Source organism: Malaya genurostris, chromosome 1 (genome assembly GCF_030247185.1).
Source record: "Malaya genurostris strain Urasoe2022 chromosome 1, Malgen_1.1, whole genome shotgun sequence".
NCBI classification, from domain to species: Eukaryota; Metazoa; Arthropoda; class Insecta; order Diptera; family Culicidae; genus Malaya; species Malaya genurostris.
In genome coordinates, this window is record NC_080570.1 from 137,874,588 (window position 1) to 138,109,310 (window position 234,723).

General features: G+C 37.4%; 2 protein-coding genes across 7 annotated transcripts; one reads left to right on the forward strand and one right to left on the reverse strand.

Moving 5' to 3' along the window:
• The first annotated feature begins 14,607 nt into the window (after positions 1-14,607).
• Positions 14,608-230,105, forward strand: LOC131425902 (uncharacterized). 6 transcript variants are annotated; one of them, XR_009229043.1, is made up of 10 exons: positions 14,609-15,277; positions 45,548-46,281; positions 46,363-46,721; positions 189,088-189,245; positions 208,405-208,507; positions 208,571-208,720; positions 214,528-214,723; positions 215,821-216,253; positions 216,557-216,589; positions 227,800-230,105. XR_009229043.1 is itself a non-coding variant. In XM_058588179.1 (8 exons), the coding sequence occupies exons 2-8, from the start codon at positions 45,912-45,914 to the stop codon at positions 227,862-227,864; spliced, it is 1,515 nt and encodes a 504-aa protein (XP_058444162.1). In that variant the 5' UTR covers positions 14,613-15,277; positions 45,548-45,911; the 3' UTR covers positions 227,865-230,105. The 6 variants fall into 6 exon arrangements, 2 of the variants coding, with proteins under 2 accessions (XP_058444163.1, XP_058444162.1); XR_009229044.1 differs by having other exon boundaries at positions 14,617-15,277; positions 45,548-46,170; XR_009229041.1 differs by having other exon boundaries at positions 14,608-15,277; positions 45,548-46,721.
• Positions 143,220-145,626, reverse strand: LOC131425903 (transmembrane protein 205). The gene is made up of 2 exons (XM_058588182.1): positions 145,194-145,626; positions 143,220-144,772 (listed from the first exon to the last, which is right to left on the reverse strand). The coding sequence occupies exons 1-2, from the start codon at positions 145,445-145,447 to the stop codon at positions 144,064-144,066; spliced, it is 963 nt and encodes a 320-aa protein (XP_058444165.1). The 5' UTR covers positions 145,448-145,626; the 3' UTR covers positions 143,220-144,063.
• Positions 230,106-234,723: the final 4,618 nt, after the last annotated feature.

The following is a 234,723-nucleotide window of genomic DNA, read 5'->3' on the forward strand; positions in this document are numbered from 1 at the left end:
AAGCGAAGCTGTTGGAAGCACGTGAAGCTATAAATATAAGCAAAATTATAGCTAACGTTTCAGTCCTACACGTAGCTTGCTAGAGGTAGGTTGTTGCTAGACAGCAAGACAAAAAGTGCCATAAAACGATTTGAAACTTTAATTGCTATGCTCTGATCTTGTGTCAGGAAAGATTGGATGCAATTCCATGTTATGTTGTTTCGCCTGAGAAATTGACAACTACCCCGGGGTAAATTTTGAGTGCATAAGATTAATTTCTTATTTATATAAGATGAACTCGATTGATAATGAGAAAAAGTTTATCGCTTCAACCGAAATCACAGAGTGGTAGTAATGGTAGAGAAACGCTATAAAAATAACTACTTGCATCCAATACTTGAACACAAGCTTGGCGAAAAGAAGCTTAAATATCGATATCTGTATCGCAAGCTTGTATAAACATATAATTGCATACATTTGGGCTATTGACGTAATTTCGTCGGCTACAAAACAAATACAAATCACAATAAATAGAGTCTATATTCTGGGTTCGCGTGTTCGGTGTTGGTTCATAATAAAGACTAAGCAGACTCTCGTGCATTTGCGGATTCAAAAGTGTGACGATTAATTGAAAATGTCGATCATTAGATATTTTGGTTGCCTTGTTCCACATTAATGGCTCGAACAACCCCATGGGGCCGATCCTTGTAGTTTTATTACGAAATATATAGGCCATTAATCGTTCATTTTTCACCGGCCATAGAAACCTCAATGGGGAAGAAAAATATAAACATCGAGCGTTTCAACCGAGAAATGGTCCTATTGACAAATTACCGCTTATTTCCTGTCTTTTTCTATTGCTACAAAGTAATAACTTAGTCGTTATTTTCATTCGAACACGTCGGAAGGTAATTGTTTCGGTCATCATATTTTATAAAGAACTGGATGGAAAGGTTGCTGATGGTACCTTAATAATCGAAACAGCGAATAGACCGAGAGAAATTGTCGACACAGTTTTGCTAACGTCTTGACCAGAAAGTACACTGAACATAATTTGTACGCTAGTATTATGTGCAAAGCATTTGAACTATCACTGCTTGTAGAATACACGAAATTTATGAAAATATTCACTTAACTCATAAAATGAATGTGAAAACTGTTGATATTTAGTGAAAGTCATGTTACATTTATCAAAACGATAAGATATATTAACGAGTCGTGGCTCGTGGGTTTCAAAAAAATATATTTTTATTCACATTAACTCTTAACTAATTACAAACGTCTTACTTCTACCCGTACACGAACTGTACTCCTCAACTGAAATCAATTAACTGACTCTCCTAAGCCCGATCATGGCTTTACCTGCGCCAACCTATTCTGCTGATGCACGCGTCTCATCGATATCCTGCTGATGTGGCGGTGGACTTCCGTTCTTCTTCCAGGGATCGTCGCTCGTCGTTGCTATGGTCGATCTGTCTAGTCAGCGTTTCTTGCTGTAGGCACCCGTGTGTTTCTGGTGTTGTTACTAATGAAGTTCTGTTGGGTCAGCAGTTATTATGGACGGGATCATTGTAACTCCTCCGGGGGGTGAAAAAGCATGTCCTCATGCGTCCTGATTTTGTTGATTTGCCTGTGATGAGCTTTTGGTTCGTCTTTTCTTCACGAATTTAATAATAATTTTGTATAATAGTTTTCGGTGATAGAGGAAAGCATAAACAGAAATCGTAATGGTGAATATCATTGAGATGGAGATTCCACCGAGCAGACTCCAATTCCATAATTGACTTTTGAATTGCATCAGGTAGACGTGTTCCAATTTCTTCCTGTTGGTTATTGTCATGTTGTTTATCAATTCCAGGACGTTTTCCTCCGATTGTTGATCTATCAAAAGGTTGTGCATTGCTCCTTGTAGAATTTCCGACGTTATTGCTTTTGAATACGATGAGAAAGTTTGATTTTTATATTTAATGGAGCAATTTATAAAAGATATCAAAATATTTCCGGTTATGTTCCGATCATCTGGACCGCAGTTTGACTGCAACAGATCATTTTTAGCATTGCTTATGAGTAGCAGATCGTCTGTTAAAAATTGTGTCTTAGTTTGAGGTGATTCTTTCGTTATGCATTTACCGCGTCGTCCTTCTATTAGGGGTTGTATACAACTGTCGGAGAACTGGTTAATGAATGTTTTTTGTTGGATGTATTCATCTGGTTTTGTCGTCAAGTATAAGGTTTTTCTCGTTTTTATCAGATAATTTGGGTACTGAGTAATTATCTGTTGTTTCGTGGGTAATGGAATTATACGTACTATTGATGCTTCTTCTTGACTAACTTGTGGGATTCGTACGATGTACAATAGTGTTTCATCGTTGACGGCTATTATTGGTTTTACCAAACTGAGCGCCTCATCTGGAAGCTCTGTTCTTATGCCTTGATCATCAAGGATAGATTTAACAATTGATATTTCATTCCATGAAAGAATTTTGTTGCTGGTTAACGAGATTTTGGATAGTATGACGGCGTCTGAAATGTCTTCTAAAAGTTTATTGATGATGTCTATTTTCATTATCGTGACGATGGTGTCTATCTCATTTAATACGAGTTTGTTTGCTGCTTTGTTCTCCGTCACCTCTTTAATGGCTTTTGTAACTGCTTTGAGGCGGTTTCCGAGTTGCTCATTCACTTTATACTGTTGGTTGTTACTGCTTATCAGCTCGTTCATGGTTTGGTTGATAATTCTTAGGTCCGTTGCGTTTGGACTTCCACCTATCCACTTCCATATTGTTCCGATCGATTCGAGACTTCTAACTCTGCGATTCCTAGGCATAATTTCTAAGAAATTTGAATGAAGTTCTCTAATTTTGTGTTTTGCTATTTGGCTTAAGTAATTATCAGACTTTGAATAAATTAGATTAGACAAGAGATTTATGGTACTTTCCAAATCTGTTATATTGATTGGATGTATTATATTTATAGTATCTGTTTGTATTATGCACTTTCCTGTAATAAGTGTCAAGATTGGTTGGTCGTTTAAATTTGAAATTTCTAGGTTCTGACAATATACAATCGTGCTGATTAAGAAACAAAAGGTAATTTTCTGTCTATCATTTTTCTTATTCTGTCTTGGTCGTCAAATGGTGAGATAACTAAGTCCTCACAAGTCCCTATCTCATGCCTCCCCGAGCGTCTATGATGACATTTGGTCAATAGAACGGCGTCGACTGGGTGCTATCGCCTTCTGCGTTAGTAGCAGAATGAGAGGGTGCGAAATGGCATGTAGGTTGAAGCCCATCCTAAAGTGCAGTGTTTATCATAGTATATTACAACATATAATTCTGTTGTTTATTACATCATGTATTATTATTATTATTATTATTATTATTATTATTATTATTATTATTATTATTACTATTATTATTATTATTATTATTATTATTATTATTATTATTATTATTAGAAGAGCGTAACTTACACTGCGACATTAACTGTTATATTGTATCATAGCATATTATTTCACATATTATCGTCTTACACTATTTTATGTTATTATATACTATGTTGTATGGTATTATACTGCATTGCATTATATCATATTATATGGTATTATATTATATATATTATATTATATTGTATTCTATTATATTATGTTATATTGTTTTGCATTATGTTGTATTATATTATATTATATTATATTATATTATATTATAGGGTTTATTATGAGTAGTACTACGTTCCTCTGCGCAAAATATAAATTTGTTTTCCTTATAAGTTATCATTTTTAAAGTAAATTTTAACTAAATATCAAGGTCGTCACAAGGTGAGCTTGGTCCTCACTGGTTCCTGTTTTATGCCTACACGTATATCTGTGGTGACAATTGGTCGATGGAATGCGTTGATGGCAGAATGAGAGGATGAGAAATGACATATAAATTGAAGTAATATAATATCATAGCATATCGCACCATATCATTTTATTCATTCTATTATTTATTATATTATTTATTATATAATTGTACTATATTATGTTGTTTTTAATTATTATTTTCATTATTATATTTATTGTTAGTATTATTAATTTGTCATCAATAATAATAACATATATTATTTTTATAGCTGTGGATATTATTATTGTTATTAGAAGAGAAATATTTTACTTCCTGCAGTATTGCGAAGATAGAAGAGCATAACTGAAACTCTACATTAACTGTTATTTTATATATTGATTTATAATATATTATATTGTATGACATTGTATTATATTATATTAAATTAAAATATATTATACTATATTATGTTATATTATATTATTTTGTAGTATTTAAGTATTATTATTATTATTACTATTATTATTATTATTATTATTATTATTATTATTATTATTATTTTTATGATTATTATTATTATTATTACTATTGTTACCATTATTATAATCTTTATCATTATCAGCTAAATTTACATTTCCATACTAAACATTTCACTTTACACATATATTATTAAATTGTATCATATTATATTACGTCATATTTTGTGGTATTATATTATATTACATTGTACTATATTATACTACATTATGGGACAATGTTTGGTATTGTTTTATATAGTATTGTAAGGTATTTTTTTAATACACAATTAAAAGTGTATTATATTGCATTGTGATGTATTACATTTTTATATTTTATGCATAATAATATTTTATTATATTCAGTGTCGTATAGTGAACAAACTATATTATAATATATTATGGTATATTTTACTATATTATGTCACATAACATTATGATACTATTATATTCATCATTAAATATTATAGTAGACTATAATACACTGTACCATACGATTTTGCACCGTTTTATACTATATTGTATTTTATTGTATTATACTGCCGGAAATTATATTAAAGTGTATTATGTTACATTATATATAATACTATGCTCAAGTACATTGTAAGGGAAGAGGGATGGGAGTGCATCAGGGTATCTTACAAGTGAATGACTGGATGAAGGAGTGAAATGTCAACCCGATTCACAGGGGAAAGCTGTGTGTTTTCCCCAGAAGGTCTGAAATGAGTAAGACGCACCCTTCTAACAAACAAACCATCAGGCAGGTTTAAGCTGGTACAGCGAATTCTTTTATTATATGGCCGGATGTTATTGCTGGAAGGCGCCCATTTTGGCCTTCTTAACAGCAGTAATATGAAAGTTATCTGATAATCAAATTCGGATCTACTGTAAGTCTACCTGCATCCACTGGTAATGCCTTGAACTGATGGTGGCTTCACACATACATACATACATACATCATTTTTCTTATTCTGTCTCAGTTCGTGTTTTTGATTTTCGTTTGTTATTAATCATTGATACTAGCTGGTTATTTTTCGCTTCCTGGTCTTGTCTTGTGGCTAGAATTAGAAGAGCAAATGAAATGATTATAAGTTGGGTTTATTTGACTTAGAGGGTATCCTTTCTTGTTTTTTTTTTTTTTTTTTTTTTTTTTGTTAACATCCATAATATTGGATTCCTGAAAAGATAAAAAGATAATCAATTAATTTGGGTTCCTTAGTCTTTTCAGTTTATTTTTGTTTCTCTTCACGTTTCTTGTTATCATTATGGTTCTGTCGTTGTTTTTAAGGCATTTTGTTGTTGAAAATCTTGGGTCTAGTTTTTTTCTGGTGATCTTTTTCAAGTGAACGCTGCTTTCTTCGTTTACTACTGGTGGTTCTTCTTTAAGCTGGTTATGTTTTTTCATTTTATTGGCTGCTTTATTAAGATGTTTTGAAACATTTTCGAAAATTTGGTTAGCCCTTTCTGTTATTTCGCTACGATCTGTTGAGTTTCGTTGATTAAAGATTATTTCGTTGGGTGTGTAGGTCGTAGCGGAGTGGATTGTGTCGTTATACAATGATGTAACTATTTGAACTATTGCTGGTGAACCAGTTTCTTTAAATTTATGTTTGTTTGTGTTGTAGAGTTCGATTATTGTGCTGTGTGTTTTCTCTATTTGACCGTTCGATTCTGACGATGAAGCAAATTCAATGCGGGTTCCGAAGTTTGCCAAAAAAATTTGAAACTGAACGCTTGTAAATGAAGCTTCGTGGTCGCAAATTATTTTTTGAGGAGGTTGAAACGTTCTAAAGTATTGGGATAATGCATTTTTAATGTCGGTGAGGTTGCGTGAGTTGATCTGGATTAATTGTAAATGTTTTGAAAAAGCGCAAATTAAGGAAAGATAGTAAAACTTATCCATGCTGAAAATGTCCATGTGGACTCGGTTAAACGGTCTGTTTTCTATTGGACGAGGTGAAATTTTAATATTATACGGTTTACGCTCGTATTTATGTTGAGCGCAAATTGGACAGGAGTTGATGAACTGGCGAATCTTCTTCGTCATTCGAGGGAAAAAGTATGAACGTTTGATTTGATTTTCTACCTCCGTTACTCCACGGTGAGCACGTTCGTGTTCTTTTATTACGATAAGGTCCTGTCTGGTTTCGAGAGCTACATCTTCGACGATGTTTTGCGTGATTACGAAATGAATGTTAGAGTTAGAAAAGTTTGTTCTATAAACATTTTGTATTAGTTTTAGCATGTTCTCCGGAGCGAGGACTGCTGTTTGTCTTCCGTTAGTATATGTTTTAAAGTTTTGTGTTATGGATTCTAGGTTATGATTGAGCAAATTGTTATCCTTCTGAAATTCGGAAATGGGTGCTCTGTTAGTATGCTGTGGAAATTGGTTTGTTTGAATATGATTTGGTTCCTGTAGTTGTTAATTGGTCTCTCTGTGGAGTGAATGAAATAGTCTTCTGATGACTCCGCGGAGTGAACTGTTTCGTCATCGGATTGGTTGGAGCTGTTGTTACTGGATGTGTTAACGTGTACTTCTAAGTTGCTATTGTCGTTTTCGATTTTTCGGCTTAAAGCGTCCGCTACGACGTTCGCTTTTCCGGGTTTGTAAGAGATGTCGAAATCGTAAGTGGCGAGTTCGAGGCGCCAGCGGAGTACTTTTGAATTTTTGGTAGCTGTCTGGATGAATGTTAGCGGTTTATGATCTGTTACCAGTTTGAATTTATTTCCGTGTAGGTAAGGTTTAAATTTATCGACTGCCCACATTATTGCAAGTGCTTCCTTTTCGGTTGTTGAATAATTAATTTCAGTTTTATTCAATGTCCTGCTAGCGAAAGCAATTGGTTTTTCTACTTTGTCTTGTATTTGTGATAATACAGCACCAAGCGCATAGTTACTTGCGTCCGTGGTCAGGATAAATGGTAATTTGAAATCGGGATATGTTAAAATTTGGTCTGAAGTGATAATTTCTTTTAAGTTTTTGAATGCTTCTTGATATTCCGTGTTTTCGATGTCAACTATGCTTTCTGTTTTTAGACACTTAGAAAGTGGTTTCGTTATTTTAGAGTAGTCTTTGATAAATCTCCTATAGTATCCAGTCAGTCCAAGGAATTGTTTTATTTCCTTTTGATTCCTTGGGATTTGCCATTCTTGAATTTTTTTTACTTTTTCTGGGTTAGGTTTGATTCCTTCGGGTGTGATGATATGCCCAAGAAATTCTGTTTCTCTTTTAAGAAATTCGCACTTATCTAACTGAATCTTCAGGTTAAATTCAGAAAGGCGAGTTAATACTTTAGATACATTTTCAAGGTGATTCTGAAGGTTGTATCCTATGACAATAATATCGTCAAGGTATACGTAACAAATAACTCCAATATACCCAGATAGTACATTGTTCATCACCCGTTGAAAGGTAGCGGGGGCATTCTTAAGTCCAAACGGCATTCGGGTAAATTCAAAGTGACCCTGTGCTGTTGAGAATGCCGTTTTTTCCATATGATCAGGATCCATTTCGATTTGGTGGAAGCCTGATTTCAAATCGAGCGTTGTGAAGTATGTCGATTTGCCGAGATTGTCCAATATTTCTTCGATTTGCGGGATCGGAAATTTGTCGTCTATCGTTTTCTCATTGAGTTTGCGATAGTCGATTACAACTCTAATTTTTCGCTTTCCTGATGCGTCCATTTTCTGGTGTACACTGGTTGATTATTATGAGTTAGAATTCTGTGTTTGATTGCGGTTGTGGATGTTAGTTTTTCATTAAATTTCAACAAGGTTCGTTGGTGTCTTAGGATCAGTTGAGTGAGTTGTTCTCTCTCGAATTTGGATAGATGATTTGTTCTGATGAGACCATCGATTGTGTCGATGGTGAGCTCTTCGTGTTCGGTTGTAGGAATTGAGCTTAATGTTTCGAAATTATTCACAAGGAGTTTCAACTTTTCGGCTCCGAAATCAGGGGTTGTTTTGCTGTTCGTTGTTATTAGAACAGTTGTTTTGTGGTTTCTAGCTTTATAAAGGCCTGGGCATATAGTTATGCTGTCAGATAATTTGGAAAAATTTGGTACGAACCAATCTCCGTTGTTGTCGGTAAGTAGGGTAATGATGTGGTTGTGGTTTTGAATTTTGTTTGGGAAGAATTTCTTGAATAATGTTTCAACGCCTGAAATCGTTATAGTACCTTTATGGTAATTAATTTGCGATTTCGTTTTGGCAAGGAACTCGGATCCTAGTAATCCGTCAAAGAAATCGTGGAATTTTAATTCGTAGTACGTTTGGGCGGGGAAACCTAATCCAAGAAAATTGTATTTACCTTTCTTATTGACGCGATGGTGACCTGTAATGTTTTTAATTTTTGTTTCAGAAGTTTCTCTACAGTTTTTGAGAAGGCCTGGTTTGATGAGGTTTTTATTTGCTCCCGTATCAATGAGCAACCTAATTTTTTCTTTGTTTTCTTTATCGAAGCATTCTAAATAAGGGAGAAAATTCAAGTCGTTTGTGGTTCTAGCGTAACTAGTTGAAAATTTGTGTCGATTTCAGGATCTGAGTCGGATTCTGATTCTAATGAGGTGTCTTCTGCATCTGGGTCTGTACAAATTTCGTTATTGTGGATAGTGCGCTTGTTCAAAGTCAGCCTCGAGTTCGTTGATTTTGTGTCCATTGGTTCGACCGCGTTTTCTAATTTAGGCTGTTGGCTTTGGTTGGGTTGCTTTGAATAATAAGGTTTTGGTTGTGTTTGTTCGTTTTCTTGCCTGGGTTTTCGTGAGAAATGAGATTCTGATTTGTATGTAGACTGTGAAGACGGATTCTGGGTCAAATTTCTGTTGGACTCATTAGATGAAAATTTGCACAGGAAAGCGTATGCGTTTTCGATGTTTTTTGGTTCTGCTGCCTGAACGTATCCGAAATAGGGTTTCTGAAGTCCGCTAACGTATGCTGCTAGACTATATTCGTCTATGAATTCATTAATGGCATCCCAATGATCATTGTATTTAACTTTCTGCTTAGCTAGTGATTTTATATTTTGAACTAGTTGTTTTGTTCGATGGTAGTGTTTGGTTATACTACTATCCATTTTGTTGTGCCAAAGTTGGCAATTATAGGTAGACAAGTCTTGTTTGTCTCCTAGCGCTGAAATAAGTAATTCTTTTATGCCTTGAAATGTGTTCGGGTTGCCATTGGTACATAGTACGTCTTTGGCGTGTCCTTCAATTTTGTTATTAACCGCAGTTAGATAAATTTGGAAAATTTCTGGAGAAACCAGAAGTTCGTAATTGTTAAGTGTTTTTTCAGCAGTTTCCAACCACCAATTCAACTGCTTTTTGTTGCCGTTGAATGTTGGCAGCATTTTGATAGGGTCAGGTATTCTAAACGGATCACCTGACGCTGTTCTCGTATTACTGGCGACGGTGCCTTGGCTGGTCGATGCGCTGTTATTTAAGTGTATATCGTACATGTTTTGTTTCGCGGTGAGGTCGTTTATTGCCTGCATTATGCTTTGTATTTGCTGGGCAAAAACTTCTAAATGGTTTATTTGGGTTTGATTTTGCTCGTTCATGCTGAGACTTTCGACTGTCAGTGATAAATTATCAACTGGTACGTGGGAGTATTCGTTGGATTTTTCACTGTTGTCCGAATCGGAGCTGGATGCGTCTTCCAACAGTCCGAGTAGTTTTCGTGTCTTACTTAAAGCTTTGACTTTTGGCATGAAGTTTACCAAATTTGCCTTGTCACGTTAGTTTGTGTAATAAATGGAAAAACGAACTCTATCTTGTAGTGGTTCGAATTAATTTTACCGAGAACCGTCTATCTTGTAGTGCGGTATTCGGTTGCTGTATGACACCTCTTGAGTTATCACAAAGCGTTTGTTCGCGAATAAACGGGAGGAAGTTTTCTCGTGAACACTTCTTGAGAGATCTATCTTGTAGTGTCTCTTAAGGGCGTGGGTAAAAAATGTTACTATAATACGATTTTAGTACTCACGATTTGGTTCCTTTGCTCAGTTGCTCCAGTGGTTTGGCGGCGGTACTCACAAGTCGACCAGACGTTGACTTCTTGTCTGATGATGATGTTATTTTATTTCTTCTGTTGAAAAATAAATATCGGGGTACACTTTAAGAAGATTTTCTCTTTTCTTCTTTAGCACTGTTGTCCACTTTCGCTTTTCACTAAACTCCGGACGGCTGCGCCATTAACGAGTCGTGGCTCGTGGGTTTCAAAAAAATATATTTTTATTCACATTAACTCTTAACTAATTACAAACGTCTTACTTCTACCCGTACTCGAACTGTACTCCTCAACTGAAATCAATTAACTGACTCTCCTAAGCCCGATCATGGCTTTACCTGCGCTAACCTATTCTGCTGATGCACGCGTCTCATCGATATCCTGCTGATGTGGCGGTGGACTTCCGTTCTTCTTCCAGGGATCGTCGCTCGTCGTTGCTATGGTCGATCTGTCTAGTCAGCGTTTCTTGCTGTAGGCACCCGTGTGTTTCTGGTGTTGTTACTAATGAAGTTCTGTTGGGTCAGCAGTTATTATGGACGGGATCATTGTAACTATATATCGTTACATATAGAATCTATATGAATTTCATACGAATGTCACCTTGTTTTTCACATAGATTTCAATTGAAACACAGTTGACCGAATCAAGTGTTTTGCTAGAAAACTGAAGGCTTTAACATATGTAGTTCGATTCAATAGCACAAAGGAAAAGCACATTAAATCTAAGCGGCAAATAATCTAATCTTTGCACATGAAATCTTGAAACAAATCGCTTCGGTTATGTATTGAAATGAAAAAGCATATTAAATCGAAGTGCTTTTTACATATGAATCGATCGTGCAAATTTCTACCAGTGTATATCCTCGCAGTGCAAAAATATTCTAGCTCAATTTTTGAAAAAGGCTTAAGCAAAACTTCCGTGGAAATTTTTGTAAACATATGCCTAGGTCCGATTGATTTGGTGTCGTCTCTGAGTTTATTGTTGAACTAACGCTTAAGTAAAATATTTGTTATTTTTTATCAAAATGTTGCTTGGAATAAACTAACCCGTTGAGAAATATCTATTGTCATGTTTTGTAGTTTCAAGCAGCATGTATAATGATACGCGCATAAAAAACATACCTTGAAAAGAGCATTAAAATCGATTGTCTCGAAAACCTTTTTTGAATTTCTTTGATCTCTGACATATTGTAGCTAAATTAAAAAGTTCTATTTCAAAAATCGATTATCTCAGGAAGGTAATTTTTACTTTTCTTTTTGCCTTTCTCATATAAAAAGGTTATGTAATTACTGAGAAACTCGATTTTTGAACCGAGGCCCGGAGCTGTATGTTTGCGTGTATGTATGTATGTATGTAACATTTTTGTACACTCAATTTTCTCAGAGATGACTGAAACGATTTTTACAAACTTAAATTCAAATGAAAGATGTCGTCGTCCTTATTGGAGTTTCAATTAAAATTTTATTTTATGTTAGACTGTTTACTCTTCCATAAGTTCAACCAATAGCCAGCTATATTTTATTGAATAAAAGTGATGAACTGATACAAACAAACATGAAATAGATATAAGATCATGTACAAAATAAATGTAGTTTATTTAATGTAATTTATAGTAGCAAATCGCTTGTTAAAGACAGTGTTTAGATTAACTAATGAATACCAACATACTAATATAATATTCGAAGTGTATTAGATTTAAAGTACTATGTATTGTGGATGCCACGGCGAAGAAAAACTTATGTATATTGCCTATGAAATAAACGTATTTATGGAAAAAAATGTCGTGGTCCTGAATTATATTTAAATCCGACTTCCAGTTCCGAAATCGTAAAAATTTTGTCTAGTGAAGAGTTTGTTCATAAAGAGTTGCAATTCCCTTGAAAATTGTTTATAAATATATCTAGTTTGTAGATCTTGTTGGCAAATGACCGTATAATATCCCTACAGTTAAATCGGACTCTAGTTTCCGGTTCCCGGAGTATCGAAATTATTGGTTCAATATTTCCAAATGTAGCTCACTCCGATTTTTCAGTGATGTGATGAGCCAATTTTCATAAACTGAGATTCAAATGAAAGGTATTACAGTAATTTACCAAACTCACGATTATTATCCGGATCCGATTCTGTAGTTGATGAGGATTTAAACTTTCAAATCGTAGTTCAAAATCTTCCATATTTGACTTGACACTGTTTGCACACTGAGAAGGTTGTACTATTTTATGCGTTTGATCTTTCTTGATTTTATTCAAGACTCAATGAAAAATTTGTTGTTTAGAATCCCTTAGTAATATTGATGAAAACATAAGTAATACGAGGAAGGCATCGTCACACCACTAAGAGAATTAAAACAGGTTTTTTTTTATGTCAAGATGAAGGAATGACGGCCAAAAAAGGCGGGAGACGGGGATGTCACAGGCATAACTGGACATGAGTACGAATAAACCTGACATGATTCTTTCACACTTCCAAAAATCGTTAAGGAACGCAATTAAGCTCCAGATCCCAAGCAGAATTACCATATTAACAGATTTTTCTGTAAAACCACAGATATTTTTTGCCTATTTTGCCACTCAGATTCTGAACACTGAACATAGATTTTATCAAATTTAACAGATTTCTACAGATTTTTAAAAATATTTCATAAAAATGGCAGAATTTCAAAATGTTTTTTTTACAGATTATGAACGAAAAAATGCAACACAGATGGTACACAGGTTTTCAAGTTCAAACACAGATTTTAAAATGGCAACCCTGATTCCAAGTTCCATCATGCATCTAGAACTGAGTTTATTGATTAAATTCTGAAACTGAATTCTGGAATTAACTGTTTGTTTCTGAAGGCAGTTCCAAAATTCTGGCTCTGAGTTCAAATCTAAAATTTTGTTTCAGGATTCAGATCTAGAATTCGTATCTTGTATTTTATTTCAGAATTCACAAGTTGAATTCGTGAATCAGAACTCTGGATTCGAATTCCGAACTTTAATTAAGGAATTTAATTCAGCAGTTCCAAAATCTAGTCAAGAAACCAGTTCTAAAAATTTTAAATCTAGAATAAGCATTCAGTTCTAGAGTCTTAGATCTAACTTTTGAACCTGTTTTCTGCCATTAAATTCTGAAACTAAATTCTAATCCTTGAATTGATTTAATAATACAGGTGGATCAGAATCCAGGTTCTGAGCTTAGTCAAAGACATCATATTAACAAGATATCCAGCTCTCACATTTCCCGAACAAATCATTGGCAACATCCTTTTTTGCGAGTATGTCGCCCCCAGACGAGCCCACATCGAATCTTATACATAGAAGTAGTGGTGAAAAATGTCAAATTCGTGCGCGCCAAAATAGCAGGGTTGCGCACCCATACAATTGACATGATATGTTGAATGTGATGCCGTGCGATGGCGTTGCTGAACTGAAGATTGACTTCGCTCCAAGCTGACAGGGTCTGGCTCAGTGAACCAAAATCCAGGTTCTGAACCGTCGTCCGAGTGCGAAAAAGACAAAGTTCTGAGCCGTCGTCCGAGTGCGAAAAAGACAAACAAGCGTCGTTGGAGTTATTGATGACAATTTATTCATACATTGCTGAAACGACATGGAGAAAGATTTATGTTGTTGCGTTGCGTTTAGTACAACTCGAGATATTCACGATTAAGTTCTATCCATTCTTCCTCTAGTTAGGTGAATTTTGAAAGGCGCCCCATAGTAAAGTAAGACGTATTCACGTTAAAAAAATTATGTATGATGGGACTTCAGTACCTAAAATCGTGGCGACATCTGCAATCTGCGGTATAGTAAAGAAAGACGTCGCCCGACGTCAGAAATGACTACGGTTTATTAGGAGTTTTCAGATAGTGGTAGGTTTTTCGGATATCCGTAATTTTTTTCAATCCAAAATTTTATAGAATTCCGTATATCCGGCACCGTAGCAGGCATCACTGTTCAACGTGGAAATACTTCGAGAGCCATCCTCTACTCGCGCCAACACACTCTTGCGTGAGAGAACTCACCGCAAATGAGAACCATTCTCGAACAAGCTTGGTTCGCTCACGCACTTTCAGCCGTTTCTCGCACTAGCAAATTTGACAGCGCCAGCCATGCACCGTATTTTGGCTACGGTACTTGTAGCAAAAGCCCAGCTGTTATTACTCACAGCTTCGTCAAACATTGTTAGCGGCATCGCGAATCGAAAAGCCACTTGCAGCTTTTCATCATTCAGGAGCGGGCGCGAGCGTGGCTACGTGAGTAACAGAGAGAGAGAGAATGAAAGAGAGTGACTGAAAAAATTTGTCGGATCAGTGAAAAGATACACACCAAAGCAACCACCACCTATGTTTGGCCTTTTCATTCTGTATGGAGACCTGCTCGCGTACTGAACGGTGCTCCGCGGTAGTTTCGAGTTTACGCGAGTGTTTTTTTTTTGAACACCTCTTTCAGGGCCGGACCCCGCCGCCGAATGCAGTGCGTTGTTCGATTTTATTTTCGCGTGATGTAAGAAGCTTCCAAAAACCCGTGCGATAATTGCAATAGTGTGCTGCCGCCGCCGCCGTCGTGTTATCCCTGCGGTGCGAAGGAAGGTGTCATTCGGTTGGGTGCTGCGGCGTTTGTTACTCATCGCGGGTAATAATTGTGGTGCGAATTACAGCAAAAAAAAAAAAGAAGTGTGCGTGTGTGCTTCCTTGGTCGTGTTTCGTTTACTTGCCTTAAATAGTGAGAGCAAACAAAAGAAAGGTTTTATAGAAAAGTACGTTCAGTGCAACCAAACCCCCGGCCCCCTCCTAGTGTATGAAGATTACTTATCGGCTGTTTTGCTTCAGTGTAAGTGGTGACCCTGCTTGAATGTGTTATTTTCGATAAGAAGCAAGGAAAAATGTTAGAAAGTTGAATGGTGCACTTCTTCCTAGTCAGACGACTGAATACTGAACCCGGGAACCGAGGCCTCATTCGCTCGTTAAAAATCGTGAGTTTCAATTAATCCATCAAGTTTTCATTTTTTTTCTTCAAATTTTCATCCTCTCGCCTACTGCATTAGGTCCCCCAACATGGGACCAGCAGACACACTCGCCGTTGCCTTCTGGGCCCAGCAGAACTGGTCGGAGGTGAAAATTGCCTTCGGTCTCAAAGGAAATCATCCGTGTTTTCGCTCACGCAGCTAGAAAATCGATAATTTCAACCTTCAGTTCTTTCATCTACTGCCATAATCAAGAAACAACCACGTTTTACATTGCTTGCCGTCCGGCTGGAAATCTCGATTGAATAATCGAATCCAATATCCATCACTCAACAATGATTTATCTTAGCCCGTATATTTTTCCGTCGGTCGGCTGTGCGTTTCTCGGGGCTGTTTGACTTGTACGGAAGTAAGCGCCGTTGTTATTGCTGCTGATGTTTGTTATTAGAATGCAAAAGGGGCTGTGCCCTTTCTGTTTACGATCGGACAATTTCAACAATAGAGTACATGTATGTTTTTTTTCAAATCAAACACGTACACACACAGACACTCACTTCACAGTGAAAGGGGTGCCCCCGGTTACTGTGGTGTGGTGTGTTGTTACCGGGACAGAAACGCGTGTCAGGGCGAAACAGCACAGACAACTTTGTTCCAGCCTTACCATGCGGTTGGTATGTTTTGTTATTCCACGACAACGACAAGAAGTAAACAAAAACGTGAAATGAGCGCAGCAGCTGTGCGTGCATTGGGTCGCTGCGGAATTGATACTTGCGATTCGAGGCGATCGGAATATTGTAGATACGTTCGGACCGAACCGGGAATAAAATAAAACAACGCAAATTCGGTCGATCTGTCGACGCCCGGCGTTTGGATTTTGTTTTGGTTTCGTTTGGTTGTTTTACGTGTTCTTCCACTGGTTCGTGGTGCAAAAAAAAACAGGTTACTCAAATATCGCATATATTTATTTTTTACGCATATTATGTTCAGCTGCAGAAGACATTTACTACAACAACTGTGATACATTGTTGGATTTTTTTTACGAGATTCTAGGATTTTACTTCGGTATGGGAATTCATAAAGGCGGATGGGTAATGTCAAAGACATAATCGGATTTACATGGCTACGAATAAAACTGAAAAACTTCTATTCTTATAAAAGGGCTTAGGCTTGCATTTTTTCAAACATTGGTTTGCTGATTTCAAACGTGGTCGTAAAGACAGCGGTGATGCAGAACGCAGTGGACGTCCAAATAAGGCGGTCCATGTTTAAACGTAACAAACCGCAATTTTTGCGTCGATATGTGACAATGGATGAAACATGGATTCATCACTTCACTCCGGAATCAAAACGATCGTCTTCTGAGTGGACAGCAACTGGTGAATCTCGTTCAAAGAGCCCGAAAGCACAACAATCGGCTAGAAAGGTTATGGCTTCGGTATTTTGGGATGTGCGTGGGGTAATATTGATCGATTATCTTGAGAAAGGAAATATCATTAACAGTGAATATTATTATAGGCTGAAATTGCAGAGAAACGACCGCATACGGCAAAGAATAAAATTTCGTTTCATCAAGACAACGCACCGTGTCGCAAGTCAATCAAAACAATGGAAAACTATATGAGTTGAACTTCGAATTGCTCACACATCCACCGTATTCGCTAGATTTGGCTCCCAGCAACTACTCGCTGTTCGCAGTACTGAAAAAAATTGAGGCAAAAGATAAATCGTTCTATAAAAGTAGTATTGAAATATTAGAGCGGCGATGGAATGATTGCGTCGCTTTTGATGGAGATAACGTTGATGAATAAAATTAATTTTGAACCAAAAAACTACAAGGATCTGCTCCATAGGGTTGTTCGAGCCATTGATGTGGAACAAGGCAACCAAAATCTGTGATGATCGACATTTTTAATCAATCGTCACACTTTTGAATCCGCAATTTCACAAGAGTCTGCTAAGATTGATCTTTATTAGGAATCAATACCGAACACGTGAACTCAGAATATATACTCTATTTGTTTAGATTTGTATTTGTTCTGTAGCCGACGAAATTACATCAATATCTCAAATGTATGCAATTATATCTTTGTACATACTTTGCGATACGATTTTGATTTTAAGCTTCTCATCGACAAGCTTGTGTAAGTTTTATATGCAAGCAGTTATTTTTATAGCATTAAGTTTCTTTACCATTCTGCGATTTCGGTTGAAGCGATAAACTTTTTCTCATTATCAATCGAGTCAATCTTATATAAATTTATCAAAATTTATCCAATTTGTCAATTTTTCAGTTGTCAATTTTTCAGGCGAAACGACATTACATGGAATTTCATCCGAGTTTGCATGACACAAGATCAGAGCATACCAATTAAAGTTTCAAATCGTTTTATGGCACTTTTTGTCTTGCTATCCAGCAACAACCTACTTCTAGCATGCTACGCGTAGGACTGAAACGTTAGCTATAATTTCGCTTATATTTATAGATTCGCGTGTTTCCAACAGCTCGCTTTTGCATCGCTTGACCAATCAGAACGGTGCTTTCCCTTTGATATATCGCTCACCCCTTCAAAATCGTCGCCTATGGTAGGGAAATCCGATATGCCGGAGATTTTTAGCCGACAAAATAGGATACTGCTCGCCACTAATCAAAATTTCAATCATTTATAATTGAAAATACGTGGCTTGATACATTTAAATCGAAACACAGAAATATTTCCAATCAGATGATGAAATAATATTAATAATTGATGCAAAATAGACTGAGCTGTAAGTGTTTGAAACCTGACCACATTTCTACGTGTGTTTTTCTTTGAGTTTCTGATTTGCACTCCTATATAGAAAATAAAGATGTGTTCCACATCAAAAATTCTCTTAGTTAGGCCCGGAACTTTTCAGCACATGTTACCTAACAAAAATCAACCTAACAAAAAACAGTTCTGTGGAACATGCCAAATTTACTCAGTTATAATCACTACTCGGACTTAATTCAATGCAAAAAAAAAATAGAAAACAGCATTTTTGGATCAATTGGTTAGCCCAAAAAAAAACTAATAATTGAATCTTTTCGATGTTGAACAATGTTAAATGTCATTTCGTCGAATGCGAAAGTCCTACAATTGAATATCAATGGACAACCTGTTTTAATAAACCTAGTGGTGTGATGAAGCCTTTGTCATGCGACTGCAAGTTTGTTCGGCGTGTATAACCTAGAAATTGAATTGATTTCAAACCAAAATTAGAAAATTTTTATTGTATTAAAAGTGCCTTACTCTTCGCTGTACGGGCCGACCGTCAATTAAAAAAGACGGGTGGGTAATGTCAGAGACATAACTGGGTGACGTGAATAAAACGTACACTTTCTTCACACTTCCAAATTACAGTTAGTTAATCGATTGTGTTAACTGTGCAAGCTTTCCCCTTCTCCATTACTAGAATTTGAAACGATGCACCTACACTAAATTACGGGTTAGTTACATCAAACATTCTGATATGCAATTAAATATTACGAAAGAATTTGTAAAGTTCTTAATAATAAAAATGGAAGACATTTAAAACGTTTAAAAAACTTCATACAAAAAATTTCACTAATTTAAAGTATATGTAATGGACAATAAAATATCTGACACTTGCACTCTCTGGAGTCAAAAAACGGATTCAAACCAATACACACAAAACCCAACTAAAGATCCGAAAAAATGCGAAAATATTCTAATTGGAACATATCTGACTGTAAACCTTCACTAAACTGATTATATTCACTTCCGATTTGCATATTTCAACAGATCAATAATCCAATGGTTCTTTAGATATCATTTGGAACTCCTAGAAGGGCTGATTTTACATATTGTTCCCTATCCTTGTTCACTTTTCGTTGAATTATGCTCCTACGACCACCACCAGCAAGATGACGCAATCGCTTTTGTTTGAAGCTGGCTCAGCAGCAGAACTATTTCCTGTGCGAATTTATTTATTTATTTATTTAAATTGAATTGATTCAATACTGAAGCTATTTCGGAAAAGGGTTTTCTTTTCACGTGATTTCGTTTATAGATTATTCACAAATGAGCGGTCCCAACGGTCACAAAAATTTAGAATTTGGATGTCGATTATTTAATTTCGGATTTGCATATTTCAGAGAAAAAAAAACTCAAAATTCTGTACGGGATTCATTTCAATCATTCAGAATGGCCAAATTGTGGAATTTTCTACGATATTAAAAACTATTCGGAGCATTTTGCTCCAACGCGAAGAAATGAAATGCTGGCTTTATTCGCACTCGTTTCGTATCAATTTTGCACTACGGAAATTGCACAAAGCTAATCAAATTATTCTAGATTTGCACTAACCTGATGATTTTTATCTCCGATTTGCAAAGAAGCAATCTTTATAGTTCATTAGATAACATTTGGAGCCATTAGAAAGGTTGATTTTGGGTAATGTTCTTTATCGTTGTATTTTGCTTCAATGCAAACGACCAGGAACAGGATGACGCAATCGATCTTCTTCGAAGGATACTGGAACTGGAACTGAGCTCCGAACCTAAACCAGCCGGAATGATGCACCTGCCCTTTTTACTAACCCAGGTACGAGAAAGGCGTCATGAGTTTTCTTCTTCGAAACTCGTTGATGTGAAACTTTTCAGAAATCTTTAATTTTTAATTATTTTTGATTTATTCATACAACTGAAAATGTAATAATAAATTGACCGTATTTGCAATATCATGTAGCAAAAATTATTTTGTATACAACAAGAGAAGTTCACGATCAAAAACTTATCATTCTCTGTAAGCATAAATTTTGAAAAGACGCTCCATTGTAAAGTGAGTCGTATTAACGACACAGGCTCAAATAAAACGTTTTCAAAATTCTGTGTAAATTCCAAATTTGCTATACATTGGAAACAAGGAGCTTCCTATTGTTGCGATTTTACTAAACGTTGTACTACGTTCCGGATCGATAACAATGTACTCCTCGTGTCCGTTTTAGAAATTTTCCAAATACAACAATTTGGACACTTCTCACATATTTCATTTCCATATTGTTTTGATAACACGTTAATGCAATCGGAATATAACAAAACAGTGAACTCTTCAGTATTTCAAACTGAAAAGTCATTTGAATCGATCTATGTTTCCACGAACCAATCACAGCATGCCAGAATGTTGTTATCCTTTTGATCTCTCTCGCACGACAGACGGTTTCGATCGTTGCTTCGCAATTATTTAATTTAAGTAATTCAAGCAAATTTAAGAAAATGAGTATGTACTCTTCAATGTATAAACATTGAATAGAATATTGAATAGTATCAGCAATCTTTTTCTTTTTTCTTTCATTTTAATGTTGAATGAGAATGTGTGATTGTATCATTATAAAACTTTTAATTTGAGTATGACCATATGTTCTGAATAGGATAGAAAGAATTGGTTCCTTTCGATAGTTCTAAATCACATATCACTGGGAAATGAAACCCAACACCATCTTCCTTCACTAAAAAGGCGGGTGGGTAATGTCAGAGACTTAACTGGATGTCGTGAATACGAAAACAACTGACATGTTCCTTAACACTTCCGAATATCAATTAGTTGATCAATGAATTATGTAAGCATTCCCCTTTTTCACATTTTTCGCAAAAACAAAGAAGGCTTCACTTGATCTAGATTACTGTGAATTTCACACAGCGCAAAGTGCACAAATCTAACCAAACTGTTCTTGATTTGCACTAAACTGAGGATAACTACCTTCGATTTTCGAACAACAAATCCTAATAGTTTTTTAGAAAACTTTTAGAGCCATTAGAACGGCTGATTTTGTGTAATGCTCTCCACCGTTGTTTTTTCACCAATGCTAATGACTGGCAGCTGTGACGTAATCTCTCTTGTCGAAAGCGAAACTAGCTGTGCAGACGACACAAAACACATCTGCTCGCAGTGGCGATAGAATCCAAACTGATTCAATTTTTGCTAGGAGCTTTCTTTTTACGTGATTTCGTTTGTAGCTTTTTCACTAATGGGCGGCTATAAAAATAACCGCATACAGAATTTTAATGTCGATTACTTCATTTCGAATTTGCATAATTTATTGAAAGAAACTTTCAATATGCTGTAGGGATCCGTTTCTAGCATTCAGAAGGACCAAATTGTGGAACTCACTACGATATTCAACACTTTTCGGAACATTTTTCTCGAACGATTTGTTGTACAGCAGCAGATATTTTGTTCTCTTCCTCAGAACGCGTTCTGATTGGCTGATGTTGATATGGGTCAAATGAGACAGGTTTTTCAATAGTGTACTATTGAAATACTTCAATGCTTTTGCTATACACGTTTAAGTTGAAAAATTTCGATTCTATGGGTAGTTAGATTATATAAATCATTTCACAGATCACTGAGCTATGAGCTCTAAAAATACGAGAAAGGCAAAAAAAAAAAAAATAAAAATACGAGAAAGGCAAAGGGGGTGTTCGGATCAGCGCCGTGGGCAAGAGGTTAGCCGATTACTTCATCACAATGTCCAACTTGGGCTAGAGTTCCAGAGAGACAGAGAGCTGCCGACAGTCCCCATCCGTAGCCGGATGTCAATGCGATTTATGTGCTGTTGTTGCTGTTTTTTTTTCGGTGGTTTCAAATTTACGGCGCTGCTGTGGTCAAAGTTTCGTTTTATAGGAGTAGGCGTGAGAAAATTATTTTTTTCGATTTTGAATGGTTTCTATTAATTGTTATTCATTTTAGGATTTAGGAATAAAGCTTAGGAAGTTTTCAACAGAAAATTTTAGAAATAGACCTTAAAAAGAAAAAAAGTTATCTATGGGACCAACGGAATAATTGGAAGCACTTGAAAATGTTCCTGAAATTATATTATTCGGTAAGTTACTAAACATTAGAAATATTTCGTCATCTGTGGTTCTTGTTTTTTTTCAGCGGCGTCGATATCTGAAGATTGTGGTCAAAACTAATCCCAGAATACCAATCAAAACACGAAAACCCTAAAGGAATAACAGCACATCTGCTTGGTAAAAAGCAAGCCACTTTTTCAACGGTAAAAGATGCTTTCGTTAATCTACGATCATTACTGTTGTCCTTCGTACGCAAACTTCAGTCTACGAGGGAACATGACTAATAACGACTTACGCGATGGAGAGTTTTACTCGAATGGATTGTAATTTCGTCCACAACACTCACACACGTACAACATTGTCCAGCTTCTGCTCTGCTCCACAAACAAAAAGTGGTACGAATCACAAACACACATTCGACGGAACACATTGCAATGAGACTCGAACATATTGAGCGAGAACAATGAAATAAATGATAGTTTACGCAACTGGGTTTCTGGTCGCAACCGGCGAAAGGCGCACACGTGCCATGTAAGACGGCGACAGACAGACCCTCCGGAGCTTTTTTCAGCTCGGTAAGCTGGGCCAGTGAAGCTATCTTCGATCTGTGGTTGCAAAATTTCACATATTTTTCGTGTGACAAATGGATTTAAAAATTACCACCACCAAATCCAGCCCACAGGGCAATTAACTCAACAAATGAACTAGAAGATCGGTTTTATGAACCGTATCCGTAGCGAGAATTCCCACATGTTGGTACAAATTTTATTTTCTTATGAGCAACGCGTCGCTGCATCCTTCCACGAAATTGGAGAAGCGATTATCTTAAAAAGATACAAAAAAGTCTGCATTGAAGACTTCAAACGGTGGGGTGGTGATACGAAAAAACATTCACTTTCCCGTGGGTTACATGCCATAGTCAATCGTAAATTAAACTGTTCAACCAGATCGCGAAAACTTTGGTGAAAGTGCTCGGAAGCGAAAGACAAGTATTCGAGTTAAACGAAAAAAAACTACCAATTAACAGAAAATCAAAAAACAAACATGAAACGTCACATCTATGCGAAATGATTGCGCTGAGGCAGCACTCAACTCATCGAACCACCCCACCGTGTAAGCTCCTATCAACTCGAGTCGTATCTGACTGTTTGCAGTTGCACCGGGATGAGTCAGCCAGTGAATGAATTCGGTTAGCAGACGGCTACCGGCTGATAAATATTTTATATAAATAAAACTCGTTCAGCAAGCGGAAAACAGTTCGACTGTCAGTCAGCGGTGCCCTTTACGAGTTCCCCGATGTTGTTTCTGCATGCTCAAGATTGGAAACGAATCCGAACCCCGGGACCAGCAGAACCGGTTAATGACGGACGGACGGACGGATATAACTCGGTTATTGCATACATCTGGGGCGATTGATTAACTTTGAGAGCACAGTTGAAGTGGATTTGTTTATGTTTTTGTTTGCTTCTCTCAACTGGAAACCGGATCGGATCGCTCCCGCCGGACCCACGCGCATGATACCAGAACATTTCAGGTCCAACGCACTTCACTGGTTGCTAACGAAGAAAAAAACCAAACCGCAGAAAAGTTATTCCTCCGAGCGATACCCGGCTCCGGTGGGATACACACGGACATTAAATTTAATTAGATTTTCAATTTCTCCGCCCGGTTTCGAACGGAACTGACGGTGCGGCCTTAGACAAAACGTGCCGGGGAGCCGGGCCTAGATGTGACGGATTGGTTTTTCACTTTCGTTGAATCGCACATTCAACGAACGACAGAGTGAAAAAGTGAAAACTCGTGCGGCTCGGACCGAAATTGACAGTTTTGCTACGGGAAATTAAAAACCGTAAAAGCGATTGTACGACGGCTGTAGTGCTGCGAATTTAAGCGACTGTTATCAGTTCGGCAGTGGAAATTGGCATTCGATTGCTTGGGAAGCTGTGAAACACACGGTTGCTTTCTGTTTATTTGGGATGATTAATTATGATAAATATTGCGGCGGCAGAGAGTGGTTATCTGACTGCTCGTTGACAGTTGGCAAGGTGTTACGATTTTTCTTGGAAAATACTCATCTGTCATGTGATGGTGACGTGATAACAACAAGAGGATTTGTGAAATTGTTAGTGAAAATTTGTCGTTTTCGTGAATTATGTACAATGAAATTGACAAGTCAGTCCCCTTTTGAGTTCATTATTGAATTTCAAGCCACATACAGGTACTACTTATTACCGTAAATGGGGACTTTAATCAAACTCAAAGCCATTTTGCTAGAATCAAAACCAGGAATTGGTGTTTTTGACGCGGATTGGAACAGCCATCGTCCACCGTTAGGCATATAAAGCTTGCTTCATTTAGAATTGGAACAAACTTTTGCTCATATTGTGGCGCTCCTGGTAGACGGATTTGGAAGCTCTTGGCGCCCAATTGTCGGGAATTTTGTCAGCTTCACGTATGATTTTTGACATTCCGAAAATCGACTGTACTTTGTAAACAATCAACATGGAAGCCGAAAGAAGGAAAAAAAATTGTGCACAGTTATTTGGAAAATCCATTGTGGTCTGCATCTAGGCTAGCTAAACAGCTGAAATTGCCCAGAAATACCGTATGGCGCGTTATCAAACGGCATAAGAAAACTGACGACGATTCGGAAGCCTCAAGCCGATCGTCGGAGTCGAACTGACGACCGGAAATTGCGTGGTAAGATTTTGAAGACGATTAAGAGGAATCCTAATCTGTCGGACCGTGATTTGGCCAGAAAATTCGGTGCTGCCCATAGTACCGTGAGGAGAACTCGACTCCAGGAAGGAATCAAGTCGTATCGAGCTAGCAAACAGCCAAATCGGACCATGAAACAGAATAGTGTGGTCAAAATTCGTGCTCGGAAACTATATGACCAGGTGCTGACCAAGTTCAACGGGTGTCTTCTGATGGACGATGAAACCTGTGTCAAGGCTGACTTCGGTCAAATCCCAGGTCAAAAATTTTACTTGGCAACGGCTCGGGGGGATGTTCCAGCCAAATTTAAATTTGTTTTTGCCGACAAATTTGCAAGAAAATTTATGATTTGGCTGGGCATTTGCAGCTGCGGCAAAAAAACGAAAGTTTTCGTTACAAATAAGACAATGACATCGGAACTATACCAAAAAGAGTGTCTCCAAAAACGAATTTTGCCGTTCATTCGATCCCACGACCATCATGTAATGTTTTGGCCAGATTTGGCAAGCTGTCATTACAGCAAAGCCGTTTGAGAATGGTATGCAGAGAAAGTGGTCCAATTTGTTCCGAAAAACCTTAACCCACTCAACTGCCCCCAGTTCCGCCCTATTGAGAAATACTGGGCAATCATGAAGAGGAGACTCAAGGCAAAGGGAAAGGTTGTCAAAGACATCAATCAGATGACGACCTGGTGGAATAAGATAGCTAAAACAATGGACGAAGAAGGTGTGCGCCGCCTACTGAGCCGTGTTACAGGAAAAATTCGAGAATTCCTTCAAAACCGTGACGAATAATTTTATCCGTATTTTTTCTTAAAAGTATGAAGAAAATGCTACATTTGTATAAAAAAAGATCTTGAATACAATAATAAATAACTGAAATACAGGCAATTGTCTTTGTTCCAATTCTATTTGAAGCAAGCTTTATATCCCTGCAAATACCGGTAATGCACAATTTTCGGCAAATAGTAACAGACAGTACGGTTCACCCAGTCAATTCGTTCGATAAGGCTACTGTGGCGAGAAAAATGAAAATGTCTCCAACTTTCATGCATACTTCCAAGGACTGACAAGGTATGTGAAGTCGTTCAAGATGAGGGCTGTACCGAACCGTAATGAGAAATAGAATGTGACGGCTAAAACCCGGGCTCGCAAGTTGTATCGCGAATATTTGATGACATTTTCCTGCGTGATAATGAATGATATCGTATGTATTGGAAGATTTTTAGCAACTTTCAGGAATGTCTTTTTATTCTGCCATGCAACAGAACGGTGTAGAGAAACAATTCAGGACGAATAATAAGGCCAAGTTTCTAAACAAATATATTTGGTTTGGCAGGCAATATGTAGCTGTGGTTGAGAAAATCAAAGCTTCATCACTACCGGGACGGTAAACATGGAAATATACCGTGAATATCGTGCCTTAAAAAGTGACTGATATACCTATCGAACCGGCATCATTCAGTTCTTCAATCGATTCTCTTCGAGTCAAAGTTCAGTTTAACCACCGTCAGTTGATCTCTTGAAGGAACAAAATATCTCTTTCAATAGTGTGAGAGCGGCCTTCAAATGAGGTTCATGTAAACATTCGAATTGGTTCCAGATAATAGATGAAAGACAAACCAGGTAGCTGAAATATCAATTACAGAATACACATAAATTAATAGTTTGCTCCTTCAGTTTCCATTTATAGTTCTATTCATACGAACTTACTCACTACCAACAGCGAAGACAATGAAGCAGCTAGACTACTTGGCCCTTGAAACTGAGCAAGCAAAACTTCAAATGACTAGGTACGATTATTCAACTGACAATGAATTCTGGGAGCTTCACTTGAAAATGACAGCCAAAGACATATGAATTTGTATCGATATGCTGACGGTCAGTGACCATAAATTTCATTGTCCTCTGATATCATTCGATTGAAAGTGAAATTTTACCGCACTGGTTATCGTTGATAATCGTTCTTATCACGTTCACCCAATTTGGAGTAGTTTAGAATATCTATTTCATCAGCTTTTTCCTGTACATCAGATCAGAAAACATATCACCAAAAATATCCTGAAGCGAGAGTTCCCAGGTAGAAGTGATTTGCAAACCAATAACAAATTTTATTAGTAAAACCAAACATCTCAATGGTAGAAATTTACATTATTTAGTTTGAAATAAGAGTTAAAGTATCAAAAATCATAACAAAATCTGCATGAGAAAATAGCAGCAAAATATTAAATTCTGTCATTGAAATATCAAAGCAAGAACAAATAATTTATAGAATATTATGATTTACATCTACCCGGGTTATGTTCAATAAGTTATCAGGTGTACAACTTTGCTTCCTCCGTTTTCCGATTGGTGACTGTACCGGCTAAGGCTGGTCAAAATATATAGATGATAATGCCTTTAAAGTGAGTGTGTACAGTGCTTAACAAATTGTCATCGTCGTTTCAGTGACAGTTGTTCTTGTTTTCGTTTTAATCACGCTCGAGAATGTCTGTTTATGTGCCCAATTCTCGCCATTTGCGGGAAGTTTTACTTTTCTGTTACAATTCGAAAAAATGCAGCTGCAGCGCATTGAATGCTCTCAGAAACTTACGACGATGCTGCTCTGAGTAAAAGAACGTGTCGGGAGTGGTTTCAACGTTTTAAAAATGGTGATTTCGATGTCGAAGACAAACATGGTGGTGGAAGAGAAAAAACCTTCAAAGATGAACAACTAGAAGTATTGCTTGATGAAGATTCGTGCCAAACCCAAGAAGAACTTGCCGAATCGTTGGAAGTGAGTCAGCAAGATATTTCAACACGTCTCAAGGCCCTTGACATGATTCAGAAAGAAGGAAACTGGGTGCCGTACGAGTTGAAACCGAGCGACATCGAGCGCCGTCTATTTGTAAGTGAGCAACCGCTTCAAAGACAAAATCGTAAGGGGTTTTTACATCGAATCGTAACCGGTGATGAAAAGTGGGTTCGATACGATAATCCTAAACGTCGAGATTTAGTGTCATCAAAACAATTTTTTTTGTATACTGGCCGCACGAAACGTTTTGGTGGCTATTTAACCCCAAATCCTCCAATCTGTGAAATTTTCATCTAAAGCATCCTTAAGTCTTAAGCGAACCACGTTGAAAGCATACGAAAACTATCTCATATTTCGTAAAAAAGTCTGGAGAATCGAATGGAAGAACCTACAATGGCCGCACGAAACGTTCTGGTGACTATTTTACCCCATTTCTCCATTTCATGATATCTTATTGTAAATCGTCCTTAAATCTCGGTAAAACAGTCATCAAAACGTTTCGTGCGGCCAGTGTAGGTTCTTCCATTCGGTTCTGCAGACTTTTTTACATAAGATAAGTAAGATTTAGTAAACTTCCAATAAGTTTTACCGAGATTTAAGGACGATTTACAATAAGATATCATGAAATGGATGAATTGGGGTAAAATAGTCACCAGAACGTTTTGTGCGGCCAGTGTAGGTACTTTCATTCGATTCTCCAGACTTTTTTACATTAAAGTAGGCTATTCCAGAATACCGCACTCGACTTATTTTCAAGTTACAGAGCGAATGTTATAGGAAACCCCAAAACTACTGTACATTTGGGGTAAAACGAGCAGGATTGCGATTTGTGCGGTCATTGTAAACCATTCCATTGAATTCCTTGGACATTTTTACATAAGAAACGCTTTAGTTTGTTGACCTATCTCAATTAGTTCATGAGTTACAGAATTCTTTGCGGGTTTTCATAGATTTTTTCCCACTGTGCAATGGTAGAAATTTCCATTATTTAGTTTGAAATGAAAATTAAAATATCAAAAACTATAACAAAGTCTGTATGAGAAAATAGCAACAAAATATAAAATTCTGCATTGTAATATCAAAGCAAGAAAAAAATATTTATAGAAAGCGAATTTTTTCAGTTATTTGATATTCTAGCATTGAAAATAGAAAAATGCCATAATCATTTATCTTATCTGATTCTGATGCGGTGTATTCGAAGTATTTTATTTGAAGACAATTACTAGATCAATTGAACATAAGGAAATTGGAATAACAAAAGATCGTAAATATCTCTTGTTTTATTCGGGAATCAGAGCTAATTGGCTCAAATTTAGCTATTTGAAGATTTGTGTCTCGCCGTGGCTTCTCATAATTCTCCCGATGAGAAGGGAAGGATGAAAGGAACATAGAAGGGAAATGTGAAGTTGGTGACGAGGGAAAACAGCACAAAACAAAATGAAATAAATCATTCTGCAACCACGAAAGAATGCTGAACGATCTGCAGGTGCCAAAATGCACATTCAATAAAACCTCCAACCCCCGAGGAGATGCAGAGCGATTCGCAATATGTATCTATAAACAAAAGTAAATTTGGTACCCCATAAGGGATGCCAAACAATCTGCTGAAACCTTTTAGGGTGGGAACGGAAGGAATTCATTCACTCCAGGAAGAACGATGAGCTCCCCTGGCTATTGCTCTGTTACCATATTCGATAGAATATCCTTCAATTTTAACTCACCATACACAGATTCAACCATGTATGGAGAACCAAAAACCCGGATGCGTAGTTGCGTCAATCTGTCCAACATTATATCAGATGCTAGGAAGTACGCAATCGCACAAATAAGCACGCTGAATAGTAACCATGTGATGGTTGAGTTTGCAATGTTCAGCCAGCGAGCTCCCATTTTAGTGGCCTTTTACGACATGGAACAGGAAACCAGTGGGCCACTTCTTGGTTGAAATAATACCACCGCTACACGGCTTGCCTGTATGGTGGACTTACACCATCGGGACAGGTGGACCGTAGTGTTATTCTTGGCCAGTTGAGAAGCGCTACCGACACTACACTAGGCTATCTATGCTGCTCAGAAAGTGAAGTAGATATTGAAGATCAATTTCCATTGGTGAGCGAGGTTTTATTCAACGTATCAACATAATTTCTTCTTCACGTTATCGAAAATATGATCATGATATGATAAATTCGGTAGTATAAGATAGTCACAAGTATATCGACATTGAAGTTTTCAAAAATGTTTGATACGTAAAGAAGGTGAAACTTTAAGACTTCATTAATTGTAGCCTGAGTAGTTGTCTCGTTCATTTCAGACCAGAACCCATGTCCAGGATTCAATTCTAGTGTTCAGTTCTGAAATTCGGTTTCAGAATTTAAGACAATTTAAGACCATTTCCTGAATCCAGATCAAAAATTGCAGTTCCTGGTCTAGAGTCCAGGGCAGAATCGCAGTCCAGAATTTTGGAACTTAAACCAAATTTAAGAACTTGGTTCAACGCCTGTATTTTGGAACCGAAGTCTGAAACTGTTATCTATATCTTCGGAACTTGGATCTTTGAAAAAAAATTCTGAACTGAAATTGAGGTTCAGACCAGAATTATGTTCCAAAATTTCTGACTTAGAATTCAGGTTCAGAATTCGGAAACCTGAAGTTCTGGAACTTTACAGGGTCCGGCACTCGAAGTGTAACCAATTAAAAAGGCCATAAATTCAGTTTGGAAAATTAATGTAAATGTGTAAAAATAATACAAAATTCAGAATCAATTCACTTTTGCTCGATATGACCACCTTTTGCCTTGACTATGGCCTTGAGACGGTCAAAAAACGAATCGCAAGCTGCTAGAATGTGACTTGCAGGTGTATTTTGGCCCACTCGCGGACAATAACTTTTTTCAGCGCCTCGAGACTGGTGTATCTTTTAGTTCGGACTTTGCTCTCCAAAATGGCCCAAAGAGAATAATCCATTGGATTCGCATCTGGTGAATTCGAGAGCCGTTGTGTGGACGTGATGAAGTTCGGAACGTTGTTTTTCAGCCATTCTTGGTTCACTCGAGCTTTGTGAGACGGTGCCGAGTCCTGCTGAAACGTCCATGGTCTGCCACCGAAATGTTTGTCTGCCCACGGCTTCAAAGCAACCTCCAGAATACTTTCCCGATAATATGTCGCATTTACCTTGACGCCAGGCTCGAAGGTCTGAAGTTGGTTACACTTCGACTGCCGGACCCTGTAGACCGAGATCCAGGACCAGAGCTCAGATTCCAAAACTCTGTTGTATTTTCGGAATTCTGTTCAAAATGCATTTCAGAAACCAGTTTCATAATTCAGTTCTAGAATGCAGGTCTAGAGTTTGATTCAAAAATTCACTTTCACAGTTCTAGAAGTGTAACTGATTTCAGGAATTAGATTCTGAAGCTTTTCGAACTAATTTCCGGGTCTGGATTCGTAACGTAGTCACTTGATAAACAGTGTAGTCACCATCGTAATTGAGAATGCCTAGGCACTTCCAAACCAACTGTTTTCGACCACGTTTTGAGCGTAACTTGTTGGGGTGGCTTCAAATTGTAAGCAAGCATACCAGTGAGCTTGATCTTCATGATGGCCCTAACATTCTCGATTAGATAAAAACAAGTCACTTTCCTTGAATCACAATAGACGAAAATGTTGAAAAATAAATGCCACTTTCAATTCCGCTTCCAAATTAAAGAGAATGATTCCACTCCATGTCCGGATAACGAGAAAAGTTTTAAAATTGTGTTCTTTCTTTTGTTTACTCTTTCAATCATTTTCGGTTTTCAGTGAAAATCGTATACTCTGCAGTATCGATATTCAACCGAAGCTTCCAGAACCGATAATGGCTGAAATCGATGGACAATGATCATCACTTGCTGTTTCTCGTACCTATAGTAGTAATAATTCCGGGTGTGATAACTTGAATTTATCATACTTTAGACTCTCTCTACAGTCAAACTGCACAGATTTTCAATACAGTGAATGAGAAGAATGCTTTACCTGAATTTACCTACCGACGATAGTTTGGTTTCGTCTTGTCGTAGGGAAACGAGTGAAGTTGGCATTGATACTCTCTTTTGTTGAAGTGATCAGACGAAAATTCATCCTCGTTTGTTTTGAATGCGGTCATTTTTGGAATGAGACAGTAAAAAGTAATGAATATGGGTTGTATTCTTTCATTGAAACTCTGAATCTAGATAAAGTTTGCTTCGGCAGTTTGGAAGGGGCCAGTCCTGGAACAAGAGCAATCCATGCCCCCTACATCAGTCCAAAGTCACTGGCTAATTACGTTTCATCTGCGTTCCGAGCAACACCTTTACGATTCACCTCCGCAGGGTGACGACGCGCGCGCGTGCCACAGTCCGTGACACTACACAAATCGTTAAACTGCTCCACAAAATTGGATGCGACCAAACGGCTTTCGCTTTATGTCTATCGCCTTCGCCAACGCCCGACGAACCGAGTCGAACCGAAATTCGTTCCGCAGAGTGGCTCACGGCACACCCGAACACCCGGCGTAACATCCTAATTGCGGATGACACTTGCGCTCGGAGGTTTTTCTTGCACAGACTTGCCGTTTGCTTGCCCACAGACTGGAAAATAAAGCTAGGGTTGGTTGTTGGTTTTGTGTTCCGTCGGTTGGCATTGAGCCAAACAAGCGATTCCATATCATAGTCCTGATTGGGAGCCGGGTCAGGAAATGGAGAGAGAGAGAGAGAAAAAAAACTGTCACCGTATGTCACAGCTCAGTCGTTGAGGCTTGTGGGAGACGACGGCTCCGAAGGGATTGCCTTCCTTTCATTAGTAATTTCCATTACGTGCCGAAATGTTGTGACAGTTTTATCTTTCGCTTCTGGACATTCACAAAACAAGAAATAATGCTGACTTTCCAGAGGGAACAAATGTTTGGGTTGCGAGCTTCTATTTTCCGGCAAGTTCTATCAAAAGTAGTCCTAGTTTGACGATTCGGAAATGTCCATCTCCTAAGGCCAAACCAATCAACGAGGCATCAGAAATGTTCTATTAATCAGACACAAAAAATGGCCTCAGAAGATTTGTTTGTTAGAATTCCCCAAGCGATAATTGAATTCACAACAAACCATGCTGTCAATAATATTCATCACTCTATTTAACAAAAAACGACGCCACTAAAGTTAACGGGGTCGATGCTAGATGCTTCGATGGCTAAATCGTTCCACTTGTAGAATTTCCACCGCACCAAAATAAAACCGTTCTGGAGGAGACAATTCAATTTCATCGTACTTCGATTAACGTTTTTCCATATTTACCACCTCAATCCTCACAACCGGTCGCCGTTGTCCTTTGTCGAACACCAATACCTGATTTATGTATATGGTAATGGGTTCTGAACGCTACAGGCAAAACGAAATCAATGATAATAACAATATCGTATCGTGTGTGCGCCATCGAGAACCCCGGAATGAGGGCGGTAAGTGTGGGGTGAGAATTTTGTTCCTCCAATCATACCATGTTGCATGTTTAGTTTGAGTGTTGTCAACTAGCACGTCATTCAATAATTTTTAAACTCTTCCCATCGATGATTTGAAATTGATTGAATTTGAATGTTGAGGACCTAGTGGGAGGGAAGAGTTTGAATGTTGGGTGATTTTTTTTTGGATACACACTAAGACTTAGTTAAAAATTTTCTAATCCTAAACCAAAACGAAAAGAGAGCTGCTGAGTGATCAAATTATCCATAAACGCAGTTATTCTACTACTGAAAACTATTGCAAAAAATAAATTTTCTTTTCCTCTAGTCTTCGACTTGTCAGTTCATAACAGTTTTTTTTAACTGTTGTGCCACTTAGCAGTTCAACAAAAATCCACCGCTAATCAATAAACAAGGCTAGCCACTGAATGATAAATAAACTTAATTATTAATATGGATTCTTTTTTCTTTAATAGGTCAAAAAGTTGTTTGAAATACAACCCGGGACTTCACCTCTTAGGCAGAGCTTTCTGTCAGCAACCGATTGGGACGCAAATGAACTTAGAGATGATCGGCGTATTCAACTCTTGTGGGATCTTTGGTTTTTGCTGACAGGGAAAGGGAAACGAATGTCATTTATCCATATTGAAGGTGGTTCGAAACAGTGTCCCTCCTGTAGTGGGCGGCCAACAGAAGAATGTTGTGCTGTGTCAATTATGCTCTGGATTTTAACGACGCTACAGCAAGACAATATCCCGAGTTCTTTGGTCGATAAACGATAACCAACACCGACAGAATGCTTACCAACAGCTGATAGAAAATACGGAACTTGAAACGTCCGAACTCTTTTAGCTCTCTTAATTGACCTGCAGGTTAGAATAAAAAATAGCACCACTGCACACAAACGACTCTACTGACCAAGTTATGACCGATTGACCGATGACCGATTTTGGACTTACTTTACTATGGGATGCCTTTTCAAAATTTACCCTCTGAGAGAGTGATAAGTTTTTGATCGTGAATATCTCTTGTTGTATCTAACGAATCAACATAATTTTTGCTACACGCCATCGGTAATATGATCACAATTTTATAATAAAATTATCAGTTGTGTGACATAATCTCAAATAATTCAAAATTAAACTTTTCTGAAATGTTTGGTATAAACGAGTATCAAAGAGGATAATCCATAAGGCGCGTTTGCCTGGCTCGTATTTTTAAAGCTCATAGATCAGTGATGTGTGAAAGGATTTATATAATCTAACTACCAATAGAATCGTCTTAAGCGTGTAAAGAAAAAGCATTGAAGTATTTCAATAGTACACTATTGAAAAACCTGTCTCATTTGACCCATGTCAACACCAGCCAATCAGAACGCGTTCTGAGGAAGAGAACAAAATATCCGCTGCTGTACAACAAATCGTTCGAGAAAAATGTTCCGAAAAGTGTTGAATATCGCAGTGAGTTCCACAATTTGGTCCTTCTGAAAGGCAGGAATGTCCCGTACAGTATCCTGATAGTTTCTTTCAATGAAATGCAAATCCGAAATGAAATAATCGACATTAAAATTTTGTATGCGGCCATTTTTATAGCCGTTAGGACCGCCCATTAGTGAAAAAGCTACAAACGAAATCACATAAAAAGAAAGCTGCTAACAAAAATTGGATAATTTTGGATTCTATCGTCACTGCGAGCAGATGTATTTTGTGTCGTTTGCAAAGCTAGTTTCACTTCCGACAAGAGTGATTACGTCACAGCTGCCAGTCATTTGCATGGATGAAAAAACAACGGTGGAGAGCATTACATCAAATCAGCCGTTCTAATGGCTCAAAAGTTTTCTAAAGAACTATTAGGATTTGTTGTTCGCAAATCGAAAGGAAATATCCTCAGTTTAGGGCAAATCTAGAACAGTTTGGTTAGATTTTTGCACTTCGCTGTGTGAAATTCACAGTAATCGAGATCAAGTGAAGCCTTCTTTGTTTTGGCGAAAAATGTGGAAAAGGGGAATGCTTGCATAATTCATAAAATTCATCAACTAATTGATATTCGGAAGTGTTAAGGAACATGTCAGTTGTTTTCGTATTCACGACATCCAGTTATGTCTCTAGCATTACTCACCCGCCTTTTTACCTTTCTCATATAGAAAGGTTATGCAATCACTTGAAAAACCGACTAGTGAAAATTGGCCCGGAGGGCCAAGTGTCATATACCATTCGACTCAGTTCGTCGAGCTGAGCAATGTCTGTGTGTGTGTGTGTGTGTGTGTGTGTGTGTGTGTGTGTGTGTGTGTGTGTGTGTGTGTGTGTGTGTGTGTGTGTGTGTGTGTGTGTGTGTGTGTGTGTGTGTGTGTGTATGTGTCAAATAATCTCACTAGGTTTTCTCGGAGATGGCTGAACCGATTTTGACAAACTTGGATTAAAATGAAAGGTCTCGTAGTCCCATACGGAATTCCTGAATTTCATTCGGATCCGACTTCCGGTTCCGGAATTATAGGGTAAAGTGTGTTCAATATTGTACACCGTCACTTGAACCGGCGAAACAAAAAACGTTAAAAATTTTCTAAACTGGTCTCAAAACCACACAAATCGAAAGTCATTATCAGTAGGCAACTAAACAAACCGATTCCGGCTATCCTCGTTCCCGGTATCCGGTTCCGGAAGTACCGGAAATAGTGGTCATAAATACCAAAATAGATCTTACTCACTTTTCTCAGCGATGGCTTGACCGATTTCCACAAACTTAGATTCAAATGAAAGGTCTCGTGGTCCCATACGGAATTCCTGAATTTCATCCGGATCCGACTTCCGGTTCCGGAATTATAGGCTAAAGTGTGTTCAATATTGTACACCTTCACTTAAAATATTTTCGGATACAACAAACATTTGAATCGTAATTTAGAGTGCGTACTAGTAGAGTTTGTGTGTCATGTTAGTTGGTGGTCGGTTCTTTGGTTTGTGGAAATGTGGATGACTCACGCAATCAAAGCATTGTTTTATTCTGTATGTTATACTAGTTAATGCACAAACAATCCTTTGGTTTGTTTCAAAAATGGAAGAGATAAATTTTGAATGGAAGACCACAATATTATATGTACATGAGAAAGGCATCATTACACCACTAGGTGGATTAAAACAGGTTTTATTGGATGCTCGCTCATGGAGCTCAGAACATATTTTCAGGCTTAGAATTTTGTTTCAGACTTCAGTTTATGAATTTATTTCCAGATTACAGATTCATAATTTAGAATAATGACTCTGAAACTTAATTCTAATCCTGGGTTGTGCAATTGGTTTCTTGACTGAATTTAGTTTCGAATCCAGAACTCTGATTTAGGATTTCAACCTCAGAACTCATGAACAAAATTCTGGATTTGAATTTCATGTCTAGAACATATGTTAGATTTGATAGAGCTTCGAACCCTAATTTTAGAACTGACTCCTGAACCAGAATCTAAATCCGAAATTTAGTTTCAGAATTCTTTTCCAGAATGCAGAATCTGCATGCTCGAGCTGAATTCCGGATTCTGGAACTAGATTTTGGAACTAAATTCAGTTTCTCTATTGAGGTTCGGAATTAAAGTTCAGAATTCAGTTCTAGAACTATTCGGAACCTGGATTTAGAATCCTGTCATGATCCAAAGTTTTGGATCTGGTATTGATTAATAAATGATGGAAAAAAGTACTCAACATTTGGAAACATCGGATAAACTCCGCAAATCGATTCTTTTTAGAACCATTGAAATATTCCCAAAGGATTACGCAAAGCTTACCTCATCGGAGTATCTAAATTTACTAAAAAAAACTGTATTTGTTCCGTGTTATTTATTTTGCATGGTAGAATATGTTGGTAGTCAATAAGACATACTTAAGTTAAGATTCATACCGTTACAATTCTGGAAGCAGAATAGTAAAACTTGCAAAATTCACTTAATATACTTATACGAACGATAATCCATGTTCGGCAGTGTGAAAAGAGCACGCGATTTACTCGAAGATTGCTGGACCGATTTTCACAAACTTAGATTCAAATTAAAGGTCTTATGGTCTCATAGGTTGCAATTGATTTCAACTGGATCCGACTTACGGTTCGGGAGTTACGAGATAAAATGTGCAAAATGAACTTCCATCGATTTATCCAGAGACCGCTAATCCAATTTTCACAAGCCTAAGTTCAAATGAAAGGTCTTATAACCTTATATAATCCTACCAAATTTCATCCGGATACGACTTCCTGTTCTGGAATTACAAACTGATACGTCGTTCCGGTTCCGGAAATATGGGGTAAAATTTGTAAAACATTGTTAAAATAAGTGCATCCCATTTTCTCAGAGATGGCTGAACCGATTTTAACAAGCTTAGATTCAAATGAAAAATCTTGTGATCCCATACAAAATTTCTGAATTTTGTGCAAAAAATGTAAGCGAAACTAATTTCTCTCAAAGATGGCGTGACCGATTTTCACAAAGTAAAATTTAAATTCTTTATAAAGCTTCTAAATTTCATCTGGATCTGACTTCCGGTTTCGGAATTATAGGGTAAAGTTCACAATTCTGAAAGATCATGAACTTAGCGAGGCACCTCTCGCCGATGATAACGCAAATAGGTGGATAATTTGTTGCTAATTAGTTGCAAATAATTACTGTAACTTTGAATTTACTGCTCATGTTTTTTATTTGTTTAAAATAAGCTTGAAAACAAATCGAAACCAGGTGGAGAGGTTGTTGCTAATTAGTTACGGTAATTTTGAGTGTGTAGCTCTTTTTTTTCGAGTACTTCGCAAAGTTCATATGGAGCTAACGAAGTACATCTTTTAAATAAGCTTGAATACAAATCAGAACCTAGTTGTTGCTTATTAGTTGCTAATTAGTTACGGTAGTTTTGATTTTTTCTCATTTTTTTTTTAATTTTTGTAGTACTTCGCTATGTTCATATGAAGTTAACGAAGAGCTCCTTTGAAATAAGCTTGAAAACAAATCGAAACTAAGTGGATAGTTTGTTCCTAATTAGTTACAGTAATTTTGAATGTGTTGCTCAATTTTTTTGCGAGTACTTCGCTAAGGTCATATGAAATTAACGGAGTGCCCCTCCTAAATAAACTTGAAAACATATCAAAACCCAGTGGATAATTTGTTGCATATTAGTTGCTAATTAGTCACGGTGGTTTTGAATTTGCAGCTCAGTTTTTTTAAAATTTTTCGTGCTCTTCGCTAAGTTCATAAGAAGTTAACGAAGCAGCTCGCTTAAATAATATTCAGAACAACTCAAAACCCAGTGACTAATTTGTTGCTAATTTTTCAATTAGTAACGGTAATCTTGAATTTGTCGCTAATTTGTTTTATTTTTTTTCGAGTACTTTGCTATGTTCATATGAAGTTATGAGCTAAGCTTGGATGGATAATTTTGCTAATTTTGCTTTTGATGCTCATATTTTTGAATACTCCAAGCTAACGAAGCACCCCTCCTAAATAAGCTTAAAAACAAATAAAAACTATGTTTATATATGCTTGAAAACTAATTGGGACCCTGCGGATAATTTGTTGTTTATTTGTTGCTAATTAGTTGCAGTGGTTTTGAATATGTTGTTAAATTTTTTTTAGTACTTCGTTAACTTCATATAAGTTCATAGCCGAAGTACATAAAAAAATGAGCAACAAATTGAAAATTTCGTAACTAATTAGCAACAAACTATCCATTGGGTTTCGATTTGCTTTCAAGCTTATTTGGGAGGGGTGCTTCGATAACTTCATATGAATTTAGTGCAGTAGTTAAAATAACTTTAAAAAATAAGCAACGGTTCCAAAACTACCGTAACTAATAAGCAAATAATAAACAACAATTTATCTACAAGGTTCCGATTTGTTTTCGAGTTTATTCAGAAGGAGTGCTTCATATGAACTTATCGAAGAACTCACAGAAAAAATTGAACAACAAATTCAAAATTACCGTAACTAATTAGCAACCAATTAGCAACATATTATTCACCTATTTGCGTTATCATCGACGAGAAGTGCTTCGCTAAGTTCATTTTTTTTTTTTTTCAATGGTATAATATATATTTTCAGGCACACTGCTTAAGCTCTAAGATGCCAAGGGTATTTCCTAATCTTAATTAACGACTAACTTAAAACTAGAATAGTATCATTAGATTATGTCGTCTAGAATTTTTGAAAAAAGCTTTTAGCTGGTATTCGGCAGGTGTCGGTGAATTGAATATTGCATGAATTCCAAATGGTGCTATATATGGCCGCTTCCTTTCGGTTCGTGTGGGTCCGCGGGAAACACCCCCAGGCTACGAAGGCCCGGCGGGTGGCCCGCATGCTGGTCATCGTCTGGAGCGTAGGACCGTAGGCGGTGATGGTGATGTTACGAAGAGATGAGAAAATAAAAAAAGTAAATATTGTGAAAACCGAGGTAAATAGGGGGTATGGAAACAAAATGTCTGAAAACTACAGAGATCTAATTAGTTGCCATCGAGATGGTGAAGAGACATGGAAGGGGGGAACGAAAAGTTAGTGACAAAAAAAGATCTTGTTAGTTCCAATGAAGATGGTGGACAGGGACGGTGATCGAGAGAATCGAGCGGATGTTAGTGTCGAACCTGTAGGTGGAGATTATACTTTCTGAGCGAGGTATAACAGATTACACTTGGATATTAATGTGTTTGAGGTACTGATATATAAGAAGCATATAAGAGATATCCCGACTAGCCAACACATCTCGGACCGGAACTTCAGGTGGTCTACCTCGGGCCCTTAGGGAGTCCTTTAATAAAGACCTGGCGTCACGATACTCCGTACACGTCCATACGACATGCTCGATGTCCTGATAACCGTCACCACAAGCGCAGAGACCGCTCTCCACGATTCCAATACGCCGGAGGTGCGCGTTGAAGGTGTAATGGTTTGACATGAGCCGAGACATCACACGAATGAAGTCACGACTCACGTTCATCCCCCTGAACCAAGGTTTCGTCGATACCCTAGGGATAATGGAATGCAGCCATCGTCCCAGTTCGCCATTGCTCCATGAAGTTTGCCAACTTTCGAGAGTTTTCTGACGAGAGATACTGAAAAATTCATTGAAGCAGATTGGTCTTTCATAAATATCACCTTCTAATGCGCCCACCTTAGCCAATGAGTCTGCCTTTTCATTGCCCGGAATGGAACAATGCGAAGGGACCCAGACTAACGATATTAAATAAGACCGTTCAGATAAAGTTCTCAAATGTTCCCGTATTTTCCCCAGGAAATATGGGGGATACTTTCCTGACTTCATTGCCCGGAGAGCTTCTATTGAGCTTAGACTGTCCGTGACAATGAAGTAATGGTCTTTGGGCAAGGTTTCAATGATCTCGAGGGTGTACTGAATAGCAGCTAATTCTGCGACGTAGACTGAAGCCGGATCACTGAGTTTGTACGAAGCGGTGATGTTCTGATTGAAGATTCCGAAGCCTGTGGACCTGTTGATGTTTGATCCGTCAGTGTAAAACATCTTTTCACAGTTGACTGTTCTAAATTTATTATAAAAAATATTTGGGGCCACTTGAGGGCGCACGTGGTCCGGAATTCCACGAATTTCTTCTCTCATGGATGTGTCGAAAAACACAGTAGAATTAGTAGTATCCAAGAAATGAGCACGGTTGGAAACAAACGAAGAAGGATTAATATTCTGAGCCATGTAATCAAAATACAAGGACATAAAACGGGTCTGAGAATTGAGCTCGACAAGCCTTTCGAAGTTTTCAATCACCATCGGATTTAAGATATCGCATCGGATTAGCAATCGATATGAGAGATCCCAGAATCGGTTTTTCAACGGTAAGACGCCCGCGAGCACTTCGAGACTCATCGTATGAGTCGACTGCATGCAACCTAAGGCAATACGCAAACAACGATACTGAATTCTTTCCAGTTTAATGAAATGGGTGTTCGCGGCAGATCGGAAGCAGAAGCATCCATATTCCATTACGGACAATATCGTTGTTTGGTACAGCCTGATCAGGTCTCCTGGGTTTGCACCCCACCAAGTTCCGGTTATTGTGCGAAGAAAATTGATTCTCTGCTGGCATTTTTGTTTCAGATATCTAATGTGACATTCCCAGGTGCCTTTGGAGTCGAACCAGACCCCGAGATATTTAAATGTGAAGACCTGAGCTATGGTTCCACCCCCTAGTTGAAGCTGTAGTTGTGCTGGTTCTCGCTTTCTTGAAAATACGACCAGCTCAGTTTTCTCCGTAGAGAACTCGATACCCATTTGAAGAGCCCATGTCGACAAGTTGTCGAGGGTATCTTGTAATGGTCCTTGGAGATCGGCAGCTTTGGGTCCTATAATGGACACAACGCTGTCGTCGGCAAGTTGTCTTAGCGTGCAAGATGTGTTGATACATTCATCGATATTGTTTACGTAAAAGTTGTATAAAAGGGGGCTTAAGCATGAGCCCTGAGGAAGACCCATGTAACTGAATCGTATTGTCGACAAATCACCATGTGCAAAATACATGTGTTTCTCGGACAATAGATTATGTAAAAAGGTATTCAAAACCGGCGAAAGACCATGCTGGTGCAGCTTCTTAGATAGGATATTTATAGAAACTGAATCAAAAGCCCCCTTGATATCTAGAAATACTGATGCCATTTGTTCTTTACGAGCAAATGCCATTTGAATTTCGTTTGAGAGCAACGCAAGACAATCGTTCGTTCCTTTACCCCTGCGGAAGCCGAATTGTGTATCTGAAAGTAAACCATTAGTCTCGACCCAATTGTCTAGACGGAAGAGAATCATTTTTTCGAACAACTTCCGGATACAGGAAAGCATAGCAATCGGCCGATACGAATTGTGATCGGAGGCTGGTTTCCCAGGTTTTTGAATGGCGATAACTCTCACTTGTCTCCAGTCGTGTGGAACAATATTACCCTCGAGGAACTTGTTAAACAAATTCAGCAAGCGCCTTTTGGCAGAGTCAGGAAGCTTTTTCAACAAGTTGAATTTAATTCTGTCTAACCCCGGGGCCTTATTGTTACACGACAAGAGCGCAAGTGAGAACTCTACCATCGAAAACGGTGTTTCGTTTGTATTCGAAGTCGCGGCGCGGGATATCTTCTGTTCCGGAACAGAATCAGGACATACTTTTTTAGCGAAATCGAATATCCAGCGGTTAGAATATTCCTCGCTTTCGTTCGTTGTGTTTTGGTTGCGCATTCGTCGGGCTGTGTTCCAAAGAGTGCTCATCGATGTTTCTTTTGTTAATCCGTCAACAAACCGTCGCCAGTAACCTAGTTTCTTTGCTTTAACTAAGTTCTTCATTTGCTTATCTAGCGCTGCGTAATTTCTATAATTATCAGGTGTTCCATATTTTCTGAACTTTTTGAATGCTAAAGATCTTTCCGCGTTCAGTGATGAGCACTCTTTGTCCCACCACGGGTTGGGAGGACGAATGTTAGTATTCGCGCCGGGTATACGTTTCGTCTGAGCTTGAATCGCAGTGTCGAGAATCAAGCCAGCCATAAACGTATACTCTTCCTCCGGAGGAAGTTCTTGTGTTGTTTCTAGTTTCTCAGATATCGATATTGCGTAGCATTTCCAATCAATATTTCGTGTGAGGTCATACAAAACATTGATTGTTTCCGATGGTCTTAATCCGCTGGCGATTGAAATTACGATAGGCAGATGATCGCTACCGTGGGGATCAGGGATTACCTTCCACGTGCAATCCAACCGTAGCGATGTCGAGCAGAGGGATAAGTCCAGCGCACTTGGTCTTGCTGGTGGTGCGGGAATTCGTGTCATTTCTCCCGTATTCAAGATTGTCATATTGAAGTTGTCGCAAATATCATGGATCATAGCTGATCTGTTATCATCATGAAGACAACCCCATCCCGTACCGTGAGAGTTAAAGTCTCCTAAAACTAACGTCGGTGCGGGAAGAAGTTGCATGATACTGCTGAGCCAGTGGTACCCAACTGAGGCTCTAGGGGGAATATAGATGGAAGAAATACAAAGGTCCTTGCCTTTAATTGTGACATGACATGCGACAACTTCAATACCTGATATCGAGGGGAGGTTAATTCGAAAGAAGGAATAGCACTTTTTGATCCCCAAAAGTACTCCTCCGTAGGGATTATCTCGATCCAGGCGATTAATGTTAAAATCGTGGAAGTTTAGTGATACATCAGAAGTTAACCAAGTTTCGCACAATGCAAATGCGTCACATTTCAGATTATTTACTAAGTATTTAAAAGGATCTATTTTCGGGATGATACTTCTACAGTTCCACTGTAAAACAGTGATCGAATCCTTGACCTCGTTCGAAAAATTAGCCATCGAAGGAAACGATTGCTGAGAGGAGGGGCCATTTTGCAGTCAGCTGCATCAAAAACATTTTAACTTTTGGCAGGAAAGTCATCAAAATACCTTTTAGGGGGTCAGAAATGTTGAAGACGGAAAATATAAAGTCCACAATGTCACTGAATTTTACAAGTCCAGCACTTGATGTGTTTTCTGGTTCCTTGGGGACTTTCGGGGTTTTGGGTGTCCCCGGAAGTGTTGGATATTCTTTCTCCGATTTCAAGTCTCCGGAACTAGGAGCTTTTGGCTTCTTCTTTTCGTTTTTTTTACCAACACTTCCTTCTGCTGTTACTTTTGGAGGGCCTTCAAGAGATATCTTCGAACCCTTTCTAGGGAGTTTAGGAGATGATATATTTTTCCTCTTCCTAAAACTACGAGGGACAGTTGAAGATGTACCTTCTTGAGGATCGTCAGAGTCGCAATCGTCCGCAGACAAACAGGTGTAGGGGTTCTGTTCAGGTGGTGTGGCGATTTTCAGCATTTCTGCGAACGAGCGGTTTGATCGTTGCTTGAGAGATCGTTTCATATGATCTCCACGCAATTTATACGCAGAACATGCTGTGAGGTCATGCGGGGCCGCCCCACAGTAAAGACACTTTTCAATGTCTCTGTCGCAAACGCCATCCGCATGACTCTCTCCACACTTCGAGCAGCGGGGCCGATTTCCACAATGGGAAGCTGTGTGTCCTAGTTGTTGACAACTAGTGCAATTCATTACCCGTGGTACGAAAAGTCGTACAGGTAGACGAACCCTGGCCAGGAGAACGAATTTCGGCAAAGCCGAGCCGGAGAAGGTCACCCGATACGAGTCCGAGTGGGGATAAGACTTTGTCCCATCCGCGGCGATCGATACTGAATGCAAACGTTTGCAGTCCAGTATCTTGACATTCTTAAGCAAGGGATCTTTAAAACATCCGACCCCATGTTTGAGAATGTCCTCGCATGTCAGACTTGGATCCGTGATCACTCCGTCTATCTCGACTTCGCGAGCTGGTATATAAACGCGGTAGTCCCGCGTAAAGTGATCGTTTCGAGCGATCTCATTAGCATGTTTCAGACTGGTCAACGAGACCCTGAGCTTATCGGGACGAATTTTTGAAATAAATTTCAATGTTGTATATTTCGACTCCAAGTCTTTAGATATTTTCAAAATATTAAGCGGTTTATTCTTCTCTTTGGTCCGAAAATAAACCACATAAAGGCCGGCCGAGGGTGAAGGCTCTTCGGGATACTGTTTAACCCGGTGAGTCTTACTATTTGGGGCAGATTTAAAATCTGTTTCCATTTTATCTTCGGGGGGCAGGGGAGAATTTAATGGACTTGCCATAGCGCGGTTGAGGTTCCGCGCAAATTATAGGGGGAGTCAAAATATAAGACGATAAAGGGACACGAAGGGAAAAAATATTATACTTAGCTAATGATCCGTAGCAACTCGGCCGCTGAGGCCAAGCGTTAGTTACAACGACCTCCAAGAATAAATATGCACACATCACCGGTTCACGGCACCACACTAAACGTCGGTTCACTGTTCTTATTGTTTTAACACAATAGCACCCGGCACTGTCTAACGGTATTTATTGTTTATACTGTATTGATCTACTGCACAAGCTCACGAACAAAAGATCTGATATTAAATGACCTTGAAACGGATTAGAATGGATTAACGCACAGCTGCTCTAATGCAAACTACCATCCGATCGATACGACGGTCACGAAAGGAAAAATGGAGCTAAGTTCATGTTCATCAATTCTAAACAAGATTCTCCACAATGCTTCGCTTTGAAAGATTCATAGTTCGACTCACGGTGTTTCTATAAAGTGCCAACCGAAAAATTGAAATAGGAATCGAATTGCACTAGCCGAGGTTCTAATGAAATCCACGTTTTTACAGACTGTTGTCAAGTTTCATCCTGTCCATTTTCGTTCATCCATTAATGCCGAGGACGGAAGCTTTCCGATTACATATTTTCCGTACTAGTACTCTGACAAACCAGAACCGACGCCACAATCGAAATTTCGTCAGCCTGAATGCGTTAGATTGTTCCCCGTATTTAAATTTCAACAACTTTTTCTTCAATATGTTCTAGCTGTTTTAGAAATCCACTGATTATTAACTTTCTTTTCTTTGAATTCCAGATTTTTTGGTGCAATCCAATCGAAGTGTTATTCGAAAGATCATCAACGGATTCCGTGAAGTCAGTGAGTGAGACAGGATCGGTGTTCCTGAAGCCAGTTCCAGTGAATCTGTACTGAAACAAGGATCAGAACCGATCGACAATTCTTCGGTAGCGCGCCCCAAATCGGCAGAGTAATGTTAATGCCCGCATGCGGCCACGGATCGGTGTGACTTCCGCGCTTGAATGCCCTCCAAACGGAAGCGCAAACGCAAGAAGCGACCGAAACCGACCGATTGCTGCACCGGTAAATCCGAGTAAGATTCGGACCACATTCGGACAACGCTGGTGGGGCATCCAGTAAACTGAACCGACAACAGCGCCTAATGTTCCTCCTGCTGGGGTGGATCCTGACGGTGGGCTTGGTTGGCACCACCAGTCCGCTAAGTGTGATTCCAGCTAAGTCACAGCATCAGCAGCAGCATCCGCAGCAACAACCATTGCAACATCCTCCTCTGGAAGGGGCTCCGGTTGCGGCGCAGTCCACCGGGATCGGCAGTCCCAATGGGTTGATCATCGAGGACTCACCGATCGCCCCTTCCTCGCAGTACATCGTACAGAAGGACGTGTGGAGCAGTGGCACAGGTGGCGTTGGGGGTGCTGCTGGCAGCAACTATCATAATAATCATCATCACCACAACCCCAATCAGGCTCCATCACAGTCATCATCCTCTAGTGATTCTTCCAGTAGTAGTGGTAGTAGTAACCCTAGCGATGACCCCCATCGATCCCCACTGGTTCCCGATAGTAACGATACTTTCCGTTATCTTGTCCCAGGGACAGGAGGCGGTGGTGGTGCGAGCGGTTCCAGCTTCAGCTGGGCCACGTTCTTCAGCGGGAACGAGTGGACACTGATGGAGTGCTTTTCGCTGCGCAGGACTCACCATCTGTACTATCAGATCGGGAATGGGTTGTTTCTGCTAGCCTTTCTGGCCCCGAACGCCCCGTTCGGGATGCTTTGGTTGCGCTGTCTGGTGATCGCCGCCAGTGTGCTGCTGATCATCTGGGGTTGGCAGGTAGAGTGCACCCTGGATGCCGTCATCTGGGCCAGCCTGTTTCTCATTATCAACGCGATCTACGTGGGAGCTTTGCTGTGCAAGCTGCGACCGGTCAAGTTCGAGAAGGAGATCGAAGCGGTAAGTCAAAAGAATGTTTTTGGTTTTTTTTTGTTGGTTTCAGATCTGATCCGCTTCTTAGTGGTCATAAATTTGATCGCAACGTCCAGATATCGTGGCACCGCGATGACCACGAAGCTGACGACTGTCGGTTCGGTTCTAAGCGAATTTCTTTTCTTTTTTTGGCGAGTTCCTTCGTCGGTACCTTGAACTTGGCTATAAATAACCCCATTTCAGGTTAACGCAATCAATCAGTTGCCGGCTGGTTTTTCTTTCCCACTTTCCGCGCAGCCGGTTAACCGCTATTTTGCCCCGCATTCCGCTGCCATTGCCGGTGAATGGTGGAAAAGAAATAAACCACCACCATCACGGTTCCAGCCGGTTGCTGATCAAGGTTAGCAGACGGCGGCGCGCAAGTCAGTTGATTATATTTGCTATCTCTGCCAATGATGACGAAGACGACGACGACGACGACGAGGATGACGATGATGAAGATGATGGAGATGACGTTAACGATGATGGCAATATGCTCAATTTGAAATGGTGACTTGTTTCCTGCGTTCGATGCATGAGCAGCACTGTCACCGTTTTGTCAGTGTAATCGAATGTCCGCTAATAAGTGCTTCCGCTGTTTGGATACGGTACTGACCTATCATAAACTGACTTCACTTGGTGCTTGAAACGAAACAAAAAAAAAAACAGAAAACCGCTTGAATGAAGCCATCGAAATATATTAAGGTGTTTGAAAACATTATCGGCAGTGTTGCCATTTTTTCTATTTGTGCTGAGGATTGGCGCTATTCCTACTTTGGGGAATTCCATTTGCTCCAAAATAAACCCATTCATAGTTTTAATTAGTTAGTTATAGATAGTTAAGTTTCAGGACAACTGAACAGTTCGATGAATGTACACACTGAACTTCGTTCGGTAATGATTTCATCTTTTGACGAGTTTGGAACTGCCAAATTTTTGTGCAACAGCAGTAAAAATAGACCTTCTGGGAAATGGAATGCCTGATTTGGATTGGATTCAGGAGCTGAATTTTAAAACTGAATTCAATACTTAATTTTAGATTTAGAATTTAATTTCTGAATGCAGGTTCAAAAGTTAAAACTGAGACTCTGGAACTGAATCCTAGTTGTAGATTTAGAAACTAGATTTTTGGAACTGATTTTGGTGCCTTACTTTAAGTTCGCAATTCGTATCCAGAATTCAGAATCTGGAGTTTGACTCTAGAATTCTGGAACTATATTCAAAAAATTGATTCTAGATCTGGAATCTGAAAAAAAATTCTAGATCTGAGCTCCGAAACAGAATTTCTGAACCGTTATTTAATTCCTGAATTCAGTTTCAAAATTCATTTCCAGAATTCAGGTTCGGAATTCAAAATCAGTATGCTGCTCTGGAACTAGATTTTGGAATTGAATCTAGGTGTCCATTAAATCCATTAAATTCGGAAACTAGATTCCGAAAATGAGTTCAAATGTCAGAATTATAGAACTGAATTCATGAACTGAGTTCTTGAGAGCTGAGCTCCGAACCTGATTTTTGCAACTGAATTTGGAGTCAGTGCCAGATTCCGAATTTAGTACTTCCTCTCCAGTTCCAGTTCCTGAATGCCCGGAATCCAGGTTTTGGTGTGAATCAATAGAATTGGTGGCTATATATTTCTCAAATCGGTTCTATCCAAAGTTTTCCTTATCTGAGTACGTAAATCTACAAAAAAAAACTACACCATTGTTTGTTGTAATTATTCTCATTTGTTCAGCGTTATTTGTATGGTAAAATATATCAGGTGTACAACTTTGCATCCGCCGTTTTCCGATAGGTGGCTGTACCGGCTGAGGCTGGTTAAAATACATAGATGATAATGCCTTTAAAGTGAGTGTACAGTGCCTAACGATTTGTCATCGCCGTTTCAGTGACAGTTGTTCTTGTTTGCGTATTATTCACGCTCTAAAATGTCTGTTTATGTGCCCAATTCTCGTCATTTGCGGGAAGTTTTACTTTTCTGTTACAATTCGAAAAAAAATACAGCTGAAGCGCATCGAATGCTCTCAGAAACTTACGGTGATGCTGCTCTGAGTAAAAAAACGTGTCGGAAGTGGTTTCAACGTTTTAAAAATGGTGATTTCGATGTCGAAGACAAACATGGTGGTGGCAGAGGAAAAACCTTCAGATTAACAACTAGAAGCATAGCTTGATGAAGATTCGTGCCAAACCCAAGAAGGATGAGGTGGGAAGTCTTGCCCCGCCCGCCGTATTCCCCAGATGTCGCCCCTTCTGACTTCCTGACCTATTCCGTTCGATGGCACACGGCCTGGCAGATCAACATTTTCAATCCTTCGAAGAGTTGGAAAATTGCTGTATGGATAGCGTCAAAAGAGGACTCCTTTTTTCGAGCCGGGATCCGAAAATTGCCGGAAAGATTGGAGAAAGTTGTCGCTAGCGACGGACAATACTTTGAATAATACATCTGTACGCACTTTTTCGCAATAAAGCTTTTAATTTTGGAAAAAAAACGGCGGAAGCAAAGTTGTACACCAGAAATTTGTCGTCAATAAGTCAAACTTGAAGTGCAAATAAATACTCAGCAAAAAAGAATAAGTTTAAAAAAAATTCCACCAACTTCACATTACACAACCTTATATCAAACACCCTTAAGATCATATTTGAGTTTTGCATATATGGTCTTCAAAAAGTATCGATTATCGTCAAATTAGATCAATTTTAGTATGACCACTAGTAAAGTCAATAAGTTTTCTTGGAAATTCCGTTCTGCGGACCATGAACCAATCTAACAAACATATTCAAGATTTTTTGGATTAAACACTGGAAAATGAATCTATCCGTTATTTTAAATATGATATATTTTAGAAGTGCGATTTATGGTCAGCAAAACGGGCGTCATTTGTCATTATTTTGAATCAATTCCAATTACGATATAAAGATAAGTGGAGAAATCAGTGAAATTACCCTTTCGACGAAATGGCTTTCGGCTAAAAACTTACGTCCCTCTTTGTATAAATATATATAGATTGTATAGTGCCAACTTTTCTTTTCTTCCTTCTAAATCTCATATATTTCTCAAACAATTGTTTTGAAAAAACTTCGCAGTCCACAACATCCACTTGTTGACCATTAGGAATTTGTTGCCCACTAAAATGAGCTATCAAGCTACTGGTCAGTTCGCTTCCACATCTCATCCAAGTCAGTCGATAAAACAAAACCGCTTACGTTCGGGACGGCAGAAACCAAGTACAGTATTGTGTAGTGAATAATAGAACGACCTCGAAATGAGTGAACCAAACGAACAAAAGCTACCGCCGGTACGAAAGAATACAATTATTGTTGACTTCAGACAGTGCAAAATTCGACCTTCGATACGAGAACTTGAAGGTTTGCTTAAGGAGCAAATGCATCTTGACATTAAACGTGTGAATTTACTTCAATGCACTAAAACAAATAATGTTGTGTACATCCAGTTTTATAAAGTGTTGGATGCAATTCAATTCGCAAAAGACAATAATAATGTGCACTATGTGGAGCATGAAAATATCAAGTATAACATTCCAGTATATATGGAAGATAGTGCTATAGAAGTGCGTGTGCATGATCTTCCCTCAAGCGTCATCGATCCTTATATTCGCCATACCATGTCCCAATACGGAGAGATTCTCTCTATCGAAAAAGAAAAGTGGAAGAATTTTTTCCCCGGTATTCTAAATGGTGTACGTTTGTTACGCATGCGCTTGAGGAGGCCTATACCTTCTTATGTGACATTCGGTCAGGATACAAGAATCCCGTGCAAATCACTTGTTACCGATGACAATCAGATAGCCACATGTCAATATTTCCAAAAAGCTGTTCACTACGGTAAGCCATGTGATAAACTGGACAAGGAGACAACTACACCAAAGGACAACGGTGCTCCCTTCACACAAACCCCAAGCAACTCCAGTACACCTGTGACAGCCGCCAACAACAATGAAGCACCCCTTCAACGAAACCATTCAACGTATTCCCTATAGAACAAAGTACACCGGCTGCAGTTAACAACTTACCCTCCAACCAACCAGCAATTGCAAACAATGTACAACAAGGCGCATCTACAGCAACTAGCAACGAAATCAACAACAATACCACGGCAATGGATGACGAGACGAACCACGAACAAACTGCCCCTCAATCCTCGCAGGAGGGAAATGGAAGCTCCTCTCCCTCTAGAAAAAGGGTGACAACGAGATCCAATACAAAAAAATTTTTAGCTAAAAATTCAGCTCAATCGGCCACGTAAAGCTTGTACGCAAGCTTTTATGAATAAAAAGCTACTGATGGGCAAGAGGGACCAGTTTGAGAATCACTGGTCTAGTACATCTCCGAATCAATTTTCTTGTTTTGCCTTTCTCATAGAGAAAGGCTATGCAATCGCTGTGAAAACCGATTTTACAACCGCAGCCCGTAGGGGCCGAGTGTCATATACCATTCGACTCAGTTCGTCGAGATCACAAAACGTCTGTATGTGAGTATGTGACAAATAATGTCACCTAATTTTCTCAGAGATTACTGAAACCGATTTGCACAAACTCAGATTTAAATGAAAGGACTTATGGTCCCATAGACTGCTATTCAATTTCATCCCGATCCGACTTCCGGTTCCGGAATTACTGGATGATATGCACCGAAAAAAGGAAAAAAAATAGTCACACATGTTTCTCAGAGTTGGCTGAACCGATTTCCACAAACTTAGATTCAAATGAAAGGTCTTATGGCCTAATACAATGTTCTTGAATTTCATTTAGATCCGACTTTCGGTTCCGGACTTACAAGGAAATATGTGCATATTTATTAATAAATGCACATTCAATTTTCTCCGAAATTTCTTAATCGATTTTCATAACTTAAGAAGCAAATAAAAGGTCCCAAAATTCTTGTAAAAGTCCCTAAAAAGTTGATGCAGATCCGACTTCCGGTTCCGGTATTACTAGTGAAAATGAGCCCAGAGGGCTAAAGACTGTCCCAGAAAGTATGGACGCACCTTGATTTCGCTGTAAATAATTCACAAGTGTTAGATATTCAAATTTTATTCGATGTACTGATAATATTAGACTACAACAACAGAATATTATCCTCAACATTTGCTACTTAGTCATTGTAGACTAGCTGGCGAACCTTCTTGCGAACGTTCCTCATTAAATTCCGTACAGACTTCTTGGCGACAAGTTTTGACACTTTTTTCCAATCTTTTTCGAACTGTTGAATGGTTTCGGCTGCCGAGACATGTTTCCTGAGATGTGCCTTCGTTGATGCCCAAAATTTCTTGATTGGTCGAAGTTGTGGGCAATTTGGTGGGTTCATGTCTTTTGGGACGAAAGTGACATTTTTGGTAGTATATCATTCTACCGTTGATTTCGAGTAGTGGCAAGAAGTAAGATCTGGCCAGAAGACAACAGGATCCTTGTGGCTTCGAATCATGGGTAGAAGTCGTTTTTGTAAACATTCCTTGATGTATATTTCGCTGTTCATTGAAGCAGTGGTGATGAAGGGTTTCGAAATCTTACCGCAGCAACAAATTACTTGCCAGACCATAACTTTTTACCAAATTTTTCGACTTCAATCGATGTCTCGGACTGGTTTAACCCTTGCCCTTCTCGCACCGTATAATATTGTGGTCCCGGCAAGGATTTGTAATCGAGTTTCACGTAGGTTTCGTCGTCCATGATTATGCAGTTCAAGTTTCCAGCAAGAATCGTATTGTACAGCTTTCGAACCCTCGGCCTGATCGATGCTTCTTGTTTTGGACTACGTTTTGGTTGTTTCTGCTTCTTATAGTTTCGAAGATTCAAACGTTCTTTAGCACGAAGAACATTTGACTTCGAAGTGCCCACTTTTTTGGCCACATCCCGAACTGAAACCTCCTTCTTTTGCTCGAACGCCTTCAGTATACGTTTATCCAACTGAGGGTTAGCAGGACTTTTTTTTCGACCAGTTTTCGGTTTATCCTCAAAGGTCCGGTTTATCCACGCATTTCGAAACAAACTAATGAAATCACCGAACTTCCTGATTGCATTTCGCACGGCTTTTTCACTTACTCCTTCCATTTTTGCTATCTTTCTCAGTGACAGTCCGCATTCTGTGCACCATTTGTACACAATTTTTCGACGTTGTTCTGCTGAAAGTCCACGCATTTCGAAACAAACTAATGAAAACGAATAAACAACTGCACAAGTGGTTAGAGAAGAGTGTAAACAACAGGACTCAGCCATAAAAATTGACAGATTCTGAACCATTGCGAAATGGCAGCGGTTTTTGGTTGCGTCCATACTTTCTGGAACAGTCTTTAAGTGTTTTATATCATTCGACACAGTTCATCGATCTGAGCAATGTATGTGTCTGTGTTTATGTGTATGTGTGTGAGTATGTGTCAAATAATGTCTCTCATAAAATAATAAACCTCATAATCCCATAGGTTGCTATGGGAATTTTCATTATGCTTTCATAGGGTAAAATTCTCGCTAATACTGTGATTCATGAAAAAGGAAAAAGGGAGTATTATTTTGTGCCGAATTTCTTCTTTCAAGAGTTTTTGAAAAAACCGTTGGACTTTTTACTTATTTTTTTCTGACAAGTTGATTGAAGAACTCTTGAGAAATTAATCCAATTAAAGTGAGCTACCCAATGTCATTCAAATCCAAATTTAAGCGTAATCTTCGGAATACCGTTCTTTCCAACGAGTCCAAGTCGAAGAATGTCCCACCGAATGTAAGTGAAGACCGAGAACCAACCTCTCGGTCGCCGAGTCGGGAGACGACTCAATTAGAATCGCAAATCGGCCTCGCCTCGCGTCTCATAGCTCTTTTTCCTCCGCGGACCACTCAAGTAACAAATTCACGTTGCAAAACAATGCCTACATAGGGCTAAAGCCTGTGTATGGCAGAGAGAGAGAAAGAAAAAAAACTCCCACGGTCGGTCGTAAACTCCGGTGCCCCGGTCGGTATTCATTATCATTATTATTGGTGGCTCTACTGAATAAATAAGACATTTGGATCACATCCACCTACACAACTCCAGGGCGGGTGTGGCCCAGCCAAGGAACCTGACAAACGCAGCAACAGCAGCAGCAGCAGGGAAAGACACATCCGGCAAGGGTTCGCTGAACCTGCCGCCCCTTACGGGTCCGGGTCGTTTCATTGCTATTCATGTATAAGAAGCCGTTGGACTTGAAAACTGAATTGACTATTGAAGTTGAATTTGCGCGGAAAATTTCTGCCGGATGACCAATGGTTGACTCCCACGTAGAATCGGCTTTTCATAAGTTTAGACGTTTTTCCTCGTAGTGAATAAATATAATAAAATCTTCTCCATAGAAAAATAAATCCACGAACGGAAAAAAAATTCTCATTTTCCTTCAACAAACAAGCTCAGACCGGCGGCGCTTCCCGGAATGAGCTTTTAATAACGGTCCACTGGCCGTGGAAAATGTTCAACGTTCGCCGTGTGCTTATTTTTCATCGAACCTTAAAGCCCATCAGTGTTCATTTATAACGATCTTTCCGTCTTTTCGTGCAGAAAAACATTTATTTAATCGTTTTCGAATTGCTCCTCGTGTTTTGCAGCACCGGCCGGGACGATCTCTCTTTCTCTCTCTCTCTCTCTCTCTCTCTCTCTCGTTAGAGAAGGTCATCAGAAAACACTAAACGTGGTTTAAGTCCTGACCCCCGTGTTGGCACCTTCCACGTGGGGGTCACGGGGTGGGGTGATGAGGGCTAACGAAAGAGCGACGAAAAACTGTCTGTACCGTCGATGTCGATTGTGACTGCATTGCGACTCGAGCCAAACAATTTGCATCTGAAATAAAAATATGCTTCCGAACCGGGAACGACTGAATAGACTGCTGGGTCAAATCCAATTTCGGTGTGTGTGTGGAGTTGGCTGCCGGAATTTCGAAATAACTAGTGTTTAGGCAATTCTAGTTCGTATGAATATAAATTCAGTTTTAAATTGGCACTCCCACAAACATTGCGAAACCTGCTAACGAGGGCCACATTCAGTAGAAGATGATATAACAAATTTGTTGAGAAAATCATTCTCTAGTTTCACAACACTATTTTATTTCAGCTGGCCAAATTATTGACAGCACTCAATTATCAATGGGTTCGAAAAAGAAATAACGAGATATATAAAAACAAAGACACCAAACGAAACCTAAAAGTTTAAGAATTTAACAATTGAAGAACCCAAGAGTGCAAGAGTCCAAGTGTTCGCACGTCCAAAACCCTTTGAATCAAAGAATTTCAGAATCAAAGAATTCGAGAATCCAGGAGTTCATCTGTATAAAGGTCAAAACAAACAGATACAGTGGCTAGAATAGATAAGAGGCCACAAATTTAAACGTCGAATTAACCCCAATAATCCCGAAACCGCGAATCCAAAAACGAAGAAGTTTGAGAGACCATTAGTCCAGAAGTTCACGGGTCCAAGAAATAGTAAGTTCTATAGTCCAACAGCCCAAGAATCGAATAATTCAAAAGTCCACTAGTCCTTCAGCCTCAATAGTCCTAGTGTCCAAGAGTCTCAGTGTCTCAGAGTCCAGTTATCCAATGCTAAAAAAAAAGTTTAAGAGTCTAAGCGCCTAAAAAGCCAATCGTTTAGGAGTTCAGCATTCATGATGTTGAATGAACTCAAGATTCGAAGAGTCCAGAAATCCAACACTCCAAGGGTTCGAATGTCCAACAGTACACGTGTCTAAAAATCCGCGAGTTCTAGAGATCGAAAGTACAAAGACCAAGAGTCCAGAGCTGCAATTGTTCGAGAGGCCAAAAGTCAAGAGTCCAAGAAAACCGAAGTACAACAATCGAAGAGTTCAGGAGTCTAAGAGTCCAGAAGTCTTACAGCTCAATACTCCTAAAGTCCAATAGTGAAAGAGTTTAAATGTTCAAGAGTTCAAAGCTCAAATAGACCAAAGCCCAAGGGTCTAAGTCTTCTAGAGACCAAGACTCCAAATCGCCAAGAGTCAAAATCCAACATTCTGAAAGTCCAAGAATCTCATAATCCCAGAGTCCAAGCATCTCTGAATCCGAGAGTTCAAGAGTCTCAGAATCTATTTGTTCAAGAGTCCAAAAGTCCAAAAATCCAGAAGTCCAAGAGATCAAGAGCCCAAGAATTCAAGAGTCCAAAGTACATAAGTGCAAAAGTTCAAAGCTAGTTCCTAGAGTCTGAGAGACCAAGAGTCAAAAGTCAAAAGAAGCCTGAAGTACAACAATCGAAGAATTCCAAAGTCTAAGAGTTCAAAAGTCTGAGAGTCAAATACTCCTAAAATACAATAGTGAAAGAGTTCAAATGTCCAAGAGTCCAAGAGTTCAAAGCTTTAACAGCCCAAAGCCCAAGAGTCTAAGACTCCTAGAGACCAAGATTCCAAATCTCCAAAAGCCAAAATCCACCATTCTGAAAGTACAAGAATCTCATAATCCCAGAGTCCAAGCATCTTTGAATCCGAGAGTCCAAGAGTCCAAAAGTACAGAAGTCCAAAAATCCAGAAGTCCAAGAGTTCAAGAGCCTAAGAATTCAAGAGTCCAAAGTATAGAAGTTCAAAAGTTCAAAGCTCCTACAGTCTCAGAGTCAAAAGTCAAAAGAAGCCTGAAGTACAACAATCGAAGAGTTCAAAAGTCTAAGAGTGCAAAAGTCTGAGAGTCAAATAGTCCTAAAATATAATAGTGAAAGAGCTCAAGTGTCCAAGAGTCCAAGAGTTCAAAGCTTCAATAGCCCAAAGCCCAAGAGTTTAAGACTCCTAGAGACCAGGACTTCAAATCTCCAAAAGTCAATATTCAGAAGATCCAAGATTTCAAGTGTTCAAGAATCTCATAATGTAAAAGTTGAAGTATTTCTAAATCCGAGAGTCCAAGAATCCAGAAGTGCAAAAATCCAAGACTCCCAAAGTGCAGTAGTTTAAAAGCCCAAGAGTCTATAGCTCCAATAGTCCAAAAGACCAAGAGTCTAAGACTTCTAGAGACCAAAACTCCAAAAGTCAAAATCCAAGATTTCGTAATCTAAAAGTTGAAGCATCTTTAAATCCGAGAGTTCAAGAATCTCAGAATCTAAGCGTTCAAGAGTCCAAAAGTGCAAAGGTCCAAGACTCCAAAAGCGCAATAATTCAAGAGAGAAAGAGTTTATTGCTCAAATAGTCCAAAAACCCAAGAGTCTAAGACGTCTAGAAACCAAGACTCCAACACTCCAAGAATTAAAAGTACAAGAGTCTAGAGCTCTAAAAGAAACCCATGAGTCCTCAGAGTCTAGTAGTTCAATAAAAAAAACAAGTCTTAAAACCCCAAGAAGCCAATCGTTCAGGAGTTCAGTGGCCCAAGCTCAATATCATGGACTTGGATGCTGAGCTAAAGAGTTCAGGAATCTAACAGTCCAGAAATCCAACACTCTAAAAGTTCAAAGATCAAAGAGTACGCGAATCCAATAATCCAAGAGTACAAGAGATCGATAGTCAAAAGACCAACATTTCAATAAACCAAGAGTCAATTTTCCAAGTTTAGGCTTCTTGGTCCCACAATCAAAGAGTTCAAAATTCTTAGAGTCCACAAGTCCAAGAGTTCAATACTCCTAAAGTCCTGTAGTGAAAGGGTTCAAATGTCCAAGAGTCCAACAATACAATAGTCCAAGAGTTCAAAGCTCCAATAGCCCAAAGCAGAGTCTAAGACTCCTAGAGACCAAGATTCCAAATCTCCAAGAGTCAAAATTCAAAAATCCAAAGATCCAAGATTTGAATGTATCCAAGAATCTGATAATTCAAGTCTCCAAGCGTCTCTGAATCCTAGAGTTCCAAGCGTTCAACAGACCAAAAGTTCAGAAGTCCAAGAGTTCCAGAGTCCAAAGGTCCAAGAGAACATAAGTCGAAAAATTTATAGCTCCTATAGTCTGAGAGACCAAGAGTTCAAAGCCTCTGTAGTGTAATAAAGAGTCCAACACTTCTAGAGAACAATACTTCAAATCTCCAAGAATCAAAAGTTCAAGTGTTCAAAGCTCTAATAGTCCGAAAGGTCTAGAGTCAAAAGTCCAAGAGTACGAAAGTCGAACAATTCAAGAGCTCAGCAGTCCAATAGTCGAAGATTTCACGTGTTCAAGAATCCCTAAATTCGAAAGTCATAGAATATAAGAATCTAAGCGTTCAAGAGTGCAAAGTCCAAGAGCTCAAAATTCCGAGATTCCAGAAGTCCAACAGTTCAAGAATCCTAAAGTTCAAAGGTCCGGGTTCAAGACTCTTGAATTTAAAAAGTTCAAAACACCAATAGTCCGCAAGATCAAGAGTCTGAAGCCCGAAAGGCCGAAAGTCCAACAATCCAAACGTTCAAGAATCCAGCAGTTCAAAACTTCCAAAGTTTAATAGTCAAAGAGTCTAAAATTTCAAGAATCCAGCAGTGTTAGAATCCAAATGTTCAAATCTCCAACAGTCCAAACGCCCAAGAGTCTAAGACTCCTAGAGACTCCAAAACTCCAAGAGTCAAAAGTCCAAGAGTTCAAGAAACCAATAGTCCAATAGTCCAAAGGTCAAAAAGTACAAGAGTTCAAAAGTACGAGATTTCAAGTGTCCATGTATCCCAGAATCCGAGGGCCTAATAATCTAAGAGTCTAAGCGTTCAACTCAAAAGTACAGAAGTCCAAGAGTTTAAAAATGCTAGAACTCAAAGTTCCTATAGCTCGAGAGACCAATAGTCAAATGTCCAAAAGTCTAACAATCCAAGAGTTGGGTCCAAAAGTCCAATAGTTTAAGGGTCCGACAGTCGAACAGTTCAAAGCTCCAACAGTCCGAGAGACCAAGAGTTCAAGAGTCCAAGAGTCCATAAATCAAAAATACCAGGAGTTCAATGCTCCAATAATTCGGGAGACCAACAATTGAGAGGTCTAAACTCCAACAATCCAAGAGTTTAAAAGTTCAGAAGTCTAAGACTCTTAAAGTCTAAGCGTCCGAAAGAATCCAACAGTACCGTAGTCCATAAGCCCAAGAGTTCAAGTCTTCAAATGTTCAAAGCACCAATAGTCCGAGAGACCAAGAGTCGAAAGTCCGACAATCCAAAAGTACAAAAGAGTCCCGAAAAAAAGACTCCCAAAGTCCAAGAGTATAGTTTTCTTTATTGGAGAGACTTTCAGCTGGAAGCTGGTTCGGTCCAAGAACCCGAAAGTTCAAGAATCCAAGAGTACGAAAGACCAGAAGCCTAAAAGTCCAAGACTCCAAAAGTTCAAAGCGCCAATAGTCGAAGAAATCAAGAGTCAAAAGTCCGAAAGTCCAACAATTCAAGAGTTCAAGAGTCCAAGGGTCCAGAAGTCCACAAGAACAAGAGCGCAAAGCTCTAATAATTCAAGAGACCAACAGTCAAGAATCGAACAATCCAAGAGTCCAAGATACCAGAAGTCCATAACTCCTTAAGTCCAAGAGTCCAAAGTCTAAGAATCCAACAGTACAAAAGTCCAGAAGCTTAAGAGTCCAAGACTCCAAAAGTTCAAAAGCCAAAAGTCCAAGAAACCAAGAGTCCAAAGTTCGAAAGTCCATCAATCCAAGAGTTAAAGAGGCCAAGAGTGCAGAAGTCCGAAAGACCAAGAGCGCAAAGCTCCAATAATTAGAGAGACCAACAGCCAAGAGGCCTAATGTACAACAATCCAAAAGTTCAAGAGTCCAGAAGTCCAAGACTCCCAAAGTCCAAGAGTCTGAAAGTCCAAGAGTCCGAAAGTCTAAGAATCCAACAGTACAAAAATCCAGAAGTCCAAGAGTCCAAGGCGCCAAAAGTTCATAGCACCAATAGCCAGAGAAACAAAGAGTCAAAACAACAACAGTCCAACCCACAATCCAAGAGTTCAAGAGTCCAGAAGTCCAAAAAAGCAAGAGTGCAAAGCTTCAATAATTCGAGAGACCAACAGTTAAGAGGTCTAAAGTTCAACAATCCTACAGTCCTAAAGTCAGAAAGTCCAAGAATCTAACAATACAATAGGATAAAGGTCCAAGAGTCCAAGACTCCAAAAGTCCAAGAATCCGAAAGTCCAAGGGCCCGAGAGGTCAAAAGACCAAGGGTTCAAAACTACAAAATATCAAAGCACCAATAGTTCGAGAGGACCAGAGTCAATAGTCCGACAATCCGAGAGTCCAAGAGTTTAGAAGTCCAAGAGTTTGGAAGTCCAAGAGTTTCGAAGGCCAAGAGTTCAAAACTCCAAGTATTCAATAGTCCAAGAGTCTGTGTGTTCAAAGCTCCAATAGTCCCAGAGATCAAGAGTCAAAAGTCGGATTCAAGAGTCCAAAACCTCAATAGTATTAAATCCCAAAAGTCTAAGACTCCTAGAGACCAAGATTCTTAAATCCTTCCATGAGTCTAGAGCTCCAAGAACCCATGAATTCAAGACTCCAATAGTTTAAGAATCAAGAAGTCCAAGAGTTTAGATGTCGAAGAGTTCAAGTGACCAAGAATCTCAGAATATGACAGTCCACCATCCAAGAGTTCGAGAGCCCAAGAAGCTTAGAGTTTAATCGTTCAACAGTCCAAAGTACAAGAGTTCAGAAGTCCAAGAGTTCAAGAGCCCTAGAATTCAAGAAACCGAGAGTCCAGGACTCCAGACCTTCAAGAGGTTCAAAAGTTCAAAGCTTCAATAGTCCGAGAGACCAAGAGTCAAAAGTCCATTTCAATAATTTAAAGCCCCAAGTGTCTAAGAATCCTAGAGACCAAGATTCTTAAACCCTTCCAAGAATCTGAATCTCCAGGAACCCATGAACGCAAAACTCCAATAATTAAAATAAAGAACCAAAAAATCCAAGAGTCCACGAGTCTAAGAATTCTAAGACGCCTTGAGTCCAACACTTATTAGGATTTCAAGAATTTATGGCTTTAATAGTCCGAGAGAACAAGAATCAAAAGTCCACTAGACCGAAAGACCAACAATTGATAAGTTCAAGAGTCCAAGAATGCCGAAGATCAGGTTTGACTCCTGATCAAGAATCCAAGAGTTTATGAGTTCAAAGTTCCAAGAATCCCAGAATCCAAGAGTAAAAGCATCCAAGAGCTCGAAAGCCCAAAATTCTAATAGTCTAAGCGTTCAAGAGTCCAAGACTCACTGTACTATGCGTAGTGAATACGCATGATGGTGTCTGAGTGGGAAATCAATTGTTTAATTTTTTAGCGAATCGAAATTTTCCAATATTTTATCACTTTTTTGGGTAATTTGACAGTGAGGGAATCCAGTTTATCGAATAGTTGATCTGAAACTTTTTTATCAATCCGACATTTCAACTCCATCTCTGTCGAACAAAACTCATAAAATTCATAAACCAACGAAAACCCAACCAGCTGAGCACTTTCCCACCCGCGAAACTCGCCGCCATAATTAAACCCACCTCAATCCGGCAATTCCTCCGTCGCATTCTCGGTGTTACGTGATCCATATTTCATGAATTGTGCAAACTAGAAGTAAACCCAGTATTTACTCCTGTCAGTTAGCTGCACCGTGAAATTTAATTACTTTTGCACGGTCTTACGCTGTTCCTCGGTACATTTGGGGTGCAACTTTCGTGAATTCCATTAGGGCTACCGGTACCGAATCGTTTTTTTTTTTCGGAATAGGACAGCGAACCGCTCGAACGGCGAATCCTTTCTACCGAATAATAGGGTCCTGCTTAGCGTGTCTAAAATATGCATAGAGTTTTTTACACAGTCGGTCGGACGGGGTACGGACATTTCGAACAGGTAATTATAACCGTTCTGTTTAGGTTTTTATGGTTATACTCGGGAAAAGCTAGCGCTTACTTTTCTGTTATGATGATGGACATTCGAAATTTTACGGCACATTAGCATAAGCGGAGATGTGGTGTGAAAAAATTAGTTAGATTTACTTGGTTTACGAGGTCTCGTGCTTTTTTAGTAGAATTAGGGACATTAGCCGGGAAAATGATGTAAGGAAAATGATGTAAGGATAATGAGAAAGGATCTGAAAATATTTCATTTTTTTAATTACACTAATACTGCTAGTGGGGTTACCACCTCGGAAGTAACCGCTCGCCTGGCTGCATTTTTATTCGAATAAAAAAAGCCCTAGAATTGAAGAAACTTTCTTATTTAACTTTCTGGCTTACCAAACCAGAATCAAAACAGAGATTCTGACTTAGTACCGAATGTTGAAGACGTAGAGTAGTACTGATTATACCATATTGTTTGCACTTCGTTTGGCCTGTATTTGCTTACAAGTGATTCGGAAAGGAAAAGATTCGTGGGAGATGCGCATTGTTTTGTCAGAGTAAGCTGATTTTGCTTATAATAATTTTGTGAATAATGAAGAACTGTGGCTTTCGAATTATGAGATCTGATTTCCCTTGGGAATGGAAGCTCTAGAAAAATTTATTTCGATTTTATTTTAAAGGAATTCGAAACGTCAAATTCTTGATAAAAAAGGATAACCGGAATAACATTGGTTCACTGGAATTCAAACTGCAATCATAAAGCACGATATCAACTTCAGCTAATGGTTGAGATAGGACTAAGTAAACGACATGATAATAATACAGGGTCCGGCACTCGAAGTGTAACCAATTAAAAAGGCCATAAATTCAGTTTGGAAAATTACTTTTACTTAATTCAAAGTACAAAATGTGTAAACATAATACAAAATTCAGAATCAATTCACTTTTGCTCGATATGACCACCTTTTGCCTTGACTTGATGACTTGAGAGAGCGAAGGAGTTGCTTCGTTTTGCCGAAAACGGTCAATTTCCGAACATTGTATTTTCTGACGAGGATATTTTTCCAATTGAGCAATTCGTAAACTCTCAAAACGATAGGGTTTACTTGACCGACCGTTCATACAAGAATTTGAGTCATCGATTGGCCACCAGGAGGCAGCACCCGCAACAGATAATGGTTTGGGCCGCTGTAACCGCAGATGGGCGCTCTCCAATCGTTTTCATCGAGCCTGGTGTCAAGGTAAATGCGACGTATTATCGGGAAAGTATTCTGGAGGTTGCTTTGAAGCCGTGGGCAGACAAACATTTCGGTGGCAGACCATGGACGTTTCAGCAGGACTCGGCACCGTCTCACAAAGCTCGAGTGAACCAAGAATGGCTGAAAAACAACGTTCCGAACTTCATCACGTCCACACAATGGCTCTCGAATTCACCAGATGCGAATCCAATGGATTATTCTCTTTGCGCCATTTTGGAGAGCAAAGTCCGAACTAAAAGATACACCAGTCTCGAGGCGCTGAAAAAAGTTATTGTCCGCGAGTGGGCCAAAATACCTGCAAGTCACATTCGGCCAAACAAAGCAACTCCTTCGCTCTCTCAAGTCATCAAGTCAAGGCAAAAGGTGGTCATATCGAGCAAAAGTGAATTGATTCTGAATTTTGTATTATTTTTACACATTTCGTACTTTGAATTAAGTAAAAGTAATTTTCCAAACTGAATTTATGGCCTTTTTAATTGGTTACACTTCGAGTGCCGGACCCTGTAAGTCCAATATAAAATATGATAACAACTAACTAAAGAATAGGAAATAATAGGAACAGTTATTTTTAATAACGCATGCGCTATACTGCCCATACTTGCATATCAGTCCCATATTTCCATATCGGCATGTCGAGAAAAAGACGATCAAAATTTTATTTCCGAATTGTTTGATTTATTGTGCTCCCTAATGCTAAATTATGGTATTATTTCATGAAATATCGGTAGTAAATTTTGCTATTCTAATATTGCAACAAATGAAATAATTGAAATTTGCACTAAATGGGACTAATATGCGGGTACTTTGCATATGGGACAGACATGAGTTGATATTTTTTTCACATTTTACTGAACAAATCCTCAACTTTTGTTGCAATCTCTGAGAGTATATTAAGGAAAGATATCATTCCTCAAGCTAACTAAAAATTGCCGAAAATCGATATGGGACTGATATGCGAGTATGGGCAGTATACAAAATAATAAAAATTCAAACTAGATTGGTTCTACAAATGAGTGGAAATATTTTGTGAAGTTATCTTTTCATAATTAATAGGTGTTACATACGTTACATGTTCGTAAATCCTATTCGTTTTGAACCGTTGTATGCAGCACTTATTGTATAGGCATAGGCGTTACATGTGTTACTTTTTCGTAAGTCATGGGTGGTACGAAGCTTTACATGCGTTACTTTTTTGTAAGTTACTGGTTTACATTTTGAAGGCAAAGGTTTTATCCGACGTTACATGTGTTACTTTTGGTGAATTATAAGCGTCACATACATTGCTTTTTCGAAAGTTTTAAGCGTTACATTCGTTACTTTTTCGCAAGCTATATGTGTTACGACGCGTTACATGCGTTACTTTTTCGTAAGTTATTGGCATTACGAAGCGTTACATGCGTTACTTTTTCGAAAGTTATAGGCGTTACAAAGCGTTACTTTTTGTGAGCTATAGGCGTTACGAAACCGTTACATGCATCACTTTTCCGTAAGTTATAGGCGCTACGAAGCGATACATGCGTTACTTTTTTGTAAGTTTCAGGCGTTAAGAAGCGTAACATGTGTGACCCCCTTGTAAGTTGTTGGCGTTATATTGTTAATGTTGTGGTGTTATGAGGCATTACAAGCGTTGCGGTTTTGTAAACTATAAGCGTTACACGCGTTAATTTTTGTGAGTTGATGGAGTTACAAACCGTTACACGTGTAACTTTTTTGTAAGTTATAGGTATTATGGAACGTTTTTTTTAAGTTATTGGCGATACGACCATTTTTCGTAAGATAGAAGTGTTACGAAGCGATACATGCGTTACTTTTTTGAAAGTTATAGGTGTATCGTACCGTTACATGCGTGATTTTATTTGTGAACTAAGCGTTACACGTACTACTTGTTGTAAATTAAAGAAGAAATCGTTACATGCGTTACTTAATGTTAGTTATAGATTTCACGAAGCATAAAATGCGTTACTTTTTCGTAAGTTATAGGCATTACGAAGCGTTACATGCGTTACTTTTTTCGTAATCTATAGGCGTTACATGCGTTACTTTTTTAAAATGTTATTGACGTTACGATCCGTTACTTATTGCAAGTTACATGCGTTACCAAGCTTCACATACGTTACTTTTTTTGTAAGTTTTGGCGTTACGAAGCGTTACATGCGTTATTTTTTTATTTTTATCAGGCATTACACGTGTTACTTTTTGTCGTGAATACGACTTACTTTACTATGGAGTGCCTTTTCAAAATTAGCCGTATGGAAGAATGGGCAGATCTTAATCGTAAATATCTCGACTTGTATTAATGGCAGTAACATAATTCTTTAACTATTTCATCATAAATATGATCAGGAATTTAGGCTAATATTTTGGCCAGTGTGAGATAACCACAAACAAATCAAAAATTTAATTTTCTGAAAATTTGAAAACAACGCGGAAAACTCTTTACTTTTGCTTGGCTTTTTCGCGCAAGGACGACGATTTTGAGGTAGTCAGGCACATATCTTCAACTGACTGCTTATAAAAGGGGAACCGTGGTCGAAAATCGATCATTTTTTCTTGTGCGTTGAAGGGAAGCAGACGTCGTGTGAATGATTTAATCAACCAGCAGCTTCAGAGTGCACCTTCTGCGTGGTTAAAAATCTAAAACGCTCAGGTCGCAACTCTCATTTGGACTCCAGTCGTCCGGTGGAGCAGTTGGCAATGAAAGCAGGCCTTATGTGTGATATAAGGCCTCAAACGCTTAGGTCGTGCTTTCATTTGGACTTCAATAGTCGGGAGCAGCAGTCGTCAATGCTCTCATTTGGACTTCGGTCGTCAGGTGGAGCAGTCGCTAGTAATAAGAACAGACCTTTAGCGTTGTACAAAACCTCAAACGCTCAGGTCGCAGAGCCACCTGTTGGTGGTCGTTTGCATTGGAGCAAAATACAACGGAATATGGACAACAATGTGGAATATTCTGCCAAATCAGCCCTTCTAATGGCTCTAAATGTCACCTAAAGAACTATAAAGATTGCTTCTTTGTAAATCGAAAATTAAAATTATCAATGTAGTGCAAATCTAAGATAATTTGATCAGTTTTTGCAATTTTCACAGTTCTAAAACAGTGTTTAAAATCGTTTATATCGAATCAGTCTTTATTATCTTAGAAAATTATACAATTTGGCTCTTCTGGGATGCCAAAAATGAATCCCGTACAGAATTTTGATAGTGTCTTTTACTAAAATATTGAAATCCGAAATGAAATAATCGACATCAAAATTCTCTAAGGTGACATTTAGAACCATAATTTTATACCCAAAGAATTATGTGAAATTTTACTGCACTATATTGTATACGGCCCATTTTTCAACCAGTTGTAGTTTGTAGTAAACTTGCTGAAGATTTGCTATATAAAATGCATAGCACCGACTCAGAAGCCATTCATTTCGAATTTGGCTGTCGTTGTCATCGTGTTAATTATGGTGCGACCGAAGAATCTCCAAGCAACATACAAAGCTTGTTACCGCAAGCGGAAGAAGCATTCGTAATATTTGTGTGTCAGAATGTTTAATGTAACTAATCTGTACTGTAGTTTAGGTGTATCGTTTCAAATTCAGTGTCAGTTTTATTCGTATTCACGACATCCAGTTATGTCTCTGACATTACACACCTGCACTTTTATGAATTATAAGCGTTACATGCGTTACTGTTTTGCAAATTATCATCATTACATGCGTAACTTTTAAGCTAGTAACTTTTATGTTATAGGCGTTACTTTTTTGTAAATTATAGGGGTTACGAAGCGTTACATGCGTTAGTTTTGTGTAAATTGTTAGCGTTACATGCGCTCATTTTTGTGAGTTATAGGCGCCAGGAATCTTTACCTGTGATACATTTTTATACGTTATAGGCGTTACGAATCGTTACATGTGAGTTACGTTAGCGTCACTTATTTCGCAAGTTATTGGCATTACGAATAATAAGTTTCAAGAAGCGTCACAATTGTTATTTGATTGGTAATTATAAACGTTACATGCGTTACTTTTTGTGAATGATGGGCATTACGAAGCGTGAAATGCGTATTTTTTTTCGTATGTTATAGGCGTAACGAAGCCTTACATACGTTACTTTTTTGTACGTTATAGATATTTATGCGTTACTTTTTTAAGAATGAAGCATTACGAAGCGTTACATGCGCTTCTTGTTCATGAATAATAGGCGTTACATACTTTATTTTTTTGAAAATTACAGGTGTTACAAAGCGTTACATGCATTACTTTTTCGAACGTTCTAAGCAATACATGCGCTACTTTTTTGTGAGTTATTGATATTACATTTTGAAGGTAGTGTTATAATACGTTACCTATTTTGTAAATTATAAGCGCTACATGCATTACTTTCTTGTCAGCTGTGGGTGCTACGAACCGTTACATGCGTTACGTGTTTTTAAGTTATAGGTGTTACATGCGTTACTTTTTTGTAAATTATAAACGTTACATGCGTTATTTTTTGTTAGTTGTAAGTTTTGTAAGTTTTTGGCATTACATTTTGAGGATAAAATTGTTTGGCGTTACTTCTTTGTAAATTGTAAGCGCTACATGTGTCACATTTATGTAAGTTATAGGTGTTACGAACCGTTACGTTTTTGTAAGTTATAGGCGTTAGATGTGTTGCTTTTTGTAAATTATAGGAGTTACATGCGTTACGTTTTTTTGGAAATAACTACATTTTTGGAAGTTGTAGGCGTTACGTGTGTTACTTTTAAAGTCCAGGCATTACATTCCTTTCGTGGAATTTGGCCTTTCTGTTTCAACAGACTTCGCAGCCGATTCATGGCGTACAGAATCATTGCATGGCTAGTGCTATGATCCTACTGACATGTTAAGAATCCTTCCAGATCGAGGCTCGAACATACGACAACTGGCTTGTGAGACCAGTGTCCTATGCATTAAACCGCCAAACCGGGTTAAGGTGGTGTTACATGCGATACTTTTTTTAGTAAGTTATAGGTGTTACGAAGCGTTATTTTTATGTAATTTGTAGGTGTTGCCGAAGTCACGTTTTGAGGGCTGAGGCCAGTTCGCTTTAGGGTAATTTAGAGGGCTATTTTCACCCTTAAAATCTGATTTTCTCAGAAACGGTGACGAATATTTAAAAAAAAACAACTGACAATCTATTAGAACATTAGTTTTAATTATTCTGTGAATTTTTCAGAATGATTCACTGACTTTAGCGGTCGGGAAAGTCTTTTTTCTGAAGGGAGAATTGCATAGCTGAAAACGCCATCTTTCAACTTGTTCATTGAATATCTCGCCTTCAAAAGCATGGATCAATTTAGATGCGATTAGAGCATAAAAACATAGGGGTTGTCGCGATAAAAATGAAGTGAATGTTATTTTTGTGAAGGTAAGTTGATTTATATGCCCGCGCCATTTTTTCTGAGAGAGAAATAAAATCGGCTCAGAAAGGCCACATTTGCGAGAGAGCATGGAGAGAAATGTAATACGCACAGCGAGCCACGTGGGTTTACGCGACCTACTGGCCTCAGCCCTTAAGGGTGTTCCACATCAATACTTTTATTTTATCTTTTTTTGTGTTTTTTGCTCCAATGCAAACAACCAGCAGCAGCTGAATGCAATGTATTGGTCTTGTTTGAAGCGAAACTTAAAAGATATGAACATAATATTGATAACACATTTGAGTTTGTTCTTTCAGAGCCGCAGTTTTTTTGTAGGTGAACATTTGCTAGTCCCTCGGGATTACATTTGAACCGCAGAAGTTGACCGAACTTGATGATTTGGGGGAAGTAAATGTCGTAACAAGGTTTCCATAGGTGAACCATGTACCCCACAAAATATTCGAAAATGCTTGAACCAAATCGTAAATATTTTTCTGACGATAATTTAGTGCTATCCCGCGTCCATATTTACTCAGAAGCATTTTTTTATTTAACGATATATTTAAGAAGGCACATTGCTTTAGTTTCACGGTATCGAGGGTATTTCTTAACATTACTCAAAACTAGGATAATTTCTTGAATTATAAAATTTAGATTAGCATTGAAAAGTACATTGAGGTGTATACACATACGTAGTGGTTTGACATTCCTCACAAATGTTATGGAAACAATTTCTTTTCAATGTAAATGGTATTTACCCATAACAATTTGGAAGGTTTTTGCGCAAAAGTGTTGGGAAACCAATGTAGTTTTTCAAACACATAAAACACTTTTGCAAAGAAAGGATCAGCTGCCAACTTCGAATACGATTTGATGCGATTAACTTTTTTTAAGTACGAGGTCTGTTCAAAAAGTTCCCGGAATTTTTTAATTGCGCGCGTCTGGAGAGTCCGGTGGTCAAAATTTTTTTTATTGTGTTGGTACATATGTCCCTAATGTATGGTGAAATTTTTAGCTGTATTCATTGTTTACATTCTGTCTTGTAGCGGCTGGTGTAGATGTGTTTTTTTAGCTCGGCGATTTTTGTTAGTTTAAACAATGGAAGAATTGAAGAATTTGTATTAAATTTTGCGTGAAAAATGAAATAAAGTGTAACCAAGTGTGCGAAATGTTATAGAGAGCCTACGGTGAGTCTGCTATGAAAAAAACAAGTGTTTACGAGTGGTATAAGCGTTTCCAAGATGGCCGCGAAGACGTTGAAGACGACGAACGCTCCGGTCGACCCAGCACGTCAATAATCGATGAAAATGTGGGAAAAGTGGAAAAAATGATTATGGATGATCGCCGAATCACTATTAGAGAAGTTGCTGATGAAGTTGGCATATCAGTTGGCTCATACCATCATATTTTTTCAAATGTTTTGGGCATGAAACGAGTGGCAGCAAAATTCGTTCCAAACTGCTGAATTTTGATCAAAAAAACAAACGCATTACCATCGCTCAGGAGCTGTTAAACGACGTCAACGACGATCCAAATTTACTTGAAAGGGTCATAACTGGTGATGAAACATGGGTGTACGGTTATGATGTCGAAACAAAAGCACAATCGTCCACGTGGAAGCACCCAACGTCACCAAGACAAAAATCGCCGAGCTCAAAAAAACACGTCAACAACAGCCGCTACAAGACAGAATGTAAACAATGAATACAGCTGAAAATTTCACCATACATTAAGGACATATGTACCAACACAATAAAAAAAAATTTTGACCACCGGACTCTCCAGACGCGCGCAATTAAAAAAATCCGGGAACTTTTTGAACAGACCTCGTATGTAGCCTCGATATTAAGGTCTTTTTGTGTTAAATTCAGTCATTACGTTCTTCCGAACGTCACATATAGAGTTCCGTACGCTTCGTCTTTGATTCGTAAGTGCAGAGCAGTTCAACTTGAACCGCAAGGCTGACGCAAAGTTCCGACCTATATTCATTGGCAATATTGGCAACACTGACCGTGTGTGATCCAACGAACCCGTACTGCTGGCATCGACTGATCAGAAAGGTGTCAGATGCCCCATTCTTTCACCAAACCATAAAACTGACACAACTTTATGACGACTGTTGCGGTGAACCGTTTGTTGAAGATGTTCTCCGCTGCGAGTTGCGGAGAATCCACTCGGTTCATTATTATGACCGTCACATGGCTCGTCAGACTAGTTGTTATTAGTTATTAATTCATAATCATGCTCCCGTCATCATCACCGTCATCAGCGTGGTGGCAAATTTATGCGGATTACGTGACTGCATGCAACCACCAGTGATCAAACAACAACAACATGGCGGGAAGTGTTGTCGTTCCGGTTGTAAATTTTCCCGAGCCGAGATTTGAAGTAAATTTTTTGAACAAACTCAAACAGTGCAAGTTGGTTAGCGATGAGCTGCGAATTCGGGGTGCTAACGACCAACCAATTTAGTTGAAAAGTGATTCACTTTCTGCTCTTCCACTTTTAATTGAATTTTGCCATTGAAATGGTTCCAAGATGCCAAGACCTTCCTCGGATGCAATTAGCAAAAGGTCATTCGGTGTTTAAATATAACACCGACCCACAGCAATTAGGGTCTCGATCGATCAAGCATTGTCCTACTCCCACGATTCAACTGACTCTACTAGCCTGCCTAGTAAGACGTACGGCGCGTATCGATTCCATCGTAATTAATTAATTTAAGGCGCCCACATCGGCGGAAATTGAACTGAAAAGCTGCACATCGTTGATCATCCTACAACAGCTACAACTACTTCCAAAAGCCTGCCGACTAACTGGTTGCAGCAGTGGAAGTTGGTATCGCACCTGACGGTGGCCACGTGCTCCGCTAGTTGATTACTAGTTTGCGGTTTTATAGGTCGAGGTTTTTCTCATATCAAATCCTACGTCGGCGTCGTCGTCTGCGTTGCTCGGACAACCAAGGAATCAAGAAATCGGAAGCTGGCGGCTTGTGGTGGTGAAATCATTTAGGCGACGATGATGGATACGATGTTGAGTCAATTAAAAAGTTCGTGGCTTTCTATAAACTGTTGGAAATGATAATAATTCCATTTTGGCAGAAATTGTCTTCTGGTATGAGAGTCCTAAATAGAAACTTTTTTTATCGCTTAATGGTAAAAAGTAGAGGCTTTCGGATTAAAAACATTCCATACCAAATGAGCTAGACAACGCAGCTCATTTGAACACAGGTCACACAGTCCAGTCACCACCACAATATTGTTTGTTAGAAGTGTACTTGGCTCGGTAACCAGTCCCAAAAAAAATCGCATAACTTTGAAAATTCGAAAAACTAAAAATTTGCACTAAAAGCCTCATTACGAAGGAAAAACATTTTTGTATCCAGATATCTTTCAAATGAACGAAAGATGGAGATTTGATGTTAACTCTAAAAAAATGCTTTGAAAAATAAGTCGAAAATTGTCCCAGAAAGTCGAATTTAAAAACAAACAATCACGAGATAGTATTCGCATTAAAAAACATCGCATAACTTTAAAAGTTTGCAGAAAAACCCGCATAATTTTGAAAATTTTCATAACAAACGCAAAACTTCAAAAATCACTTAAAAATAACTGCATAACTTGAAAAATTTGCTTGACCCCTACATATCAGGAGTACTACTTTGCTTCCGCCGTTTTTTTTTCAAAATTAAAAGCTTTATTGCGAAAAAGTGCTTACAGATGTATTATTCAAAATATTGTCCGTCGCTAGCGACAACTTTCTCCCATCTTTTCGGCAATTTTCGGACGCTATCTATGAAGCAATCCATTTTTCCAACTCTTCGAAAGATTGAAAATGTTGATCTGCCAGGCCGTGTGCCATCGAACGGAATAGGTGGAAGTCAGAAGGGGCGACATCTGGGGAATACGGCGGGTGGGGCAAGACTTCCCATTCCAGCGTTTCCAGGTACTTTTTGACCACTTTTAGCGCGCGACTAAGGCGCATCAGTTGCGTTCGGTAGCGATCTCCTGTGATGGTTTCACCCGGTTTTAAGAGCTCGTAGTAAATCACACCGAGCTGATCCCACCAAATTCAAATCACAACTTTGGCGCCGTGAATATTCGGTTTTGGCTTCGACGAAGTAGCATGCCCGGGCTTTCCCCATGATTTTCTGCGTTTAGGATTATCGTATCGAACCCACTTTCCATCACCGGTTACGATTCGACGTAAAAACCCCTTACGATTTTGTCTTTGAAGCAGTTGCTCACATACCAATAGACGGCGCTCGATGTCCCTCGGTTTCAACTCGTACGGCACCCAGTTTCCGTCTTTCTGAATCATGCCCAGGGCCTTGAGACGTTTTGAAATGGCTTGCTGACTCACTCCCAACGATTCGGCAAGCTCTCCTTGGGTTTGGCACGAATCTTCATCAAGCAATACTTCTAGTTGTTCATCTTTGAAGATTTTTTCTCTTCCACCACTATGTTTGTCTTCGACATCGAAATCACCATTTTTAAAACGTTGAAACCACACCCGACACGTTCTTTTACTCAGACCAACATCGCCGTAAGTTTCTGAGAGCATTCGATGCGCTTCAGCTGCATTTTTTTCGAATTGTAACAGAAAAGTAAAACTTCCCGCAAATGGCGAGAATTGGGCACATAAACAGACATTTTCGAGCGTGAATAATACGAAAACAAGAACAACTGTCACTGAAACGGCGATGACAATTTGTTAGGCACTGTACACTCACTTTAAAGGCATTATCATCTATGTATTTTGACCAGCCTCAGCCGGTACAGCCACCTATCGGAAAACTACGGAAGCAAAGTTGTACACCTGATAACTTTGAACATTCGCATAAAAAACCGCTTAACTTTAAAAATTCGCATCAAAATAATTGCATAACTTAAAAACTTTGCGTAAAAACTATCATGAAATCGCACAGTTATAAAAATTAGCCTAACATAGCCCATAACCTTGAAAAGTTGTATGAAAAACCTCTTCAAATCCACCTAGTGGTGTAATGATGCCTTTCTTATATTACTTATATTTTGAAAAACATCACTAGAAAATTCTGTCAAATTTCTTCTTTTGAAACTTGAATAAAATCAAAAACTTTCTTCGGTATAAACTACCATAACCTTTTCAATTTGTAAACAGTTATGTCAAGTGATTTAAATGTACCATCTTTGCACGCTATACAAAATTGAACAAAGCACGCTGTGTGCAAGGCAGGTGCGTTTCATTTTTCTTCCGTATCAGCACGTACCGAAGCGTACCGGTTTTGCATTGTCATTTTGTATGACGGTTTGAAAGTTTGGATACTCATTGCCCTATAATTTCGGAACCGGAAGTCGGATCTGGATGTAATTGCACAGTATCTTTTAAGACAATGAGAGCTTTAATTTGAATCATGATTGGAGAAAATCGGCTTATCCGTTGCTGAGAAATCGATGTAAGTTCCGTTTTTCAAGCTTTTATTCACTATTATTGGTGCTTTTGGAAGCGGAAACCGGGCACTAGTAGTCCCAACGTCAATTTCTATATCCACCAGCTAACAAGGTCTGCCAACTAGATGAATTTACCAGTAACTTTTATAAAAATGTGCACCTCGTTTCGTCATCGCTTGTGAAAAAATCCTCATGAAATTTTTTACTTATCTCACAGTAATACCGAAACCAGGAAGTCGGATTTGGATCAATTCGTGGGGGACTTTTTGAAGAATCTCAAGACCTTTTATTTGCATCTTTGTTTGTAAAAATCGATTGAGAAATTTTCGAGAAAGTTGAATGAGCATTTGCACATATTTTCTTGTAATTCCGGACCCGGAAGTCAGATCGGGATAAAACTCAATAGCGATCTATGGGATCGTAAAACCTTTATTGGAAATAAAGTTTGTGAAAATCCGTATTGAATCAATTGCTGAACGTTCGGAGAACCAGTTTCCCTTCAAAGAAGATCGATTGGGGGACCTACTGCTGGTCATTTGCATTGGAACAAAATACAAATAAAAGCTGACAACATTATGCAAAATCAGTCCTTCTAATTGCTTTCACTGAAATATTCAAATTTTAAGAACTATAAAGATTACTTCTTTGCAAATCGGAGATAAAAACAATTAGTTTAGTGAAAATCTAGAATAATTTGATAAGCTTTTCGCAATTTTCGTGTCAAACGAGTGCGAATAAAGTCAGCATTTCTACATGTTGCTATTTTTTACCCTCATTTGTTCCGCGTTATTTTATTGTATGGTAGATGATATTTGTCGCCAATATGTCAATCTTTAGTATAAATGCACCGTTACAATTCTGGAAGCGAAACGGTAAAAGTAGCGAAATTCACACAATCACCTAACAAGGAATGACTTGTATAATTCTTAGAAAGTTATATTCGAAAGTTTGTTTCGCAAACATACAAATGAAATGAGTGAACGCGGAACAGAAAAAAAATTCAGAAAACACACAGTGATTTTGATAATAGTTGTGTAGTCCTACGTCAACAGTTCGAACAATCCCAAAGTGCTGTTCCATGTACTGTTATAATATTGTAATGTCAAATCAGTTATGATTCAATTATGCTGTTGAAATTGCTTTCAATGTCCATACAGATCGGTAATATCACCCTTTCAAACAATTCGCGTCACAAAACCATCTAATTTTCATTCGTCGACAACGTATCTGTCTACGATTCCAATCAAAAATCACTTTCCCGTAAATTAGTGTACGCCGCGCTCCGCTGTCATTCCGTGGTTATGAAATAGCTCGGATGTGATTTTATGCCAAACCGACTAACTGTGACCAACATACTTTCAAGCGCCCGAACTCGGAAAGGATATCCGAAATGAAATGCCGTCTAACAAGCAAACAAACAAGCAGCGGGAACAGATCCTGTTGATGGAGCAAACAGAGGCAAGAAAAAAAAATTGTTTTTTTGTTCAAACTCAAACTCAAACAGTGCCAGTCAGACAGCAGAGCAGAGTGTAATGGTTGCCGTCGTGGTCGGAATTAATAATTTCGGCTTTAAAGCTCCGCGCGGTGGTTTTTAGGCTGTACAGCAAAACCGACGATGGCCACCGACCGTGTCCAGGGACGGGAGCAGCATCGTGCAGCAGGATCAGAGATTCTAGAGTGAATTACGGAAGCAGATAATCCTCGTGACGTGACTGGGAAACCGTCATCGTTTTCGTTTTCGATTGCAAATCTGTCGGCGGGTGGCACGTAATCGAAAAATGAAAACCGTGCGCCTATGGCCACTTGCCATCGGAAATCGAGCCCCGATGATGGATGCGAACGACGTTGCAATTGGAAAATTGCAATCACGGTTGGAATATAGAAGTAGAATTTTCAGCAATCTAGGATTCAGGATGATGATCATTAATGAGGAAACGTGTTTCGGAAAAGTAGATTGAACTGCACCGGTTGATGTCCAACAAGGAGGTAATTTGAAACCTGATTAATTTTGACTGTATATGAATGTCAATTTTAGGTGAAGAACACTACAATTTGAAAGGAAGTTCATTAATCATTTGAAAGGAAGTAAATGAGCATTACGATAATTGCAAAATATAGCTGGTGTAATGATGGCTGTGGGAGAAGAGTGACTAAAATCTCAGCTCTGCTAAGCATTTCCCTGGCTACAAACTAAACAAACAAAAAACTAGCACAATTCATCACTGTTTGCGATGGTACCATTATTATATACTAGATTGTATCCAGCTTATCAAGTTGATAGTGTACCTAAGCGGTAATGTGATAAACTTTCATATCACGTGTCTTCACTGGACGAGCAATAGAAAAAAATTAAGATTGATTGTTAGGAATAATTTATGCATGATTGCTTGTTATATTAAGAGCCACAACGACTAGGACTAAATATTTAACCGAAGACACCAGTCTCCATATAACTAGGGGAAGGTGCCGTTTGAGCCAAAGTAATTTTATTTTCTAGATCTTCTATACAATTTTATCTATTAATACAGTTGCTTCACAAAACGGTCATGTTTTCGAAAGTTATTCCCCGAAAAGTGAATTCATTGAATTCATTATTTTGCGAAAAATAATACATCTTGTGAACAGTTTATAAAGGACATCGACGACCTCACACAGAAAACATATCTATGTAGGTTTACTCGTTTTCCCGGTTTACCCAAAACTAAATTATATGGCTTGGTTAAATCCACCGAACGATCCACATATTTTTCAATATGTTTCCAGGAATCGGAAACATTTTTTCCAACAAAAAATGGCAAATGGTTAATATCAGAGTCATAATCGGATAGACGGATAGACACTCACGATCATTGATAAACATCATACTAGCTCGTACAATCACTGGATTTAGTAGCATCTATACAGCAATTCAATGCGAAAAGGATCTCTCAGAATTTCGTAATACATATTTGGTACACTCGTTCTCCATCGAAAAATATTGTACACGTATTTTGTTTCACTTAGCCATTAGGGTCATATGTTTGGGTGGATCAAAACATCGATTTTTTCAATTTTATCTAGAAATGTTAGTTTCTAGGAAAAATGCGTGGGTATGACAAATTGTTAAATTAGGAGCTTTGTGGTTAGAAACGTCAATTGAATAGGTTCTTAGCGGTTTTCTTGGTTTGTGGATAGAGGGCGCTATATTTCGTGAATTTTTTTCTGAAAATTAACCTTTTTTACATAACATATTAGAATATTTGCGAAGGGAAATTCTTCTGTCTTAGTTATATTTTATTGAATTTATCGATCAAATTTCAAAAAGAAAATTTCGAGAGTTGGCATCACTGGGAGTGCGATGCGGTGCCTGGATGTTGCTATAAAAATAAGTCTGATTTCAATGATTGATATCAGGCAATTTATAGTAAAGTAATTGATCGAAAACAGTTAGTTTGAGTTATAGTGCAGCTGTGGCAAGTGTGTGTTGTTTAGTGAAAAGTGTTATTATTGAACATTGCTGCTTCGCGAAAATGAAAATTTTTCCAACGACGGAAACTGTGAATTCACCACTCAAAATTAAACGACGTCAACGTTACGAATTTGCCGCCAAAAATTAAATGACATCAACCGATCGAGGTGCCATCTGCATATCATTGTCGGTGTTATCAGATTTTGGTTATCAGATTTATATGAAATGTGTGAAAAATGTCAATCGTGTGACTCTGAAGACCTAAAATTACAGAATACAGAAGTAGAAATTTCGCGAGTTTTTATTCACAGCAATGCGCATAGAAGAAGCAGGATACTGGTGAGATCGTTCCTTAGAGATATTTTTTCCTATTTACAATCTTTTTATATTTCTCCTTACTAAAAATTGGGCTAGAAAAATTGGGGGAACGTTTGATCTTTTTTTCGTCGGGTAAAACGCTAAGTTCAATACGCGTCCGTGAAGTTTATAAACGTGCGGATATTTTGTTTGCGACCATGCTTAATTAGGACGGATATAAATAAAGACCGTCCCAGAAAGTATGGACGCACTTTGATTTCGCTGTAAATAATTCACAAGTGTTATATATTCAAATTTTATTCGATATACTGATGATATTAGACTACAACAACAGAATATTATTCTCAACATTTGCTACTTAGTCATTGTAGACTAGCTGGCGCACCTTCTTGCGAACGTTCCTCATTAAATTCCTAACAGACTTCTTGACGACAAGTTTTGATACATCTTTCCAATCTTTTTCGAACTGTTGAATGGTTTCGGCTGTCGAGACATATTTCCAAAGATGTGCCTTCGTTAATGCCCAAAATTCCTCAATTGGTCGAAGTTGTGGGCAATTTGGTGGATTCATGTCTTTTGGGACGAAAGTGACATTTTTAGTAGTGTACCATTCTACCGTTGATTTCGAGTAGTGGCAAGAAGCCAAATCCGGCCAGAAGACAACAGGATCCTTGTGGCTTCGAATTATGGGTAGAAGTCGTTTTTGTAAACATTCCTTGATGTATATTTCGCTGTTCATTGATGCAATGTTGATTAAGAGTTTCAAAATCTTATCGCAGCTACAAATTGCTTGCCAAACCATAGCTTTCTTCCCAACTTTTTCGACCTCAATCGATGCCTCGGACTGGTTTAGCACTTGCCCTTCTCGCACCGTATAATATTGTGGTCCCGGCAAGGATTTGTAATCGAGTTTCGCTGGAAACACTGAAATGGGAAGTCTTGCCCCACCCGCCGTATTCCCCAGATGTCGCCCCTTCTGACTTCCACCTATTCCGTTCGATGGCTCACGGGCTGGCAGATCAACATTTTCAATCCTTCGAAGAGTTGGAAAAATGGATTGCTTCATGGATAGCGTCAAAAAAGGACTCCTTTTTTCGAGCCGGGATCCGAAAATTTCCGAAAAGATGGGAGAAAGTTGTCGCTAGCGACGGAAAATACTTCGAATAATACATCTGTAAGCACTTTTTCGCAATAAAGCTTTAAATTTTGGAAAAAAAAAACGGCGGAAGCAAAGTTGTACACCTAATACATAAATCCGATGAGATGTCGCCGTAATCATTATCATTGATAAACATTGAAATGCAATTCTACAGTCATTTAGAATACAGAACCGCGATTCAGCGACGACCGTGATAATTACTTTTCATGAGCAAGAGACGCTCTCTTCTCGATTGTGGATGTAAACTTGGACCTACCAAAAATTTAATTCTCAGCGAGCAAACATGCAAACATTCTTAAAGAGCAAAAATTAAATTGTCTAAAAGCCATTGGAAAGGTTCCCCTTCTTCCCGAAAATTGACTATTGGGAGATCCAAGTTTAATCAAATGTGCAAGTGCTCAGACATCTGTACTACTATTCACTGCACTGATATCGCACGTTTTGACGTAAGACTACTCTTCGAATTCTATATAGGAATGTGAATTCAAAATACGAACAAAAAAAACGTAGAAACAGTGGTCAGGTCGCATCCATTCGAATAGATAAAACTATATATTGGAGATAGTTGGTGGTCGAAATTTATATTAAATAACGAACAATGTATAATTTTCAATGTTTACCAAGCCGTACTCCAGCTTCCCCCAACAGAGATTACAATTTCGTTTACGTTAAATCTCTTTGCATTTCGTAAAGAATGGACGCGACAATTTAATTTTTAATTTTCAATTTATCTCTCCAGCAGGCATAAAACCTCCTCATCTTTTGTATCAACAGATTACAATGATCCCACAGATACATTCAGGTTTAAAACTACCAATTAAAACTAACAAACAGCGAGATAGAAGAGAAAAGTGGAAAGGAAGATGGCAGAAGAAGGTTAGTGGAGGGAGCAGTGAGTGAGCGTGGGCGAACGACGGGGTTTTAAACCGGCATGTAGATCTAATTAGTGATCAAAAAGATGGTGACAGACGAAGAAAATGAAGGGGAGGGACGAACGGGTTAGTTTCGGCGAGCGAATCTGATTAGTTTCCAATGAAGATGGTGAACATTTCTTTACTGGATAGTTAAGGAACTATTAATAATCGTTTTATCGCATTTCGAGAAAGATGAAAATCAAAGACCTGAAGGGCAACTGTTAAATAAGCGACACAGTCGATTTCATGCCACTCGGTAAAGTTTTTATCTCAAGCTCCCGTAAGTCCCGTAAGTAGCGGAAATAGTAGCCTTAATTCTTGTCTTTATCTAAGATGCAATGAAAAGTTTTTCGAAGAATCCCTAGGTAGATTTAAACAGATTTTTAATTATAACTTATGCTAGAATTAAAATAAGAAACTTATGATGCAAATTGTCAACTTGTTAATGGAAAATTCTAATGCAAATTTTAAGTCAAGTATCGTTTAAATTCAAGTAGAATTGTTCTATATTATGAAAGGTCTTGGGATGAGTCAAAACTGTATGTCTTTTTAGTGGTAACCAGTCAATTTCAACAAACGTTGTTCGAGGATATTACGAAACTGGTGAATAACTAGAATTTTCTCCGGCCAAATAAACCGACTAAAAAGTGTACCGAAATTATCAGCACGTAATTCTAATGAATCAAAACCCAAACCTCAATAGAAAAGTTATTCTCTGCAGCACACAAACACACACAGACACACGCAAAAAAAATGAAACTTTCAAGCAACTGAACGCTGGTGCACTTTTACCCTCATTTCCAGAGGGAGCCTTCGTGCAATCATCGTTACAAACTGCACCGTAGACCTCGGAGGCTGCACAGAAGAACAGCATGGCCAACCACGACGGCCCCCCATTCATTATGAGAGGTTCGCCGATTTCTGACGACTGAGACTTTGACCTATGACTACAGTAGGTATAGCTTTGGCAACGATCAAAGTAAACCGTTTTATTTGCGACGCAAGAAGTGGGCCCTCCTGAAAGCATTCCCCTTCTCCTCCCTCTTCCCCTTTGGTTTCAGCGCCAATGCAACGGCGAATAAGTGTGAAGTATTAACTACTTCCCTTGTTTTTTTTTTGTTTTGGTTACGGTTGCTTGCTTTTGGCGCTGGTGGTTCCCATTAGTGTGCCCCTAGTTTTGTTGGAACTATTGTCCTTGAAGAATATAATTTCAGTCAGTAGTTATCGGCAAACAGAACTGAAAAAATACAGCTAAATATCACCCTGTAATCACCCTGTTTTGGTTCCGAAAGTTGTTGGTAGTTCAACCAAAATCGGACTGCATTATAACGTTGGCCACTCTAATGAGCGTTCCGTGTCGGTAAATTCGAGGAGTCCGTGGGTGTTTTGTACCATTAGGTCAGGGTGGAGTTTTCTCTTGTCCTGCGCTACAACAACTGATGGCAAACGGAAATTGCAGTGCATATTCCTATACATGCGGCAGTCCTTCCTTGTTGCTCTACGGGCTCTCGAAGGGAGTGCTGCGCTCAATGGTTATAACTGTGTGTGTGTGTTTGTGTGTGTGCGCCTTTGTGTACTGGTCTCAAAGGCAGATGAATGCTGGTAGCACAAACCTGTGCAATGGGAGGAAGTTTATAATTTGAACTGCACAGGTGGAACTTTGAATATATACAAAAACAAATGTGTCCTTGGGGCACTCCCAGGGAAATAGAGCAGAAAAGTAGAACCGCGCGGAACAAACAGGAAAAAAAACGGAAAAAAGACATTGACGAGTAGAAGTGCAATGAACTGACTAGCAAAGTAGTAAATTTTTAGTTGTAATTTTTTTTAATTTCCGCAAATTAAATTTCACAACGAAAATTATGAACTGCATTCTTGAGAACTAAAATCATAAAAAATGGTTTCCGACAATGATACCTTTGTTCGCACTCTATACCATTGTAGCAACTCGTATATATCTGATTCAAAAAACTGAAAAAATTTCGCGATTTTTTCCTGGGTGTGCATACTTAATTTTCTTCCAAACTTCAGTAACCCGAACTAGCAAACCAATCAACGATATTGCGGGAAACCACATCTATGAAAGGAATCTGACTAACAGCACACCGTACATGTACACTGTGTACGGTCGGTGAAGTTTCAATACCTACTATGAGAGTCTAAATCACGAGCGACATTCCCAACTAAAAGAAAATAACTTTTAATAAATAAGACACTTTCATTATTTTTAAACAGTAGCGTGTTGATAAAAATTGATGAAATGTAGTCGAGGAATAAATAAGAGTATAAATCCAATACAATCAATAAATGGCTATTCGGAAGAAAGAGCAAAACAAAATGTTGCGCGCTAAAAATTTCACAGTTCGATTTGCAAAAAAAAAACAAAACTCTTCTTGATGCACCTAGTGGTGCGGCAAGTGAGCCTCATTAAAACATTTTTTTGTCTTTTATTTTTAATATAATTTCTTACTAGAATTTTGACTCGGTGTTGATAAAAAATTATTCAGATTAAGCATTGCACAGAACTTAAAGACTGCCCAGAAAGTATGGACGCTACCAAAAACCGCAGCCATTTCGAAATTGCTCATAATCTGTCATTTTTATGGCTGTGTCCTGTTGTTTACACTCTTCTCTAACCATTTGTGCAGTTGTTTATTCGTTTTCATTAGTTTGTTTCGAAATGCGTGGAGTTTCAGCAGAACAACGTCGAAAAATTGTGTACAAATGGTGGACAGAACGCGGACTGTCACTGAGAAAGATAGCAAAAATGGAAGGAGTAAGTGAAAAAGCCGTGCGAAATGCAATCAAGAAGTTCGGTGAGGATAACACCTTTGAGGATAAACCGAAAACGAGTCGAAAGAAAGGTCCTGCTAACCCTCAGTTGGATAAACGTATACTGAAGGCGTTCGAGCAAAAGAAGGAGGTTATGGAGGCTCAGTTCGGGATGTGGCCAAAAAAGTCTTCGAAGTCAAATGTTCTTCGTGCTAAAGAACGTTTGAATCTTCGAACCTGTAAGAAGCAGAAACAACCAAAAAGTAGTCCGAAACAAGAAGCATCGATCAGGCCGAGGGTTCGAAAGCTGTACAATACGATTCTTGCTGTAAATTTGAACTGCATAATCATGGACGACGAAACCTACGTTAAACTCGATTACGAATCCTTGCCGGGACCACAATATTATACGGTGCGTGAAGGGCAAGTGTTAAACCAGTCCGAGACATCGATTGAAGTCGAAAAATTTGGTAAGAAAGCTATGGTCTGGCAAGTAATTTATAGCTGTGGTAAGATTTCGAAACCCTTCATCACCACTGCTTCAATGAACAGCGAAATATACATCAAGGAATGATTACAAAAACGACTTCTACCCATGATTCGAAGCCACAAAGATCCTGTTATCTTCTGGCTAGATCTTGCTTCTTGCCACTACTCGAAATCAACGGTAGAATGGTATACTACTTTAATCATAAATACGCACTGTTCTTGTGTGATTAAGAATCAAGAATCCTTCTTTATTTCATCAATGTCTTAATTTATAGTCTATCCTCTCCTGAGCTAGCTAGTTATTTTATTTACTTTACAATTAGTGAGAATCTAGGTGGGAGGAGTTAGAACGCGCAGTGTAAGTCAGGTTTAACCAATGGGATCAGTTGTATAACGTCGGTCATTGTATGTTTTGTGAGTAAGAGAGGAAATAAGCTTCTTGATGAGAGTGAGCGGGTGTGATACGGAGAGGAGCGGGCGTTAGCATGTTGGGTTATTCTCGTGAGTGTCTGTTTGAGTTAGTGTGTGTTCTTGAGTTACTTGTCGTTCTAGTTCTTGCCGGTTGGTATTCAATTGTGGGCATGAGGGGTGTCAAGGAATGGGGAAGTGTCACAGTAGGTCAGGTCTGTTTATTTTCAATGCAACAGTGTGAAACTTAATGCTTCCTCATTTCGGTCGTCGAAATTTATTTCTACGTAGCTCCTTTCTTTGGGTCAGCGTAAAGTGCCTTCATGTAGGTTGCCTTCATGTAGGTAATGTATTTGTTTTATGTAGGTTTTTGGGTTTTCGTGGAATGGTGTCGAGTGGAAATTTGTCGAGTGCGTGTTTATGGAAATTTGTCAAGTGCGTGTGGTCTGGGGTGTGAGAAAGATTTAGTCTTGAATATTTTACATGGTCTGAAATGTGTGAGGAGATTTAGTGTTAAATGCTCATATTACACTACCAAAAATATCACTTTCGTCCCAAAAGAGTTGAATCCATTAAATTGCCCACAACTTCGACCAATTGAGGAATGTTGGGCATTAACGAAGGCACATCTTAGGAAACATGTCTCGGCAGCCTGTCTTATGTCTTCGAGCGCTTGATGATCTTGATCAACACGGTCGTTTTCAGGGCATCCGATTTCCAACAGAATGTTGTTGTTTTTCTCATATAGAAAGGCCATGCAATCAGTGTGGAAAACGGACTTTACAACCGACAAGTGTCATATACCATTCGGCTCAGTTCGTCGAGAGCACAACATGTCTGTAGGTGGCAAATAATTTCACAAAATTTGTGTGGCAAATAATTTCACAAAATTTTCTCAGAGGTAGCTAAACCGATTTCTACAAACTAAGATGCAAATAAAAGGTCCTGAATTTTGTCGTGAATACGACTTACTTTACTATATGGCGCCTTTTCCAAATTCACCCTGCACAAGAATGGGCAGAACTTTATAACGAATATCTCTTGATGAACTTAACCCAACAACATAATTCTTTCTACAAGCTATCAGAAATATGATCAGGAATTTGTGATTAAATTTTCAACAGTATAAGATAACCATGAATAGTTGAAAAACAATATTTTCTAAAACTTTTGGAAATAATGAGGAAAATTCATCACGCTTGCTTACCTTTTTCACACCCGGACGACGGTTTTGAGGTAGTCAAGCACATATCAGTTCCGATATTATCTACTGGACGAGTATAAAAGGTTAACTTTGATTAAAAATCGTTCATTTATTCTAGTCAACATCAGTAAGAACAAACCAAGTATAAAGCGTGAAACGCTCAGGTCGTGCTTTCATTTGGACTTCGATCGTCGGGAGCAGCAGTCGTCAGTAATGAGAGCAGACCTTTTGCGTGGTACGAAACCTCAAACGCACAGGTCAGCAGGATGATGCAATCGATCATTTTCGAAGGGAAACTGGCTCTGCCCTGCAAAAATGATCGATTGCATCATCCTGCTGCTGGTCGTTTGCACTGGAGCAGATTGCAACGAAAAATCGACAACAACGGAGACTATTATGCAAAATGAGCCCTTCCAATGACTCCAAATTTTATCTAAAGAACTATAAAGATTGCTTCTTTGCAAATCGGTAATTAAATCCATCAGTGTAGTGCAAATCTGGGATAATTTGATAGCTTTGTTCGATTTTTGCAGTGCAAAACTCGTAACAGTGTTTAATATCTTAGAGGATTACATAATCTGGCCCTTTTGAATGTCAGAAATTAATTCGGTACTGCTCGTTGATAGTTTCTTTCACTGTAATGTTCAAATCCAATTTTAAATAATCGACATCGAAATTCTGTATGTTGTTATTTAGAACCATAATTGTGTACCCAAAGAATTATGTGAAATTTTCGGTTTGTAGTAGAATTTCCTGCTGATTTGCTATATAAAATGCTTTGCACCGACTCAGAATAGATTCGAACTCAACTCGTCACTCTCCATCACGAACGCCTTCATAAAAGCTTTTTTTGAACCACCATTATTTAATCCTAAACAACTATACTGGTTATTTGATTTTATTTAATTGTATGTCAGAATGTTCAATGTAACTAATCTGTACTTTAGTTTAGGTGTATCGTCTCAAACTTTAGAAGGGAAAAAGGGGAAAGCTTACACAATTCACACAATCGATCAACTAATTGATATTTGGAAGTATAAAGAAAGAGTGTCAGTTTAATTCGTATTCACGACATCCAGTTATGTCTCTGACATTACACACCCATACTTTTTTTTCTTGAAAGTCCCTGAAAATTTGATCCCGTTCCGACTTTCGGTACCGCTATTACAGCCCAAAAAGTGAAAAATTGGCATTTTCATGAGTTTTTTTCACATGTAATGGTAAAAGGAGGTGCAAATTTTTAAAAAACTAACTGATGAATTCATCTGGTTGTCAGATCTTGTTAGTTGGTCGATATATGAATCCACTTTTGGACTACTAGTCCCCGGTTTTTCGCTTTCGAAAGCATCGACAATAATGAAGAGAAGCTCCAAAAAAAGAACTCACTTCAATTTCTCAACAACGGTCGTACCGATTTTCACAAATCATGATTCAAATTAAAGCTTTCATTGTCTTGAAAGATACTGTGCAATTTCATCCAGATCCGACTTCCGGTTCCGAAATTAAAAAGCGATGAGTGTCAAAGCTTTCAAACCGTCATACAAAATGACGATGCAAAACCGGTACGCATCGGTACGGAAGAAGAAAACATCACCGCCTAGCACACAGCGTGCTTTGTTCAATTTTATGTAGCGTACAGGGTTGCCAGATTTAAATCTATATTAACTTGACATAACTGTTTACACATTGTAAAGACTTTGTTTTGATTTTATTAAAGTTTGAAAAAAAAATTATTGATAGAATCTTTTAGTAATGTTTTGTTTTATTTTTCCAGAATCTGACCAAGTTTAAGTGTACCATTGCAGATACTTTTGATTTCGGGCATGTTGTCAAATATGCGACGTAATCTGAATTAATTGCTGTCAAAATTCAGCCAAAATTCGTGGAATTAGGAATTTTCCTAATGAAAGAAATTTGTATCATAAGGTGAATAGAGAAGAAGTTTTTTTTATTCCAATACCCTTTTGTTTCTAATCCTGATAGCCTCTGAACGACTCTTACTACTTTTCAATTGAAAATCCATCCACCGAAGCTTCTTACATCTCAATGCTATCCTTACTTCAGTCCTACCAGGAAAAAGTTCCGGGAAAGCAATCTCCTCATCAAAGGCATTAAGTAAATCTAACCTAAAAGCACTCATCCATTTGCTCTGTCGAACCATCGTCATCATTTTCAGTAAACAGAAAATATCCAAACAATTTCCCCGGTTCAACCGAGCGGCGACGTTGTTCTAGTTCTTCTTCTTCTTTCAGCGCCCCCTCCCTTATTTCTTTCGCGGGCTCAGGCAAATCTTTCAAGTCCTCGACAGTCGGGGTTGGTTGCTCTGACATTTGATGTTTATTTTCCGGAGCTTGCTCTTAATGTCTAAAGTCCTTGAGCCGGATAAGTTCATCGCCGTTTACTATTTCCACATCAGATGATGGAATGAATGAAAAGAGGAAAAGACTGTGAGGAAAAAGAAAAACTAGGCTCATGGGGGGGTGCACCAGAGGATCGCCAGGATCGGGTGATGCAATATATCTAGCAGTAACAGTGACAGTTTCTTGTCAATCCTTCCGTCCGCTCGTGCTTGTTGAAAAGGACTTTTGAGTGGAAAAGAAACTCTCTTAGTGTGAACAACGTGGCAAATTCAATGAATTTCCGCTTCGTAATTTTGAGTATGTCGCAGATTTTCTATTGCCATAAGAATGAAAACGCGCCTGACAGGATCCCGCTTGTTGTTGACATAATATTGACTGTTAGGCGCCACTGTTTCGCTTTGTGTACAGGACGACACTGCGGCTCGTATTTGCTTGCGAACAGTTGCGGCCTGCTGTCGCCTTGTCGAGGCCAAAGCCTGCGATTTCGTCCTTCCTTTCATTTGGTTCTTTGCTTCACTTTCTAAGAAGCCATAAGACTTTCCACGCGATTGTCAGTTTTTTTTATGGATAAACAGTTCGGAATTACTCGTCGTTTGAAGTTTCATCAAGATAGCGGGTATCCATAGTGGTATAGTTTTATGAGGGCTGTCTGTTCTATTGAGTACCAATTGAGTTGAATTGCCATCGGCTGCCTACCAGGAGAAAGGAGTTGTCACGAACAAAACTTTCATTGGATCGGATAGCTTTCATACAATTTTTCAAATTTGATCTTTCACGAACTTTGGCAGCACGGTCAGGGCAGTTTTATTGCGGTTCAATCGAAGCAGGCTGTAAAAAAAGCTGTTTGCTAATACTTGCATAACCTTGGGCCCAAAAACTTTCAACATTCCTTCTCATTTGCCCATGGAAAACGCGCTTCCACCACAACCCTTCCTTCAGTGCGGTCGGACAAGATCCAATTATTGGCTAGTGCTTGTCTCGACACAAACACACACACTGGCATACACGATTCCGAGCCCCGGAAGAAATTACTCCGGGAAAACCCGAAATCAAGGCCAAGCCACGTGGTAACTAAATAATCGAAATATATAAATGGGACTTTGGGTCGGGTGAATCGGTGGAAATAAATTTAATGATAGTATCAGCTTCCTTGCTACTTTTATACAGTATCTTTCTCTCTCTCTCTCTTTCTCTCTCGCTGTGTTGATAGAGATAGAGCTAGCTAGCTAGCTAAATGAACCTGCTATATGGTTGCGGAACTCGCTGGAAACTTTTCGTATCAGATTTGTATTCATTAGGAAGTTTCGTCGATTACATTAACAGACTAGGTGCTGGAAAAGAAGTTAATACAAAACGACCCAAGAGGTTTTAGGGCACGCAGTTTTCTTCGGAAATGATTGATTTAAAAAAACAAACGCCTAAATGATTACAATTAGTACGACCAGTAAGCTGAAATTTGTTTTCGTTGGAGACATCAGTCTAAAAATTACACTTCGGTGTAATTTAAAAAAAAGTCACTCACCTAGAGTTTAATATTGCTTCTGCTTTGCGATTAATGTTGAACTGTTAAGGCGCACTAGCAGTTCAACATGAACAGCTAATGCACTGATGAGTCGAAGACGAAACATAAATAAAACAACTACCATGATAGTTCAAAGTGTTTACAATGGTTCTGAGATTCGTGCGTATTGTATACTTTTGCTAGCACAACTTTGATCCATGTTTAATGACGAAAATGAATTTATTGACGCAATTATTACTATTACTATTATTTTTACTATTACTATTACTATTACTAATGCTATTGCTATTACTATTACTATTACTATTACTATCACTATTACTATTACTATTACTATCACTATTACTGTTACTATTACTATTACTATTGCTATCACTATTATTTTTACTATTACTATTACTGTTACTATTACTATTGCTATTACTATTACTATTACTATTGCTATTACTATTATTTTTACTATTACTATTACTATTACTATCACTATTACTATTACTATTACTATTACTATTGCTATTACTATTATTTTTACTATTACTAGTACTATTACAATTATTTTTACTATTACTATTGCTATTACTATTACTATTGCTATTACTATTATTTTTACTATTACTATTACTATTACTGTTACTATTACTATTACACTGAAGTCTTTTTTATGCGAGTTTACGCACCGCATAAAAAACCGCATAACTCTGAAAATTCGCATAGAAAAAAATTCGCATTAAAAAAACCGCATAAAAAACAAACCTCAGTGTACTACTGTTTTCACCAGAACTTTACGACTAGTAGAAGAATTTTGCTCGATTTTTAGTGTCATGTATAGAAACATGCTTTTGAAATTGATATTTTTTATATTTATCAGTCTGTAATTGCGAAACTGGAAACTGATGTGAACAAAAATTCAATAGTATTCTTTTTTGTAATTCAATTACATTTTATTTTTTATTTCATGTTATTCTGTTTTATTTTATGTTGTTCAATTTTATTTTAGTTACGTTTATTTTATTTCATTTATTTTAAAATTTTTTGTTTTCATTTTTTTTATTCTCAGTTACTTAACTCTACAGTTTATTTTATTTCAGCTCATTTAATTTCATTTTTTCCAATTTTAGTTTTTAAAATTATTATTTACTTGAAATATTGTTTTTTTTAAATATTTTATTCCATTTAATTTAAACATTTAGCTTTTTTCTATTCTAGTTTATATTATTTAATATCTTTTTATTTAATGTTATTTTATTTCATATCATTTCATTAATTTTTAAGTTTTATTTTTGTATTATTTTATTTAATTATCGTTCTTTTCATTCTCTGCTATTATATTTTATTTAATTTTATTATTCCAATATCATTTACTGTATTGCCTTAAACATTTTGCTTTGTTGAATTTTAGTTAATTTTTTTTAATTTAAATTCATTTTATATTTTTGTTTGTTTCCATTTTTTTTTGTTTTCATTTTACTCTACTTCATTTTAGTTTATTATGTTTATATAATATTATTTTGTTAGTTTGATTTATATCATTTCTTTTTATTTAATGTTATTTTATTTTATATCATTTTTTTTTATTTCTAAGTTTTATTTTGCTTTATTTATTTTATAATTTTACCTTATTTCATTTTAATTATTTAGTTTATATCATATTGTATTGTTATTTTTTTTATTCAATATTATAATATAATTTTAAGGCACACTGCTTAAGCTCTAAGATGCCAAGGGTATTTACTAATCTTAATTACGACTAACTTAAAACTAGAATAGTATCATTATGTAATGTAGCGGTAGCGGATTCTCGAGAAGCGATCGGTAGTGGCCGGTGAATTGAATATTGCATGAGGGTCTTCCATATGCCGTTGGCGAAGATCCATGTTGGCCGCATCATTCGGTCCGTGTGGGTCCGCGGGAAACACCCCCAGGCTACGAAGGCCCGGCGGGTGGCCCGCGTGCTGGTTTTCGACTGGGGCGGCCTTCCGTGGACGATGATGGTGATGTTACGGAAGAGAATGAAAAAAAAAAGTAAATATTGTGGAAACGGGGTAAAAAGGGGATGTGGGAACAAAATGTTTGAAAACGATAAAGATCTAATTAGTTGCCATCGAGATGGTGAAGAGACAGGGAAGGGGTAACGAAAAAGTTAGTGACAAAAAAAGATCTTGTTAGTTCCAATGAAGATGGTGGACAGGGACGGGGATCGAGAGAATCGGGCGGATGTTAGTGTCGAAGCTGTAGGTGGAGTTTATACTTTCTGAGCGAGGGATAACACATTACACTTGTATATCAATGTGTTTAAGGTACTGGTATATGAGAAGCATATATAAACTATCCCGACTCGCCAACACATCCCGAACCGGAACCTCAGGCGGTCTACCTCGGGCCCTAAGGGATTCCAGTAGCTTCGACCTGGCGTCACGATACTCTACGCACGACCACACGACATGCTCGATGTCCTGATAACCGTCGCCACAGGTGCAGAGACCGCTCTCCGCAAGCCCAACACGCCGGAGATGTGCGTTGAAAGTGTAGTGATTTGACATGAGCCGCGACATAACACGAATGAAATCGCGACTCACGTTCATCCCCCTGAACCAAGGTTTCGTCAATACCCTAGGGATAATGGAATGTAGCCATCGTCCCAGTTCGCCATTGCTCCATGAAGTTTGCCAACTTTCGAGAGTTTTCTGACGAGAGATACTGAAAAATTCATTGAAGCAGATTGGTCTTTCATAAATATCACCTTCTAATGCGCCCACCTTAGCCAATGCGAAGGGACCCAGACTAACGATATTAAATAAGACCGTTCAGATAAAGTTCGCAAGTGTTCCCGTATTTTCCCCAGGAAATATGGGGGATACTTTCCTGGCTTCATTGCCCGGAGAGCTTCTATTGAGCTTAGACTGTCCGTGACAATGAAGTAATGGTCTTTGGGCGAGGTTTCAATGATCTCGAGGGTGTACTGAATAGCAGCTAATTCTGCGACGTAAACTGAAGCCGGATCACTGAGTTTGTACGAAGCGGTGATGTTTTGATTGAAGATGCCGAAGCCTGTGGACCTGTTGATGTTTGAACCGTCAGTGTAAAACACCTTTTCACAGTTGACTGTTCTAAATTTATTATAAAAAATATTTGGGGCCACTTGAGGGCGCACGTGATCCGGGATTCCACGAATTTCTTCTCTCATGGATGTGTCGAAAAACACAGTAGAATCAGAAGTATCCAAGAAATGAGCACGATTGGAAACAAACGAAGAAGGATTAATATTCTGAGCCATGTAATCAAAATACAAGGACATAAAACGGGTCTGAGAATTGAGCTCGACAAGCCTTTCGAAGTTTTCAATCACCATCGGATTCAAGATGTCGCATCGGATTAGCAATCGATATGAGAGATCCCAGAATCGGTTTTTCAACGGTAAGACGCCCGCGAGCACTTCGAGACTCATCGTATGAGTCGACTGCATGCAACCTAAGGCAATACGCAAACAACGATACTGAATTCTTTCCAGCTTGATGAAATGAGTGTTCGCCGCGGATCGGAAGCAAAAGCATCCGTATTCCATCACGGACAATATCGTTGTTTGGTATAACCTGATCAGGTCTCCTGGGTGGGCACCCCACCATGATCCGGTTATTGTACGAAGAAAATTGGTTCTCTGTTGGCATTTTTGTTTCAGATACCTAATGTGACATCCCCAGGTGCCTTTGGAGTCGAACCAGACCCCGAGATATTTAAATGTGAAGACCTGAGCTATGGTTTCACCCCTTAGTTGAAGCTGTAATTGTGCTGGTTCTCGCTTCCTTGAAAATACAACCAGCTCAGTTTTCTCCGTGGAGAACTCGATACCCATTTGAAGAGCCCATGTCGACAAGTTATCGAGGGTATCTTGTAATGGTCCTTGAAGATCGGCTGCTTTGGGTCCTATAATAGACACAACGCTGTCGTCGGCAAGTTGTCTTAGCGTGCAAGATGTGTTGATACATTCATCAATGTTGTTCCCGTAAAAGTTGTATAAAAGGGGGCTTAAGCATGAGCCCTGAGGAAGACCCATGTAACTGAATCGTATTGTCGACAAATCACCATGCGCGAAATACATGTATTTCTCGGACAATAGATTATACAAAAAGTTATTCAAAATTGGTGAAAGACCATGCTGATGCAACTTCTCAGATAGGATGTTTATTGAAACTGAGTCAAAAGCCCCCTTGATGTCTAAGAAAACTGATGCCATTTGTTCTTTACGAGCAAATGCCATTTGAATTTCGGTTGAGAGCAACGCAAGACAATCGTTCGTTCCTTTGCCCCTGCGGAAGCCGAATTGTGTATCTGAAAGTAAGCCATTAGTCTCGACCCAATTGTCAAGACGAAACAGAATCATTTTTTCGAACAATTTCCGGATACAGGAAAGCATAGCAATCGGCCGATACGAATTGTGATCGGAGGCTGGTTTCCCTGGTTTTTGAATGGCAATAACTCTTACTTGTCTCCAGTCATGTGGGACAATATTATCCTCAAGAAGCCTATTGAATAAATTCAATAAGCGCCTTTTGGCAGAGTCAGGCAAATTTTTCAACAAGTTGAATTTGATTTTGTCTAACCCCGGAGATTTATTGTTACACGATAAAAGCGCAAGTGAGAACTCGACCATCGAAAAAGGTGTTTCGTTTCTGTTTGATGAAGCGACGCGCATGATTGTCTGTTCCGGAACAGAGTCAGGGCATACTTTTTTAGCGAAATCGAATATCCAGCGGTTAGAATATTCCTCGCTTTCGTTTGTGGTGTTTTTGTTGCGCATTCGTCGGGCTGTGTTCCAAAGAGTGCTCATTGATGTTTCTCTCGATAATCCGTCTACGAATCGACGCCAATAACCGCTTTTCTTCGCTTTAATCAAGCTTTTCATTTTAGCGTCTAATGCCGCGTAGTTTCTAAAATTATCAGGTGTTCCGTTTTTCCTAAACTCGACAAATGATGAAGTTCTCTCCGCGTTTAATTCTGAGCACTCTTTGTCCCACCACGGGTTGGGGGGACGGATGTTAGTTTTCGCGCCGGGTACACGTTTCGTCTGAGCTTGAGTCGCGGTGTCGAGAATCAAGCCAGCCAAAAACGTGTACTCTTCCTCCGGAGGAAGTTCTTGTGTTGTTTCTAGATTCTCAGATATCAAATTTGCGTAGCATTTCCAATCAATGTTTCGTGTGAGGTCATACGAAACATTGATTGTTTCCGATGGTCTTAATCCGGTGGCGATTGAAATTACGATAGGCAGATGATCGCTACCGTGGGGATCAGGGATTACCTTCCACGTGCAATCCAACCGTAGCGATGTCGAGCAAAGGGATAAGTCTAGCGCACTTGGTCTTGCTGGTGGTGCAGGAATTCGTGTCATTTCTCCCGTATTCAAGATTGTCATATTGAAGTTGTCGCAGATATCATGGATCATAGTTGATCTGTTATCGTCGTGAAGACAGCCCCATCCCGTACCGTGTGAGTTAAAGTCTCCTAAAACCAACGTCGGTGCGGGAAGAAGCTCTATGATATCATTGAGCCGCCGATGCCCAACCGAGGCTCTTGGGGGAATGTAGATGGAAGCAATGCAAAGGTCCTTGCCTTTGATTGTAACATGACATGCGACAACTTCAATACCTGGTATCGAGGGGAGGTTAATGCGATAGAAAGAATAGCACTTTTTGATCCCCAAAAGTACTCCTCCATAGGAATCATCTCGATCCAGACGAATAATGTTAAAATCGTGGAGGTTTAAGGGTATTTCAGAAGTTAGCCAAGTTTCGCACAATGCAAATGCGTCACATTTCAGATTATTTACTAGAAATTTGAAAGGATCTATTTTTGGGATGATACTTCTACAATTCCACTGTATAACAGTGATTGTATCCGTGACCTCGGTGGGTGTCTTAGCCATCGAAGGATACGATCGCTGAAAGAAGGGGCCATTTTGCAGTCAACTGCTTCAAGAATGTTTTAACTGTAGGAATAAAAGCCATTATCAGGCTTTTAAGAGGTTCAGAAATATTGAAAGTAGACATGATCCAGTCCACAATATCAGAGAATTTAACAAACCCAGTATTTGGTAAATTTTCTGACTGATCTTTAGGGACTTTCGGGGGTTTTGAAGTCCCAGGAAGTGATGGAAATTCTTGCTCGGAATTTAATTTTCCAAGGCCTGGAGCTTTTCTCTCTGGTTTTTTGCCATCACTACCAGTTGTTGTAATTTTTCGAGACCCATCAGAGGACATCTTCGAACCCTTACTAGGGAGCTTTTGAAAAGATTTATTTCTTCTCTTTCTGTATGATGAGCTAAGAGGGGCAGCCGAAGATGTACCTTCGAGGGGGTCATCATATTCGCTCTCGTCAGTTGCCAAACAAGCGTACAGGTTTACTGGAGGCGTAGCACTCTTCAACATTTCAGCAAAAGAACGCTTTGAATGTTGCTTAAGTGAACGTCTCATCTTATCCTGGCGCAATTTGTACGCGGGACAATCAGAGAGGTCATGCGGCCCCTCCTTACAGTAGAGACACTTTTCATTGTCTCCACTGCAGGAGTTATCCGCATGACTCCCTCCACACTTTATACACCGGGATTTATTGCAACAATGGGATGCTGTATGTCCCAATTGTTTGCAATTAGTGCAGTTCATGACCCGCGGCACAAAAAGGCGAACAGGTAAACGAATTCGGTCCAGGAGGACGTAGTTAGGCAAAGCCGAGCCAACGAAAGTCACCCGATACGAGTCTGATGGGATATAGGACTTAGTGCCATCCTCAGCGGTCGATACTGAACGCAATTGCTTGCAGTCCAGTATCTTAACGTTCTTGAGTAAGGGGTTTTTAAAACCGCCTGCCCCATGCTTAAGAACGTCCTCGCAAGTCAGACTCGGATCGGTGATCACGCCGTCTATCTCGACTTCGCGAGCTGGTACGTATACGCGATACTCCCGCGTGAAATGCTCATTTTGAACGATCTCATTAGCCTGTTTTGCACTGGCTAACAAGACCCTAAGCTTGTCCGGGCGTACTTTTTCAATTTTTTGTACGGTATTGTATCGCGAGGACAGGTCTTCAGAAAGTCTTAGAAGATTCAATTTTTTACCGTTGGCTTTGGTCCGGATGTAAACCGCATATGGTCCGGCCGGGAGTGCAAGTCCATCGGGATAATTTTTTACACGAGATATTTGGCTATAAGATGATTCCATTTTGTCATCTGGAGGGAGGTCAGGCAATTCTGTGCCTTCTGTCATGGCACGGAAATGTGTCCGTGCGGGTAAATATTGGAGGACAAATGTAGTGGTATTGAAGAACAGGGGGAAAAAAGAAAAAGGCAAAAATACTTAGCTTTAGCTCTCAAAGGGTGAACGGCAGACAAGGCCCGGTCCTAGGCAATCGGTGGATATTCCTGATCAATAAAGTGCAAAAAACCTCCTAGAGGAAAAAGCACTTTTTTGCAGTCTCTGCACTGTACAATGGAATCTTATACGTTTTTTCACTATACACTGTCCAATGTATTTGTTAACAATATAGCAGCAGCGCCCAGCTGGGCGCTGGCTAACGGTACCACACAGTGCTTCTTTACACAACTCACAATTGACCTTGAAGACGGATTAATTCGAACTATCACTCGACCGCACTGATTCAGACAATAGAATACGAAATGACCTTGAAAGCGGAATAAAACAATTTACCGCACCACTGGAGAAACACGAACTTGCGTCCATTCAGCCCGATAGTTGCAGTGGAACTGATTATATTATATTGTTATGTTATTGTTTGATTTTACTCTATTTTATTTTAGTTTATTATATTCCATTTAATTTGATTATTCCAATATTATTTACTGTATTGCATTTAATTTGATAATTAAAGATTTTTCTTTGTTGTATTTTAATTTATTTTGTTTCATTTCATTTGATATAAATTTAAGTTTATTTTAATTTTTTTTAGGCTTTGTTTGAATTTCTTGTTTTCATTTTACTTTTAGTTAATCAAGTTTATATAATATTATTTTGTTATGTTTTGTATTATTTTATTTGATTGTAGTTCTTTTTATTCTCTTCTATTATATTTAATTTTATTTTATTATTCCAATATTATTTACTATATTTAATTTAAACATTGAACATTTTGCTTTGTTGTATTTTAGTTAATTTTTTTTTCATTTCATTTTATTGAATTTAAATTTATTTTATATTCATTAAGTTTTGTTTCAATTTTTTAGTTTAAATTTTACTCTACTTAATTTTAGTTTATTATGTTTATATAATATTATTTTGTTATGTTTTGTATCATTTTATAGAAAAGGTTATGCAATCACTGTGAAAACCGACTTTTGAACCGAGGCCTTGAACTTGAAATTTTGTTCATTTCAAAACTATTTTTATTTCATTTAGTACATTTAACATATTACTTCGTTCTATTCTAGTTTAATTTATATCGTTTCTTTTTATGTAATGTTATTTTATTTTATATCATTATTCATGTCTAAGTTTTGTATTGCTTTATTTATTTTATAATTTTACCTTATTCCATTTTAATTATTAAGTTTATATCATATTGTTTTGTTATGTTTTATATTATTTTATTTGATTGTAGTTCTTTTTATTCTCTTTGATTCCATATTATTTTATTTGATTTTACTCTATTTTAGTTTAGTTTATTATATTTCATTTAATTTGATTATTCCAATATTATTTACTGTATTGCATTTAATTTGATCATTAAAGATTTTTCTTTGTTGTATTTTAGTTTATTTTATTTCAATTCATTTGATTTAAATTTAAATTTATTTTATATTTTTTTAGGCTTTGTTGGATTTTTTTTTGTTTTCATTTTACTTTTAGTTAATTAAGTTTATATAATATTATTTTGTTATGGTTTGTATTATTTTAATTATATATAGTTCAGTTTTCTTTCATTTCATTTCATTCCATTTTGAAGTAATTTTATTCTCTATTTTACGTTTACATTTTTTAATTTTATTATATATTATTTATTTATTTTATTATATTATATTTATTAAATTATATATCATTAATTCGGTTCTATTTTATTTAGCAGCAGGAAAAGGCAACATTACTTCTATGCATTCGAGGAGTTAAAATAGGACAAATAATATTGATATTTTTCGATATTATCATTCATATAATAAATAGATATTTTTACATTTGCAAAGCCACCAGTGGTCCATTTTAGAACCAATTTTATATTAGTTAGGTTTATTTTATTTTATTTATTTTAAAATTTTTTGTTTTCATTTTTTTTATTCTAAATTACTTAACTCTATTTTAGTTTATTTTATTCCAGCTCATTTAGTTTGTCTCATTTTAGTTTTTAAAATTATTATTTACTTGAAATATTGTTTTTTTTAATATTTTATTCCATTTAATTTAAACATTAAATATTTAGCTTCTTTCTATTCTAGTTTGATTTATATCATTTCTTTTTATTTAATGTTATTCTATTTTATATCATTTTATTAATTTCTAAGTGTTATTTTGTTTTATTTATTTTATAATTTTACTTTATTTCATTTTAATTATTTAGTTTATATTTATGTTTCATGTTATTTTATTCGATTGTAGTTCTTTTTATTCTCTTTGATTCTATATTATTTTGTTTGATTTTACTCTATTTTATTTTAGTTTATTATATTTCATTTAATTTGATTATTCCAATATTATTTACTGTATTGCATTTAATTTGAACATTAAACTTACTCGAAAAACTCGAATTATCAGTTGCATATTGTATACTTATATTCAATGTTATATAATTTTATATCATTTTTTTCATTTATTAAATTTTATTTTGTTTTATATAATTTTTGTTGTAATTTTGCCTTTTTTATTTGTAGGTAATTTTGTTAATAATCTATTATTTTGGTATATTTAATGTTATTTTATTTGATTGTAGTTCGTTTTATTCTCTTTCATTTTATATTATTTTGTTAGATTTTACTTTAACTAGAGTAAAGTTTATTATATTTGATTAAATTTTATTATTCCAATATTATTTAAGATATTGCATTTAATTTAAACAATAAACATTTCGCTTTGTTGTATTTTAGTTTATTTTTTGTTTTCATTTTACTTTACTACTATTATTTTAGCTAATTAAGTTTATATAATATTTTTTTGTTATGTTTTGTATTATTTTTGTTATATGTAGTTCATTTTATTCTCTTTTATTTGATTTCCTTTCATTTTTATTCGATTAAATTTTCTATTTACATTTACATTTTTCCACTGTACTATATTTTATTTATTTATTTATTCTATTTATTCGGTTTTATTTCATTTTGTTTTCTTTTATTTAGGAGCAGGAAAAGGCAGCCAGGATTCTTTGAAATCGAGGAGAGTTAAAACTCGGACAACTAACATTGATATTTTTCGATATAATCATTAATATAAAAAATAGATATTTTTAGATTTTCAAAGCCACTAGCTGTCCATTTCAGAAACATCATAATGAGCTTACTCGAAAAACTCGAATTATCAGTTACATGTTTTATAATTATATTTAATGTTATTTTATTTTATATCATTTTTTTATTTATTAAATTTTGTTTTGTTTTTTTTTTTGTAATTTTACCTTATTTCATTTTATTTATTTAGTCTATATCATATTATTTTGTTATGTTTTATGTTATTTTATTTGATTGTAATTGTTGTTATTCCTTTTTATTCTATAGTATTTTGTTTGATTTTACTTCATTTTACTCCAATTTATTATATTTCATTTAATTTTATTATTCCAATATTATTTACTATATTGCATTTGATTTAAACATTATACATTTTGCTTTTTTGTATTTTAGTTCATTTTATTTCATTTCATTTTATTGAATTCAAATTTATTCAATATTTTTTTAAGTTTTCATTTTAGTTAATTAATATTATATAATATAAATTTGTTATGTTTTGTATTATTTTGATTATATATAGTTCATTTTATTCTCTTTTATTTTATTTCATTCCATTTTGTAGTAATTTAATTTTCTATTTTACGTTTACATTTTTTAATTTTATTATATATTATTAATTTATTTTGTTATGTTATACTTAATTAATTCGGTTTTATTCTATTCAGTAGCAGGAAAAGGCAACATTACTTTTTTGCATTCGAGGAGAATTAAAATCGGACAAATAATATTGATATTTTTCGATATTATCATTAATATAATAAATAGATATTTTCTACATTTTCGAAGCCACCAGCGGTCCATTTTAGAACCAAAACTAAAACAACATAATGAGTTTACTCGAAAAACTCGAATTATCAGTTACATATTATATAATTATATTTATTGCTATATTTTTTGTATAACTTTATTCATTTATTAAATTTTATTTTGTTTTATCCAATTTTTTTTGTAATTTTGCCTTATTTCTTTTTAGTTAGGTTAGTTTATAATCTATTATTTTGGTATATTTAATGTTATTTTATTTGATTGTAGTTCGTTTTATTCTCTTTCGTTTTACATTATTTTGTTTGATTCAACTCAATTTTTTTTTAGTTTTTTATATTTCATTTAATTGTAATATTATTTACTATATTGCATTTGATTTAAACGTTAAACATTTTGCTTTGTTTTATTTTGGTTTATTTCATTTCATTTCATATTATTGAATTTAAATTTATTTATATTTGTTTTTTTTTTAATTTTGTTTTAATTTCTTTGCTTTCATTTTAACGTATCAATTAAAAGATTTAGTATATATATTAATATTTTGTTGTGTTTTTTGTTATTTTATTTCTATGTAATTCATTTTATTCTTTTTTATTTTATTTCAAATTTTACTTTATTCTCCCTAAGTTTATTTTATTTCGTTTCATTTTATTTTTATTTCGTTTCTTTTTCTATTATTCATTCATTTTATTTTATTTAGAAGCAGGAAAAAACAGCAAAAATTCTTTGAATTTGAGGAGAGTTGAAAATCGGAAAAATAATTTTGATATTTTGCGATATTATCATTAATATATTTAGTAGATATTTTTGGATCTCCAAAGCCACAAGCGGTTCATTTTGGAAACAAAACAAGAACAACATAATGAGATTACTCGGAAAATTCGAATTGGCAGCTGTTAGAACTTGAATTATAGAACTTTTGAATTTTTGTGCAGCTTGAATGCAATCCTACATCAAAATCGTAATTATTTTTTTGGATTTAACCAATCCTAGTTTATTTCACCCAAGAGATTTAAACCTCTATTAGAAACACAAAATGAGACTGCCGACTCTTGATTGGAGCCACAGAATGTAATAATGTAATGTAATTCGACTCAGATCGACGAGATCGGGAAATGAAGATGTTAGAACCACTAATAAAACCATTGAACTACTAGGGAGAGTTGGCAGGTCAATTTAAACTTTTCTTAGCACCGCCGAAATGAGTCGAAGGCGCGACGCGTAGAAATCGAAGGATGTATTTGTCGCTCTGCACCTTTCTATATTTGTTCAATTCGTTCAAGTTTCGTAGATTTAATGGCTCCCTTTGGTGAAAACTTTCGATTCCCGAGATATAATCGAATAAGTGGCATAACCGACAAATCTGCAATCTTTTCTAATCGGGCAATTATCCTTACGTAACTGATTGCTGCAATATTAGGCTTCTTCGAAAGTTTCTATGAGCCCATTAGCCAAGTCCAGATGTCTTATGGCGAACACGCCTGATTTCGGAAATATAGTTGCATAAGTGACGTAGCCGACAAAACGCACTTTTTTAATCCGCAGATTTTTGTTTCAGAGATGGCTCAAGCTGCGGAACATAAACAGTCTTGAACTTGTTGTTGTGTTTCGTCTTCGACACACCATAGCATTAGCAGTTTCTATGGAACTGCTGACGCCACCTAACGGTTCAACATAAACCGTTAAGGAGACGTAAAATTAATATTATTTGCAAAACACATTTTATCGTGTCTTTACTGAAGTGCCGAAAGAATGAAACTTAGTGACGGCATTAGCAGTTCGACATGAACTGCTGAAAGATTAAACGTAAAAATAAGACATTAGTTATGTGCGCTTAGCACAAACCGGTACTCATGGCTCAGAGATGCTAAAGGCTATGAAATAACTTTTGAAGTACATAACAAAATTATAAACCTCCTCCAACTCTTATCTGTATTAGTTCCACCCAACTAGTTCCCTTCGGACGCTTCCCAACCACTGAATATTATCTCGAATTGCTAATAGCTCTTGTAGGGCTACATAAAACGGCAAGAAGTGCACTTCATAAGACATATATTGAAATGCCCACAGAGAGCTGCACGAAGCACCGCATAGGTGGCGGCAACTCTGACCTGCTCCACTTTGGTTCCGGTGCTCTGCTTCCGAACGAACCACTGCTGTTTGAATCATTGATGAACCGTTTTTGCTTTAAAGGATGAGTAGAAAAAAAATACATTAAACAGCGGCGCGTCGTCGCTCGTGCTGCAGGACCATGGACCATCATCACAAAATTCATCCCACCACCGTGGAGGATGTGGATGTTACTCAAGGCACACAGCTCCGATTACCGAGATCCTTTGCCAGAGGGGGCAAATCGTAAGTAAGTGCACAGTGGTAAACGTGTTTCTGGTTGTGGTTTTTTGCGTTTTGCTCTCGATATCCTTGCTCTACTAATGCAAGGCATGGCAAGGCTAGGCGGAGTTCGGGGGCAGTTGAAGAGGTTTGTAGTTTTCTGTGTACCAGGGACCTGTTGGATGGAAGGCTCATCCATGCGGGACCGTTTCCGCTTGGGTGTATTTCAGGATGTTTCTATTCCTATCTCAAATAGCAATCGATGTCCTTGGGACAAACGAACGAATAAAATCTTTGACCCATTTAATCACTGTACTAGCCGGTGTAGTTTCTAGCGGTTAGATAACGTCTCATATGGAAAACCTACCCAAGATAGAAACAAAACGATGCCGATGAAAAGCTATACATGCTGGAGTAGCAATTACTAACGTCACAAATGCATCGGACGAATCAGTATAATCTGCCTGATTGGAAAAACCATGAACCCGGTCTGTATTCATTCCTTCGATTGGTCTGTGTTGGTAATTCGGTTTGTCGCCACCATACCAGGGCTAAGCCTCGTGATATGGCTGCCATCTTAGATACGACAGATAAAACACAACCATTCTTATTTTCAATTCCGGGGTTTTGATTTTTCAATCGTATTTAATTTGTATTTTTAAATAAACCAGCAAAATCAAAGCCAGCTAGGATTCGATAAAAAATGCATACGTCTTTATTCAGAGTTAGTGTAAAAGCTATCTACTTTGGCCACCCTCTCTGGGTCAGACAATGTTATGAGTTGCTCCTGACATGGAGGAAATAGATTCCAGCCGCCACTGTGAAGAGGAATGAAGTAAAAAATTGGTATAAGACGCAAACGATCACGTAGTGGGGTTAAGGTTTGCTTATTACACGGATTTGCTAACCAATCAAACTAGCAGTAAATGAAGAAGTAGTATATTGAATAGTTCAAATTTGTATGCGAAACAGAAAGTTTTGAAAAGGGTAAACGTACACAAAAGTAGAAATAGATCAAGAATTCGTCAACAAAATAATAATAATAATAGCTGCATAATAATAGCATAAAAGAAAAATACAATAAAAACCAAATTAGTTTAGTTAGACGAGGAAGTATATTAAAACGAATAATCGTAAAAGTTAACCAATAGCTAAGAAAAAATGGATAGGAACAAATGTATATAATTTCAAAATGTTTAAACTCAAAGTAAAAAAAAATATAGCAAATGCAAAACAAATAAAAAATGGCAAGGTATTACAAATGTACCTGAAATTTCAAGACATACAATGATTAAGAAAATAACGAAAAGGGAATTTAAAGAATTACTTAAAAAGTGAAGTTATAACTTGTAAAATCTCATTGGTAAAAATATTAAGTTTCGTCGAAAATTTACGAATTCGTATTCGTTACGAATTGAAAAATCGTGTTGGAAGTAAGAACAGCAAAGATAAAACTATAGAACACAAAATTGATATAGAACAAAATTTTAGAAATCGTCCGGAGGAATAAAAAACCGTTCTCAATCCACCTAGCGGTGTGGTAATGCATTTCTCTTGTCATTCAAACAGTGTCATTATAACAAAAAATCACCAAAATTCAATCAGATTGATTCGGTTGAAAAAAAAAAAGTGTGGATAGAGAAAACCGCAATTTGTCGATTATACGTCACTTATGTCGATTTTATTATTATGTATTATTTGGATCATTGTAATCTGTTAATGCAAAAGATGAGGAGGTTTTATGCCTGTTGGAGAGAAAGTTTTAGCTAAACTAGCTAAACTGGGCTTTCCCTGCTCCACAATAAACAATAAATAATATCTCCGGAAGCGGAATTAATTTTTCAATTTTATCTTCAAACTTGATCAATGGACAAATAGAAGCTTTCAAACGAGTCTAGGATTGTTAGAATTGGTTCATTCATCTCTGAGAAATTAAGCGGAAAGAAAGAGATGCGTTCTGTCGGTTACGTCATTTGTACCATTATATCTCCGAAAGTGACAACCAACTGATATTCGAACTTGATTCAAAACACAAAAATAGCTTCCAAATGAACCTAACATTGTAGACATTGGGTTCTACATCTCAGAGAAAATTGAACGGGTTGGAAAAAATACGATTGGTCGGTTACGTCATTCGTACGATTATGTCTCCGGAACCGGAAGTAATATTTCAATATGATCTTCAAACTTAATCAATGATCCAATAGAAGCTTTCAAACGAGCTTAAGTTTGTTAATCGGTTAGCCATCTCCGAGAAAATTGATCGGAGAAAAAAATCTTATAAACACACACACACACAGATATTTTCCCACCTCGTCGACATTTCCCACCTGAGTCGAAAGGGTATACGAGGTCTGTTCAAAAAGTACCCGGGATTCTCATTTTTCTAAAAAAAATATTTATTTATTCGTCTACATCTATATGGTCCCCTTCAAAGTAATCCCCCCTAGATATAATACACTTATGCCAGCGTTTTTTCCAGTCTTCGAAACACCCCTGATAGTCACTTTTTGTAATGCTCTGTAGCACTCTCAGCGCTTCTGCCTTTATCTCTTCAATCGATGAAAAACGCTGTCCTTTCATGGGTCTCTTCAACTTTGGGAACAGGAAAAAATCACACGGAGCGATATCTGGTGAATAAGGAGGTTGGGGCATGATTAAAGTCTAGTTTTTAGCCAAAAAATCACTATTAAGCAACGATGAATTTTGCTGCCACTCGTTTCATGCCCAAAACATTTGAAAAAATATGATGGCATGAGCCAACTAATATGCCAACTTCATCAGCAACTTCTCTAATAGTGATTCGGCGATCATCCATAATCATTTTTTCCACTTTTCCCACATTTTCATCGATTATTGACGTGATGGGTCGACCGGAGCGTTCGTCGTCTTCAACGTCTTCGCGGCCATCTTGGAAACGCTTATACCACTCGTAAACACTTGTTTTTTTTTCATAGCAGACTCACCGTAGGCTCTCTGTAACATTTCGCACACTTGGTTACACTTTATTTCATTTTTCACGCAAAATTTGATACAAATTCTTTGACTCTTCAATTCTTCCATTGTTTAAACAAACAAAAATCGCCGAGCTCAAAAAAATACGTCTACACCAGCCGCTACAAGACAGAATGTAAACAATGAATACAGCTGAAAATTTCACCATACATTAGGGACATATGGACATATTCACCATACATTAGGGACATATAACACAATACAAAAAAAATTTTGACCACCGGACTCTCCAGACGCGCGCAATTAAAAAATTCCGGGAACTTTTTGAACAGACCTCGTATAACACCGGTCTCCGGAGCTTCGGTCAAAAGTCGGAATTCGCAGCAGGTCTATTACCTTTCTGTAGAGAAAGGCAAAACTAAATTAGCCTGAAACCGTACCAACTCATAAAAATACCCAGAATGAAAGAAGGAGTGGTTAGTACAGTCTGCAGAAAAAAAATATAATAGAAGAAGAATACGCTTAGAGACAGAACTCGAACCTGCGTTCTTATGCATTCCATGCATACGTGCTACCATTTCGCCACCCTAAGCCTTGTGATAGACACGGCTCTAACACACGACTGGATATGGTAGAGCGTACATCGAACAATATGTTATTGTAAAAAAAACAATTAATGAAACTAACAAATGAACAAATCAAGAATTATTGAAAATTTGTAGAAATAGAACAAAAATATCACTATAAGTAAGGAAATAAATAAATAAAACAAAAAACTATCGGCAGTACAAAATAGTTCGGTCCGTTTTCAAAAGGTGGCTCTGACTGTTATTTGAACAATATCATCTAATGTCAATAGTTTCAACAGGTTAGACATCTGTCATTAGTTTTCAGTTCATTTGTCTACCAAAAAAAATCGAAGACAAACATTTGGAGGCATTACTCGATGAAGATCATTCTAACAAAAAACATGCTCTCAATAGAAAACAATAGTATTTTTCACTCAATAAAGAACCTCGAAATCTTCGAAATAAAAGTTTTCTAGCTCATAAAATGATAGTTTTTTACTTTCTACAAAGAAAAATTAACAAAAACTTTCAAATGTACCAACGATCTTCTTAAATTACCCAACGTTATTTTTTCTGTGTTTCTCTGTCGACTGTAAATGTCAAGCGAATTGAATACTAAGTGTCATACATTTGAAGTTAATTTACTGTTTGGTGAATTTGATTTGAATAAAATTTAAAGAGACTTACGCTTACAATTGAAGTGTCGAGTTAAATGCGACGAAATTAATTGTAAAACACTTCGGTTCAACGTGTCGATTTTTATCAGTGTAGCATTAACCACACAACCAACGTTGTTAAGTATACTGATTTATCGTATTTTATACAGATTTTTGACCTCTGTACCGCAATACAGATATGTACTCCCAAAAAAACCGATAATTAACGGATCAACGGATCATACAGCTAAATACCGATTTTGATTTTTAGCTTTGATAGACATGAGAAAAGATTGTCGTGGGACCTTTTTTCTGCTTACCTAAATGAGCTTTGGTCAAATTTTCTTGGTACTTATGTAGCAGAGATTCTGATACCGATGGTACAGATAGATTTTTGCGTTGAATACAGATTTTTGAAAAATTACCTGGCAACGCTGCAGCAAAAGGAACGGTACAGTAGGATAAACAGTGTGTCCAGATATTAAATGACTCAAGCTTTAGCTTGTCTGAAGAATTGTCTACAAATTTGAAGATTTCTGAAAAAAGAGCTGCAGACTTTTTAAAATCGTGATTTTTTCAGACATTCATCAATATTTACTTTTTAAATCGCTGCTTTTTATTTTACTCGCCAAATGAATTTCGCGTTCCATTCTTTATAGAGAACTTGAGTCCGCAGATTTCTATTCGAGTTTTCAGACTTTTTCAGTCGTACTTGAAGATATTTGAAAAGTTTACCTGGCATCTCCGATTTAATCATCAAAATATCACTTGTTTAGATAATCACGTACTGAAGTTATGAATAGTTCCGCTATCATTATTTTACACCTAGTTTGGATTCAATGATCTGCAGAGATGCCAAGTTTCTCATATAGAGGTGCAGACATTTTGCAAAAACTTTTGAAAATTGAGGTTTTCGCAGACATCCGTAAAAATTTACAGCCTTTGGAATTGCCATGCCATTTTTTTTTTGCTCGCCAAATCAGTTTCGTGTTTCACACTTTATAGAGAAATGACTGCACTGCACTGCTTAAAAATTAATACTTTTTGTAATAGTGTTTAGTGCATTATAAAACACTTTTAAAATTGAACTTTTGAAAAGTGCGTACAGCTTAGTGCAAAATTATGAAGTATGTGGTCATATGACATGTGTGAGTGTTATCGCATTTGAATCTTAAGTGTGGACTTGTTGATATCGAATGCATTGAATACAAGACTAAAGTGTGTAATTTATAGCATCATCAATATCATAGTATGTCAGTTTAAAGTGCATTATTGATGTATATATGTTTTCTAAACAATCTTTATATTTTCGACATTTGCGGCAATATTAAGTGTCAAGCATATAGATAAAATGTTATGAAACAAATGGCTGCAATTCATCTGGTTTTGAACGACGCATTTTAGAGATTTTGAACAGTAAGTGGATTCTTATAAATTCCCGTTGAATTTCTCACAGACAAACATTAGCAAGTGACTGTTCCGTTTTATTTATTTTCTTTACTAATAATTACAAAACAAGTTCCATGTTCACAACTCTTTGTAAACGGAACGAAACCTGAAATCATCGAGTATCGATTATTACTGCAAAATTTATGAAAGTGTTCGTGACCGTGTCATAACAAGAGGAAAAGAAAGTAAACTCGCTTGCTAATGCCTTAATCAAGAACTGCTTTATTTTTATTTGTGTGACTCATAAAATGCGTTTGTTTTCAGGCAATGTAATTGTGGATCGTCAAACAACATCATTTGGTTCGCGGACTAGGATTTTTTTTGTCATTTGCTGAAAACGAAACTATTCTAAATAAATTATTTTAATGGAATAAGTATTATTTACATGTTGTTTGAATATTAGGTATATTTAATTAATGAGTTCAGTATGAAAATGTTCAATAGTTAGTAGTTAGTTTCATAGTTCAATATGAAAATTAATTCTACTTGATAATTAATTCTAAAGCTTTGGAAATCTAAGCCTTTTCGTCAATTTAAATTTTTTTCTGACATTCAAATTTCAAGTGTCAAGCCAATTGAATATTAAGTGTAATACATTTTGAATATATCTACTGCTTGATCGATGAAATTTAAGTGTAATATCATTAGGTTTTAACCTCAAACGCTCAGGTCGCAACTCTCATTCGCTTGTTGGCTTTCATGGCGAGAAGACTGCCATCGCGAGAGTTAAACCATCAACCAGCAGCGACGGAGAGAGCACCTTCTACGTGGTTAAAACCTCAAACGCTCAGGTAGCAACTTTCATTCGCTTGCTGGCCTTCAAGGCGAGCAGACTGCCATCGCGAGAGTTAAACCATCAACCAGCAGCGACGGAGAGAGCGCCTTCTGCGTGGTTAAAAGCTCAAACGCTCAGGTAACAACTTTCATTCGCTTGCTGGCCTTCAAGGCGAGCAGACTGCCATCGCGAGAGTTAAACCATCAACCAGCAGCGACGGAGAGAGCACCTGTCATCATTTGGTTTTCGGTAGTCGTAACGAGAAGTTCAATTTTCAGATCTTAGTTCCGCAATATAGGTTTAGAATTCAGAGCCTGCGTGCTGCAACTGGATTCTGGAACTGTATTCCGGAACTAATTTGAGTTTCGAAATTGCAATTCTAGAATTGAAATTGGATTCTGAGTCTGTTATTGGTTCTAAATTTAGTTCTTGAACCCAGGATCCAGTTCTTTATTCCAGACTTCTTCTATTCGGTTCTTTTCAGAACCATAATAACACTCCTAAAGAATTATGCGGAAATTTACTTTACTGTAATCTATAAAATCCATTCTGGTAGTCATGGCGAAAAATCGTCTTCAAGTTTTAGAGCTTAGTTCTGGAATATGGGTTCTTCATCACGAACGCTTTCATAAAAATTTCTTTTCAGAGCCACCATTTTTTTATTATAAAGAACTATACTGCTTATTTCATAATATTTAATTGCGTTTCAGAATGTTTAATGTAACTAATCTGTAATTTAGTCTAGGCGCATCGTTTAAATTTCTAGTAATGAAAGAGGGGAAAGTTGCACAATTCAAACAATCGATGAACTACCAATTCGAACTCGGAAGCATAAATAAAGCGTGTCATATTCGTATTCACGACATCCAGTTATGTCTCTGACATTACACACCCGTACTTTTTTTACATAGAAAAAAATCGGTCAGATCAACCTATGAACTCTAAAATTCAGTGCATGTGTAATTTTTATAGGAAATTTAACGAGGAAGAAAAGCTTCAAAGACTAAAAAACTATCCGACATTTGTAAAAAGAAAGTTATTAAAGGAACACCGACACAAGATCCGAACGATTGCTCATTCCTTAACATATCTAGCATCACTGCTGCTAGTGGTGCTAATATAATATTGCTTTCGTTTATTCGCCCTTATTCTGAATAACCTCGTATCGTTTTTTCGCTCGTATTTCATTTGTATTCCCCATAACGCTAGCAAAATCAAAGGTAGCTATGATTCGATCGAACCACATTCGATCGAAAAATCAATACGTCGTTATTCAGAAACAGGGCGAATAAAAGAAAGCAAAATTATATTAGCACCACTAGCAGCAGTGATGCTAGATATGTTAAGGAATGAGCAATCGTTCAGAATAAGGGCGTTATGCTATAACGGTTGATCTGAGTTGTTTGATGTTTTCCTTATTGTACGCCGATCTAAAATATATAAGAGTTGCTAAAGTACCTCCTTTACCCTAATCATTTCCGAACAAAGTAAGGCCGTTTGTGACAGATCTGTTGTCGGAGAAAATGTGCGCTAATTAAAAAAAATATGCATCAACAACTACACACACAGACAGAACCCCACCAAATACCCAACTCGTAAAGATCGAATGAAGCTGATAGCGCACGGGAACGAAAGCAAACGAACAAAACGAAGAAAAACAAACAAACAAGCTAAACGAAACGAAAGTTTCCGACTGGAACACAACTTCCCGTTTGTTCATTATCTGCAAAGTTTGCTAAGAACTGCGAAACTGTTTGTTCGGGTTCGCAGAGGAAATTATTTCTTGCTGATTCGGGAAACTTTACCACAACCGACAAGGCAGCTGGATTTAAACTGTGCGTGAATCCTCGGTGCTTGCTGTCAGTTTTTCCGCCAGTGTCGAAAGTTTGTGGTTTCTAATATAATTTGAACGAAACAGGAATGATTTTGTGCATTATTTTTCAACCCATTCTACGGTTGAGTTCCACAACCAGATGACCTACCAGAACCATATGATTCAGCTTATCTACTCATTCCACCTGCTAATAATCATAATTTTCTCTCTCTCGCTTCTATTTACAGGTAAGTGACTGAATCATCCTAAAGCCCCGTACCCAGGAGAGGACTTTCCATTCGTGCCTTTGCCTAGGCCACCACGTGAGTGCACTGACGAGATAAAACCATCCTAGTCAAGAGTCGGTCGTTCGTTATCTCGTCTCGCGCTCTCTCTCTATATCTCTTTTGGTCATTATTAAAACTACGGCACAGTTGAAGTCGTTTGCCGGAAGCAGAATGATACTTGTCTACTCGATGACGCTACGCAGAAAAAGGACACCAAACTGAAACTTGAAGCACACTCCGCTGATTCAAAACCCGGGAGCTTGATGTCGCCACTAAAGCGCTAACTGGCTTCATCAGTTGGCAAGTTTTCGGAATGCTATTACGGGTGACAGTGCCAAACAGAAGGTTTCCAATGGCCGTCAATCACCGAGCAATTAATGTTTAAGCGAACACTGAAACACCAATCATCCCAACAAGCTCATTAAAGTCTAATTAAATTGATGTGGAAAATCGATTAGCCCTTCAGCAAGTGCTGGTTGCCAATTGCTACTACTGCACTAGGGTGCTTATCCGGTACCGTTGTTTCGAACAATTCCGTGCATCGGACGAAGCTTGCTCGAGCCACCATGGCTCCCACTTTTCGCAACCAAATTTTATCACCAGCAAACCTCGCTTTTTGTTGGCACCCGCATATCCTACCGGTGTTGGTGATGCTGCTGTTAAAATCAAGAAAAAAAACCCTTCTTAATCCACCTAGTGGTGTGATAATGCCTTTCTCTTCTTTCATAACAGTCTCATGAAAATATGTTTCATACTTTTATTAAATAATTTTGGATACTAATTTTGACACCAATTGATTCAGATTGATTCGAGTAGTTCACAAAAGCATGCTTCAGTGTTTATGTCACACAGTCAGCATCATTTTTCCAAACTAGTGCTTGACATTTGCGTTGCCTATTTGTATGAGAACAGTGATGCTAATCTAAAATAAAAAAAGCCTTCTTAGTCCACTTAGTGAAATTTTCATATATCTTGAAAAATCACCATAGGGGGGGGGGGGGAGTACATGAAATTTTCGAAATCGAAAAAAAATTTTTGATGCCAAAAGGCTTAGAATTGCATGAAACGTCGAGATTTAGTGTCATCTCGAAAAAAAATTTTTTTGAAAAAATCGACTTTTTGGGACTTAGAAAAAATATGAAAATTTTTCTAAGTCCCAGAAAGTTGATTTTTTCAAAAAATTTTTTTTTTGAGATGACACTAAATTTCGATGTTTTATGCAGTTTTAAGAGTTTTGGCATCAAAAAAAATTTTCGATTTTGGAAATTTCATGTACTCCCCCCTGTGGTGCTTTTTCAAGATCGAAAATTGTCAAACTTTTACCACCGGGCAGCACCCCTTAAGCATGTCCGATTTAGGTCAAATTTTGCATGAAGGCTTTTTTCGAGGTGCTTAAACTTTTGAGCACTAGAACTTTACGAAAATAGAGTTGATCCCAAAATTTTGGCACCCTTATATATACAAGAGCGGTAAAAATCAACGTATTTTGTCGGTTACGTCACTTATACCATCATATATCTGGAACCAAAAGTCACAACCATTTGATCTTCGAACTTGATCAACGGCCCGACAGTAGCTTTCAAACGAGTCCAAGTTTGTTAAAATCGGATCAGCCATCTCTGAGAAAATTGAGCGCGTTCAAATACAACGCTTTTTGTCGGTTACGTCACTTATACAATCATATCTCCGGAACCAAAAGTCACAGCCATTTGATCTTCGAACTTGATCAATGGCCCGCCAGTAGCTTTCAAACGAGTCCAAGTTTGTTCAAATCGGTTCAGCCATCTCTGAGAAAATTGAGCGCGTTCAAATACAACGCTTTTTGTCGGTTACGTCACTTATACAATCATATCTCCGGAACCAAAAGTCACAGCCATTTTATCTTCGAACTTGATCAATGCCCCGATAGTAGCTTTCAAACGAGCCCAAGTTTGTTAAAATCGGTTGAGCCATCTCTGAGAAAATTGAGCGCGTTCAAATATCTTCGAAAAGTGCACACACATACACACACACATACACACATACACACACACACACACACACACACACACACACACACACACACACACACACACACACAGACATTTTCCGATCTCGTCGAGCTGAGTCGAATGGTATATAACACTATGGGTCTCCGAGGCTCCGTTCGAAAGTCGGTTTTTCCAGCAATTCTAATACCTTTCTATAGAGAAAGGCAAAACACAGAAATAAGACAACACAATGAGGCACCCAATTGTGACGATCGTTTATCATACTAATAACCAAATACATAGCTGTCAGCGCTAAATCACAACTCATCCCCGCGGCGTGGAAAGCTCCAAACAGCCAAATTGATATGTGTTGCATCGACTATATGTTTTCATCACGAGCTTGATTTGGGGATACCCGATGGAACGAACAATCGAACATTTATTGCCACGTTCAACAAGCGGCGGGGTGTCTCCGCTAATCAAATTCACTTTCCGGTTGCAATTTATGTTTATTATTCTTTGGTGAGTGGATTTTTTTTTGTTGTTGTTTGCTAACATCAATGCAACGCCGCTGCAACGGAGAGACGTCAAATTTGTCAGCACTTTCGGTAATTGAAATTGTGCTGTTTGCCTACATTTGGGGGTAATAAATTTAGCGTTTGGTTTTGCTATTGGAACTAGCGTTGTGTTCTTTATGTTGGATGAGATGGAAATTGGTGCATTGCTTTTAAAATTTCGTGTCACTATAACAGAAGTATAGTATATTTCCTACAAGCAGAATCGATTACGTACCAATCTGTGAATTAATGCGGTGACTGTTTGTACAGTCACCCTTTGTATAGTTTTGTCGTGAATACGACTTACTTTACTATGGGGTGCCTTCTCAAAATAAGCCATATGGAAGAATGGGCAGAACTTAATCGTGAATATCTCGACTTGTATTAACGGTAGCAACGTAATTCTTTCATCATTTCATCAAAAATATGATCAGGAATTTAGGATAATATTTTGAACAGTGTGAGATAACCACAAATAACTCAAAAATTAAGTTTTCTCAAACTTTGAAAACACGCGGAAAACTCTTTACTTTTGCCTGGCTTTTTCGCGCAAGGACGACGATTTTGTCAGGCACATATCTTCAACTGACTGCGTATAAAAGGGGAACCGTGGTCGAAAATCGATCATACCAGAAACAAAACAAAATTCTTGTTGATAATCAAATATACTGCAAATGCAAAACAATTCAAACAGATTAAAACTACTTAACAAAACAGAAATACGAAGATTGAAAAGCAATAAACTGTATCACTTACTCTGTAAAGAAAACGATTGTAAACCAAAAACCAATACAAATAAATTTGAATTTAATGTAAAAAAAAATGAAAATCGATCATTTCTTTTTGTGCGTTGGATGGAAGCAGACGTCGTGGGAATGATTTAATCCACCAGCAGCTTCGAAGAGTGCACCTTCTGCGTGGTTAAAAACCTCAAACGCTCAGGTCGTGCTTCTCATTTGGACGTCAGTCGTCAGGTGAAGCAGTTCGTCAATGCTTTCATTTGGACTTCGGTCGTCAGTTAGCAATGAAAGCAGACCTTTTGCGTGGTATAAAACCTCAAACGCTCAGGTCGCATAGCCAGTTGCCCTTCGAAGAAGATCGATTACATCATCCTGTTGGTGGTCGTTTGCATTGGAGCAAATTACAACGGAAAATGGACAACAATGTGGAACATTATGCAAAATCAGCCCTTCTAATGGCTCTAAATGTTACCTAAAGAACTATAAAGATTGCTTCTTTGTAAATCGAAAATTAAAATTAGCAGTGTAGTGCAAATTTAAGATAATTTGATCTTTTTTTTGCAATTTTCATAGTTCTAAATTCTCAACAGTGTATAAAATCGTTTATATCCAACCAGTGTTCAATATCTTAGAGAATCGTACAATTTGACCGTTCTGGGATGCCAGAAATTAAACCCGTACAGAATTGATAGTTTCTTTTACTAAAATTTTGAAATAAGAAATGAAATAATCGACATCAAAATTCTCTACGATGCCATTTAGAACCATAGTTTTATACCCAAAGAATTATGCGAAATTTTACTTCACTATACTGTATACGGCTCATTTTTCAACCAGTTGTAGCTGTAGAACTCAACTCGTCACTCTCCATCACGAACGCCTTCATAAAAGGTTCTTTTCAGAACCACCATTATTTTATCATAAAGAACTATACTGGTTATTTCGTAATATTTGTGTGTCAGAATGTTTAATGTAACTAATCTGTACTGTAGTTTAGGTGTATCGTTTCAAATTCTAGTAGTGTAAAAGGACAAAACTTGCACAATTCACACAATCGATCAACTAATTGATATTCGGAAGTATAAAAAAAGAGTGCCAGTTTTATTAGTATTCACGACATCCAGTTATGTCTCTGACATTACACACCTGTACTTTTTTTCGATTTTCACACTTTTTGGGGAATTGGATAATGTTTTCATTTGAGCTAAATAAATTGATTCTTCTCCTAATCCTTTAGATACCGAATGGATCGTTCATTTGAAACGTATTTTTCCGATAGCGGAGATTTTGTTCTTTAATGAATAATGGTTTTCCTTACAAATCAATTGTAATTTACTGATAAACGAGGGACCTGATTCCAAATTTAAATAAAAGAGTATTATTGCAAAGTATGCCAGGTCATTTTTTCAAAAATCTGTGATTGAACCAACAATCAGGCCCAGAACCAAGATCCAGAATTCAAGTCCAAAGTCCAGGTTTAGAATTCAGGTCCAGAATTCAGTTACCAGTTTTAGAATTTGGGTCCAGTGCCATAATTTAGGTCCCAAATCCAAGTATAGAATTCAGATAGAGTAGCAAGGTTCAGGAAAAGAATGCAGGCTCAAATACAGAATCCTGGTCCGAAATTCAGGTCAAGAAATCTAGTGCAGAATCCAGATTTTGAACCTAAGTCCAGAGACTAGAAGCAGAATTCAAGACCCAGAATTAGAATCCTGGTCCAGAATTCAGGTAAAAAATTCCGTTGCGGAATCCAGGTTCAAAATTCGATTCTCGAATATAAATTTGGAACATGAGTCCAGAATTTAGGTACAGTATTCAGGTCTAGAAGCCAGGTTTAGAAAACAGATCGAGAATTCAATTTCTAAATCCAGGTTAAAAAAACAGGTCCGAAATTCAGTTACAGAGAGAGGTTTATAATTCAGGTAACAAATCCAGTTTCAAGTACAAAATTGAGATTTAAAATTCATGATCAGAATTTAGAAGGAGAATTCAGATTCAACTACAGAATCCAGGTTCTGAGCTACAGTGCTGAATTACAATTATAATGGATCAGGGTCATTTCGCCGAAAGGGTTATTTCGCCGAATGACATTTAGCCGAATGACATTTAGCCGAATGACATTTCGCCGAATGACATTTCGCTGAATGGGCAACTTCGCCGAATCCTGAAATCGTCATAAAATCGTAAATGGAATTGAATTAAAATAAAGACAAATGAAAGATGATAGCGTTAACGCCCCTACAATTGTACTTCTTGAATAAAGATTGTACTCTTGAATAATCTTGGCTTCGGTTATGTGGCTGCGTCACATCAGTTATACAAGAGACATAACATACAGGAGCCATGACCCTTCCGGCGAAACGACTTTCGACGAAATGGCATTCGGCGAAATGATCCGCTCCCAATTATAGTGTTTAGATTCAGAATTCATGTCGAAAATTCCGGGAAAAAAACTTTTGTGCAGAATTCAGGTATAGAATTCAATGATAGAAGTCAGGTCCAGAATGAATGTCAATAATTTTGGTGCAGAATGCAGATTTAGAATCCAATACCAGAATTCAGATCCAAAAGAGTATAGAAATAGAAATGTAGAATCCAGTTACTGAATGTAGTTTTAAAGTTTGGGTCCAGAAATCAAGGCCAGAATCCGAATACAGAATCCAGGTCTAGAAGTTTGGTGCAGAGTTCAGGATTAGAATTCAGTTGCAGAAGTCAGATCCAGAAACTAGGTCAGTAATTTTGATACAGAATCGGTTTAGAATCGAGGTCTAGAAACCAGATCCAGAAATCAAAGTCCGAAATTCTGGTGTAGAATCCAGCTCCTGAATTTGGTTTTAGAATTTGGGTTCAAAAATTATTATTATGTCCCGAGTCAAGATTTAGAATCCAAGTTTGGAACTCAGTTCTGATGTCCAGAATCCAGGTACAGAGTAAAGACTGAATATTCAGACCCAGAATCCAGGCTCACGGATCAGTTCCCGAATTTGGGTCTAGAGCCTCAGGTTCAAAATTCAGATTTAGATCAAGAATTCGGATTGAGAACCCGAGTTCATGTCAAAAATTTAGGCAGAAAAAAAGCAGAATCCAGGTCCACAATTCAGGTCAATAATTCTAGTGCAGAATCCAGGTGAACTAGAATCCTGATTTAGAAAACAGTTACAAAAGTCAGGTCCAGAATTTGAGTCGATAATTTTGTTTCAGTATTCAGCATTAGAATCCAATTCCTGAACTTAGTCTTAGACTTAGCATCATGTCCAGAATTCAGATTTAGAATCCTGCCTCATAACTCACTTCCTAGGTCGAGAATCCAGGTCCAAAATCTAGTATCAGAGCTCAGTTCCCGAATCAAGATCCAGAATTCAGGTCAAACTTTGGATCAAGAATTTGGGCTGAGAACAATCCCAGGTAATCAAATCAAAGGACAGCAAATAATCATTAATTGGCATTTCAATCGCTCTGGAGACTTTGGGCCGACTTTTGAAAAATATTCGGCATTTCATATATAATGCTTATTTATAACTAGTGTGCATTCTGAAAGCTTAATTCTGATTGATTTACAACAGATTAGCCTTCAGTTTGCAGAATTATAAGAATTTTTGGTGCTCATAAAAGTCTATTTTACTGTAATTATTAGCGTTTACTGGTTACCTGGGAAGGTTGAGGTTCAAGTGCAAAATCCATAATTTATGTCAACATTTCTGGTGCAGAATCCAGATCCAGAAACCAGACCCATAATTCAGATCTAGAATTCAGTTACAGAATCCCGGTTCAGAGCCGAGATTTTGAATCCTGGTCGAGTATTCGGGTTCAGCATCCAAGTTTAGAATCTTTGACTAGAATCCTGACCCAAAATTCATTTTTAGAATTTGGGCCCAGAATCCAGGCTCAGCATTCAGGTGCAGAATCCAAGAAAAGTGCCAGTTCAAGGATCTCGAGTTGGATCATTGATATGATAAGTGCAGGTCCCACTGCTCTTTCGCATTTAAAGTGAATGCCCTCAACAGTGTTCAACATCAAAGGACTTGAATGATCCATTTTATTCGTATACACGTTATCCGGTTATGACACTGACATTAGCAACCCGCCTTTTTGTTTTCTAGTGCATTTGTCGATGTTTATTGTTTACATAGATCGAATATTTGTTCCGAGGCTCAGAATCCAAATTCAATTCGAAACTCATTTTTAGAATCTAGATCCGAAATTCAGGTTCAGAATTTAGAGCAAAAATTCGACTTGAGATGCAATGTTCTGGTTAAAAATTTATGTTCAATTAGAGATTTCAGATCCTGAATTCAGGTTAAAAATTCTGGTGTGGATTTTAGGTTTAGAATCCAGAACCAGAGCTCAATCCTAGAATCCAGGTCCAGAAATCTGTCCAGAGTTTCAAATTCAGGTTGAAAACATAAGTTCAGATCAAGAATTCAGGCCCAAGTACAGAGTTGCGGTTCAGAATTCATGTCAAGAGCTCTGCAGCAGAATCCAGCTTTAGAATCCATATCTAGAACACAAGTGATGAATCCTTATCCAGGATTCAAACCCAGAATCCTGGTTTATAATCCAGGTTCAGAACTCAGTTTAAGAATTTTGACCCAGAATTTAGGTTCAGCACTCTTTTCTAGAGTCCAAAATTTGGATTTAGATTTCAGATCGAGGTTCAGGTTAAGAATTCAGATCCAGTATTCAGATTCCGGATCAAGGTTAAGAATACTGGTCTAGTTTCAAAATTTAGAATTCAGATTGAGAACCAAGGCTTAGGTCAAAAATTCTTGTCTAAACATAGAATTCTGGTTCAGAATCCGGATCCCGAATTCACGTTCAGATTTTAGATCTAAATTCCAAGTTTAGAATTTAGATACAGAATTTAGATTAAGAACCAAGGTTTGGGTCCAGAACTAGAATTCAAACCCAGGAATAGAATTTAATTCCGCAATTTATGTTATGGGTCTTGGACTATAACTTGGGTGCAGAATCTCGGTCCATAGTTCAGGTTTCGAATTCAGATTCCGAATTCAGGTTAAGAGTTCAGCTATAGGTTCATAATCCAAGTCCCCAGCTTGAAATGCAGGAAGAGAACCAAGATTCGGATTAAAAATTTTTGTCTATGTGCAGAATCCTGGATCAGAATTCAGATTCAGAATCGAGGCTAAGAGTTCTGATACATAATAAGGTCTAGATAGAAGATCCAGAATTAAAATCCTGAGTCTTGATCTAGAACTCAGGTTTAGAAGCAGGTTCGTAATTCAGTTACAGGTCCAGGTTTTAGGTCCAAAATTCATGTCCAAAATCCAGGTTGTCAATTTAGATCCAGAATTTAGGTTAAAAGCCAAGATTTAGATCAAGAATTCAGGTTCAAGCTCCATAATCCAGGTCCAGAATGTAGGCCAAGTTATCTGATTCCAAATAACGAATCCAGGTTTAGAATTTAGGTCCTGAATTCAGTTTTAGAATTCGGGACCAGAACTCAGGGCCATAATCCAGGTACAAAATTTAGTTCCAGATTTGAGATCAAGAATTCAGATTCAAAATCTAGGTTCAGAGTTTAGATCAATTAAGGTTGCCAATCAAGATTCAGATTCAAGTACGGAATCTTGGTCCAGAATGCAGGCTCTGAATGCAGATACAGAAGCCAGGCTAAGAATTCTTATACAGAATCCAGATCTAGATATCCGATCCAGAAATAAAGTCCAGTATCCAGGTTTAGAAGCAGGTCCGTAATTCAGTTACAGATTTTAGGTCCAGAAATCTGGTTCAAAATCCAGGTTCAACATTTTTGATTCCGAATTCAGGTTGAGAACCATGGTTCAGGTCTAGAATTTAGGTTCAAATACAGAATCCATATCTATAATTCAGGCTCAGAATAATGTAGCTCTATAATGTAGGCCAAGAATACTGATGCCAAATAACGAATTCAGACCCAGAATCCAGATTTAAAATTTAGGTCCTGAATTCAGTTTTACAATTTGGGATTTTTTTTGTTCACTAAACCAACGAAACCAGCCAAAGCGTCTAATTTCCTCATTACGCCACTGCAAATGCTAGACCTGGTACGCGTCAGATTCACCAAATCCACTACATCCATAGAAGATATTGATGAGTCGTCGTCCTTCCGTTCAGTAAGTGAATATTCCTCATTTCTGCTTTTTCTTGTTTTACGCATTGATGAGAGTAATAGGATACAAAATATTCATACGTGTCACGACGCAATACATCAAAACCTAGAGATCGTATTCACCAAATTGCTTCCTACTCATGGGGTTCCAAAAATCGGTTCGGAATACTCCAAAAGTTACGGCCAAAGAAGATACGGAACGTACTCTCATCGATTTAGGTAAGTTAGTTTAAGCGAACCTTACAGATCAAATAAAAGTTTTTTTGATTGACTCAAAATAGACGAATACGACGAAAAATACATGTCATTCTCTGCTCCACTTGCAAATTATGAGAACGAGTCTAGCCTGTCAACGACAAAAATTGAACAATAGTTGCCAAATTGTGTTCTTTCTTTCGTTCACTCTTTCAGTTACTTTCGGTGTTCAGTGGTAATCGTCTACTACGCAGTAGTGATATTCAACCGAAGTTTCGAAAATCAAGAATTGCAGGAAACGAATTACAATGATTTGGACACCTGTTGGTCAGAGAAGCCAGATCTGCAGATTTGTCTGTAAATTTGCAGATTTCGTACAGGGTGCTGCAGTTGTTGTGAGACTTTTGCAGACTTTTGAAAATCCAAACTTTTGAAATTGTCGCGACCTTTTTAGCGTATCATACTTTATAGAGAAATGGCAGCCAGCAAGACATTACTTGCCGACTGCAGATTTTTTTCCAACCCTGTTTGAAGATATTTGACATTTTTACCTGGCATATCTGCTGTTGGTGCTCGTATCTATAGTGGATTCGGTTTCAATAAGAGTTCTGCAAACGTTCTGCAGCGTAATAACTTTGATTTATCACAGATTCACAGATTTTCATTATATTGAAGAAAGAATGAGAATTAAAATCCGACTGAATTTACCTACAAACGATATTTTAGTTTCGTCTTATCGTGGGAAAACTAGTGACGTTGGCATTGATACTCTCTTCTGTTGAAGTGAAAGACGAAAATGCTTCGTCTCTCTTCGTGTGTTTTTCAATGCGATCATTTCCGAATGAGACATCAAACAAACGAAGATGAGGCTGTTGGATTGGATTCTTTCTTTGAAGAAAGAGTGGAAATTTTCGGTTCTTGAACCTAAACTCTAATGAGACCTACATTTCCGTAGACTACTGGCAAATTTCATTTTAATTCATCAGAGTTCTGGTATCTGAATTATTAAATTGTTTCTTTGTAAACACGTTTTATAATTTTGCAACAATTCGGTAAATCGACTGTTTTGTTTTTTTTTTTTCACGAAACACAAATGAAATATCAGAAAAATCGGATACTTTTTCTAATCAGCACATGGCATGAATTTTTGGACGTGAAAACAAAATTACAGAGTAAAGAAAAACAAACCGGTAGACGGTGAAAAACTTGGCGTCCAACGGACTCACGTACGAGCGATTTCCATTTGGGCAAACTTTAGCGATCCTATCGCCTTTCGTGTCTGGTTTGTCCTGTGGATTCGATTTCCCGAAGGGAATCGATGAAACGTTTTGTGGTTTGTTTGTTTATTTTTTCTGCTATTCTGTTGACGATCTTTCCACAAGTGGAAGGGGGAAAAATGAAAAGAAATAAATTCGTAATAGGTAGCTACTAACTTTTCGAACTTTCAATTCACCAGAATTGACAATAAGTAGCAATTTTGAAGTGCCGAACTTGTTTTCGATATGCTACATTTATGGAACCTTATTCGGAATATCAAACCAAAATGACCGAACAATAAATTGGAAAACAGTAAACTTTGGAGTGCACCGTCAACTTCAACTATTCCAGACATGACACAACAAACCGCTTCAGCTTTTACGACGGAAAGCATAACTTTGCTACAATTGAATTTATTAAAGACGACAAACGCGACGTTTGCCGTAAAGGGCTCAATTTATGACAGCCAAACGCAACAATTTCCCCCATAGCAATATCGAAGCAAAAAATAACTCACCGTCTCTGGTGAACGCCTAAGTGTATGCATTCCGGATTTAGCTGTTCGCACTAAGTCGTAAACAAAAACGTTACGACAAGCGTTTTACCGGTTGCAGCACGAGGGGCTGAAGCTAGAACTAGTCACTGAAATAACTGGCAAATGACGCGTTATGATTCAATTTGTGTCATTTTGCCGGTGTTTTTTTTTCGTGATAACGAAATCCGCTTTTCGTTGGTTTTGAAATCGAGCACCGAACTGCTCGGTGACTACATCATTTTTTATTTTCCGGTAGGCCGATGCCGGTCGTAATTTTCCCTGTTCAATTTACAAAGGCATGCGCTCGCTTCCGAGGTTTGTTGACATGAGCTGCTCCGGGCGGGCAACAAAAGTATGTTAATTATTACACTACTTGCTTCGGGAATCGTGGTAGCTGCTGTCTGGGGAAAAATTGTTTACAGCTCTATAGTTCCAGCTGACTAACGTCGTAATCCATTTACGTTTCAATCATGTGATTGTAAATACGACGTTTATGTTTTCTGCGGCAAAGCAGAAAATGATTCGTAGTTCTATGCATTGATACAAGTACAAAGTACAAAATTTACTAAAATCACAAATTTTTAGAAGACATAAAATGATATTTACTAAGTAATTCTAACAAAATTGTCCAAAATTAAAAATTATATATTTGTTTTGCTCATTTTTAGAGCTTTCTTCAAAATTTACATATCTTCTAAAGTTTGAGTCCGGGTTGACGGTTCAATGCATAGGGCACTAGTCTAACAAGCCAGTTGTCGCATGTTCGAATCCCGACCTGTCATTGTTAGTAGGATCGTAGCAGTAGCCATGCCATGATTCTGCACGCTATGAAATTGTCTGTTGTAATAGAAAGGACATATTCCACAAAAGGAATTTAATGCCAGGACTATGCTTTACCTATATTCGTTGTTTTTTTTGTATGTAACATGTATTACTTTTTTCAGCTATAGGCGTTACGTTTCATGGGACAGCTGAATAACGTTTTACTGGGAAACAACTTTTTTGTAAATTTAATCCGAGCATAAACGGTAGAAAAATGTTACAGACATTGCGTTTTAAAGGAAAGAAAATTCCATAAAAAACTTTTCTTATCCAGCACTGATACTTTCTGCGAATATCGGACAACTAGCAACAGGGTATTCGGTGAAATTTTCTCTCAAATTGAGATTCAAATTTCGAAGTCGTTTCAAAATGCAAGATGGCGACTTCCGATTCATCGATATTTCTCCAAATCCGTAACAAAATAAGCTTTTTCGGAGCGGGATTAATGAGTAGAAGTAGGAAAACGATGGTTGAAATCTTTTCAAAATCCAACTTCCGGTTAAACTTGTTTAACAAACCATTACAGTGTGGGCATTTTCATTGAATTTGCTTTTATTTCATTTTATTTATTATTTTTCAATTAATTTTTTTTCCTCTTAGTTCTTAGTTCAGTTTTTGTTTTCATTTAATTTTTCTATTTTATTTCATATCACTTTCTTTTATTTTATTCTGTGTAATTTTACTTTGTATTACCCTTGTTCATTTTATAGCAACTCTTTTTAATTTGTTTTATTTTATCTTATACTATTTTATTTTATTCAATTTTACCTTTCCCTCTAGAAAGCTACTGGAATTGCTGGAAAACCGACTTTCGAATGGAGCCTCGGAGACCCATAGTGTTATATACCATTCGACTCAGTTCGACAAGATCGAAAAATGTCTATGTGTGTCACGAAGATATTTTTACCGCTCAATTTTCTCAGAGAACTGAACCTGAACCGATTTTAACAAACTAAGACTCGTTTGAAAGCTATTATTGGGCCATTGATCAAGTTGATGGTATAAGTGACGTAATCAACAAAACGCGTTTTTTTACTGCTCTTATATATATATATATATATATATATATATATATATATATATATATATATATATATATATATATATATATATATATATATATATATATATATATATATATATATATATATATATATATATATATATATATATATATATATAAGCCGAAAATCGAAATTTTTGTTGATGCCAAAAGTCTTAAAATTGCATGAAACGTCGACAATTAGTGTTATCTCGAAAAAAAATTTGTTTTGAAAATATCGACTTTCTGGGAAATTTCGAGTCCCAGAAAGTCGATATTTTCAATTTTTTCTAGATGACACTAAATTTCGACGTTTCATGCAATTCTAAGACTTTTGGTATCAATTATTTTTCGGTTTTGGAAATTTCATGTAACACCACGATTTTATTTCGTAATGTTGTTTTTTTGTTCATTCTACATTGTTTTATTTCAGTTCATTTCATTTTATTTATAATTATCAATTACTTTTTAGTTTACTTAGTTTTCAGTTCAATTTTTGTTTTCATTTAATTTTGCTTTTTTATTTATATCAGTTTCTTTTATTTTATTCTATGTAATTTTATTTTTATTTGTATAATTTTACTTTGTTTCATTTTTTGATTTCGTTTTGTTGTATATTAAATCATTTTATTCTACTTAACTTCATTTTATTTTAATCATTTGAATTAATTTCATTTTGTTTGGTTCAGGTTTAAATTTTTTCATTGCAGTTTAATTTATATTATTTTATTGTTTGTTTTTTAATTTGATTTTTTTGTTTTGTTTCATTTTATTTTATATTATTTTATTTATGAAGGGTTTTTTTCCAATCTGATCAATTTTTTTTCTTCATTTTGTTATGTTTTATTCTATCTATTAATTCATTTTGTTTTTTTTTTGTACTTTATTTTATTTCGTTTTGTTATTTTGTTTGTTCATTCTAGTTTATTTTATTTCAGTTCATTTAATTTAATTTTGTTTTATTTTACTTTATTTTCTGTTAAAAATTTGTTTTGAAAATATCGATTCTCTTTGTAATTTAGAGTATCAGAAATTCGATATTCTCAAACAAAAATTTTTTTTCGAGATGACACTAAATTTCGACGTTTCATGCAATTCTAAGACTTTTGGCATCAAATTTTTTTTTGATTCGGAAATTTCATGTAACACCACCATTTTATTTCGTTTTGTTATTTTGTTTGTTCATTCTAGTTTTTTTTTATTTTAGTTCATTTCATTTTATTTATTTTCAATTCAATTTTTATTTCAACTTAGTTTTTGGTCTAATTTTTATTTTCATTTAATTTTTCTATCTTATTTTATATCATTTTCTTCTATTTTATTCTGTGTGATTTTATGTTGGTTTATTTTAATTTGAATAATTTTACTTTGTTTCAATTTAGTTTACTATATTGTTTTGTAATTTGATTTGTTTGTTTTGTTTTATTTAATTGTATATTATTAAGTACGATTCAGACCGTCCGGCTTCTTCCGTCACCGTCACCGGAACGTCAACGTCCGTCACCGTCATTCTGATTCACACGATCCGGTTTCCTATCCGTGTCCGTCATGTCATTTTCTTACACGCAGAATTTGAAGAACTTAGTTTCGCACAATTGTATTCCACTAATACAAAATCTGGGAGCTTTTGAAGCCAATCGATCTGTTGTTTTCCTACCTTTTAATCGAATAAATAACTTTCCAAATTAGCTAGAAAGAGGAAAAAACAAAACAATCAGTTCCACTCACCAACGTAACGTACTTTGCAAATCTACTGATAAATTTAATTACCTATATGTGGTATATTTTGTTTAAGAGTGGGATCTTGACACCGAATACATACATAACAAACGTCAGCTCAATACCGTAATCATATGAATCGTGCATGTGTGCGATAATCACAGTCCGTCAAATATTCTTTCGGAGAAATGTTGACGGAGCTTGCCGTTGACGGACGTTGACGTTCCGGATCTGTGCTGGATCGTGTGAATGCGCAAAGGGAAAACTCATTTGTCTAATTTTGACGGAGGCTGACGTTCCGGTGACGGTGACGGAAGAAGCCGGATCGTCTGAATCGTACATTATATTTATTAAAAAGGATTTTTTCCAATCTGATCAATTTTTTTTCTTCATTTTGGTACAGTTTATTCTATTTTATTATATTTGATCAATTTTGTTTTATTATATTGTATTTTATTTCATTTTGATTTAGATTAAAAAATTTTGATTTAGAAAAAGCCAGCAGGAATTTTCTTTGACTTCGAGGAAAGTGCACTGTGCTGTTTTGAACGTCGGAAAAGTAATATTGCTATCACTCGATATTATCGTTGGTATAAATAATTCTTCTCGGATCTCCAAAGCCACAAGCGTCAAATTTTAGAATCAAAACCAAAAGCATAATGATAATGAGCTTACTCGAAGATTTCGAATTATCAGCTGCAGGAACTCAAATTATAGAGCTTCTGAAGTCCTACGTCAATCTTGCAGTTATGTCTTTGGATTTACCTAATCCTAGTTTATTTTACCCAAGAGATTAAAACCTCTATTAGAAACAAAAATTGGGACACAAAAACCAATTTTTTTAACTCCTGCATGTTTCCAGCTGCCTTACCAGTCTTCTTGAAAACCCTCTACGATTGCCCAGTAAAGTTCGATAGGTCGAAGCTGAAGGCAATTTGTTGGATTGATATTTTTCTTAACGAAATTTATACCCTTTTCCGCAAGCCAATTGAAAGTGGTTTTGACGTAGTGAGCCGACGCTAAATCCGGCCAAAAAAGTGGAGGCGTACTATGCTTCTTATATAAAGGAAGCAATCTCTTCTGGAGACACTCAGATCGATCGAGATTTCTGCATTTATAGTTCCGGTAGTGTAAAAAATGGTTGACTTCAAACCACTGGAACATATTCGTCACTATTCTGAATAACGACGTATTGGTTTTTCGATCGAATATGGTTCGGTCGAATCCTAGCTACCTTTGATTTTGCTAGCGTTGTTAGGAATACGAATAAAATACGATCGAAAAAACGATACGTCGTTATTCAGAATAAGGACGATTACTTGCCATACCAGTACCTTTCGACCGAATTTCTCCACTTGAATCCACCTGTCCGCATCGCTCACATCTTTCCCAACGACGACAGTAAAGTATTGTGGACCTGGAAGGGTTTTTGAGTCCTCCTTTACATAAGTTTCATCGTCCATCAAAACGCATGCATCCGGACACTGAAAAAGACGCAAATACAATTTCTGGGCTCTTGTTGCTGCTCGCTTCTTCTGTTCTACACTTTGTTTCGAAATTTTCTGCTTCTTGTAGGTCTTCAGGTTATTGCGCCCTTTTGATACGTTGGATCATTCCGACACTCGTTCCTGCTTTTTTGGCCAAGTTTGACGTATTGACATTGATTTGTTCTTCATGATTAGAGATACCACTTTATGGTCCAGTTTCGGGTTGGAAGAACCGGGTTTTCTGCCTCTTTCTGGTAGCTCATCCAAAGAATAGTGTTCCCCAAACTTATTAATGATGGTTTTAACACTGGCATGATGAATTCCAAACCGCTTCGCCAATTTTCGCATAGTAATACCCTTCTCACTTAGCCATGTGTCCAGCACCTTAATTTTCACTTCCTTCTCAATACGCGACATTTTGAAAGCGCAGAAGTTTAACCGCACAAACAAGTAAACAAACGAAAGCTGACAGCCAAACGCACAGCATGCTGTGATCTGAACATAAAAAAAACCATCACAAACACATGCGTACAACACAAATGTATGTGGATAGCTTATTTTCGATACACTCCTTAGGCTACTCGGTTTAAATTCGTGTTCGGACTAGACCCGGTATCCCCTACAAACAAAATGTGACGTCAATGTTTGCCAAATATAAAATGATTATTGCTCAGATTCAAGTAAACATTTCGAAGAGTTCCTGTTTTATACAATTCATCTCATCATCATCCGGGTAGAAAATTGGAGTTACGAGTTTTGTATGAAATACATTTATTAACGCATTAACGCATTTTCTGACCATGATTATTTTCATGGGAGAAGATTTATTACTTCTGATTTTAATCCTTTTGATCATAAAATTATGAACAATCATGATGACTTCACTCGGCTGAAAGTTTTATGATCGGATTTGAATATGAGAACTTGGATTTGTTTTTGAAATATGAAAATCTTGGCACAATTATGCCTTTGGTTTTAGTAAGTCACTGATGTTACATGTGTTTTTTTTTGTTGCTGTCTCGAAGTTTTACATGTTTCACATTTAAATGAGTTACGAGCGTTATACTACATTTATGCCACAATACTCATGTATGTTACGAAAGTTTTTGGCACGAACAATGGAAGAAACATTGACGGTGACCATTTACTTAAATGAAAGCTAGCAAATGTTGGTCCTACGATTAAAACTCTGATCCCGATTATTCAAATTAAAAATGCTTGAGGCTTGTTCGTATTTTAAACACGATTGTAAAATCTTTCCTCCACCGGGCAAATTAACATCGGCACTAGTTTCATGGTACACTTTTGCTCTAGCTGTACTACTTCGCCTTCGGTGCACTTTACCGCATCCAATCTGCTACCTTTACAGCTGACTTTTGTTGCTTCTCAATTGGTTCAAAATGCATCTTGTCCACATTTCGGCTTATACTGAAATTTTTCGAAACTGAGGAGTTTAATGAAGACAATGGAAAGTTAAGGTGAATGATTGGTACTTGAGTAAAATCAAATCAAAAGTATCATTTTACCCGATTCCTCCCTTCCCGTACGGTACGTGACGAAGTCTGATCTGGTCGACTACCTGCTCTTCGTTCTTCCTTCCGTGCATTATTTCGCCCAGCATCATTTCGTCGGAAGAGGTTCGCCGGACCCTGACAGGATGTATTCCTCTTCGAACTCTGGCTTGAACGATGGCATTGGCTGGTAATAGCCTCTGCTTTTGCAATTGCTTCAGCACCACCGATTGTAGTCAGTCATTAAACGTCACACGTTTGGTAAATTCAAATCTGTCTCCGCATTTTATTTTCTGTGCAATCCACAAATGAAGTCACGAAAGCCAAGGCCCGTTTTGTTCGATTGACGATAATGACAATTGACAGCATTGACAAACTTGACAGATTTTCAGCTGGCTCCCCTAGGTTTGGCAAGGCACACTACGTTCAGTGAAGCCTCTCACTAGAAACCCGGATTCATCCTACCCTGGAGATAATTCAATTACATTCGTGACAATTTATAGTCATCGTTAGTGCGAATAGAAATGTGAAACCAGTCGGTTTTGCTAATGTTGTTGAATGGCGACTGATTGGTGAAACTAATCCGAACGGGGTTCAGCTCAGCAGCCCCCGGAACGTCCAGTGCCAAACCGAATCATTTTGTACTGCTCGATTGAATGTAATGGAGCTCGACTCCACTGTGGAAATGTATTTAACCTAAATTTAGCCATACACGAGAACCACGTGAAACCACCAGGGGTCCAGGCGGAAAGCTATTCTATTTTGAATTCTACCACCACTCAAAACACTACAGTGCTCGATGATAACAACGCTCCAGTGATTTTCGCATGTGTGCTTTGTTTAGTGGTTTTGGTAGAATCGCACAACCAATTGAACCACTTTGAACACCCGAACGGGCGTCTGACTCTCTCTCTCTCTCTCTCTCTCTCTTTCTCTCCCTTTCGATGGTTTTGTACTGGAACAAGAAGAACAAAATAAGACGGCCGGTGTCATTCGGCATGGCAACACGACTGACCGCGTGGAGGACACCGAATAAATGTGGGGACCTTTCTCGTTCATTGATAGTTCGATAAACGAATGTGATGCGTCGGTTTGGGTACAAGTGAAAAGTGTCTTGGGGACGCACATGACACCATCCACCGGTCGAAGAAACCGGTGGTTTCTTCGGGTTTAATTACAGCTTGCATCGTGTCGATGATGATTTATAACCGTGCAATTAAAACAATTTGCACCGCCGGTGTGAGTTCGGAAAATTCTGCCATGCAGCAGCAATAAGACCGTGTGTGTATTTTTACGATCATAACTGTTACCTAAAACTTGTACGCCAATAGCTATGATACTCCTTGGAATAAATTTGGAATAAAATCGTTTTGGATTCACCTTCCAGTGATGTGGATCTCGACTTATTATATGTATTATTTATTGCCTTTTTATCTACCGATTTGTAGAAACACTGACATGGTTCTTTCACAGTAATCATTAATCAATGTTCTATATAATAACATATATAATAACATTCTATATTCGTGAAAAACATCCGATTAACCTTAAATAGAGGTTTTTACAAGTACAAATTCAATGTAGATTTTTCTCGCAATCCCAGAAAAAAAAACTATTTGAATAAATACACCTGGAAAAAACTTTGTGACTTTACAATTTTATAATGCACATGGAGCGTCGTAGTACACTCAAACTTTCGTGAAATGCGCATGAGATTTTCGGAAAAAAAAACTAATAGCGACTGTGGGGTAGGCTTGAACCGAGACTCATTCGATCACAAAGTACGTCCGTTAATCGACTGAGCCACAGAAGTACACAGCTGCCTAACAGGTAAATGGTTCATATAAATGCGTAAAGGTCTTTATGAAATGCATCGTATGTGGGATTAAGTCACCTGTAAAATTCATTTTTTTGTGTGAATGTTTCGTAGTTTGTCGTTCTTGAATGAAACAATTTCTATCCGCAAAACACTTTATGTTGTTGCAAGTTTCAGAATGCTTTGTAGAAATTCTGTCATAGAAATTCTGCGCTGTAGAAAATCTTCAATTCGAGTTGTAGCTCGAAAATGTCTTGTAATTTTACATTTTATTTATTTATATATTTTTTTTATTTATCTATTTCTTTCCATCTGACCTGGATTGATCTCAATGGAGTTTTTGGTGGAGTGGGAAAAGCCCATTTGAAATTCATCAAATGCGCGTAAAAACCCATCATCTTTTTCAACATTTTACATATTTGTTTACATAGTTACAATTCAAAAACATTAGCCTAACGAATACAAACATTGTCCAGTGCTAAAAAATAATTAAGTTCTACTTATATTCTATCCGAGTCTCTTAAGCCTATTCTTGAAAACAACACTAGATACACAAAAGTCATAAAGGTCGTACACACTATTGAAAACATTGCACATTGCCCTTATCGGTTCCTTCTAACCATATTCCGTTCTTCGTAAGTCGAGTCGCAAGAAATTCCGCGCTCTTAGCGACATTAATACATATTTGCGAGAGAATTTCAGGAGCATCAATTTGTCCATTCAGCAATTTCGCTATAAATACTGCTCTGAGTATATTTCGTCGTTTGTCTAGTGTGTCCATGTCGAGCAAACGATGTATGGTGGAAGCTCTGACGGATTACGCCATGGCAGAGATCTGAGAGCAAATCGCAGGAATCGTGATTGTACTGCTTCAATTCTATTGATCCAAATACTGGCGTAAGGACACCAACTGTGCACTGCGGTTTCAAGGGTAGACCGTACTAACGCGTAATATAACGCTCGCAAGCAGTATGGATCAGTAAACTCTTTGGCGATCCTCATGATGAAACCTAAGTTTCTATTTGCCTGAGCAATTATATGCGAGTAGTGATGTCTGAAGGAGAGCTGAGAATCAAGAAGCACACCCAAATCTTTGAAAACAGTTACTCTTTCAAGTGTTTCCCCAGAAATAGTGTAGTTCCAGATTATCGGGCTTTTCTTACGTGTGAAAGAAATCACAGAGCATTTGGACACACTTATAGTTAAGAGGTTGAGATTGCACCATTCACAAAAATTGTTTAGGTGCTGCTGAAGTTCCATGCAATCAGCTGTCGATTGCACAACAAGAAACAGTTTCAAATCGTCCGCATACATAAGTCTGCATCCTGGTGGAATGACAAAAGAAATGCCATTAAAAAATAATGAAAATAGCAATGGTCCGAGATTGCTTCCTTGAGGAACACCTGATTCGTTAGCGAAGTTTTGTGACTCGACATTTCCTAGCTTCACTGATAAAATTCGGCCTACGAGATATGACTTAAACCACTGAGAGAAACTAGACGATGCACCAAGACGCTCAAGTTTCGCAAGTAACAGCGTATGATCTACACGGTCAAACGCAGCTTTGTGGCCCGTATATAATGTATCTATCTGTGATCCAGTTTCAATGTTCTTAATACAAAGGGAACAAAATTGTGTCAAGTTAGTGATTGTAGTTCTGCCTGGATAAAAACCATGCTGATCATTAGAGATATATGTCTTTGTTTCACGGAATAAAACGTTCCCCACTAAAATCTCCAGCAGCTTTGATCCAGCACAGAGAGAAGTTATACCTCGGTAATTTGCTATATGTTGTTTATCTCCTTTTTTGAAGATCGGGAACATGTACGATTTTTTCCAGCATGCAGGAAACCGTGACTGCGACATTGATTTTATAAAATGCATGTCGTATTTCACACAAATTTATATTCCAGAACATGTAAAATTGTGTGATTTGAAATTCACATGACTTGAAATCGAATGCTTAAAAAAAAAACAAAATATCGATAGCAACTGCGCGACTTGAACAAAGAACCATCAGATCTCAAAGCGCTCCAGTTAATCGACTGAGCCACAGAAGCACATATCTGCTTAGTGAATAATTGATAGGGGAAGGTGTTCGGTTGCCGGGACCCCACCGTAACTTTTGACAGAAAGCAGATTGCGTCAATCCGACAAATGTCATGTGTGTGTGTGTGTGTGTGTAATAGCAGCACGTTCTTTTTGTGCCGAAATGCAAAGCAAACAGTCACTTGTACTTTTTGCTGCGTTCAAAATAACTTTTAATTACGTTAATATAAACACAAAAGTTTTTTCTGACTTTTTTAGAGTATCATGAATTGAAGAGCATCAATCGGAAAGGTGAGTGGATTGAATATTTATGAGGTGAAATCGATCTATTTCGTGATTTAATACCGGATGCTATCGAAATTTTCGCAATCAAAGATTTTTTTTGTCATTTTCAAAATGTCTACCAATTTCGGTTACCGGCACCCCATTTTTTTCGACAAATCGTGACAAATTGTCAGTGATATGAAGGCTGCTGTCGAGACAAACATCTAGCTGCTCATACAGCAGATGCTCCGGCTAAGAAAAAACGTTGAAGACCGGCCAAATTAATACCATAGGCGCCACCGTCCAAATATTCGACCAAGAGAGCCAAGGCTAAGTCACAGTCACGCCTTTTTTAAACCAATCTGTTACTTTCGATCGCACTTATAAAATAGCTAAAATTTGTATCAGCCGCAGCACCAGTCTTTTACCAACATCACACACCAGTAGCAGACATCCGTTTCATTTTCTTTATAGTGTGTACAAAATAGAACAAAATGGTGTTTTCTTTTATTCTACACGTTACACGTACCGGTGTTGTACATATTGTCATTCTATATGGCGGTTTAAAAACGTTGACACTTATCGCCCTGTAACTGTGAAATCGGAAGTCGGATCCGGATGAAATTTCACAGTAGCTTTTGAGACAATGTGAGCTTTAATTTAAACTATGATTTTTGAAAATTGGTTCAAGCGTCACTGAGAAATCAAAGTGAGCTTTTGGACTTTTTTCTTCTACTTTTAGCTTTTGGAGTTTTTCTTCTACTTCCGGAACAGGAGAAGGGGGAACCAGTGGGGTCGAATTGAGTTAATATGCCCACAAACTAATAAGCTCTGCAAACTAGAATAATTCGTCAGACAGTTTTATGGGATTTGTACCTGTTTTTGACCATCGTTCGTGAAAAAATACTCATGAAATTGATAATTTTTCATTCATCACGCTTTTGTTCCGGAACCGAAAGTCGGGTCCGGATAAAATGTTCTAGAAATTTTTAGGAAACTATAACACTATAAGACCTTTCATTTGAATCTAAGTTTGTGAAAATCGGTGCAGAAATCTCTCAAATGAGTGCATATTTTTGTTACGTACATACACTAACTTAGTTTCATTTTGAAGGGTTTTTGATCCCATACAAAGCTTTAGAATTTTATTCGAATACAACTTTTGGTTCCAGTGAATAACAGGGTGAAGAGCAGTGCTGTAAAACTTCGTTCAATTCAATTGAAATCGAAAGTGTGCACACACTGACGATCACTTTACTGCAGTAAACTTCACATTCGAACACACAACCTCTGCTGTCGCACCGAGTGGGCATCCTCCCGTTCTTCTTTCTACCGAAGCTCACTTTGACGACCGTCAGTTTATCTCTTGAAGTAACGAAATATCTCTTACAACATTCATGTAAACATTCGAATTATTTCAAGATAATGGATGTAAGGTAAACGAGTCATGATAACTGAAATATCAATTCTGTATAACATATTCAAAACGACAAATGTTAACAATGAGAAATTCTCTTTGTTTACTTTCTCTTTCGATTATTGCGAAATATTCCTGCTTTTTTCGGGAATTTCTTCAATGCAGATTAAAAGATGATAGCTTTAGTTATTATTATCTGTAAATACCTGGAGGGAAGGATTGCTAATAGTACCGTAATAATCGAAAGAAAAAGTAAACAAAGAGAATCTCTCATTCTTACATTCGTCGTTTTGAACATTTTATACAGAATTATTAAATAAACATGAATTAATTGGTTCCTCTTACAGTTTTCATTATTAATGTTTTGAAACACATTTCAATACATTTCAAACTGTCGAAATTATCGATTTCAACTTGCTAGTGATAACTGAAAATTTAAATGAGAACCGCCGCCCTCTATTTATCGTTAGGGTCGGAGAGAGTTTTGGTTATCGAGTTGATATTTATGCCTATTCATTCGCACTTGCTCACTACCCTCAGTGAAAACAATGAAACAGGTAGACTACTTAGCACTACAAATTGCGCAAACAAAACTTCAAGTGACTAGGTATGGTTATTCGATTGACAATGAATTCTGGAAGTTTCGGCAACAAAAGTGAAATGAATGAGACGGGAAATGCTGGCTGTCAACGGCCATAGATTTCATTTTCAACTAATAATACTGGTCAGAAGGAACATTTAGGATTTTTTCTGGTTTGCGCAAAAAGCACAAGATTTCTTCACGTTTCTCCTTCGACTCATCAGTGCGTTAACCCGTTCAAAGAATAAAAACCTCCAAGAGGTAAGCTTTGCGTCTTCTTAGCAATTTCAATTGAACTACTAGGTGAAGGTGGCAGTTCAATTTGAACTGCTTCAAGCACAGATGAGCCGAAGACGAAACGTGAAGAATTCGAGTCAGAACAAGCCAAATCAGGAGAATATGGAGGAACAATTCGAGCCCTGAGTCATTTGTTAATACCTTTAGTATTCCCAATTGTTACTGTGGATGTTTTTTTTTTCTTTTCTAGAGGTAGTTCGTGAAAAGCATGCAACGCGCATTTCTGAAAACCGACGTCATAGCCCATTGAGACAAGACTGCTTCCGGGCAAGTATTCGGGTCTTCAGATACGTGGGTTAGGCAATCGACGTGAATAGCCCTTCCAATTCCTCTTCACCATAACCAAACACGCTTCCAAAGTGCGCTCGCGTTCGTAGTTCTGGTCCGGAGTCATCGCTGGTGGGCCTCAGTGACAGAAGAGGCCATCCATGATGACCTTATCCATGATTACGTTTCATGAGAAAACAAAAATGTTTTTTTTCTCCGTATTGATCATAATACTAAACAACACTCTGGTCGTCCAATTGAGGATGTTATTCCGGAAATCGTCTCAAAAGTTCATGCCATCAAGGCGCGTTTTCAGAGGGGCCTTAGCATCTTCCTAAAATAAACACTTTTAGTTTTTTTACACACTATGTATACTCATCTGAGAAATTGGTGTGATTTCCATTACGAAATTTTTGAAGTCATGTTTTCTGATACTTCATGAACAGATATAGGCGAAGTAAATTTGTTCGTAAATAAAATACCAAAAAGAAGAGTTTACTGAATACGCAAACTTTGCTCACACTTTTGAAATTGAAGATTTTAACACTAATCACGCTGCTATTCCGGAACCTGAAGTCGAATTTAAACAACATTGAGTAGCAATATATGATGATATGAGAAGGACGAAAAACGATATTTTTCCTTTTAGCACTTAAAGCTTTCTGTTTCCCTCACTATCCGTTCCAAAATGTGTGACTATTTACCTTAATTGTAAATTATTTGCTACGTGAGTTTGGAAAGTATTATTTATCGTTATGTACTTTAGAATCTGCACTCACGCTTCCAAAAATTGAAGGTGAACCGAAAATTAGATAACAGATCGGCTGAAAAGTTCGTATCGTTTCTATGAGAGGGCGCCACTAGAATTAAATCCATACCATTTTCAGTTAGTATCAACCTTCAAAAGATACGTGTATAAATTTGACAGCTGTCTGATTATTAGTTTGTGAGATATTACTTTTGTTATTGTGAAAAAAATGAAAAAAAAGGAATTTCGTGTGTTGATGAAACACTACTTTTTGATGAAAAAAAGTGCCGCCGATACCAAAAAATGGCTTGATGAGTGTTATCCAGACTCTGCACCGGGCGAAGCAACAATTCGTAAGCGGTTTGCAAAATTTCGTACTGGTCATATGAGCACCGAAGACGATGAACGCAGTGGACGTCTAAAAGAGGCTGTTACCGATGAAAACGTGAAAAAAATCCACAAAATGATTTTCAATGACCGTAAAGTGAAGTTGATCGAGATAGCTCACACCCTAAAGATATCAAAGGAACGTGTTGGACATATTATTCTCGAATATTTGGATATGAGAAAGCTTTGTGCAAAATGGGTGCCGCGTGAGCTCACAATCGATCAAAAACAACAACGAATTGATGATTCTGAGCAGTGTTTGGAGCTGTTCTATCGAAATAAAACCGATTTTTTTCGTCGATATATAACAATGGACGAAAAATGGCTCCATCACTTCACTCCGGAGTCCAATCGACAGTCAGCTGAGTGGACTGCACGCGATGAACCGAACCCAAAGCGTGGAAAGACTCAACAATCGGCCGGTAAGGTTATGGCGTCTGTATTATGGGATTCGCATGGTATAATTTTCATCGACTACCTTGAAAAGGGAAAAACCATCAACAGTGACTATTCTATAGCGTTATTAGAGCGTTTGAAGGACGAAATTTCAAAAAAACGGCCTCATTTGAAAAAGAAAAAGGTTTTGTTTCATCAAGACAATGCACAGTGTCACAAGTCGATGAAAACCATGCTGAAATTGAACGAATTGGGCTTCGAACTGCTCCCTCATCCACCGTATTCTCCAGATTTGGCCCCCAGTGACTTTTCCTGTTCTCAGACCTCAAGAGAATCTTCGCTGGTAAAAAATTTAGAAGCAATGAAGAGGTAATCGCTGAAACTGAGGCCTATTTTGAGGCAAAGGACAAATCGTACTACAAAAATGGTATCGAAAAGTTGGAAGATCGCTATAATCGCTGTATTGCCTCTGATGGCAATTATGTTGAATAATCAAAACGAATTTTGGCAAAAAAATGTGTGTTTCTATTAAACGATACGAACTTTCCAGCCGAACTGTTACGTAAGTAATCATCAGTAAGATTGTTTTTACCTTTCTCATATGGAAAGGGGAGGGTCAAATGTCATATACCATATACCATGCCATTGCAATGATATCAAAAGGATGTGTATTCGCCATATTGCATGAGCATATGACTGGCAAAAACAAACTTCGAGTAGGTAATGTCAGACACATAATCGCAAAATTGACGTAGGACTACATTCCAGTTGTGTTTTAAATAATAAGTGACATGATAGTAATCGGACTACTGCAGCTGATATTTTGAATTTTCTGAATATGTTCATTTTTGTGGTCTTGAAATCGATCGTTTAAGAAAACGGTTTCCGATTATCAACGAATTTTTCTTGCTTAAAGCGAAACTTGTACTGCGAAAGTTCCGCAGCAGAACTGCTCACAGTGCGGATTGATTCAATACTAAAAATTGAGAAAAGCCGAATTGTGGAATTCTCTGAACAATAATACTAATATGAACACTGTTCGGAGCCTTTTTCTCGAACGTTCAAATGCAGTCAAATACTGACTTTACATTGCGATGTTCGCATTGCGAATGGAGCACTAAAATGTGAACTTACACTTTCGATCTGCATATTTCAACAAATAAGTAACATTTATAGCTCTTAGAAGAGCCGACTTCAAAATAATTCCTCGGTCGTTTCTCACTGGAATGTGAACAAGTGAATGTCGTGAACTTTACGATGTACTTAGCTTCCACGGAATATTTTTCTCGGTGGCCCGATTTGATGATGATAATATTTTTCTTCATCAGGAGCACCAGTTGAATAATACTAGGTGTAGTTTCACTCTCTTGACATAGATGGTGGTCTGCGCACTCGATGTGTCCGATGTTCGAAACAATCTCACACTTTCTTCTATCTGTTTAGTGAAAGAATTGAAGATAAACTGAAAGAATTGAAGAACTGAAAGAAGTGAAAGAATTGAAGAAATTTCTTAACACTCTCTAAGAGTGAAATTTTTGAATGCACTCAAGTCAGTATAAAAACGAGAGACGTAATTCTACGTCAAAATGATTTGCAAAGGGCGGGCCGCGTTTTATTATACCTCATCAAACCGATTTATCGTTATGGTTGAATTCCGTGGATAGAAGTTTGAACAGCTACTGCATTCACCATGTTCGTCAGATTTAGCCCCCAGCGACTATTTTCTGTTCTCAGATTTAGAAAAGAAGTTTGCTTGAGGTTTGCAACGAATGAGTCATCTTGTCATCGCTGAGACTGAAGCGTTAATTTTTAGAGGCTCAAGAAGAAATCGTAGTAAAAAAAGGTGTAGAAATGTTAAAACGATTGTATTGCTCTTCACGGAGAACACATTGATGAATAAATTCGAAATTTGATAACAAAACAACTATTTGGACGACGTTTATATTTCGGATTTCCCTTGCATTTTGTATCCCTTCCTAGTTGACTATTAGAAGTAACACAATACTGCAATTTAAGTGATTGAAAACAAACTAGTTTTAATTCTAGTGAGTCCGATTTTAATGCGAGCCGTTTTTAAAAGAATTCTGTATAAATGTTTGTATCACAATTAGATCCAAGCATAAATCAAATAAACATAGATTTCCGACTGTACGGTGACACTAACAGCACCTCTAGTGAGAAACGGGTGTACTTTTTTCCATTAGCTACTGTGGTTTTGTTAAATGCGCAGGCAACTTTATGCATGCATTTTAGGACCATTTACGCACCCATTCTCCACCAGACGGTGCTTTTGCTGTCACGGGTTTCTCAACTACATTAGTATTGCACTGGGAAATCTATGTTTATTTAATTTATGATCCAAGTCAGTAACAAGTTCAATTGGCGGCGAACGACCGCAACTTGGTTAAAGCCGGGTATAAATAAACGATATAAAAAAAGTTCAATTGTCACTTGTTCTTGGATGGTTGCACGACGACTACGTGCAAATTAACCCCACAGTTTTACACTTGACGAAATTACTGATAAAAGACATCACTTTTCCCGGTTCCTAACCCTGACTGATACATCCCTTCAACTTCTAGTATAGAAGTTGTTGCTTGCCAAATAAACATTAAAGGCAAAGATATTTGCATAGCTTCGGTTTATATTCCTCCAAAAGCACAAGTTGGACAGCGACTGCTTAATGAAATGGTTGAAGCCCTTCCTGCTCCACGATTGATTCTGGGGGATTTAAATTCGCACGGCATGATGTGGGGTTCCGTTTACAATGATAGCAGATCATCTTGAATACAAAACATTTGTGACAATTTTAGCATGACGGTATTAAATATGGGTAGCATGACACGGATCCCAAGACCTCCTGCACGCCCAAGTGCATTAGATCTATCTCTTTGCTCAACATCAATTCGACTAGATTGCACCTGGAAAATATTGCCTGATTTACACGGTAGCGATCATTTACCAATCATCATCTCAATTAGCTGTAACAAATGTATTGCTAATTCAGCTAGTATTCCATATGATTTGACAAAAAATATCGACTGGATTAAATACCAAAGTAGAATCTCTAGTATTTTGAATTCAATGGAAGAGCTCCCTCCACTTGAAGAATATGACTTCCTCGTTTGTTCGATTCTGGAGGCCGCAGAACAATCCCAAACTAAACGCTTTCCTGGGCCAACGACTAACAGAAGGCCTCCCAACCCCTGGTGGGACAAAGAGTGCTCAGAGGCTAAACTCGCAAAACAAAATGCTTGCAAGACGTTTCTAAAACGGGGAGGAGGAACTCCTCAGAATTTTGAAAAACTTATGGTTTTAGAAACCAAGTACAAGAGCATACTTCGAGCCAAAAAATGTAGCTATTGGAGACATTTTGTCGAAGGTTTGTCAAGAGAAACCTCAATGAGCACTCTTTGGAACACGGCCAGACGAATGAGGAATCGTAACGTGGGCAATGAGAGTGATGAATACTCGAACCGATATTTGACTTTGCTAGGAAAGTTTGCCCAGATTCTGTTCCTACGCAGAGCATTATACGGGAATCTCCTCCAAATAATGGTTTTATTAATAACCCATTTTCAATGATGGAATTTTCTATAGCACTCTTGTCTTGTAACAATAACGCCCCTGGGTTGGACAGAATTAAATTCAACTTGGTGAAGAATCTGCCCGACCTCGCAAAAAGACGTTTGTTGGAATTGTTCAACAAGTTTCTTGAGCAAAATATTGTTCCACCTGACTGGAGACAAGTGAAAGTTATCGCCATTCAAAAGCCGGGGAAACCAGCTTCCAATCACAACTCATATAGACCCATTGCGATGTTGTCCTGCATCAGAAAATTGTTCGAAAAAATTATTCTACGACGTCTCGACACTTGGGTCGAGACGAACGGTTTGTTGTCAGATACTCAGTTTGGCTTCCGTAGAAATAAAGGGACGAATGATTGCCTTGCATTACTTTCGTCTGACATCCAAATTGCCTTCGCTCAAAAGCAACAAATGGCATCTGTATTTTTAGACATTAAAGGAGCATTTGATTCAGTTTCCATTGATGTTCTTTCAGACAAGCTCCACCAACATGGACTTCCAGCGGTTATAAATAATTATTTGCACAACCTTTTGTCAGAGAAGTGCATGTATTTTTCACATGGCGATTTGGCAACATTCAGAATTAGCTACATGGGTCTCCCGCAAGGCTCATGCCTCAGTCCGCTCCTCTATAATTTTTACGTGAATGACATTGACAGCTGTCTAGTAACCCCATGTACACTAAGACAATTGGCAGATGATGGCGTGGTTTCAGTTACTGGGCCCAAAGCTATTGATCTGCATAAACCATTGCAAGATACCTTAGAAAACTTGTCCGTTTGGGCTGTTCATCTTGGTATCGAATTCTCTGCGGAGAAAACAGAGTTAGTCGTCTTTTCAAGAAAGCATGATCCCGCGCAGCTTCAGCTCCATATGATGGGAAGAATGATCCAACAGGTTTTAACTTTTAAATACCTCGGGGTGTGGTTTGATTCCAAATGCACGTGGGGAGGACACATTAGGTATCTGATAACGAAATGCCAACAAAGAGTAAATTTTCTTCGAACAATAACAGGATCTTGGTGGGGTGCTCATCCGCAAGATCTAATAAAATTGTATCAAACAACGATACTTTCAGTGATGGAATATGGATGCGTTTGTTTTCGTTCCGCTGCAAACTCTCATATTATCAAACTTGAGCGAATTCAGTACCGTTGTTTGCGAATTGCCTTAGGCTGCATGCATTCGACACATACAATGAGTCTTGAAGTTCTGGCGGGAGTTCTTCCATTAAAAGATCGATTTTGGGAGCTTTCATCACGCCTGCTAATAAGATGTGAGGTGCTGAATCCCATGGTAATTAATCATTTCGAACGACTAGTCGAGCTTCGATCTCAAACAAAATTTATGACAGTATATTTTAACCATATGTCACAGGAAATCAACCCTTCAAGATATATTCCTATCCGTGTCAGCATCCTAAGTGCCCCTGACTCAACTTTATTTTTCGATACATCCATGCAGCGTGAAGTGCGTGGAATCCCGGATCATCTACGCTCGACGGAAATCCCAAAAATATTTTCAAGTAAGTTCAGGCATATTGACTCTGAGAAAATGTTTTATACGGACGGATCGCGAATTGAAGAAGCGACAGGGTTTGGTATGTTCAACAATAATGTTTCGGCCTCATTTAGGCTTCAAGAACCTGCATCTGTTCATATAGCAGAGCTAGCAGCAGTTCATTATAGTTTGAGTGTAATCGTCACATTATCTCCAAACCATTATTTCCTTTTCACAGATAGTCTGAGTGCAATTGAAGCCATTCGCTCAAACGCTGCTGGCAAAAATGAACCGTTTTTCCTGGGCAAAATAAAACAGTGCCTGAACGACATATTGAACAATAATTATCTAATCACTATAGTCTGGGTCCCGGCTCATTGCTCCATTCCTGGCAATGAAAGAGCCGATATTTTAGCCAAACGTGGTGCTATTGAGGGTGAAATTTATGAGCGACCGATTGCTTTCAACGAATTCTATAGCTCGTCTCGCCAAAGAACACTTGCCAGCTGGCAAGCATCTTGGGATAGAGATGATCTGGGTCGGTGGATGCACTCAATTATTCCGAAAATATCGACAAAGGCATGGTTCAGGGGACTGGATGTGAGTAGGGATTTCATTCGTGTGATGTCCAGACTCATGTCCAATCACTACACGTTAGATGCACATCTCCTTCGAATTGGGCTCTCCGAGACTAATCATTGTGCTTGCGGAGAAGGTTATCGGGATATTGATCATGTCGTTTGGACATGCGTGGAGTATCGTGATGTCAGATCTCAACTAATAAATTCTTTGCGTACCCAAGGTAGACTATCCAATATCCCAGTTCGAGACATTCTTGCTTGTCGTGACCTTTCATACATGAAACTTATTTATCATTTCATAAAGAAAATTGGAGTTTCAATTTAATAAAGGCCCCTTTTAAGACTTAGTTCTGATCCCAGCTGCGTCCATGAGTTCAACCAATAGCTAAATTAGAATAAAAATTATGTAATGATACAAACAAACTCGAAACAGTTTATGAAATTATCAACAAAATGTCTGAAAATAACAGCTTATTTTATAATTTATAGAAGTTAATAGTTTGGTTCAAATAATATTTCCGAGTAGATTTCATAATTAATGACGAGTTACCTAAGATGATATTTAAGCTATAAGAGAATATGTTGTAATAAATTTAAAACGTTGTGACTATGTTAGAATTAAATTAGGATAAGAATATTATGTAAAAGTGATGCTACGGCGAAGAAAAACTTATGTAAACTGCCTTAAGAAATAAACGTATTTATGAAAAAAAAAAAAACCCTGACTGACGGCTGACAGCATCAACAAGCAACAGGAAGCGCGGTACATCAAAAACATGCCTCCCAAAACCAACCAGAAAGGTGATAAACAAAACAATCTCTCATACCCGCATCACGCAAATGCAAACGTAAACTAGATTTCTTTTTTTATGCGATGGACATACGTCATTCACGACGTTAAAGTCATTCGACAGGGTGCGATCAAAGCAACCAGAGTCCACAAAAAAAAACAGAATCCGTAGTATCAAGCCAAAGGGTAGGTGCCAAGGTGTGAGGCCTGTGTGTGACGTCTATTTGTCACGAGTTTTTTTGTTCGTAATAATTTAACAAGCAGTGACGATAACAGAGCACTAACCAACAACAATCCGTCAGTGCGGACCGACCAGTCATAGTCATAGACCTGATGTACGATTTGCGGTACGCAGTTTGACATACAGAGAACGAGAAAGAGAGAGAAAAGGACAGCTGTTAGCTATTGTCGTGTAGATTTCGGTCAAATGTAGATAGAGTTTTGGGGAAATTTTCCTTTCTATGTTCGTAGTTGAATTCGTGTTTTTTTTTTGAAATGGTATTTTTTCTTTATTGTTAACTGCTCCGACGAGATAGCAGCTATTGAGTTAAAATCGTATAACAATTGTTTCCTTAGAGTTCTGTCACATATTAGCTTCAGTTATATAAGCATCTAGTAGGGCGTGAAACAATAAATATTTGGGGGTTTTCATGCAAGGAAAGCACTAATTGATTGATGATAATTTTTAACTACTTAAGACTATGATCATTTGATGTATTACAGTCTACTTACTAGTAATGCTACTTCAGATCTTCATTCTCGCTTTTGCGTTTTCTTTTCTGTGGTTTCCCACCTAACACAATAAATAGGCTATTAAAAACAAACTTACGGCTAATAGTAATTGTTTAACTATCGTATCTAATTAATCTCTTTTTGTTGTTTTTTGCAAAAATCACCTAAATCCAGTGCTCCCAGTGAACTAACAAAAACCCGACGTGGGATCTGAAGTAGAAATAGTGCTTCCAACTGGACCCCGGAAGTACCCGGAAATCGCGAGGTTTCAGTCTCATGTTGGTTTGATTTTTTTTTGTTACCTTGTCTGCATGAGCTAGGCTCGTTTGTTTTTGATTCTAAAGAAAAAAAAAAGAAATAATCGACTAGATTCTGCGATGCGAAATTTTGATCCTAATCTGTTTCACATTCTCCGACGATCAAATTTACACTCCCTTCCGAATTTAATACTGCTTACAGCTGGAATTTTCCGTCGCTAATACTTTGGTTAAAAACGGGCTCCGTCGAGCTATGCAAAAACTATCCACGTGTCTCAGTCTGATCTGGTGAGTATGGCGACCAAACAAAATGGCGGCCACCACTGCGCACGCAATCGCGCCGCTCAGTGCAGCTCGACCCGTGATGCCAGATAGTGCAGATGAACGAAGGTGCACAGCAGGGAACCCATGTTGACCGATGCGGTTAGCATATGAATCTGTCGGAAGCGTTTGTGCACATTCTGGTACGGACTGGAACGACGCAGCTGGACATTTTCCGTTCCGCTGAATTGACCGATCTCCTGACCGACGGTTTCCCGGGCTTCGAAGTTATACTTCAGATGCATCAGCCGAAGCATCGGTGGCGCCAGGTAGAGCCAAACGGTGAGCTCCAAAATGGCGCACAGTGCCAAAGTAGTCAACTGGAGCAACAGGATTGGGTCCCAGTTGTGCAGCGAGGCCGTTTTCAGTTCCGGATGTGCCGCCCGCTGCAAGTTGATGAACGCCAGCAGCGTTACAACGCTGAGACCGGTTCCCATGGAGAAGTATTTCGGAAACAGGATCTCCTGGATTCGGCCGAAGGTATGACGGGGCAAATTGAAGTACAGTGCCAGACCGGACACGAAGGTCATCCACATCTGCGCTCCAAAGTGCATTGCGAAGGAACCAAAGTAGGCCAACGAAACCAGCACACTGGCCCGAGGTTGCAATCGAGCACAGTCACCGCTGGATTCCTTCGATTGACCTATGATGTTCGGCCAAAGCACCAGCAGCATAAAGGACACGAACAGCATCGAGATTGCATGCGATGGTTGCGTGGTTCGCGTGAGGATCCTGAAACGGAGAAGAAAAAGAAAGATCTTGTTAGACAGTTGCAGTTAGAGATTTATTAGACTTTTAGCAGATCCCTCCCGGTCAGGTCATCGACACTGGCCACGAAAAGAAGGGGACCGAAAGAAAAATGTTTGACCGCAGCTGAGCCACAAAGTTGGCATGGGGTGCGCGAACGGGATAGCACTAGCCGTTGTTCAGTGTTCGGACTGTGTCGAGTGGCGTACGTGATTTTCGCACAGCTCTCGTGGCTTTTTCAACCCGTTCAGTCCCGCTCCCACCCCCCATGCTTCAACCTTTGTCTGCATCTGCCACACTTCTTTTTCATTTTTTTTTTGTTCCAAGGTGATAACGATGATTACGAAGAGTGTGCGCGCAGGAGATCCACGCATGGCAACGAGATGATTGTGGCGTGCGTACTTACTTGTAGGTGGTAGACTGGCAAAACTTGTCCCCCAGGCGTTTGATGTCCTCGAACAACTTCCGCGTTACTTGGGTACCTCCGGCCAGCATATCGCGATAAAGTTCTTCCTCCACTGCCACTCGGTCACTCTCACTGGGCGCCTCACGCAACAGGCTCTTTTCCACTTCACTTTTCGTTACGTTGAATTCATCATCAATCACTCCTCCACCCAACAGCCGCCCACTAACCCGATGATGCATCCCTTGCAGACACATAATATCACTCTGTTTAATTGCTTCCTTACGAGGAGCGCCTTTTCTAAATTGCACACAGCGAAGTTTTCTTCCTTTCCCGAAATCACCTCACTTTCGTTCGTCGTTCGTTCGATCGATTTCTACTCTCGCTACTTTCCGCTTGGATGTCCGACTTGGCTATGAGCCCTCACCGACCGGGGACCATCGTATATATAAGGTCGTGTGTTTACCACTACACTCAAAGGTGCCACTCGTATCACACGACCTCTGCAGCAGATAAACCTACCCGCTCCAACATTCTCTCCGTCATCAGCCGATCATTCTCACCGATGAAGCTCAGCGACGTCGTCGTCGCTCAGTAATAGAAAAAAATACGAAACACCATTCGGAGGAGTGACCGCGCGAGAGCGCGGTGCCCTTCCCCCACGGGAGAATCCTCTGAATGCAATGGTGACGGAACGGGCCTCCCATTTGAAACGCAACCGATTTCATCATCCACCGCGATGACGTTGATGGCCGGAACGGCGTCGCGACGCAATCCCGGCTGTTCCATCGAACCGATCACGAGCGAACAGTAACCGACGACGTCACGAACACGATCCGGCAAACGCTGCCGAATTTGCGTTTTGTGAATGAACGAGAATGACGAACCAAAACCGATCAGATGTGATTCGGCGAATGTTGCTTGCGAACGGTGCTTGTGGTGTCTTCTGGTCGAAATCTCCGCACGTTGATCACAACTCACCCGTAGTACGGTTAATGATTTTAATGTCGGGTTTTTTTTTCTTGGTCGGGGGAATAAAATAACCTTGATCGGTATGACGCTCGGCGATGATTTGTCTCGGTACCGGTTGGAAATTTTGAGAAAGTATCAAAGAACGTTTTTTCCTTCACAATTCGTCTTCGACTCATCAATGCAATAGCTATTCAAATTGAACTGTTATGGCTACCGAGTAATTTCACTTAAACCGTTTGGATAATGTAAAACTTGTTCTACTAGTTACTTGTATTTTTAAACATTGAAAAAAAAACGAAATGTTCGTTAAATGAGAGATTTTTTTGAGAAATTTTAATATAAAAGATTTTTGTACTATTTAATTTAATAATAATAGAAATAGATTCGTTCAGTGATGATTTAATTGATTGTCAACCTACTCAATGTGAATACCATAGTAGCAGCAACTTCAGCATTTTCCAGAGAACGCAAGTTATTTTTTGTACATTTCTTAGAACTTTCATTACAACCTCGAATTTGTCTCGAAACATTTTATACGAACTATTTGACTTGTGTTTGTGAAGTAGCATTTTTATTAGAGCCCACACATTTTCTAATGGATGTTTATCTGATTACTAAGATGACCAATCAAAGAAGAAAACCATTTTTTTGAAATTTTCACGTAACAGCGTGAAAATAATGAAATTTACACGGAATGTTAAATCAAAGGTAGTGTTAGATAAAGTTCTAATTCCAGCTATTCCCTTCGTTAATTTTTCTTGACAGTCTGTTTCGCGTTGGGTAAAGTATTGTGTAATTTGTGCAAATTGAAAAAAAAAATTTAGGAATTTTAAAAATTTCCAAAATTTTAGCAATGTCGAACTTTTAGCTACTTTTAGAATTTTTGGAAATTTTAGTTTGAAAATTCTGTTACAAATTTTGAATATTTGAAAAATTTCAGTAAATTTTTAAAATTTTAGAATATTTTATAGGTGTTTCAAATTTTTCTAAACTTTCGAATGTTACCAATTTCGATACATATTTTTCAAATTTCGATGCAAATTCCGATAAAAATTTTGCAAATTTCTAAACCAATTTTACGAACTTCGATACCGATTTTATAAACCTCCAATAAAATTTTTCCAATTTCGATACAAATTCCCATACAAATATTACAAATTTCAATACACATTTTACAAATTTCGATACAAATTTTACAGATTGCAATACAAATTCTGAAATTATTTTACAAACTTTTTAAATTTTTTTTTAAATCTTTCAAATTTCGATACAAATTTTAGAAATTTCGATACAAATTTTACAAGTTTCGAATAATATTTTACAAACCTAACCAATTTTGATAGAAATTTTACAAATTTCGGTACAAATTTTTCGATTGATGATACAAATTTTACGAATTACGATACAAGCTTTACAAATTCTATTCAAATTTTCTAAAATCTTACCAGTTTTGGTAGAAATTTAACACATTCTTCGAATTTCGATACAAATTTTCATACAGATTTTACAAATATTCCGAATGTCAAAATTTTCGAAATTTTATAAATATTTTTTTTCTAAAAATTAAAAAAAAATTAAAACTGAAAGTTTTAGAAATTTTTGAAATATTTGGAAATTTTTGGAAATTCTGAAGTTATTTGGAAATTTTAGAAATATTTGGAAATTTTAGAATTATTCGGAAATTTTAGAAATATTTGGAAACTTTAGAAATATTTGGAAATTTGAGATATATTTCTAAATTTTGAAAATTTATGAACATTTTAGAAAGATTTGAGAATTTTAGAAATATTTGGAAAATTTAGAAACTTCTGAAAATTTTATAAATATTTGGAAATTTAGAAATATTTGGAAATTTCAGAAATATTTGGAAATTTTACAAATTTTACAAACTTTAAAAATGTCACAAATTTTACAAACTTTAAAAATTTTACAAATTTTAAAAATTTCACACGAATAAAAAATTTTAAAATTTGACACTTTAGAAGTTTTAGAAATTTTAAGATGTTTTAGAAATATCTGGAAATTTTAATAGTTTTACAAATTTTTAAAATTATAAAAAATTTTGCAAGTTATACAAATTTGACCAAGCTTGCAAATGTTACAAATTTCGATACAAATTTTACATATATTTATACAAATTTTACAGATTGCAATATAAATTTTCGATATTAATTTTACAAACTTTGATTTCAATTTTCTCAAATCTTACATATTTCGATACAAATTTTAGAAATTTCGAAACAAATTTTAGAATTTTCGATACAAATTTTATAAATTTTGATGAAAAATTTGACAAATTTCGAAACAAATTTTACAAATTTCGAATAAAATCTTTCAAACCTTACCAGTTTTGATAGACATTTTACAAATTTCGGTGCAATTTTTTCGATTGACGATGCAAATTTTACAAATTTCGATATAAGCTTTACAAATTTCTATACAAATTTTCTCAATGTTACCAGTTTTGATAGAAACTTAACAAGTTCTTCGAAATTCGATACAAATTTTCATACAGATTTTAAAAATATTCCAAATGTCAAAATTTTCTAATTTTTAAAAATAATAATTTTTGAAAATTCCGGAATTATGTGGAAATCTTTGAAATATTTGGGAATTTTAGAATTATTCGGAAATTTTAGAAATATTTTTAAACTTTAGAAGCATTTGGAAATTTCAGAAATATTTGATAATTTTATAAACATATGGACATTTGAGAAACATTTAAAAATTTCAGAAAAATTTGGAAAATTCAGAAACATCTGAAAATTTTAGAAATATTTGGAAAATTTAGCGATATTTAGAAATTTCAAAAATATTTGAAAATTTTACAAATTTTTTTTTTGTTTCAATTATAGAGGTTTTAACCTTAAGGTCATTCGCATTTTTCAAATTTCACTCGAATTAAAAATTTTAGGCTTTTTTGACTTTTTGGAAGTTTTAGAAACTAGAAGTTTTAGAAATTTCTGGAAATTTCAATAGTTTTAGAAATTTCTAAAATATAAAAATTTTACAAGTTAAACAAATTTTGCTTTCGATACATGTTTTACAATTTTTGATACTAATTTTTCATTTATTGATACAAGTTTACAGATTCCAATACAAATTTCAATATTAATTTTACAAATATTATATATTTCGCAAAGTTCGAATAAAATTTTCAAGTTTCGATATAAATTTTTCCAATTTCGATGCAAATTTTTTTAAACTTCGATATAAATTTTTAAAATTTCGATTAAAATTATACGAGTTTTACAATAAAAATCTTACTAATTTCGACACATTTTTTTCAAATTTTACCAGTTTTTATAGAAACATCACAAATTTTTAAAATTTCGATACAAATTTTACAAATTTCGACACAAATTTTACAAACTTCGAATAAAATCTTTCAAACCTTACCAGTTTTGATAGAAATTTTACAAATTTCGTTACAAATTTTTCGATTAACGATAGAAATTTTACAAATTTCGCTACAAGCTTCACAAATTTCTATTCAAATTTTCTCATCTCTTACCAGTTTTGATAGAAATTTACCTAAATTTAAAAATATTAAAAATTTTAGAAATTTTTGAAATATTTGGAAATTTTTGGAAATTCTAGAAATATTTGGAAAATTTAGAAATATTTAGAATTTTAGAAATATTTGGAATTGCAGAAATATTTGGAAATTTTAGAAATATTTGGAAATTTTTGAAATATTTGGAAATTTTTGAAATATTTGGATATTTTTGCAATATTTGAAAATTTTAGAATTATTCGGAAATTTTAGAAATATTTGGAAACTTTAGGAATATTTGGAAATTTGAGAAATATTTGAAAAATTTAGAAATTCCAAATTTAGATATTTGGAAAATTTAGAAACATTTGAAAAATTCTAGAAATGTTTGGAAATTTCAGAAATATTTGTAAATTTTACAAATTTTACAAAACTTTAAAAATTTTACAAATTTTACAAATTATTCAAATTTTACAGATTTTTCAAATTTCTCAAATTTTAAAAATTGTATATGAATTACAAATTTAAGGCTTTTTTAGCAGTTTTAGAAACCAGAGATTTTAGAAATTTCTGGAGATTTTAATAGTTTTAGGAATTTTTAAAACATAAAAATTTTACACGTTATACAAATTTCGAATAAAATTTTCAAATTTCTCTTTTTTCGAATAAAATTTTCAAATTTCTCTATTTTCGATATAAATTTTACAAATTTCGATAAAAATTTTATAAATTTCGATGCAAATTTTGTTAAACTTCGATATGAATTTTTAAAATTTCGAAACAAATTATACGAATTTTACGATAAAAATTTTACAAACTTCGACTCAAATTTTTCAAATCTTACCAGTTTTTATAGAAATATTACAAATTTTTCAAATAGCGGTACAAAATTTCATACAATTTTTTTTTGTTTGCTTCGATTATAGAGGTCCTTCGCCTCTTCGGGTCAGAAACACTTTCTGACCCTATGTCCCTATATTTTCAAATCTCGATATAAATTTCAATACAAATTTTACAAGTTTCGATCAAATTTTACAAGTTTCGATAAGAATTTTTTCCAATTTTGATTCAAATTTTCCAAATTTCCATACATGGTTTTTAATTTTCGGTACTATCAGAATTTTTTTTTCAAAAATTTTAGAAATTTTTAAAAACATTACAAATTTTTGCCAACATTAGATAATTGGAAATTTCGGAAATATTTAGAATTTTATAGAAATTTTTAGAAAATTTCAGAAATTTCTGGAAATTCTAACAAAAATTTTAGAAATATTAGCAAATTTTAAAAAATTTTGGAAATTTTAGAAATTTCTGGAAATTATAAAACTATTTAAGAACTTTAGAAATATTTGGAAATTTTACAAACTATTCAAATATTAAAAATATTTGTAAATTTTAGAAATATCTTAAATTTCTGAAACATTTGAAAATTTCAGGTTTTAGAAATATTTGAAAATTTTAGAATTATTTGGAAATTTAAAAATTTTAGAAATATTTGGAAATTTTGGAAATATTTTGAAATTTTACCAACTATTCACATTTTTGGAAATATTTGCAAATTTTAGAAATATATGTAAATTTTAAAAATATTTGAAAATTTCAGAAATATTTGGAAATTTTAGAAATATTTGGAATTTTAGAAATTTTTATAAGTTTTAGAAAATAAAATTTTAGAAATATTTGAAAATTTTAGAAATATTTGGAAAGTTTAGAAATATTTAGAAATTTAGAAATATTTGGAAATTTTACAAACCTTACAAATTTTATTAATTTTTACTTCTTAGAAATTTTAAAAATGTTTGGAAATTTTAGAAATATTTGAAAATTTTAGAAATATTTGGAAATTGTAGAAACATTTGGAAATTTTAGAAATATTTGGAAGTTCTAAAAAAATATTTGGAAATTTTACAAACCTTTCATATTATATAAATGTAACAAATTTTACAAATTTATTTGATATTTTAGACATTTTAAAAATTTTGGGAATTTCGGAGATGTAAGAAATTAAAAGATTTTAGAAATTTTAGAACATTTGAGAAATTTCGATAGATTTAGAATTTTTTTTTAAATTATGAAAAATTTATATGTTATTCAAATTTCCCTAAGCCTAAATGCTATAAATTTCGATATATATTTTACAAATTTCATTACAAATTTCGATTTCGATTTAGGATTACACATTCCGATACAAATTTTACAAATTTCGATTCAACTTTTGCAAGTCTCGAAACAAATTTCGAAACAAATGTCCATTTAAATGTTACAAATTTCAATACGAATTTGGTGAACTTTGATACAAATATTACAGATTCTGAAACCAATTCCGATAAGAATTTTACGAATTTCGACAAATTTGTATATCAAAAAATTACGATTCAAATTTTTCAAATCTTACCAGTTTTGGTATAAATTTCGATACAATTTTGATAAGAATTTTAAAAATTTCGATACATTTGTATTTAAAAAAGTTTCGATTGAAATTTTACAAATTTCGATGCAAATTTTTCAAATTTTGATTCAATTTTTACAAATTTTGATACGAACTTTGCAAATTTAGATACATATTTCCATACATTTTTTTTGTTTGTTTCGATTATCCAGGTTTGAATTTTAAGGTTATTCGCTATTACGGGCCAGGAAATCTTTTTGACCCTATGTGCGGCATTGAGGAATCGAACCCAGGTGGGTTGCGTAAAAGGCAACCTCGATACAAATTTCGATACAAACCGATTCGACACCAATTTTTCAAGTTCGGTACAAATTTTATAAGTTTCGATAAAAAATTTTCAAATTTCGATAAAAAATTTTCAAATTTCGATACAAAATTTACGAATTTCGATACAAAATTTACGAATTTCGATACAAATTTCGTTGAAAATTTGACACCAATGTGTATTTGTGTGGATTAAAAAAATTCTTTCCGCTCAATTTTCTCCGATTATTAAGGGTTAAGGGTTTAAGTGTTTTAAATGTTTCTATAAGACGCGATTGAAAACATAGCTGGTAGTTGGGATACTGCACGCAAACCCTTTCGCACTGTCTCATTTTGCGGTTGATCAATTGTCAATATAAACTCACGAGGAGGCATGAGATAGGAACTAGTGTGCTCTTAGTTATCTAATTGGTTAGTGATATTCCTATAAATTGTACAATCTCAATACAAAGAAGAAATGAAATATGGTTTTGCGGTAGCTTTCCGTTCGCTTCACAACAACTAGAAAACTAGTTCAAATGAAGACCGATGAAGCTTTATTTGTACTTTTATTTATCTACAAACGGAATCAAAATGTTTTATTCTAAAAATTTTGACGATAACAAATTATATAAGAATTGAAAAACTATGTTCGTTGCGTAAATGTGAGTTAATTTTTCTAACTTTCTAACGCGTAAATTTTTTCTTCAAAACTGCCTACCGCACTTAGCAACCCGATCCAAATCGAATCATCGACTCGTGGAGCCTCGGATGCCCAGCTCGTGGTTCATCGTTATCTCCATTGCAAGTGGCGCGGCATCACTGTAAAAGTTTGAATAATCGCATGTGCCGCAGAGTGTGTTTTGCCTCCGGGTTGGAATCCGGAATCCTGCCCGCCACGACAGAAAGTCACAATACCCAAGTCCAGTGCGATTATTCTTTTTATTAGCATGTTCATGCCGATGGGCTTAGGATCCTGTCCCGAGATGGTTATCTAGCTGAATTAGAGTCCATTGTTTGCGAATGATTTACGGGAACAGAAGGCGTGTAATCAATTTGGGTTTTACGCGGTGATACGAATCTGAAGTTGCCGAACTATGGAGGTTGTTGATCGGATTTTGGAATAATTAATTTTCGTGGGCTGAACGAATTAAGTCATATTTGGTGTTCCCAGGAGCATAGGAGTTCTCAGCCAGGTGGGACGATTCCATCCTTGAGGCGGAATAAAAAAAACCCTCTTACTTCAGGTTTCCCTATTTTGTTTTCTGTTGTTGTTGTAGACAGAGGAGATAAGCTTTCTCGTACTAACACATGCTCAAAGACCGATTGCGTAAAGGACTTCTGTCCGTTGGATTTTGAACTGCAACTGGAAATGAGTCCAGTTGATCACGTCACGTCAGTCCCAAGATTCAAGATGATGAGTACATTCGGGTATTGAGCGTTTCCATGTCACATTTGGACGTTGGTAATCCCACCAGGTGACCGTCTCGAGTTTGTAATGCCTTTTGAAAGTGCACCATGACGATATGGAAAAATGAAACCGTTCATCTTTTCTCAATCATCTTTGTTTTCAATGTTGGACCAGCTCCAGCTGAATCTGTTTGCAATGTCTCAAATTTTTTGTTGGTATTAATTTTCCTGTCTTAATTTTGTTTGACGGCTCCGTGTTTCGCGTCGTTTCATCTCACACCTCATTCCGAGGAATCCACGGAGAACTGCGTTCCGTCCGTACGAACACGAACAGATCCAACACCTTATTTTTCAGTCAGGGTCAGGAGTTCTTCGACCGATCGGAAAACCTGCAGCGAAAGGAAACCGGTCAAAATTAAAACATGTCCACCGAAAAACCACAAAACATATTCTGTTATGCATACCTAACCAAAAAACAAACACCGAAGCAAAAAGTGAAAATATGTCCTCGGTTGATAAATGGCCTTCGGTTTTTTATTTCGGTGCCGAACAGGGTTGAAATATGAGAAACAGATTTGAAAATGTACCAACATTTCGGGTAACTTAAATCAAAAACTAACGGGATGCTTTTTTTCTTTTCCTTTTCTTTCACAGGTAAGTTAAATTGGTTTCCACGAGACATTTCATCCTATCTTGACAGTGTAATCTCAAGTAAGTTATGTTTAAAATCTCCGGCTATTTCCTTGTCAACAAAGTCCTAGCAGCTTCTCTTCTTGATAACGGAAGGGATTAAAGAATCGGTTGTTGTTGTTTTGAAGGCGCCGTTTGTGATTCAATATAAACTTAGAACTTCTGCTTAGTGTAAAGATTATTGGAAAGTTTTGATAAGATAGTTTTATATGGAACAGAAAAACAACTCAGATTGTTATTTGTTATGAGTTCTCACAGACTCCTGGTGAATCTGGTAAAGAACAATCAAAAACACGATTTGTAGTTTGAGGAAGGATTCACCACACCAAAAATGTTTGTTCCATAAAGTAAAAAAAAAATCCTTTTCACATTGTGCTTAAAAGTAAACGAAAGCCACTAAGAATATTGCGTCGAAGTACAATATCTTTAATGATGACTCGAACGTAAACGGTTTAAGTTGAACTGCTAAGTGGCAAAGATAGTGCAATCTGAATTGCCTCTACTCGGATGGGTCGAAGAGGAAACGCAAGGCAAACTATAAAAATGTACTTTTTGCACAAAACTGTTACTCTGTAACTAAGAAGCCATTATAAACCTATGTTTTGTACACCAGAAAATACAAATCCAAAATTCTATCTCTCACATCATCTTCCCCAATTTATTTGCCAATATTCTCTTTTCTCTTTCCATACTCCTGACTATTTTGTTCAATCTTCATTGCACTCGTGTCTTTTCAATCTTTCTATTTTTCTGTTAGGCTTTCTTCATTATTTTTTTTTTGAAAATTTGATATTTTTAGACTCTTTATCTCATGTTTTCCTTTCTATTAATAAATGCTCTGTTTCGCTGGAGTTTATTGTTTAGTGGTTTTTGATTTTGATTTTTGTTCTTCTGTGATTTAGCTTTTGTTTGCTGGAAAAATTAATGACCTTGAATTGTTTTTTTTTTTCATTTTCCATAGTTTAACTTGTACTTTGTATTTGTACTTGAATTTCAATGTATTTCGACTTCTACATCTCTTTGCATAATTCTTGATAATTTTTCTACGTTAGCTTATCCGATGTCTTCGTCTTTCCACTGCAGTGTTTTTTTTAACTTCTGTTCTGCTTGTTTCTTTCAATTTGAACGTTTTTATGGAATGGTTTCTTAAAAACACATTCTATGTACGTAGTTATTTTCACTGGACTTCTTTATTTTTGGCTAACAATATTTTAATTTTGTGGCTTTTCTTTTATTTATGATTGTCTGTTTGTTCACGTTCACCCAATATTTTTGTTGTTTGTGTTTTCTATTTGGTTGTTTCTCTATTTAATTTTTTGTGCTATGTTTTTTCTATTTTCAATTTTCCATTCAAATGATCTTTGCTATATCTTTTTTATTTTTTCTGTGTTTTTTTATAATCTAGGTTTCCTTTTTTCCACTTTTCAATGATATTTTTCCATTTGTAAAAATGTATTTAAATGCACTCTGATTATTTTCATTCATTCATGATCATGTTTGTTTGCGTTTTCGTGTTTTTTCTAATCGTTGACACTCTGTATTTCCGGTGTTAATTGCGCATTTATTTTTTGTTTATATTTGTTGCTCTTTTGACTTTCTTCTATTTTTTTGTGTCATTAGTTTATATTTCAAACGCGAATATAAGTCTTCTTTCTCCATTGGGCTTCATTTTTCCTTTGTTGGACTCATGTCATTTATTTTTTTCAGTTCTGCTTTCTATTATGTTTTGAATCTAAGTTTTTCAGAATATGTATCTAAGATTTATTCTCTTATTGTTTATCTAAATCTTTATTTTATATTGCGAATTTTATTTTGTGTATATATTTTCCGATTTTTCTGTTCAGTTCTGTTTTTTTGCTAATTTTTGTTTGATCCGTTCATGCTACTTTTCATACGATTTCGTGTGTTCGGTTCTTCAATTGATGATTTTTGTGTTTTCTTAACTTTGACAATTTTTTGTTGGTTCAGATTCTGTATCTTAGTTTTATCAGTTTTGCAGTCCTAAATTTTTATTCTGTTTCGCTGGAGTATATTTGAGGAACATGTTTTTAGATTTTTCAAATGTTTACCTTTTCTGTTGTTTTACTTTATCGTTTGTTCTATTCCATAAAATTTTCATACGTTATCGCGTGTTCTAATTTTCAATGGATGCCTAGCGTCTGATTTTTATTCTGTTTGTTGTTCCTTTTCTACCTGTTTTGTTCTTATATGTTCGTAATTTCTAATTCCTTCTAATTAATTTTTGTTTTGAATTCACAGTGAGTTTCTAAAAATTGGCTGAAAAATTGTAAAGTTGTTTAATGTTTAACTAGGGTACATCGTGCTGGCGCACTCTGCAAATTAATTTATTTCTAATTTCTGTTTTAAGTTCAATGTTTTCTATTTTCGATTTTTTGATTTCTGTTTCAGTTTTCCACTTTTTGTTTTTGATCTATTTTTTGGTTTATGTTTCAATTTCTGCTTTTATTTCAATTTCTGTTTTTCGTTTTCTGATTTCTGTGTTCTGTTTTCTATTTGCGATTTTCTGATATTTGCTTTCTGTTTTGTTCTCTACTCTCTGTTTTAGGTATTTTGTGTCTTGTTTTCCGTTTTGTGCTGTTTTTGTTTTCTATTTCTTGTTTTCTATTTTCAGTTTCTTATTTACGTTTTCGATTTTTTGCTTTCTGTTTCCAGGTTTCCATTTTTGTTAGTGCTGTTTTTTCGGCTTATGTTTTCTGTTTCCAACTTTCCGTTTTCCGTTTGCTGTTTTTTTATTTCTATGTTGTAATTTTCTGCTTTGTGTTTCCTGCTCCCTTTACTTTTCGTTTCCTACTTTCTGTTTACTGGTTATTGTTTTTTTTTCTTCTTTCTGTTTTTTATTCCTGTTTTCCATTTTTTTCGGTTCTTTGTTTCAAGTTTTCCGTTTTCTAGTACATTTTTGTTTTCTGTTTTGTGTTCTCTGTTACTTGTTTTCTGTTATTCCATTTTGCATATCTATTTTCTTTTTTCTATTTTCTATTTTCTATTTTCTTTTTTTCTATTTTATATTTTCTATTTTCTATTTTCTATTTTCTATTTTCTATTTTCTATTTTCTATTTTCTATTTTCTACTTTCTATTTTCTATTTTCTATTTTCTATTTTCTATTTTCTATTTTCTATTTTCTATTTTCTATTTTCTATTTTCTATTTTCTATTTTCTATTTTCTATTTTCTATTTTCTATTTTCTATTTTCTATTTTCTATTTTCTATTTTCTATTTTCTATTTTCTATTTTCTATTTTCTATTTTCTATTTTCTATTTTCTATTTTCTATTTTCTATTTTCTATTTTCTATTTTCTATTTTCTATTTTCTATTTTCTATTTTCTATTTTCTATTTTCTATTTTCTATTTTCTATTTGCTATTTTCTATTTTCTATTTTCTATTTTCTATTTGCTATTTTCTATTTTCTATTTTCTATTTTGTATTTTGTATTTTCTTATTTCTATTTTCTATTTTCTTTTTTCTTTTTTCTATTTTCTATTTTCTATTTTCTATTTCTTTTTCTAATTTCTAATATCTAATTCTTATTTTCTTTTTTCTATGGTCTATTTTCTATCTTCTATTTTCTATTTTCTATTAGCTATTTTTTATTTTCTATTTCATAATTTCTGTTCGTTTTCGATTTTAAGTTGAATATTTGTCATAGAAAAGTTTTCAACTCATTCCTCCCGATTTCAACCCTGCGCAGTGAAATTCGCTATCCTTCTGCTGCTATCACAGATTCCGCGAGAAGATCGCCATGGAAACAGTGTGCAAAAAAAATGATTTTGAGACCGACAAACAAATGACTGTAAACAAAAAGTAGCATAAGTCCGTTTTCTGCATCGGTAATCTAATGCGGCAGACAATAAATACATCGCTCGTGGACTGGACCTGGAGACTAAAATTAGAGTTCAGCAGTTTCTGTTGGCTGGCACGCGGTTAGTTTTTCTGTTGTTGTCTACGTCGCGGAAGGATTCTGTTGCCTTCAACCACCAGTTTTCCCCTTCGGACCGGTCGGTCAGACAATGCAATGCGGACAATTCGACTGAAACTAACCCCCTTTTTTACGTAAAGTAACGGCAAAGGCCTACCGGCTTTGGTGGCAACAAGGGACAATTGCATACATCATTGAATCGTTGAATTTTTGCACAGTTCTGTACCGTTCCCGAGCACTCGGTAGCCCGGTGTAGCAGCGCGAAAAAGTGTCTACGTGACCAGTCTCAAGTAGACGGTTTTCACGCTCCTTTGCCAATAGTGCACTTCTATGCATTCTCGCTCCAACTGCCGCAGGTAGCAGTCGGTAGACGTCGTGGCCCGTGACGGGTTCCTACGAAAAAAAAAACCACAAAATAACGCGAGCTCAATCGACGATCTGACATGACAAGAATTGCAGTCTAGTCTAGGTACTTACCAAGATTATGCGAAATTGAAACCGATATCAATCAATGCACCGACGTCGAATCGACCGACCGACCGACCGACTGACTGATCGTGGATGACGATCCAGTTATTCACTTTTCGCATTGGCCGTTCGCTTGGGTTATAGAAATAGACAATCTAGTTGTAGATTGATAACTCGTTTATCTGGGGAAAACATCGTCATCAGATAACTTCGGATTATTAATCTATTTGAAGGCGCCACGCGGGTTCGAATTTGAATACATAATGATAAGCAGTTGACTGAAACGCGTGTCGATAGGCGAGCTTTGCTGGACGGCTTCAGCTCACCGAATCCAGTGTTTATGTCCTACTTCAATGACTTTTGATACCGCTGTCGGATGTGTTGGTGAACTTAAATCCTTAAGATTTGTTATTTTCATTTAAATGTTTTGTGACATCTCTTCCTAACCGAATTTCCTGTCACTTGTTCGGTAGCTTCAAATTCCTTGCCTAATAAGATTATGTTCGATGAATACGGTAATGATTGACATTGAAATGCTCTACACGTTGAAGCTCTGTGCCAACTAAGAATCTAAAATAATTCGAAGTCGGAATCTAAAACTTGTTAACACTCTGAAATTTATTTACGTTTTATTACTCTAATTTTTTTTTATATAATGCGTTTAAGGGTTTATTGGAGGATTATTTAGGATCCATCCATGAATCATTTACTTAAACCGAAATTTTTGTTCCGATGGATGGATATCAAAGGCAAGGTGGTCTAGCACTAATTCCCTATAAGTTTGCTCTTCATGATGGCACAGACATTTTCGATAGGGTCTGCATCTTTTCGGCCGACCTCATAAGTTAACCCCTGCGAACGACCAGAACTAGGTTAAAGCCGGGGTTAAATTGACGATGCATTAATAAGGTTTCGTTTGTAAATCTCGACCATTTTCGCAACATTTTAGGCAACCAAGTTCCCACTTGTGGAATTGCGGGTGCTTCCCAATTTTACTTCTACTGGATGTTTGTTCGGTACTGTTTCCTAACCAGGCACGCTTGACTTGAAGCCACACCTAAAATGTTTCTTTATCCAAAATTCTTTTACTTCTTCTACGCCCAGCAAATCGCTAATGGCGTTTTTTTTCATATGCGATGCGCTAAGTAGAAGTTTCGAGCTTTTGGATCGGCATTGCAGTTTGACTATTTTCGTACGTCGCCTGATCGCGTTGAAGCTGTCATGAGTTCCTTTTCTGTCAAGTTTAAACTTCGTTTCACGCAAGCGCATAGTGGGTTTATTCCTAAATCAAGCCATAATCATTTTCTCGTTTTTTTTTCGTACTATTTCAACCACTTAACGAATTACTTCAGCTATTTCATATTTTTAGTAATGTGTCTAGCAGTAAAACTTTGAATTTAAGTTAATTTAAATTTCAACTGTTTTGAAGTGAAATCCTTCCAACGTTTTGGTTGAGGCAACCATTGTCCAATAAAATAACGGAAACGATGCGTGTGCTATGGAATATTACATTGAATTTGTACTGACGAGTAGTCAGATGGAGCCAAGTTTGGATAATAAGGCGAATATAGCTGAATCCCGTTCAATATAATCCGAATAATTTATTAAAAGGCAGAAGCGATGCACTGAAGTATTTTTCACGCTGGAGATACGTACCGCTCAACTTTGAGAATCCATGTAAAAAAAAACTACTTAACTTCGGAAATCCGCGTAAGTTCGAAAATCAGCGTAGGTAAAAAAAACGCGTGACTTCGGAAATCTGCTTAGAAAAAACAGGTGTAACTTCAGATATCTGCGTAACTTCGGAAATTCGTGCAAGAAAACCGCGTAACTTCAGAAATTCACGTGAAAACGAAACACGTAACTAAGAAAATTCGCGAAAAAGAAACCACGTAACTTCAGAAATGCGCACAAAAAATACGTAACTTCGAAAATTCGCGTAGAAAACACAAACGTATTTTCAAATATCCGCACAAAAAAAAATTGCGTAATTTAATCAATTCACGTAAAAACCGCGTAATTTCTGGAATTCGCGTTAAAAACCACGTAACTTCGGAAATCTGTGTAACTTTGGTAATCAGCGTAATAAAAAGGGACACCTTGAGAAATCCGTTTAGAATAACTCATAACATAACATAACTTAAGAAATTCGCGTGAAAACACCACATAACAAAAACAACACGTAACTTCGGAGATCTGCGTGAAAAAAGTTACGTAATTCCGGAAATCCGTGAAAAAAAACCACGTAATATCTGGAATCCTCAGAGAAATCCGTTTAAAGAAAAAGCGTAACTAACGCATAATTTTAGAAATCCGCGTAAAAAAGCGTATCTTCGGAATTTCGCATAATTTCGGAAATTCGTGTAAAAAAACGTGTAACTTCGGAAATCCGTTTGGAAAAACAACTTCATTTCTGGAATACGCGTAAAAAAAGAGGAACTCTGGGAAACCCGTTTAGAAAAAAAGGCGTAACTTTGGAAATTCTCGTGAAAACACGGCATAACTAAAAAAACACGTAACTACAGAAAAAAAAACTTCGAAGATCCGCGTAAAACTAATACGTAACTTAAGAGATTCGTGTAAAAAACGCTTATCTTCGAAAATCCGCTAAAAAAACGTTTAACTTTGGAAATCCACGTAAAAAACGCGTAATTTGAGAGAACTTCGAAAATCAGCGTAATGAAAATGGCCACCTCGGGAAATCCGTTTATGAAAAAAGTGTAACTTGGGAAATTCGCTTGAAAAAACGCGTAACGTTGGAAATCCACGTAAAAAAGTGCGTAATTTAAGGAATCAGCGTAGAAAAAATTAAAAAAAAATCCGCCCTAAAACAACCACATAACTTTGAAGGTCCGCATTAAAAAACCACCAAGAAAACCGCGTATTTTCGAAAATCCTCGTGAAAAAGTCGGGTAATTCCGGAAACCCGTGTAAAAAACACGTAATTATTGGAATACGCAAAAAAAGTCACATAATCAATTACTTCGGTAATCAACATAATATAAAGGAGCACCTTAGAAAAACTGTGGGCGGGAACTACGTGCTGGGTAAAACTTAAACGCCATTAACGTAACGTACCTGGGTTCGAATCTCTGCACATATAGATTTTTTTTGATCCGAGAGATGAATTTCCATGGAGTTTGAAACTCAAACAAAGAACTAGAGAAAAAGAACTTGAAAAAAAAAGAAAAGGGTAAACTCAGTTTAATGAAAGTCACACAATAAAGTGAATTAAAAACTTGTAAATTGGAAAATAAAAAAACAAATTACAAACGAATAGAAATTGGTAATTTGTTGGTTTCCCCTGTTATGGAGGTTTTCAGTCGGAGGTTGGTTCGTCTATACTGTCCAAACGATAACTAGCGAAAATTGAATCTCCAAGGTCGAATTCAAACCTGCTGGCTATTCCGTCAATATAACTTTGCTGGATGTGATGAAACATAGCTTAGAACACAAGCCAATTGGACAGAACTCCCGTACATGTTTTACCCGTGTGTGCTTACATTGCAAGCTAGCATCTGCATTTCATCCGATTTTATATATAAAAGTGTGCGTGACGTTTGCATAAAAATTGTAGATGGTTATAAAAAAAAGTAAAAACAGATAATTGCTATGGATAAATTTCCCATGAAAGGTAATTATTTAAGCTTACTTGCAAAAAAAAATTCTACGCCCTTTGGAGCGGCCTTCCTGTAGTTAACCGAAACATTTGTCTTAGCGGACGAAAACATGCGTATAGACATGTTTTTGAATTCTTTTTTTCGTTTTATTTAACAATTCCTCCTCAGTTTTCGCGACAAAATTGTTGGCTTCAGGTTGGCCCGGAAATGCTGGATGGGGCGCACCTGGGTGACGTTGGGCTGATTCGCCGACTTGGGTAGCTCCTTCTCCTCCCACCAACGATTGGAGTAGTGGGCAGACACCAGATCCAGCCAGAATACCGCGTCTTGGCGCTTATGATATTTCTTGATGAACGACGAAACTTCCGGCAGGCATTTCGTACTATAAATTTCCCTGTTCACGGCCAGCCCGGAGCGGAAGAAGAGCGACTTTGAAAGCTCCTTCTCGCTGATTGTCAGCGAAAGCAGCGGGTAAGTTGGTGAATGGAACGAACTTCACCTCGGAGCTCACTTCCTTCGTGGGGGAAGTAAAATACGAAGTGCTCGGCCAGTCCTTGCCATCCAGGGTGAGATAGGCTCGTCGTCCATCACAACCGCCACGTCACGATTCGCCGGAATAATCGAGTTGACTGTCTTAAGGTCAAACCGCATTCAGCCGACATTTCCATCGCCGATCTTTTTTCGCTCTTCGGTTATGACTGAGCTGCCGGCGTGCGCATGTATAAGTACGCCGGACCCGACATAAAATTCATATATTTGGCAACGATATTCCTCGCCGAGCTTTTCGCACCGTAGCAACTGTGTCGGGTCCGGCGTACCTATACATGCGCACGCCCGTGCTCAGCCATAGCCGAAGAGAGAAAAAGTCAACGCCGGCGAGCTCGGATCGGCTGAATGCGGAGTGCCCTTTATTCAGTCGCTTCCACTGTTTAATTTTCCTGCTGCTTCGAAACTAGTGGACGCGACTTCCGCTTCCTGACATGTATGTTCGTGTTCGCCAGGTACTTTTTCACTGTTTGACCGCTTGCACCAACCTCTCGCACGCAGCGATGTAGCAATTTTTCTCTCAGTCTTTATCTTTAACTTCCTTTGAAGCTTCTTCCACTCAGGATCGTCGGCCATCCGGAACCGAACTTTCTTTCGAAGCTTTGTTTGCTGTCCAATAGAGCCAAGATGTTGTAGATGCCGGAACGAGCGTTTCCGGCGTTCTCAAAGCCCCGCACGATGTCCGTTTTCGACCCGGCGGGGACCGTTCTTTGAACGCGCACACTTCTAAACGGAGTTGCTACACTGTTTTTGCCATCACGGTTAGAGATCGAATGATAGAGCTGTCAAATTTTATCTGCTGACTTATAGGTCACTATGATTGATGCTGCATGGGTAGTTTCGTCAGTGTAGCCAAAAGGTCCAAGTTTGGTAATTTTTGTCAATTTTTGCCTTTCTCTATAGAAAGGTATTAGAATTGTTGGAAAAACCGACTTTCGAACGGAGTCTCGGAGACCCTTATGCTTATGTTATGCTCGTTTGAAAGCTACTGTCGGGCCATTGATCAAATTCAAAGATCAAATGGCTGTGACTTTTGGTTCCGGAGATATGATACCGCTCTCATATATAAGGGTGCCAATATGTTGCGATCATTTCGTAAAGCGCTAGTGCTCATATAAGTAGGCAACATAAAGCGCTTGATTGGAAAAATGATACCGAGTATGTGACATAAACAATGAAGCATGCTTTTGTGAACCACTCGAATCAATCGGAATTAATTGGTGTCAAAAGTGAGCCAAAATTAGTGTCAGAAATCATTTCATAAAATGCTAAAAAATTCATGAGACTGCTTTGAAGAAAGAGAAAGGCATTATCACACATCTAGGTGGATTAAGAAGGGTTTTTGCCTTTCTCTATAGAAAGGTATTAGAAACCGACTTTCGAACGGAGCCTCAGAGACCCATAGTGTTATATACCATTCGACTCAGTTCGACGAGATCGGAAAATGTCTGTGTGTGTATGTGTGTGTATGTGTGTGTGTGTGTGTGTGTGTGTGTGTGTGTGTGTGTGTGTGTGTGTGTGTGTGTGTGTGTGTGTGTGTGCACTATTCGAAGATATTTGAACGCGCTCAATTTTCTCAGAGATGGCTGAACCGATTTTAACAAACTTGGGCTCGTTTGATAGCTACTGTCGGGCCATTGATCAAGTTCGAAGACCAAATGGCTGTGACTTTTGGTTCCGGAGATATGATTATATAAGTGACGTAACCGACAAAACACGTTGATTTTTACCGCTCTTATATATATATATATATATATATATATATATATATATATATATATATATATATATATATATATATATATATATATATATATATATATATATATATATATATATATATATATATATATATATATATATATATAAGGGTGCCAAAATTTTGGCATCACCTCTATTTTCGTTAAGTTCTAGTGCTCAAAAGTTTAAGCACCTCGAAAAAAGCCTTCATGCAAAATTTGAGCTAAATCGGACATGCTTAAGGGGTGCTGCCCGGTGGTAAAAGTTTGACAATTTTCGATCTTGAAAAAGCACCATAGGGGGGAGTACATGAAATTTCCAAAATCGAACATTTTTTTTGATGCCAAAACTCTTAAAACTGCATAAAACATCGAAATTTAGTGTCATCTCAAATGACAAAAATTTTTTTAAAAAATCATTTTTCTGGGACTTAGAAAAATTTTGATATTTTTTCTAAGTCCCAAAAAGTCAATTAAAAAAAAAATTTCGAGATGACACTAAATCTCGACGTTTCATGCAATTCTAAGCCTTTTGGCATCAAAATTTTTTTTTCGATTTCGAAAATTTCATGTACTCCCCCCTATGGTGATTTTTCAAGATATATGAAAAGTTCACTAAGTGAACTAAGAAGGCTTTTTTTTTTAGATTAGCATCACTGTTCTCATACAAATAGGCAACGCAAATGTCAAGCACTAGTTTGGAAAAATGATGCTGACTGTGTGACATAAACACTGAAGCATGCTTTTGTGAACTACTCAAATCAATCTGAATCTATTGGTGTCAAAATTAGTATCCGAAATTATTAAATAAAAGTTTGAAATATATTTTCATGAGACTGTTATGAAACAAGAGAAAGGCATTATCACACCACTAGGTGGATTGAGAAGGGTTTTTTTAGGTAACAGATCTGCTGAAAAGTTCGTATCGTTTCTATGAGAGGGCGCCACTAGAATTAAATCCATACCATTTACAGTTAGTACCAACCTTCAAAAAATACGTGTATAAATTTGACAGCTGTCTGATTATTAGTTTGTGAGATATTGCATTTTGAGTTAAGCTACTTTTGTTATTGTGAAAAAAAATTGAAAAAAAGGAATTTCGTGTGTTGATGAAACACTACTTTTTGATGAAAAAAAGTGCCGCCGATACCAAAAAATGGCTTGATGAGTGTTATCCAGACTCTGCACCGGGCGAAGCAACAATTCGTAAGCGGTTTGCAAAATTTCGTACTGGTCATATGAGCACCGAAGACGATGAACGCAGTGGACGTCCAGAAGAGGCTGTTACCGATGAAAACGTGAAAAAAAATCCACAAAATGATTTTCAATGACCGTAAAGTGAAGTTGATCGAGATAGCTGACACCCTAAAAATATCAAAGGAACGTGTTGGACATATTATTCACGAATATTTGGATATGAGAAAGCTTTGTGCAAAATGGGTGCCGCGTGAGCTCACAATTGATCAAAAACAACAACGAATTGATGATTCTGAGCAGTGTTTGGAGCTGTTATATCGAAATAAAACCGATTTATTTCGTCGATATATAACAATGGACGAAACATGGCTCCATCACTTCACTCCGCAGTCCAATCGACAATCAGCTGAGTGGACTGCACGCGATGAACCGAACCCAAAGCGTGGAAAGACTCAACAATCGGCCGGGAAGGTTATGGCGTCTGTATTTTGGGATTCGCATGGTATAATTTTTATCGACTACCTTGAAAAAGGAAAAACCATCAACAGTGACTATTATATACCGTTACTAGAGCGTTTGAAGGACGAAATTTAAAAAAAAACGGCCTCATTTGAAGAAGAAAAATGTTTTGTTTCATCAAGACAATGCACCGTGTCACAAGTCGATGAAAACCATGCTGAAATTGAACGAATTGGGCTTCGAATTGCTCCCTCATCCACCGTATTCTCCAGATTTGGCCCCCAGTGACTTTTTCCTGTTCTCAGACCTCAAGAGAATGCTCGCTGGTAAAAAATTTAGAAGCAATGAAGAGGTAATCGCTGAAACTGAGGCCTATTTTGAGGCAAAGGACAAATCGTACTACAAAAATGGTATCGAAAAGTTGGAAGATCGCTATAATCGCTGTATTGCCTCTGATGGCAATTATGTTGAATAATAAAAACGAATTTTGGCTAAAAAAAATGTGTGTTTCTATTCAACGATACGAACTTTTCAGCCGAACTGTTAAGTGTGTCTTTTTTTGCTGCTTGGGTCTCACCCAACGAATAGTAGAAATGAAACTAAAACGCTAGCACAATCTGTCAATCTGTCGCTGAATACTGATAAAAAACTGTTCAAGGGAAAACCAAATTCAAATTCTACGTTACATAAGAATGAACAAAACTACTCGTAACTGGAAAACGGGGCGTTTGCCTTTCACTGTTAACTCAGATTGTTTCTCAGCCGAAACCTCAACATCTGATCGAACGTTGTTGTGATGAAAAGTTACGAACTTGTTTCTGGACTCGTATACTGATCATTGTTCACAAATGACCAGCTTGAATCGACTTAGCTCGAATCGAACCATGTACGGTTGTGCAAAAACCTATAAATTTAGTTTCGATAATTTGTTGTTTTGTATTTAATAATCTCATTGTCTTTTCAATTATTTAAATTAGAGTAAAATTACATCAACGTTGGGTAAAAATTGTTGTTGTAGTAAAGATGAATTTTATTTCTATTAGAGTTAGTGGTTCAAGTGAAACCACTAGATTGCCCAAGTGGGTTCAAAGTAAACTGCTGAGAATAGGCGTGTCGAAGACAACACTTGAAAAGAAACGAATTTCAAGCTTAACACATGTTGCAACGTATTTCATCACCGGTCAGTGTGGTTCCGAAAAACTCGCACTCGTCTTATCGACACACGATTTTCCACCCCTCAGTGGCGCCATTCGATAGCGAGCACAATGGGTCTTCCTCTCTCGCTCACTTCCACCGGCTCATTAACGCCGAAATGGCTTTATTTTTTTGATTGTCACTTTTAATATAGATGAAACGAATCATTCACTTATGTGTTTGTGTGTGTGTGTGTCCACGCTATACCCACCTGCAATCCTCGTCACATCGCAGAACTTCGGACGCAACTCGATGGCGATAAGCCGCAGGATGCTCTTCTTTTTGTTTTTGTTTTTTTTTTGCGGATTGCTTTCTAGTGCTCAACTCTCAACGCGTTATCGGAGGCACGTGTAGCACAGCTGGTGAGGCAATGCGCATTCTTCGACAAAAAAACCGGTTCTAATCGGTCAGCACAAATGGCTTTCGGTTTAGTTCCGCAATGTCCCGCATCCCGTCGTGGTGGTCACGATAACGGCTGTGACCTGGGCGACTATTGTGATCTACCGACAGTGACGGATTGTGCGTGGTTTTGATCTTATCGAAAATTTGTTTTCCTAGAATCATGCGTTCTCTTTGATGGTTTAATGTCTTAGGAATTTATACTTACATAGCTTCGAAAATATGTTGTTACCCGTCAGTGTCAGTGAAGCAGGAACTGACGTGATGTGCGTGAATGACCTTTCGTCCATTATTCCATCTATTATTTCGTTCGTGTTTCGCACTTTGCTTGAATAATGGGTGTGTGTTTGTTGATAATGGCAGAGAAATATTTCCGCTCGGAATACTTCCAAGCATTTAATCGGGCCTACAAAAGTCTAGCTTAATCCCCCTATCGACAAAATGAAATTTAGAAGATTGCTCGGAAACGCTAAAAAAAATCGGGGCGTGTATCCTGTTTCTTACTTTTTTGAACGAAATTCTTGATACACAATCACTCCAAAACTCATACTATTCAACGCCGAGTATGATAAAATGTCGTAGTAAAATTTCAAGTGAAACAAACGGTTGTTCCCTAATTGGTTACAAATTTGGTTTAAAGTTCGACTGAGAGTGCTGCAATCAAAAATCGATAAAACATCTTACTAAAAGCTCATCATGTCCAATTCATTTGCAAGTTCAATTCGTACAGTTTTAAGCAAAAATATTCACTCTAGCTTCCGTTTTAATGAATGCGAATCACCAGGCTTTTTATTTGACCACTTCCAATAATTTTTTTATAACCTGAAGATTCCTTATTTTATAGGGGACATTAGCTCTTTCGCTATGAATGATATAAGTAACGGCTCGTGCATCGCGAAAATCCAAACTACTCACACACTGAAAACGTTGAATATGATCAAATTAACTATCACGAACGCAACAAGAACGTTGACTGGATCAAAGAGAAACCGAAGTTAAGAGGCCGTAAAAATATCGAAAAGAGAAACGTGTTGTTTTTAGCTCTAAGTATCGATGAAGTATTCCCGGGTTGGCGGTTCAATGCGTACGACACTGGTCTTACAAGGCAGTTGTCATATGTTGGAGCCCCGACCTGAAAGGATTCGTAGTGTCAGTAGGATCGTAGTACTAGTCATGAGATGTTTCTGTACACTAAGAATCGGCTGCGGAGCCTGTTGGAACAGAAAGCCCAAATTCCACAAAAATAGTGTAATGTCAAGACTTTGCTTTGAGCGATGAAGAATACATATCCAGCCTGATTGCGACATTTTTCCAAGATGTCGAAAGCAGGGGTGTGGTGACTAAATCTTTCGACGATAAGCAAAACAATTTGTCTGGAGCACGTCATTTTCTACGCAAGTTAGCCTGCCAGAACGGCATCTCTCTGGTAATTGGACCGTATTTTCCGTAATGGCAAGACACCAAATCCCGCTAAAATAGAATAAAACCATTGTGTATCTTGCGGAAAGGCTTCACATGATTTCCTGATTCATAGTCCCGATTGCGATTTATATTTAGTAATTTAAACTTCCGAAAAATATGCCATACAAAATATTAGTTTGTAAACTTATACAGCTAAATGTCTTTCTGAAATATTAAAACCGCAATCGGCGATTTTTACAATGAGTGAAATTATTCAACAAAGTAGTTTCATTAAATTTTGTGTCCGGGATCAATTGTATGATTTTATGTCGCGAGCAAGTGTTTTTGATTGGTACAATTTGTTCAAAGAGTGTCGAGAACGCGTTGACGACCAACCACGTCCACAACGGCCATCAACATCAACTGATGATGAACACGTCAATAAACCCAAGAAAATGGTACTCGAGAATCGACGATTAACAGTCAGAGACCTTACTAGGATCGTTGGAATATCGGAAGGATCAGTAAAAACCATTTTGAAAGTTCATTAGTGCCTACGAAAAATGAAAGCACTGCATTGACTCTTCGTGATTTTTTCGCCAAAAATTCAACCGATATCGTTCCGCAACCACCGTATTCGCCAGAGTTAGCTCCGTGTGACTGCTAGCTATTCAGTAAACTCGAACGATCGCTTCGGGGGAACCGATTTGAGTCAATTGAAGACATCAGACGTGAATCGCTTCGCGCACTGAAGGCTATTCCGGAAATTGACTTTGACAACTGTTTCGGGGGCTCGAAAAAAACATTGGCACAAGTGTATTGGGACCGAGGGGGACGAATTAGATTTGAAAGAATAAATAAAGAATTTTGAAATTATGATCAAAGTTTTGCTATTTTTCGCTCACAGTAGTATGAGTTCAGTGGCTCGGATTTTCGCGATGCGCGAGCAAAATTTTCCGTGTTCCAATTTAACGTGGAACATATCATTTATCATCGATATCATTTTTATAACTAAAGAGCAACTGTCCTGTACAAAATAGAAAGTATTCAGGATTTTTAAAGCACGATAAAAAATGCAGTTGAAGTTTGGCAATTTTGGATGATAATACCTTTCGATAAGGTCATTTCGAGATCGATAAATTCGTGTTTTATTCGGAATGTATGCAAAATGAGTTATCTAGATAAGAGTTAATTTTGGATTTAGACCATGTTCGATGTACGTTTCTACCATGTCTAACTGCGTTTTAGAGTGTGTAATAACAAGGTTCATAGTGGCGAAATGGTACCGCGTATGTACGGAATGCATAAGAACGCAGGTTCGAGTCCTGTCTCTGAACGTATCTTTTTTTTTTTCAAAAAATCATCTTTTCTGTTAGTTTTTCATTCCTTTGGCTTCTCCAATATATGTTTCCACTCAGTCATTGCAAAAAAAAACTGAACTTAGTTATGGCGGCTTTACGTCAAACCAACTAAAGTTAATAGATCGTGATAATTAATACTTTAGCGCATATCTGAACCAGTAAACAAAAAACTTTTAAACAGCTAACTCGTACTAATCGACTAAATCTTCGATTCCTTCGAATGAATCTGCTTCGATCGAAAAAAGTAGTAGTCGGATGGTCCCAAGTCTGGACTATAACGCGTGCTAGGCCAGAGTTTTTCTTTCATTTTTATTTAATTAGTCTTTGTTCGAAGCCGAAACATGAGGCCAAGCGTTTTTTGTGATTAAATATTATAGACTCGTTTTTGATCTCATATTCTGATTGTGTTTTTTTTTTAATATGACCATATTGAACTCTTACTACTGTGGGCAAAAAATACACATGTGCCAACGTTTTTTTTTCCAATTCTCGAAACAGTTGTTAGTCAATTTCCGGAATAGCCTTCAATGTGCAAAGCGATTCACGTTGGATGTCTTCAATTGACTTAAAATGGTTCCCCCGGAGCAGTCGGTTGAGTTTGCTAAAATAGGTAGAAGTAAAACGGAGCTAAATCGGGTGAATACGGTGGTTGTGGAATAATGCAGCATGGTTCAAAAACCAAGAGTTGTCGGCCTTCTCTTACGAATAGCTTCACGCAAATGACGCATAACACTCAAATAGGATTCCTTGTTGACAGTTTGGCCGGTCGGAAGGAATTCGGAGTGCACCACACCTCGATAATCAAAGACAGCTGTCAACATTACCATTTTTTTAAAAATAACTATTTATTGGAATATGAGTTAAAATTAAATTATTGAGATTTTAATTGGGTGTTCAGCCACAAGTGGTGACTTTTCAGCCCTATTATAACAGTTCGGCTGAAAAGTTCGTATCGTTTAATAGAAGCACACATTTTTTTTGCCAAAATTCGTTTTTATTATTCAACATAATTGCCATCAGAGGCGATACAGCGATTATAGCGATCTTCCAACTTTTCGATACCATTTTTGTAGTACGATTTGTCCTTTGCTTCAAAATAGGCCTCAGTTTCAGCGATTACCTCTTCATTGCTTCTAAATTTTTTACCAGCGAGCATTCTCTTGAGGTCTGAGAACAGGAAAAAGTCATTGGGGGCCAAATCTGGAGAATACGGTGGATGAGGGAGCAATTCGAAGCCCAATTCGTCCAATTTCAGCATGGTTTTCATCGACTTGTGACACGGTGCATTGCCTTGATGAAACAAAACTTTTTTCTTCTTCAAATGAGGCCGTTTTTTTTTAAATTTCGTCCTTCAAACGCTCTAATAACGCTATATAATAGTTTCTGTTGATGGTTTTTCCCTTTTCAAGGTAGTCGATGAAAATTATACCATGCGAATCCCAAAATACAGACGCCATAACCTTACCGACCGATTGTTGAGTCTTTCCACGCTTTGGGTTCGGTTCATCGCGTGCAGTCCACTCAGCTGACTGTCGATTGGACTCCGGAGTGAAGTGATGGAGCCATGTTTCGTCCATTGTTATATATCGATGAAAAAAATCGGTTTTATTTCGATATAACAGCTCCAAACACTGCTCGGAATCATCAATTCGTTGTTGTTTTTGATCGATTGTGAGCTCACGCGTCACCCATTTTGCACAAAGCTTTCTCATATCCAAATATTCGTGAATAATATGTCCAAACGTTTCTTTGATATCTTTAGGGTGTCAGATATCTCGATCAACTTTACTTTACGGTCATTGAAAATCATTTTGTGGATATTTTTCACGTTTTCATCGGTAACAGCCTCTTTTGGACGTCCACTGCGTTCATCGTCTTCGGTGCTCATATGACCAGTACGAAATTTTGCAAACCACTTACGAATTGTTACTTCGCCCGGTGCAGAGTCTGGATAACACTCATCAAGCCATTTTTTGGTATCGGCGGCGCTTTTTTCATCAAAAAGTAGTGTTTCATCAACACACGAAATTCCTTTTCTTCCATTTTTTTCACAATAACAAAAGTAGCTTCACTCAAAATGCAATATCTCACAAACTAATGATCAGACAGCTGTCAAATTTATACACGTATCTTTTGAAGGTTGGTACTAACTGAAAATGGTATGGATTTAATTCTAGTGGCGCCCTCTCATAGAAACGATACGAACTTTTCAGCCGATCTGTTATATATGATTTGGTTATTACCATGAGGACAGGACATTATTTGCTGGGGAAATGGAACTTATATACTAACTTACTTACTTAATACAGAGAGCGAATCGATTCAATTGAAGATTGCATCGATGTTTGTCGGAGTCAACATTACCTTGATTTTTGACTTACTTTGACGTGGTTCATCGTCAACGCGTTGTCGACCCTCTTTGAACAACTTTTACCAATCAAGAACACTTATTCTTCTGGTGACATCGATCATTCGGATTTGAATATTTTTGATTTAATGCGTCGTTTTCGTGTACACATCAGATTGAAAAATGTGAAAGAAATTCTCGAAAACCATCCAGTTTTCAACTGCATTGCAACCATGCGGTGAAATGCCAAGAACAACTTGTAACTGACTCTGTGTGCGACGATGGTGGAAACCTACATTCAACCGATGTATCAAATAGGACAGTTATACCTTGAAGGCAACATTAATGAGCGATTTGGTATCATTTGGGAGTTTTGGTACCGCAAGGTTGAACGGTTTGAGCTAAATACACAAAGAATTTTTTTTTCTAGTTTTTACATTCCGCCTTCAACTCATCAGTGCATTAGCAGTTAATGTTGATCTGCTAATGCCACCTCGTTTTCGTTTGGTGTGTCATTGTAATTAGGTCCTAAATGCAAGTGTTTTGCAAATAGCATTAACTCTAAGTCTGCTTAGCGGTTTATATTGAACCACGTGGTGGCATTAGGGTTCATTTTCCTAGTTTCCGCAGGATCGTAGTACCAGCCATGCAATGGTTCTGTACGCTATAAATCGGCTGTTAACTTTGTTGAAACAGAGAGTCAAATTCCTCAAAAGAGACGATCCTGAGACGGTATTATCAGTTCAACATAAACTGCTAATGCATTGATAAGTCGAAGGCGACAATTTGGAACGAAAATGGTTTTCCAAAAAAGCATTAAAAATCATAAAACACTTTCAAACCGACAACTTTTGCCGGCCTCACTCAATTGTTTATGACCCGTAAGAGCGAAATCATTTGATTTGATTGGATTATGAATCAGTTCGAACGACAAAAAATTACAATCAGTACTTCACTGGCATGATAAATCTCCGGCCAGCTTAGTAACGAAATGGTCTCGAAACTGCGTCCATGAGTAAGCTAGGAGAACGTGCCCGAAGTCACATGCATCACTGGTGAAATGAATTGGTTTGGATTGGTGTTCGGTTATTTTAATTGGTACTAGTCAGCTGGAGCCGGCTATTTGCATAATTATTATCACAAGGAAGTCCATTGTGACCCGATATCTTTACTCTGTACACCAAATAATTGAGTTATTTGAATCAAGTAACTACAATTAAAAAATCATATCATCTATATCATCTTTAAAAACAAGAATTTTCCCGTTTCGAACCTTTTCGCCAAATCATGCAATCTTAATCTGCCAAAGATGAGTGCCATTGAATTAGCTAGACTTTACTCAACCATGACGAACATTGCCGTGGTTTTATCTGATAACTCGAATGCGCAATACGTCGGTAAATAATCGGTTAATTGCAGTCAGCTATTTTTTTCTCCGATGTAAGAACGTGACAAAGTGACAGTTGCTCGCATTTAACCCGTCGAATCTTTCACCTGACGAGCAGGATCAACGGTTGTGTTTACGGTTTTTATTCGGACTCACCATGACTCAGCAAAAAGCCGTGACCGGGCCAAAGGTACGCTTCGGGGAGATTAAATGGACTTAGTATTGAGGAGGTTTTTTTTCTGTCTTACTGAAGAAAGTTCAGTTTTTATTGCATCAGATTATTGAAACCGTTCCCGAAGTATTGGTAGCTGAAATCGATTTTCAGCCGATGGTGACTTCCACATACGAGCTGGTAGAATTGTGATTCATACAATATGATCATCAGGACATGATGAAATATGATATAAATTTGCAGTGGAAAAGTGCTTCGTAGAGTTTCATGCGAATTTTTCAATTCTAATGTTGTGCTAAAAACAAGGTAATCCGAAACCGATTGCGTAGAAAAAAACCAAAATATTCCAGCCATTTATAACTCACTAGGCACTCTCCATCATCCTGGAGGCTTCCGTGAACTTCTAGAGATAGATTCAACCTAAATTTAGCTTCCTATCTATCGGTTGGCTATCATTGAATGCTGTTGGCGTTAGTTGAATGATTGATGTATGCCCCTGTGCTGCAATCCACGGGGAATAGTCCCGGTTGAAGGCAAACATCAGATAAAACATCACGATACTGTCCGCTTTTGTTATCGTACAATTAATTACAATTACAATGCCGTGCGGGGTAGTACCGAGATCAGATGATATGATGACGTACGGATTCGGTTGTTGCTATTTCTGGAGTAGCGTCAACAGACGTCAGGAGTCCATCACCGTTCGTAGGAGTCATTTTGAGTGTAATTTGACGTGTATCGTCAAATTAAAAAAAAAACAGACTAGAAAAAGACTAATGATTGAAATAGCAGAAATGAGAATTTGTGAGTTGAACCCGTTACTTTATTTTAAAATAGCTTTGTATATTTATGTATTTTATTGCTTTATCTCGAAAACGATAACAGTTAATAAAATTGACCTTGAAATCTTGCGTTCTTTCGTAAAATTAAAAAGTAGAGCATTTGAAAAAATATTTCAATAATTTTCAAAAATCAAGCTTTTTAGAAAATTTTTACGTTTTTGGTTCATCATCTTTCCATTTTCATCAAGAGTGCAATGAATTCCATCAGTTATTTGCTACAACATATCTTAAAACACACAAAAAAAACTATTTTAATCCACCTAACGGTGTGATGATGGCTGTCTAGAAAACTCATATATTCATTAATGTTGATTACTGAGGCATTCTTAAAAAAATCATCGAATTTCGGAGATATTATGCTTCTGGTGATAGATCTTACGGAACTGATACACGTGGAAGAAATTCTCAACCACCGTTGAGTCTCCAACTAGATTGCAACACGGCGGTGAAATGCTAAGAACAGCTTATTGCTGTGATATGCGACGATGGTGGAAACATACATCCAACCGGAATATTTACGATATTTCAGACATGGCAGAAATACCTCGAAGGCAACATGAATGACTGAAAAAGGTCATTTAGGAGTTTTGCTACCGCAAGGTTGACCGGTTTGAACTGAACGCAAAGTTTTTCTTTTAATTTTTATATTTTGTCTTCGACTCATCAGTGCTCTAGCACTTTATGTTTATCTGCTAAAGTCGCCCTTTCTTAAACTCATATATTCATTGATTTTCATTACTAATATACTACATACTATTAGTTAGCTTGGGATTCTTCAAAAAAAAACTTTTCATCGAATCTTGAATAGAAAATAAATATTTTGGCATAAACTAGTACAATATTATACAATCGTTGTCAGTTTTAAGCCAATTTTAGATTAACTATTCCGTTCTCTACTTGGTCGCTTTGAATAACTGCCGGAAGATGTAGTCGAATCAGAGCAAAATTCAATTGCATTTTACGGGACCATGGGACCTTTCATTTGAGCCTAAGTTAGTGAAAATCGGTTCAGCTGTCTCTGGGAAACTGAAGTGAGTTCCGTTTGCTGAGATTTTGATTACTATTTCCGGTACTTCCGGACCCTGGAAGTTTGAACCTATGTTTGCCGAAATTGGTTCGTTGAGCCAGCAACTAACATAATCCACGAATTGAAATGGTTTCAAGCCTAATTTAGACGATTCTTTTCGTTTTTTTCCGGTTGACAATTTTAAAAACACTTCTCCTTGTGGTTCCGGAACCGAAGGCGGATTTGAATAAAATTTCAATTGCAACTTATGGGACCATAGGGCCTTTTATTTATGTTTTTTTCTATTTTTTGCGTTTTTGACCAGCCGAAATTTTATTTGGAACTAACATAACCTACAAATTGAAACTGATTTGAGTTGAATTGAGACAAATTTTTCCATTTTTTTTCATCTTTACTGTGGGAAGCGGGTCATTTCGCCGAATGCCATTTCGCCGAATGCCATTTCGCTGAATGCCATTTCGCCGAAAATCGTATCGCCGAAAGGGTCATTTCGCCGAAAAGGACATTTCGCCGAAGGGGTACTTTCGAATACATCATATTATTATTTTTTGTGTTATTATGCCTCCTGTAGACCTGATGTGGCGCAGCCACATAACCGAAGCCAAGATGGCTCGGCGGCATACAAACCTGCAGCCGCCTCATTTGCCCGGTCTACTCAAAGCTAGGTTTCTTTGCTTTAGTTAGGTCCGTACGAGCGAGGTCGGACAGCATACGAATCAAATCGATGCCGCGAAGCCGCATTAGATATTTTTTCACTTCGTAAACGGAAACCACATACACATACAGATACACCTATGTTATGCAATTGCGTTGATGGTTAGTGGCTAATAGTCAAAAAGTTTCCTTGGGAACTCTGGTCTTAGGTTCATGAATCTATCTTTATTCAAAAGTACAAGAATCAATATTTATTCAAAAAGTACAATTGTGATCATTTGTGTTTATTTTAAATCAATTCCAATTATAATATTAAGACAATTGCAGGAATCAGCGAAATGACCCTTTCGGCGAAATGGCTTTCGCCGGAATGACATTCGGCGATGTGACCCATTCGGTGAAATGTCATTCGGCGTAACGGCTTTCGGCGAAATGACCCTGATCCGTTACTCTGAATGACGGCTTGCAATTTTAAACACACCTCATCCCGTATATTCGGAACCAGCAGTCTGATCCGGATAAAGTTAAAAAAAAGCTCTTGAAATAATAAGATCTTCCATGCGAATCTTGAACAAATCGGTTCACCCATCTCCAAGAAAAGTGAATGCATATTTTTGTTACATTTCTGATCCCGACGATCTGAGTTGAATGGGATAGGACACTCGGTCCTCGATTCAGAAGACGGTTCTCACAAAAAAATTTCAAAATTTAAAATTATTTCACATTTGAAGAAAAAATTTACGTTTTCGACTATAAATTTTGATCGACCCGATCAATTTGAATGAACATTTCTCCACTTTCTCTTGCCATCCAAATGGTCTCCTGAACACGTGTTTGTTTGAGATAACTTTTGACACGGATTTGAGCTGGTTTTAAAAATATTCAAAGTATTGTCCATCGGAAGTCATATTTTTTCTACATCTACCTTGAAATTAATGGAACTATTCCTGAATGTTGTTCGCATCTGACTTCCGGTTCCAGAGTTATGGGGCAAAATGTTAAAAAAAAATATGCATACTAATTTTTCTCAGAGTTGGCGTGACCGGTTTTTACAAACTTAGATTCAAATGAATGGTCTTTTGATCCTTCGCAAAGCTTTTGAGTTTCACCTGAATCCGACTTCCGGTTCCGGAATCATAGGGTGATTAGAGTGAAAAATCTAATTCCATATTACTTACTCACTTTTCTCAGAGATGGTGTGACCGATTAGTACAAATTTAGATTCAAAAGTAAATGAATTATAGGGTAATGATTGTTAAAAATTGTATACCATCACTTAAAGGGGCGAAACAAAAAACTTTTAAAACAATTCTAAACTGCCTTCCAAACAGACTGATTTTGGCCATCCTGGTTCTCGGTTTCCGATTCCGGAGACACTGGAAATAGTGGTCATATTTTCCCAAATGAATCTCACTCCCTTTCTTCAATGAAGTTTTAAGTGATTTTCACACACTTGGATCCAAATGAAAGGTTACGGAATTCCTGAATTTCATCCTGATCCGACTTCCTGTTTCGGAATTATAGGGTGAAGTATATTGAAAATTTTATATCATTATATGAAGGACGAAACAAAAAAACGTAAAAAATCTAAATCGACATCAGAACTACTCCAACCGGTAGTCATTATAATTATACCACAGTATTATATATGATAGTACGATTGATATGAGAATGGCTTTATTACACCACTAGGTGGATTAAAACAGGTTTTTTTTTAATTCATTATAATTAGAGAAGTGTTGGCCAGCCAGGTGTAGGACGTTCCATTTGAGCGAATCTAAGCATGTTTTTACCGCCTGTGCAACATTTGGGCGAGCATTGTCATGTTGCAACATTACTTTCTGGTTTCCATCGGTGTGTTGAGGCCCTTTTTCATACGGTGCTCGACTCAAGCGCTTCAATTATCGTTGATAAACCTCTCACGTGATCTTTCCGCTCGTTAACAGTTGCTCATAATTCACCAAAATCAGCTAAAGAGTGATTTTTTCCTGGTTAGCAACACTGTTTTTGACAGATCACGCGTGAATCGTGTCTTGTGTCATTGTCAAACTTGTTCAGTTTGGTCTATAATTTAATAATGAATCGATTTACGAACGAACAACGCTTGCAAATTATTGAATTTTTCTATCAGAATTTATGGTCGATTATGAGATTAAGAGATACACTTTTTTATCGAAAAATTGTGTTCATCGACGAAGCTCATTTCTCGTAGCAAAATTGCCGCATCTGGAGTGAAGACCGGCCAGAAGCATTGCAAGAGCTATCAATGCATTTCAAAAAAGTCACTCTTTGGTGTGGGTTGTTGGCCGGATGGCGCTATCGCAAAATGAGAGAATTGGACATGCTTGACATGTGGTTCAAACAAGACGGTGCCACATCCCACACGGCACGCGAAACAATGACCAAATTGAGAGCCTTCGGTGAACAGTTTATCACGTTTTTGTTAGTCACGTTTTGGACCCGCCAATTGACCGTATAGATCGTGTGATTTAACACCTATGAACTATTTCTTAGGAGGCCATGTTAGGGCTCATGTCTATAAGGAGCAACCATTGACGCACTGGAAGCCAGTATTGAAGCACTTGTTTGTGAAATACCGGCCGATATGTTGGAGAGAGTGTGCCAAAATTGGACCTTGCACATGAGCCATCTGAAGCGGAGCCGCGGCCAACATTTGCATGAAATCATCTTCAAACATTAAATTATATTGATCGTTCTATCGATTTCAATAGAGATTTTATCAATTTTCTCAAATTTTATGTGTGTTTTCCAAAATCAAATCCTATACCTCTAAAAAAATAACCCTTTAGTACCACCATATACAGCGCATAACCTTCAGACGATGAATATTCCGAAAGGCCGTAACGGACTCACTTTTCTTTGCCAGTAACAATTCGATGGAAAATAAAAACCTTTTCTTTTGCACCGTCGAAGCAGTTGCACGCACGTGAATAAACGGATTTCGACGTCCCTTGGCTTCAATTCATACGGCACCATATTGTCAACCTTTTCAGATCATTTCTTTAAACTTTGTCAAATAGCTGGTTAAATGACTTCGAGTGATTTTTTTCCATCTTGCGACGGGTCTTGATCGACCAATATTCAAACCAATTCTTCATCTTAACACTTCGGTAATGCCACGGCTCGTTCTTCGTCTTACAAATCGAAATTGCCACTATGCAAATCGCTTCGGACTTGTTCGCTTAGCTAGAGCATGCTAACCATACTTTCACCAAAAAACTATGACTTACGACGGCTGTTGTCTTCATATTGAAATAACTCCTCGCAAAAACACGTCGTTACAAAACTAATTTCATTTTCATATTGAAAAAAGTATTGTTTTATGTACACTTCAGCTATACGATACATTGTGATTGTGAAACTGTATGACTTTCCAACGTATATTAGGAAAGGTAAGCCAAGATAGCATAAAGCCGCCGAGGCGACACCGGCTGAGTTGGCCACCGATCCGCTGTCGGAAGCGGCGGCCTCTTGCATACAAACCTGTAACCGCCTCGTTTGCCCGGTCTACTCAAAGCTAGGTTTCTTTGCTTTAGTAAACGGACTTAGTAAACGGAAAATACCACATACATTTGCTTGGTAGCTACACCTATGAAATTGCATTGATTTTTTTTATTCAATATTATAATATAATTTTAAGGCACACTGCTTAAGCTCTAAGATGCCAAGGGTATTTACTAATCTCAATTACGACTAACTTAAAACTAGAATAGTATCATTATGTAATGTAGCGGTAGCGGATTCTCGAGAAGCGATCGGTAGTGGCCGGTGAATTGAATATCGCATGAGGGTCTTCCATATGCCGTTGGCGAAGATCCATGTTGGCCGCATCCTTCGGTCCGTGTGGGTCCGCGGGAAACACCCCCAGGCTACGAAGGCCCGGCGGGTGGCCCGCGTGCTGGTTTTCGACTGGGGCGGCCTTCCGTGGACGATGATGGTGATGTTACGGAAGAGAATGAAAAAAAAAAGTAAATATTGTGGAAACGGGGTAAAAAGGGGATGTGGGAACAAAATGTTTGAAAACGATAAAGATCTAATTAGTTGCCATCGAGATGGTGAAGAGACAGGGAAGGGGTAACGAAAAAGTTAGTGACAAAAAAAGATCTTGTTAGTTCCAATGAAGATGGTGGACAGGGACGGGGATCGAGAGAATCGGGCGGATGTTAGTGTCGAAGCTGTAGGTGGAGTTTATACTTTCTGAGCGAGGGATAACACATTACACTTGTATATCAATGTGTTTAAGGTACTGGTATATGAGAAGCATATATAAACTATCCCGACTCGCCAACACATCCCGAACCGGAACCTCAGGCGGTCTACCTCGGGCCCTAAGGGATTCCAGTAGCTTCGACCTGGCGTCACGATACTCTACGCACGACCACACGACATGCTCGATGTCCTGATAACCGTCGCCACAGGTGCAGAGACCGCTCTCCGCAAGCCCAACACGCCGGAGATGTGCGTTGAAAGTGTAGTGATTTGACATGAGCCGCGACATAACACGAATGAAATCGCGACTCACGTTCATCCCCCTGAACCAAGGTTTCGTCGATACCCTAGGGATAATGGAATGTAGCCATCGTCCCAGTTCGCCATTGCTCCATGAAGTTTGCCAACTTTCGAGAGTTTTCTGACGAGAGATACTGAAAAATTCATTGAAGCAGATTGGTCTTTCATAAATATCACCTTCTAATGCGCCCACCTTAGCCAATGAGTCTGCCTTTTCATTGCCTGGAATGGAACAATGCGAAGGGACCCAGACTAACGATATTAAATAAGACCGTTCAGATAAAGTTCGCAAGTGTTCCCGTATTTTCCCCAGGAAATATGGGGGATACTTTCCTGGCTTCATTGCCCGGAGAGCTTCTATTGAGCTTAGACTGTCCGTGACAATGTAGTAATGGTCTTTGGGCAAGGTTTCAATGATCTCAAGGGTGTACTGAATAGCAGCTAATTCAGCAACGTAAACTGAAGCCGGATCATTGAGTTTGTGAGAAGCGGTGATGTTTTGATTGAAGATGCCGAAGCCTGTGGACCTGTTGATGTTTGAACCGTCAGTGTAAAACACCTTTTCACAGTTGACTGTTCTAAATTTATTATAAAAAATATTTGGGGCCACTTGAGGGCGCACGTGATCCGGGATTCCACGAATTTCTTCTCTCATGGATGTGTCGAAAAACACAGTAGAATCAGAAGTATCCAAGAAATGAGCACGATTGGAAACAAACGAAGAAGGATTAATATTCTGAGCCATGTAATCAAAATACAAGGACATAAAACGGGTCTGAGAATTGAGCTCGACAAGCCTTTCGAAGTTTTCAATCACCATCGGATTCAAGATGTCGCATCGGATTAGCAATCGATATGAGAGATCCCAGAATCGGTTTTTCAACGGTAAGACGCCCGCGAGCACTTCGAGACTCATCGTATGAGTCGACTGCATGCAACCTAAGGCAATACGCAAACAACGATACTGAATTCTTTCCAGCTTGATGAAATGAGTGTTCGCCGCGGATCGGAAGCAAAAGCATCCGTATTCCATCACGGACAATATCGTTGTTTGGTATAACCTGATCAGGTCTCCTGGGTGGGCACCCCACCATGATCCGGTTATTGTACGAAGAAAATTGGTTCTCTGTTGGCATTTTTGTTTCAGATACCTAATGTGACATCCCCAGGTGCCTTTGGAGTCGAACCAGACCCCGAGATATTTAAATGTGAAGACCTGAGCTATGGTTTCACCCCCTAGTTGAAGCTGTAATTGTGCTGGTTCTCGCTTCCTTGAAAATACAACCAGCTCAGTTTTCTCCGTGGAGAACTCGATACCCATTTGAAGAGCCCATGTCGACAAGTTGTCGAGGGTATCTTGCAATGGTCCTTGGAGATCGGCAGCTTTGGGTCCTATAATAGACACAACGCTGTCGTCGGCAAGTTGTCTTAGCGTGCAAGATGTGTTGATACATTCATCAATGTTGTTCCCGTAAAAGTTGTATAAAAGGGGGCTTAAGCATGAGCCCTGAGGAAGACCCATGTAACTGAATCGTATTGTCGACAAATCACCATGCGCGAAATACATGTATTTCTCGGACAACAGATTATACAAAAAGTTATTCAAAATTGGTGAAAGACCATGCTGATGCAACTTCTCAGATAGGATGTTTATGGAAACTGAATCAAAAGCCCCCTTGATGTCTAGGAAAACTGACGCCATTTGTTCTTTACGAGCAAATGCCATTTGAATTTCGGTTGAGAGCAACGCAAGACAATCGTTCGTTCCTTTGCCCCTGCGGAAGCCGAATTGTGTATCTGAAAGTAAGCCATTAGTCTCGACCCAATTGTCTAGACGAAACAGAATCATTTTTTCGAACAATTTCCGGATACAGGAAAGCATAGCAATCGGCCGATACGAATTGTGATCGGAGGCTGGTTTCCCTGGTTTTTGAATGGCAATAACTCTTACTTGTCTCCAGTCATGTGGGACAATATTATCCTCAAGAAGCCTATTGAATAAATTCAATAAGCGCCTTTTGGCAGAGTCAGGCAAATTTTTCAACAAGTTGAATTTGATTTTGTCTAACCCCGGAGATTTATTGTTACACGATAAAAGCGCAAGTGAGAACTCGACCATCGAAAAAGGTGTTTCGTTTCTGTTTGATGAAGCGACGCGCATGATTGTCTGTTCCGGAACAGAGTCAGGACATACTTTTTTAGCGAAATCGAATATCCAGCGGTTAGAATATTCCTCGCTTTCGTTTGTGGTGTTTTTGTTGCGCATTCGTCGGGCTGTGTTCCAAAGAGTGCTCATTGATGTTTCTCTCGATAATCCGTCTACGAATCGACGCCAATAACCGCTTTTCTTCGCTTTAATCAAGCTTTTCATTTTAGCGTCTAATGCCGCGTAGTTTCTAAAATTATCAGGTGTTCCGTTTTTCCTAAACTCGACAAATGATGAAGTTCTCTCCGCGTTTAATTCTGAGCACTCTTTGTCCCACCACGGGTTGGGGGGACGGATGTTAGTTTTCGCGCCGGGTACACGTTTCGTCTGAGCTTGAGTCGCGGTGTCGAGAATCAAGCCAGCCAAAAACGTGTACTCTTCCTCCGGAGGAAGTTCTTGTGTTGTTTCTAGATTCTCAGATATCAAATTTGCGTAGCATTTCCAATCAATGTTTCGTGTGAGGTCATACGAAACATTGATTGTTTCCGATGGTCTTAATCCGGTGGCGATTGAAATTACGATAGGCAGATGATCGCTACCGTGGGGATCAGGGATTACCTTCCACGTGCAATCCAACCGTAGCGATGTCGAGCAAAGGGATAAGTCTAGCGCACTTGGTCTTGCTGGTGGTGCAGGAATTCGTGTCATTTCTCCCGTATTCAAGATTGTCATATTGAAGTTGTCGCAGATATCATGGATCATAGTTGATCTGTTATCGTCGTGAAGACAGCCCCATCCCGTACCGTGTGAGTTAAAGTCTCCTAAAACCAACGTCGGTGCGGGAAGAAGCTCTATGATATCATTGAGCCGCCGATGCCCAACCGAGGCTCTTGGGGGAATGTAGATGGAAGCAATGCAAAGGTCCTTGCCTTTGATTGTAACATGACATGCGACAACTTCAATACCTGGTATCGAGGGGAGGTTAATGCGATAGAAAGAATAGCACTTTTTGATCCCCAAAAGTACTCCTCCATAGGAATCATCTCGATCCAGACGAATAATGTTAAAATCGTGGAGGTTTAAGGGTATTTCAGAAGTTAGCCAAGTTTCGCACAATGCAAATGCGTCACATTTCAGATTATTTACTAGAAATTTGAAAGGATCTATTTTTGGGATGATACTTCTACAATTCCACTGTATAACAGTGATTGTATCCGTGACCTCGGTGGGTGTCTTAGCCATCGAAGGATACGATCGCTGAAAGAAGGGGCCATTTTGCAGTCAACTGCTTCAAGAATGTTTTAACTGTAGGAATAAAAGCCATTATCAGGCTTTTAAGAGGTTCAGAAATATTGAAAGTAGACATGATCCAGTCCACAATATCAGAGAATTTAACAAACCCAGTATTTGGTAAATTTTCTGACTGATCTTTAGGGACTTTCGGGGGTTTTGAAGTCCCAGGAAGTGATGGAAATTCTTGCTCGGAATTCAATTTTCCAAGGCCTGGAGCTTTTCTCTCTGGTTTTTTGCCATCACTACCAGTTGTTGTAATTTTTCGAGACCCATCAGAGGACATCTTCGAACCCTTACTAGGGAGCTTTTGAAAACATTTATTTCTTCTCTTTCTGTATGATGAGCTAAGAGGGACAGCCGAAGATGTACCTTCGAGGGGGTCATCATATTCGCTCTCGTCAGTTGCCAAACAAGCGTACAGGTTTACTGGAGGCGTAGCACTCTTCAACATTTCAGCAAAAGAACGCTTTGAATGTTGCTTAAGTGAACGCCTCATCTTATCCTGGCGCAATTTGTACGCGGGACAATCAGAGAGGTCATGCGGCCCCTCCTTACAGTAGAGACACTTTTCATTGTCTCCACTGCAGGAGTTATCCGCATGACTCCCTCCACACTTTATACACCGGGATTTATTGCAACAATGGGATGCTGTATGTCCCAATTGTTTGCAATTAGTGCAGTTCATGACCCGCGGCACAAAAAGGCGAACAGGTAAACGAATTCGGTCCAGGAGGACGTAGTTAGGCAAAGCCGAGCCAACGAAAGTCACCCGATACGAGTCTGATGGGATATAGGACTTAGTGCCATCCTCAGCGGTCGATACTGAACGCAATTGCTTGCAGTCCAGTATCTTAACGTTCTTGAGTAAGGGGTTTTTAAAACCGCCTGCCCCATGCTTAAGAACGTCCTCGCAAGTCAGACTCGGATCGGTGATCACGCCGTCTATCTCGACTTCGCGAGCTGGTACGTATACGCGATACTCCCGCGTGAAATGCTCATTTTGAACGATCTCATTAGCCTGTTTTGCACTGGCTAACAAGACCCTAAGCTTGTCCGGGCGTACTTTTTCAATTTTTTGTACGGTATTGTATCGCGAGGACAGGTCTTCAGAAAGTCTTAGAAGATTCAATTTTTTACCGTTGGCTTTGGTCCGGATGTAAACCGCATATGGTCCGGCCGGGAGTGCAAGTCCATCGGGATAATTTTTTACACGAGATATTTGGCTATAAGATGATTCCATTTTGTCATCTGGAGGGAGGTCAGGCAATTCTGTGCCTTCTGTCATGGCACGGAAATGTGTCCGTGCGGGTAAATATTGGAGGACAAATGTAGTGGTATTGAAGAACAGGGGGAAAAAAGAAAAAGGCAAAAATACTTAGCTTTAGCTCTCAAAGGGTGAACGGCAGACAAGGCCCGGTCCTAGTCAATCGGTGGATATTCCTGATCAATAAAGTGCAAAAAACCTCCTAGAGGAAAAAGCACTTTTTTGCAGTCTCTGCACTGTACAATGGAATCTTATACGTTTTTTCACTATACACTGTCCAATGTATTTGTTAACAATATAGAAGCAGCGCCCAGCTGGGCGCTGGCTAACGGTACCACACAGTGCTTCTTTACACAACTCACAATTGACCTTGAAGACGGATTAATTCGAACTATCACTCGACCGCACTGATTCAGACAATAGAATACGAAATGACCTTGAAAGCGGAATAAAACAATTTACCGCACCACTGGAGAAACACGAACTTGCGTCCGATCAGCCCGATAGTTGCAGTGGAACTGAAATTGCATTGATGATTAGTGGCTAATAGTCAACAAGTTTCCTTGGGAACTCCGTTCTGAGGTTCATGAGCCAATCTTTATTCAAGAAGTACAATCGTAGATCCACAAAACGGGCGTTAACGTATTATCATTCGTTTGTGTTTATTTTAGATCAATTCCAATTATAATATTAAGACAATTGTAGGATTCGGCGAAATGACCCTTTCGGCGAAACAGCTTTCGGCGAAATGACCCTGATCCATGAATTCAACCTAGTCTTAGTCATTTGTATGGATAGTTTATGGTGAATCATCTGACCGAGTGTTTCGATGAAAAAGTTAAAATAAAAACTAAAGAACTAAAATCAGTTATCACATTTCACAATATGAAAAGGATCAAATCAACGTTGTAGAGATACATAGGACTACATATTAAAATCAAAGAACTGGAAGAACTCGTTGAATCACGTACAAACAGGAATTCTCATAGGAGGAAATGCAGATAATTACGTTATATATCTTCTTCGGGCGAACGATAGGAACGAAAGCATTTGGATGATTGATTGTGTTATTAAGGCGCTTGAAACAGACAATTAGTCGTTCGGTGGTTTCTAGTGGGTCACCTTATGCCTGGGATTTGCTATCGTTTCGAGTGCGGTTAAAACGAATTCCAAACTAACACAGTCGAATTCAATTGAAAGGAAGTAAAACACTCTTTGGACCCCGCGAGCACACGCAGGTGGTGCAAATTGTGAATCTATAATAAAAAATGGTGATATTGAATCCCCCCGATAGCAGATAAGATAGAACAAAGCTCGTGGAATTTCTCCGGTTAGTGTATTCAGACATGTGCGTGAATGATAGGCTCACGCACTGTTACAACAATGGACAAAAAAATTGTCGCATTTTAGATTGAAACTTTTCATCCTAGGCTTTACTAGTCAGCATTGTTCAATCAAGAACACGTGCGATCAAAATGTTCAAACTCGCATTGGAAGAAGAACTGACCTGAACAAAGGTTAGCTTCATTAAGACAGGTTATCAATTTTCAATTAGGCTAATTAACGAATTTAACTTTAACAGTCAAGCGTAAGTTGATCTTGACGACTCGTCGGTCAGCTGACTTCGACGGCTCCCGAAATAATCAGGCCAAAATGTTCCTGCCAATTTTGATAACCGTGTAGTCGCAGGTGCTTTCAAATCAAGCTATTTGGAACGTAAGCCAGACTACCGTCTAGCGAACATCTTGGCGCTACGCCGCAGCAAAACTTTCCGCTCCACATAATAAATTGCATACTTATTCAACCATTTCGATAAACTCTTCATCCTGCCTGCCTGTGGGGTTCCTGCCTCACCGGTGGGACATCATATGTTTCGAGATGAGCATCCATTTTGATATGGTCTGATTCGAGCTCCTGCCGTGAGTGGTTTCACTTTACTAACCGATAAACTATCCCTGCAATATCCTTCATCCCAGACTTTGCCTCGACTGAACAAAATGTCAGGGGGGTTCCAGCAGGGTGGTAGTCCTACAGACACAGACACAATCCAGTTTTAGAACTCAAGGGTGGTACGGCGAAGGATGAAACCGTTTTTTTTGTACTGCAAGAGAAAAATAATGAGAGTTGTACGTCAAAGCAATTGCATTAAATTTCGTCATGTGAATCACATGCGGACCGTGAAAGTTAAATAAAAAATTGCGGAACTGTAAACAAAATCTGGTTGGCGAATATCGAGTGGACGTAGTGCCAATTGGAACCGGTTAAGAGCAAACTGCGAGTAGTAGACAGAATTTTTCTTCACATTTAGTAAGTTAGTGAATCACGCCCACGACGACGACGACGTCGGCAAACGAAATTTATGAGTCGGAATATTTGAGTACCGGGCCAACATATTCACGGTCATTTGAATCATCATCTTCGAACTATCAAATTAGATCATTACTTTCATTGTTACCAACCGGCAACCGACTCGCCGTCAATTGTGACGGTTTTTAAGCACACAGAAACAACCGACAAAATCTGTTATCAAAACATGTTTTCGCCAAATTTTCCTACACGCAACTACCGCGGCCATTTATCACCACCAATGAGCAATGAGCACTGAATAAATAATCAACAAAGTTTTCCCCTCCTTTCTGTTCTCTCCCGCCAGGTCTACGTGGCCCTGTTCAAGCCGCTGCGGGTATCCCGGCATCAGTTCAAGAAGGTGCTGAACTGCATGAAACTGGTCCGGTCGCTCAAGTACCAGGAGATCTACGCCCAGGAGAAGGTCACCAAGGTGGACAGTCTGTCGCTGGTGCTGTCGGGGAAGTAAGTAATGAAATTTATGTTTATTTTTTAATGTTACATGAGTATTCAAATGAAACCCAGGAATTCCGAGAGACTGATAACTACAAGTCTTGGGATTTTCGACTAGGCTTCTTTTTCGGTATAATCCAGAAATATGACTAATTTAACCGACAGAACTGTGTTGGATCGGAATTAACTAGCAGTATCGGGATTATTATGAACAGAGTGAAAATTTGCATTTCTGGTTTTAACAACTTTATTCACATCAAATAGGTTTCTCATAAGATAAGCATTATTGGTTCAATAAATAAGAAAAATTACTCATTCAATTAATGTTAAAAACCCTCGTCTTAATCCACTTAGTGGTGTAATAATGGTCATGTCAATAGAACAGTTTCATTAGACTATATTATTTCCATTAAAGACTGTCCCAGAAAGTATGGACGCAACCAAAACCGCTGCCTTTTCGCAATGGCTCAGAATCTGTCAATTTTATGGCTGCGTCCTGTTGTTTACACTCTTCTCTAACCACTTGTGCAGTTGTTTATTCGTTTTCATTTCGAAATGCGTGGACTTTCAGCAGAACAACGTCGAAAAATTGTGTACAAATGGTGCACAGAACGCGGACTGTCACTTGAAAAGGTAGCAAAAATGGAAGGAGTAAGTGAAAAAGCCGTGCGAAATGCAATCAGGAAGTTCGGTGAGGATAACACCTTTGAGGATAAACCGAAAACGGGTCGAAAAAAAGGTCCTGCTAACCCTCAGTTGGATAAACGTATACTGAAGGCGTTCGAGCAAAAGAAGGAGGGTTTAGTTCGGGATGTGACCAAAAAAGTGGACACTTCGAAGTCAAATGTTCTTCGTGCTAAAGAACGTTTAAATCTTCGAACCTATAAGAAGCAGAAACAACCAAAACGTAGCCCGAAACAAGAAGCATCGATCAGGTCGAGGGTTCGAAAGATGTACAATATGATTCTTGCTGGAAATTTGAACTGCATAATCATGGACGACGAAACCTACGTGAAACTCGATTACAAATCCTTGTCGGGACCACAATATTGTACGGTGCGAGAAGGGCAAGTGTTAAACCAGTCCGAGACATCGATTGAAGTCGAAAAATTTGGTAAGAAAACTATGGTCTGGCAAGCAATTTGTAGCTGCGGTAACATTTCGAAACCCTTCATCGCCACTGCTTCAATGAACAGCGAAATATACATCAAGGAATGTTTACAAAAACGACTGCTACCCATGATTCGAAGCCACAAGGATCCTGTTTTCTTCTGGCCAGATCTTGCTTCTTGCCACTACTCGAAATCAACGGTAGAATGGTATACTACCAAAAATGTCACTTTCGTCCCAAAAGACATGAATCCACCAAATTGCCCACAACTTCGACCAATGGAGGAATTTTGGGCATTAACGAAGGCACATTTTAGGAAACATGTCTCGGCAGCCGAAACCATTCAACAGTTCGAAAAACATTGGAAAAAAGTGTCAAAACTTGTCGCCAAGAAATCTGTACGGAATTTAATGAGGAACGTTCGCAAGAAGGTGCGCCAGCTAGTCTACAATGGCTAAGTAGCAAATGTTGAGAATAATATTCTGTTGTTGTAGTCTAATATTATCAGTATATTGAATAAAATTTGAATATCTAACACTTGTGAATTATTTACAGCGAAATCAATGTTCGTCCATACTTTCTGGGACAGTCTTCAGGATAATTTTTGACATGAATTTGGCTTGGTTTTTGACACAAATTTATTCAGATGAATTTCGATAGTTAGCAGAAGTGTGCTCCAGCCAAAACATCATATTAACAAGATATCCAGCTCTCATATCTCCCGAACACATCATTGGCAACATCGTTTTTTGCGAGCATGGCGCCCTCTGGCGAGTCCGCATCGAATCTCGTAAATTGCGTGGGATTCGCTACCGTGTGGTAGTTACGCTAGACGTCACCAAGGCGTTCAAGAGCGCGACGGACAGCGCAGAGTCGCTGATTCGAATGGGTGTACCGGAAGGGTTATACAATATCTTGGAAAGCTACTTCCAAGATCGAGTGTTCCTCGGCGAGACTGAGAAAGGTATATTCAGTTCTCCCATCACGGCTGGAGTAGCACAGGGATCCATCCTGGGCCCACTTCTGTGGAACCGCATGTATGACGAAGTACTGAGGATGAGGCTTACACTAAGAGTATACGGGAACTCCAGCGAAGAAATCGATCAGTATTGTGGACGACTGGTCACGTAGTAGGAAACTACATCTGGTGCACTGCAAAACCAAGAAGCGTCAACAAACGCCGACGTTTGCGAGATCTTCTCCAAGAGATCGTTTAAGCTACTGATGCCCATTGGACTGTTCATCAAGACGGATGCGGAGTTCTATGTCATGCGATAGGAACGCCCGTCAACGCTGCCTCTCTACGCGATTGGCAACGAAAGTGGGACAACTCAATAAAGGACATGTGGATGCATCGGCTCATTCCAAGAGTCTCCGGATGTACCCCAATGTACCCCACGGCAACTTCGGCCTGACGCAGTTCCTCTCAGGCCACGGTTTTTTTAGGTGGTGCCGGCACAGGCTCGGCCACGAGGTGGTGCCGGCACAGGCTCGGCCGTGACGCGGGCATCTTACAGTAGAATTGGAGCGCAGAGCAGCAACAGGTACCCGACCGTGACCACCGGCCGAAAAACCAAGAGCTCCGGTTAGGATCGTCGTAGGTTAGATCTCTCGTCGGGGACTAGACGAGTAGAACCACAGCTTCTGCTAGAATCATCAGGACGCCAGTGAACCGGGAGTCATCCTCCAACTGGAATCACTGGACCGACCCAAGCATCCTGCCGATCGATTCGTTGACGGGTATCGGTTCCGTGAGAATTTCCTTTGTCGGGGAGCTTTCCGCCGGTGGCGTCTAGATTAATTTTGTTTGCTCACAAACTCGTTGAGCCAAAAATGCGCCTCATCTGTAAACATAATTTCGCGGTTAAAAAGCGGATCTTCGGTCAACTTATCCAACGCTCACCGAGTTAGTGTTCGACGCTTACCATGGTGAAGCGGCTTCAAGTCCAGAATAAACTGGATCTTGTATGAATGTAGACCCAGGTCTTTTCGCGAAATTTTTCATATGTTCGACGGACAGAACTTTAATTCAAGTCTTCGGAAACACTCTTATTAGCAACAATGATTGTGGTTTCATTACGCATAGTTTCAGCACGAGACGATAATTTCAGGTCCATTAAAGTGTAATCCGTCCGAAATTTATCCATCACTCTACGAATGGTACGACCGTCCATGAACGCCAAAACCATCACACAATTTTCGGTGCGTTTCACGAATCGTACTACTGGTCTCGAAATACAGTTTCACAATTTGAAAACGTTGTTCTGGTGTAAACCCATACTTGATGAATTGTCAAAGATTGCAACACCAGAAGTGACTTTGACAGTTGGATGACCAGAATGACAATCATCCCTACGCTAAAGTATATTTCAAGAGATTTTCAAAAAAAAAATTCAGTGACTGAAAAAATCACTTCGAGATTTTCATTCACGGCAGCCTGTTTTATTTCCAACTGGTTTATTACACTGCACTACTTAGATTGAATTCAATAGAACGCACTTTAGCATGAATTTGATTAATAATAGTAACAGGAGCGCAGGATTTTGCATATCTCGAACCAACAGCAGGCGCAGTGTTTGAATTGGCGTACCGATACCTGCGCTCCTGGTACTTCTGCGTATGATATTCAATCTGAATAGTAATAATTATCATTATAACTATTATTAATCACATCAGTTGATGCTTTTATTGATGATATTACTGCACCACCACAAGCAAAGCAAAGTCCCGGTATTACATTCCTTTCGTGGAATTTGACCGTTCTGTTTCATCAGACTTCGCAGCCGATTCATAGCGTACAGAATCATTGCATGGCTAGTACTACGATCTTATTGACACTAAGAATCTTGCACCACCACGGTATTACTGAATCAATTTGAATACATCACCACTATTGATACACTTATCAACTGAGAATTAAATAGTATTGGAGAGCATTTTTTCCGTTTCAACCACCAATCAGCACGCACTGAATATTTTCAGAAAGATTCAGTTTTTGTTCATCATGTATTCGAATTTATTCATCATGTATTCTGCAAAGGGTTGAAAAAAATTCGAGAATCATATCAAATATGTTCAATGTGCAAACTTTTTTCTTAAATATCATGTGAAAAACTTTAGTCACGTTTTTCGGGGTTTTGCTTTCGTTCCAACACTGTATGGAATATTTTGTAACGTCTACAACTCGGGAGCGGGTCATTTCGCCGAAAGTCGTTTCACCGAATGGGTCATTTCATCGAAAGAGTCGTTTCGCCGAAAAGGTATTAGGACAACCAAACGGGCGTTAGCACGATCATCCTTCATGTTTCTGTTTTTAAATGAATTCCAATACGACAAAGTGAAATGACCTTTCCAGAAAAACGTCATTCGATGAAATGACCCTTTCGGCGAAACGTCATATGGTGAACTGACCCTATAACTCACACAAAAATAATGTATGTAGCACTGTGTTACGCTTATGAATAAATGTTTCATGTAGCGCGTTCTACTTACAAAAGGATATTTTTCAGATCTTATTAAGAAGCAACGTGTAACGATTTGAATGTATGAAAAAATTACGCATATAACGCTTACAACTTGCTCAAAAGAAGTCCAATAAAAGGGTTTCAAAATTAATATTGATTTCGTACAGGTCCTACATTGCTTTCTTCAAAATTCAATCTATCAAATCATCGCATTCTATTTCATCAAATGGACCAGTTCACCCAAACCTAATTTATACAATTTTCTCATAGATGATTCAGTGCGAGACTACCTTAGATCTCGAATGTCACCGATGACCCGATGCCGGAATTACCAGTTACAGAAATCATATCTGTCTGAGCATATTCGGTTTACTCGGATTACCCGAAATTATTTAACTCTAACAGAATATTTCGAGGTTCGTTTCAAGTAAAACCACTTTCTCGAGACCAAAGTGGGGTGGTTCACTACAAGTTATTGATACCCAGTGGAATGTTTAATAAGGATCCCTACTGATAGTCCAAAATTCAATTAGAATAATGCGTTTATCGAAAAACAACTGGAATGGACTCGAATACATGGCAAAGTTATCTGGTCCTATATACTTACAACCACTATACTTTCTAGATCTTACCCCGTCCGACTGTGACCTTTTTGCGTTGATGTTGATAGGCGCTTTGCCAATTTTAAAGCAGTCGAAAATGGCTCATCAAATTTTTTTTTTTTTTTGGAATAGAATCCATAAATTGTCCAAAAGATAAATGAGATGTGTAGAATCCGAAATGTTTAAAAAATCCGATTCCCCCGAAAATTAGGTTTTTATTTATCAAAAAAACAAAACTGTAAAAATTCAACTGAACCCACTTGTAAATGCTATTCAAGGTATTATATATAATTCAACAAAAAAAATGGTTTTTCTATTTTGATCTTGAAATGCCTTTTAATCACAGAGAAGTGATGCTCATTATGTTTCGGAATTCTTCGTAAGGTCGGACAGAATTTCGTTAATGAACCACAATTTAATGGAAGATTTGGTTCTCTGATCGAAGATAACAATAGAAGAAGCCGACTATTTTGAGAGCATACGCATTACACTGTTGACGTTTGGCGATATGCACACTCATTTCTATGGCAGAATTCTCCACTGATATCGCATACTGGATGTTTTCATGTTCGATTTAGTGCACATGATTATATGCGGCAACAAAGCCAATGTCGTTTTCGCTATAGAAAACTGAAACTGACCCAGGGCAGTTTCGTCAAACAAACACTTTTCACGAAACTATGTTGATTTCGCATTTAGCAACGGGGGTTTGAGCAAACCTGATATAACAACCAGGTTCGAAACTGACTCGATTTTCAGTTCAACAACGTTAAAACTAGGTTCGAAACTAGCTTCAAAAACGGTTTGACAGCAGTTAGGGTGGAAACTGGGTTAGATTTGACATCAAGCGAAAACGACATAACTGTCTTGTGCTTAGGAAATAATTGTAAAAGCATTGAATTATTAGTTTTATTCAGTTGAATCTCTTGAAGTTTGCACAGATCAAACTACATTTTTTTTCGACAGCACTGCAAACCGGTAACGATGTTTTTACGATGATTTTGAGTCTCCTAATTTGAAAACATAAACCACATTACAATAAATATAAATTCACAGCTATCACTTGTCGCCGGGCAGTAAAAATTAAAGCCAACAATTTTTCCATCATACTACCCATAAAAAGCATATCAGTTCGAAATATCGTCATCAATTCGAACTGAATCTGAATTGCTTGAACAGCAATAACATTTGTTTACCCAATTGTGGCACCTCGTGACGCTCGGTCATAAAAGAAAATTAACCGGCCAGTAAATTGAGCTGTTGGCGGTCGTGAATATGAGTGCGATTAGACAGGAACAACGGGCCCACAGTGACTCATACGAATTTTTACAACCTTGGACTTTAAAAAATTTCCCCAAGCCAAGCCTAATCAAACCATCAAGTGCGCGAATTTGGTTTGTTGCCAGGATGATGAAGAATCATAAATCATTCGATAAAAAAAAACCGATTATGCCAATGGAAGTTTATGACTGACCGGGTTAGACGACCGTAGTTCTCCTTCGGGGCATTGTCAGTGGATGAAGCCTCAATATCATCAGCCTCTCGGTATCGCGGCGACTCACCTCACCACCGACGGCTTATCGCTGCGCCCGGAGAGGATTCACTACCATAAAAGGTTATATTTTTTGGCACCGACCTACACTCACACTCACACTCCGATAGCCGCGGACACAATTCCATGCAACCGGTTCGGTTCCTGCTTCACCGCAGGGGACCGGAGTCGACCGAATCGGCTGCCAAACCGATCGCTGATAGTATTATTTATTTACATCTACTTTACGACTGGTTGGCGTAGGTTAGTGTCATTTAATAGCCGTTTACTCATTTGTGGTTTTCCGAAACGGGACCGGGCCGCGTGTGTTGATTTATTTGTGTGCGTCTTCTACGTTTGCGGTCACGATACCGATGACGACGATGCCGGGTGGAGGCGGTGAGAAAGGACTGAGTTTGTTTATAGCATTTACTTGCTAAATTATTCAGTGATTGTAACTCATGTGGTTTCAGGTCGGTGATGCGGTGGTCGAGGTGAGCAACGGTGAAATGCTACGATGGATTCAGTAAGGCTTCGATACGTGAAATATTCAATACCTGTTGAATCTTTTCGGTTCATGGCACATCGCTTTGTGCAACCGGTCTATTCTAGCTTCTGAGAAGTACACGCGAGCTTTATATTCTGAACTGTCGACCCGAGGCGTTCAATAACTGAGCGAAATAATTGTTCCCTTCTGATCAGGAAACTCTCAGGTTATGGTCCGGACAATCTTTCTCAGATGTCAATACAACTTACCCTTCACATCACCCGAATGGTCTTTGGTTTGTGTGAATACGATAATCAAGCTATGTAAGAAGGATCTGTGCAGTGCCATCGCGCTTCCTGGAACTCCATAACCTCTACTTCTTTCTTTTGATGGCACGTCATGCGATGTCAGTGATTGACATACAGAAAATCATTCGATCACATCTGCAGCATATCGCGCTTGATTATCATCATCTAATTGTTTAGATCCGAATACATAATCCAGAAACCAAATCCCGATCGAGCATTAAGTTCCAGTATCACAATTTAGGTCCCGAATATATGTCCAGGTCCAGAATCTAGGTCCAAAATTCAGGGCCAGAATCCAGGTTTCAAATTTCAGGTCCAAATCCAAATCTAGATTCAAATTCAGAATCCATTTTCAGGTTTCGCATTTAGGCCTAGATACCGAGTACAGGTCCAAAATTCAGTGAAGGTCACAGATCAGAATTCAGGTCCAAGTTCCGAAATCTAGATCTCTAGTTCAGATCTAAATTCCAGGTGTAGCATTCAGGTCCAGGTCAAATATTCAGGTTTGAAATTCATGTACAGAATCTAGGTTCAGAATGCAAGTCTTGCGAATCCAGGTTCAAGAATCTAGTTCCAGAAGTCAGGTCCAGGCTTCAGAATCTGAATCAAGATCCAGAAGGTCCTGAACATAGATCCAGAATCCAAGTCCAGGTCGACAATTCATGTCCAGGAATGAAATGAAGGTCCCAAATACAAACCCTGATTCTTAATTCAGGGCTTCAGATTCCAGATCCACAATCCAGGTTCTGGTCTAGAATTTGGGTCAGGAATACAGGTAATTTTGGAATACAGGTCCAAAATGCAGTATAGGCCCAGAATCCACCTCCAGAATTCAGATTCAGAGTTCTGTTCCAAGTTCAGGTCGAGAATCCAGGTCTAGAATCTGGGTTTAAAATTCAAGTCTAGAATCGCGGCCTAGAATCCAAGCTCAGATCAAGAATCTAGTTCCAGAAGTCAGGTCCAGGATCCAGGTTCTGAATCAAGATACAAAATTGAGGTCCATAACTCTGCTCCTTGTCCAGACTTCAAGTTCAGGTCGAGAATCTAGTTCCTGGTCCAGGATTGAGTGTTCTGATCCAAAATTTAGGTCCAGAATTCAAGTCCAGGTAGACAATTCATGTCCAGGAATGAAAATGGAGGTCCCGAATACAAACCCAGGTTCAAAATTCAGGGCTTCAGATTCCAGGCCCAAGTTCAGATCCAAAATCCAGGTTCAAGTACCAGAGTTTGAGCCCAGGTCCCGAATACAGGCCCAAAATGCAGTGGAGGTTCAAAATCCAGATCCAAGTACAGAACTCAGGACCAAGTTCCGAAATCTAGATCTCTAGTTCAGATCTAGATTCCAGGTCTAGCAATAAGGTCCAGGTCAAATGTTCAGGTTTACAATTCAAATACAGAATCTAGGTTCAGAATGCAAGTCTTGCGAATCCAGGCTCAGAATCAGAATTTAGGATCAGAAATCCAAATCTAAGCGCAGAATCTAAATCCAGATCTCAGGTCCAGATGCAGTATCCAAATCTAGAATTCAGGTCCAGAGTCCAGCTACAGAATTCAGATTCGGAATTCTACTCCAATGTTCTGGTCTAGAATCTAGACTCAAAATTCAATTCTAGAATCAAGATCGTGGTCCTGGATCCAGGTTCAGGCCAAGAATCTAGTTCCAAAAGTCAGGTCCAGGATTCAGTGTCTGAAACAAGATTCAGAAGGGTCCTGATCCACAATACAGGTTCAGGTCTAGAATTTGGGCCAAGAATACAGGTCATTTTGGAAAACAGGTCCAAAATACAGTATAGGTCCAGAATTTATATTCAGAATTCTACCCCAGGTTCAGGTTAAGAATCCAGGTTTAGAATCTAGGTTCAAAATTCCAGTCTAGAATCCAAATCGCAGTCCAGAATCCAGTTCCTGGCCAAGAATCTAGTTCCAGAAGTCAGGACCAGGATCCAGGTTCTGAATCAAGATTCAGAATTGAGGTTCATAACACTGCTCCTTGTCCGGACTCCAAGTCCAGATCGAGAATCAAAGTCTAGGTCGACACTTCACGTTCAAGAATGAAAATGAACCCAGGTTCAAAATTCAGGGCTTCAGATTTCAGATCCAAAATTCAGTTCAGCTCCAGAATTTGGGCCCAGGTCCAAAATGCAGTATAGGTCCAGAATTCAGATCCAGAATCCAGGTTCAGAATACAGATCCAAATTCAAAAATCTAGATCTTGACCTGAGATCCGATATCCAGGTCTAGAATTCAGACCCAGGCTCAATATTCATGTCAAGCATTCAGATACAGAATATTGGACCAGAGTTCAGGTCTAGGATCCCGGTCCAGAATTCACGGCCAGATCTAGAATGCAGTTCCAGAACTCAGGCGCAGAATTCAAGTCTTGAATTTAGGTACAGGATCCATATTCAGAATTCAGCTCCATAACTCAGATTAAGTATTCTGCTACAGGTTCAGGTCGAGGATTCAGAAATCTAGTTCATGTTCAGACTCCAGATCCAAATCAAGAATACGGGTCTTGGCCAAGGATTCATGGTTCAGGTGCAGAATTAATGCTCTGAATGCAGTTCTAAAATCTAGGTCCCGGCTTAGGTCCAGAACTCAGGATCCAGGTCCAGAAAGCAGGCACAGAATTCATGTTCAGAATCCAGCTCAGGAATCCAGGTCTACAAATCTTGTCCATGTTCAGATCGAGAATCCAGGTTCAATAATCAAGTCTAAAATCCTGATCACGGTCCAAGCCAAGAATCTAAGTCCAGAACTCAACACCAGGTTCAGAATTGAGGTCTCGAATTCTGATTTATTTTCTGACTCCAAGTTCAAGTCGGAATCCGTTTTCAGGATTCTGAATCCAGGAACTGAATCTAGGTTCAGCGTTCAGCTCCAGAATTCAGGTAGAAACCTGATTCAGTATTAGGTCCAGAAATCTGGTTCATGCACAGATTCCAAATCCAAATTCAGGATTCAGAGTCCAAGTCCAAATACCAGGTCCTGAATTCACGTTCAGAACCCAGATTCAGAAGTGAGGTCAAGAATTAAGATCCATGGTTCTGCTCCATGTCCCAAATTCAGGTCCTGGTCCAAGATTTAGTTCCAGAATCCAAGTCTAGAACTTCGATCCAGATGGAAGTTTCACAATCCAAGTCCGGAATCCAGGTCCAGAATTCATGTTAAGAATCTTGGTCCATGTTCAGGCTCCAAGTTCAGGTCGAGAATCCTAGACCAGGATTTAGGGTTCAGATCTAGAGTCTAGGTTCAGAACTCAGGTCCAGAACTCAGTTTCAGGCTCAGAACTAGAACTCAGATGCTGAATCCAGTTCCAGAACTCTGAATTCTTGCTCACAATCCAGATTCAGAATTGAGGTCCCGAATTCCTGAATTCGAGAACCCAGATCCAGGGTCGAAATCTAGAATTCAAATTCAAAATTCAGGTCCAGAAATCTGGCCCATGTTCATATTCCATGTCCATGTACAAGGTCAAGGTTCAGAGTCCAGGTCCTGAATCAAGGTTTAGAATTCAGGATCAGAATTCAGATCCCGAATTTCGGTTCAGCATTCAGACGCAGATTCCAGAACCCATTCCGAAATCCAGATTCAGGTCGAGAACCAGGATCAGACCAGAATCCAACTCCAGAACCCAGCTCCAGGATTTAGATACAAAATTTAAGTCCAAAATCTGGTACAGAGTCAAAACCAAGGTCGAGAATCCAGATCCAGGTCTAGAATCTAGGTACAGAATTCAAGTCTAGAATCCTGACCTCGGTCCATATTCGGGTTCATAATCAAGGTCCTGGATCCAGGTTCAGAATTGAACACCATGATTCTGCTCCATGTTCCAACTCCAGGTCATGGCCGAGAATCCTAGACCTAGAATTTAGGTCCAGAATCCAGGTCAAGATTCCATGGCCGGGTCCAGAATCAAGGTTGAGGTACAGAACCCAGTTCCAAGATTCAGGCACAGAATCCAGGTCTAGAATCCTTGTGCACAATTCAGAATTGGGGTCCAAAATTCTAGTCCATGTTCAGACTCCAAGCCAAGGTCGAAAATAGAAAACCAGAAGTCTAGAATGTAGGCTCCAAATTCAATTCTAGAATCCAGATCGCGGTCCAGGTACAGGCCTAGATTCTAGTTAAAGAGTTCAGGTCTAGAAGTCAGGTTCAGAACTCATTTCCTGGATCCAGGTCTTGGTTCCAGGTCCAGAATCCAGATTCAGAATTGGAGTCCAGAACCTTGGTTTTCATCCAAACTGCATGTCCAGAACGAGAATCCAGGTCTAGGATTCAGGGTCCAGAATCTAGGTTCACAATCCAGTTACAGAATCAATGTCCAGAAATCAAGTCCATGCACAGGATTCAAAGTCTTGGTTCAGAATCATCGTCAAGAATTCAAATGCAAAATTCAGTTCAGACTCCAGGTCCAGGTCGAGATTACAGATCCAGGTGCTGGATTTAGGTCCCCAGATTCCAGATTTCGGTCCAGTATTCAAGCGACCTTTTCAGAATACGAATTCAGGTCTCTAGATCCAGAACTCTGGTCCAGGATTCATGGTCAGGTTGCATGTCCAGAATCCAACTCCAGAAATCAGCTCAAAAATTCAGATTCAGTATGGTCCATGTTCAGCTCAAAGCCCAGGTTGAGAATCCAGATGCAGGGGAATCTAGAATCTAGATTCAGAATTCAAGCCTAGAATCCAGATCCCATTCCATATTCAAGCCCAGAATCTAGGTCCAGAAATCAGGTTCCAAAAAACCAGGTTTAGAATTTAGGTTCAGAATCGAGATTCAGAATTAAGAACCATGATTCTGTGATGTCCGATGTGATCCTAGTCCTGGTCCAGGTTTTATGATCCAAATCCAGAATTTAGATCAAGAGTTCAGATCAAGATTCCAGGGCTGGGTCCAGAATCTAGGTTCAGGTCCAAAAATTAATTCCAATATTCAGATCAGAACTCGAAGGCTTGAACTCAGCTTAAGATGAAAGGTCCAGGATTCCCCTTCACAATCTTGATTCAGAATTGATGTCCAAAATTCTGAGCCATATTCTTACTCTAAACCCAGGTCAAGTATCCAGATCCAGGGTACAAGTCCAGAATTTAGGTTTAGAATTCAATTCTAGAACTCAGAACGCGGTCCGGAATCGAGATCCAGGCCCAGAATTTTAATCCAGAGGTCAGATTCAGGATCTAGATCTAGAATCCAGAACATCCTGGATCCAGATTCAGAATTGAGGTCTAGATTTCGGGTCCATGTTCAGTCTCCAAATCCAGGGCAAGAATCTTGGATTCAGGGTTCAGACCTTGAATGTAGGTTCAGATTCCAAGTTCAAGTCCGTGATTCAGAGTCCATCACCAGACTCAAGGTTCTGAACTCAGATCCTGAATTCAGATTCAGAATTGAAGATCAGAATTCTAGTCCATGTTTTGTCTCTAGGTTCAGGTTCTGGTACCGGACTCAGGGTCCAGGTCTCGAATTTCGGTACAGTATGCAGGCGTAGAATCTAGATCCCGGTGGAGGATCCAGGTTTAGGGCCAGAATCTAGGTACATAACTCTGGTCCAAGATACAGGTTCAAATTCCAGATTCATAATACAGCTCCCGAATTCAAGTTCACAATCCCGATTCAGAATTGAGATCCAAAATTAGGAACCATGATTCTGCTCCATGTTTCAATTCCAGGTCCAGGTTGAGAATTCGGGTTCTGGTCTAGGATTTTGTGTCTAAATCCAGAATTTAGGCCCAGAATTCAGGACAAGTTCCAAGGTCCGGGTCCGGAATTCAGGTTCAGAACTCCAAATTCAGGTCGAGAATCTAGATCCTGGACTCCAGTTCTAGAATTTACGTTCAGAATTCAAGTTTAGAATTTACTTTCAGAATTCTAGAATTTACGTTCAGAATTCAAGTTTAGAATTCAGATCCCGGTAGTGAATCCAATTTCAGGTTCATAATCTAGGTCCAGAACTCAGATCCAGAATTCAGGTTCATATTCCAGATTAAGAATTGAGGTCTGGAATCCGGCTTCATGTTCAGACTTCAAGTCCAGGTCTAGAATCTAGGTCCAGGGTTAAAAGTCCGGATTGAGAACCTAGTTTCAGAATTTTAGGGTTCAGGTCAGATTCAGAATTTAGATATCGAATTTAAATCTAGGGTGCATCAACGGACCTGAAACTGGACTTACCAGGTTCGATTACAAATCTAGCACTTGAAGCTACCATATTACTAGTCCAGTTCTATAATTTGATAATAAACTTAAACTTGAACGATCTTTTTTATTCACCTGCTCATCCTTTCTAGCTCGATGCAATCCGAATCAATTAGAATTCACTGTGGAACCAGTGAAGCTTAAAAAGCGGTGGTTTACGATATGTTATCAGGTGATTCGATTCAGTTGCAGCTCAACCACAAAATGACTAATTACTATCTAATCTTTTTCGTGATCAATGGAGTATCGAAATCACTAAAGAGAGCTACTGTTTCCATTATATATCAAATTGCAATTGAACCAATTTTCCAGGGAAGTCCCTGAAGTTCTGAGCTCAGAATTCCAAATCCGCCGAGTTGTTACAAAACCACATTTGTCCACAACTCAGGTTCACCTCAAGGCTGTTCTTTGTAGGCTTTGTTATTCGTTTCCTGCATCAATAGTAATTCTTACATTCAGTGTCTGCGTCAAACCATAGCAGTTGGTTAACTAATGTAGAATTAGAACAAATTTGAAGTAGTGGTGGAAGAAAAAAGAATTTGAGCATTGAACACGTTTATATAACAAGAATGTGTACTGATCTAGAGTAAAATTTGTCAGTGATAATACAATTCACCAAAATAAATGCCAACAAATTTCGATGCGCAATGTCCGAAACCGCATTGTTTCCTAATCTCGCCCGAATGTGCTGCAACAAATGTTGCATCACCACCTATGCTTTATGACGTGCGATACATCAAACGGTTGTCTCGCGTACTGTTTATTTTTGAAACTTGCGTTGCCAGGGGAAAAATATAAAAGAAAAACGGTCGCATGACGCCGTTTCTTTTTCTCGGAATTTTTTAGTAAGTGAATATATCTATAGTCTGCAATATAACGTGAATCGCTTTTGACGCGTAGTTGTGACACACCTCCCATGGGAAATTATTTTTTATGACGGCTCTTGGAAACCGCGTGGCGATGATTGATTAAAAGTGTTACATTTCGAGCGAGGGTTTTCGAAATCCAATGACACTCACACACTTTTGGGGGCCTGATCAAATGTTGATAAATTATTTGCACGTTTTTTCGAATTAGTGAATTGGTGTTTTTCGTGTGTTTCATGAACAAAATCATTTACGATGATTTATTTTGAACCTTTAAAACTAATCTTAAACACAACATTTCAACAGATTGTATGCGACCTTGAAAGTTTTATTTTTTTTTACAACAGGATACAAAATTGAAAGTATTTCCCGCCAGCTTTGGCTCTGGTTCTGACAGTAACAGATTGAATCTGTTACCAGTCGAAAATCGTCCGGCTCCGGTGTCCCATTTGCATAAGTTCCAACACCGACTAACCTCATGCCGGTTTCTGCGGTGACTCGACCACTGATTGCAAAAGTTTATGATATGTCGGTGGATGTAGGACATGTGTGTGTGTTTGTGTGTTTGCGGGGACCCACATTTTTACTGGTAATGAGATAAAACTTATTTACCAGATGAGCGGTCTGTTAACTGACATGGGCTTTAGCTGGTTGTTCTTGGGCGGAACGATGGAAATCGTTGTCATCGCAAATTTTGTAAAGCCACCGGCAGCCTGAAGCAACTTAGATGATAATTGCGAACAGGGGGTTCATTTAGCGTTAAGTATGGTCTTGTGAAAGAGGGAAGAATATTACGCCATATGAAAACGAGATTGCTGTCTACTAAATCATCATTATTTGAAAGTGCCTTATTTAGTTGTAGATATTTCTGATTTGTGTCTCTCCGTGGGGCTCTCAGAAGGTTTTCCAAAAAGTAAATAAAACAAGCTCAAACATCATATACTCGTTTTGCAAATGAAAGGTACTCTGTAAAGGACCTACTTAGTTTTTCACAGTTAATTTGCATCTCCCAAATCGATCTGGTATCAGAAGAATAAACAAAAAATAGTCAAAACAAAAAAAGACCATTTACAAGGAAAGAGTAGCAGAAACACATATGACAAAATAACTTGAAAATAAAAGAACAGATTTACTTAATAACTAAAGAAAAGAAGAAAAGTGGTGTCGAATAATGACGAATACTTATGTGCCAATGAAAACAACAAAACAACTGAATAGTTTAAGATCCGAAAAACAGAACAATCAATTAACAAACGAGCAAAAGAACAAGGTATTTGAAAAATATTGGTGAGAGGATTGGAAAAGTTTTGTAGTAGAATAATAGAAGAACAGAAAAGAAACACAAGAAATAAAAATGAGGTTAACAAATAAAAGCGAAAAGTAGTTGAAGAAAAACAGAATCGAATTGAAATGTAAAAAAAAACGAAACGATTTATTTCATTTTGTTCGATTTGATGTAAAGTTGTTCAAAATTTAGTTTAACTTGTATCTGTACCCAACGATAGACAGACTGTAAAATGAATGATGAATGTAGTAGCGCCCCCCAGTGAACGTCCATGGTAAGTTGAAAACTGGGATTGAATAAAGACATTTTAATTTTTAATAGTGAAAATACAGAATAACATATTGGGAACGGATACGATCATATGAGAATCAGAACCTTATAATAAAAGTATGAGAAAGGGAAAAACAAAACAACAGGAAGATACAAAATTGAAACATAGAAGCATAACAACCATAAGCAGAGAAGAATATGAGTTAAGAAAACAGAAATAGAGAAGATTAAAGCTTTTGTAAACTGAAATCAGATCAGAATTGAAGAAGAACCAACGTAAAGAATAACAGAAACTGAGAAAAATAATGATTATTAAGACTAAAAAACACGAAACAAGCGGCAAGAAAACAACAAGCAGCCTAAGAAAGCACATACACAAATAACAAAAGAATAAATGGCCAAAAGAATGCAAAAAATAAAAGAAAAGCCAAAGATTGAAAATAATAGAAGAGTTGAGGAATAAATTAACAGAATATTACAAGAATGGGAATAAAAAGGATGAAACGATGAAACAATAACTGAATGAATGAACTAATGAAATAAAGAAGTAAAGAATAAACCAATAAAGAAATAAAGGGAAACAAGAATAGAAAAACAGTAGAATATAATAGAAAACCGTGATAGAGTTAAAGAATGAAAGAATAAAAATAGAATAAAAGATGAAACAATGAAAGAATAAAACTAGAAGAATAAAAAAAAATAAAAATATGGGTATAAAGGAATAACACAATAAAAGCATGAAAAAATATAAGAATAAAAGAACTATAGAACTAAAGAACTAAAGAACTAAAGAACTAAAGAACTAAAGAACTAAAGAACTAAAGAACTAAAGAACTAAAGAACTAAAGAACTAAAGAACTAAAGAACTAAAGAACTAAAGAACTAAAGAACTAAAGAACTAAAGAACTAAAGAACTAAAGAACTAAAGAACTAAAGAACTAAAGAACTAAAGAACTAAAGAACTAAAGAACTAAAGAACTAAAGAACTAAAGAACTAAAGAACTAAAGAACTAAAGAACTAAAGAACTAAAGAACTAAAGAACTAAAGAACTAAAGAACTAAAGAACTAAAGAACTAAAGAACTAAAGAACTAAAGAACTAAAGAACTAAAGAACTAAAGAACTAAAGAACTAAAGAACTAAAGAACTAAAGAACTAAAGAACTAAAGAACTAAAGAACTAAAGAACTAAAGAACTAAAGAACTAAAGAACTAAAGAACTAAAGAACTAAAGAACTAAAGAACTAAAGAACTAAAGAACTAAAGAACTAAAGAACTAAAGAACTAAAGAACTAAAGAACTAAAGAACTAAAGAACTAAAGAACTAAAGAACTAAAGAACTAAAGAACTAAAGAACTAAAGAACTAAAGAACTAAAGAACTAAAGAACTAAAGAACTAAAGAACTAAAGAACTAAAGAACTAAAGAACTAAAGAACTAAAGAACTAAAGAACTAAAGAACTAAAGAACTAAAGAACTAAAGAACTAAAGAACTAAAGAACTAAAGAACTAAAGAACTAAAGAACTAAAGAACTAAAGAACTAAAGAACTAAAGAACTAAAGAACTAAAGAACTAAAGAACTAAAGAACTAAAGAACTAAAGAACTAAAGAACTAAAGAACTAAAGAACTAAAGAACTAAAGAACTAAAGAACTAAAGAACTAAAGAACTAAAGAACTAAAGAACTAAAGAACTAAAGAACTAAAGAACTAAAGAACTAAAGAACTAAAGAACTAAAGAACTAAAGAACTAAAGAACTAAAGAACTAAAGAACTAAAGAACTAAAGAACTAAAGAACTAAAGAACTAAAGAACTAAAGAACTAAAGAACTAAAGAACTAAAGAACTAAAGAACTAAAGAACTAAAGAACTAAAGAACTAAAGAACTAAAGAACTAAAGAACTAAAGAACTAAAGAACTAAAGAACTAAAGAACTAAAGAACTAAAGAACTAAAGAACTAAAGAACTAAAGAACTAAAGAACTAAAGAACTAAAGAACTAAAGGACTAAAGGACTAAAAAACTAAAGAACTAAAGAACTAAAAAACTAAAGAACTAAAGAACTAAAGAACTAAAAAACTGAAGAACTAAATGACAAAATGACAAAATAACAAAATAGCAAAGTAACAAAATTACAAAATAACAAACGAACAAATGAACAAATGAACAAAAAAAATTAAAGAAAAAAAGTTAAAAAACAACACCACAGCAAGGTAACAAAACAAAAAGGAGTGAAACAACAAAACAATAATCAACATTGCAACAAAACAACTGAGACAAATGAAATAATAAAAAAATAATCAAAGAAAAATTACCACAAGAATAAAGGAACAAAACATCAAAATAAACAGAAGAACAAAAATACAAAAGAATGAAATAACAAAAAAAAATCAAAACAACATAACTATAAATGACAAAACAATTATCAACAAACAAAACAAATGGGGGAAAATTAAATAACAAAACAAAAGAAATAGATTAAAAAATTAGAGATCAAATGTCCCTACGAACAAAAGATCAAAATAATAAAAATAAATTCAACGAAAGAAAAAATGAACTAATAATAAGTACAAGTCTACAGTAACTTTTAAACACCAAAGCGATAGAACTATAAATCTATTAAACTATTAACCAGTCAAACTACAAAGCTGTATATTCATTAAACTAGAGAACTTTAAACATGCGAATCTAAAAACAAAATAGTGAATTAACTCACTAAACTACAAACTGAGAAACTGCAAAATCACAACACATAAAAATATTCTAAACAACAAAAAAAGAATTCCAGAACTACAATACTAAAAAATACACAAAACACATTAAATCTAATAAGGGACAAACTTCAAATCAAAAACCTAGATTTGGATACTGGAAGCCTGACCATCATTTATGATAAGATCGTCAGTTTAAAATTACTATTCGTAAAAAATTTAACTTATGATATTTTCATGTACGAGTAATGTGTTTTCGCCTTTCAATTTTTATAACCTTCGATTTAAAACAATCGCCAACCGTGTTAAATTCTAACGAGTTTCTATCTCTTTGTTCTCATTGCAGACTGGTGGTCTCCCAGAACCAGAAGGCCCTGCACATAGTCTTCCCCCATCAGTTCCTGGATTCGCCGGAATGGTTTGGTGTGTCCACGGATGACTACTTCCAGGTACGTACGCAGTCACCCGTTCCTACGTATAACCCGAATGATGAGCTTTCGGTTTTGTTTTAGGTCTCAATCATGGCAATGGAGGAGTCTCGAGTTTTGATCTGGCATCGGGACAAACTGAAACTGTCAATTATGGCGGAACCATTTCTGCAGGCCGTGTTCGATCACATCCTGGGACGGGATGTGGTGAAAAAGCTGATGCAAGTTACTCAGGTAGTGAACACGAAAAAACATTGTATATTTCGGGACGGATTTTTTTCATGTCTGCTTAGCGGTTTACGTCGAACAGCGAGATAACATTAGCAGTTGACCATAAACTGCTAGAGCACTGATGAATCGAAGACGAAGCGTAAATCAAATACTTCTTACATTGATTGACTTAGGATTGCATTCGTGATGTTTATAGACATTATCTGATTTGATACCGTTTGACCGCTTAAGATTTTGTAGTCATGAAAAGAACCATTCGGTTTCAGAAGATTGTGTTTGTATTCTAGGAATTTGAGCTGCAGTTTGAGACAGTTTTCTAAATAAGTTCTTTGTGTTATTGAAATGACCGTTGGTGATTTTAGAGTCTTGGGAAACACTATTCGGTTACGGATAATTACGTTCATATTCCAGGAAGTCGGACGCCATTCCAAGTCATTTGTAATGATAGTAACACAAGTCATACAATCGCTCATATTTGAGTGAAAGAAACTATCAAAATACAGTATGGGATTAGTTTCCAAATTGTGAAATTCTCTACGATATTAAACACTGCTCGGAACATTTTTTCTCGAACACGATGCATCCAAATACTAGCTTTATTTACGCTCGTTTAGTGTACAAAGCGCACAGCGAAAAGTATACAAAACTAATCAAATTATTCTAGATTTGCGCTAACCTGATGAATTTTATCTTCTGGGATGATGCAATCACTTTTGTTTGAAGCGAATCTCACATTGCGAATTTCCAACAGCAGATATGCTCACAGAAGAACTAGTTGTTGTTTTTCTGCGTTTAGGGCTGAAGAACGGAGCCTCAGATTTCTCGGTTGATCTTTCAATAAGGCGTATAAGCAAGTGACAGTTTCTCGTTAATCACCCTCTCTTTCGATTATCGTGATGTGATTAAAAAGATTTTCTTTGATATCACTAATCTGTTTGAAAGTCGAAAGTTTCGGGTATCATTTCATGCAAAGAGTTGAGTGATAAACGTGGAAACCGCTTGGTCATTAACAGAAGAGAAAGTAAACAAAGAGAAACTGTCACTTGCTTATACGCCCTTTTGAAAAATTAACTGAGATTTGTCGTTGACTGAAGCGCCAGTTGAATAATGCCGGGTGTAGTTCCACTTTCTTGACGTAGATGGCGGTCTGCGCACTCCGTTAATGTGTTTTCATAGACTAAAGCTAGCAAACGTGCAACAGGGTCTATTTATAGATTCGGTTGTCGTCGATATGTTTTTTCGATAAGTCGATCATTCTGTTGAAGCCATATTTCGTCCACATTCCGTATCCATCCACGGTAACGTCCTTTCTTATTTTTCAAGGAAATAAAGACCGATGATTCCACTAGCTCATAGACCGCACACTTCTCATTCTTGTCGATGGCTTGCACTCCAAAAGAGTGAATGTAAACCGAAATTTGAGAATTACGTTTCTTATGTGTACCATGTGCACCATAAAGTTCACGAAGTGCTCTAAAACCAGTTTAACATTGAGTTTGAAAATAAATGTCCACGATTTGGAAGCGTTGTTCTAGAGTTACCCTATTCATGATGATTTGCCAAACAATACTGACTAGAGACATCACCTTACACTGTCAAAACAACTTCAGTCAATTAAGTAATCCCTACTATCGGTTATAAATATTTGCAGGTAAAATCACGTCTCACGACGTGAATCAACACTGATGCTAAAAACTCTAGAGCACTTCTGTAACTAGAAATACTAAAATGCGGCAACTTTCCCAGAGCGACATCTTACCCCACTTTACCCAACACGTTCGTCTGTACTCTGATTTACAATTGATTTACAATTTACAACTATCTGTACCCAGTAAATTCGAACATCGAACGCATCGCTTTTGATTGCTTTCCGAGCAAGATCAAAGCTTACATTTTGTATCGCTAGAAATATGATTTTTTCTCGCTTATGCAGCAAGAAAATATACTTATACAATAACTATTTAAATACTTTGTACAATAACCATATACTACAGAAATTTTTTTATATTAAAGTGCAAATAACTTTACAATTCATACTTCGTTCTCAGAATTTGTTTTACAGTGTCAATATTGTGTATGATGCACTTTTCTTTCCAATTTTTGCGCTTTCCCCACCTTTTGAACCCCCTTCTTGAATGATTCCTGAACTTATTTATATTTTCTAAATATTAAATGACGTTTACAGGGTGGCAAGTTACCGTTAAAAACCGGGAAAAAGTCGGAAATTTAGTTTCACCGGGAAAACCGATCAAAAGCCGGGAACTTTAGTGCAAACCCGGGAAAATTATTACTAGTTCAAATATGAGAACCAATTTTCAGCATCATGATTTATTTTGAAAATATTGAAACAACTTATTGTCCCACACAGGTTCTATGTTGAACGCAATCCATTGGAAATTGGGCCAATACCCCATGTCTCGATACCATGATATTTTTACGATTTATAAGCAGTTTTAAATCAATCAGAAAACATCAGAGCTTCTCTTTAACTTGACTAATGATTGCCCTAGTTTCATCATAATACCATAATTTCAACTATGGATTTCATAATAAGATAACACGAATGTTGATATTAATGCCGACGAAGGAGCAGTTGATGATAGGAGAATTAAATTTGGTTTGAGCTTCTGGAACTGATGGACTCCTAACTTGTTGTTTTTGTTGTTTCAATTATAGAGGCTTTAACATTAATGTCATTCGCCTCTTCGGTCCAGAAAAATTTTCTGACCCTATGGGGTTGGGAATCGAACCCAGACGGGCGGTGTGAAAGGCATCGACTTACCCATCACGCTATACCCGTTCCCCAACTCCTAACTTCAATCATGTAATGATTCCAACAATCTATTGCTGTGTCGATATCAACCGTATTTACCACAACAATTTCAGAATTCACATTGCTTCCGGTATGAGATCTGTATCCTAGAACTAATAAAATTAATCATTGCTTTACTTGGAATCCTGAATATTATTGCCAGTTGATCTGAATCAAAGTCGGTTTCCATTCACTGCAAATGTTTCCTTAATCTGTTAGATCTAAATCAATTGTAAAAGAATTTCTCATAAAAGATAAACTAGTTGGACTATTCGGAAATAAAACTGGTTAGAAATCAGCGAAGAGCTCTTTATGACGAACTGGAACTTTCTTAGATATTTTAAACATTTAGAAAAAATAAGAAAATTATCGATATTTTCTGCGTTTTTCGTGAGCAAGTGACTACCAATCTCGCTAGATTGGGCTTTGGTTCTAACATGCTGCCTTGAATTCGTTCATACCTCAATGATCGCCGATTAGCAATCAAGATAAATGAGTATATTTATATTCTCAAAAAGTTAATTGCTCCATCTGGGATTCCACATTTTCCTCCGGGAAATTGAAATCGTTAATTCATTTGCTACCTTGCGATAGCTTCAGCTTAGAGTCCGAATCGATTTAGCATCAATAATTATGTATTTTGCATGTTATTATGAAAAGTACTGACTAACAATTTATTTTTGCTTTTTGTCTAGATGTCTGTAATAGAACTTTGTATACTACAGAATCAGAATCAGTTTACTAAAATGCCCTAGCCCACGAAGAAATTTATTGACTCAGTTTTTGAAATTTTTTAGCACAGTTTTTTTTCTATAAAACTATTTTATTTTTCTCTGCATAATGATGCTTCAGTTTCAAGTTTTATCCTTTCCGTTGCAGCAATTCGCTTAGCCTCTCCACATGAAGGTTTACCGCTTACGAGTTGGAAAAGTTCTCAACAACGAGACAATTGTGTCATCAGTACTAGGTTAAAAAATGTTACTAATCATTGACCGACGAAGTTAGGTTTAGGTCTTCTAGAGAACCGATTTCATCGGTTTAAATAATGGTTCATCCACTGCGGTCTTCGTCGTGAACATTTGATTGTCCATTTTTTTTCAATTCACCATTGACTAAACTTCCCTTAACTCATCGCAGCAGGTTTACAAACTAGACACTGATTTCAGCTACTAAAGATCCTTTAGCACACAAGAATCTAGTTAACAGCAAATATATTATATATCAATATGGATCACTTTAACCAAGTCAATACAAATCGAAAAAGACATCACAGTAACACCATCTCGTGACGGAAAAGGCTATTAAATCAGTCATGTTTAATAGTTTGCGTTTAGCGTACACCCAGAAGTGAAATGTCAAAAATAATTGAGCATGATGCCCACATAGAGGTGTGAATATTTTTATATTTAAATGTGTTTTTTTCTGACGAAATTAAATATCGCCTATAAATAATATAAAAATACGCTCTTTTAGAGCTACCCTTTTTACTTTCAAGAGTTATGCAGTAGTATTTAACTTTGCTCATGAATGTTATGAATAGTGCTGAAATGACGAAACCTGTGAAGGCAATGTTTGGCAGATCACTTCTGATGTGTAGAACAAAATTAAAATGAAATGAACGGTGTATTTCAAGTTACTTTGATTGCGATATTTTTTTCATTGGGTTCATGACATTCAATTTGAATTAGCTGCACATTATCTTTTCTCTTAGGGAAAGTTAGAATGCAAAAGAAAATTGTCATTTTTCTAAATTGTCTATGAATTAAAAGTGCATATACTAAGCGATCTGCCCCTTGCTATAAACTGTTTTGCGAATAGTTTAAACTTTTAGTCAAAATTTGAAATTTCGATATATATTTTCTGAATTCCAAAATTCTACAGATAGAAAGTTTTCTTAGCACTGAAAAAATGTTAATAAATAGTATGATAAGTGCAATACAGTAAGCAAAAGAACAAGTTATACTTCAATTGATAGCTCTCGTTGAGGCGAATTATGGTTTTTCATATACTAAATTGTTTTGTTTGAAAGCATTTATTTATTTATTACAAAAACGTGATATTGCATATTTATATCAACGTAAAAGTAATTTTTCAAACCAAGAAATCGTAGTACATAATTCGGAAATGTTGGTAAAATTCTGGAACTAACATTAAGAATAATTTGTTTAGTTCTGCGTACACATTTCATATATATTTATATAAGTAGGGATTTTTATAAAAACAAAATGTTCTCATTCGAGTTAGTATCAGATTGCGATTCTAAACCGTATTTACAGCTTATTTTTCGTGCAGTGTATTTCGAGAAATATTCCATATATTTGGAGTTGTTTGGTACAGTGGACTGATTGGGAAAACTGTCATAAGTGCATGAAAAAATTTGTAGTGTATTAGTAACCTTTTTTGCCACCACACTGTGGACATCACAATCGCAAGAGTGATCCATCTATATATCAATATAGTATAATTGTTAATAGTGCGAACTTCACTGCTGGCGGGAGAAAAGACATTATTTACTGTACGCACAGATAGACAAAAGACTACTGAATCAAAGTAACACTTTAAATAGCTGCAGGAGTAGTGTAGGTACAGATACGCAATAAGTTTATGAGTTTAACATGTTACGACTTCTACGAGGTTCCAAATCCCCCAAATGTCATTCACAATAACTTTCACGAATATGAGACAAAATCCAAATCTCATGATCTTATCACCATGTACATTACAATGTTAGACAATACTGTCTCCAACATAGCTAATGTAAAATGTTCATTAACTGTTGTATATATTTTGTCAGATTTCGGACTACTGAATATATTTTCTGCGATCAATATTTTTCCATGTGCCAGCAATAAAGTCATGTCCTTCATACGTCGTGGTTGAACAAAGAGACACACGCGTCCGAAGAACATTATCAACATACGAAATCCCGCTTACCGGATTTCAATTCTTTCGATTCAATGAATAACCAACAAAAATGTTTTAACTTTATCTTCACAAGGTAAGCGAAACGATGGCCCAAAGCAACGGATACATTTCGTCCGGTTACGGCGACGATGCCGAGGATAAACCGATGCTGCTGATGAAGGGTAAATCGGGCGACAGCAACGGGTTAGGAAATGGTGGTGGTGGCGGCGGCGGCGGCCACGGCGGAGGAGGACACGGTATTACGGCCCTCATCAATCGGCAACTGCAGGGTAAGTGACCTCAACCGGAAGCTGCATACTGCGTCGTAAAAATGTTCTTCATTTCTTCCGCCATTCAATGCTCAAATATAGCTTAGTTAATGATAAAGTGATTTAAAACAATTTCGAACAGCTGATTTTTTTTTGTTTCGTTTTGTAACTGGCTGTTTTTTACAATCGCTCACACTAACTTATCCATTACTGTATGCCAACCGTTACAATTATTAGTGAATATTGAATCGTTGATTTGTAGCACTAGACCCGTTCGAATGAATGTTTCGGCTTTTGTTTTCGGTTGCTGATTTTATTTTGTGAACCAACAATTAAACAACTGTTTTATAGTAATACCCCTAAAGACAATGATAAAGCATAATTAGGTGAATTATTTTGTAGATATTTTTTGTGTTATCCGTTTTAAATTTGCTTCAATTAATTATTATAAATCTGAAAAAGGCAAAAATTTGTTAGGAAGATCTGTTGGGGATTCACAAGAATAGTAGGCATAGTAGGATAACACACTGTAATGCATAAAAAAGACACACACATTACAATAGTAATGCAACTGGTGGACAATTCAAACAGTTTTTAAAAAGTAAGCAGTAAAAAAAGACCGATTAGGTTCTACACGATTAAACCCATAGAATTAACGGAATGGATACCGTTTGACAGCTATCGTAATTAATTCAGTTTAAATATAAATGTAATTGGAAACTTATTTTGTGAGGTTATGTCACGCATGTGTAAAACCCAGTTAGTTTGTTTTTGCTGCCGAATTTAACCTCAATCTTTTTGACAGTTAACAAGCATTGTTCTAAAAACGTAGAACGCGGCGATTCGATTGTACAGAAAACAAAGTCTTTGTAGACATTGCTTGCGAACTGTCAAAAATAAACAAAATATTATTAAACGAAGAAACGATCAACGATTCGATCTATTCATTTATTTAATTTTTTCTGTTCAATACTTCATTTGAGTTCCATTTTAATCTTACTCCGCACCATCCCCCTCATATCATTCTAATTTGATTTCCGTTTTGGCGACGCGCTTTTCTTTTAATTTCATTTGTTTTCATCGATCATCGAACGACGTCCAAATCGCGCCGCCGTTAGAGGAGAGCCTGCCACTGCTGCTGAGTCCGAACAATCCATCGCCGCTGATGTCCCTGCATATGCGTCTGCTGCACTCGGTCGAAAATAAGTTCATCAAAAAAATCTACGACGTATGACGGCACCGTAGCCGAGTCGTCGGCGTTTCCACAGCAACGACAGTAACAACGAACACCGGAAGAAACAACACCCAAATTGCATTTGTCTAGTCCCTCAAATTGGCCGTTCAGTTTGAGATTTTCATACGTGCGAGTTTTTTTTTCTTTTTAAATATTTTGAGTGAGATTTTCGAGCGAATCTACGACGCGACCGCCCGATCGAACAGCAGCACCGATGCAACAACGAACGGAGAATGGCTCCCAGTGCAACGAATATTTTGTACTATACTAGTTCTTAGTTTTAGTTTGTAATCTGTTTTAAACATCGATTTTGGTTGGTAAGTTTCGTTTTGTGTTTGACTCCTTTCGATTTGTATACTAGAACTTTTGTGTGGTTTTGCCTAGCTCTCAGATTGCAATGCGCCCGAATTTATGCTTCTTGTTTTGTATTCAACGCCAAACAACCACATAAACATAATAACGATACCAACTAATCTCTAGCAAAACCTAATCCAATCATTTTTATCTTCTCTCGTTTATTTTCTCCTCCCCAACGACAAAAAAAAACATTTTCTTTCATCGAATCGAAAAACCATATCCCATTTCGAATGCGCAATTGTTACGAACCGAACAACCCCTAGCTCTGCCTAGGATATCCAAATACTACTACTGTGGTAAGTTTCTGTGAATGCGCCCTGCCAACTCCGGTCACAGTGCAGTGAAACGGAAGTGTCTGAAAATTTCATCGTTGCACCTTTCATTTCTGCCCAACGTTCTGAGACTCTCTCCTGTTGTGTACATAATTATCATCATACCCACCAATAATCACTTCATTCATTCGTCCTGAACTGAATGAAACGCTCATACACACTTCATCCGTGCTCGTGGTGTTCAACGTACTGCGCACTGTAAACTTTCACCTATCTCCAACAATAGTAAAATAAACGTGAACGTTAAAAATAAATAAACTACGAATCGTACCTAGATAATAGAAACAGTATTTCACGAAATCTATTTTGAATTTTATTCATTTCTATTATAGCTCTTTTCGTGAACCAACTTCAGCTTATTTACCATTTTTGAAAGTTCCCGTCCATTTGTCTAAAGTGAAAATGATTGTTGCATCCGGGATGGATTTAAGAATTCTGCAATGATAGTGTAAATTTGATCAGTGTCTTACGAGGAAAACATTTGAAAACATTACTTGTAAATACAGCTATGAATGAATGAAAACTGCGAAAAAGCTACCGCAGATACAATTAAATTGCCCTGCATGTGAAACACACGAAGAAACAGCCTAATTGAACAGAAGCACCGAGCATGTTCAGCTGTGTTCGGGCGCCACGCAGTTTAATTATAATCTTTTCGCAGTCAATGGGAGATTGATTTGTCCTTCATTGTATTAGGTTCGAGATCGTAATCATCAATGCTGCGACCATTGTTATATCAGCAGAGATCATTACCTAGATGATAACACTGATGTATCCCAATGGTAGCGAAAAGAGACAAAATAAAAATCTCAAATCAGCGTTCAACGGCAAAGCGGAGAGTGAAATAGACTTGCGATGCGACTAGACACAGTGCGTTCATTAAGTTTCGAGACTGGTTCCATAAATCGCAAAATAAACTAGAGTTGATGTGTTTTTAAAATTTATTATTCGAAGTATTCTCCCTTTGATTTAAGACAATTCTTCAAGTGATCCAATAGTTATTCAAATGCGTACTTCAGCTCATTTTAAAGAATAACCTCCATTGCTCGTGTCGAAGCCGTTTTGATGATCTCGACAGACATCTTCGAAAAAGCATTCTTCTGACTTCAACTTAGGAAACAAGAAGAAGTCACACGGCGCCCAATCAGGTTAAAACGATGGGATGATTTTGGGCCAAAAACTGACGAACAATGATTGATTTGTGAGTTGGCGCATTGTCGTGCAACAAGCACTATTTCTCTGGATCGCGATATCCTGGTCCAGTACGACGAAACTACGAACTCTTGGCCTTTGCTATCGAAAAAAGTGATAAGTTTGATAGATTTGATTCTTGAATGTAATTTCGTGTTTTTTGGCTTGTTTGGGCTTGAGTTTTTCGACTTCCATTCCTAACTTTGACGTTTAATTTTTAGATCTTATTGAAGCACCTCGTTTCGACGCCAATAACAATTGGTTCAGGAAGTTTGGATCATTTCATTTGCAGCCGTACCGCAACGACTTCTCTGGAATTATTGACCCGAAGTGATTGCGTGTGAGGGACAAAACTTTGCACAGACCTGTGTTTTATCCGAATACTCGTAAAGTATTACATTACAATAATTCGCAAGTTAATCACGAACTTTTTCAATCATTTAGGATGTGCAAGCTGAAATTGGTCTTCCTTCACGTTTGTCACTCGTGAGCCGCAAAAAAAAAATATTTACTCGATTTACTGATCGCCGTATAGTTGTTGCGTCAAACGGAATGTTTCTGATGCACTTTGACCCAGTCTTGCGTTGAATTTAATGACCGCTCTTTGTTCTATGCTGGAGTTTCAACGTCAGACGAAAAACTGTATGAGGAGAACTGTCACATTCTTGTTATTTGTCATACATATATAAAGAAATGTGCCAAGTAAATAGAGAAAGATTCAAGCTGTAAAATGCGCGTTCGAATACATAGATGGCGCTATTATCTACTGAGAACTTAACACTCCTAATACCAAGCCTAGAAAAGTTACGCGAAGCACCAAGCCTCAAAAAAAGTTGGAACGGTAACTTTGAGCTACCATAGCTCAGTTGTTACTTGACCAATTTCGATAAATTTTTCACCCTCTAATTTTGTGAAGTTTGTAGATTATTTTAAGTATATATTGGCAATCTTTTAGGAAAAACTAATGAAAATCAGATTTTTCCCGTTCCAAGTTTTTTTTCGAGCTCAAAACGTGCCCTATCTGCATTCATGCGGCACCTGCATCGCGAATCGGATATTGAGAACTTCAACTTTACCGAGTCATAACTTTGTTGTTAGTCAACCGATCTTCAAAATTTGTTCACCATTGGAAAGGTAATACTTCCAGAAATACAATGCACTGAAAAAACCGAAAAATAGGGTTATCTACCCAAAGTTATAATAAAAACTGTAGATAGATGACCTAAGAAAAGATGAGACTTTTTACTATGATCGTAAATATCTCGAAATTCAAAGCGATGACCTATATATTTTTATACATCATTCGATTGCTAGTGATACCAGCTACAATTTTTGCTCAATTACCATTCCTACACAATCAGAAGAAAACAGAATTTATAAATATATATGAATTTTTAATTTTTTTTCACATGTTTGTATATAACTCGAAAATTAAAGCCATGACATGTACAGTTTTTTGATTCAAAATATTGAAATCATTACCAGAAACAATGTATTGATGATCAAAATTATATATCCGTTCAAAGAATCTCAAGAAATTTGGTACAAATACAGAGAATTTGTGTTATTGGGAAAATTTTGCCAAACAACATGAAATCAAAACTTTTAAATTTTATGACATACATTTTTTTATTATTTTAGTTGGAAATTTAATATAAACAAAATTTACAAAAAAAAACTGTAACTTGGATTTCACTGAAAATTTTAAAATTTTTAGTAAATAACCTAAAACTCTTAAAATATTTTTGTATTGGACAAACGATCTAAACAATTTTTATTCACAACACAAACGCATTTGATAACTACTAAAATTCTGGTTCTGTTGTAGGTTTGCCGTAGAATCTCAAAAAATAGATAAAAGATCGGAAATTTTAAAATTTCCGAGTTAAATTGCATTGCACAGTGGTCCGGATCCATAATTTAGGGAGACAAATCATTTATGGCTTAACCTTATACTTTAGAGCTATGATGTCTTCGAAACAAATGATCAGTGAAGATAAACCATATGTCGATGTACATGGTATTAGGGTGGCTCTTGTTATTAAGGTGATCCGAAACTTATTTTCCGGATGTATTGAGATAGAGGACTGCATTTTTCGGCAAAACTGTAGATAAACTTATATCGAGCAGCTTTGCTGAGGACATCATAGTAGTATCTGCAACGGTTTTAGTGTTACAGCTATTTTTAAAGAGCAACTTAGGGTGTTCCTCAAAAAATCAGATTTTTTGCTCTAGTATTTATGTTCATACATTGGATTTTTTCATTGAAAAATATTCGTATCAGTCATTTATTAGCCATATAAGGTATTTTTGTCTTCTAAAGTGTCAAATTAATTCAAGTGCATATTCGGGAAGAAATCGTTCTGCATTCTTCGGGGAATGCTGAATGGTGTCGCTTTTGTAAAATCTCTAACGCCTCTCGGTGGTTGGAGGTTCTATCAACCGTGCATTTTGGCACCTGCAGATCGTTCAGCATCCTTTCGGGGATGCAGGACGACTTATTTCTTTATGTTTTGTGCTGTTTTCCCACCTCACCCAATTCCCGATTCCCTTCCATGTTCCTTTTATCCTTCCCTTCCCATCAGGAAGTTGATGAGAAGCTACGCAAGGCACGAATCTCCAAATAACTAGGGGAACATGCCACTTGAGCCAATTAGTTCTGATAACATAGGTGCAGGGTTTCATTCAATAAAAAGCATTCAAACGAAGAGGTTGTTTTTCGAGACGAAGACAACTGTAAGCTGCAAATAGATTGGTTGGTTGGTGCTAATCGCAAAGGCTGCTGCAAAGCCAATATTCGGGGCGATTCCAGTTTCATAAGTGCCTAAAATAGTGGAACTCACTTCACTGAGAAATATGGCCTAACCGATTTGAGAACTGTTTCAATTTGTAGGTTACACTAGTTCATGCACTAGCTTTCATGTTTTTCAAAAATCAAACAAAACTTTGTTGAATTGTTTGAAGAATACATTTTTATATGAGAATAAGAGAGATATGAGAAAGGCATCATTACACAGCTAGGTGGATAAAAACAAGTTTTACTTAATTTCGTATGATTTTTGTGCTAAATTCAGAATTCTACTTTTTCTAAATTGTTTACTAATAGAAAATTCAAATAATTTTCGAATTCTATACATTCCGAAATAATTCTAAGTTTGTGATATTTAAATTCTAATATTCTATCGATTATAATTGATGTCGTTTAGGATAGCGGAAAATTTATGATATATTTTTTTGTTCTCAATTGCTAGTAAAACAAAAATCAAGCAATATTTTTTTTTTAATTTTAGTTGGTTTCTTTGGCCATGGGTTAGTATATGGAATTCGTATAAATTTACATTCTATTTCTTTTTGTACAAAGCCATTGAAATAATTTAAAATTTTCGTGTTGTCACAAAATTTATTTTATTAATAGAAACAAATTCTACGTCTCTTTGAAACAGATGAAATCAAAACGGATTCCAATATTTGATTTGCAGAAACGTTATACGCAATATATATCAGAAATTTTGAAATTTCCGATCTTCTACCGATTTTCTGAGATTTTACGGAAAACCTAAAACAAAAAAACCTAATTTTAGTAGTTAACAATTCCGTTTGGGTTGTGCATAAAAATTGTTTAGATCTTTTGTCCAATACAAAAACATTATTATTTTTAGAGTTTAGGTATATATACTAAATTTTTTAAGATATTCAGTAAAATCCAGGTTTCAGTTTTTTTGTAAATTTTGTTCATAATAAATTTCCAACTAAAATAATAAAAAAATATATGTCATAAAATTTCAAAGTTTTGATTTGTTTTTTTTTGGCAAAATTTTCCCAATAATAGAAATTCTCTGTATTTGTACCAAATTTCTTGAGATTCTTTGAACGGATATATAATTTTGATCATCAATACATTGTTTCTGGTAATGATTCCAATATTCTGAATCAAAAAAATGTACATGTCATCGCTTTAATTTTTGAGTTATATACGAACATGTGAAAAAAATTGAAAAATTCATATATATTTATGAATTCATCGATTGTTTAATGTTTTTTTTTGATTGTGCAGGAAAGGTAGTTGAGCGAAAATTGTAGCTGGTATCACTGGCAATCGAATGATGTATAAAAATATATAGATCATCGCTTTGAATTTCGAGATATTTACGACCATGGTAAAAAGTCTCATCTTTTCTTAGGTCATCTATCTACAGTTTTCATTATAACTTTGGGTAGACAACCCTATTTTTAGTTTTTTTCAGTGCATTGTATTTGTGGAAGTAGTACCTTTCCAATGGTGAACAAATTTTGAAGATCGGTTGACTAACAACAAAGTTATAACTCGGTAAAGTTGAAGTATTCAATATTTTCTATGCGACGATTATGCCAAAGGAAAGAAAATTGGATAGCAGATAGGGCATATTGGCACAGACTAACAGACAGGACACTCAAATTAGATTCTTCAATCATTTTAACGGTCATTTCGAATATTCCTTTATTTGGGACAGTACTCACATGTGTCATGATGGCGCCACGTTACTCTATCAAAAACATCCTGTCTGTCATCTAGACTTTGTTTATTTTTTTCATTTACCAACAGAGTTGCCATTCATACAGAATTACCTGTAATGTATTGATTTGTATACGTCCATGCGAATTTCATGCAGGATACAGATTTAATACATATTGCCAAAACTATACACATAATTGTGCCTACTTCTCATCCTCCAACGCAATACAAAATCGAACCCGTGTTGTTACAATATTTACTTGCTTCTGGTCTGCCGCCACTTAATTTCGGGTGAAAACTACCAACACAATAAAAATAGTCTAGATGAACAACGTTGAGTCAAATAAATGGTTACCTTCCAACATCGCGAAAAAGTTAAATATATTATCAACGTTATCCAATAATTTATTGTGACGATTCATTTTCAAATATTTTGATGAAATCAGGCATCCCTGCAAGCAGCTGATCGGTGTTGACAAACGAGGGGAAACCAACTAGTAAAAAAAACTTGTACATAACACAAGGGGTGTACCGATAGTAAATAGTTCGCGCAGTACAATATAGGTGGAACTAGTGCATAACGAAAAATTATTTTTATAAGAATTTACTCATACTGTCATGTCTGTTAGTCTGTGATATTGGGCGCGTGAAAAAAACTTGGAACGGGAAAAATCAAATTTTCATTGGTTTTCCTTTGCCAATCTTCTGCTACAAAGTTTTGGAATCAATCTACGAACTTCACAAAATTCGAGGGTGTAAAATTTATTGATATTCGTTGAAAAACAGCTGAGCTATGACAGCTCAAAGTTACCGTTCCAACTTTTTTTGAGGCTTGGTATTTGGAGTGTTAATGGACGCACTGTGTTATTGAACCACGCACAGCTGAGCATGCTCGTTGCTTATGTTCAATTATGCTGGTTCCTCGTGTGTTTCACATGCAGGCAGAGATGCCAGAAAAAATTTCGAATATTTTCAAGCAGAGTTGAAGAAGTCTATAAACTCGAAAAAAGTCTGCGGACTTCAGTTCTCTACAAAGAATGGAAATTGATTTAGTGTGAAAAAAAAACCGCGACGATTTTTAAAGTCTACAAATTTTGACGAATGTCTGCAAAAATCTTTATTTTCAAAAGTCTGTTACAAAAAACTTGTAGTAGGTAATGTTAGAGACATAACCGCAAGATTTATGTAGGACTGCTGTCGACAAGGGACAGGTCACTTTAAAAATGTACATTTATTTTGGTACATTGTTCTACTAATAAATCATTTATTTCAAGTAAAATCGCATTAGTTCTTTGTAAAATGCTTTGGGTTCAACCTTTCAACACAGTTGACAATTATTTCCACGAGCAAAATTCCGAACAAATCGGTTGCCTCTCGTTTGGCGAACGGCGCTCAAAGTAAATCTGACACTTGCCTAAGTGCCCTTCTCTACTGCGCTAACATTCCGCACCGAGTTGTGGCACACATGTAGTTGGACGTTGTATGTATTAGTGACGACACTTTTTGCCTTTCTCTATAGAAAGGTATTAGAATTGCTGGAAAACCCGACTTTCGAACGGAGCCTCGGAGACCCAAATGGCTGTGACTATTGGTTCCGGAGATATGATGGCATAAATAACGTAACCGACAAAACGTGTTGTTTTTTTACCGCGCAAGTTTCGCGGAGATGGCTGAACCGATTTTAACAAGTCTAGACCCGTTTCAAAGCTATTGTTAGGCCATTGATCAAGTTCGAAGATCAAATGGCTGTGACTTTTGGTTCCGGAGATATAATGGTATAAGTGACGTAACCGACAAAACACGTTGTTTTTTACCGCTCTAATGTATACCTATAAGGGTGCCAATCATTTGGGATCACCTCTAATTTCGTAAAGCGCTATTGTTCAAAAGTTTAAGCATATCGAAAAAAGTCTTCATGCAAAATTTGAGCTAAATCGGACATAGGTAAGGGGTGCTGCCCAGCGGTTAAAGTTTGAAAATTATCGATCTTGAAAAAGCACCAAATAAACCCGTGATTCTAGTACATGAAATTTCCGAAATCGATTTTTTTTATGTTAAAAATCTTAAAATTGCATTTAGTGTTATCTAAAAAAAATTTTTTTGGCAAAAATTGTCTTTCCGAGACTAAGAAAAATTTAGAATTTAGATAAGTCCCAGAAAGTCGATTTAAAATTGAAATTTTTATTTTTCGGACCGATTTAATATATTTTTTGTTACTCGCACACGAACGACCAGCAGCTAAATGATCGAGATTCTTTTCAAACTTTCGAAAGGTAGTATTTTCTGCGATATTGAACGCTGTTTGGAGCATTACAGTTGATTGCTGGCTTTATTTGCACTAGTTTGGTGCGAATTACGCACAGCGAAAAGTGCACAAAGCTAATCAAATTATTCTAGTTTTGTATTGAACTGATGATTTTCACCTTCGATTTGTAAAGAAGGAATATTAATAGTTCTTTAGATAACATTTAAAGCCATTAGAACGGCTGATTTTGTATAATGTTCCCCATCGTAGTTTTCTCCAATGCAAACGACCACCAGTAGGATGACGCAATCGCTCTTGTTTGAAGCGAAACTCACACTGCGAATGTCGAGCAGCAGATATGCTCACTGAAGAACTAGTTGTTTCGTATTTGAACCTATTATGGCATTATTTAAACGATGCTTACGTAATAAACATAGTATTGTCAACAATCTTACACCTTCTTCCATTCGTTCCGTTTAGAGAAAATACTCAAACAGGGAAAAAGTTATTAGGAAATTATATAAAGAATGAACGACGACCCTAGTGGAAAAATAATGGCCAATAAAATTCGTGATGAAAACTAAATAATATGTAAAAGCGATTCACACGTGGCATAAGATGACTTTCACCGGCACAGAACTGTCGAGTGCGTGAGTAATATTCGGCTTAAATTAATCTTGCACGGATAAAAATCTATTACCGGTACCATGATTTTTTAATCATGAAATCATATACCATAACTTCTCATGAAATTTCATTAGCAAAGTGATTGATATCATGAAACTTTTCATTAATGATGTGCTATTGTTCATAATATCAATCATTTTGCTCATGAAATCATGACGTATTATTCATGAAACGCATGATTCATGATTTCATGATTTTTAATCATGGTACGGGTATTGGATTTTTACCCGTGTGATCTTCGGTCTTGACTTCGACCGAAGTTGATTGATCGTCTGGATCTTGTTTAATGCAGGCGTTTCCTGATGAAAACCAACTAATCTCATTTGCATTTGTGGTTGTAAGTGAGCTGTCAGAAAAGTCAATATGACCGTCCCACGACAAAAGGGCCTAACTGCAAATGAGAGCCTCTCTTTGTTTACTTTCTCTTTTGATTATTACGGTGCCATTACTGCAACTTCTTGAAAGTTTCCTATATTAATCGAAAGCTTGTAGTTTTACCTTGAAAGTTTTGCGAAGAATAAGGCGTCAAATATAAAATCGTGACAGAAAAAGTAAACAAAGAGAAACTGCCATTTGCAGTTAGGCCCTTTTGACATGGGACTGTCGAATAGAGCATCGGACAACCGTCACTCTTTTGTTCTACCGAGCAGAGCTGCCAACTATTTTTCAAGAATATCTGTATTTGTAGAACATCTATCTCGAAAAATCTATTGAGCGCGGACTGCACCTAAAAAATAAACGCATGATTCTACAGCATAAACGATTGATTCAGGTCTATGGGTTAGGGCATATTCAGGAGTGTTCTAGTTCTAGGTGCATAATTTATGTCAGTTTTAAAATTTAAATCTAGAAATTATAACAAAATAAACTGGCAGCCCCAGCAGCGTTTTATCTGTGTTTCAAATATACAAAAAATAGGATGCCGTTCTATTTGTAGACCAGTTTTAAATTTGACAGAAGAACTGGTCGAATAAATAAAACTAGAACGGCTTGCTGGGGATACGTTTGTTTCAGTTTCAGTTATATTATAGACCACCCATATGAATCTCGCAGCTGCTGAATTTGCTCTTACAATACACACAGAAAGAAATAATGAAACTTACACGGCATGTAAACCGAAGGTACTATGAAATAGACGTCAGTTGAAACGAAAATCTGATTTGAAACCATGATTGATGTAAAATTACATTAATATTCATTCAGTTTTTCATTGAACAAGACTGTATATTTACAAACGCTTAGTTTTGTAATGTAATTTTCCATTCAATTGCCTGCTCCGAATATGTGCATGAAAATAAATGTAAATTTACAAAATATTTTTATCTGTGCATTTTATTGTATCATGACAAGATTTTTTTCATTTCCGACGATTCAATGTTTTGTTTCTACGATTCAAAATTGAATTTATTGTACACGTGGTGTTCCAAACAATATGCAAACTGTTTATTTGATTGTTTTCAAAGACTTTTATAAACTCGTCATGACTTCTCTGGAGAACCAAAACATCCGGTGACGTTCTCCACAGGTGAAGAAAGGAACCTTCCATATAATGGAGACGCTGCATTGAAATTGCTCCGTATTTTCCGATAAATCGAAATTCCATACAATTGAGAGATTTCATTAGCTTGAGAACCACCTTGGAGTACTGCATGCTGACCAAATCGGGCCTTATGAGGACTTCAGCCCTATGTCTGTGGATGACGGAAATTCACGATTTTTTCAGGCTTTCTTCAGTGTAAACTTGAATTGTCATCGTCGAGGTCATTACTGCAAATCATGGCCTTCTTCGCAAACTTTTTGGTAAACACGACCATGAAGCTTATCAGTACCTCCCGATACAAAATTTTTGACCGGGAAGCTACTTAGAATCGAGCTTGACGTATGTGATGCAGTCCCGAACATAAATTGATTTACGAAAAACTTGTCGTTTTCAGCTAGTAGTCATCTAGGAGTTTGGTAAATTGCAAAGGTTTCGTTTCACATTATGACAATACTCGAGTGCGTACATCTTTGGTCACTCGTCAAAAATTGTTAAATTTAGAGTGCAAGAGAGAACATCCATGCTAACAATGAGAACAGTGTTGAAGTATGATATGAGAGATAATATCGTCTCTACACGATAAATGCTATTTGGGAATGATTGTGACAAAAAGCAGTTGTATTTTTAACAAGCGTTCAAAACTATCAATCAAACTATCAAATTGGTTGAAAAACGATAAAACAGTAAAAATTTAACCAGAAATTTGAAAGGTTAAAGGGAATGTTTGGTCTGTTTATCTGTAATAGTAGTAGATCTATACAAAACTATACTTTTCCCTGCATAGTGTGCTGTGTAATGGATTTTGTACCAACGTTGTTTCACCCGCATGATTGTTTTCGTTCCACAAAGCATCCTCGCAGAACTCATGTAGAATTAAAGTCTGCTCACATACAATTGCACTCAATAACATAAGAATAGAATCTCACTTTTCCGCACTTCTTCAGCACTATCCAAGGAGGCTAAACTTTTCTGTTATTTTTTTTCTAAACTTTTTCCAACCCCCCCTTCCCCCATCACAGCAGCGGATCCGAACGCGTGGCGCCTCGGCCGGATCGACGAAACGGACCACGAGACGGCCGTTTAATATTTGCCCTAACGGTGTGCCCCCAGTCAGCATCACCATCAGTATCATCACCAGAACCACCACCACCACCACAAGCCTAGCCGGGTCCTGCCGGGTGATTTGTGCCACGGTATCATCCCGCTGGATGTGAACTGGGCACAGTCGGAGGAGTACCCAGCAGAACCGGGTGTGTAGCGAGAAGCTGTGCTTTCTTTTTCATCGCTTAGGTACTACTTTTGAAATAATAATGAAATAAAAAAACCCAAACAAAACAAAACAACTCAAACACTATGACAATTAAATATTATTGCAAAGCAAGGAGGAAACTTTTCTAGCGCCTTTCGGAAAGCTGAGAGCGAAACCGTTTTTAGATCTATAGCGAAACCAAACTCATACTTTCTCAGCTTAGTTCCTGCGTTCTTCGTTGTACAACGTTCTTTAGATGGTAACTTATATTTACATGTCTAGTTGTAATGAAACAAGCAAACAAACAAACAAAAAGAAAACACAAGAAATAAGAAACGTTTATTATTGTTTTTTCGCTAAGTCTAATCTAATAAAATACAATCGATTTACTATGACTTGCTATATTTGAAGGTAGAATAGCAAATGGGACAGTGTAAATTAGTAGGCCGTAACAAATTCGACAGAGAATAGAAACAGAAGCCTTCTGCGATCCTCCTGTATTTATAGTCGTAGGCAGTAGGCGTTTACGGAACCGGTTGAATGGCAGGAAAAAAAACAATTCAATCAACAGTCAGTCAGTCATTAAAAAGGTAGTTTCATTGTTACAAACAAACAAAAGAAAACAAAAAATCAAATAACTCTTGATGTTTGAAGTTATATTTAGCGGCAACAAACGTAACAAAACGATAGTGTTAGATGTCGGTACAGCGGAAAGGGTGTTTCTGTTTTTTGTAGTAGTAAACTTGGTTTGGCGAAACCCAGGGTCAGGGTATAGTGAATGGATTCGGAACGAAAAAAAGAGGATGATGTTTCAATCATAACCGGAACTTTGAAGGCTAAGAGAATAACAAGATTGACTAAACTACTGTTGGTAAGTGTAGATAGGAAACAAACAGCACGGATAGGGGGAAAAGAAGAAATTCGATAGGGCTGAAACCGGTTTGACAACATCCGCACTTTTTCGAGGATTTATTGAGGACAAATTTCGTTAGGAATCAACAGACATTTACTTTTTGAGAAACGCGATTGGTCAGTCAGATAAAAATTCTCAATATTCGCATAATTAGTTGCCTTACCTATCATCCTAGGCCTGTGATGTTCTGAATGAGAAAAATACATTTGAAAAATTTCCGGCAATAATCAAGAGAAACTGCTACTCTCAATTTGAGTAAGTTTTGAGTTCGAAGCCTTTCTCTAAAAACGAATGACGAATCATACTCAATTTTGAGTAGTTCCTTTTGAGCGTGTAGAACTTGATCGATCCACTTTACTCGCAGTGCCCTACTTTCTCATACCAATCCAAACAGATTCGTGGAAAATTTACAATTCCGGCCCTTCCAGTTACACCTGCTTATGCAATCGGGAACATAAAAACTCTCTCCAAAGTTTGATACCTTGCTTGATAAACGTTTTTTAAGACTAAATCAACAAAATAAACCAAATTTCGTATTATACATCCGACGGGCATTGAGTATATCGAAAATTGTTGAATTCCGACTGCTTCCGATAAGTCAATCGAACATTAAGTTTCAACAAGTCGACAATTTATTCAACAACAGAAATTATTACACCAAAATCCGATGCGATTTTACCTACAAATGACAATTCTGTTGGAAAATCTTCTCTGAATGGATTCCGAAGTGAATTTTGACTGATAGATAGAGAAATTGGAATGTGAAATATAGAAGAGTCGAAACTCATCCGTTAGGGAAAACTGGTTATAAAAAAGCGAAATCGAAGAGCGAAACTGATCACAAACGGACGAGAAGGAGTTAATTCCAATATAAATTCTAATACTGATGAGATGCCTGATGGAGAGAAGTGCTGTGTTTTGTGTGTGATTGCGAATAAATGAAAAAAAAAAATTAGATAAGTTAACTGTAAACCATGCTAATGTCCCGATGCGGAGCGACGAAGGAAGGAGGTTTTGAAAACAATACAAAAATTATGTGACATAAGTGTTATTTGAAAAATAAAAATGAGAACCGATCGATGGAAATAATTGAATTCCATGTGGAGACTAGCTAAACAAGTCGGATTGAAAATGTGTGCAGAGTAAAGATATTTTAAAATAAATTCGATGTGTTGGGTTGTGTTTTTTCAGTCTGTGCCCAACAGCTGATGTGATGACAGTTCCAGATTAGGAAGAGTTTTTCTTTTTTTCATCTAATTTAGGTTCAGAAATTCGGACCCAGAATCTAGGCTCGGGATCAGAACTCATGTCCAAAACACACGAAAACCCGAGTATTCCTGTCAGGAGTTTAAGTCTATAACCCAGATCCAAAATGCAGGCCGATCCCACTTATATGCGGCTGGCAGATTTCCCCCCAGACGGCTGGCTATGTCTGCCAGCCATTTTTGCCAGAATTCTGCCAGAATTCCGGCAAAAGTCTGGCAACAATGCAACAACCGTTTCCGGCAGAGAATTTCGCCTAGCGGTTATTATCGGTTCTGTTTCTGTCGGATTCTTGCCATATAAGATTGGCAGAACCGTTTTGAATCGGTTCCACATTTTTAGCGTCTTGGTTTCATTTTTTCAAAAAAAGTACATATGAAAGACAATAAGTTATTGCCTTTCATATATCTAATTATGGAAAATGTTATTGCCAATAACATTGATTTCTCACTACCAAACACACCCATATTTCAATCTCATTTACCTCGTCTTAAGATTCGTTTTTTGTATGGACATGCGGGATTGACCAATATCAAATGAAGTCAAATTAAAAAAAAAAGAAGGAAGAGAAAAATAAACAAGACACGTGCGGCGAGATAATGACGTAATTTCGCCTGGACAATATTGACAGCTGCGGGAATGCAGCCAGCCTTCTGACGGTTGCCAGAATTCCTCACAAGCGGGATGTTCTGAAACTAGGTCCAGAATTCAGGTGAAGTGTTAAGGTTCAGGATCTAGTTTCAGGTTCAAAAAGTCTGTCAGAAGCTGATCCGGGGTCAGAATACTGACCCAGGACCAAAGTCCAGGTTGAAAATCAAATTCCAGAATTCTGGTTCAGGTAAAAATCTCTTTCAAGAATTTTGGTCCAGAATCTGAGTCCAATTTTAGAATCCCGGTCCAGAATCGAAGTCCCAATTTCAGGTCTGGAATTCAGATTCGACACTCAGATCACAAGTTCATGTCCAGAGGTTAGGTCGAGTTACTCAATTCAGATCCAGGTTCGTAGTTCCAATTATAGTACGGAATCCTGGTCTGGAATTCAGATGTTGGCTTAGAATCCATATACAGAATCTAGGTCCAGATTCAGAATCCAAATAAAGAATTCTGTATCAGTTTCAGAATACAGAATCAGGATCCAAAGTTAAAATGCAGGTCCAAAACTTTGATCCAGAAACCAGGTCTTTAATCATGCTTCAAAATTTTGGCCCAGATGCCAAGTCCAGAGTTGTGTTTCTGAATCCAGCTTCAGCTGTTCAAATGTTTTGAGTAAAAGCAGACCCTGCCAGCTTGGAGTGAAATCAATCTTCAGCTCAGTAACGCCATTGCACGGCATCACATTCAACATATCATGTAAATTGTATGGGTGCGCAGTGCTGCTATTTTTGCGCTCACGAATGTGACATTTCTCTCCCCTACTTCTACGTACTAGATTCGATGCAGACTCGCCTGAGGGTGCTATGCTCGCAAAAAAGGATGTTGCCAATGATTTGCTCTGAAAATGTGGGAGCTGGATATCTTGTTAATATGATGTCTTTGGTAAAAGTCTTGTTTGCAGCTTCAGAATTCTCTTCCAGATTTAGACCCGAAACCTTCGTCGAGAGTTTTAAGCCAAGAAATGAGGTTCAGGTTCAGAATTCAAATCCATGCTCAGAATCCAAGTGTAGATTTCTGCCTCAGGTTCAGAATTCTGGTTAAATACCAAGTCCAGTTTCAGTATTCAGATCCAGAAACCTTGTCGGATATCCAACTGCAGGGTCCTGGTTCAGAATCCTGGTCTAGGCTTAGAATCTCTGTCAATAATTTAAGGTTCAAGTTTAGAATTGAGGAATCCTAGAGAACTCCGATCCAGAATCCAGTCACAGTCCAAGTGCAAAATAGGTTCAAAGTTTAATTTCGGAAACTCCAGAAGCTATGTTAAGGTCTCTGTTAGGAGTTCATATTCACAATCTAACTCCAGATCTACACACCAAAAAAAATTGAATTTTACAGGTGACCTAATCCCTCATACGATGTAATTCAAAAAGACCTAATTTGTCGAATGACGGAAAATCTCATTTGTAATGACTTAAAGTTAGATGAACTTGATTTTTACTGGTTTCGACTGTAACTTGCGTACTACTAGCAGGTGCGACTGTATGAATTTAAATGCACCTTTTACCAGCCAAGCAGATGCATGCTCAGGTGGCTCGGTCGATTAACAAACGTACTTGCGATCCAATGATTCTCGGTTCAAGTCGCGACGGTTGCTCTCAGTATTTATGTATGGAGTTTTAGACACAATATTAAATGTTCTTCCACGGAAATTTGCGCGAGCTGCGACGCTCCATTTATGTGCATCTAATAAGATGTAAAATCACAGAGTTTTTTTTAAGTGTGTAGAATCCAGATCCATGTTCCGAATTTAAGTACTGAATTCTGCTTCAAATTCAGAATCCATATTCGGACAAAGAATCCAGTTTCAGATTCACTATTCTAATCCAGGAACCTTGTTCGATAGTTAAATATTCTGATCCAGTGTTCAGGACCGGAATCCAGATATAGATATCGCTTAGTTAGTGGTTGCGCCTTACTTTACTATGAGGCATCTTCTAAAAATTAACGTTTTCTAAAATGTTTGATAAGTAAAGTAAGTAAAAAATTGATGCTTCCTTCCTTCTAGCCTGCCTAGTTGACTCGTTCAGCTCAGACCAAAATCCAGGTCCAGTATCCAATTCTAGGGTCCACTGAAACTCTGAAACTGAAACCAAATTTCAGAACTGGATTCTAAGCCGGGATTTTGGAACCGAATTATAGATCTAAAATCAGGATCTTGATTCTAGACCTGGACTTCAAATATGAATTTTGAAATTGAATTCCGGAACTGAAATCGAGGTTCAGACCAGAATTCAGCTCCAAAATTCCTGTCCGGAATTCCGATTTAAAATACAGTTTCTGAATTTTGAACCTGGAGTTCTTCAGGTTAAAACCAGGAACAGAACTCACATTTTAAAATTAGGTTGTATTTCCAGAATTCAGTTCTAAACTGCATTCCAGAGGACAGGTCAAGAGTTCCAGTCCAGAATGCAAGTCTAGAATTTAGTTTAAAAAAATCAGTTTAACAATTCTTTAATTGGAACTGAGTTTAGGAACTACATTCGGAAGATTTTTGAACCAAATTCCGGATCTTGAGTTAGGAACAGAATTTCCTAGCTGATTTCTGGATCCAAATTCGAAAACCGAAATTCTGTAACTACACACTTAAATTTGATAGGCGGATCTCGGCTAAAAAAATATCGAGATTCGCACAGCCGAGTGCTCGGTAATCGTCTAGGCAAAATGTATAATTACTGAGAATCTCGGCAATTCTTAATTTGTTAACTGTCAATCATTGCCGGATTTGTCAGCAGAAATTTTTCTGTTAGCTCGGCGAAGGCGAAGAGGAATGAATCGCGGATTGCCGAGTCATTAGCATTTGAACATACAAAGGATTTTTCTTTATTATTGTATGAAATAGAGTTCATTTCAACATCATGGCCAAAGACAATTATTGCTAGCACTTCTCAACGCCTCTACCTGGAAATAAGCAGATATGTGAGAGTATATATGTAAGGAGATAGTTTTTTATTCCACTTACCTTTTCACGAAATATAAATATGTTTTTCTGTCATCCAATTTATATGTTTTCCAACTCCAAACTCTACGAACAATGGCGACGTGGTGTTTTGCGAATCCACCAAGAGACATTAGATGATAAGTGTCTCAGCGAGTTTCAGTACAAGTTAAAACACTGTTCGAAATCTCGGCAAACGGATTTGCTGATCTCGGTAGAATTTGCTGACAAACTCAGTATAACATTATGCCAAACTTCGGCAAAAAAGGTGCTTTACCGAGATATCAGAATATTACTTTAACGAATTTCGGAAAAGAACATGTGAATTCTTCAATCATTTTAACGATCATTTCGAATATTCCTTTAGTTGGGACAGTACTCACAAGTGTCATGATAGCGCCATGTTACCCTATCAAAAACATCCTGTCTGTCATCTAGACTGTGTTTCTTTTTTTATTTACCAACAGAATTACCTGTACTGTATTGATTCGTATACCTCCTTGCGAATTTCATGCAGGATACAGATTTAATATATATTGCTAAAACTATATACATAATTGTGCCTACTTCTCATCCTCCAACGCAATACAAAATTGAACCCGTTTTGTTACAATATTTACTTGCTTCTGGTCTGCCGCCACTTAATTTCGGGTGAAAACTACCAACACAATAAAAATAGTCTAGATGAACAATGTTGAGAAAAATAAATGGTTACCTTCCAACATCGCTGAAAAAGTTTAATATATTATCAACGTAATCCAATAATTTATTGTGACGATTCATTTTCAAATACTATGATGAAATCAGGCATTCCTGCAAGCAACTGATCGGTGTTGACAAACGAGGGGAAACCAATTAGTAAAAAAACTTGTACATAACACAAGGGGTGTACCGATAGTGAATAGTTCGCGCAGTACAATATAGGTGGA

What these genes read in the sequence shown, in the direction of transcription:
- LOC131425902 (XM_058588179.1), top strand. Translation starts at nt 45,912, where the DNA reads ATGTTCCTCCTGCTGGGGTGGATCCTGACGGTGGGCTTGGTTGGCACC. An exon ending in AGCTGATGCAAGTTACTCAG is followed by an intron (nt 208,721 to 214,527) that starts GTAGTGAACACG and finishes TATCTTCACAAG; the next exon opens with GTAAGCGAAACGATGGCCCA. An exon ending in ATCCAAATACTACTACTGTG is followed by an intron (nt 216,590 to 227,799) that starts GTAAGTTTCTGT and finishes CCCCCATCACAG; the next exon opens with CAGCGGATCCGAACGCGTGG.
- LOC131425903 (XM_058588182.1), bottom strand. Translation starts at nt 145,447, where the DNA reads ATGTGTCTGCAAGGGATGCATCATCGGGTTAGTGGGCGGCTGTTGGGT. An exon ending in TGCCAGTCTACCACCTACAA is followed by an intron (nt 144,773 to 145,193) that starts GTAAGTACGCAC and finishes TCTCCGTTTCAG; the next exon opens with GATCCTCACGCGAACCACGC.